A 288358-nucleotide genomic window follows, 5' to 3' on the forward strand; every position below is an offset into this window, starting at 1 on the left:
GTTAGCCAAACCCAGTCCGTCCGGGAAACAGTATATATTGACAGTGGTAGATTATGCCACACGGTATCCAGAGGCGGTTGCGTTACCTAACATACTGGCAGAGACGGTGGCGGCCGCCCTGCTCCAGGTTTCTCACGGGTTGGATTTCCCCGGGAGATTATCTCGGACCAGGGTACCCAGTTTACAGCAGAGGTGACCAACCAACCGTAGAAGCTGTGCGGCGTAAAGTCCATTAGAAGCGCCCCATACCACCCGCAAACCAATGGGTTGTGTGAACGCTTTAACGGGACATTAAAACAGCTCATTGGGACTTTTACCAGGACCTACAGGGACTGGGAGAAATTCTTGCCACACCTCCTGTTTGCCTATCGGGAGGTGCCCCAAGAATCCACGGGGTTCTCCCCGTTCGAGCTGGTATATGGGAGACGGGTAAGGGGACCCCTAGACTTAGTGCTGGAACACTGGGAAGGGGAGGGCCTCATAGAAGGGGTACCTATTGTACCCTATGTGCTGGAATTCCGGGACCGCCTACAGGAGCTGACCCAGGTTGTACGTGAGAACCTGCAGGCGACCCAGCGGCGCCAGCGCGTATGGTACGATCGGAGGGCCAGAGAGCGCACCTTGGAAATAGGACAGAAGGTCCTGGTGTTAGAGCCCACTAAGCAGAACAAGTTCCAAGCTGCATGGCAGGGGCCCTACCAGGTAGTGGGGAAAATAGCCGACACAACCTATAATGTCGCCGATTGTGACGACCCCAGGGTTATCCGCATGTTCCACGTGAATATGCTGAAGCCCTACCGGGAGCGCCCTGAAGAGGTAGTGGCCATCTGTGCACCTGAGGCAGAGGATTTAGCCGGACTTCCCTTGCCGGATGTCTTAGGGGATATGACTCAGTCTAAAACATGGGACCAGGTACACTTGGGTGAAGACCTAGGCCCCCGGGAGAGACAGCAGGCGGAGGCGTTGTTGAGGCTGCGACAGAGGATGTTTTCAGAGAGACCGGGGTACACTCGCCTGGCACAACACAAGGTTGAGATCCAGGATCAGACCCCCCCTGCGACAAAACCCCTTCCGCGTCCCTGAGTCTGTACGAGAGGGGATGCGACAAGAGATACAAGAGATGTTGTGTTTAGGGGTCATTGAAGAGTCAGATAGTCCCTGGGCATCCCCCGTAGTGTTAGTGCCCAAGAAGGATGGGACTACACGGTTTTGTGTAGACTATCGTAAGCTCAATGAGAAAACAGTGACGGATGCATATCCCATGCCGCGTGTGGATGAGTTGTTAGACCGGCTGGCGGGGGCAAAGTTTTTGACCACCATCGATCTATGCAAAGGCTACTGGCAGATTCCCCTTAGTCCTGATGCTATTCCCATGTCGGCATTTGTCACCCCGTTCGGCTTATTCCAGTTTCGAGTTATGCCATTCGGGATGAAGAATGCCCCGGCGACCTTTCAGAGGCTGGCTGACCGGCTTCTGGATGGTCTCCAGGACTATGCTTGTGCCTACCTGGACGACATCGCCATCTACAGTGCGACATGGGAAGAGCATCTAAATCACCTAGAGACAGTATTGGACAGGATCCACCAGGTCAGAATCACCCTGAACCCAAACAAGTGTCACGTGGGCAAAGCAGAGGTTCAGTATTTAGGGCATTGGGTGGGAAGTGGGAAACAGCGACCAGAACCAGCCAAGATTGAGGCCATAGCCAAATGGCCCATCCCACGCACTAAAACCCAGGTCATGGCGTTTCTAGGGACAGCGGGGTATTACAGGAAATTCGTTCCCAAATACAGCAGAGTAGCCAAGCCCCTCACTGACTTGACCCGTAAGAACCAACCCCGCCAGGTAACGGACCTCAGAGAGTGTGAGGAAGCCTTCCGCCAACTAAAGGACGCCCTCACCAATACCCCTGTATTGGCTGCACCCGATCCATCTAAACGTTTCCTGGTTCACACAGACGCTTCTATGTTTGGATTGGGGGCAGTACTGAGCCAAGTCGGTCCGGACGGCCAAGAACACCCGGTAGCTTACCTGAGTCGGAAACTACTGCCCCGTGAAGTAAGCTATGCGGCCATCGAGAAGGAGTGCCTGGCGGTAGTATGGGCACTCAAAAAGTTGCAAACATATTTGTATGGACGACAGTTTTCCCTCCTAACGGACCATAATCCCCTAGTCTGGCTTAATCGGGTCTCCGGAGACAACGCCAGATTGCTGCGGTGGAGTTTAGCCCTACAACCTCTGGACTTCACCATCCACCACAGACCCGGCAAACAAAACGGTAACGCCGATGGACTAAGTCGACAAACGGAACTTGTACCAACCCCATAAACTTCGGTCATCCCCAAACCGATCCGTTGAGGATCAGACTGTGTATGCCGATCGCGTTGCTGAAAAGGGGGAGCCGTGTTACAGAACCACTCAGCACCCAGAATATGTTGTGCAGTTATATGTATATATATAATAAGTTCCATGTGAGATGCATGTCCCTAATGTATCAGCAGTGTCCGCCCTCCCCCCACCTTTGGAATTCCCACAGTAAATATCCTCAGGCTCCGGCCACCTGCGGCTTTTGTAATGCATGTCTGGCCTGACGCATATCTATTGGCCGGCCCTCTGTATCTGTGTGATATATTCTGTGTCCTGTGAGTAAAGTGTTGTCAGACTGGAAATACATGGAGAAGTAGTGATCTTTTATATGCGCCCATGCACTCAGAGGAATTCCAGCCAGCATCCTTCATTCAGACTCCAGCCAACGTAGAGCGGACCTCCGAAAACACGGGGTGGTACTGAAAGAGGTACCCCAGCTTGGAAGACCCCATTACAGCTGGGATCAGTAAAAAGTTATTTTTTTTTGGTTTGGTTTGGGACCCGTGGTGAGTGCATTAAGACAAGGTGAAAATATAGTGGTACAGCTATGATAGCATCCAATGAATAATAACGTGCACAAACATTGATGACAACTGGGGAAAAGAAAAGTAAAACGATAAAGATGAATAAATACAAGTATGGAAACTAAAGATAAGAATTAATAAATAGATAGTAAAGAAAAAATAAATGGAAAATAGAGTAAAAAATAAAAAAAATACAAAATCAAAAGTGAATAAAGAAGGTGAATGGATCACATTCACAACACAAAGTAAGGTAAAGCGAAGGATGAGCTGACGTTCATAATAGGTAAGTTGTGTGAAGCCAGGCCCCAGTATGTGAAATATCACAGGTGATGTGGATGGAGACATGTGAATAAATGGGCAACAATTGCACAATGTGGTATAAATACATAGTAACTGTGACGCCTAGGGGTTTGTGTGCTTCCAAGAATGGACCCTCTGGATTGTGGCACTGAAGCTCTCCCGAGCGAGTGGACCAGGTGGAACCATCCCCTATACAGGGATTGCTAGGGGCAGGCCCAAGGGAGACAGGTGTGGTGCCCCCAGGGGTATGGTCGCCACAGTGGCTTTGCCTTCCTCCAGGGGGGGTAATGCCAGGCTTGGAGGCAATGATGGGTCTCTCTCGCTGTCAATCTATGCATGCAACACAATTCCACTCCTGGCCAGCAGGGGAAACTCTGAACCGGGAAGAAGAGGAGGAATGCTCTCTGAGGGCCAAGAGGAAGGAGTGGTTAGTTAGTCTGCGGAGGGCATTACCCTGCCCTGGAGGAAGGCAAAGCCACTGTGGCGACCATACCCCTGGGGGCGCCACACTGGTATCGCGACAACTGGCATCAAGCGGGATGGCTCAAGGGGGCGGCAGACAAGCCACTCAGATAGGACTAAAAGAAGGGACCAGGCGCAAGCAGGACAGAGCCAGAGGACAGGATCACAAGGACGAAGCAGGAGGCCCAGGGACCACCAGGACGGAGCAGAAGGGCCAGGGACTACTAGGATGGAGCAGGGGGCCCAGGGACTACCAGGACGGAGGAGGGGGCCCAGGGACAGACATAGGAGAACAAGAACGTACAAAGGAATAAAGAGAAGCGGGCAGAACTCACAAACAGGGCAAAGACTTCATATAGCGGTGCAGACGATAATCTGGCGCCTCCAATATGGAGGGACCGCCTGATATACCCTGTGCCAGCACCTGATTGCAGCGGCCGTGCTTCCGGGTCAGGTGCTGCAGGGCTAAAAGAGTCGAGGAGTGTGCGCCCGCGGCCTAGAGCGCATGCACGAACCAGCTGTCGACCGGAAGGCCAACAGTGACGGAGAGAGGCGCCGGGACCCCCCAAGCAGGAGAAGCGGAGCGGCGCTAGGCGGACGGGTGAGAGGCGCAGCATGAGGCGGGCATGGCAGTGGGAATCATGACAGGCGCAGCAGGCGCCGTCATTTACAGTAACATAGTTAGCAAGGCTGAAAAAAAGACATTTGTCCATCCAGTTCAGCCTATATTTTGTCAGAATAAATCCCCATGTCTACGTCCTTCTAAAGAATCTAATCACCGCAAGCAGCATCGGACTGGCCCACTGGAAAACCGGAGGATTCTCCGGTGGGCCCTGGCATTTGGTGGGCCCTGGCACCTGCTGGCATACAGGGCCAGCAGTTGCCTAGGGCCTCCGCTGCTCCAGGGGCCCCCAGCCAGTGGTGTGTCGCTAATATGGGGGCCCGAGCCAGCGGAGCAGCAGCGGGCGACCGGAGTCAGGAGCCCCTGTCCCCGATGCTAAAAAGAAATGAATATTCACTGCTTCGCTTCACCCACATGGGCGTGGGAAGCAGTGAATATCATTTCACTTTAGCTGTCTCCACTCCCCCGGGGCCCCGCCCCCATGCCTAGGATAGCCGGCACCGCCCTCAATTGCAAAGGAAGAGAGAGTGCCTCTTTCCCATCAGTCCCCTCTTCTGAGTCCCAGCCGGTGCGCGATATTTCATCTCGCACCTGCTGTGTATCTGGCAGACGGGTCAGCTCCTGAGACTGAAGAAGGCACCGCATCAGTGTGGGAGCAAAGAGGATAGGTGAGTATTGTGCTTTGTTTTTTTATATCTCTATCTATCTAGCATTATACCCTATGAGGGGGCAGCATTATACCCCATGAGGGGGCAGCATTATACCCCATGAGGAGGCAGCATTATACCCTATGAGGGGGCAGCATTATACCCTATGAGGAGGCAGCATTATACCCTATGAGGGGGCAGCATTATACCCTATGAGGGGGCAGCATTTTACCCCATGAGGGGGCAGCATTATACCCCATGAGGGGGGCAGCATTATACCCTATGAGGCAGCATTATACCCTATGAGGGGGCAGCATTATACCCTATGAGGGGGCACCATTATACCCTATGAGGAGGCAGCATTATACCCTATGAGGAGGCAGCATTATATCCTATGAGGAGGCAGCATTATACCCTATGAGGGGGGCAGCATTATACCCTATGAGTAGGCAGCATTATACCCCATGAGGGGCAGCATTATACCCCATGAGGGGGGCAGCATTATACCCCATGAGGGAGGCAGCATTATACCCTATGAGGGGGCAGCATTATACCCCATGAGGGAGGCAGCATTATACCCTATGAGGGGGCAGCATTATACCCTATGAGGGGGGCAGCAGTATACCCTATGAGGAGGCATTATTATACCCTATGAGGGAGCAGCATTATACCCTATGAGGAGGCAGCATTATACCCCATGAGGGGGCATCATTATACCCTATGAGGGAGCAGCATTATACCCTATGAGGGAGCAGCATTATACCCTATGAGGAGGCAGCATTATACCCTATGAGGAGGCAGCATTATACCCTATGAGAGGGCAGCATTATACCCTATGAGGGGGGCAGCATTATACCCTATGAGGAGGCAGCATTATACCCTATGAGGGGGGCAGCATTATATCCTATGAGGGGGGCAGCTTTATACCCTATGAGGAGGCAGCATTATACCCTATGAGGGGGCAGCATTATACCCTATGAGGCAGCATTATACCCTATGAGGGGGCAGCATTATACCCTATGGGGGGCAGCATTATACCCTATGAGGGGGCAGCATTATACCCTGTTATGAATGAGTCACCGTAGGAGGCAAAAACAGAAATACTAGCTAAGTCCAGAAAACCAGAGAAGTTGACAGCTATCGGATTTCAGACCCCTGAACCTAACAACAACAACTAGCAGTAGCCGTGGGGGGTTCCTACGGTGCCCTAGACCCCTCGATCACAGCCGGAGAACTACATAGCCTAAAGACAGAAAGGGAAATCTAAACTGCCCCAGAGCAGACCCCAAAGCAATAGAAAGCCCCCAACATATAATGGTGAAGCAAGATGAAAAAACACTCACACAGATAGAAAGATAGGCTGAGCAAATGATGGGGCCCAAGCTAACTAGATAGGACAGGATAGAAAAGCTGCTGTCTGTAATCCGCCAAAACCCTATCAAAATAAGAGCCAACAGCTGATAGGGAAAAAAGCCCTGAAGATGCTAGGCTTCAAAAAGACTATATCAGTACTCAGGTATTTTCTGAAGACAGAGCAAAAAGGAATTCAGCTCACCCCAGCCAGGAATGGCAGAGATCAAGGAAAACAATGCAAAACAAAACCCAAACACAAATGCAAAAAGTAGAGCAGAAAACTTAGCTTTTGAGGAGCTAGAATCCCTCAGAGAGATCACCAGCAAGGCAGGAGGGCGTCGGCTGCCTTATATCCAGTCAGTAATTCCCGTCACCCAGTCATCATCATCCTGCCCAGGTGCTTGGTAATCAGCCTCACTACCTTCCTTCACCAGAAGAGGGAGTTCATCAGAGCTCAATGGTGAAAGGGAAAATGAACTCACAACAATACCCTATGAGGCAGCATTATATTCTGTGAGGGGGCAGCATTATATTCTATGTGGGGGCAGCATTATACCCTATGAGGGAGCAGCATTATACCCTATGAGGAGGCAGCATTATACCCTATGAGGGGGCAGCATTATACCCTATGAGGGGGCAGCATTATACCCTATGAGGGAGCAGCATTATACCCTATGAGGGGGGCAGCATTATACCCTATGAGGGGGCAGCATTATACCCTATGAGAAGGCATCATTATATCCTATGAAGGAGCAGCATTATACCCTATGAGGGGGCAGCATTATACCCTATGAGGGGGGCAGCATTATACCCTATGAGGAGGCATCATTATATTCTGAGGGGGGCAGCATTATACCCCATGTGGAGGCAGCATTATACCCTATGAGGGGGGCAGCATTATACCCTATGAGGAGGCAGCATTATACCCTATGAGGAAGCAGCATTATATTCTATGAGGGGGGCAGCATTATACCCTTTTATACAGTACATGGTTATTAGATCGCCCCTCAGTCGTGTTTTTTTCTACACTAAATAATCCTAATTTTGCTAATCTCTCTGGGTATTGTAGTTCCCCCATCCCCTTTATTAATTTTGTTGCCCTCTTTTGTACTCGCTCTAGTTCCATTATATCCTTCCTGAGCATCGGTGCCCAAAACTGTGCACAGTACTCCATGTGCGGTCTAACCAAGGATTTGTACAGAGGCAGTATAATACTCTCATCATGCGTATCCAGACCTCTTTTAATGCACCCATGATCCTGTTTGCCTTGGCAGCCGCTGCCTGGCACTGGCTGCTCCAGGTAAGTTTATCATTAACTAGGATCCCCAAGTCCTTCTCCACATCAGATTTACCCAGTGGTTTCCCGTTCAGTGTGTAATGGTGATTTTGATTCCTTCTTCCCATGTGTATAGCCTTACATTTATCATTGTTAACCCCTTTCTGCCATTAGACGTACTCTCCCGTACATGTGCCCTGGGGCGTAATTCCCAAGGATGGGATAGTACGTCATAGTGATCAGCGGCGACCCCGGGGGGAGCGCTGCTGATCGCGGCCGGGTGTCAGCTGATTATCACAGCTGACACCCGACACTGTGTGTCAGGGGCGGTCATGCACATTAACTCCTGCCACACTGCGATCAAACATGATCGCAGTGTACCGGGGGCATAGGAGAGAAGTGTGCAGGGAGGGGGCTCCCTCCGTGCTTCCCTGTGACCCTCGGAGAGACATGATGTGCTGCGTTGCTCCAAGGGTCTCCTCTCTGCAGACCTCGGATCCAATATGGCCGCGGGGGTCTGCTGAGTGGCGGATTCCACAGTGCCTGCTGAGAGCAGGCATGAGGATGCCTGCAGCAGCGCCTGTCAGATCGCTGATCTAACAAAGTGCTGTCTAAACTGTCACATCAGCGATCTGACACCTTATAGTGATGTCCCCACCTGGGACAATATAATAAAGTAAAAAAAAAAAAACAAGAAGTGTAAAAATAATTTATAAAAAATCCCCAAATAAATAAAAAAAAAAAAGATCCCCAATAAATTCGTTTTTTGTAAATAAAAAGATAAAAGTACACATATTTAGTATCGCCGCAAGTAAAAGACAATGCTTTATCATCATACCGCCGAACAAAAAGTGCAATAACGCGCGATCAAAAAGACGAATATAAATAAACATGGTACCTCTGAAAACGTCATCTTGTCCCGCAAAAAACGAGCCACCATACAGCATCATCAGCGCAAAAATAAAAAAGTTCAAATTCGCAGAATAAAGCGATGCAAAAATAATTATTTTTTGTATAAATAATTGTTTTCATTGCATAAAAGAGCGAAAACATAAAAAAAGACATAAATGAGATATATCGCTGTAATTGTACTGACCCGAAGAATAAAACCACTTTATCAATTTTACTACATGCGTAACGGTGTAAACGCCCCCCCAAAAAGAAATTCATGAAATGCTGTTTTTTGTTCATTCTGCGTCCCAAAAATCGGAATAAAAAGCGACCAAAAAATGTCACGTGCCCGAAAATGGTACCAATAAAAATGTCAACGCGTCCCGCAAAAAATAAGACCTCACATGACTCAGTGGGTCAAAATATGGAAAAATTCTAGCTCTCAAAATGTAGTGATGCAAAAACTTTTTTTTTTACAATAAGAAGCATCTTTTAGCGTGTGACAGCTGCCAAACATAAAAAACTGCCATAAATAGTAAATAAAACCCCCCTTTATAACCACCTTAGGGAAAAATAATAAAATTTAAAAAAATGTATTTATTTCCATTTTCCCATTAGGGTTAGGGCTAGGGTTAGGGTAAGGCTGTGTACACACAATGCGGATTTTTCTGCACAGATTTGGCTAAATACCCAGGTAAATCCGCAGGTCAAATGACCTGCATTATACGTGCGGATTAGCCTGCGGTTTTCCCCTGCGTTTTGACACCTGGTAATGGAGCAGGTGTCAAACCGCTGCGGATTCCGCACAAAGAAGTGACATGCTGCGGATTTAAAGATTTAAAACCGCGGAAAAATCCGCAGTATTTCATTTGCCATTGAATATATAGATACTGTATAACGCAGCAGAAACTGCTGCGGATCCGCAGTGTCAAATCCGCTGTGGATCCGCAGCAGAATTTGCAACGTGTGCACACATTCTTAGAGTTAGGGCTGAGATTAGGGTTAGGGGTGTGTTGGGGTTATGGTTGAAGTTAGAATTGGGGGGTTTCCACTGTTTGGGCACATCAGGGCCTCTCCAAACGCAACATGGCGTCTGATCTCAATTCCAGCCAATTCTGCGTTCAAAAAGTCAAATGGTGCTCCTTTCCTTCCATGCTCTGCCATCCGCACAAACAGTGGTTTATCCCCACATATGGGGTATCAGCCTACTCACGACAAATTGCACAACAAATTTTGGGGTCCAATTTCTCCTGTAACCCTTGGGAAAATAAAAAATCTGAAATCCAGCAAATTTTGCGTTGAAAAAGTCAAACGGCGCTCCTTCCCTTCTGAGGTCTGCCATGCGCCAAAACAGTGGTTCCCCCCAACATATCAGGTATCAGCGTACTCAGGAGAAATTGCACAATAACTTTTGCAGTCCAATTTCTACTGTTACCCTTGGTAAAATAAAAAAAATTGGACCTGAAGTAATTTTTTTGTGAAAAAAAGTTAAATGTTCATTTTTTTTAAACATTCAAAAAATTCCTGTGAAGCGCCTGAAGGGTTAATAAACTTCTTGAATGTGGTTTTTAGAATGGTGTCACTTTTGGGTATTTTCTATCATATAGACCCCTCAAAGTGACTTCAAATGTGATGTGGTCCCTAAAAATAAAATGGTGTTGTAAAAATGAGAAATCGCTGGTCAACTTTTAACCCTAATAACTTCCTAACAAAAAAAAAAATTTTGGTTCCCAAATTGTGCTGATGTAAAGTAAACATGTGGGAAATGTTATTTATTAAGTTTTTTTGTGTGCCATATCTCAATGATAAAAATTCAAAGTTGTAAAATTTCAAAACTTTCACCAAATTTCAGTTTTTTCACAAATAAACACAAGTTATATGAATTAAATTTTACCACTAACATGAAGTACAATATGTCATGAGAAAGCAATGTCAGAATCACCAGAATCCATGGAAGCGTTCCAGAGTTATTACCTCATAAAGGGACAGTGGTCATAATTGTAAAAATTGGCCCGGGCATTAACATGCAAACCACCCTTGGGGGTAAAGTGGTTAAACTGCATCTGCCACCTTTCGGCCCAAGTTTCCAACTTATCCAGATCCATCTGTAACAGAATACTATCTTCTCTTGTATTGACTTCTTTATATAGTTTTGTATCATCTGCAAATATCGATATTTTACTGTGCAAACCTTCTACCAGATCGTTGATAAATATGTTGAAGAGAATAGGTCCCAACACCGACCCCTGCGGTCCCCACTGGTCACCGTGACCCAGCTAGAGAATATACCATTTATAACCACCCTCTGCTTTCTATCACTAAGCCAGTTACTTACCCATTTACACACATTTTCCCCCAGACCCAGCATCCTCATTTTGTGTACCAACCTCTTGTGTGGCACAGTATCAAATGTTTTGGAACAATCAAAATATACCACATCCAGTGACTCACCTTGGTCCAGTCTATAGCTTACCTCTTCTTAAAAGCTGATTAGATTGGTTTGACAGGAGCGATTCCTCATAAACCCATGCTGATATGGCGTTAAACAGTTATTCTCATTGAGATAATCCAGAGTAACATCCCTCAGAAACCCTTCAAATATTTTACCAACAATAGAGGTTAGACTTACTGGCCTATAATTTCCAGGGTCACTTTTAGAGCCCTTTTTGAATATTGACACCACAGAAAGGAAATAATAATGGCTTGTCTATTACATTACTTAGCTCTCTTAGTACTCGTGGGTGTATACCATTTGGACCCGGAGATTTATCTATTTTAATCTTATTTATCCGGTTTCGCACCTTTTCTAGGATTAGATTCATGACCCTTAATATAGGGTTTTCTTTGTCTCTCGGCATTTCACCTAGCATTTCATTTTCCACCGTGAATACTGTGGAGAAGGTGTTTAACCCCTTCCCAACCCTCGCGGTACTAGTACTGCTCTGCGGGAACTTCATTTCTGTCCACAGCAGTACTAGTATGGGGGCACAATCACCGCGGCCTCACGCTAAGCGCCGTGATCGGGTGCGGGTGTCTGCTGTATGTGACAGCTGACACCCCGCAGAAACACCTACGATCGGTGCTAGCACCGAACGTGGGCATTTAATCCCTCTGATGCCGCTGTCAGTAGTGACGGCAGCATAGAGAAGCATGGCACAGGGAGGGGGCTCCCTGCGCTCTCCCATTGGAACAATGCGATGTGACCGGGTTGTTCCGGTGGTCTCCATGGAGACCCCTGGCTCCAAGATGGCCAAGGGATCCTTCCGGGTCCTGCAGGGAGGTGGCTTCACTGCGCCTGCTGAGAGCAGAACCTGAGAAGCCTCCTTCCCTGCCGGTCAGATCGCTGATCTGATACTCAGCAATGGTAAGTGTCAGATCAACGATCTGACATTATATAGTAATGTCCCATACTGGGACAATGTAATAAAGTTAAAAAAAAACACTATAATGTGTAAAAATATTTTTTTTAAAAACCAAATAAAGAAAAAAATAGATAAATATTATACCAATAAATACATCTGTTTATGTAAATAAAAAAAAAACAATAATAGTACACATATTTGGTTTCGCCATGTCCGTAACGACCAGCTCTATAAAACTATCCCACTAGTTAACCCCTTCAGTGAACACCGTAAAAAAAATTAAAAACGAGGCAAAAAAACAATGCTTTATCATCATACCACCGAACAAAGAGTGCAATAACATGCGATCAAAAAGACTGACATAAATAAAAATGGTACCACTGAAAATGTCGTCTTGTCCCGCAAAAAAACAACGCCCCATACAGCTCCATCACCAGAAAAATAAAAAAAGTTAGCTCTCAGAATAAAGCGATGCAAAATAATATATTTTTGTATAAAAGTTTTTATTGTGTAAAAGCATCAAAACATTAAAAAAATTATATGAATGAGGTATCTCTGTAATCGTACTGACGCGAAGAATAAAGCTGCCTTACCAATTTTACCACATGGGGAATGGTATAAAAAAAAAACAATTCCTGAAATGCTGGTTTTTGTTCATTCTGTCTCCCAAAAATCAGAATAGCAAGCGATCAAAAAATGTCATGTGCCCGAAAATGGTACCAATAAAAACGTCAGCTTGCCCTGCAGAAAACAAGCCCTCACATGACTCTGAAAGCCTAAATATGGGGGGGCGTGGCCTGCTTGCTAATGGCACCGGTTACTTAGCTGCTGAGCTCCAGCCACTTCGACTCCTAATCGGCTCATTGCGGCTCGCCATCGGCACCAATCTCTCTGCACACGGGGGGGGAGTGCTGCGGAGGTATCCAGGATCGTAGCATGCCAAGGGGAAAATCCCAGAAGAAGCCGTCCCCGGCGAAAGTTGCAGACTTCTTCTCCAGCACGGGGCGAGGGAAAATGGCGGCAGCATCCTCCTCCACAGCTTCCTCACGCTCATCCAGGAGGGGATCCACAGCAGGCCCAGACTTGGACACAGACGCTGCAGATATACCGCTTACCAAAGGTACAATGCAGAAACTGCTCAGTGCCCTCCGCTCATCACTGCAGCAGGATTGGAAAGATATGGTGGCTGAGCTGAGGGGAGATATCACTGCCATAGGCAGCCGTACAGCACATATTGAATCTAAAATGGGGGAGCTGACAAAGTCACACAATAGCCTCATTGATGCCAATGCAGCACTGGAGGAACAAGTGCAAAAGCTCCATACCAAGGTCTTGGATTTAGAGGACAGGTCCCGCCGAAATAATATAAGAATCAGAGGAATTCCAGAGGCCATACCAGACAAGGGGCTGCAGAGTTTTCTGGGCTCCTTGCTGCAGGAGCTGCTCCCAGACCTGACTGCAACTGATTTCCTGGTGGACCGAATACACAGAGTCCCTAAGCCTAAATCCCTCAGTGCTGATGTCCCTCGGGACACTTTAGCTCGCCTGCACTTTTACAAGACCAAAGAAGCCCTGCTGCAAGCCCTGAGAAAGAGACCCCCTCTGTCTGAGCAATTCCGGCACCTGTCCATTTTTCCAGATCTGTCTGCAGGAACCCTGGCAAAAAGGAGGGAATTTGCTCCTTATACCAAAGTTCTCAGGGATGAAGCTATATCCTATAGATGGGGTTTCCCTGTAAAGATCCTGCTTTTCCGAGCAGGAAATACCCACGCCTGCCATTCCCCACAGCAGTTGGCAAAGCTCCTATCCTCATGGAACTTGGCAAATCTCCCGGCCAGATCTCCAAGAGCTACAGGATCATCCCAACAGGATAAAGTGAATGAAGATTGGTCCGTCGCGTGAGTTATGTGATATGTTTGAGTCGCGGCTGAGACTTAGTTGCTACTTTTAAGGTCCGCTGGTTCTGTTCAACCAGGACCCTGAACCCCCATGGCGGTAAATTTCCACCATACCGCAGGCCCCTTTTTTGGGCTTTTTTCTTTGTGGACTGATGCTCCCTACATCAGTAATGTTAGTGATGTCAATATTGTTAGTGTTATCTCTTTCCTGCCTAACCTTCCTTTTCCCCCTGCAGCTCTAGGCAAGAGACTTTTTTTTCATGTACAATGGTACTGAACTGTATGTCTATAAATGTTAGGGGTCTGAACTCGCCAGCCAAGAGATCCATGTTTTGGCGGGAAGTGGTTAAATCCAAATGTGATGTAATATGTGGTCAGGAGTCTCATCTCCTCCAAGGGGACTCGCACAGGTTAAATAATGCTAAATTTCCTTTCATACTGCTGTCTTGTGGAAAAAAAAAAAAGGCTGGAGTATTCATTTGTGTAAAAAATACTGTTGCGTTCACACTACATTCACAACATTTAGACCCTGACGGTAGATACGCCATTATTAATTGCTCCATAAATGGATCTAAGTATACTATTGCAACCGTTTACGCCCCCAACTCTGGTCAGATCAGCTTTTTGCGGAGGTTTCTTTCCAAGCTTTCATCCGTTAAAGAGGGTAAGCAAATAATCTGCGGGGATTTTAACATGGTAATGTCCAGCACTCTGGATTGCTCCAATACTGCTGTAAAGAGGAAGGAGATGAGCACAATAATTTCAGAAAGGCATCTCCATGATATATGGAGATACCAACATGCAAATGAGAGGGACTACACATTCTTCTCGCCTCGGTTCACCTCTTACAGCAGATTGGACTACTTTTTGGTTGATAGCTCACTTATTATGGATTGCTCAGATTCAAAAATTGGACTTATAGCTTGGTCGGACCACGCCCCCATATACCTGACAGTTCAGGAGCAAAACCGCGGGCCTGTTTTTGCCCGGTGGCGCATGAATGACTCCCTCCTAGCCTGTAGACAAATCTCTGAGGAGTTGCAGGCCGACCTCGCAGAGTTTTTTAACTTTAATGATAACAAGGAGGTGACAGAGGAAACGCTTTGGTCTGCACACAAGGCCTATATTAGGGGGTCATTCATCAAAATTGCCACTAGGGAGAAGAGGAGGCGTCAGGCAACTTACAAAGCTCTACTGTCCCACATAGTACTTTTGGAAGCCCACAATAAATCTGCCCCAAACTTGTCGACATCTGATGAACTCAGGAAACTAAGAACACAGCTCCGCCAGGTGTTGATGGCAGACTATGAGAAAAACTTAAGATCCCTCAAACAGCGGTACTATGTGATGGGTGACAGGGCGGGTGCCTTACTAGCCAGGTGGGTTAAAAAACGAGAAATGCCAAATAAAATTGAATACCTCGTGACGGGTTCTAATGCCACAATACGCAACCCAACGGAAATAGCCAACGCATACGCTGACTTTTACCAGTCTCTCTACAACCTTAAAAATGACCCCACTGCCCCAAAGCCTACCCAAACGGTAATTAATTCCTTCTTAAACAATATTAATCTTCCTCGGTTATCTGCAGTACAGCTGGAGCAACTAAATTCCCCTTTTTCTCTGGAAGAGGTTCGCCAGGCGGTGACCACAGCCAAAAGAAATTCAGCTCCAGGCCCAGACGGCCTCACTAACTCCTATTATAGGCAATTCACTGAAACCCTGTCTCCTTTCCTCCTGAGACTTTTCTCCTCTTGGCGAGCCACAGCAGATATTTCACCAAATAATCTAGAGGCCATTATAACTACCCTGCCAAAACCAGGAAAACCCCCTATTTCACCAGGAAACTTCAGGCCAATATCCCTCCTAAACTGCGACTTAAAATTGTACGCCAAAATAATCTCAGCTAGAATACATAAAGTTCTTCCATCACTGATTTCCCCGGATCAAGTGGGGTTTGTGGCGGGGAGGCAGGCGAAAGATGGGACGAGACGTATGCTGGATCTGATTGCGGTGGCTGAGGGGAGGAAAATCCCCAGTGTATTCCTGTCCCTGGACGCAGAGAAGGCGTTCGACAGGGTGCATGGGGATATCTGAAATCTGTTCTGGCCAAGTTTGGTTTCAAAGGCCCCATACTTAATGCCATAATGGCGCTGTACTCTAACCCTAACGCCAAAGTTCTGGCATCCGGATTTATATCTCAGAGTTTTGAATTAACCAATGGGACACGCCAGGGGTGTCCGCTCTCCCCTATCATCTATGCCCTTGCTATAGAGCCTCTGGCGCAGACTATCCGTGAATGCCCTCGGATCTCGGGGATTCGAGTGGGGAGTATAAATCATGTGGTCAGTCTATATGCAGATGACGTGATTTTATCTTGCACTAATGTAGAGGTGTCCCTACAACACGTAATGGAGATCCTGTCCTCCTTCGCTCAAGTCTCGTATTACAAGCTTAATATTACCAAGTCCTTAATTTTTCCACTCTTCTTGCCAGCCTCTACCAGAGCCACTCTTTCTCATCTTTACCCTTTCAAATGGGAAGACGAGGGAATCCCCTACCTGGGTATTATACTGGCCCCGCTACACTCCGTGATCCGGAAAAATCTGCTGACCCTGCACACCTCATTGGATAAAGAACTTACTCGCCGTTCTCTTCTCCCGCTCTCTTGGGTGGCGAGAATGCAGACTTTTAAAATGATCTGTCTCCCAAAAATTATCTACTTACTTCGGTGCCTGCCCCTAACAATTCCGCAACGGTATCTCACCAAAATTCATTCGCTAATGAGTAAATTTATATGGGCTGGGAAAAAACCTAGAATAGCCCTGAGATGTATGCATGCCCCGTTCAGTGGTGGAGGAATGGGTATTCCTAATATTCTAACATATCACAGAGCTGCTATCCTGGAACCGGCTCGAGATTGGTGGAAGAATGATTCAGACTTGAGATGGTTACAGATTGAGTACACCTGGGCACAGGCCCACTCCCCTAAACAATTCATAGACTCCCTGCTCCTAACCCCTTCGCCCCCCGGCGATCTTCTACCCACCACAGCAGCTCTAAAGAAAGCTTGGTCCTTATGGAGCAAGCCAGTGTCACAGGCTCTAGGTCCCAGCCTTCCCCTTAGATCGCTGGAAGCCTTCATTCCGAATTTGAATCTTGCCGCCTGGACACGTGGAGGTCCAATTACCCTAGCAGATCTCTATAGAGAAGGCGTCCTACTCCCGTACTCAGAAATGTGTGTTAAATTTAACCTCCCCCGACACAGTTTATTCCAGTTTTTTCAAATACGTCACTTCCTTCAGTCCGCTCCTCACCTACCGGTTCCCACAACAGCCGACCACGCCGCAATTAAAAAATTCTTTCAAAATAGCAAAATCAAAGGCCTTTCATACATCCATAACCTGCTAAACTCCCCGGAACCGGACAAACAATTGCCGTATATACTCAAATGGGAAAAAGATCTAGCCTCTCAGCTTCCGTCGCAAGAATGGTTCGCGGCCTCAAAATGGATCCACAAATTCTCTTCATGTCTCAATCACATAGAGCAATTAAAAAAGGTTCATCTGCGGTGGTACAACTCCCCTACTAAACTGGCTTCTTTTTCCCCACATACAGTCATGGCCAAAAGTATTGACACCCCTGCAATTCTGTCAGATAATACTCAGTTTCTTCCTGAAAATGATTGCAAACACAAATTCTTTGGAATTATTATCTTCATTTAATTTGTCTTAAATGAAAAAACACAAAAAGAATTGTCCTAAAGCCAAATTGGATATAATTCCACACCAAACATAAAAAGAGGGTGGACAAAAGTATTGGCACTGTGCGAAAAATCATGTGATGCTTCTCTAATTTGTGTAATTAACAGCACCTGTAACTTACCTGTGGCACCTAACAGGTGTTGGCAATAACTAAATCACACTTGCAGCCAGTTGACATGGATTAAAGTTGACTCAACCTCTGTCCTGTGTCCTTGTGTGTACCACATTGAGCATGGAGAAAAGAAAGAAGACCAAAGAACTGTCTGAGGACTTGAGAAACCAAATTGTGAGGAAGCATGAGCAATCTCAAGGCTACAAGTCCATCTCCAAAGACCTGAATGTTCCTGTGTCTACCGTGCGCAGTGTCATCAAGAAGTTTAAAGCCCATGGCACTGTGGCTAACCTCCCTAGATGTGGACGGAAAAGAAAAATTGACAAGAGATTTCAACGCAAGATTGTGCGGATGTTGGATAAAGAACCTCCACTAACATCCAAACAAGTTCAAGCTGCCCTGCAGTCCGAGGGTACAACGGTGTCAACCCGTACTATCCGTCGGCATCTGAATGAAAATGGACTGTATGGTAGGAGACCAAGGAAGACTCCACTTCTTACCCCGAGACATAAAAAAGCTAGGCTGGAGTTTGCCAAAACTTACCTGAAAAAGCCTAAAACATTTTGGAAGAATGTTCTTTGGTCAGATGAGACAAAAGTAGAGCTTTTAGGGCAAAAGCATCAACATAGAGTTTACAGGAGAAAAAAGAGGCATTCAAAGAAAAGTACACGGTCCCTACAGTCAAACATGGCGGAGGTTCCCTGATGTTTTGGGGCTGCTTTGCTGCCTCTGGCACTGGACTGCTTGACCGTGTGCATGGCATTATGAAGTCAGAAGACTACCAACAAATTTTGCAGCATAATTTAGGGCCCAGTGTGAGAAAGCTGGGTCTACCTCAGAGGTCATAGGTCTTCCAGCAGGACAATAACCCAAAACACACTTCAAAAAGCACTAGAAAATGGTTTGAGAGAAAGCACTGGAGACTTCTAAGGTGGCCAGCAATGAGTCCAGACCTGAATCCCATAGAACACCTGTGGAGAGATCTAAAAATGGCACTTTGGAGAAGGCACCCTTCAAATATCAGGGACCTGGAGTAGTTTGCCAAAGAAGAATGGTCTAAAATTCCAGCAGAGCATTGTAAGAAACTCATTGATGGTTACCGGAAGCGGTTGGTCGCAGTTATTTTGGCTAAAGGTTGTGCAACCAAGTATTAGGCTGAGGGTGCCAATACTTTTGTCCGGCCCATTTTTGGAGTTTTGTGTGAAATGATCAATGTTTTGCTTTTTGCTTCATTCTCTTTTGTGTTTTTTCATTTAAGACAAATTAAATGAAGATAATAATACCAAAGAATTTGTGTTTGCAATCATTTTCAGGAAGAAACTGAATATTATCTGACAGAATTTCAGGGGTGTCAATACTTTTGGCCATGACTGTATGTCACCTTTGTGCTGGAGGGGATGCAACCACAGGGGCACCTTGTGTCATATGTGGTGGTTTTGCCCTAAGTTATCTAACTTCTGGCAGGAGGTGTTCAATCTAATCCACGAGGTTACTAGTCTCCGTCTTTCCCCAAACCCAACCTTAGCGGTGCTACACATTGGCCTAGATGGGATCCCGGATCTTTTAAAAAATATCATTTCTCACATTCTCATAGCCGGCAGGTACTGTGTGGCATACAAGTGGAGGTCGGTGAGCCCCCCTACAAAAACAGAACTAATTGATAGGACCAACCTACACTGGCTATACGAAACCAACTTGACCCCCAATCTAGAGAAGAGAACGGTGAGACTTAAACAATGGCATCCGTGGGCCACTTCCCTTTATGCAACGGCCCTCCCCCAGATACAGACACCTACACCATAAATAAATTGATTGTGCCTAAGAATGCCATGCATGTAGAGCTGCTTCCCCTTCCCCCCCCACCCCCCTCTCCCCGCTTCTATGTTCAAGTTGTTGTTGGAAGGGGTATTTAATGTCCCAGATTGATATTCTAATAATGGCTCGAGGTTATTCCACCTCTTGCTACTCATTGCTCCTGTTCTTGATGTTTTTGTATGAGAAGTTTGTATTTTTTCTGAAAACTCAATAAAAACCTTTATGATAAAAAAAAAAAAAAAAAAGCCTAAATATGAAAAAATTATAGCTCTCAAAATATGGTCATGCAAAAACTAGTTTTTGCAATAAAAAGCCCTGTCGTGCGCCGAAACAGTGGTTTTACCCCACATATGGGGTATTGGCGTAATCAGGAGAAATCGCAGAACAAATTATATGAAGTAATATCTCCTGTTACCCTTATCAAAATGCAAAATATGGAGCTAATAAATCACTATGAAATGCCTCTATAATAATGAATAAAATACCATCAACAATACATAAATCACAAAGTCCACCCTTGGAAATGAAGATAACCGGGCTCCAGACCAATTGGTATTATTAAAAAATATATTTTTATTTATCAAAACGTTAAAAATGTATATGAAAAGAGAGATGTACATATCAATAAGAAGGGATGCCGTTACCCCATGAGGTTACTCACACCTATCCACCACCAAAAGGATTTTCACATTATCAACAAAATTGTGAATAAATGCCGCTTCAAAAATTGTGTCTTATAAAAAACACCTACATGTCAGTACTACAGCAGTAGTTAATATGGTGCGGTAAAAAGAATTACCATAAACAGGATTATAAATTAATCACTCCCAAATGTTTCATTACTATAACATGCTGGAATCACCCTACATTTGATAACCTAAACTGTAACAAGGCACATATACTTCACTATCTAAAGACATATGTGATCGCTGTCTGAATGGCAGTAACATCTTGTATTTGCAGTATAAAATACCGCTTACAGAAAAGGCCCAAAAAGTCGGCCTTATGTGCATAATAACAGACTCAAGGTATCATGATGGGAACCAGCCATGTAGCAGTAATCACGGAGCGATGATCAAATTATCATATGAAAAGAAGCAGCCATACCATGTAATAGATGCGGAGTCCCCCGGGCGTCCCTCTGCCCCGACGCGCGTTTCGCTTTTGCTTCTGTTTATGGTAATTCTTTTTACCGCACCATATTAACTACTGCTGTAGTACTGACATGTAGGTGTTTTTTATAAGACACAATTTTTGAAGCGCCATTTATTCACAATTTTGTTGATAATGTGAAAATCCTTTTGGTGGTGGATAGGTGTGAGTAACCTCATGGGGTAACGGCATCCCTTCTTATTGATATGTACATCTCTCTTTTCATATACATTTTTAACGTTTTGATAAATAAAAATATATTTTTTAATAATACCAATTGGTCTGGAGCCCGGTTATCTTCATTTCCAAGGGTGGACTTTGTGATTAAAATATGGAGCTAAACAGATTTATTTGGGGAAAATATAATTTTTTAATTTCCATGGCTCTACGCTATAAACTTCTGTGAAGCACCTGTGGGTTCAAGGTGCTCAATACACGTCTAGGTAAGTTCCATAAGGGTCTAGTTTCCAAAATAGTGTCACTTGTGGGGGGTTCCACTGTTTAGGCACATCAGGGGCTCTCCAAACGCGACATGACGTCCGCTAATTATTCCATCAAATTTTACATTCAAAAAGTCAAATGGTGCTCCTTCCCTTCCCAGCCCTGCCGTGCACCCAAACAGTAGATTTCCCCCACATATGGGGTATGGGCATGCTCAGGAGAAATTGCACAACAAAATGTATGGTCCATTTTCTTCTGTTACCCTTGCGAAAATAAAAATTAGGTAGAAATGAATTTTTTCGTAAAAGAAAAGTAAATGTTTATTTTTTCCTTCCACATTTCAAAAATTCCTGTGAAGCACCTGAAGGGTTAATAAACTTGAATGTGGTTTTGAGCATCACGAGGGGTGCAGTCTTTAGAATGGTGTCACTTTGGGGTATTTTCTGTCATGTACACCCCTCAAAGTCACTTCAAATGTGATGTGGTCTCTAAAAAAATGCTTTTTCAAAATTTGTTGAAAAAATTAGAAATCGTTGGTCAACTTTTAGTGACCTTCCGATCATTTCTACCTGTTGTTTATTCCATTGGCACAACAACAGGAGAAATTGAATCACAATCAGTGTTGATTTCACAGAAGTGTGACTGCCTTGGAGTTACATTTTGTTGTTTAAGTGTTCCCTTTATTTTTTTGAGGAGTATATATAGAGTCCATTACTGTACATGTCATGAAATGACATATGGGAAAGAAACGATGTTGTGTGAGGCATTCTTCGAAGAAGGATGCACATCAGTTGTAATCCATTTTCCATTCCATGTTGATTAGCTTTTTTATACATTTTTTGAAATACATGAAAGGGATCGAAATGGGGTCGGCCGAGAATCCGTACATATAATATTCTGTTGAAACGATCAAAATGAACCTTCATAACTGACTTTAATCTGACATATATTGTGGTTATTTTTGTCACATTGAGTCCACATGTTAACCACAGTTGGCAGGTGCAATAAACAAGTGGCGGATTCCAAAAATGACTATTTTGAATGGTATTTATCTCCCCACACACACCTTTCGGGAAACTAAGGATTGGTGTACCATAGAGTGCTGCGACTTCAGCCCCTGTGGTGGCCAACTGGTGTAGCCTACAATTCTGTCCCAACCTCCACTGAGATCGGAGATGTGTGTCTCATGGGCTCAGAGAGAGAGAGAGATTTGCGGCCGAGTCAAGTCCTCCGGGCATGCGCAATGTAAAAAGCGGATCCAGCCGCCCGAAAAAACGTTGCATTGTCCGTACAGGCATGTCGGCGGATGCCAAAATTTTGGTGGATCCACAAAAAAACGGATCCAACGGATGGCCATCCGTCAAGATCCGCCGGTAATGCAACTCAATGGGAAAAAAAACGGATCCGCCAAGCAAAATGGCGGATCCGTTTTTTTTTTGCAAAACAGCGGATTTTGACTGATGGTAACATACGGATGTGTGAAACAGGCCATATACCTTAAATATGCAAATTGCCTCTTCAGAGAGGACGAGAACTTGAACTCTAGTGCCACCTATAGGACGGAGCAATCCTGAAAGTCACTGTCAACCCTTTAATGAGCCTTGCCATGTGACTTATTTTATCCTAAGTCATATGGCATGGCTCAATAAAGGGTCGAAATTGACTCTTAGGATTGTTACTTCCAATATGTGGCACTAGAGTTCAAGTCCTCTTCCTCTGGGAAGAGGCAATTTGTATATTAAATTTACACTGGCATGCCAGGCTAGGCATGTCACTCTCCAAAGGGAGAAACGTTATCCCTTAGATAACATACCTTGTAAACTGTAATCCCTATTCCTCAAGTGTAGAAAGAAATACTAGACGCCACATTTTATAGAAGACATAACTCTATATTTTTCAATGTTTAATACAATTAAAAAAATATTTGGTGAATTCACAGAATACAAAAACATACTTTGGACATCATTTCTTTGGTACAAAATACTGTTTCTTTCTATTAGGAGACATGAAAACAACCATACAGAGTGCGACTGAGCCATACATCCATAAGTATCAGTGGAAGATCACTGCTCACATGTTCAGGTGTAAACTCTCCAGCGTCTGAATGTAATACCATTGTCATAATTTGTGGCAGTGTGAACAATGCCTTGGCTCAATAAATCAATAGCCGTCCCTCCATTGATTGCTAAACAGCAAATATTTGGTATTTCAATCAATACCAAATTGTTTTGCTTGGGGTTCCAGAAAAATGGCACATCAGCAATTAAATCCTGGGTAACAAAATCTGAGCACTCATTCTCTCCCATCATTGGCAGACGTCAGGGCAAGGAAGGATTGAGCAGATGGATTTTAATATGCCCCATCCTTTTGTTCTCAAAAGAAAGAATCTGCTGCCAGAGGTGTCTGACATCAGCTTGTTTCTTCTCCCTACATTGACATGGCCTAGCGGAACATTGCTTGGGGTGACAGGAGGTAAGATATAGCTGTGTGACAGCTATACGCTATGTGCACACACTGAGAATCGAGAGGACATTGTCTTAAATGGTCAGGTGCCACCTGAAATGTCTTGTAAGTGCTCCAGAATCTGGGAGACTCAGACTGCTGCTTTTTTCACCCAAAGTCTTTTATACTAGACTTGCATTACCAATAGATTTCGGCCCTTCTGCACTGCAGCATTACATGGAACCTGACACCAGGATTTTCCCATATAAAGTAGGGCCTGATGTGACAGTAATCCTTATGTGACAGCATTCTAGAATACTGTATATATGTCCCCAATGCACTTTCCATAAAACAAAAAATAGCTTTTATTATACTCATCTATGGGGCGATCTGGTCCGATAGGCATCGCTGTCCTTGATCCGGCGCCTCCTCTGTTCTTGTTTCGTGTGGATAACGCTTTCTATGTAAGCCACAAAGTGTCCTCAGCATCACACATCTGTGCAGGCGCCCTTTTCTCTGCCCTGCTAAGGGCAGAGGAAAGTATTGTCGTGCGCCTGCACGGGGAAAGGCCAAAAGAGCAACAGGCGCATGCGCACTACAATACTTTGCTCTGCCTTCGGAAGGGCAGAGAGAAGGGCGCCTGTGTGGGAGCGCAACGCCGAGGACACTGTGTGGATGACGAAGAACACATCATCCACACAACGCAAGAAGAGAGGAGGCACCGGATGAAGAACAGCGACGCCCAATGGACCGGATCGCCACCTAGATAAGTATAATGAAAGTTTTTGTTTTTTTTCCATGGAGAGCGCATTAGGGACTTATGTACAGCATTCTAGAAAGCTGTCACATAAGGCTTACAGGGGCTAGCCATACTTTATATGGGAAAAACCTGGTGACAGGTTTCTTTTAATTATAATCCAATATCATATGTAAAACATTATATGAAGCTATTGCAATACGATTCATAGTTTCCAGTATATTTGATGAAAAGCATGCTGTTCAGGAGACTTTATGCTTAACTGTACTCTAAATGGGTACTCTCAATTAATTTAATTGCTTTAGTTAGCTAGGCAGCATGAAAATAAGCAAGTTTGCGATTGATTTGCTGTTCCTATCCGCTCTCATTCTCCTGCATTGAGAGCTTTTATCTTTCATAGTGTACAGCTGGTTTCAATAGGGCTCAGCCTTGAGTACCTGCCCTGACATTTGCCGACATTGCGCAGCTACATTTCAGGAGAGAGGTTAACTCCTAATGTCCCAGCCACCTTTGTCCAGCCCATTAAATTCTATGCAGCATTTATCTTCTCAATTCCTACCCACTCCCTCTTAGCTTCTGACAAGCTGCTGTTATTAATCTAGCAAAATCACCAGCTGTCACCATCATCTGCTTTCAGAGCAGATCTCCCAATCACAGCGCTCACTGTCCTGAGCCAAGTGTTTGCGCAAATGCCCTGTTATCTCTAATGTATTACTCGAGAACAAACCACTGATAGCTGTTATAGCACAACTTGTGCTGAGCTTTATAGTTCTACTAATATCAAACTTTTACTATTCATAAGAACTGTCACTCAAGGAGTAGAGCCTGCCCTGCCAGAAACCAGAAAGTGAGGAGACTGGAAAGTTGTGTTCAGCTCAAGAGACGACTTCAGATTACGGGCTCGCTCCCACCTGCGGTGCAATTCGATAAAAAATTGGATTGCACTTGCCCCAGAGTTTCTCTATTGTGCAGCTCATATCTGCGATTATTTTCTCATGCCGATTCTGCATGAGAAAAGAGTCACAGCATGATGAGACTGCACCCAACAATCGGATCCCACACACCCATATAAGAGCAGGAGCTTAGGGTCATTAGCGTATCGCATCCGATACTCACACATGAGACAATCATCAGATGCAATACGCTAATGGGACCCGGGCCTAACCCTTTAATCCTCTGGAACATTATAATTTCAAAACTAGTGACTATCTTGAGGATTTAGGGAAGAGAGTCTATTTGCAATTTTTGGTTTTCCCTTATGACGAAAACATCTTTGGTACATATTTAAAATGGGACTATTGGCAATCCCAACATGTCTGCTTTAGTATAAACTTGCAAGCCTATGTAGAATAACAAGCGAGTGTTAGCATTGCCATTTTCAATGGGGATGTGTCCCTACACCCTCAGCTCTGACAATATCAAATTAGGTAGAAACATGACTTTAGATAAGGGGATGGCTAAAGGCCTCGTCACACACAGTGATCTCGTTGCGAGATCGCTGATTTTGTGACGCCACAGCGATCTCGCCAGCGAGATCGCTGTGTGTGACGGGGATCAGCGACCGCCCCCCCCGCCGGGTATCGCTGATCATGCACTATCGTCCTGGGCCGTTTTTTGATCACTGGTCTCCCGCTGACCAGCGTGCATTACTGCGTGTGGCAGCAAGAGACCAGCAATCAGCGACGTTGAACGCTGGTTTCCAATGTAAACATCGGGTATCTAAGAGCCGCGCGGCTCTTAGATACCCGATGTTTACACTGGAAACCAGCTTGCTCGCTGGTCCTGATCGCTGTAGGGGCAGTCTATGTGACAGCTCACCAGCAATCAGCCTAACGATGTCCCAGCGATCCCATCCATGTCGGATCGTTGGTGGGATCGCTGGGACATCGTTATGTGCAACGGGGCCTTAATGCACAGTTGTTAATTAATTCATGTGTTTCCAAGAAGAATAACTGAGGGATGGCACAATGTAGAATTTTAAGAGAAGATTCTCCAGAATTATTATTTTATATAGAATACAAATAATTGTAAAACAGTCATGCCCGGGAACCAAAGCTCCAATTGTGAAGGCGTAAGGCGTCCCATAGCCACTGCATCATGTGCTGCCTCACTAATTCTAGATTTCTCCGACCTCCGTACGACTCGATCACATCTGCAATCTTTTACACAACATTGCATACAGATACAATTTTTTTGTTTCATGATTAAATTTTGCATTTCATTCACAGAGACGAGGTTTAATACTGATATGTAAATTTACACAGGTCTCAAAAAAAGTGATCCTGATCTGTCTATACAATATACAATATAATTCTATATTTGAAAAATAAATGTTTCCCTCTGATATAATACATTTAAAAAAAAAAAAAGACAACGAAACAAAAAAACGTTTACACAAATAACATGCAGAAGTGAATTTCGTGATTGTCTGTCGGGATGTTATCAATTTTGTATGATACAAATAAGTAAAAAATAAAAAACAATGAAAATGCTTCTGAAGCACCAATATGGTCAAAGGTCACCGTGATTGACTGTACCAAGGTATTAGATCGTGAAGATTCCTTTTATTAAATCTGGGAATGTAATGTGCTCTTAAATTCCTTTAAAAGGCTACGTTAAGGCACGTGGCAAGAATATAAAACAATTAGCAAGTCAGGATAAAAATGGCTCATGAGGATGAGTGAAATCTACATGAAGGTGCGAAATAAAAGCGTGAAAGGTGATCTGTATAAGTGCACCATCCAAAGGATGCTTCGAAGGAGAGATTGCTTAGAAAGTGCTAATTGAGGAACACACAAGAAGCTTAGAAGGCACTTGGCTGACCAGTAATTTGATAATCTGGCCACTGACTTGACTCCTCTTGGGTGTTGACCTTGAGCTATGTGTATGTCAACGAGATCCCTACAGGAATTCACAAGCCGTAAGTATTTTCCAAAGTCTGAAACATTGTAAATGAATCAAAATAGTTCCTTGATGCTTCAACTTTCCTTGAACGGCTTTCAAAACGAGATAACGCAAATCCTCTGTACAACACATTGGCACAATCCTCAAACCGATGTGCGTACATTACCATAAGCCAATGTGATCTCTGCCATTACACATACATAAACACTTTGGCACATAAATTCTTGGCGTTAACGTTGGTCTGGTCCAAGGTGATTGCACCAACCAATCTGTGATCCCAACACGTGGCTGGGGAGAGCCCATTTTCCTAGCACGTGATGGCATCTCGGTCATTTCGATATATGACATGTATGGCACATGCTTTTTTGGCTACTCACAAACTACACAGTAGTTTCACTCTTCCACAGACCCGTCTTCATGACTGTAGTGCTCTCTGCAGGTGCAAGGTTGATGTCATACTTGCTGCCCTTTAGGACCCCATTCTGGTTGCCTGTGTTAAGAGGGTAGGACCTACGCTTGGTCTCCCTTTCCATGCTGTTTGCTTGTTTTAGATTGTCCCGACTAGCACTTTTTCTCTGCGCTCTAGCAAAGTCCTGTGCCTGTTGCCCACTGCTGTCACTTCCTTCAGAGTGGGTAAGTGCACCCTCTGGGTCCCTAGCTGTCACCCCCCTGCCATTGTTCAAAGGGCTGTTCTTGCTATGATAGCTTTCAGAGTGGCTATTGTGGACACTGCCACTTTCGCTGGAAGGCAGGTCAGAAGAAGGTCCTCGTAGCACCTTTAACCTGTGGTGTTTTCCTTCCCGATACTGCTTAGTTCTGCTTTTATGGTTCCTACGACCATGCAAATTGTTCATATACCGACTTGGAGCAGTCACAAATTTATTGTTGGTTGGCTCGCTCTCTTCACAGCTAGGTGGTTTAGGAGGGCAGATTTCTGCTTGGCTTTGAGCCACCTGGAGATTGGTGATTTTACAAGGTCCAGTAGTAGAGTTAATACTGTTGCTTGGGGATGATGTAGACTTAACGGAGTGGTCCACTTCGGGGTTGCACCCAATATACACCTGTGGGGAGTCATCTACAGGGGAGCTGGTGTGCACATATGCTTGGATTGGTAATGAGTCTGTGTACGAATGGCAGCATGAAAACCAAGAGCGCTGGACATCTTGACGTCGCACACAGTGGTGAATGAAGATGAACAGCCCTAGGGCCACTGCTGTCACCCCATAGAGATAACTAAAGATAACATTTAAATACCATTCTTGTGATACAGCAAAGGCTCCAAAAATCCAGAGGACAATATACAATACATGGACAATCACCAGAGACCAGAACTGCACTTGTAAGGAATACACGGTGTCTACATCCGGTGGGGCCGCTGAGTTAAGGGTCACAGATATGGAAGTGGAATCACTCAGAAGATGATTTATCCCACCATGTGCATGCTGTACATCATTGGCCTCCGCAAGATCCTTTTGCTCCTTAGGCTGAAGCTTTAAATATATCCCAGCACAAAGAAGATATATCCATGTGACGAGCAGAATGAAACCAGCAGGTACATAGAAAGCTCCGAGACTTGGCCTCCACACCAAACAGCAGCTGAGAAAAAAGACACACAAGTTAATGTGCAACTGTGTCCCGCCAGTACGGAGCATATATTTCCCATGCAGGACACTTACTAAGGGCTGTTGTCCCTGTAATTGTTGATGTTCACAGCAGCAGTGATGCCGCATATAATTAGTGGGATCCCACCAGCGATCAAGTAGAACCTACAAAACAAAAATTGGGATAAATATGTACATAGATTTAGATGTCAGATTTAACTAAAGGCATTTTCTTTTTGCCTCACATGACTGGTATCAGCCACTACTTTTTTTGGCCGAATGGAACAAAACGTATACTGCAATAGGAGCCTATTAGCAATGTATGCCATTATCTGCCTAAATAGCAGGATACGTCTCAGACTTCTAACCCGTCATATGGCTTCAGTATAGGGTCTCAATGGGATCGGACAACATCGCTGTGTCACATTAGGGTTCTGCTGTCCCTGAAACCTGGTTAGGAGGTTCCCCACAATACAGCAACAGCAAGAGATGACACCTTTGCAGGAAGGATGGGATAGATGTTGGGTTTTACCATGAGAAGAAGAATAAAGATATTTCTAAGCAAAAGATGTCACCGTTACTGTTAGGGCTGGCGGAACGCACCAAATTCTAAAATAATAGTAGGTGCGTCCGCAGCCCGGGGTCCACCGTGCAGAGGTGGTACACTGCTGCTAAGTAATAGCGGAAGAATAGAGCGGCGTAAAAACAGTCACACGTGGGTTACGTCACCCAATGGGAACAGGGGCGAACTCTGTTAATGCACAGAGCCGCACAACCGCTGAACGTAAATGCCAGAGCCTGTTTAGCTCACAGAGCCCGGCCAAAAGAGCGCACAGTGTACAGCCACAGAACTCTACCCCAAGGACACGGGGTTAGAGTCCCTCTAGGCCCACTGAGCGCGCGGCGTCGCTGCCGCGAGCGCCGCTATAGACGCTGGCTATGAAGTGGAGCACGTGCACTGAGGCGTGCCGAGTCCCTGGTGAGGACTGATGCCTGACTCAATCTCTGTCCTACCTACACCTAAGCCTGGGCGCTAGAAGGCTAGGCTGCACAACACATGCGTACCAAGGGTAGGGGTTTCTTAATGAGTCATTCACCAGAGACATTCATACGTGCATGCATCATTCACTCCACATAGTCTGTATATCCTAGCGCATGGCCGAGTGGCCATGCGAACCTTTTATAGCCGCGAGCGTCCGGAACCTTCCTGCCTTCTCGGATGGGCCAATCCGAACACGAGCAGGACCTGAGCACGTGACCTTCGATCTCCAATGGGAGATCACTCCACGGGCATGCTCAGTGGCCCGACATGAGGACTTAGTCCCTGGAGAATCTCGCTGCTGAGCAGCATGTATTGCCATAGATGTGCCAGCAGCAAGCAAACCCACGGAGCTGGTCTGGGCAGAGCGCTGGGACCGCCGAGTTTGCTGAGCAGCTTCCTCTGCAGCTGGAGAGGAATGGGAGACCGCTGGAAGTAAGGCTCGGGATTCCCGCTGTGCAGCGACAGAAATCCGACGCCTAACAGTTACAGTAGATGGGATCATTATAAGAATACTTCAGGAGGTTCATCTAAAGGTTAAAATGACTGACTATGCAAACAAATGTATAGCAATGTCCTTTCTTAATTTGTCTTTTTAGACCTGACATATCACTAGATGTTTTGTGTGAGATGTGAAAAAAATCATTCACGAAAAGTTACTGTTTACTAGATACCGTCCATTGGCCATTCATCAACCTTAGGCTCCTGTGTGAAAAAGCAGCCACTTTAGGGATATATGGTTAGTTTATTTTATTGGAGGGTTGTGACAGATACATGGATGGGTGGATGAACACATCTATATATTAACAATGTATTGGTATCATTCATCTGTACATATTATTACAGAGGCTAAAGAAAAAAATAATGATCATTGAGCACCCTGGACTCATTAAAGAGGTTTGTCCACTGTTCGGACAAACGCTTCTCAATTGCTATATTCTCTCATGTAAAATAGAAAACTGCCTGTTCTCACCTCTGATGCCGGTGCTGTTCCAGGGATGTCGGTGCTGAATCTCCTGGGACTCGCGTGACGTTATGTTATGTGAGCCCTGCAGCTAATTATTAGCTGCCAATGGTCCGCTTCGCTCTGACTTCCTTTGGACATAACTGAACATGAAGAAGTCAGAGAGCAGCAGCAGTTCTCGCTTCTTCAAGATGTCTGCTTCATTCAAAGGAAGGGAGAGTGAGACTGCCCATTAGCGGCCGCCGACTGGCAGCAGGGCTCATACGACATAATAATGTCAAGCAAGCACCGGGAAGTCCGGCTCCAAAATCGCTGGAACGACACCAGGACCGAAGGAGAGTACAAGCTGTTATTTTATATCATGGTGGAATATAGTAATTGATACGGAGTTGTATAAGTAGTAGACAAACCCTATATTAAAACATTTTGCCCCTCCTGAGATTACCTGAGCATCGGCCTCTGTGGAGGCTGTGTCACTTCTCCTTCCTGCTGAGGTTGAGGCTTGTGGGTCAATTCCTTGTAGATAACTCTAGCTTTAAGGCCCATCCAAAGTAGAGTAGACAAGGAAGAATAGTGCAGAATGATGCTGACCTGAGAAGCAACACATGGATCTTACTTGCAGGAGGACTGTCTTGCGTGACCTCTAATAATAGAGTTTTACAGTATGAGATCTTTTATGGGATTCATGGAAAGTTCTAAGTAGGGGAGGTTTACACAGATTGGAAAAACAGCTTTCGAGCAGACTGTTTAAGAAATAAAATGACACTTCTACTTCTGTGCCCCACTGGAAGACGTCCCTTGGAGAGACTTTTCTGGAGGAAGGGGTGGCTGGGGGAGCTTTTTTGGAATAAGCCATATTTTTCTAAGCCTGGACAACCTCTTTGAAATACTGATGCCTAAAAATGATCTGTACATTCTACAGGTTAATTTTTGGACCAGCCAATGAACATGACGTACAATTTGTGTTTATGTGATCATGAAAGACATGCCACAATGTGGTATTTTCCATTTGTTTGGTTTGTGAGGTTTATAAGGCACGTACATGTTCAATTCCCTGAAAGACTACGTTCTGCAGAGCACTTACAGCTTGGCACACGATGAGGTATCCGGTAAGAGTAATTCCTCCGGCAAACACAGCTGATGTCATTGCAATGTGGAAGCAGAGATTGAGCAGCATGTGCCAACCCTTCCGAGAGATCTGGATGGAGCTGAGAACGCACACAAGAAGTCTTGTCATTTTCTGATCACAATGTTGCCGATAACAGCACTTTCCATAGAGAGCACTAACCTGTGGTTTACGATGTACGTGATAATGGTGGTGAACAGGCAGAGCAGAAGGACGGCCGTACAGTAGATCACTTGGTGGAGGATGTCGGTGCCATGTTGGGTCGGTGATGGGAAAGTGTTCAGTTCCTGCAAAGAAATATATATTCATTGACATATAAAGTGACTTCTGCTATATGTCAGTAAAACTGTGAAAAGCCAAATAAAATGGGGGTCCGGTATTAGAAGAAAGCTTCTGCCTTATTCCAGGCCCCTTGTGCTCATGGCCTGTATATTGCAGCTCAGCCTCAATCCTTTAATTGCAGTTGTGCAGCAATACCAGACACAGCCCTTAGACAAGAGTGGCGCTACTTCAGAAAAAAAAAAGAGACCCTTATAACTAATACTGGACAGCCCCTTTAGCCAGGTGAGCATAACTTGAGAAAGAAACGTTAACAGCTCCATATTCACAGTAATTTTCTACGCAGGCCTCATAACATTATTGTGGTTTGAAGGCAATTCCTAAGGAGCAACTGAGAAAAATTGCCACGAAAATACCTCCCAGAATGCTAACACTGGTCTCCACTAGAGCACTGGAATTTAGAGAATTCTCAGCTTTATTTGTTAAAGGGAATCTGTCACCAGGCTTTCACCACCTAATCTGAGAGCAGTATGATGTAGGGGCAGAGACCCTGACTCCAGTGACGTGTCACCTACTTGTCTGCTTGCTGCAGTTTTTAGAAAATCACTGTATAATTATAAGATTAATCACTAGAGGAGTACTAAACCTGCTACCGGGTAGTCTAACTTTGCCTCCATCTCTTATTGACAGCTTTCTGCCTATGCACAGTGTGCACAAAAAGCTGCCAATGGGTGTGACACAGAGCTCAGCATTCAATTGGGGACTGGTAGATCTGTAGCAGACTAAACAGTGATTTTATAAAAAATGCAGCAATCAGCCCAGTAAGTAATCCATTGCTGGAATCATATTGCTAACCAATGAGATAGCAAAAACCTGGTGACGGATTACCTTTAAATTTTTAGTGACAGGAAGACGCCTTTAAGAATTATTATTGACCTTAACGCGCAATTTTGAGTATCAGATAGAGGTACCATATCTTAGCAGGTTCAAAAAGAAATGAATCACATGACCTTACCGTCAGGACAGCAAAATTGCTGAGCTGTAGGCATTGCATGCTGGTGATATTCGGCTCCTCTGAGAGTAGCTGGCAGCCCTCTGAGCTCCAGCCTCCGTATCCTTCCAAGGCTTTGAAGTTCCACTGTGCTGGAAGAGGGTCCGATCCCTGCGCCAGGTGCCGGAGAGTAACCGTGACCGGTTCTGTGAGGTTGGTAATGCCACAACCACCTGAAAGATAATAAAGTACCATAAGAAAGCATTGGTCATGTTGTATGAGCTTATCCCTCCACTCTGCTGCCAGTCCAGCTTCACGGGAGATAGGGAGAGGGCTTGGGATATCCTGAACATGAGGGGTCCGGCACTACAATGTCCTCAGCAATTATTTCAGATATCTCAGACTACTTCTGTAATGTCGCAGTTGATATTAGAAACTGGCGCATGTGTAGTGCTGCATGCACTGCTACTCTATGGAGGCCGCTGATGTACGGGTCTGGTCACATGCCCCTCCGTTAGCGGCCAGGAGAGATTATATAAATTAAGGGGGCACCACAGGATAAGTAATGGTAGGATTCTAACCCAAGCCTATAAACACTAAGACACAATAAGAGAAGAGAGAAAAAGTATAGGCCATGAACAGGGGGATCACCACATATTAATGCAGAAACATACAAACTTTATTAAGTACAAGACCATTCAAAAAACATTAAAAACGTCACACATGTGACATATACAGAAACATAACTGAGCTCATAATAAAGCTCTAGCCTTAAACCTATCCCTCATGTGTACCAAACTATATATGTGTCAGTAATTTATAAAACATATATAAACAGCCTACAATCATGGACAGATATGGCAGGGTGAAAAGAAAATACTATTGGTTTAGAGTCACAGCCTACAAAAATATATAGCACCTGAAACACCTCTCAGACATGGTTATGTGCCCAAAATAATGTTACCAAGTCAACCAATATATAGTATGCATGTAGCAAAGAGACAAGGAGTAGGGCACAGAGGGTCTATGTGGTACAGGACCCTAATCACAAATAACCCCCTATAGAGGTATAGCTAAACACCCTAATGGTATGGATATATCATAAAAGAAGGATACAGCAGTTTACCCAAAACAAATAACAGGTTTAAGACCTTTATTATGAGCTCAATTATGTTTCTGTATATGTCACATGTGTGACGTTTTTAATGTTTTTAATGTTTTTTGAATGGTCTTGTACTTAATAAAGTTTGTATGTTTATGCATTAATATGTGGTGATCCCCCTGTTTATGGCCGATACTTTTTCTCTCTTCTCTTATAGCGGCCAGGAGAGTGTCGCTGCTTGGATTAATATACTACCTGAATCACTGATTTAGGGCTCGATCACACGAGCGTAGATTCTCTCACCCAACAGAATCGGGTCGATTATGGTAATGACACTGATCAAGCTCTGATCAGAGTTTTATCTGAGTACCAGTATCGTGTAAAATTTCTCCAGTCTGTGAGTCCGCGGAAATCAGACTGTCATCCGAGTGCAGTCTGATGTTTTCCACGCACCCATAGACTTCAATGGGTGTTTGTATAATTTTTGGACATCTCTAAATATCATTACAAATCAAACCAGAATGTCCTCCTTCTTCTACACTTCAGTTCTTAAAATTTACGCACAACTGATGTAAATCTTTGAGCCCCAAATTCCTAAAGCTCCAATCCTTTTTCTGATTTTGTTATATATACCCTGGCGTTTACTTACGGCTTCCAACGTACATGACCGGTGTCGAGATGCTTCGTTTCTTCCCATCCTCTGCCCACCGCGATGAGTTCCCTACAATACTAAACAGCTTCCCATTCCTGAAGGCCAAGACTTGAAGTTTACAGGTTTGAGAGGAGGACAAAGCAAAGAGGCTTTGAGGTAGATGGACGGAGGCCAAAGCAAGACTGTTCTGGAGGGAGAGAACGAAAGCAGTGACAATCAATGATGGAACCTAATCTTAAGCATCATGTTGTCTGCTATATAACATAACATTACGGGTTAGCGAGTAGATGTTCGGCCAACAACAGTCTCGATGCGCATGACAATGCGACAAACACCCGGTGTTCGTTGAGTAGGTGTTCGGACGCCAAACTTTACTCTTCGGGTTCTCCCATCTCTAAATACTAGAAAACCACTCGCTAATGAATGATGGGTTTGCAGGCGGTTGTTTCATTAATATTTTGCACCTGTGCTGCCCCCGCCTTTATCATGGGGGCATGCTGTATCCTGTTGGGCATTTGTGATGTGACACAGTGTTGGTAAACCCGGCTGCCTATATTTTTTTTTATGTCCTTTTTTCAGTAAATTGCATCCAAGTATGCACAGTAGTTATATTCATCTTAAGATCCAAGTCCGCTCTCTGGTACATTCCTCCTCAGCTCCTGACTGAGCTGCTCTTATTAGTCCTGCATAATCACCATCCTCTGACCCATAGCATCGGCAGTTTCCAGAGCCGTTTTCCTAATCGTGGCTCTCACTTTTCAGAGCCATGTGCTTGTTCAAATGCACTGCTTTCTCTAAACACAAGTATAGTGATAACAGTGTAGACTTCAGAACAATGAAAGTAGCAGAATGACTCTGACCTGTCACTCAAGGTGGGCTGCATACACCTCCAGCAAAAGGAAGTAAAGAGACTGCACAGATTTAAAGGGGATCTGTCACCTCATTTTTGTCCTATGAGATGCGGCCACCACCATCAGGGGCTTATCTACAGTATTCTGTAATGCTGTATATAAGCCCCCAATGTAACCTGAAAGATAAGAAAAATGAGTTAGACTATACTCACCCGGGGGTCCAGTCCGGTCCGATGGGTGTCGCGGTCTGGCGCCTCCCATCTTCTAGCCATGACGTCCTCCTCCTTACTTCTGCCGTGGCTCCTGCGCAGGCGTACTTTATCTGCCCTGTGCGCTGGTGCCGGACCTCTCTGACCTTTCCCGGCACCTGCGCGCTGCAGTACTCTGCTCTGCCTTCAACAGGGCAGATAAAGTACGCCTGCGCAGGAGCCGCGGCAGAAGTAAGACGTCATCGCTAGAAGATGGGAGGCGTGTGACTGGACCGTGACACCCATCGGACCAGACCGCCCCCCCCCCCGGGTGAGAATAATCTAACTTGTTTTTCTTATCTTTCAGGTTACATCGGGGGCTTATCTACAGCATTACAGAATGCTGGAGATAAGCCCCTGATGGCGGTGGCCGCATCTCATAGGCCAAAAATGAGGTGGCAGATTCCCTTTAATATGCTCAATAGAGAACTTGAGAATCCCCCTTTAATATTTTAATTGACCAGACTTTTACAGAGGCAGTGATACCAAAAATGTTTTTTTTTTTAATTTGGTATGTCTCCATTTTATAAAACAGGGAAGTGGTTCAATTTTTTTTGTAATTTTTTTTTTTTTTTTACTTTTTTGTTTTCTACCGTTTTTCCCTTTGAGGATTTGACCTGCAAATGTCTGATCATTTGTAATATAAACTGAAAACTGTAAGGAATTGCATTATATAGCTAAAATTACAGTTTCCAATGAAGCCCAGCCAGGAGTACTGAAATGGCAGCTACGGCGGCCTCCAGAAGGCACCCTACTTTGTCGCAGGGGGAGGATGGGATTGTGTTGCTGGGGTGTGCTAGAATGGGAGACTAGATTGGTGTACTCCCTGATTGGCAGTCACCTTAAAAGCCACTATCATAAACTGGTGCTTTTGCAGGTAGATAGATGCCTACTGTGTAACAGCCGGCATCTGCTGAGTATGGTGCAGGCTCAGCTCTTGAGCCACCCCATACACCCGCACCAGACATGCACCATTGATGTTTGGCAGATGTTGGGATGTAAAATACACTAAATTAGGGTTCCTCAACTCCAGTCCCCAAGGCCCTCCAACAGGTCATGTTTTCAGGATTTCTCTTGTATTGCACAGGTGAAGCAATTATCACCTGGGCAATACTAAGAAATCCTGTAAAAACATGATCTGTTGGAGGGCCTTGAGGACTGGAGTTGGGGAACCCTGCACTAAATGACCTGCATAGTGCCTTGGGAAATTATTTATAGATTAACTTCAAAAATCATTTTGTGATTTGGAATGTAGACTGAAGACATTAGACTTGGTTTACGTACCTTGACATGGAAGTTTGTCAGGGAGATGTTGGTTTGCCCCGTTGTACAGCGGAACTTCAGTCGCTGATCAGTATGTGTGTTGGCCTCTTGTTCTTTCCTGTCTCTGTCTGCCCTGTGGTTACCTCTTCCTCCATCTCTTCTTTGGAAGGCTGTGCAACCTAGACCAACAAAACTGCTGGGCATGATGAGGAAGGCCTCTAAGGCAATGTTTCTTGTGCTCTGGAAGAGCAGAGAATTAAATTATTAAGCACATAAAATTAAGAAAAAAATAATAAGTCACCACCGTATGAATGTTTGTGGATTCCAATCTCATACCACAGATAGGTCCTGAGAGTCACCGCTCAGAGTCAGCCCTGCAATCTGCTCCACTGTCTGCACAATACTGCTACAAGCTTTGTCCTCCACCTGGGCCATCCACAAGATATGGTCGTCCACCATCATCATGTTACTGGCCATCTCCAACATAACATCTGCCAGCTGCAGAAATAATAACATTTTCAGAAAACTTGATAGTTACGGTAATATTTTCTCAAAATCCTAGAAACTGTGATACCACTTACATCTTTCACTTGGTCAACTAGGCCAATAAATTTTTCCATCATCTGAGCCACATAGATGACATCCATCAGATCAGAGAAGTTAGCGGCCTCTGCTGTGTACATTCGCAGCTGGTGAGCCAGCGTCAGCACGTTAGATTCATTCATTGGCATCTGCAGAGTAAAGTGAGATTTAATACATAATAATAAGTCCTCTTCTTCTCTGAAGAAATAATTTGCATATTTAATTTCCCAGTGGCGCATGCAAGGCCTTTAAGTCTCCTCACCTTGGCATGCCAGACCTGGCTTGCCACGCTCCACAAGGAGAAACCTTACCCCTTAGTCTTATTCTCTCACCTAGTCAAATCAGTTCTCATACTTTGCACTGACAAGAGGCAGCACCCCTAAGCACCGCGTCTGCAAATTGGGATTCTGTAAACTGTAAAGCGCTGCGGAATATGTTAGCGCTGTATAAAAATAAAGATTATTATTATTATTATTCTGGTTTGGCTTTTATCTTAAGTCATATTGTAAGACTTGTTAAAGGGTCGATAGTGACTTGTAGGATTGCTGCTTCCAATAGGTGGCACTAAAGTTTAAGTTCTCTTCCTTTTTGAAGAGACAATTTGCATATTTAATTTCCTAAAGGAGCATGCAAGGCCTTTATGTCTCCTCATACTGGCATGCCAGACCAGGCTTGTCACTCTCCACAAGGAGAAACCTTGCCCCTTAGAATACAAAATAATGAAATCCAATTGACTGTGTGAGCCATGGCTGATAGAAGTGTGGACAACTAGACGCAAGGTGGAAGCCTCGTAAAAAGCTAGACTCAGTAGTACCCAATGTACAAGCATTACAAATCAGACTAATCAATGAGAAAGGCGAAATGCCTCATTGACCCCAAAGAGTCCCCGCATGAAAACTATACACATGTTGACAGGCTTTTCCACTGAGTGGAGCTCACTGTGGACCACCCTAGGGCCGTGAATACTAGTAACTAAAGTTACTGTCTACCACAGATATCCTACCTTAGGGTATGGTCACACAGAACTTTTTAGAAGTTTTTTTTTTCCACGTGAACAGAGACTGTTGTCAGGAAAAACAATGCATACTTCACACCCAATTTATGTGTTTTTCATGTGTTTCCCCACCAGTTTCATTCCCGGAAGAAGCTGATGGCGAAACGCACGTCGGAATGAGGGGACACCTGGGCATCTCCAGTAGCAGCTTTCACTACCAGGTATTAATCTCTATTCACATCTATATCTTCATGTTTGATGTCTGGCTATTAGGAATGTGTAAGCGGCCTTTGCTGCACCCATCCAATATTTTTGTCAGCATATACTTAGGACATTATTTAGGTTTTAGTGTTTGTACCTGAGCTACATTCTAGCCACAATAGAGTGGGGATTTGGTTATTGGTGTTGAATCTGCATGGTAGGGAGTCACTGTTCGAGTATGTATCTTTTATGATACCCATTATTATCCCTCCATAACACCTCTCCCCCACATTTTACCTATTTTCTGCCTCTTGCTTTTGCTCAGCGCCCCCTACGGCATTTCTGCTTTTTTATATAGTATGTTTTTAATGTTTATCTTGGAATAAAAATAACTTTTACTATTATTTTTGGATCTCTTCTTATTCCCAATGTTTATTCATATATGGGATTGTTGTTACATTATAAAACACACAGAAAAAACGTAGCAAAAACACAATGTGTGAACGAGCCCTTAGAGTGGAGCAAACGAAGCACATTTTCAATCTGATTATTTGCGTTTTACAGTGCCAGTGCTGTGCATGAGATTTTAAGAAATCTGAAATATGTATTTTTTTTCTTTTTGCCTGTTGCTACGTTTGTTCTTACGCCTCTCTGTTTCTGAGATATGACCCTTTATTCTCTGTATATAAATCTAGTCTTATTAACCACCTGGGCATGGTCCTCAAAAAGACTCCTATAGGGAAGAGTTGTTGACCAAGCCCACTTGGCTAATATGACTAGATAATATATTCCTGGATGAGGGGGCAGTATCTCAGGAATGGAGAGGTGCAGGAATACAGATTAAATAATGACGGATCGAGGAGAACAACAAGGTAAGAAAATGACATATTCAAGGCAAGCGACAGGCCCTCTTCAACCACATTATGAATGCAAAAATGGAAATGTCCAAACATAATAGGGCGACATGGGATGTAGTGATGTAATAATATAGAGTTTGCGCGTCCCAATATTCCAGGCCTGCTCTACTCACAGACACAAAGGTGTATAGCACCCTAGTGATATCGTTCTTGTACAGGCAGTTGGAATAGTTTCCTTCCTCCCACTGTCCCGATCGATCACACCGGCGTGAAGCTTTCTTCTCCTGTCCATTGGGTGAGACAGACATGAAAGGATACTGTAGGCAGGGCTGGTAGGACGTTATACCGGCCAGGGTGCGGGGCCACCTGTGGATACATCAGCAGCATGGTAGTGAATGAGGTACAAGGACCATCAGAAATGGACATTGTGGTGGAAAAACATTCTAACCATTCCAACTAATATTCTAATCTATAATACCAGACACTCCAAGGTTAACGGGCAACCAATGAAATTTGGGTTATGAGAGGAACAGGACAAAAGTTCACACCACTATGGAAGAAATTTTCACTATATGAAAAATATATGATATTTTTCTGGGGAAACAAGGTTAAATACGAAAGTTGTTCTTTGTCTAAAGGCCTCCATACGTCAATGTTGGCAGGCTCATCTGACAGTCTAATGTGTATGGGGCCCTACCAACACTCCTATGTGGTCAACATCAGGAACAACTTCATCCATGTTTAAAATTCTCATCTGAGTCAATAGTCCATGAAAGATCTTTGCCTGAAAGAGCGCTGCCACTTGTCTGTCCTTCACTGGATGACAAGGTTGAATGATTGGAAAGACCAACAAGGCCTAAAACGTGAATGACTGCATGGGAATTATGAACTTTCACCAGATGATCACAGATGGTCAAACACTAGATGTACCAAAGGTGACCGTGACCCTGGCACATCATGTGTGACACTGGACAAGTTATCTGAAAGGGGTTAGCACCAGGTAGAGAACGATCACTTCTTATGCTTGTCCAAGGTTAACACCTTTGGACCAACCTTGGGGTAGGCGGAAGAAGTGCTAGAGCAGCAGCCAATAGCAGTCACTGATTGGCTGCAGGGTTCACGTGGCATAACTATGTCACGCATGTCCTGGGAGACCTGGCGCCGAAGTCACTGGAACGGTTCTAGGTTCATTAAAAAAGGTTTGTCCACTACCTATACAACCCCTTTTTTGAAAGAGGTTGTTGTAGGCTACTTTTTAATTGAAGACCTAATCCTAAGTGAGATAATCTTCTCTTAGAGGTTATGAGGATGGTGCGCTGGGAGCCAACCTTAGCTCCATCTGTACTTTTATCTTTAGCCTGTAGTCTTGTTAAGATCATACTCACAAATGGTAGCATATGTCATAGGATGATGGTCCTGGGTCACCATCATATGTCATAGTCGTCACTAGGGAGTAGACATGACCTATTGTTACTAGATTTTCCTGACTGTGTGAAATAAAACAGATATTTCTTGGTTCTGACAGGACTGTATTTATACATAATGGAAAAGCGCTTTGATTGTCTGTTACTCAGAAGAACCTCCGAGCTCTGGTGAGATCTTAAAGGTTTGAGATGGAAAACTCTGATCAAGAGAGCTGGCGGCAGGGCTTTGTGGGATGTTACTGATTTCAAACTGATCGTTTTTCCTGCAGAGCCCGAGTAAATAATACAGAGCCCTGGAATGTCTGGAATAAATCAAAGTAAATATGTAATGGTGCCAGAGCAGTGCGGAGCTGCTAAAGTGCTTACAGCCAGCAGGGGGCCGGGCCGGAGCGAAGGACAAGAACACGTTATATAGACATACGGCCATGAGAGCGTTCATTAAAGAAGACGGCAAGCAAGAAACCCCCAGGACAGGGCACACTGCTCAGTCATTTTACACTTTTTCTATGTTACTGAACTGAATGAATATTTAGCTTCACAGACACCCGTATCAGGCCACTGCACAGCCAACGTGTGGATGAGCCACCACCAGGGGGAGCTAACTGGATACATTGAGCTCCATATTAACCCAGCTCCCCCTACTGGCAGCAGAAATGTATTAGTTGAAGGCAAGATATCAGTAGAATTATACATATGGAAGTAGCGGTATGGCTGTATAGGTGGTTGTACGCCTATAAAATGTATATATTTTGTCTTTGTAGAGCTCCAGTGTGTGAGTCATGAGATATCTAGTGTCAAAGTCAGATGGAAATAAGGCTGTAAGTGCACTGGGGGTGTGTCATCTAAAGTGCACTGACACCCCCCACTGCACTTCCTACTTTGCATATGGCTTCTACTCTGGATTTCTCATGACTAGCTCCATTAGATCTCTGCAAAAAAGGGTATCACTTACACTGTGGAACCATCACCTATACCGCCATAGCACTAACTCCGGCTCTTATTATTTCCATGTATATTCTGTATAGGAGACTTTGCACCCTGACAATCAGCTCTCCAACCATCACAGAGATATACAGAAAGAAATACACAGCGACTGATTCAGCATTTTTTGTATATAAAGTGCTCTCAGTGAGAGAAACAAAATAGGAATCTTGTGGGTATGATACCTTTTAATGGCTAACAAATATAATGAATGTTGTTACAAAGCAAGCTTTCGGGACTGCTTACGTCCCTTCATCAGGCTGATATGACAAAATATTTGAAGAAACCTTATTTATATACAGTTTAAAGCACAACATTTCAATAAACAATGAGCTTGGAGAGAGACTCCTTAATTAGGTAAGATTAGATAGGTAGTGTGAAAAGTTCTGTGAGATCAAAGGGCTACTTGGAGGAGATAGCTCAGATATGGTAATGGGTCATAAAACCTTCTGACAAATTGAGTCCTGTGTAAATAGAATCAAAGATTGCAATGAATTTGTGTTCCCACACTCTCCGATGTGTCTGTGATTTAAAATTGCCTTTTAAAATGACAACTTTCATATTGCCTATGTTGTGTCCTGGATGACAGAAATGTTTAGCCACGGGTAAATGGGTTTTTTTTTTAATGTGAATTGTATGACGATGAGACCTCATCCTTGCTCTCAGTCTCTGTCCTGTTTCTTCAACATAGAGGCCACCCACAGGACATATATTTCATAGAATTAAATACACCACATTGGAAGAGGAATATGTGAATGTCCCGGGGATCTTATAGTCCTGCTGTGTGTTGGGAATTTGGATTTTGTCTTTGGTCTCTATATGAATGCAGGTTTTGCATCTTCTCCCATTGCAAGGATATGTTCCTCTTGGTGAATCAGAGGGCATTGAACTTCGGATAATGATGTTTCTTAGATTGGGAGGTTGTCTGTAACATAGCAAGGGGGGGTCTTTGAATAGTGTTTTTAACCGGTCATCCTTGTGTAGGATATGGTGAAGTTTCTTAGCCATTTTTCTGAGTATTTCAAGCTGTGGGTTGTAGGTCACTACCAGAGGTACAACATGATTTTCCTCTTTTTTTTTTGTATTGAAGTACTTGACTTCTAGGGATCCTTGTGGCCCTAACGATCTGATCATCAATGGAGGTGGGATGGTAACCTTGATTTAAAAATGCCATTTTAAGCTGGGTTAGGTGTTCATCCCTGTCCTTGGGACTGGAACAGATACGGTTATATCTGAGGGCCTGGCTGTAGACAATGGATTTCTTAATGTGTGTTTAGGATGGAAGCTGTCCCATTTGAGGTATGTGGGACGGTCAATTGGTTTCCGATATACTGATGTTTGGAATGAACCATTTTGGATTTTTATGGTGGTGTCTAGGAAGTTGATTTTTGTTTTTGAATGGTCTAATGTCTAGTTTATGGTTGGATGAAACTTGTTGAATTTGTCATGGAAATTTAGAAGTTCTTGTTCAGGCTCAGTCCAGATTATTAATATGTATATTAATATGTATAATAAGCATTTTTTGTGCTTCCTTATTCGGTGTCATGTTGGCTTTAGTTTTGCATGATGTAATAATCGGGAGCATTAGACAAATTTGGATATAGCGTCACTTCCTGTTCATAGGGGGTCAGACCTAAGTAAGGCCCCTAATGATCCTCAGAATGAAGCGGATCATGAATACTTTCACGCCGTGTACATTTCTCACTTTTCTCTACTCTTCAGGCACCTTGCTATGTAGCGAACAGCAGCTGTCCCCATTTACTTGCATGGGGCTGCAAAGCGCTTTACAGAAAGGTGGGTGGCCAGGGTGCTGCTATTTAGGGGACAGACAGAGGAAGAAGTGGTACACCGGACCCCCATGATCAAAGAGTGAACCTTGGCATCAAAACGCACATTTATGGAGCTTGGAACGAAAAGGGGACAGTGAAAAAATGTACAACATGGCGAGTTTCAGCTAATATCCCCCCATAAGGGCAGCTCTGAACACTGACAAGTATAATATTGATACTTAGGATGAACGGTGCTGTAGGATCCTCCCAGATAGGAGAGCACTGCAGGTGAAAATGGTAAAGACTCGGCACCTAGAGCCACTAGTGATAGGTTCAATATCATTTTCACATAGCGGTATTTTGGTCAGTGCTTAAAGCGGTATTCCCATCTCCAAGCCCCTATGCCAATATGTAGTAGGTGTAATAATAATAATCTTATCACATACCTCCAATTATAAATGTAGGATAGTTCTACTGATTACCTCATGGGCAGGGCATTGCAGTAGCTTAGATATCCATGGCTACGACCAATAACAACTAACTGTCGCTATGAGTGGATGTAACCATGGATACCTAATCTACTACAATGCCCTGCACATAGGGTAGGCAATATAGCTTATTGGAAGAACTATCCTACATTTATAATTGAAGGTATTTTCTAATATTATTTTTCCACCTAGTACATACTGGGATAAGACCATAGAGATGAGAATACCACCTTTATGTCAAAACCAGGAGGGAAAGGGAGCACACTTCTCCATTATAGTTCCACTTCTAGTTTTGGTTTACAAATACTGATTCACAATATGGAGGCTTCATGTGTATGATGTTATGTTTGGGACACGATGAACAACCATGAAGAAAGATGAAAAAAAAATGCTTCCATCCGAATTCCATAGTGGGCCCCTAAGAATGTCAGCACCTGGTCTACGAACCCTGTCGCATGTCCAACATCGCCAAAGGAAGATAAAGCGGGATTTGATGTAACATCTGGTAATAGCTTCTGCCTGGATATTAACTCTGCAAATCTCTCATTTCCCTCGGTACCTACTCCTACATCCTTCTCTGTTTCAGAAGGCACAAGAAAGGAGAGCGGTGGGAGGAGAGGGGACCGGCTAATTGAGGCCACATTGGCTGCACCGATAATTTATATTCCATACAGCTACAGAGAGCGTTTGCTCCGCACGCCATACAGCCCTTTATTCTATGGCCAAGCGAAATTCCAACACCTTGAGTTTTACGCCCTGCGCGTTCTGCCAGGACAGACCATGTGAACGGAGCCTTCACTAGGGGTCCAGCTAACAGCTTACAGATGGGATCGGACCTGCCCGGTTTAACACCTTCAGAGCCAAATCCAGTCGCTCCGCAATCTGGAACTTCTATTACCATCCAGGTGTCCATTACAGGATCTCTTCAATCAGACTTCTTGTTTTTTCCAATCTCTTTATGGCGGGGGTCCCCTGAGAGTACATCGCTTTATGGCGGGGGTCTCCTGAGAGTACATCGCTTACGCCGATCTTATAATAAACCACCACAATAGAGTTTTTACGTTCCTTTCGTCCCGAGAGTTAATATAGTAAGCCTATGCCAGCACAGACTGTAAACATTTTGCAAATTTTCTGATCCTTTGTCCAATTATTTCCCAAAGACTAACCCTATGATTCACTATGTCATAAAATAGAATTGCTTGTAAATGTGGCAATGCCCCCTCTCTGGCACTGTCAGTATATAAGCACCTATTTTCTGTCCCAGGGATCACAACCATCTAATATTAGCGCCAAGCAAATTAATGTGGCGCACGGAACAACAGCTATAAAAGAAGTAATACTACCGCCATGAAGACAGGCTGAGGTCATGAGATTCCTGAATGGCGGTGTTTGCTAATCTGCTATATGGTTCCAATTACTGGGTCAAAGATGGAATTAGTGATATATGGAGTGACCAAACTGTTGTGTCTCTTATTTACCATCGAAAAAAAAAATATCAAAACTGGGTTCCTTGTATAATAGTATTACATCAGGATATTATGAGAAGAAGCCGCCCTTCCTTACAAGTGCCACCCTAGGCGCAGGATTTTAACGAATCTGTCACCAGGTTTTTCCTATTTATTCTGAGAGCAACATAACGTAAGTCAGGGATGAGTCACTTGCTCGGCAGCTTGCTGTAGTTATAATACAATCAGTGTCTTCTCAGCAGGAGATTATGACTGGATGTAGCATGCAAGGCAGTCCAGCTAATCTAACCCCGCCCCCAAAACGGATTGGGGTGGGGTTCGACTAGCTGGACTGCCAATCAGAGGTGTGGGCGGGGTTATACACTGCTCAGCAGTCACAGCACTGCTACAGCTACAACAGATAAAACAGGGATTTTATCAAAGCTGCACCAAGCAGCCTAGTAAGTGACATATCACTGGAATAAGGATTTCTGTCCCTATATCATGATGATCTCAGATTCCATAGCAAAAAAACTAAAGTAAAATCCTGGGGCTTGTTTCAGCCTTTTGCTTGGTAAACCTGTGCTGTATGGGGAAGGACAAAGACACCATCACTCATCCACAGAGGTGAGTAGTGTGGTGGGCAGTGACAAAGGCACTCAAGGCCCTCGTTTTCATGAACTATGGTGTTCCAATATTACAATTGTTGTTGATCACACATTTATCAATTATCTTTGGGATAAGAGACAAGTGTTAATAGACAATCAGTTTAAGGCCTTGGGTTAGCTGAAGCTACCTATAAGAAAATTAATATTTACAAAAAAAAACCCTGAAATTTCTGTCACTTAACCGCTTTAACCTCCAAGCCCGTTTTCACCTTATGACAAGGCCAAACTTTACAATTCTGACCAGTGTCACTTTATGTGGTAATAACTCTGGAACGCTTCAACAGATCCCACTGATCCTTAGATTGTTTTTTTTTTGGGATATATTATACTTCATGATAGAGATAAAATTTGCTTGCTATGACTTGCGTTTATTTGTGAAAAAATTCAAAATTTGCCTAAAATTTAGAAAATTTAGCAATATTCAAACTTTTTATTTTTAGGCCCATGACAGAAAATACTCAAAATTCACACCATTTTAATAACTGCATCCATCAAGGCGCTAAAAACCACATACAGGAAGTTTATTGAGCCTTCAGGCGCTTCACAGGAATTTTTGCAATATGGAAGGAAAAAATGTACATTTAACTTTTTTTTTTACAAAAATTGTAATTTAGACTCAAATTTATTTATTTTCACAAGAGTAAGAGGAGAAAATGGACTCCAAAATTTGATGTGCAATTTTTCCTGAGAACACCGATATCCCATATGTGGGGGAAAAGTACTGTTTGGGCACATGGCAGAGCTTGGAAAGGAAGGAGCACCATTTGACTTTATTAACACAAAATTGGCAGGAAAGGAGAGAGAACGCCATGTCGTGTTTGTAGAGTCCTTGATGTGACTAAAGAATGGGACCCACCCCACAACTGACCCCATTTTGGAAACTTGACCCCTCAATGAACTTATATAGATGTTTAGTGAGCACCTTGAACCACCAAGTGCTTCATAGAAATTTATAACATTGAGCCGTGAAAATAAAAAATCACATTTTCCCCCCAAAATTTTATTTTAACCCCAATTTCTTTATTTTCACAAGGGTAACAGGAAAAAATAGAACCCAAAATTTGTCATACAATTTCTCCTGAGTACGCAGATACTCCATATGGTGGGGGAAAACTACCATTTGGGCGCACGGCAGGGCTCAGAAAGTAAGGAGTGGCAAATTGTAACGCAGACTTCGATAGAATGGTCTGCGGGTGTCATGTCGCGTTTAGAGAGCCCCTGATATGTCTAACTAGTGGATCCCCACACAAGTGACCCCATTTTGGAAACTATACCCCTCAAGGAATTTATCTAGATGTGTGGTGAGCACCTTGAACCCCCCAGGTGCTTCATAGAACTTTACAACGCTGATCTATGAAAATGAAAAAAAAATATATTTTTCCCACAAAACAGTTGTTTTAGCCCCAAATTTTTTCATTTTCACAAGGACATCAGGACATCAAAAGTTGTTGCTCAATTGACCTCATTTCAAATTATAAACCCTTGGGAATTTTTCTACAGGTGTAGTGATGATTTTGACTCCATGGTTGTTTTCCAAAAACAAGCAGCAGTGCATATTGCTGAGTGAAAATTGCAAACTGCAGCTGTAGTCGCAGAACGTCGCAGTGCCCAGTACGTTGTAGTCCCCAGTTCGTTATAGTGCTCAGTACGTGGTAGTGCCCAGCGCATGCTTCTGGATACACGTACCTGTAAATCTGGCAGACCCTTATCACTACAGAAATGCCAAAAATGTAGACGCTAAATGTGGTTTAGGCACACCAGGGCTCAGAACGGAGAGGGGCATTTGGATTTGGAAGAACAGGATTTGCTGAATTTCTTTGGGGGCGGCGAGGGGCCATTTTGCTTTTCCAGAGCCTTTGTGCTACCAGTAACGCAGAAGCCCCCTATATTTCCACTGACAGATGATGAACCTGAGTGAAAACTTGCTTTTTTTGTGAACTGAGTTGAAGCTTTTATTGGGAACATTTCACATAAAATTTGGGATCACATTTGTCCTGTGCTCTACACTGAGTATTTACATTGGGGTTTCCATCTAAATCTCAGAATAACGTAATTCAGATGAAACTCCCAAAGGATCCATTCACTAAAATAAGGTAGCAGAGTTACTCTGAACTCCATCTGGCCTCTATTGTTTAGTGCTGTCCTTCTTTTCAGAACTGCACAAAACTATGGCAAAACCGCACTTTCATGCACGCCTAAAAAGACAGATACTGCCGGATCACAAGTCAGACATTGTCCACAGTGCCTCCATCTGCCTCATTATAGGAAATCTTCCACTAGGGGTTCCGTCTGAATCATATATTTCAAAAATTTACATGGAAACTGCGGTGCATGCACTCAGCGCAGAGCGAAGGATAAATGTGAGCCAAGCCTTACTGCGATTTTTGGGAGACAGAATGAACAAATTAACAGCAGGTAAAGAATAGATTCTATTTATTTTTTACGTCATTCCTCATGTGGTACAAGTGATTAGACAACTTTATTCTGTGGATTGGTGCGATTACAGCGATAATAGATTTATATAGCTTTTTGTATGTTTGGCTCCTGTCACACTAAAAGATGCAAAAACTAGTTTTAGGATCCCCATATTTTGAGAGCTATAAACAGAGTCATGTGAGGGCTTGTTTTTTTTGCGTCAGGGTAAGTGCACACGTTGCGGAGTGTGCTGCGGATTTTTCTGCACGGATTTGGCAAAATCCGCAGATAAATCCGCAGGTCAACAGACCTGCGGTTTATCTGCGGATTAGCCTGCGGTTTGACACCTGTACAATGGAGCAGGTGTAAAACCGCTGCGGATTCCACACAAGAAGTGACATGCTGCAGATTTGAAACCGCAGCAAATCCGCGCAGAAAAATCCGCAGCATGTGCACTGCGATTTTCATTTTCCATAGAAAATAAAGGTACTGTACAACGCAGCAGAAACTGCTGCGGATCCACAGGGCCAAATCCACAGCGGATCCGCAGCGTGTGCACATACCCTCACAAGTTGACACTTTTATTAGTAACATTTTTGGGAAAATTACATTTTTTGATCATTTTTATGCCATTCTGCATGTTGTACAATTGATACGGCAGCTTTATTCTTCGGGGGGTCAGTACGATTACACCAATACCACATTTATATAGTTTTTTTATGTTTTGGTGCTTTTGCACAATAAAAACTATTTTAAAGAAAAATATATTTTTTTTTAGCATTGCTTTATTCTGAGAGCTATAACTTTTTTATATTTCCGCTGATGGAGCTGCATCATGGCTTGTTTTTGCAGGACAAGATGTTGTTTTCAGCTATACCATTTTTATTTACTTTTGTGCTTTTGATCGCATTTTATTCTACTTTTTGTTCGGTGGTATGATGATAAAGCATTGCTTTGCTTTTTTTTACGGTGTTCACTGAATGTGTTAACTAGTGTGACATTTTTATAGGTCTGGTGTTCCAGATATATTTACTTTTTTTTGTTTTTTTTCATAAAAATATTTATTTATGGGTGCAATAAATTATGGATAAGAAAAAAAATAAAATTGCACGTGAATTTCTATGCTTTATAACTGTCAGTGCTGCACTTACAAGTTAGTTTGATCATGCACTGCCGGGATGTTGTCGTCATAACATAGGGTCACCAAGGCAACAATCGGGCCCCCTGTGATCGGGCTCCCTGCATTCTAAATGGTGTGATCGATATCAGATGATCATCTGGCGGCAAAATCGCCATGACACATCCAAACTCCAAGATCGGTAAGTACTTACCGACCTGGACGTATGGATACGTCAAAGGTCATGAAGGGGTTAAAGAGTAACCGTTGTTTTAAATTTTATTTCTTAAATCAAGAGTACACATGAAAATCTTTCTTTAAGTGACCATTTTTCCTGATGCTTTGGGGCCATTTAATGGCAGTCCTTAGATTTCTCAGCTTTGAGGTTAAACACTAGTAAGTATGGCAGATATCAGGTGCCTTGGGAATTACCTTATCGAAAGCAGATGGATTGTGTGATATCAGGTTTATGGCAACAATGATGGCGGAACAGTACCTGAAGTCTCCTCTGTTGTTGGTTACTCTGTCAGCTGGACAGTATGACGCCGAAGTTTCCAAAACCACCAGCTCCACTTTCTTGCTGATGTTGCCATATTCAGAGGACACGCTGCACTCCCACTCACCGTTGGCAGAAAGCAAGATGTTGGAAAGGATCAGGCCACTGAGAAAATAAGGAAAGAAGGTCAACTGAGGTGTCATCTACAGTGGAGACATGGAAATGGATTAAACACGTATTGTAGCTATATAGGAAAAGTATAGTAATCAATAATTAATACACAGAATCCTCTCCAAACACCACAGAAAAGATGACCCATAATCTAGACGTTTCTGTCACAGGTTTGTATTTTCCCATCTCTCCTTATATACCCTAAGTATATTTGCCCTCCTTTTTAAGAGACAAGCTTTTAGATGACTTTTACACAGAAAATTTGTATGGTCTAAAAGAGGCGTCAAAGTATTTCTCATTAATTATATCACATAAACAAAATATCGGAATGGGAGATTTGAGAACACATCGAAGCCTCTCAAGACTCCAAAGGCCAGAGCAAGGACAAATTATTCCCATCTCAGCAGTGAAAGGTTAAGATGGGAATAACCCTTTAAGCATTATGTTCAGACTTTAAAGGGAACCTGTCATGTCCTTCATTGCTATTAACCTGCAAATGTAGGGTTAATCTGCAGATTAATAGTCTTCCAATGCTGTCCAGCAGTCTTACTGAAAGCACAGCCACAGGGAGAAAATAAACTTTATTCCTCCCAAGATCTGCCGGCTTTCAGTCATAGAGGCTTTCCTGTGCTGTTATAGTCACCAATCCGTACACACTGAGCGGTCGCTATAAGGGCGTCCTAGCACTGTGCAGCGCACCTGGGGCGGGTGTAACGGGGTCTACCCAGGCTGGGGTACCTCTTTCAGTACCACCCCGTGTTTTCGGAGGTCCGCTCTGCGTTGGCTGGAGTCTGAATGAATGACGCTGGCTGGAATTCCTTGGTTACATGGGCGCATATAAAAGATCACTGCTTCTCCACGTATTTCCAGTCTGACAACACTTTACTCACAGGACACAGAATATATCACACAGATACAGAGGGCAGGCCAATAGAAAAGCGGCAGGCCAGACATGCATTACAAAAGCCGCAGGTGGCCAGAGCCTGCCGATGTTTACTGTGGGAATTACAAAGGTGGGGGGAGGGCGGACAAAAGAAGAATATCGTGTCCCCTCTACCCAGGGGCGCAGCCTGGGGGCTGATGCATTAGGGACATGCATCTCACATAGAACCTATTATACATACATATAACTGCACAACATATTCTGGGTGCTGAGTGGTTCTGTAACACGTAACAGCGGGCTTACAGCCTGGGCTAATAATGCTGTGAGCAGTGACTGATGGCACTCCAGGAACGCCTCTATGACTGAAAGCCGGCAGCTTCTGGTAGGAATAAATTTAATTTTCTCCCATTTTAGTTAAGGCAAATGGACAGCATTGGAACACTATTATTCTGAGGATTAAAGGGGTTCTCCACTATTAGGACTACTCTGTTTGGTGTTTCCTTTAACATATCTTGACACTGACTCGAGTCACATTATTGTGGGCCATGGGGTTGTAGAAACTGCCTGATGTAAAGGACGTGCAGCTGATTGTTTAACATGATATGTCTTATGATAATCTGTAAAAAGTAAAACACAAAGTAAGGGAGACAATTTGAGGAAAAAGCTACATTATATTTATTACTGCTAAAGGGAAGTTACTACCAAAAGACAAATAAATAAATCTAGTTGGTTAGAAAGTAAAAATAATCCTGGCAATGCTGCAAGTAAACACATAAGTTATAAATATGGATCCTTATCATCAGCTTGTTAAAGAGTCTCTTTAAGGCTGGTTTCACATTAGCGCTTTTGTGCGCAGCGCATCGGGCGCACCAGTGCGCATGCGCACTGCGCACCTATATTTTACATGATGTGCGCATGGTCTTGCGCATATTTGCGCTTTCGTGCGCATGCGTTTTTTTGTCTTTTGCGCCAGGCGCGTCAGACGCAACATGTTGCATTTTTGGTTCCGCCCTGTCTCGTTAAAACAACGCATGCGCACGGAATGCGCACAAACACCACATTGGAGCCTATGGGAGCGCAATACTTGCGCATGGTCTTGCGTTTTTATGCGCATGCGTTTTTTACATAAACATGACTGAAATTTGGTCTAGACAGTAAAAAAAAAAAATTGAACCAAGGTGATAAAATGGTGTGGGCACTGGGATTCCACAATACTTTAAGGATTGCTCACTAGTGGACACACAGCACAAGCTGCACCAATGTAAGTATGAAAAACCTAATGTCTGGCTGAAATTTCAATACATTTCTATGTACTTATGTCTCTTTTTTTTTTTTATTGCAGCATGTCTTCATCTGGTGAAGAATATGTCCCCGGGACAGGGCAAGAGGCAGAAGAAGTGAGTACTATGCTTCCGTATGGATTTGAAAAAATAAACACATGTGATTAATTTTTTTGGTTTAATTTTCAGAGCTCATCCTCCATCACGCCACCACCACCGGAGGAACGGCAGGAGCAGCAAGGCCAAGTGCGGGCGGGTAGACGTGATGTAAGTACAGATGGACTGTTTTTTTTTTTTTTTTACTTATTTTCTAGTCTGGTTTTTTTTTTTTTTGGTATTTTTTAGTTTTTTTTTTTAAAATTTTCATGGTTGTTTTTTTCGATGTTTGTTGTTTTTTTTCCATTTATTTCCATTTAAAACAAATAATTTTTTCATGGATTGTTTATCAATATCTAGGGCTCAAAGTGTGTATGTGTGTGTGTGTGTGTTTGTGTGTGTGTGTGTGTGTATGTTTGTTTGTTTGGGTATATGGGCACGGGACTATGGGATGGAGGATATATATGATGGGTATATGGGCACGGGATAGAGGATATGTATGATGGTATATGGGCACGGGACTATGGGATGGCGAACATGTATCATGTGTATATGGGCACAGGCATATGAGATGGCGAATATGTATGATGGGTATATGGGCACAGGACTATGGGATGGAGGATATGTATGATGGAATATGGGCACGGGACTATGGGATGGAGGATATATATGATGGGTATATGGGCATGGGATGGAGGATATGTATGATGGTATATGGGCACGGGACTATGGGATGGCGAACATGTATCATGTGTATATGGGCACAGGCATATGAGATGGCGAATATGTATGATGGGTATATGGGCACAGGACTATGGGATGGAGGATATGTATGATGGAATATGGGCACGGGACTATGGGATGGAGGATAATTTTAAATTTATATAACTAACCACAGTTAGTTACTATGCCCGGGCAGCGCCGGGCTCTTCAGCTAGTTATCGATATTTTTTTTTTTTAAATCTTTCAAAGATTAATGTTTGTCTTTCTTTTCTAGGCTCCACAGCGGGAGGAGGACCTCGCCCTGGACAACGACGAGCTCATCCGTCTAGTCCAGGAGCGAGTCCCGTTGTGGGACACCCGTCACCAACTGCACTCGGACAACGTGGTGATCCGGCGGCTCTGGAACGAGGTGGCCGCATCGCTGATGGATGGCTGGGACAACGCCTCTCCCCGGGTCCGCAAGGATTTTCGTAAGTATTTAAATGCAGTGTGATGCAGCAGTGATCTTGGCCGGGATCACCCAACTGTGTGTGATGCTATTAACTCCATGGAGTTTCTATCATCACACACAGTTGGATGATCACAGCCTCCAGTGCATAGTCTTACTTTTTTTCTTTTTTTTTTTTTTTCCATCACAGTGAACAAAGTCAGAACCCGTTGGCGCTCGATGAAGGACCGCTTCAACAGGGATATCCGTCAGGAGAATAAGGTTCGCAGTGGTGCTGCGGCAAGGACCGGCACGAAGTACCGATACCATCGTGCCTTGGCATTTTTAAGACCGGTCCTTGCCTCCCGAACGTAAGTATTTTCTAGTTGTATTGTGTTTTATTCTGTGCTTTTCTATTCCACAGGAGTTGGCGATTGTTAATTTATGGTAGTAATTTCTTTCTTTTCTTTTCAAAGCACCTGGAGCAGCACCCTGCAACCTGGTCCAGAAGCGGTCCTTCATCAAGCTGCCCCGGACCCCTCCCAGCCATCCATCAGCGAGGAAGCACCTTGCAGGTCTGCACCACAGTCATCTGGAGACCAGGAAGCTGGTCGCTCAGGTGTTCCCCTGTCCCAGGTCTCTGCCACTGGTTTTGCGGGCACTTCCCGCCAGCAGCGGCAGAGGACCTTGGACAGGCCTCTCATGCCCGAGTTCGTTGAATTGAGCTCGGTCTTTCAGAGTAGCCTCAAGGCACTCTCCGATAGACTTGAGAGTGGTTTCCTCCTTTTGGACCAACGCTACAAGTCTATCGAGGGTCGCCTTGAGCGCCTGGAAGTCGACCTCGCCAGACCAGCGCATCATTTTTATACCCAAATAGCTCGGGACACGGCGGAACACCTTACCCCTGACCTCCAGTTGACTGTCATGCAGGCCTGCAACAATGCTTTTATGCAGGCTATGCAGCAGAGTAGGATTATGCAGCAGTCAGTGGTGGCATTTCCACCGGTGCCACCACTGACTCGTTTTACAGCATTACCTACTTCTGCTGCATATCACTGCACAGCCACCACACTTCCAAGCCTCGCCGGACACCAATATACCGCCCCAAGTCCGAGTGCAGCTGGACACTTACCCGCCAACACCATGCCAAGCGCTGCTCCTGCCTGGCCCACCACTGCTGCCGCCACCACCACCGGATGGCCCGTCGTCACCACCCCTGCCTTGAGCGCCGCAACCACCACCACCAGCGGGAGGACCACCCCGGTATGGACCGCCACAGCCACCACGCCTGCATGGACCGCCACCACCACCACCACCACCACCACCTCGGAGCAGCATCAGCTGGGGGACCCGCATTCAATATTTACGGCCCCTGCCAGGACATCCACCACCTCCAGCATGCCACAGCTGGAACAAGATCCTGGCAGGCGGTCAACAAGTGCCAGGCGGTCCCCCAGCTCCAGCCAGTCCCCAGCCTCCAGGCGTTCCAGAGGCTCAAGGCAGTCCAGAGGCTCAAGGCGGTCCAGAGGCTCAAGGCGGTCCCCGGGGTCTAGCCAGTCCTCAGGCTCAAGCGAGGACAGCAGGAAGACGACGGGCCACCGTCCTAAAAAAACAAAGAGGAGGACTCTTACCCTCCCTCCTTCCTCACCTCCCACTTCACAACTTTCCTTGCCTCAGCTCCCTTCCCCCACTTCTTTGGTTCCTCCTTCCCCTAGAACCCCTTACTCCACCCAAAGCCGTTCCTCATCCCTCCACACCCCCCAGTTTCCAGCAACTAAAAAATAATTTAAATAAATGTTATATTTTTTTTTCAAAATAATGTTTGGTTATTGTGTCTTTCGCCGCCTGCACACACTGCGCCCTACACTATGGTTTGTTTTTCTTTACTTTATACCGGATGGTCAGCCATCCAACTCTGAAAGGGATACTATATTTTTTTTTTTTTTTTATATACATACATACATATACATATATATATATATATATATATATATATATATATATATATATATATATATATATATATATATAAATAAAACAAAAATGAAATATAGTATCCCTTTCAGAGTTGGATGGCTGACCATCCGGTAGAAAGTAAAGAAAGGGAAACCACCAAAAAAAAAAAAAAAAATATATATATATATATATATATAAAAATAAATATATATATATATAAATATATAAATATATAAATATATAATATATATTTATATAAATATATATTTATATATTTATATATATATATTTATATATATATATATATTTATATATATATATATTTATATATATATATATATATATATATATATATATATATATTTATATAAATATATTTATATATATATAAATATATTTATATAAATATATTTATATATATTTATATATATATATATATATATATTTATATATATATATATATATTTATATATATATTTATATATATATATATATATATATATATATATATACATATATTTATATATATATATATATATATATATATATATATATATATAAATATATAAATATATATATAAATATATATATATATAAATATATATTATATATATATATATATATATATATATTTTTTTTTTTTTTTTATGGTGGTTTCCCTTTCTTCAATTTAACCTGGGCAGATGAGTAGTGGAGTTTATTAAGACACAGTACACTGGGTACAGGTATAAAAAACCATGTATTTTATTTTTAACAAACAACAAAACTATTAAACCATTTGATCCTGCCATGCTACACGACCAACATCGGATAAAAAGTAGTCCGCAAATTGGTCCCTCATTTGGGCAACTTCGACTGAGGACCGAAGAGGGTGCTGAGTAAAATCTGGCAAAGGGTTGGCAGCAGGCTCATCCATGTCAAAGTTCGGCCGCTCCTTTGCCATAACAAAATTGTGGAGAACCACGCATGCCTTCACGACCTCATCAACTGTTTCCATTTTGAGATTGATGGCGGTGCTGAGAATTCGCCATCTGGACACTAGAATGCCAAAGGCGCACTCTACAGTCCTGCGAGCCCTCGTAAGCCTGTAGTTGAAAATTTTCTTGCGGTGGTCCAAGTCACGGCTGGAGTACGGCTTCAGCAGGTTTGGGCACATCTGAAATGCCTCATCCCCAACCACTACAAATGGCAGTGGTGGAGTTTGGGTTTGGGGAAGAGGCCGTGCCAGTGGAAAATTGAAATGGTTGCCGTACAACCTCCAGCCCATATCAGAGTTCTTAAAAGTCTGTGAATCGTTGCCCCGTCCGAATGCCCCTATGTCCACCGCCACAAACCGGCAGTCTGCATCCGCAATGGCCATTAGGACTGTGGAAAAGTACTTCTTGTAGTTGTAGTACTCGGAGCCACTTCTTGCGGGTTTTGTGATGCGGATGTGCTTCCCGTCCACCGCTCCTAGGCAGTTCGGGAAATTGCAGACTGCCCAGAATTTCTCCGATATTTGAAGCCACTTTTCGGCAGTGGGCAATGGCAGAAACTCCGGACACAGAACATCCCACAGAGCCCTGCAGGTGTCGGCAACAATCCCAGATAAAGTTGAGATTCCCAGCCGGTACTGGAAATGCAGGGATGAAAGACTCTCTCCAGTTGCCAGGAACCTGCCAAACATAAAAAGAAAAAATAATTATATTTCTGTCTTGGGTATTACTAAAAACACTGAAAATAAAAAAGTACATGGCCTAACTATTTTGCATGTTTTTTTAATACAACATAGCAAAAAAACATTTTATAAAGGCTTGGGATTAGTACATGCCAGAAGAAAAACCATTATGCAAAAAAGCAATTTCACAAAAATAATGTTAAAAATCAATAGCCAAAAAAAACCTAATTTTTTGGACCAAAAAAAAAAAAAAATAAAAAGCCAAAAAAATTATGCAAACATAACAACATACATACCGTAAGGTGACAAGGAGCCTTTCTTCGGGAGGAATGGCACGCCGGAGCTGAGTGTCCCTTCTCCGGATGTTTCCTTCAACCATACCCAGCAAGTCAAGGAAGCTTTCCTGGGACATCCGTGTATAGTCAGCAAATTTCTCCGGGTTTTCCTGTAGCTCGCTGTACAGCGTGTGATATGCTCCACGGCTTGGCCGGAGTTCGATGATTGGATGCCTCCAAAACCTACGCCGCTGCCGTCTCTGCTGTCTCTCCCTCTCCCTTTCTTGCTGGCAACAAAAGACATACGCCTGAGACAGCGCAATGTCAAGATCCAGCTTGAAGCGGAAATTATCCAGACGCAAGTCCATCTTGACACCGGAAACAGCAGCAAAATCTGATGAATTCAGCAGTACAGGGTCTATAAAACATTCCAATGAAACACGCCCACTGGTGACCCATTGGTGGTCAAAGATTTTGCTATTGTGAAATGTCACACCTAAAAACGCATGCGCATAAAAAACGCAACCGCATGCAAAAACGCATGTAAAACGCAAGTAACACTGCGTTATTTTGACGCATCAGCGTGCGCATGAAGAAAAAAAAACGCACATTTGTTTTGCGTTTTTCTTTGCGTTTTTTATGCGCACGATGCGCTGCGCAAAAAAACGCTAATGTGAAACTAGCCTAAGCTTTTCCAAAGGAATACTCTGTAACAGTATGCCTGGCAGTGCTTGAGGGATCGTTGCATAACACAAGGATTCACATAGCACTAAATAAAGAACCCATGTTTCATACACTACTTTTTTCTGGACTGTAACTAAATAAACCTTAAAACGTGTTTATTATGTTGTAGGTCCATTTAGCTGTGATTGGAGCAGGTCTGGGTCTTGAGATCCATATTAGTGGCTCAAACCAAAGAGCGGATGCGCTCCAGCTTATCCTCAAGTACGAGCAGAGGGGAGTATATGAACTCATAGAGTGTGTATAGGTGTGTAGATAGCGCTCATTGTGATCTTTTCCTTAGTTTGAGTGATCAATTTTAGTCTCACAACTAAGAACACCAACGACCAACCAAGGGTAGCAAAATAGTAAGAATACCTAAAAGTTAATTCACCCTTTTCAGATGGAGACTTGCCAGTGTCAATGCACTTTTATTCATCACAAAAGCCCATTATGGATTTGGCACTCCAGTTTTGAAGGGAACACTGGAGTAAGATGCATCAATTTAATTTAGAGGTGTGCATCTCTGTTACACACTTATCCAGGATATCCCAGACTCCGCTCTCTTCTCCAAGGTCCGCCGCCCACTGTTGTGCTCCACCTCGAGTTTTGCAGGTTGCTTGGTGTGGATCAATTACATCATCTCCCAAGACCTATTTAAGGCTCATTGACACACACACTTGTGTCTTGAGATTTTGACTCTACTGTTCATCGTTTGGTATCCTCCATTATCTGTACCACTGTGTTTCAGCTCACATCCATCACCACTAGGTTCCACTCCATCTGTCCGCCTGAGTTTGCAGTCAGTTCTAGTCTCCACAGTTCCACAGGACATCTGTAAGCGGTACCAACACCTGGGGTCTGTGTGCCCACCTGACCAGAAGCATAGCGGATCCGCCTCACCTGGCGAGCCATTAAAGCCTCTTAATGAATTTGGCTCATCTTTCAGCTGTTGTGTGCCTCTGTAAGAAATGGACTCCAATAAAATCCGGACTACATCTGAGCAGTAATTTCCACTTCTTTTGTGGTGTAAATTATGATAAATTTGCTGGCTGTGCTCGACCACATCCCCCAAGCTGCACAAAACTCTTCTAGCATTTTAGGCAGTTATACACCAGAAAACCGTCAAAAACTGCTTCACGAATCAGGGCCTAAATGTCTCTTGATCCATATTAGGAGACTACAGGGATGTATGTTATGATTAGGTAACCGAGGAGGATAACGGGGGAATAGGCGAGGTAACCAGATAACCAGAGATGTTGGCAGCTTAGCGGATTGCAGACCCCTAAACTGACAACACAACTAGAATTAGCCGTGGGACGTACCTACGATGCCCTAGACGCCTCGGCACAGCCAAAGAATTAACTAAGACTAAAGAGAGAAATGGGAAAGCTAAACTGCCCCGGAGTAGACCCCCAAAGGAATAGATAGCCCCCGAACGTATATTGCCGGTGAGACAAGATGAAGCACAAAACACAGGCAGAGAATAGAGTAAGCAAATGATGGGGCCCAAACTGTCTAGATAGAACAGGACAGGAAAGGATACTGTCTGCAATCACGCAAAAAACCCTAAGAAAAATCCAACACGTCTGATATGCAAAAATACTGAGGCCACACAACCTCTCCCTCACTAGATCAGAACTCTGATGTGAACTGGTTACTAAAAAGACTAACATACGCTGTAGCATATGGAACAGGATCCAGCACAGGTCCCACCAGGGAACCAGGCTGTACTAACACCAGCTAAGCAAAAATCAGAGACAAGCAAAAATGGATCCAATGCAAAAAAAGATTCAAGAAGACAAATAACTTATCTGAAAGATGCAGGACGGAGCAGGAGACAAGCAGACTGCAAAATATGCTCAGGGAGCAAACCAAATCACCGGCAAGAGCTGAGGGAAGGTTGTTCACTTAAATCTCCCCAGTCTGTAACAACTGACCTCCAATCATCCTGCTCAGGTGATTGACTTCTGTCAGCTAGACCAGCTCCATTACCCGCAGCAACCACCAGAGGGAGCCCAAACTCAGAAGCCAGGTTAAAAGTGTTCACAACAGATGCAGTGGATGATGCGACAGGTGGAGCCACATGTTGGTGTTAATCGTCCCTATAAACAAGGTCTATATGGAACAATAGCGGTATAATATGTACCGTAACACACGGTTATTCAGTGTCTACTAAAACAATGAAATAAATGGGCAGGTGCAAATCTGCTGTCAGTGTAATGCAAAAAGAATACGAAAGAAAAATACCACAGGACTCAGTGGCCTCTTATATAGGGAAACATTAAATATATGGCTCATTTTAAGCCCTTACTCCTGCAGCCAATTTCGTTTATGCAATTTTCTTTTTTCTTTCCCTTATGCAGAGAGTTATAACTTTTCTGTTCACATACACGTGGGTCAAGTTGTAGATTTGAAGGACACTATTCATTTTTGCACAAAATGCAATGAAAAGGAGGCAAAAAAAACTACCGAAATTCCAAATGCAGCGAAACTGTAAGAAAATATAATTCTGCCTTAGTTTTGGGGGATCTCTGTCACTCATTCACATAGTGTGGTCATGCTGCGGCTGAGTAGCAGGCAAGTGGTCTTGTGATTTTCATAAGCTTCATATATGCCGGAACCATTTCACGACAAACTGAAAGCATTTTTTGCCTTGTGATACTAAGTCGAGCCCAAACAACCATAGTTTAGCCGCAGTAGGCATACCATGAGAGGGGAAAAACACCAGGGAAAAGGAGTTCCAATTCCGTCCGACTGATGTCCTTAGTTAACCCCTGAAAGACTGTTTTGTTCTTGCCACTATAAGTGAGGTCAGCATTATTCAGGCGCCGTAGACATAAATCGTCTTATCTATGAGTGTTGCCTTGTGTTTTCTATGATATTATGTTCAGGAAGCGAAAACGCTTAACCTCCTAACTCTCCATCCCTTATATAGTTCCTTCAAATTCTCCTGTTCAGCTCCCGTTCCAGCCGCCCAAAGGATGTAGAATCAAGACGCTGACAAGCCCTAGGCTAATGAGTTATTTTTTTGTATAAGGCAAAAACATTAATAGTGTCGATTTGTTATCGGACTAAGTCGTCCTATTTAAGGACCGCATATTTGGGAGACAAGTCACTCAACGTTCCCAGAACCAGATCTAACTAACGTTGAATAGCTTAGGTAAATCTGAGGCAGATTTATCAAAAGTGACTTAGAAAAATGGTCATTGCTGCCCATAGGAACCAATCACAGACCAGTTTTTATTTTGCTAGCGCTCTTCAACCCCTTGGTGATGCCTACTGTTCATTTACAGCGATTGTGTGAACTTATGTTATGAAACGGAGCCCGCTATGTGGCATCATTATACAGCTGGTAACTGAAAGCAACTGCTGAGATCGGAGCGAGATCTGATCCCAACAGTTTATTTTCAATTGTGACATCTAATATATAAAGCTCAAAGTTTTTATGTATGTGTGTGTGTATGTGTGTATGTCCGGGATTGGCATCTGCATCGTCGCAGCTACAGCCACAAAATTTGGCACAGTCACACGTCTGGACCCTGAGAGCATCATAGGCTATGTTGTGAGGCGAAATTTTAACCCCGCGCGTTTCAATTCACGAAACAATTTGGCCTATTATTCTTATCATTTCTATGGTGTTATCGTCCTTCTGTAAAGCTGGAAATAACACGATTTATTACCGTGCCAACACAGACCACCCTCTGACACAGACTGCAGGGGGAGCCCAGTATCACACAGGATAGGATTAGATACACGGCTCAGCAGTCAGTATCACACAGGAGAGGAGTAGATACACAGCTCAGCAGTCAGTATCACACAGGACAGAAATAGATACACAGCTCAGCAGTCAGTATCACACAGGAGAGGATTAGATACACAGCTCAGCAGTCAGTATCACACAGGATAGGATTAGATACACAGCTCAGCAGTCACTATCACACAGGATAGGATTAGATACACAGCTCAGCACACAGTATCACACAGAATAGGGTTAAATACACAGCACAGCAGACGGTATCACACAGGATAGGATTAGATACACAGCTCAGCAGTCAGTATCACACAGGATAGGATTAGATACACAGCTCAGCAGTCACTATCACAGAGGATAGGATTAGATACACAGCTCAGCACACAGTATCACACAGAATAGGGTTAAATACACAGCTCAGCAGACGGTATCACACAGGATAGGATTAGATACACAGCTCAGCAGTCAGTATCACACAGGATAGGATTAGATACACAGCTCAGCAGTCAGTATCACACAGGATAGGATTAGATACACAGCACAGCAGACGGTATCACACAGGATAGGATTAGATACACGGCTCAGCAGTCAGTATCACACAGAATAGGATTAGATACATGGCTCAGCAGTCAGTATGACACAGGGTACGATTAGATACACGGCTCAGCAGACAGTATCACACAGGATAGGATTAGATACACAGCTCAGCAGTCAGTATCACACAGGATAGGATTAGATATACTGTATGGCTGAGCAGTCAGTAACACACATGATAGGATTAGGTACACGGCTCAGCAGTCAGTATCACACAGGATAGGGTTAGATACACAGCTCAGCAGACGGTATCACTCAGCATAGGATTAGATACACTGCTCAGCAGTCAGTATCACACAGGATAGGGTCAGATACACGGCTCAGCAGTCAGTATCACACAGGAGAGGATCAGATACACGGCTGAGCAGTCAGTAACACACAATAGGATTAGATACACAGCTCAGCAGTCAGTATCACACAGGATAGGATGTTTTTATGGGCAATATAATCATTATAATTTGTTATAACTAACCACAGTTGGTTACTATGCCCGGGCAACGCCGGGCTCTTCAGCTAGTTGACATATAAAGTAGTAGGACCGAGAGGGGAACATCTGCTGACGCCAATAGTCCACCGACATCATCTGTAACCATAAGGTGCCTATAGCCAGCCCCGTGCTTGACATTTTGCTACTCCTATGAATCAAAGTTGATGAACTTCATAGAGGATCGTCTATACTACAGAATAAAGTCATCGCAGGTTCAGGTTTCCTAAAGATTATGTTCTCACAAAGCGTTTTTGACTCTGTGTATTTTCACAAAACAACGCATCGCCTTACAGTTCCAACAAGGTTGATGGGATTTATAGAAATCTCATGCCCATTGAGGTTTTGTAACGCTGTATAAACTGACCTCCAGTTCATTTTTTTAAATTCAACGCATGTTAATTCCTCTTGTGGATACCCTGAGATTTATGTGCGGATTTCCCCCATAAAATCGCATTAGATTGTAGAGTCATACAATGTTAAAATTGGAAGGGACCTCCAGGATCATCATGGCCAGCCCCCTGCTCAATGCAAAATTCACTAAACCATCTTAGACTCTTAGACAGATATCTGTCCAGCCTCTGTTTGAAGACTTCCATTGAAGGAGAACTCACCACCTCCTCACTGTCAAAAATTTTTTTCTAATCTATAATTTATATTTTCTCCCTTTCAGTTTCATTCCATTGTTTCTCGTGTTTCCATGTGCAAAATGAGAATAAGGATTATCCCTCTATACTGTGACATCCCTTCAGATATTTGTAGACAGCTATTAACCCCTTCCCGACCAATGACGCCACATAAGCGTCATGAAAACCTGTGCCAGTCTAACCAGTGACGCCTATGTGGCATCATGACTTTAAAGCCCCCCTGCGGGTTGGGTGACCGGGGTCACTAAAAGGTCACCTGACCCACAGATACAGGGGGCTTTGTTCTTCACCACAGGGGGCGTGGCGTCGCCCCCACGTGGCTACAATGGCTCTGATTGGCTGTTAAAAGTGAAACAGCCAATCAGAGCGATAGTAATATTTCATCAATGAAAATTGATGAAATATTACAATCCAGCCATGGCCGATGGTGCAGTAGCATCGGACAGGGCTGGAGACCCAGATCCGACCTCACTACTCACGGGGCCGATCGGCCCCCGATACCAACTGACGGTGGCAATGTGCCGCCGTCGTCATCATCTGCTCCCCTCCCCCTTCTCTCCGCTCCCCCCACCTTCCGACCCTCCCTCACCCTCCCGGTACCTCCGATGTCCCTCTCCAGCTCCCGGTGTCCCGCTGTCCTGCTTCATGGGCGCCGCCATCTTGGAAAATGGCGGGCGCATGCGCAGTGCGCCCGCCGGCTGCAGATTCATTCATTCATTTTGATCACTGTGATAAACTCTCACAGTGATCAAAATAGAATGAAAAGTATATAACCCCCCCCCCCCCGTTTATCACCCCCAAAGGCAGGAACAACTAATAAAATAAAGAAATTATTTTTATTTTTCCATTAGGGTTAGGGTTGGAAATAGGGTTACGGCTAGAGTTAGGGCTAGGGTTAGGGTTGTAATTAGGGTTACGGTGGAATTAGGGTTAGAGTGGAAATAGAGTTAGAGTGGAATTAGGGTTAGGGTTGGAATTAGGGTTAGGGTTAGAAGTAGGTTTAGGGTTGGAAGTAGGTTTAGGGTTGGAACTAGGGTTAGGGTTGGAAGTAGGGTTAGGGTTGGAATTAGGGTTAGGGTTGGAATTAGGGTTAGGGTTGGAATTAGGGTTATGGTTAGGGTTGGAATTAGGGTTAGAGATGTGTTGGGGTTAGGGCTGTGGTTAGGGTTGTGTTAGGGTTGGAGTTAGAATTGAGGGGTTTCCACTGTTTAGGCACATCAGGGGGTCTCCAAACGCGACATGGTGCAACCATAGATTCCAGCCAATTTTGCATTCAAAAAGTCAAACGGTGCTCCCTCCCTTCCAAGCCCTGACGTGTGCCCAAACAGTGGTTTACCCAACATGAGGAGTATCAGCGTACTAAGGAAAAATTGCACAACAACTTTAGTGGTCTAATTTCTCCTGTTACCCTTGGGAAAATAAAAAATTGGGGGCTAAAAAATTATTTTTGGGGAAAAAAAATGATTTTTTTATTTTCATGTCTCTGCGTTATAAACTTTCGTGAAGCACTTGGGGGTTCAAAGTGCTCACCAAACATCTAGATAAGTTCCTTGGAAGGTCTATTTTCCAAAATGGGGTCACTTGTGGGGGGTTTCTACTGTTTAGGCACATCAGGGGCTCTGCAAACGTAATGACGACCGCAGACCTTTCCATCAAAGTCTGCATTTCAAAACGTCACTACTTCCATTCTGAGCCCTTACGTGTGCCCAAACAATGGTTCCCCCCCACACATGGGGTATCAGCGTACTCAGGACAAACTGGACAACAACTTTTGTGGTCCAGTTTCTCCTGTTACCCTTGAGAAAATAAAAATTTGCGAGCTAAAAAATCATTTTTTTGAGGAAAAAAAATTATTTTTTATTTTCACAGCTTTGCGTTATAAACTTCTGTGAAGCCCTTTGGGGTTCAAAGTGCTCACCACACATCTAGATAAGTTCCTTGGGGGCGTCTAGTTTCCAAAATGGGGTCACTTGTGGGGGGTTTCCACTGTTTAGGTACATCAGGGGCTCTGCAAATGTAACATGATGCCCGCAGACCATTCCATCAAAGTCAGCATTTCATAATGTCACTACTTCCCTTCCGAGCCCTGACGTGTGCCCAAACAGTGGTCCCCCCCACATATAGGGTACCAGCGTACTCAGGACAAACTGGACAACAACTTTTGTGGTCCAGTTTCTCCTGGTACCCTTGTGAAAATAAAAAATTGCGAGCTAAAAATAATTTTTTGAGGAAAAAACTATTTTTTTATTTTCATGGCACTGTGTTATGAACTTTTGTGAAGCACTTGGGGGTTCAAAGTGCTCACTATGCATCTAGATAAGTTCCTTAGGGGGTCTAGTTTCCAAAATGGGGTCATTTGTGGGGGTGCTCCAATGTTTAGGCACACAGGGGCTCTCCAAACATGACATGGTGTCCGCTAACGATTAGAGGTAATTTTCATTTAAAAAAATCAAATGGTTCTCCTTCCCTTCTGAGCCCTGCCGTGCGCCCAAACAGTGGTTCTCCCCCACATATGGGGTGTCAGCGTACTCAGGACAAACTGGACAACAACTTTTGTGGTCCAATTTCTCCTGTTACCCTTGTGAAAATAAAAAATTGCGTGCTAAAAAATCCTTTTTGAGGGAAAAAAATGATTTTTTATTTCCACTGCTCTGCGTTATAAACTTTTGTGAAGTACTTGGGGGCTCAAAGTGCTCACCACACATCTAGATAAGTTCCATAAGGGGTCTAGTTTCCAAAATGGGGTCACTTGTGGGGGGTTTTCACTGTTTAGACACACAGGGGCTCTCCAAACGCGACATGGTGTCCGTTAACGATTGGAGCTAATTTTCCATTCAAAAAGTCAAATAGCGCTCCTACCCTTCCGGACCCTGCCGTGTGCCCAAACAGTGGTTTATGACCACATGTGAGGTATCTGTGCACTCAGGAGAAATTGCCCAACAAATTTTAGCATCCATTTTATCCTGTTGCCCATGAGAAAATGAAAAAACTGAGGCTAAAAGAAAATTTTTGTGAAAAAAAGTACTTTTTTTTTACCGATCAATTGTGAAGCACCTGGGGGTTCAAAGTGATCACTATGCATGTAGAAAAGTTCCTTGGGGGGTCTAGTTTCCAAAATGGGGTCACTTGTGGGGGAGCTCCAATGTTTAGGCGCACAGGGGCTCTCCAAACGCGACATGGCAACCGCTAAATATTCCGGCATGTTTTCCATTCAAAGAGTCAAAAGGGGCTCCTTCCCTTCTGAACCCTGCCATGCACCCAGTGGTTTATGACCACATATGAGGTATCTGTGTACTCAGGAGAAATTTCCCAACAAATTTTAGAATCGATTTTATCCTGTTGCCCATGTGAAAATGAAAAAATTGATGCTAAAATAAAATTTTTGCTGGAAAAATTAAAATGTCCATTTTTTCTTTCCACGTTGCTTTAGTTCCTGTGAAACACCTGAAGGGTTAATAATCTTCTTTAATGTAGTTTTGAGTAGCTTGAGGGGTGCAGTTTTTAGAATGGTGTCAATTTTGGGTATTTTCTGCCATATAGACCCCTCAAAGTGACTTCAAATGGGAGGTGGTCCCTAAAAAAATGGTTTTGTACATTTTGTTGTAAAAATGAGAAATCACTGGTCAACTTTTAACCCTTATAACTTCCTAACAAAAAAAAAAATTTGTTTCCAAAATTGTGCTGATCTAAAGTAGACATGTGGAAAATGTTATTTAGTAACCACTTTGTGTCACATAACTCTCTGGTTTAACAGAATAAAAATTCAAAATTTGAAAATTGCGAAATTTTCGCCACATTTCTGATTTTTTCACAAATAAAGGCAAAAATGATCGACTTAAATTTACCACTAACATGAAGCCCAATATGTCACAAAAAAACATTCTCAGAATCGCTAGGATCCGTTTAAGCGTTCCTGAGCTATTACCTCATAAAGGGACACTGGTCAGAATTGCAAAAAATGGCCTGGTCATTAAGGTCAAAATAGGCTTGGTCATGAAGGGGTTAAGTCTCCTCTTACCCTTCTTTTTTGCAAGCGTAACATTCACAGATCCTTTAACCGTTCCTTGTAGGGCATACATTGCATCCATTCTGGAAGATTTTCTCCAGTTTTTTTCAATGTCTTATTTTAAATGTGGTGCCCAGGCCTGGACACAGTATTCCAGATGAGGCCTGACCAAGGGGATTAGAGGGGGATAATTACTTCATGTGATCTAGACTATATACTTCTGTTAATACATCCCAGAACTGTGTTTGCCTTTTTTGCTGCTGCATCACACTGCTGACTTATGTGCAGTCTGTGATCTATTAGTGTCTATTATAGTCTTTTTCACACGTGCTGTTGCTTAGTCCTATTCCTCCTATATTGTAAATGTAATTATCATTTTCTTGCCCAGATGCAAAATCTTGTATTTCTCTCTACTAAATACCATTGTATTAGTTGCTGCCCATTGTTCAAGCTTATCGAGAACCTTTTGAATCCTTTCTTTGTCTTCTCTAGTGTTAACTATCCCTCCTAGCTTTGCATCGTCTGCAAATGTGATTAGTTTACCTTCAGTTCCCTTATCTAGATAATTTATAAAAACTGAGGTCAGGACAGAGCCTTGTGGTACCCCATTTGAAACACTCTTCCAATTGGACGTGTAACTATTTATTACCACTCTATGAGTACAATCACTGATTCAGTTATGAATCCACCTAACCGTAGCTTTGGCAATCCCATAGTTGGTCATAGTATGAGATATTTTCTCAAATGCTTTGATGAAGTTGAGATATACTATATCCACTGCATTTCCCTGATCCACTCAGTCAGGTAAGTAAGGCTCATTAGCCTGTCATTTCCTGGTTCCATCTTATTTCCCTTCTCCAATCTTCTGGGAATGTTCTCTAGGAATTTTAGTTAGTGGTTCTGCAATTTTCTCTACTATATCTTTCCGTATGTAATCTTTCAGGAAGTAATTCATCTGGACCAGGAGATTTACATTAATTCCCTCGCCATCTCTCTGTTTATAGATAGTGTGGATTATTTTATTCCTTCGATAGCACAGTGAAGATCAGTTGATGTTACATTTGCTTTCTTAAAGAACACAGATGCAGAAAATTATCAGGTAAAATATACACACTTTTTTGTGCGTTTCTGCTGCAGAAAAGCACTGGAAATGCATGTAATCTACACAAGACTGTATCAATAGAGTTTTGCCAAAACCAAATATCAGGAAGTATCAACAACAAAGTAGCTTTATTTAAAAAATGACATACCAAAAAGAGATATAAATCACAGCATAAAAACGCGATATGGAAGCATGTTAAAAAACGCAGTCAAAAACACAATGACAAAAATGCAAGAAATATAATTTACTTTAAGGGTTAAAATCCCACCAAACACTCATTGTAGGGTAATAGCCTAAGGGGACTAATTAAAACTGTAATAAAAATATTTTAAAAAAAATACAAATTTAAACCACCTCCTCTTTCTCTAAATGAAAATAGCAAAATCTAAAGGAAAAAAAAATTAGCATGCCCAATTGTCCAAGCTACTAAAATAATGAAACGTTTGTCTCATACAGTGATACATAAAATATAGTGGCAGAATCATTGTTTTCTTTGACTTCTCATCCCCCAAAAATAGAATAAAAGAGATTGGAAAGTCATATGGACTTCATGGCAAAATGACATCAATAAAAACAACTACATGGACCTGCAAAATAACAAGGCCTCAAAATAAAAAAAAAAAGTTATGTCTTTCCAAAGACAACTTCAAAACTTTTACAAATAAGAAGTGAAAAAGAAAAAAATAACTCCCAAAAAATGCTGTAAAAAGAAAGCTCTAAAAGCAATTGAAAATGTTGGTGTCCTTGAATTCCACTACAGTTAGATTTATTTTCCCAGTTTGCTGAATATCATGTAAAATAAACCTATAAGTCCACGTTCACATGTTCAGAATTTGGTGATTTTAGTATTTGTAAGATAAAACCAGGAGAGGAACAATCAGGGGAAAAGTCTAATAGAAACACGTCACCGCTTCTGGATTATCACCCACTCCGAATTTTGGCTTACAAATACTGAGATAAAAAACTCACCAAACACTCATCGTGTGAACGTGGCCTAACACGTTCCTCCAAAAACTAGTCTTCATACAGCTTTTTTTTTTACTGAAAAATGCAATGCAAGGAGGAAAAATAGAAAAGGGTAAAAAAATAATAAAAATGGCCTTATCTCCAAGTTGTTACATAAAGAAGGCTAAACTCAGATTGGTTGCTATGGGCAGGTGTCCTTTTAGATGAGTTTGATGAACTAGGCCCACTGACTGGTGTGTACATAGCCAGCTGTCCAGAATGGAGGGCACGTGACCCCAAGTGAACTGGACCGGGAGCTCGGTGCGGATGATTCAGGAGTCTGCAGACCTTGGCCGCCTCGCTCACATACTCTGCCGCACATAAACTACATATGATGTATACGTTTTGTCTGAGCACCAGGATTGTGTCACAATGGAAGAGAAAAAAGCTTTGTTGGAGAGCAGACGGGAACCGGATAAACCAAGAATGCATCGGAGTCACCGGCCAAACGAGTAGCTGACATTTATAAATAATGTGAATACAGAAGAATACTGGATGAAATGGTTCTACAGTCTATAAGAAGCGGCAATGCGTTCTACCTTTCTGGCTACGAGAACCTTTCCATTCATCATGGTTACAATTTACAATGGAAATTGTCATATTGCATACTTCACACCTCCTTGATATTACTTAACTCACCACTTGGAAGCGCTCTCACCTAATCTACACAATTAGACTCACCAATTAAAAAACATATATAGTTATGCCCTATGTAAAAGTTTTGAGTGGTTTGGAAAACAATCTAAATTATATAAAAATGTAAGTACAGTAACTCTGCTCACAACATAGGCTTTCCTGTACAATTAGACGTGAGCACATCCAAACACGCCTGGCCTATATCAGTCTATAGAAATGGGATCGGACACTTCTGGATATCTTTTAGATGTACAAGCCAAACCTAAGCAGTAAATGTGGTATGAACAGAGCCTGCTTAAAGGCAATGTTTAGGTAGTGGTCATTAATTCACAGTTTCCTTTGTATTTTAGGCAAAAAAAACATATATTTTCATATTTTACATTTTAAAAATTACAAAAAGGAAAATGGGCCAATGCAGACGTTTGGGTACCCTTGGGGATTTGTGTGCTCAGAAAACTTTGACCAAGGCTTTAAACCTTAATTAGCCGGTTAGGGTTATGACTTGTTCACTATCATCATTAGGAAAGGCCAGAAGATACAAATTTCCTAGCTTTATAAAAACCCAGCCTCCTCTAACCTTGGGCCAAAACAGCAGCCATGGGTTCCTCTAGCACTAGCTGCCTAACACTCTGAAAATAAAAATGGTGGAGGTCCACAAAGCAGGAGAAGGCTATAGAAAAAGATAGCAAAGTGGCTTCAAGTTGCCATTTCCTCCGTTTGAAATGTAATTAAGAAATGGCTGTTAACATGTACAATGGTGGTCAAGATAAGGTCTGGAAGACAAAGCAAAATTTCAGTGAGAGCTGCTAGTAGGATTGCTACAGAGGCAAATTAGAACCCCAGTTTGACTGCAAAAAACCTTAAGAAAGATTTAGCAGAATGTAGAATTGTGGTACATTGTTCTACTGTTCAGAGACACCTGCACAAATATGGCCTTCATGGAAGAGTCACCAGAAGAAAACCTCTCCTACATCCTCACCACAAAATTCAGCATCAGAAGTATGCAAAAGAACATCTAAACAAGCTGGATACATTTTGGAAACAAATCCTGTGGACTGATAAGGTTAAAATGGAAGTTTTGTCCACAATAATAAAAGGTACATGTGGAGAAACCATTAGGTATGGTGGTGGATCAATCATGCTTTGTGGATGTCTTGCAGCTAATGACGGGGGGAATATTTCATGGGTAGTGGGAAGAATGGATTCAATGAAATTTCAACAAATTATTAATGCAAACATAACACCATCTATAAAAAGCTGAAGTTGAAAAGAAGATGGCTTCTACAAATGGATAGAGTTGAGCGAAACAGGTTGGCCAGATTCATAAGTCGCCGACTTATGGCAAAGTCGGGTTTCGCCGACCGAAACCCGACCACAGCGTGAAGTCGGTCATGCGGTCGGCAAAACGAGCACCAAAGTCGGATTTCCCAGAATGCTTGCACGTGACTTTTTTCAGCCACTGAGCAAGGACGTACACTGTGGGCAACAAGATGAAATGTGCAGCGTCGAGAGAGATTGAGAGAGAGAGATTTTGCGCACTTTAAAAAAGCTGTCCGGCATGTATGTGTGTTTACTGTCCTCCACTCCCTGCTGACTTTGCTTCCCCATTGACTTGCATTGGGTTTCGTGTTTCAGTCGGACCTTCGACTTTTCCCGATAGTTGGCCGATTTCGTTCGACTCAACTTTTGAGAAAGTCGGGTTTCATGAAACCCGACTCGACCCTAAAAAAGGCAAAGTCGCTCATCTCTACAAATGGATAATGATCCTAAGCACATGTCAAAATCCACATTAGACGACCTCAAGAGGCACAAGCTGAAGGTTTTACAATGGCCCTCACAGTCCACTGATCTGAACATCACTGAAAATCTATGGCTAGACCTCAGAATAGCAGAGCATGCAAGATGACCCAGGAATCTCACAGATCTGGAAGAATTTTTCCAAGGAAGAATGGATGGAAATCCCTCAGACAGAAATTTAAAGACTCTTGTCTAGCTACAAAAATTGTTTGTATGATGAGATAATTTCAAAGGTGGTGCTATTAGGCACTAACCATGCAGGGTGCCCAAACATTTCCTTGTTGTAATTTTTAAAATGTAAAAGGCAAAAATATATACGGTATGTATACAATAAAAATGAAATGTGTACTTGTTACAGAACCACTCAGCACCCAGAATACAGTGGGGCAAAAAAGTATTTAGTCAGTCAGCAATAGTGCAAGTTCCACCACTTAAAAAGATGAGAGGCGTCTGTAATTTACATCATAGGTAGACCTCAACTATGGGAGACAAACTGAAAAAAAAAAATCCAGAAAATCACATTGTCTGTTTTTTTTCATTTTATTTGCATATTATGGTGGAAAATAAGTATTTGGTCAGAAACAATCAATCAAGATTTCTGGCTCTCACAGACCTGTAACTTCTTCTTTAAGAGTCTCCTCTTTCCTCCACTCATTACCTGTAGTAATGGCACCTGTTTAAACTTGTTATCAGTACAAAAAGACACCTGTGCACACCCTCAAACAGTCTGACTCCAAACTCCACTGTGGTGAAGACCAAAGAGCTGTCAAAGGACACCAGAAACAAAATTGTAGCCCTGCACCAGGCTGGGAAGACTGAATCTGCAATAGCCAACCAGCTTGAAGTGAAGAAATCAACTGTGGGAGCAATAATTAGAAAATGGAAGACATACAAGACCACTGATAATCTCCCTCGATCTGGTGCTCCACGCAAAATCCCACCCCGTGGGGTCAGAATGATCACAAGAACGGTGAGCAAAAATCCCAGAACCACGCGGGGGGACCTAGTGAATGAACTGCAGAGAGCTGGGACCAATGTAACAAGGCCTACCATAAGTAACACACTACGCCACCATGGACTCAGATCCTGCAGTGCCAGACGTGTCCCACTGCTTAAGCCTGTACATGTCCGGGCCCGTCTGAAGTTTGCTAGAGAGCATTTGGATGATCCAGAGGAGTTTTGGGAGAATGTCCTATGGTCTGATGAAACCAAACTGGAACTGTTTGGTAGAAACACAACTTGTCGTGTTTGGAGGAAAAAGAATACTGAGTTGCATCCATCAAACACCATACCTACTGTAAAGCATGGTGGTGGAAACATCATGCTTTGGGGCTGTTTCTCTGCAAAGGGGCCAGGACGACTGATCCGGGTACATGAAAGAATGAATGGGGCCATGTATCGTGAGCTTTTGAGTGCAAACCTCCTTCCATCAGCAAGGGCATTGAAGATGAAACGTGGCTGGGTCTTTCAACATGACAATGATCCAAAGCACACCGCCAGGGCAACGAAGGAGTGGCTTCGTAAGAAGCATTTCAAGGTCCTGGAGTGGCCTAGCCAGTCTCCAGATCTCAACCCTATAGAAAACCTTTGGAGGGAGTTGAAAGTCTGTGTTGCCAAGCGAAAAGCCAAAAACATCACTGCTCTAGAGGAGATCTGCATGGAGGAATGGGCCAACATACCAACAACAGTGTGTGGCAACCTTGTGAAGACTTACAGAAAACGTTTGACCTCTGTCATTGCCAACAAAGGATATATCACAAAGTATTGAGATGAAATTTTGTTTCTGACCAAATACTTATTTTCCACCATAATATGCAAATAAAATGAAAAAAAACAGACAATGTGATTTTCTGGATTTTTTTTTCTCAGTTTGTCTCCCATAGTTGAGGTCTACCTATGATGTAAATTACAGACGCCTCTCATCTTTTTAAGTGGTGGAACTTGCACTATTGCTGACTGACTAAATACTTTTTTGCCCCACTGTATGTTGTGCAGTTATATGTATGTATAATAGGTTCCATGTGAGATGCATGTCCCTAATGTATCAGCAGTGTCCGCCCTCCCCCCACCTTTGTAATTCCCACAGTAAACCTCCGCAGGCTCCGGCCACCTGCGGCTTTTGTAATGCATGTCTGGCCTGACGCTTGTCTATTGGCCGGCCCTCTGTATCTGTGTGATATATTCTGTGTCCTGTGAGTAAAGTGTTGTCAGACTGGAAATACATGGAGAAGCAGTGATCTTTTATATGCGCCCATGCACTCAGAGGAATTCCAGCCAGCGTCATTCATTCAGACTCCAGCCAACGCAGAGCGGACCTCCGAAAACATGGGGTGGTACTGAAAGAGGTACCCCAGCTTGGAAGACCCCGTTACAGTACTCTTTAACTTTAGGACTTTTACATATCATTTAATCTTCAGCTTGCTTAACTGTTCACATTAACAGCAATTTTGATCAGGGGCGCCCAGACTTCTACAGGCCACTGTATGGATAGTGAATGTCAGGGAGAAAAAAATGTGAAATGAGCATAATACGTCGGGCACTGCGAATTGTGAAACGCAGCAGGTAACAATAGTTTACACACCCGAGTGCCGTCTGAGGGGCTGGAAGCAGATGAAGAATGTGGGTATAACGTGTTTATTTCCGAGTGTTATGTCGCCGGTGCTGTAACAATTCGGCATGCACAGACTAGGTGGGCCAATGACTGTGATATGCCGTCAATTGCTCGGGTTCTTGGTGCACCTTGGCAGGGGAATTGAACATCCGATAGGAGTCCCTGAACGCACAGGATGTGCCTCCACGCTGAGAGGAAACGGCTGATTTGCCAACTAGGAATAAACAGTTTATCAGGCTGGAATCGGCAGGATGCGGGGCCGTAACACCACAGCCATTTGCTAAATTTAAACTCAGACATTGAATGTAAACAAGACATTCCTCGGAGCTGAACATGCTCCAGAGCTGCACTCCGTCATCATGCCTGCCTCATGTATGTGCTTCACATGTCACATACTGTGCATACAGTACATGGGCTTAAAGGAGAACTCCAGGCAAAGCTACCGCACTGTGCTATGCCCAGCGCAGACATTAGGGGGCGATGCATGACAGCTGTTCTCTGATTTCTTTTGGGTCCTGTGGCGAATCATTGTACATAATCTTACCTAAAGCTGTATAATAATAATTATAATTAGTTAATCAAAAGAGGTTGCTTCACTTTTTTTAAATGAGTGCTTGTAAAAACACGCAATTTTGCAATTGACCTCTTATTAAAAGTTCTGCTTGTTCTGAAGAACAAACTGATTTTTTTGTTTTTATTGCTTACTGCTCATTGTGTAGGTTACTGGCCACCTCTGCAGTCTATCAGCGGTGGCCAGTCCCCTGGGCAAGAAGAGGAGTGCTCCAAAGCTCTTTCCAATAGAGCTTGTAAGCGCAGCTCCGGAGAAGGCTGAATCTGATCAGCTTCACGGCCTCTGCACTCCTCCAAGGAGAGGAAAAGCTGCCACTGTTTGCATCATTGGAGATCACACAGGGGTGCAACCATGATACTGGTCCAAATTGCCAATTCTCAGGGACGCACAGCTCCCCAGCAATCAGGAAGGGGAGACCCCTGGATGACAAAAGTCCTTAGAAGTTGTCACGTACCTTGTAATGAAGGTGCAGTCATGGATTATCGTCTCCTCTAGTATAATTCCTTGTTCTTCATCATCTACCACCTGTTTGCCATTATGATACCAGATGATGTGACTGGCATTGCCCACATAACTTGCTGTGCACTGAATAGGGATTCTGTCACCCTGAAACACCACTTGTCGTAAGGATGGGATGAGATGGTGCGTGTGAAGTTCTGGGGTTGCTCCTAAGATCAAAAGACATTACCATCATAAATGCAAAACCTGATTGCTTTGTTATAACCATAAAGGATGAGGTGTCCATAAAACTGAAAAATACAGATTATTCTCTCCTTACCACAGGTTAGCTGACTTTCCTTCAGGTTTCGCAATGGTCGCTCTCTCAGTGCACTTGGATATGAACACAACGTCCTATCAGAGATCTTAGCGGAACTATTTTTCGCCCAAGTCGCTATCCATTGTAGGTGACAATCGCAGGTTAGGAAATCAGTGGAAAAGTCCCTGTGTAGACACAAGCCAAGCAGCCATCAGAAAGTACCCAGCTGGACAGCAATACATGAGGACACTACTCAGTAAGAATACTCACACTAGTTTCAGGGAAGGAAGCTCATCAAAAACCCCAGGACCGAGAGTAGAGAAGATATTTCCAGACAGAAATCTACACAGAGTAAAATATGTGTAATTACAGTAAGTTTTCATTCCTACAATACAAATGGAGAAATCTAACAGCACTTGTATTGAAATTTAATAAAATAGCATTTCATCCAAGATTTCCACTAGTGTGCTGGATCATATTTCCACCAGTATGCTGGATCATATTTCCACCAGTATGCTGGATTAGATTTCCAGCAGTATGCTGGATCATGTTTCCACCAGTATGCTGGATCAGATTTCCAGCAGTATGCTGGATCATGTTTCCACCAGTATGCTGGATTAGATTTCCAGCAGTAAACTGGATTAGATTTCCACACGTGTGATGTATCAGATTCCCCCTTGTGTGATGGATCAGATTTTCATCAGTTTGCTGGATCAGATTTCCACCAGTATGCTGGATCAGATTTCAACCAGTATGCTGGATCAGATTTCCACCAGTATGCTGGATCAGATTTCCACCAGTATGCTGGATCAGATTTCCACCAGTATGCTGGATTAGATTTCATCCAGTATGCTGGATCAGATTTCCACCAGTATGCTGGATCAGATTTCCACCAGTATGCTGGATTAGATTTCCTCCAGTATGCTGGATCAGATTTCCACCAGTATGCTGGATTAGATTTCTTCCAGTATGCTGGATCAGATTTCCACCAGTATGCTGGATCAGATTTCCACCAGTATGCTGGATCAGATTTCCACCAGTATGCTGGATTAGATTTCTTCCAGTATGCTGGATCACATTTCCACCAGTATACTGGATCAGATTTCCACCAGTATGCTGGATCAGATTTCCCCCAGTATCCTGGATCAGATTTCCCCCAGTATCCTGGATCAGAATGATTTCCACCAGTATCCTGGATCAGATTTCCACCAGTATGCTGGATCAGATTTCCACCAGTATGCTGGATCAGATTTCCACCAGTATGCTGGATCAGATTTCCCCCAGTATCCTGGATCAGATTGATTTCCACCAGTATGCTGGATCAGATTTCCCCCAGTATCCTGGATCAGATTGATTTCCACCAGTATCCTGGATCAGATTTCCACCAGTATGCTGGATCAGATTTCCACCAGTATGCTGGATCAGATTTCCACCAGTATGCTGGATCAGATTTCCACCAGTATCCTGGATCAGATTTCCCCCTGTATCCTGGATCAGATTGATTTCCACCAGTATACTGGAACAGATTTCCACCAGTATCCTGGATCACATTTTCACCAGTATGCTGGATTAGATTTCCACAAGTGTGCTGGATTAGATTTCCCAATGCTCAATCTTTTAAATGTAATGTCCCACTATTAAATAATAATTTAGTCTGTTAAATTATCATAAAAAAAGTTTCTGTCTCTACGTATTGCTGTTCCCCACATGTGGTGCCCACTGCTATTTCAGGATATCCATGGAAGGTGTCCAGTCCAGCTCTGCCCGTGTATACGAGTATCTGGGCGGTGGAGCTGAGCGTCTGTGACGATGCTGGGGCATGTACGAACAATGTCTAGACACAGAGACATTTTATAAAGCAGTTACCAATAAAAATAGCTTTAATCGACCTCACTAAATATTCTGTACTGAAGTGAGATCCCCTGGAAGGAGGAAAATTAACCTAAAAAAGTCCCCGCACCGGCTGAACTGCGTGCCACATCACCTGAGCAACTCTTGGTAAAGTATATATTATTTTATACTTCAAAGGAACCTGATAGCTGCTACATGCTGCCCGACCCACAAGAAGCAAGTATCAGACCTTGCCTGCATGATTTCAGCCACAGATATTCAACTAGGAAATGTTGCGGGGTTTCAGAGAACAACAAAGTTTAAAAGTCGCCATGGACTGAGCTGCACGGGAGACTAGTCGGACAGGGGGTCCCCGGCGGCTTCTCTCCAGGTCACTATTTTCGGGCGCTTATAGGGAGGGTTATCACTCCAGGGCAGCGGCCGGGGAGAAGCCGCCGGGGACTAGATTCTAGTGTCTGAAGTGTGGCAGCGTTTCAGAGTTAAATATGTGTCTGAAATCCTACAGCCAGTGCTGAAACATGCTGTCTATGGCTCGGGCAGCATGGATCAGCTGTCAGGTTCCCTGGCTTATACCCAAGTTTATTCACAGGATTGATGATAACCTTCCGATCAGTGAAGACCACCATCATTCAGAAAAAAAGCTCTGAAATGTGGGCCTATGAAGCGGTGCGGCACATGAGCCTAATCTGCTCCAACCACTGCCGATGAGACTGCCGTAGATAGCCAAGTACAGCCTTCTGGGATGGGTGCGAGCTCTCAGTTCGAGGAACAACCTCTTTAATATCACCGGGTTTGCAGAGGTCATGTTTGGTGCACTCTCCGGCAGGGAATAATGTCATGTTATAGTCTGGAGGCCCTATACCTACTGACAGGTTCCCTTTAGTAATTAGGATGGTTCTTGGTAGAGACACAGCCAACCGGCACACGGTAGTAGCCATAAAGCCCAGCGGCTACTGAGGGTACAGTACTCCACTCTGCAAATAAAGCCTAGAGCCACAAAGTCATGTGTCCAGCTGTGGGGGCAATGCTGTGTGCCACAGACAGACCACCTACATATAGCACAAGGAGGCCGAGGAGGAGAAAACAAGAGGGACATTGACTGTATTGTCCCAAAATAGAGCCGGGGGGGGGGGGGGGGGGGGGGGGGGGGCAACAAATGCTGAATCCAACTGTTTTATAGCCGTGGAAGTGTGAGGAGAGTCCTGGCATGTTAATAGTGGTATATTTTAGGAACGGGTACTTGTCTCCCTGCCTTGTGGTTACACAAATAAGTAGGTTTATTCTAAGCTCAGCAGGGCTCCAAAGCCAAAACTCTCATTTTTTTGTATTTATAACATGCACAGTTCCTAGATCTTCTGCTCGGTGCAGTGCACACAGAAGAGATGACTCCATTTGTTCTGCTGCCATCATCAAAATTTGAACATTAGCTACACAGCAAAAAAAAACTAAAAGTCCGTAGATGTACTTATTGTTGTGGATAGTCAAATTAGAGGAAATTAGACACCTTTTCGGTGCACATTTTGTATTTATACTTACAGGCGTGATAGACTGCTCAGACCCTGAAATGCAGCAGGAATTACGCAGCCAATTCTGTTATTGGAGATGTCTCTAAAAAAATAATAAAAGCCATATTTTACTGTGCAGTCAGGCAGCGCCATGACCCATTATGCTATACAATCACACAAAAAAACAGGTACTAGTCGATCAAGCTTAGATAGGCGGGATACCAGACCCAGTGGACACTTTCCCCCCAAGCCTGACCCAGTACACACTGCCCCATGCCCAACCCCGTGAACACTTCCTCTATGCCAGACGCAGTAGACACTGCCCCATGCCCGACCCAGTGAACACTTACCCTATGCCTGACCCAGTACACACTGCCCCATGCCCAACCCCGTGAACACTTCCTCTATGCCAGACGCAGTAGACACTGCCCCATGCCCGACCCAGTGAACACTTACCCTATGCCTGACCCAGTGGACACTGCCCCATGCCCGACCCAGTGAACACTTCCTTCATGCCCATCCAAGTGAACACTGCCCTGTGCCCAACCATTGGTCACTTCCACCATTCTTGACCCAGTGAACACTGCCCCATGCCCATCCAGTGGGCACTTCTTCCATGCCCATCCTTGTGGACACTGCCGCATGCCCACCAAGGGGACACTCCCCCATGCTTGATCATAGGTCAATGCCCATAGATCATAGATCAATGCCCTATGCCCGACCCATTGAACACTTCCCTACGCCAGACCCATTGAACACTTTCCAATGCTGGACCCAGTGAACACTTCCCCCATGCCCAACCCAGTAGACACTGCCCTATGCCCGCCCAGTGGACACTTCCATGCCTGATGCAGTGGACACCAGGGAGTCTCATCAACTGGAACCGTAAAGCTTAAAAATTTTGGAAAAAGATACTAATACTGCAATTAAGAAATTCTAGTGCATGGTAACAACTTACCAATGAGACCGTTGTCTTACCAATATACATTTGATTTAATTTTATTTTTGAACCTGTTAAGGAAAGCTACTACTCAGTGACCCTCTTGCTAATCACCATTTTCTTTGGGATTGAGCTTCATTCAGATGCCCTTTTTTATGTGAGAAAAAAAACAGAAGGCCCAATCTATAAAAGCTTTTTCTGGGGTAAAAAAAACCTTTGAAAAAGTAGCAAAAATTTTGCAAGATGGCACAAAAAATTTGCCATTTTAACAACATTTTTTCCCAAAACTGAGAGAAGTGGGTGGATCTGAAGCAGGAGGTGTGATGAGGAATGGCGACCCCTGCTCATCAAGTTCATTTTTTTTCACGATATACATGGACTATTTTGATCTGTCATTTGTATCAAAATTGGACAAGTCTCCATTTTTTTTTCTGAGCGCTTGATTTGCAAAAATTACAAACATGTGATGAGTTCAGTCCATGAAAAACAACACGTCTGAATGAGGCCTGAAATAAAGGATAATAATTTGACATGGATGCAAAAATGACTTTCATGAAAAAAATATGGAGAATCCAAAATTCTCACTGAGAAAGAAAGGCAATTCTGCTGGTAAGTTTCCTAAAGCTCTGACTGTTATATTAGATTACTCCTGCAGCCAAACAGAGAGATTAGAGAACTGACCCTGGTCGGACATTCTGATTAAAGCCATTTGCTAATCCATTCTGTTTGTTAGCTCACTTTTTCTATATACTTACAGGCGCTTTAACTCGGGCAGTCCCAAGAAAGCTCCAGGTTCCATTTTGCTGATTAGGTTGTTCTTCAAATCTCTAAAGAACATAAAAAGAAAGAGATTAATCAGCATGTTTTTTGTCCCCCAAAAGAGTGACGGTGCTCGAAAGGCATCAGCAGAAGTTTTTCTATGTCTGTCTCAAATTTATTTCGTTGAAGTCTAACTATATTATCCAACCTGAGGGCTGGACATACATAAAAATAGTAGGAAAAAGAAGTTAATACAAAAAAATCCAACGGTTGTGAAATCCTCCAAAGTTACATTTTTGGCTGTTGTATCCTTGGTGCGTGTCAGGGAAGGACAGCTTCTGGGCTACAATGTAAGATCTGTAAAACGGATCCCCATAGTAGTGGTCTCCTCATATGAGAGCGATCCCTCAGGGTCTGGGTGCTGGAACCTCATTGATCCTGGCACCAAGAGATCTTGATGACTTAGTAGAGGGGGTGATAGTCACTTTTTGTCATGTAGAATACAAGTTAGACCACGTTCACACTATCAGTATAGAAACATGTTCACCACTTCTGTATTTCTCACCCACTCCTAGCTTTGGCTTACAAATACTGATGTAAAATACTGAACGTGTGAACGTGGCTTTAGAAGAATCTAAGGATCCATTTACATACATGGATCGATCAGCGGTTGTTTACCAATTCAAGTCCGGGCCATTTACCCCTCCGTTCTTGACCAGGCACATTTCTTTTCATACATGCGGTTTAGAGCACCACTCCAGCAGGTTTTTTTATTGCGACGCTGAAGTGGTGCTTTACATGTAATTTCCTGCCCCCTGTCTCATACTCACCTGTCACTGCCTTCATCGATTCCCGGCATCGCTCCCGTCAGTCTCCGGTGTAAAGTGACCTGCCGGCAGCTTCAGTGTTTCATGGAGCGGCGCAAAGGTCACTTTTCACAACAAGTCAATGATGCCCTTGTTCTGTCTCTCATAGACTTGCACTGAGAGCTGTGATGTAGCTTCTGACTTTCGGACAGTCAGGAGCTACTGTCAGTGAAGATGCCGGAGTGCGAGTATATGACCGGACATCGGAGTCTTAGATATAATGCGCCACTCCAACGCTTTTTTCTCTCATTCGGATATTGAAATAATATAGGCCTCTTTTTCATGAGACTCTATTTTTAGGTCTCTGTCATATTCTCTGTTTTTTGCTAATGTAAGGCGATATCGGTAAAAAACTAATGGAAATAAGTGTCTGTTTTTCCTATTTTTTTATTAAATGACCAGATCACTAGAATACATTAAAAATTTGATTCCCCATTGTGCCACAAATATTTTTATATATCGGACACTTTTTTTGTTTGTTATGGGGGGCTAGTAACAGCAATTTGGTTTGAAAGTGGCATGCTATTTATTTATGTATTCTCTACCTGTTTTTTATTTATTTATTTTACCTATTGTGCCTACCTGAATGTCATAAGACTTTTGGGCACCATGTAAATGTTTACATATTTTATTTTATTTCCTTTGTAACTGGGATTGGTATAATAGTCCCAGTTACAAGGGAAATATAGCCTGCTTCATAACACAGCTGTCTTTGTCTCCTATGACCCATGAGTCATCTTCTATGACCCAGGTTGTCTTCTCATCCATCTTTTCTCAGTAGATGGACATGGACCAAGGAGAATGAACAGGATTCAACAGGTGAACAACTGGCTACGTCAATGGTGCCATGAGCAACGTTTTGGATTTCTTGTCCATGGAGTGAATTACTTGTATGATGGACTCCTTGCTAGAGATGTACTATATGTATTTCTAAAAATGCAAAATACGGTAGCAATTATTCAAAGTTAGAAAACCAAGCGGAAATCGGTTCAGATGAGGAACACGTTCGGGTTTGATCACTACGGCATGTGTTTGGTGTGTTATTAGCTCATATTGCATGTTATTAGCCAGGTTATTATATAACTCTGATGTTACTACAATGATCAGTGAGATATCGAATCGTTCGTCATTGTATTTCTTGCCCTTCGGCCAGTGATCCACTCCCGATAAGCCTCTTTGAATCTCAGTAACGTCGAGCTTATTCTGACCGGCTTTGTACTTTTGGCTCCTATTACTGAGACAGAGATATGGAAAGACTTAAGATAATCTTACCCGCTGAATGCAATAAAAATTGAATTGGGCATGTCCTACTCTCTGCAGCTATTTAAATGATGACCCCTTTTTCCCATCCTGCCAAAAAGCTGAGCCCATTTTTCTGCATTTAATAAAAAAAGATGTTCCTTTATTTCTGGCTCCACTTGAAAGGCCGATACATTCAGAGATCCAATAACCAGAGGGAATTAATCATGATCATGGCACAGGAGAGCGTACGTCAGCACTGACTTTCTTCCCTCATACTGGAGATATAGCGCTGGTTATTAGATCTCACACAAGACACCTGTTTAGTGTTAACTGGCTCAAAGGAAAAATACCAACGACTGTCATGATCAGTGGGTGCGAGAACGGATGTCCCTGTCCACAATTGTATAGGAAGTGCAATGTGCATGTCTGACCACCCTTTATTTGTTGATTGGTCTATGGAAATGATAATCCGCATGTAAGACCACTTTTCCCAAAAACAGCGATATGGAGCAGTGGTCATGCATGCGCACTACCTCTGTGATGGGCACAGAATAGTGAGGAGTCAAGATGTCAGGTGGTGGTGTTCATCAAAGATTATTTAAATTTTAAGGCCTTTTTAGCAGGGCTATGGAGTCGGCGTCCATTTCGTGGAGTCAGAATAAAGTGCACCAAGTCCGACTGCTAAATTATATAATAAATTGGGTACAGTACTTGTCATGATCCATGCTGTATCAGGACTGATAAAAAGCACAGGTAACCTTTTTTTTTTCCAAGCTGTGCATAAGGTTGGTTTTTGCCCCCGGTGGCCATTAGGATTATTGCACTGTGGTGTCGTTTGTTCTATGCTTTCCCCCGGTGGTGGTGAGCATCACTGCACTCTAGTTTCTTTAGTTTAGTGCACATGATTATAATGCAGGTGTGATTGTTGGCTCTGCTATAAAAGAGTCACAGGTGTTGCAATCAGTGTTGGTGATAGTGTTCATTTCAACCATCCTTGGTGGAGGAAGGAGCTGGAGAGCGTTCCTTGCAGCACTGTCTTAGCCCTGGTGTGGAAGGAGTCATAGGGGATTTCCTTGCAGCTCTGACAGAGCTTGGTGGCAGCGATTCAGGAGGAAAGCGGCATTCTGGTGGTGGATTCTGTTGCCAGGAGCAAGTGCAACAGAGTAAAGCGAAGTTGTGTTTCCCTGTTTGTGTTTTTCCTTAGTGTGTATTAGTACAGCGGTGGGGCCAGTGCCTGCGCCACCCAGCTCCCTAGCAAGGGATAGGTGTAGGGTGTGCTAGAGCGACAGGTTCCTGATCGGCGCCCGGTGCAGAACCGGCATAGGGAACGTTAGGAGTGTTAGGGACACTGACTCAGGGGAGTGCAGGAGGTCTCCACGTCCCCTTTCTCTATCGCAGGGCCCACCGTTGTAACTGTTGTTCCCTTCCCCTTGTCTTGTTGTTTTAGTTACCGGACTGCGAGCCATGTCACACAGGACAGTATCACGTGCCGCTTCTTGTTGTTTCAGTTACCGGCCTGCTGGTCGCGTCACACAGAACGGGTCCACGTGACAGTACTACAATGCACGATGTGCTGTAAATTTTTTTATAAGAATTTGGGAAATTTATGAAATGTCCTATAAATGTCTGTTCTGTTCCTGATCTAAGGATCTCGGCTTTTAGTTGAGATGAATCTGTGCTGCACTTTATGTACATGCTCAGTAGTGACCAGTGCTGTGGGGTAATAGATGAGATGAATCTGTGCTGCACTTTATGTACATGCTCAGTAGTGACCAGGGCTGTGGGGTCATAGATGAGATGAATCTGTGCTGCACTTTATGTACATGCTCAGTAGTGACCAGTGCTGTGGAGTCGTAGAGAAGATGAATCTGTGCTGCACTTTATGTACATGCTCAGTAGTGACCAGGGCTGTGGGGTCATAGATGAGATGAATCTGTGCTGCACTTTATGTACATGCTCAGTAGTGTCCAGTGCTGTGGAGTTGTAGATGAGATGAATCTGTGCTGCACTTTATGTACATGCTCAGTAGTGACCAGTGCTGTGGAGTCATAGATGAGATGAATCTGTGCTGCACTTTATGTACATGCTCAGTAGTGACCAGTGCTGTGGAGTCGTAGATGAGATGAATCTGTGCTGCACTTTATGTACATGCTCAGTAGTGACCAGTGCTGTGGAGTCGTAGATGAGATGAATCTGTGCTGCACTTTATGTACATGCTCAGTAGTGATCAGTGCTTTAGAGTCGTAGATGAGATGAATCTGTGCTGCACTTTATGTACATGCTCAGTAATGACCTGTGCTGTGGAGTCATAGATGAGATGAATCTGTGCTGCACTTTATGTACATGCTCAGTAGTGACCAGTGCTGTGGGATCGTAGATGAGATGAATCTGTGCTGCACTTTATGTACATGCTCAGTAATGACCTGTGCTGTGGAGTCATAGATGAGATGAATCTGTGCTGCACTTTATATACATGCTCAGTAGTGACCAGTGCTGTGGGGTCGGAGATGACATGAATCTGTGCTGCCCTTTATGTACATGCTCAGTAGTGACCAGTGCTGTGGAGTCGTAGATGAGATGAATCTGTGCTGCACTTTATGTACATGCTCAGTAGTGACCAGTGCTGTGGAGTCATAGATTAGATGAATCTGTGCTGCATTTTATGTACATGCTCAGTAGTGAGGCAGTGCTGTGGAGTCATAGATGAGATGAATCTGTGCTGCACTTTATGTACATGCTCAGTAGTGACCAGTGCTGTGGAGTCATAGATGAGATGAATCTGTGCTGCACTTTATGTACATGCTCAGTAGTGACCAGTGCTGTGGAGTCATAGATGAGATGAATCTGTGCTGCACTTTATGTACATGCTCAGTAATGACCTGTGCTGTGGAGTCATAGATGAGATGAATCTGTGCTGCACTTAATGTACATGCTCAGTAGTGACCAGTGCTGTGGGGTCGTAGATGAGATGAATCTGTGCTGCCCTTTATGTACATGCTCAGTCGTGACCAGTGCTGTGGAGTCATAGATGAGATGAATCTGTGCTGCACTTTATGTACATGCTCAGTAATGACCTGTGCTGTGGGGTCGGAGATGAGATGAATCTGTGCTGCCCTTTATGTACATGCTCAGTAGTGACCAGTGCTGTGGAGTCGTAGATGAGATGAATCTGTGCTGCACTTTATGTACATGCTCAGTAGTGACCAGTGCTGTGGAGTCATAGATTAGATGAATCTGTGCTGCATTTTATGTACATGCTCAGTAGTGACCAGTGCTGTGGAGTCATAGATGAGATGAATCTGTGCTGCACTTTATGTACATGCTCAGTAGTGATCAGTTCTGTGGGGTCGGAGATGAGATGAATCTGTGCTGCACTTTATGTACATGCTCAGTAGTGACCAGTGCTGTGGGGTCGGAGATAAGATGAATCTGTGCTGCACTTTATGTACATGCTCAGTAGTGACCAGTGCTGTGGGGTCGTAGATGAGATGAATCTGTGCTGCACTTTATGTACATGCTCAGTAGTGATCAGGGCTGTGGAGTCGGAGTTGAGATGAATCTGTGCTGCACTTTATGTGCATGTTCCATAGTGAGGCTGTGCTGTGGGGTCCTATTCACTTCACCGAGAGCTGGACTGCAGAATTTGAAAATGTCCACTACACAGTATATGGAGGAGCTGTGGTGTTCCCCCTCCATACACTGTGAATTCCTGGCATTTTGCTGCACCCTGATGTTAACTAATCAGTGGCAGTGTCATATCTAAAGATAAGTCATCAATATCGTATTCTCAACAACCACTTTACGTTTACCTGCATTCCCATGTAAAAGCCCCATGATATGACACAGATCTGCTATATCTGACAGCTAAAAAGTGGTAGATATCAGGCCTCCACCTACATAATATTTGTTAACTATTCTAAGGATATATTATCAATATTGCTCTCAAGGACAACCACTTCAATATAGTATGTGCCGCCGAGGTCTGACCAGTGGAGGTCCAACTGAAGTGACACTTGGCTTCCCTATAAAGAAGTAGCTCTGGAGTTAGGAAAGTTTTTTCCTGTTGACTCAACTGGCATTTTTCTGGGTGACCACATAGATGGTCAGTGACTACAATCAGTGGGGGTAACAGTAGTAAGATCTCTACCGATCAGGCATTGGTGGCAACTCCTAGCAATATGTCAGTAATGACTATGATGAAGCAACCCTAACCTGTACACTACAGATTCAGCTGTATCACATCTACAAATCGAAATTCAAATACATTTACAAAAAATAGATTCACCGAAAAAGAAATGCATGAGACAGTGGATTTATCTTCCGGTTGTAGACAAGCTTGCTGATTAAGGGAGCGGGTCAGAAGAATTCAGAATTCTCATGCGCAAGAGAGTCTCATAGGGTCACATAGGACACCCGAGAAGACAAAGCATGGCCAAAAATCAAAGGCAAAGATGCCCTCTGTGTCAGCAAAAACAGGGCTTCATTGATCTGATCTGTCCACGAACTTCCAGCACAACAGTCCCTATATTGTACATTGTCACTGGGAAAGAAGGAGGAGAGCGCAGGAAGAAAGAGCGGTGGGAAAGTGAAGGATGGGCGGCCATCAAGGCTCTGTAAAGTTCCTCGCTTTTTAAACCAATAGCACATTATGGAGGAAAAACATGGACGGTTTCTTCCATAAAGGCCAGAAAGGATTGTCAGGCTTATATTATATATGTGATGTGGTGCCATAGAACACTATGTGCTATTGAGCTCAACTCAAAGCACCAATGTATGATAGGAACCATGTGTATACACTGAATTACTGCCTAATACATGGCGCTCCTCACTCGGATATAAAATACATGGTGATTCTAAGAGTAATGGCCGGTAGTTATATTAACAGCAGTGGCTGAAAATCAAAGCCAAACTGGCTTAGTTACCCTAGCAGCCAATCACAGCGCAGCTTGCATTTTTCAATAGTCAAATGTGTTTCCATAGTGAGACATAAGAAGACGACATGGAGGCAAGAAAAAGCCTTTTGCGTGTTGGAATTAGCAGTTTGTCTGGTGTAACAGAACAAATGTAATAAGGCTATGTGCACACGGTGTGGATTCACCTGCGGTTTTCCTGCGGATTGCCCTGCGGTTTGACACCTGGACAATGGAACAGGTGCCAAACCGCTGCGGAAGCCGCAGAAAGAATTGACATGCTGCGGTTTGTAAACCGCAGAAAAACCGCGCGGAAAAAAAAGCAGCGTGGGCACAGCGGTTTTGAAAACCCATAGGATAACATGGTACTGTACCATCATGAGAAAAGTCCGTGTCGCCCAAAGACTTCGGGAGAGATAGTGAACAGGGTTGGAGCCGCGTACGAGCGTTGGCCTAGACTGTGGCCCAGGCTGACTGGTATGGAGCCACAGGTGCCACTCAACACGCGCATCTTCCGAATACGTCTGCACTGTAGGCCATCCACATTACATCTTCCTCACAATGCATTGAAACCAGACGACAAACCGGAACGCCGTGACTTTAGCACTGATTAGCCAGGCAGACTAGAAGAGGGTTATTTCGTTGACAGGCTGGTCTTCAGCATTGGGAATACTTTGCACCTCAGTAGGAAATTCACTCTCCACAGTGTAAGAATTTTTGGCTCAGAAACACCATGTTCCCTCACAGTGCACATGAGGGACTAGCCCAAAGTAAATGTGCTCTGTGCCATGAGTAGGCGCAATGTCTACAATCCCATCTTTATTAAGGAGGATCCTGCCTTGCCCACTTCACCTTGGACATGTTAAAAGAACGACTTATGTCACAGAAAGAGGAAGATCTACGAAACAATTGTGCACCTCTACCTTACAGCCATGCCAGAAACCTAAAGACTTGCTATGGATTTACAACAATGGGTGTAAAGGGTCTGCAGCTCTCACCAACTCTTAAAAGCGAACCTACAATTTCAAGTAAGTTTTCAGAATAAGTTGTCAGTTCTGTATATAAGAGGAATAACACCATTTCTAATCATTGTATGACTTGTATCCTGCATTTTTCATAACTTTTCTCCTCTGCAGTCTCAATTTCTAATATTCAATTGTGTCTGAGCTAGTGGGAGAAGACTAGATGGATGCCATGCTCTCCATTGACAGCACATAGATCCCTGCTCTTCTTTCTCTGTAGCACCCAGACAGAACTAGCCGCAGTATGGAAGACATTATACATCAGTGCTGAGCTGTGTAGCTGTGAATCCAGCACTGAAATGAAATGCATTTTCAGGAAGTTACAGCTCCATCTGCCTGTGTTTGCCTTCTCTCTCTCACTGTGCTGGATGTTGCGATCTCCATAGAGTTCTACATGCTGACTAACTTGACACCTGCCTTTGCTGGCAGTCCATTTCAGGTGGAGCAAGATGGATTTTAGCTGTTTTGGAATCTTTTCTTAAGTAGAATTTTTTGGTATTGTGTTTATGGTGTCTACTTAAAATTTAATGTAAAAATTTAGGGTTAATATCTAGTAAATCTCCTTTGTTTGGAATAATAATATTCAATTGTGTCTGAGCTAGTGGGAGAAGACTAGATGCCATGATCTCCATTGACAGCACATAGATCCCTGCTCTTCTTTCTCTGTAGCACCCAGACAGAACCAGCCACAGTATGGAAGACATTATACATCAGTGCTGAGCTGTGTGGTTGTGAATCCAGCACTGAAATTAAATGCATTTTCTGGAAGTTACAGCTCCATTTGCCTGTGTTTGCCTTCTCTCTCACTGTGCTGGATGTTGCGATCTCCATAGAGTTCTACATGCTGACTAACTTGACACCTGCCTTTGCTGGCAGTCCATTTCAGGTGGAGCAAGACGGATTTTAGCTGTTTTTTAGATGATGAGTTCGGCAGGCATGAGGAGAGAAAGAAATGTTCATTGGTGGAGAAAGAAATACATTTTTCTGATAAGATATCTTACAAAATTTCATAAATTCACTTGTACTATTGATTGATGCAAAGTGTGTTGAAACAATTATTTAATTAATTTCCTTAGAAATTAGACACCACAGTTCTAATAAACAGTTGCAGCTTGTTAAAGTGAATCTGTCACCAGGTTTCTGTCACCTAATCCAAGAGCAGTATAATATTTAGACAGATATCCTTATTCCAGTGATGTGTCAATTACTAGCCTACTTGATGTAGCCTTGATAAAACACTTTTATTGGCAGTACATTATCGCTAGCTGACCAGTAAACCAGCTGCCAGGTGGTCCAGCCCCCCTTCCCTCTCCCCAAAAAAGTACTGATTGGCAGCTTTCTGCCTACACACAGTGTACACAGAGAAAACTGAAAATCAAACAGAGCACAGCAGTGTGATTTTATCAAAACTGCAGCAAGCAGCCCAATAATTGACACTATGCTTGACAAGCGTGACCAACCTGTCAATCACTTTTGGAAAGAGCAAGCATTCTGCAAGCTAAAAATGCTTGCAAAACGCTTGTGGGGAGTTGCGGAAATGCTGCGGACATTTCCGCAGCATTTCTGCAACGTGGGCACTTAGCCAAAATGTTCCCTACACAGCAGATGAAAGGGAGAACTGATGTTCAGCATAACAGCTATGGGCTCTCTTTCTTCGTAGTATCAGTTGTGGTCCCTTTAATTGGAGCCCCATAATTCAAATTAGTATGGCATATTCTAGCAATTTGCCATAGAATTAAAAAGATACGACCACCCACTTAAAGGGATCTGTCGGGACAATTCCAGTAAGCAATCTATTGACATGGCTGTTTAGGTCCTAAAATAACAATACCAATTATACCAGTTTTTCCTCTGGTATTCAGTCTCATAGGTAGGATTTTATAGGGGGCGGATTGGTTTTGAGTGACTGTCGGTGGTAAATTACTTTTATTCCCACAGTCCTCTTTTGGCCATCATGGTGGACGGTTGTTCTACACCTCTGAAGAATGAGCCTACCATCCAACAAACACAGGACATCATCTCCCGGCTTGTACTGGGTGGATGTGTGGAGCCAGGAGGAGGATTTGCACTGACTGCGTGGGACGGCTCAGCATGGGAGACAGAGATTCATGGTAGTCCATGTCCATATGTCACTCTGACCTCATAGCTTGGTTTGTACCCAAAGTTGTCCAAACAAAACAGGCCCAGGCGTTTCTCAAGCCTGGAGCGAAAGACCCCCCCATCTGCATCGGTTCCACGAAAACCCACATTTTTAACTCTTTATGTACTAAATAGACCTGTCATCTGAGCTGTCGTACTCTGTGGGTGCATTGCTGCTGACTTTTTAAAAACATTAAACGGGTTGTCCGGTCTAAATCGATAAGTCTACAGTCACTCTGTGTGACCGCAAACTAATGAATCCCCTCAAAATGCAAGACTGTGCGATGTGAGGATTTGTCCGTTTCTGGGATCGGCGGGTATGTACATGTTATACATATAACCGGCAAGAGCCCGTCCAGTGAGTGTGGCCTCATTTCATACAACTATATAGAGCAAGGCCCCGCCCAATAGATGGCCGCGTCACTAGACGGGGCGTGGCCTCAAAATCACCACTAGACAGCCGCGTCACTAGACGGGGCGTGGCCTCAAAATCACTACTAGACAGTCGCGTCACTAGACGGGGCATGGCCTCAAAATCACCACTAGACAGCTGCGTCACTAGACGGGGCGTGGCCTCAAAATCACCACTAGACAGCTGCGTCACTAGACGGGGCGTGGCCTCAAAATCACCACTAGACAGCTGCGTCACTAGACAGGGCGTGGCCTCAAAATCACCACTAGACAGCCGCGTCACTAGACAGGACGTGACCTCAAAATCGCGACATGCACTAGCTTCTTCTGTATCACGACCAGCTTAATCTATGAGCGCACAGAATAATAAGGATCCAATACAGTACAGCCTTACAATATCTGATTTTTAAGGATACATTGCAATTCTTTAACCCAGAAAACTGTAAATAGTGTTGCAAATGATTAATAGCTGCTGCAAAAGAATGGATTGTATATGGATGACACATGAGGAAAAAAAAAACATCCAAGTCATTTAGACGAAATTATGACTTTTTTTATACATTCATGTGAACTCGGCCTAAGGTTTAGGTACCATCACACATCTGCGTAACATGCCCTAGTGCTGGCGTGCTTTTTCTCAGGCAGCATACTGCTCGTCTAGCAGTCTCAAAAACTGCCAAGCTATGATTGAACGAAGGGGTGAAAGTGCATGTCTCCAAACTGAGAAAAAACATCCAGTTGGACTGCAATCAGAGATTTCACATATTGTGCTTCAAAAGTAATAAATGGGAATTTCTCTGCATTAGAGCAACACAGAGCAAAACGGAAAATAGCGGCACAATCAGGGGAGCTCTTGGATTTTTACAAGGTATTTCACGTAATTTTTTTGAAGTGACAGGTCATTTTTAAAGTGATATGTTCATCTTTATTCTCCAGGAGTGCACCGTTCCTCTGTCTCATGGCTTCCTGCTGCCTGGGGGACATTGCACTTCTGAAGATTGATAGAAGCAATCTATCATTTTATTTTTTAATTAATGAATATGAGACCCATTTGAAGGAGTTGTTTCAGGACAACAGTAAGTTGCATCCACTATAAGGTTCCCTCTGCTTAAGTACATTTCTGATTTATTATTTTAGTATATAATGTGCCCAAAGGTAAAAGACCCTGTTTCAATAACAGATTTTCTTTAACATGCTATCACTGGAAGTTTTTATTTGACATACCTTGGTATTGTGCTCAAAGAAATAGTTAGGCCATGTTCACACGCTCAGTATTCAGTCAGTATTTTACCTCAGTATTTGTAGCCAAAACCAGGAGTGGGTAATAAATCCAGAAGTGGTGACGTGGTTCTATTATACTTTTCCTCTGATTGTTCCACTCCTGGTTTTGGCTTACAAATACTGATGGAAAATACTGACCAAATACTGAACGTGTGAACGTGGCGCCTTTGACTTCTAGATAAAGTAGAATTTCTGGTGAGGTTAATAAAATTACTACAGCGGCATTAGTAGTATTATTATAGTATATTTATTATATTATTAGTAATTATTAAATAATTAATTTATTTTAATTGTTATAGATATTAATATTAATTGATATTAATATTATATTATTATAGAATAATTATTATATAAAATATTATGTTATAGTATATTATAGCAGTATCAGCAGTAAAATTATTAAAGCATTTGTGCTACTGCAAGGGGCATAACTACACTGGGTACACTGTCACTCCTGGGCCCAATAGCCTAGGAGGACCCAAAAGATCCCTTTGGCCCGTATGAGATCAATCCAATGAATGACTTTCAAGAGTTGGGAGCTTTGTTGGACATTTTGCATTGGGGCCCATGAGCACCCAGTTAGGCCATTCTACTCAAACACCTCGGTCAGTTCAGGTTGAGAGGCTGGCAGCATGCAGGGACCGGAGGTGTGATTGGGGGCACTGGCAGCATGCAGGGATCGGAGGTATGATTGGGGGCACCGGCAGCATGCAGGGACCGGAGGTGTGATTGGGGGCACCGGGAGCATGCAAGGACCGGAGGTGTGATTGGGGGCACCGGCAGCATGCAGGGACCGGAGGTGTGATTGGGGGCACCGGCAGCATGCAGGGACCGGAGGTGTGATTGGGGGCACCGGCAGCATGCAGGGACCGGAGGTGTGATTGGGGGCACCGGCAGCATGCAGGGACCGGAGGTGTGATTGGGGGCACCGACAGCATGCAGGGACCGGAAGTGTGATTGGGAGCACTGGCAGCATGCAGGGACCGGAAGTGTGATTGGGAGCACTGGCAGCATGCAGGGACCGGAGATGTGATTGGGGGCACCGGCAGCATGCAGGGACCGGAGGTGTGATTGGGAGCACCGGAAGCATGCATAAACCAACGGTGATTGGGAGCACTGGCAGTATGCAGGGACCGGAGGTGTGATTGGGGGCATCGGCAGCATGCAGGGACCGGAGGTGTGATTGGGGGCACCGGCAGCATGCAGGGACCGGAGGTGTGATTGGGGGCACCGGCAGCATGCAGGGACCGGAGGTGTGATTGGGGGCACCGGCAGCATGCAGGGACCGGAGGTGTGATTGGGGGCACCGGCAGCATGCAGGGACCGGAGGTGTGATTGGGGGCACCGACAGCATGCAGGGACCGGAAGTGTGATTGGGAGCACTGGCAGCATGCAGGGACCGGAAGTGTGATTGGGAGCACTGGCAGCATGCAGGGACCGGAGATGTGATTGGGGGCACCGGCAGCATGCAGGGACCGGAGGTGTGATTGGGAGCACCGGAAGCATGCATAAACCAACGGTGATTGGGAGCACTGGCAGTATGCAGGGACCGGAGGTGTGATTGGGGGCACCGGCAGCATGCAGGGACCGGAGGTGTGATTGGGGGCACCGGCAGCATGCAGGGACCAGAGGTGTGATTGGGGGCACCGGCAGCATGCAGGGACCGGAGGTGTGATTGGGGGCACCGGCAGCATGCAGGGACCGGAGGTGTGATTGGGGGCACCGGCAGCATGCAGGGACCGGAGGTGTGATTGGGGGCACCGGCAGCATGCAGGGACCGGAGGTGTGATTGGGGGCACCGGCAGCATGCAGGGACCGGAGGTGTGATTGGGGGCACCGGCAGCATGCAGGGACCGGAGGTGTGATTGGGGGCACTGGCAGTATGCAGGTGTGATTAGGGGTACATCTAAAGCCACTACCTTGGGCACCAACAGGGTTTGACCGGCCTCCGACTGTAGATATTGGTGGTCAGATTGACCGATGTGCATAGGCACAAGGCCGGCACAATTTAGAAAGTCAGTGCACGGTAATGAGGGAAGGTCGGAATAATAAGAAGCTACAATCAGCTAAACAATCAGTGAGAAAGTTATCATGTAATTACACATAAACTTAGCAGGATGAAGAGAAAACCCGGAGTTCTGCTTTAACCTTAAGCATAGGGCATGGCGTGAATGAAGGATTAATACATTACACACATGTAGTCACAGATGTCATCATCTGAAACAACAAAGGATGTTTCAGAGGGATAACATGATGAATGTGTCCCATAAGACATGGACGAAAGCCTGGAGATTGTTTTCATCTACTGACTTATGCAGACACAAGAATTATCTGGGTTTGGTTGTAGTGAAAGGAATGGAAACCCCACTGGAGCAACACTAGAGTATGTAATCCCCTATGAACCCAAACACTAAAACCATCTATTGTACCTCTGTTGGGAATGTTCCCTGCAGGCATCTCAGAGGTCACAGCACATTAACATAGACGAACCTCCGTCCTAGACCTTAACTTCCCCCAAGAAACTTTCATATTCTTGCTTAGAAAAACTACGCTTCTTAGTAGGATTTATTTTCTATGTTGGCATGAGCATTTTGTTAAATTGCCAGCTCTTAATCTTGCAAACATAGCAATTCTAATTTCTGCTAAGGCTGACCTCAGGCATTATCACCGAATAGTTTCCTTTCTTACCTAAATTAGAATTTAAAGGGAGCCAGACAGTTCTCCCCTTGTTTGCATGAGTCTCCTCCCACGCACCAAAGACATACTAATAGGGAATTTGTGAGCCCCATTGGGGACAGAGATGATAATGTCTGTATAGCCCAGTGTAATTAATGGCGCTATATAAGCAAGCAAAATAAATAACGGCCAACAGGCATAGTATAGACTCCATCATACACGTAGTTATAGGTTGATAAAAGGTCCATCGAGTTCAGTCTTTCTCCAACAGTTGCACGTTCTCTAAACATGTGTACTCGGCTGAGCATGTAGATTTATTTCAAGGAAGAGAACAAAATAAGCTGCTGCCAACCTGGCAAATCTTTTTTTCTCCAACATCTGCAGATGACTGAAAATGCCAGATTTGATGGATGGATATTCTTATAATTTTCACCAGACTACTAAAAAGTCCATAACAATAGATAAAAAAAGTCCAGTCTTATGTGGACAATGGCCAGGGCTTAAAGTGAACCCGTCAGCAGGATTGGGCACAGTAACCTACAGACAGTGTCAGGTCGGCGTTGTTATACTGATTACAATGATACTTTGGTTGATGAAATCCGTCTGGTGGTTGTTTAATCTTTATTTGTAGTTTTCAGTTAATGAGATTCTCATACTCCGGGGCGGCCTGTGGGGGGGTCTTCATGTGGTGCTCTACTTAGGTATTCATCCTTATGGCTTATGACAAGGTCACTGATCCTTCAGTGACCTGCCCCCTATTTTACGTAATGCATATAATAATAAAAAGTGATTCAGACGGAACCTCTGGTGGACGATTCCCTATAATGAGGAAGATGGAGGCACTGTGGACGCCGTCTGACCTGTGATCCGGCGGTGTCCGTTTTCCAGGACTGAATAAAAGTGCCGATGGCCACAGTTTTGTGCGCTTCTGAAAAGAACAACACCGCTGAACAGAGGCCAGAGGAGTCCATAGTAACTCTGCTGCCGCTGCCTCATTATAATGTAGTGAATGGATCCCACGGGGGTTTCATCTGAATCACATCACTCAGCGATTTAGATGTAAACCCCAAAGTAAGTGCTCAGCGTAGCGCGACGGATAATTGTGATCCCAAACGTTATGTAAAACGTTCCCAATAAAAGCTTCAACTCAATCCACAAAAAAGCAAGGCCCCATTCAGATCAGTCATCTGTTAGCAGAAATATAGGGGGCTTCCACGTTACTGGTAGCACAGAGGCTCTGGAAAAGCAAAATGGCTTCACGCTCCCCAAAAGAAAGTCAGCAAATTCTCTACTCTCAAATCCAAATGCCTCCCTCCCTTCTGAGCCCCAGAGTGTACCTAAACCACATATTGCATCCACGTTTGACATTTCTGAAGCGATGAGAGCCCACCTACCTTACAGGTGCATGTCTCCAGAAGCACGGGCTGGGCATAACATACTGATGATTGCAACATACTGGTTACTACACCATACTGGTCACTATAGTGTACTGGTCACTACAACAGCAGCTTGCAATTTTCACTCGGCAACATTCATTGCTGCTTATTTCTTGAAAATACCCATGAAGTCAAAATCGTCATTACATCTGTAGATAAATTCACCAAGGGGAATAGTTTCCAAAATGGGGTCACTTGAGGGGTAATTCTGCTCTTCTAGCAATTAGGGGCTCTGTACATGGAGTCCACGAACTGTCTCTCCACATGGCTAAGTAGTACTGTACAGCCACATATGGGATATTGCCACATTCAATAGAAATTGTGGGACAAATTTTGATGCCATTTTTACCAACTTCTTGTGTGAAAATATAAAATCTGGGGCTAAAACAAAATTTTGGTGGTAAAAAGGTAGTTATTTGTTTCTTCACTGCCCAATGGTATAAAATTCTGTGAGTCTATATAATCACTGCACCCCTAGATGAATTCATTGCGAGGATTAGTATGTAAAATGGGGTCACTTATGGGGGGGTTCTGCTGTTCTGGCACCTCATGGGCTCTCGCAGTGGGTCATGGCACCTGCAAACCTTAACGAAAACCGGGCGCTCCTTGCCTTCTGAGATTTGCACTGTTTCTGAAAAATATTTCCAGATTACATGGAGGAAATTGGCGCACTCAGGAAAAAATGGACCTCAGTTTGTTGTAAAAAAAAAATTCCTATTAGCCCTTAGAAAAATTAAAAACTTGGGGCTAAAACAACATTTTAGTGGTGAAAATGTAATATATTCTTTCTTCACTGCTCAGTAGCATAAAATTCTGTGAGGCACGTGTGGTGTCAATATGATCACTGCACCCCTAGATGAATTCATTGGGAAGTGTAGTTTGTAAAATGAGTTCACATATAGGGGGTTTCTGATGTTCTGGCACCTCAGGGGCTCTGCCAATGTGACATGGCACCCTCAAACCATTCCAGGAAAATCTGAACTCCAATATGGCGCCTCTTCCCTTCCTGTTACCCTTATGAAAATGCAATATTTTGGGCCAAAATAACATTTTTGTTGGGAAAATGTGATTTTTTTTAACTTCACGGCTCAACGTTATAAACTTCTGTGAAGCACCTGGAGGCTCAAGGTGCTCACCACACATCTAAATACATTCCTTGAGGGGTCTAGTTTCCAAAATGGGGGTCACTTGTGGGAGGTTTCCACTGTTTAGGCGCATCAGGGACTCTCCAAATGGAATAAGATGTCCGCTAATGATTCCAGGAAAGTTTACATTCAAAAAGTCAAATGGTGCGAATTCCCTTCTGAGCTCTGCCGTGCTCTCAAACAGTAGTTTTCTCCCTCATATGGGGTATCGGCATACAAATTTTGAGTCCATTTTTTCCTGTTATCCTTGTCAAAATAAAAAAAATTGGGATTTGAAATCAATTTTTTGTGAAAAAAGTTAAATGCTAATTTATATTTTTTAAATTCCTGTGAAGCACCTAAAGAGTTAATATACTAATTGAATCTGGATTTGAGCACCTTGAAGGGTGCAGCTATTATAATGGTGTCACTTTTGGGTATCTTATCATATAGACCCCTAAAAGTAACTTCAAATGTGATGTAGTCCCTACAAAAAAAATGGTTTTGTAAATTTTGCTGGAAAAATGATAAATCGCTGGTCAACTTTTAACCCTTATAACTTCCTAACAAAATAAAAATCTTGGTACCAAAATTGTGCTGATGTTAAGTAGACATGTGGGAAATATTATTTATTAACTATTCTGTGGGACATATCTCTGTGATTTAAGGGCATGAAAATTCAAAATTGGAAAATTGTGAAATTTTCACCACATTTCCATTTATTTTCACAAATAAATGCAAGTCATACAGAAGAAATTTTACCACCATCATGAAGTACAATATGTCACGAAAAAACAGAGCCAGAATCACCGGGATCCGTTGAAGCGTTCCAGAGTTATTACCTCATAAATTGACAGTTGTCAGAATTGTAAAAATTGGCCCGGTCATTAATGTGCAAACCACCTTCAAGGGTAAGGGAGTTAAAAAGGTTCTCCAGTAATAGAAAAAAAAATAAACTAAAAGGAAATGTAAGTTTATAAAAACATTGCTAAATAAAATTTAAACAGTAATCATTTGTGTCTGTGAGCATGTTTAATGGGAAGCCCCCTTCATGTGTAGGAAAGTGTGCTCCCAGTGGATATTCTGATCTAATAATAGAGATACCAAGAGTACTGAGGTAAGAAGAGGCTGCTCACACTGTTGTCCACCCTATCTATCTGATCTAATACTGGAGATACCAGGGGTGCTGAGGTAAGAAGAGGTCACTCACACTGCTGTTGACCCTGTCTATCTGATCTAATAATGGAGTTACGAGGGTGCTAAGGTAAGAAAAGGCTGCTCACACTGCTGTCCTCCTTGTCTATCTGATCTAATACTGGAGATGCCAGGGGTGCTAATGTAAGAAGAGGCTGCTCACACTGCTGTTCACCCTGTCTATCTGATCTAATAATGGAGTTACGATGGTGCTAAGGTAAGAAGAGGCTTCTCACACTCCTGCCCTCCTTGTCTATCTGATCTAATACTGGAGATGCCAGGGGTGCTAATGTAAGAAGAGGCTGCTCACACTGCTGTTCACCCTGCCTATCTGATCTAATAATGGAGTTATGAGGGTGCTAAGGTAAGAAGAGGCTTCTCACACTCCTGCCCTCCTTCTCTATCTGATCTCTTTGCCTATCTGATCTAAGACTGGACATACTAGGAAAGGTGAGATAAGAAGCTTTAGCACTGTTTTGGGGGATTGTACATCATGATTTATTGAGGTTTTTGTGGCACAAATATTTAAAAAAGCTATTTTTGGTTTAGATTTTCTTTCTTACATTCTTTATTGCTCCTGTTTCAAACCAAATAACATTCAATTAATTCTCCAGGTTAATACAGTCGAGTAAATATCTAATATTTTTAGGTTTGGCGTTTTGTTCCTTACATGTTTTTTTTCTCTCTTTTTTTCCACAGAAAATATTGCATCCATAGGAACCTCATTTACATAGGAAAAGAATACAGTAGCTTAGCACAGTGATATAAGCCTCTTGCAGAGCTGATCTTGGTCTGCATGTGATCGGCAGATCTTACAGATCACTCTTTGAGCACTATGTAGCCAGTGAAATACAAGACAGAAGTGGAAGTAAACCGCTTCTGTCCTCTTCCCAGGGTCCCTCGTCTATGTTTGACAGCTGGTGACCTGACCTGCCCCAGCTACATTGCAGGAGAATGAGCTTCACCCCACATCGTAAATTTACAATGGTGCAGGGTTAGATTTTAGGATCAAACACCATAAACTTACGTCACTTGGTCATTATGAGGTTATACCATTATTCAGAGCAGAAATTTTGAATTTAATGTTTAACTAGCTGAAGAGCCCAGTGCTGCCCGGGCATAGTAACTACCTGTGGTTAGTTATAACAAATTATAATTATCCTCCATCCCATAGTCCCGTGCCCATATACCCATCATACATATCCACCATCACATAGTCCCATGCCCATATACCCATCATACATATCCTCCATCCCATAGTCCAGTGCCCATATACCCATCATACATATCCACCATCCCATAGGCCCATGCCCATATACCCATCATACATATCCTCCATCCCATAGGCCCGTGCCCATATACCCATCATACATATCCTCCATCCCATAGTCCCGTGCCCATATACCCATCATACATATCCACCATCCCATAGGCCCATGCCCATATACCCATCATACATATCCTCCATCCCATAGGCCCGTGCCCATATACCCATCATACATATCCACCATCCCATAGGCCCATGCCCATATACCCATCATACATATTCTCCATCCCATAGTCCCATGCCCATATACCCATCATACATATTCTCCATCCCTTAGTCCCATGCCCATATACCCATCATACATATTCGCCATCCCATAGTTGAGAGCCCATATACCCATCACACATCCTACATCTCATAGTCCCATGCCCATATACCCATCATACATATCCTCCATCCCATAGTCCCGTGCCCATATACCCATCATACATATCCGCCATCCCATAGTCCCGTGCCCATATACCCGTCATACATATCCTCCATCCCATAGTCTAGTGCCCATATACCCATCACACATCCTCCATCCCATAGTCCCGTGCCCATATACCCGTCATACATATTCTCCATCCCATAGTCCCGTGTCCATATACCCATCACACATCCTCCATCCCATAGGCCCGTGCCCATATACCCATGCTGCCCGAGCATAGTAACTAACTGTGGTTAGTTATAGCAAATTATAATTATCCTCCATCCCATAGTCCCGTACCCATATACCCATCATACATATTCTCCATCCCATAGTCCCATGCCCATATACCCATCATACATATTCGCCATCCCATAGTCGAGTGCCCATATACCCATCACACATCCTTCATCTCATAGTCCCTTGCCCATATACCCATCATACATATCCTCCATCCCATAGTCCCATGCCCATATACCCATCATACATATCCGCCATCCCATAGTCCCGTGCCCATATACCCGACATACATATCCTCCATCCCACAGTCCAGTGCCCATATACCCATCACACATCCTCCATCCCATAGTCCCGTGCCCATATACCCGTCATTCATATTCTCCATCCCACAGTCCAGTGCCCTTATACCCATCACACATCCTCCATCCCATAGTCAACCATTGTGACATCATAATGAGGGGCGGGGCTTGACGCGCACACACTTTTTCCCCAGTATGTAGATAGGGGCAAAATTGTTTGGTGAATTGGAACGCACGGGGTTAAAATTTCGCCTCACAACATAGCTTAGGAAGCTCTCGGGGTCCAGACGTGTGACTGTGCCAAGTTTTGTGGCTGTAGCTGCGACAGTGCGGATGCCAATCCCGGACATACATACACACATACATACACACATACATACATACATACACACATACATACATACACACATACACACACACATACATACATACACACATACACAGTTTGAGCTTTATATATTAGATGGTGGGCAGTTACTTTAAACATTAACCTAGCTGAGTACAAGACCTTACTAAAGCTGTCATGATGGTTTCACCTTGATCCCTGAAGAAGCCTCTTACACTGTGTACTCCAGATATAGATGTGAAACATTTTCTTTGAGTCCCCTTATATGCGATCCCTGACACGAGGCATGATCAACATCTGACTGATACCTAGTAAATGTGTTATACCAAGAAGCTTTTATTCCATGGTTTATGGTGTTTTGGGAGTCACCACCACCACTGAGGAAGCCATAAAAAGGAGGATCCAATGCATGGCATACCCGGCCTCCAGAGTTATAACTATCTGAGACCCATTAATGTAGACCCGAGGGATGAGTTTATGGAAGATCATTTCTTTTCCTCACTCACATCTGCACATCCCGCTGTTTTCTAGCTGTGGTCAGAGCAGTTGATGAAATGGATGTATCTGGCAGGAATTACACGCTTGTCTTCCAACGAAAACAGAAAACTCAGGAAGAACAAGAAATGAGAGATAGGCTTCAGACTTACATTGCTGGGGCAGAGCCGAGCTCACAGCCCCCCTGCATACTTCAGCCTTCCTGCTTTCAGCTTATGGCATAGGTTATTATTTGGGGCGCCAGACATTTCCCACAATTTGTCATATCAGCGAATTTTTGATTTCCAGGCACTGGGTTTAGAAGCGTCTCTGTGTGACGACAACAGCGGATTATTCAGTAACATAAAAAAGCAGAACACTGCTGACACAGTACGACATTAATGCCCAACGCCATTCAGTGCGCAAAACATTGTGGTGTGACTGCGGTTTCCTCCAATATTTCCCCATGTTGCACTCCAAGGTAGACAGGCAGCTGAGGTATGGAAGCTTGTTTGTTGGGGTCCTCACACTGCAAAACAGCTTTATTTTTTTTTCTGCTGTGCATGAGTGATTATTTTGGTAACCAATACATTTCTATAGTCCAAAATAGGTATGCGGGTAGATGGAAAAACTCCGCAGAGCTTAGCTTCTTAAATCTTTGTGAGTATGACATGAAGAAAAATTCAGAAGGGAGTTATTCCCATTTTATGATGGGATTACGAGGTTACAGCGAGCTGCATGGATCCTGCACAGTTTCAAAGCTTATAAGCTGAATAGAAAAAAAGCTTGTTCTGCTCTCAAACAGTGGTCGGTCTCCAAGGCAAAGAGCTGTAAACAAAAGAAAAGTGTTGACATCTCAAGAAAGGCTAAAAAATGCTAACAAACAGTAAATTGCAGAATTGTTATCATACTACTGCAGTGCAGTATAGCGCAACCTCCAACAGGGGGTGCTGGTGAGGGAAGAGGGGTTGTACACACAGCGTGGCAACACTGAACAGCAGCACAAGCGCCACTAGGTGGTGAAAGAATGGTCAGATAAGCCGAGTCAGAAACAGGAGCAGAAGTACCAGAGGTCACAGCAGTACTGAAACAAGCCAGGGAAACAGCAACGGTCGGAAGCGGATGAGACAAAGGCAGAAGCAGGTCCGAATGCAAGCCAAGTCAAAACCAGGGAGTCAAAAAACTTACAGGGAAACACTGAGTCAGGACAGACAGAGGAAATAAACAGACATGGGGCAAATCAGAGATCACAGCAGGACAAATCAGGATATACCAGAGACAGATACACACGCCGAAGACAGAACTATAGCTGACACCGCCTGCAGGATGCAGCGAAGCTAAATAGCAAACCTGAGACCAGAATGAGGCTGAGAGAAGTGAACTCCTGAAATGACCAGACCGGGAACATTGAAAGTCAGGACTCAAAACCCGGTCTAGATCATGACAATTGTATTTATAAACACTAACCAGCAAAATCCATTCAGGAGAATGGGAATAACCCTTTAAGGTTAATTGCAATTACATCTCAATTTTTATTAAGAAATGCCCCTACTAATCCTAATGAGGATGTGGCTTGGATTTAGGCTGTGTTCACACGTTCAGGATTTTTCACTTTTTTTTTGCGTTTTTCCGCGGCAAAAACGCTTCAACAATGCATACATTGCGCATCCTATTAATGGAATGAAATCCGCAATTTTTGTGCCCATGATGCGCTTTTTTCCGCAATTGCGGAAAAAAACGCAGCATGTTCATTAATTTTGCAAAAAATTTGCGGATTTCATTGTATCAGGAAGCTCCGGATAAAAAAGCGAAAAATCTGCAAAAAAATGTGCTAAAAACATGAAAAAAAAAAACGCAAATAAAAAATTGCAGATTTCCTGGGAAGGAGTCGGTTTTCTTCGGGAAATTTCTGCATACGTGGGCACATAGCCTTACTTTTTCATGATCTTACTTGGCTCCATCTGTATGGGCTTTCTTTCAGCACTATTGTCAGGGTTTTCATTACCCAGATCTTTGAATCCAATTTATCATTTTCGATTTTATCTTAGGAACACGACTTATTTTGTCTCCTCGTCTGTGTCATGTCGGACGCTGTTCACACCACAGTGTCCGGCAGGCAGAGGTAGTTCCACCTCCAGCCACTATAGCCTCAGTGGCGCCGGCTTGATCTTCAGGCTCTCGGGGGTTAATCCTGCTGGAGACCAGGTTGGAAGGTTAGTCACGCACACGGTCTTTAAATAGTCATACTGGCATATGGGCGTCGCCGATTATAGCTTGTGTTTTCATACCAAGTGGTTCCGGTCTGGAGTGGAGGTGTTGCAGAGAGAGATTCGTATCTGGTGTCGTATGATCCGTCGTTATCCTCTCTCCTTCCCATATTTGTGTTTAGTTGTGCCTTGTTCACATTACTGTATATTCCTGTGTGTGTGCGGCGCAGTGCAGTTTAAGTTCTCCCTGTCTGTCTTATTTGTGTGGGAGCTTTGGTGGTGTGTCTCCTCACTGGGTGGAGGGAGGAGGGTTAAGTGCAGGGCTGAGCAGGAGATAAGGAAAGGTCGGAGGCTCAGGCATTTGCACCTTCAGCAAAAACCCTGGGTTGAGGGTCAGACAGGGTTTCCCCTAGTGAAAGGGACACCACAGGGGCCCCGGGTATTTCTGCCTTAGTTGTCCTAAGCCCCGCGTGACAGTCTGGCCCTTCTTTCTCTAGACGCTGACAAAATTGACCCTACTAACAGGCTGTTGATTATGTACATTTTACTAGTTTCCAAACACAATATCGCTTTCCTCCAAAACCTCCACAAATTAACGATATTATAGGCAAAATTAGCCTTCATCATTCCTTTGAACTGAAATTTGCACATATGCATGATCAATTTGCCAAACATGCTAGGAAATGGTCTAGATGGCTGGAGATGTTCTCTTAAGGTCTTCAACCAGAGTGCGCCTGCCTAGGCCCCTTTTGCGCAGGTGAAGACTAAAATTGGACATTTTAATTCACATTGAAGGTGTTATGCTTCTTTTTATTCTAAGGTGAAGTTCTCATGATGAGTTTTTGGTGAGCTTTAGATTTTTATAGAGCTCTCATGCCCACTGTGCTTCTTCTTAGGCTGGGGTCACACTAGAGAGGAATACGGACGAGTGAGAGACGTTAAAAGCACGCATTACACTCGGACCAATGTTTCTCTATGGGGCAGCTCCCAACAGCCGTATATTTCTCATCTGTATTCTACGCTCCGTGCCAATCGCAGCATGCTGCGATTGTCAGCATACTACGGCCGTAATACGCCAATGCAAGTCTATGGGTGCGCTAAAAATACGGATTACACACGGACCACACATGTGACTTGCGAGAAATACACACCCGGTGTCCTTTAGAAAAGCCGGCAATTCAGTGCGCTATACAGTAAACTCACACTGACAGGTTTTATAACACAAACGAAAGAATAGATATATACACATAGAATACATATATATATATACACTCACTGGCCACTTTATTAGGTACACCTGTCCAACTGTGTGTTAAGACTTAATTTCTAATCAGCCAATCACATGGCGGCAACTCAGTGCATTTAGGCATGTAGACATGGTCAAGACAATCTCCTGCAGTTCAAACCGAGCATCAGTATGGGGAAGAAAGGTGATTTGAGTGCCTTTGAACGTGGCATGATTGTTGGTGCCAGAAGGGCTGGTCTGAGAATTTCAGAAACTGCTGATCTACTGGGATTTTCACGCACAACCATCTCTAGGGTTTACAGAGAATGGTCCGAAAAAGAAAAAAAATCCAGTGAGCGGCAGTTCTGTGGCCGGAAATGCCATGTTGATGCCAGAGGTCAGAGGAGAATGGGCAGACTGGTTCGAGCTGATAGAAAGGCAACAGTGACTCAAATTGCCACCCGTTACAACCAAGGTAGGCAGAAGAGCATCTCTGAACGCACAGTGCGTCGAACTTTGAGGCAGATGGGCTACAGCAGCAGAAGACCACACTGGGTACCACTCCTCTCAGCTAAGAACAGGAAACTGAGGCTACAATTTGCACAAGCTCATCGAAATTGGACAGTAGAAGATTGGAAAAACGTTGCCTGGTCTGATGAGTCTCGATTTCTGCTGCGACATTCGGATGGTAGGGTCAGAATTTGGCGTAAACAACATGAAAGCATGGATCCATCCTGCCTTGTATCAACGGTTCAGGCTGGTGGTGGTGGTGTCATGGTGTGGGGAATTTTTTCTGGGCACTCTTTGGGCCCCTTGGTACCAATTGAGCATCGTTGCAACGCCACAGCCTACCTGAGTATTGTTGCTGACCATGTCCATCCCTTTATGACCACAATGTACCCAACATCTGATGGCTACTTTCAGCAGGATAATGCGCCATGTCATAAAGCTCGAATCATCTCAGATTGGTTTCTTGAACATGACAATGAGTTTACTGTACTCAAATGGCCTCCTCAGTCACCAGATCTCAATCCAATAGAGCATCTTTGGGATGTGGTGGAACGGGAGATTCGCATCAGGGATGTGCAGCCGACAAATCTGCGCCAACTGTGTGATGCCATCATGTCAATATGGTCCAAAATCTCTGAGGAATGCTTCCAGCACCTTGTTGAATCTCTGCCACGAAGAATTGAGGCAGTTCTGAAGGCAAAAGGGGGTCCAACCCCTTACTAGCATGGTGTACCTAATAAAGTGGCCAGTGAGTGTATATATATATATATATATATATATATATATATATATATATATATATATATATATATATATATATATACACAGTGCCTACAAGTAGTATTCAACCCCCTGCAGATTTAGCAGGTTTGATAAGATGCAAATAAGTTAGAGCCTTCAAACTTCACACAAGAGCAGGATTTATTAACAGATGCATAAATCTTACAAACCAAAAAGTTATGTTGCTCAGTTAAATTTTAATAAATTTTAAACATACAAGTGTGGGTCAATTATTATTCAACCCCTAGGTTTAATATTTTGTGGAATAACCCTTGTTTGCAATTACAGCTAATAATCGTCTTTTATAAGACCTGATCAGACTGGCACAGGTCTCTGGAGTTATCTTGGCCCACTCCTCCATGCAGATCTTCTCCAAGTTATCTAGGTTCTTTGGGTGTCTCATGTGGACTTTAATCTTGAGCTCCTTCCACAAGTTTTCAATTGGGTTAAGGTCAGGAGACTGACTAGGCCACTCCAACACCTTGATTTTTTGCCTCTTGAACCAGGCCTTGGTTTTCTTGGCTGTGTGCTTTGGGTCGTTGTCTTGTTGGAAGATGAAATGACGACCCATCTTAAGATCCTTGATGGAGGAGCGGAGGTTCTTGGCCAAAATCTCCAGGTAGGCCGTGCTATACATCTTCCCATGGATGCGGACCAGATAGCCAGGCCCCTTGGCTGAGAAACAGCCCCACAGCATGATGCTGCCACCACCATGATTGACTGTAGGGATGGTATTCTTGGGGTCGTATGCAGTGCCATCCAGTCTCCAAACGTCACATGTGTGTTTGGCACCAAAGATCTCGATCTTGGTCTCATCAGACCAGAGAACCTTGAACCAGTCTGTCTCAGAGTCCTCCAAGTAATCATGAGCAAACTGTAGATGAGCCTTGACATGACGCTTTGAAAGTAAAGGTACCTTACGGGCTCGTCTGGAACGGAGACCATTGCGGTGGAGTACGTTACTTATGGTATTGACTGAAACCAATGTCCCCACTGCCATGAGATCTTCCCGGAGCTCCTTCCTTGTTGTCCTTGGGTTAGCCTTGACTCTTCGGACAAGCCTGGCCTCGGCACGAGAGGAAACTTTCAAAGGCTGTCCAGGCCGTGGAAGGCTAACAGTTCTATAAGCCTTCCACTTCCGGATGATGCTCCCAACAGTGGAGACAGGTAGGCCCAACTCCTTGGAAAGGGTTTTGTACCCCTTGCCAGCCTTGTGACCCTCCACGATCTTGACTCTGATGGCCTTGGAATGCTCCTTTGTCTTTCCCATGTTGACCATGTTTGAGTGCTGTTCACAAGTTTGGGGAGGGTCTTAAATAGTCAGAAAAGGCTGGAAAAAGAGATAATTAATCCAAACATGTGAAGCTCATTGTTCTTTGTGCCTGAAATACTTCTTAATACTTTAGGGGAACCAAACAGAATTCTGGTGGTTTGAGGGGTTGAATAATAAATGACCCTCTGAATAAACTTTTCACAATTTAAAAAAAAATTAAACAAAGAAATAACATTCTTTTTTGCTGCAGTGCATTTCACACTTCCAGGCTGATCTACAGTCCAAATGTCACAATGCCAAGTTAATTCCGAATGTGTAAACCTGCTAAATCTGCAGGGGGTTGAATACTACTTGTAGGCACTGTATGTATATATATATATATATATATATATATATATATATATATATATATATATATATATCTCACATGTCATTGAGACACACAAATATATATATATTTATATGTCACAGAGTTCTTCATAGCAGAATAGCCGCTAATTCAATTGCCGGCTTTTGTCAAATCATTCCCCAACCCGACATGAAATGACACATGGTTTACATACAGTAAACCATTTCATTTCATGTTTTTTTTTGTATGTCTTTCATTAGTAATTAGATGAGGGTTGATGTGTAAAATTTGGGAGGTGTAGCTGTTAATTTAAGGGGTTATTTCGTTGCAAAAAAATGTGTGGGCTCCCGCATTGACAAATTACCGTGGGAGCCCACACATTTCTTTACAACGAATTAACCCCTTAAATTAACAGCTACACCTCCCAAATTTTACACATCAACCCTCATCTAATTACTAATGAAAGACATACAAAAAAAAACATGAAATGAAATGGTTTACTGTATGTAAACCATGTGTCATTTCATGTCGGGTTGGGGAATGATTTGACAAAAGCCGGCAATTGAATTAGCGGCTATTCTGCTATGAAGAACTCTGTGAAATATAAATATATATATACCGTATATACTCGTGTATAAGTCGAGATTTTCAGCCCATTTTTTGGGGCTGAAAGTCCCCCTCTCGACTTATACACGAGTCATATACCAGGGGGGATCGGCGGGGGAGGGGGAGCTGGGGTGTCAGATCATACTCACCCTTCTCTGCAGCTCCCCTGCTTGTTACATGTTGTCGGCGCTGCTCTCTTCCTGCTTCAGCTGTCAAACTGTACCCGCTCATTAAATATGCGCATATTTAATGAGTGGGTGCCACGTGACCGCTGAACCAGGAAGAGAGCAGTGCCGACAACATGGAACAAGCAGAGGATCTGCAGAGACAAGCGCCAGGACCCGGTGAGTATGAACGGGGGTTGGGAGGCATAGTCACCTGTCCCTGCGCTCTGCTGTCTTGCATCCTCTGCAGTGACATTCAGGTCAGAGAGCGCTATCGCTCTCTGCCTGCACAGTCACTGCAGAGCGCAACGCTGATGAGCAGGGGGCAGCGACTGAGGTGAACATACAGGTTTTTGTTTTTTTTTAAGGGAGGCAGCGGCAGCAGCAACATGATGGGGCCACTCACTGTGCAAATAACTGGGGCCACTCACTGTGCATCATAACTGGGGCCACTCACTGTGCATCATAACTGGGGCCACTCACTGTGCATCATAACTGGGGCCACTCACTGTGCATCATAACTGGGGCCACTCACTGTGCAGAAAAGCTGAGGCCACTCACTGTGCATCATAACTGGGGCCACTGACTGTGCATCATAACTGGGGCCACTGACTGTGCATCATAACTGGGGCCACTCACTGTGCAGAAAAGCTGGGGCCACTCACTGTGCATCATAACTGGGGCCACTCACTGTGCATCATAACTGGGGCCACTCACTGTGCAGAAAAGCTGGGGCCACTCACTGTGCATCATAACTGGGGCCACTCACTGTGCATCATAACTGGGGCCACTCACTGTGCATCATAACTGGGGCCACTCACTGTGCATCATAACTGGGGCCACTCACTGTGCATCATAACTGGGGCCACTCACTGTGCATCATAACTGGGGCCACTCACTGTGCATCATAACTGGGGCCACTCACTGTGCATCATAACTGGGGCCACTCACTGTGCATCATAACTGGGGCCACTCACTGTGCATCATAACTGGGGCCACTCACTGTGCATCATAACTGGGGCCACATACTGTGCATCATAACTGGGGCCACATACTGTGCATCATAACTGGGGCCACTCACTGTGCATCATAACTGGGGCCACATACTGTGCATCATAACTGGGGCCACTCACTGTGCATCATAACTGGGGCCACTCACTGTGCATCATAACTGGGGCCACTCACTGTGCATCATAACTGGGGCCACTCACTGTGCATCATAACTGGGGCCACACACTGTGCATCATAACTGGGGCCACTCACTGTGCATCATAACTGGGGCCACTCACTGTGCATGATAACTGGGGCCACTCACTGTGCATCATAACTGGGGCCACATCATAACTGGGGCCACATACTATTCAGAAAACTGAGGCCACTCACTGTGCACCCTCGACTTATACGGGAGTCAATACATTTTTCCCAGTTTTTTGAGGTAAAATTAGGGGGGTCGACTTATACACGGGTCGACTTATACACGAGTATATACGGTATATATGTGTGTGTGTCTCAATGATAGAATGCATATATATATATATATATATATATATATATATATATATATATGCATTCTATGTGTCTATATCTATTCTTTCATTTGTGTTATAAACCCTGTCATAGGGCTCCATTATATGTCCATTTTGCAAGCCGGCGAGAAAATCTCAGCATACGGATGGCATACGGATTACATACAGATGCAGACATGCGCAAAATACGCGACCACACCTTGCTTACGGATGACATACGGAGCACTGTTTAGGGGCCATTCATCCGTATTACGCCTGTAAACTACGGACCGTATTTTACGTCGGTTAGTGTGACCCCGGCCTTATGCTGAATAAATGGACCTGCGATGTGTGTTTGAAATCTGCAAAATGTCAATTTTTTTTGTTGATACGCGGAGTTCTATGTGCGGATTTACCCCATAGAATTGCATTAGATGTGGAAAATCGCACTAAAATGCATGAAATCTGCACATGACTGCATCGTAACATACTGTTTTTATTTCACAGATAGCTCTCATACCTATGACCGTCTTCAGGACAGTCCACATGTCCGTGATTTTTTTTTGCGGACCGAGTGGTCAGTGCAAAACAGCGGAGATATGTCCAATATCGGTCCGAGTGTCAGATGAAAATCGGCAATGGAAACCTATGGATCCGTGAAAATTTCGAACTGGATTCATATGACAACCATGTGCTGTCTGCTTTTCCTGCTTGATACATACGAAAACGTAAACATATTTTGTCTCATTAGTGAAAAAAACTGATGAAACTTTGATGAAAATCACTGATGAAACTCTGAGGCCTCATTCAGTCAATTGTGTTTGTTCACATTCACAAAAATAATGGTACGAGTTTCATCAGTCATTTGGATTGGAGTTTTGTTAGGCCTGTTTCACACATCCGTTTTTTGGCATCCGCATGCATCCGTCAAAGTGTGAAAAAACGGATCCGTTTTTTTGACGGATCCACGGTAGCCGCTATTGGAAGTCTATGGGACCAAAAAACGGATCCTCAAAAAAAATGGCGGATCCGTTTTTTAACGGAAAACGACGGATTTAGACGGATTTTAAAAAACGGAAGTGTGATCCAGGCCTTAGAGTTTGATCAGTGTTAGTTTTTACCATCAGTGCTTCATCAGTGGTTTTCTCATATGGATAAATAAATAAATGACAAAGCGGCTCGTATACATTGTAATGTCAATCATGGGCTTCACATGAACTGTACACCGATATCATCCATGTGCTGTCTGTGATTTTTACGGATCCATAGACTTGTATTAGTACGTTTAATCTGTGACGCCTGTCAAAAAAACAGGCATGTCTCCATGATATAAGGGTCGGCAAATAAATGTAAATAGCCCCATAGATAATGGGTAGGTATTCTAGCCTTAAAATCCACGGATCGAAAAACTAACGTCTTAATGAGACCTTAGAATCACCTTTACTCCAGAATTAAAAGTACAAGACCTTTTCTTACTTTCGACTCCGCAAAAACTCTGACTGTTTCTCTTATTCATTCTCGTCTGGACTACTGTAACTCTCTTCTAATTGGTCTCCCTCTCACCAAACTCTCCCCTCTCCAGTCTGTGTTGAATGCTGCAGCAAGGATCATATTCCTCGCCAATTGTTACACCGATGCCTCTACCTTGTGCCAGTCATTACACTGGCTACCCATCCACTTCAGAATCCATTACAAACTTATTACCCTCACCCACAAAGCTCTCCATGGCTCAGCACCACCCTACGTCTCCTCCCTTGTTTCAGTATACCACCCTACCCGTGCCCTCCGTTCTGCTGATGACCTGAGGTTAGCATCCTCAATAATCAGAACCTCCCACTCTCGACTCCAAGACTATACACGTGCTGCGCCAATTCTTTGGAATGCACTTCCCAGGTCAATGCGATTAGTCCCCAATCCCTACAATTTTAAGCGTGCCCTAACACATTTATTCAGACTGGCCTACCGCCTCAACACATTAACCTAATCTATCCCTGTGTGGCACAGCCAAAAGTTTTACCATAACCAGGTTCCCCGCATCATGTTCCCACATGCTTTATGCAAGATTATTATTATTGAAAGAAAACCTCCAAAACAGCATTTTTAGTCCATTACAATGAATATAAAAATTGTGCCTCTTAAATTCTCATTAATAAGATTATTATTATCTATTAGCCCTCTGTGTCTGTACTGTTACACACTTAACATTATGGCTGGTCCATACAATCAGGGCAACTGTTACCACCCACCTTTCGTGTCTACCTTTTTCCTTATAGATTGTAAGCTTGCGAGCAGGGCCCTCATTCCTCTTGGTATCTGTTATTATCTATGTGATTATTGTTATGCTGTAATGTCTATCGTCTGTTAAAGTACCCAATGAAATGTAAAGTGCTGCAGAATATGTCGGCGCTATAGAAATAAAATTATTATTATTATTATTATTATTACAATATTAATGATGAATCAGGGTCTAAACACTTTTGAACATCAAGCAAAGAGCCCCCATCTTCATGAATCAGGCGCAAAAGTCCAGCAGTACAAACAAAAGACAAACATAAAACAAATGTGTTAAAAAAATACACAGATACTGAACCAGGCTCAATGACGTCAATATTTAAAGTCCCTGTTCACCATGATCCCGATCCAATAATGTTCTTCTGGATTTTAGGAGCCGCACAGGCTCCAATAACACAGAAAGGTCAGATGCAGGGGGTAACCTAGTCTCCTCTGTAGAAGAACATGTCCTCTATCAGCTGGGATCGAGGCATAACACCACACGCTGTACTAGACGCTAATGAGTTTTTTTTCCCCGAGAGCCAAGTGCTGACTCTTCTGCCAGCCATTATGAGTAAAAAGGGTTTATTACACATAACAGCTTTGCTCCAGCTTATAAATAAGGCCTCTTTCACACATCCGGTTTTCAGCATCAGGCGCGATGCGGCGAAAAGTGTAAAAACCGGATCCGGCGCCGGTTGCCACCGGATCCGGTTTTTCCCCCATTCAGATTCATTATCGCCGCATCGCGCCTGATGCCTATGCGGCGTATCCGGTTTTTGCCTGATCCGGCAAAAACAGCCGGTCCGGCATCTGGAAAAAACGTTCTCTGCAACGTTTTTTCTCAGCGCCGGACCGGCTTTTTCCACAGCGCATGCCCGGACTCTGTGAATGTTAACCCCACAAGTGCCCGGCGAGAGAGAGATCTCTCTCTGTCACCCGGACACTTGTGAGAGATCTCTCTCGCCGGGCACTTGTGGGGTTAACACTCAGTGTCTGGGTGAGAGAGAGAGATCTCTCTGTGGGGTTAACCCCACAAGTGCCCAGCAAGAGAGAGAGATTCTCTTGCCTGGACACTAATGTTAACCCCCCATGTCTCTCTCTCTCCACCCCCCTCCCCTCTCCTCCCCTCCCCTCTCCTCTCCTATCCTCTCCTCCCCTCACCTCCCTTTCAGCAGCTGTCTCATTGGCTGCCTCTGTCCTGCGGCTCCTTTAATAACGTCCGAGCCGTATCATCTCGCCGCACACACATCCGGTGTCACGGCTGCAGGCCGGATCCGGCGGCCCGGCTTTTCGCCGCACGCCGCCGGACCCCACACACCGGATGTGTGAAAGTAGCCTAAGGTGGATAAACACTCCGTGGTGACAACCCCGGCACTTAAGTGGTTGCTTTTGAATGGGAGACATTATTGGAGGCCAAAAGTGTGAAGATGACACACAGCTCTGCTCTGTAATAAACTACAAGGTGCAAATGCCCATTAGGATGGGGGACACCAGGAAGGCTATTTCTGCATATTGTTCTTCACCATAAATTATTTACCAGATGGCCAATGCTCTAAGGTTAATGAGAAAACCTTCTTGCCCCATATCACCAGGGATCCACTTCTCCTCTATATTTCATGCTATACGGAGGGGCTGTGGTGTAAACACTCAAATAACCAATAAGTCATAACCCCAAATATAGTCCATGTTAAATGAAAGGACTTCATAATACATAAAGTTTAATATACAAAGTCAAGACTCGCTCTTGGTTCCTTTTATACTGTTGTGTACAACAGCGCCCCAAGGGTTGATCTTGGGAACTGGAGATCCAGGATGGAATTACCTTATTTGATTAGTTTGATCTACAATGGATTTAGAGAATCTTATTACAGCATGTCCTTCATCAGTCTTGAGGTGAATAAGAGATGAAGTCTACAAGAAAGTTGAAGAACGTTTCAATCATAAGTTGTCCCTCACATAAGCTGACAGATGAACATTTGTTTAGCTGACATTTCTATCTTCTGACTTGAATTGTCTTCTGACTTGAATTGTGGTTGGTCATGTCCTATAGACATGGCCAACCACTTTGGCCAACAACCATCTCCTCCCTTGTCACCATGCACATCAATGCTCAGCTTGTACACCATAGCTCTGTTTGGGTTCTTCCTCAATCCCATTTTCTGATCTTCAAATGGAAGCCCCCGAAGGAGCCAGCAAAGGAGGCACAAACTTCGAGTGAAAGTAACCTAACTACAGAATTACTTTATGGTGTGTGAAATCTCAAATATTCCACTTCTTCACAAGCAACAATGAACTGGGACATTGGTTATGGCCGAAGACCTCCCAAAAGTTTCCCTTGAGAGAGCAGCGCTAAATAAAACCACATCTCCCTGAAACAATTTCAGTCCGGGCATCGAAGTCAGATCACACAGCACAGAATAAACAGACAATGACCCAGGAGCAGAGGGAGGATGTGTAGTGAAGTGTTGGGATGTATTCTTCATTATGTCACTTCCCTTCTGGACCAGTGAAACATCTCAGGCCCTGGAGAGGTTCACGTCCCTCAAGAATGATTTCTCCAACCACTGTTTGTCTTTATATTTCCTTAAATGCCTAAAACAGCTTATCCACCTCCTTCCCCTGCATCCATTCTCCATCCTGTGAACGTGGGCCTATATTCGTGAAGTGGTGTGAAGATCTATCAGTCGTGATTTTTCATATGCACATATGACCCCTTGTTACTTCTCTGATTAATAGGACCTTATCATCAGAAAATTACAACTTGTTTAAAGAGAACGTGTCATCAGAATATTACACCCCTAACTAATGCCATGTGTAAAGGCCCTTTAATTGGAATTTGTCAGTGGGATCACCCCTCCTAAGCCATCTATATGGGCATGTACAATCAAAGAATGGTAGAGTTGGAAGGGACCTCCTGGGTCATCTGGTCCAAAGTGGTCTGGTCTTAGGTAGGTCATAAGAAGCTGAATAAAATTATACCTTGATATCTGAGATCAGATTTCTTATTCTATAGAAATCCACATTTTTATTAATATGTAAATGAGTTGTTAAGATCTATAGGCCGGACATAGATCTCCTTGATAACCTGTCCCCAAAGCTTAATGTAAACCAAAGGAGGAGTTACCAGTGTGAGACATGTAGATCAGGAGAGCAGACTGTCTGTCATTACATGTCTCACACTGGTAACACCCTCTTTAACTTACATTAAGCTCTGGAGGCAGATTTTCAGGGAAATCTATGCCCGACCCATAGTTCTTAACAGCTCATTTTCTCAATAAGAAAAATGTGGATTTTTCTGTAATGTGATATCAGATCGCAGATATCAAAGTACCATTTTACACATCTATCTATAACCTGCTTACCCATGTAGATGACTTAGGAGGAATGATCCTACTGAGTAGTTGGTCAGTATTTTCCATCAGTATCTGTAAGCCAAGACCAGGAGTGGGTGATAAATCCAGAAGTGGTGATGTGTTTCTATTATACTTTTCCTCTGATTGTTCCTCTCCTGGTTTTGGCTTACAAATACTGAGGTAAAATACCAACCTAATACTGAAAGTGTGAATGTGGCCTTGTGCTTCCTAAATGCTTACCTTGCTTGTAGAATTTCATTTGGAAGTTTTAGAGAAATCCAGCATTTAAGTTTTAAGTGCAGTGATGGTGGCACTGCCCCGACAGCTCTCTCGACACTCTCCCTATTTACCATCTGTCGCTGGCCTAGGGTCTATGACTGACAGGTCACTCCTTTCTCAGTAACCTGCTTTCCCTGCCCAAGTTTTTTCACAGGTTCAGATTTTGCCTGGGGCCGTCTTCTCAGAGGAGGGAGTGCAGGAGCAAATCGACTGTCCGGCTCTTGCAAAATTATCCGGAGCTTACTGTGCATCCAATCCCATGCCATCCAAGCTGAGGAAATGACCTTGGTCTGGGACAGATCATATTCAAAATCTCAGGCAGAGGAGGCAAGTCACTGAGAGAACAGTGGCCCATCAGTCAAAAACTGGAGGCCGGTGAGCAGATAATAGGAAGAGGGAAAGAGAGCTGTAAGTACATTGCTATTGTTCAGTTTTTACAGTTTTAAGGCAATTTTTTTCTCTTGTGCCTAATTCTTCTTGTAAAGGGAATGTGTCACCAGGTTTTTGACATGTCATTTGAGAGCAGAACAATCTAGGGCCAAGACCCAGATTGCAGCAATGTGTCACTCACTGGGCTGTGTGCTGTCATCTTGATACAATCCCTGTTTTCTCTGCTGCACATCTATCAGTGCTCAGACTGCTGAGCCCTGTATAGCCCCGCCCACACCACTGATTGACAGCTTTATCTGTACACTGTAAATTGTGGGGGCGGGGTTACACAGAGCAGGACTATATGACAGGAGACATCTAGTCCTGTAGTGATAATCCCCTGCTGATAAAACACTGATTTTATTGAAACAGCAGCACAGAGCTCCTACATCAGGCTGCTCTCAGACTATATAACAAAAACGTGCTAACAGATTCCTGTAAGTTGCGCCACTTTTGAAGCTTGTTTTTTACTTGTCTGTTTTTTCTCTGTTCGCCTTTGTCAGAGTGGTTTTTATAATACTTGTATTTGTTGCCAATTTTACTCCAATACGTCTCCTGCCCCCAAAATTGATTTGTTCTTTAGAGTTGTGTGCATTGTTTCAGAGCACTGCCACTTTTTGTTCTTTTTTTTAGGAAAGGGCAAAAAGGGCAAAAGACCTGAATGACGAGCATTTTTAACTTTGAGCAAAATCCATGAAGCCACATGCGCCATTTAGAAGAACTTGACGCTAAAAATGTCAACGAATATCACAGGCCAAAAAAGAAAAGTGAATCAAACCTCCCTGCGCAGTTCTGAAGCCTCGTAAGACTTGACACAAACCTTCTTTAGAGATCACTTGTTCCACAATATTCACATACCAGGATAACTTTTTCCTTTCTGTCACAGTTTCTTGTGGCTGTTAAATTTCCCTTTCAGCTTTCCAAATCACACACATTAGATATATACATGAAAAAAATATAGATATGAAAGCGAAATTGAGATTGTGAAATCTCCAGATGATCTCCAAGCGTTGGGTGGAAATGAAAAGTGCTACATCTGTACAGCAGACTTGTAAGATTACAAGATGACAGTAAAAAGGGTTAAGAGCTGGAATGACAAGAAGCTAAACCCAAAACCAATTTATATTTATAGCTCAGAAGTCCTAAAATTCAGATTATCCTGGCTCCATCCATGTATATAGTCTACAGCTTGGGAAGGGCATCATGGGCCAACGACACCAATGTCTTTGACCACCTCACCACAGATGTCCTTGACCACAAAGCGGATCCCAATAAATCCTTATAAATAAGATGGTAACGTGCACGCTCCCAGTGCCTCAGGCTGGAGTCTCCCCCCTACAAGTGGTTTTAATGATGTTGGAGTCTCTGGGATGACTTCCAGGCAGTTTCCATACCATGAAGCTGACTGCATGCTGTGTATTAGAGAATACGGTAGCACGCTGACGACAGGCCTCGGGTTGATGCTGGCCGCGCCAGTAGCGTGCTTGTCTTCTCTTCTTTATTGAGGTTTCACAGTTTCTAAATTAAACGCCTCCACTTAACCCTCGCCAAGCCCCGCTCTAGTGGTACCTCACAATCTGGTGCCACTTAGGGAAATAATGAGGTCCTGGTGAGAAGAAGACAACGAGTCTGGCTGCTACATCTTAACCCCTTTCCTGTCATAAGCCCAAGGATCGTTGCGTAATGACCAGGACAGCGCACAATGTGCTCACCAGACGTCTCTGAAGAAAACACTGTAATCATTAAAAGCTGTAAAAATAAATAAAAGTTAATAATTCTTGCCACAAATGTCTGTACAATTAGTAAATGGCACAAAACTTAATTATGTGGACTGGATGAGCAGGATCCATTCAATAGTGATTTTATGGGATATTATTGAGACATGTTAGAAGATTTATTACTCACTTATCAATGTTTCCTATATAGCGCCTAAAGGGGAACATTTATCCTTATGGAGAGTGACATGCCAGGATAAGGAGGCATATAGGCCATTTATTCTGCACTGCTGTACTTAGAATGTCCTAATACACATCAATCAATGTCCCCAATGTGACCCATAGTCTGAATTCTTGGCAGAATTCTATACCTTTCTTCGTGACCGTAAGGTTTATCATACTTCTCAACTGTCCCAGATCCAGCGGCACAGTCCTGGATTGGGGAGATATCCTGTTGTCCTGGGAGGTCAGGGTTATGTCCCAATTTCAACTCTATGTCATCAAAACCAGTAGTCTACAGTAGATCTGAGGGTGTAGCAACATGATAATGTTTCCATGTCTCCTGGTCATGCAGGCCCACTGCATGTCTGTTACTGAGGACGCTGATGTAACCTGTTCTCCGATATAGGACTTTGGGGAAGATGCCTTGACATCTGTCTGTGCTCATACATACAATTAAATAATTATCACTTTCCCTGAAATGTGAGCCTCACCCGAATTCAAATTCACAGCCTCTAGCATGTCATGGTGCTGGCTACACTGTCAAGGATATATACAGTTTCTCTACTACAGTATGTCAATGGTATCCTTCTTCTTTACAGGCACATTGTACTTGTACATTGAGATACATCTATAATTAGCTGTATATGTCTATATGCCTATTAATAAAGGAAATTTTTTTCTCTGATAAAATTCCTAAATTATAAATATCAATTATCACTTTTCTTAATATACTTTAAAAAAAAAAAATCACAACTCAGTCAATAATATGGGCATACTGTATTTGGTGTCCCTGCAATCATAACAACCTGTACAACATATACAGCGAATAGCTTATTTATGGCGATTGGTAAATGACATATAAAATGGCATGATGGTTTTATTTCTCCATTAAACCCATAAACATTTTAACAAAAATGCAACGCAAGGCCTCATGTAGTGATACTTAGCAAAAATGAAAAAGTTATGGCTGCTACAACAATGAATGAAATAATGAATGAATGACTGATTGATTGAATGATCACAAAATAAATCCATAGGTTCCATCCATCTCAGATACAGCAGGGCAGTCCCAGATTAAGGTCTCTGCCACCATGTCAGCTGTGGTCTGCTAAATGTCCCTTATTGTCACTATGCCCCATCTGACATCTAATTAGTGCAGCACTGCATAACATGAGCACGTCAGTGACCTGCAGAGCTCACACTGTGCAGGGACATACAGAAGACCAGTTTGACCCAACATCTACACTCAAGGTATGAGGAGAAACAGTGTTAATGGTCTGCTCTGCCCTGAGAAGACAGAAGGCTCCGCAGTAGACATAAGCTGATCGATTCACGGGACTCCCATCCAATGTCCAGATCTGCTGGTGTACAGAAAGTTGAAAGGGAAAAACTTGTTTAGAGAGCTAAATATTAAAACAACCCATTTTAAGATGCTTTTCTCTCTGTCCTTGGATTAGGGCACATTGTGATGTTCAAAGTTGTGAAGTGTCTTGGTCTGAAAGAGTAGTGCTGAGGAGTCAGCCAGAAGGCAGAGACATGATAAGGAAACAGCCTGAGGGGTGAGAGGAACACTGAGGAGATGGCCTGAGGGCAGAGAGAAACACTGAGTAAATGGCCTGAGGGTAGAGAAGAACACTGAGGATTTGGCCTGAGGGCAGAGCGAAACACTGAGTAACCATCATGAGGGTAAAGAGGAACACTGAGGAGATGGCCTGGTGGCAGAGAGAAACACTGAGGAACCGGCCTGAGGACAAAGAGGAACACAGAGGCAACAGGTTGAGGGCAGAGAGGAGCTCAAAGAACATGGCCTGAGGGCAGAGAGGAACACTGAGGAGAAGGTCTGAGAACAGACAGGAGCCATGAGTAGGCTTCCTGAGTGTGGACTTATATGAACAAGAACTCAGGTGAGAAATTTGATGGACACTTTGACAGAAAGTTGATGAATCTCAATATAGTGAGTGGGGACAGTAGGGCTCTGCTAATGTGCATATAATAATGAGTCTGTCCATTGCTGCTTTCCTTTGCGCTGTTCCTGTAATGGGGAAAGGACAACCAAAGGGTTGAGCACTAGTGTAAACACAGACTTAAAGGGGTTGTCCGTCACTTTCTAACAATGCCTTGAAACGCTTTTATGACTTTTAACTTTCAAATGAATTGTTCTGAGTTATTTTGCAATAAAGAAGATGCATTTTATCACGGTGTGCATCATACTGGATCTTATCGTATCTCTTCTTACACTTTTCATCCTCCACCAGTTAACACTGTTTCTGGTAAACATAGAAGTCTAATATGTCCATAATCTGTATCTGTCTTGACTCTCATGCTCTGTAACTTGCCATCCTCTCTTTCTGTTCCCCTTTATCAGCATTCTAAAAGTGCCGAAACTTCCTTTATCTTGCGTCCCAGCATGCATTGCACCTGCCATTGTGCAATGGCTGGCCTACCCTGACCTGAAAGCCTTCCTTTTGGTTATGTCTGAACGCATTGTGTCAGACAGGAAAGCAGGAGCAAAGAAGAGAAGATCTATCCCCACTAGAGATGGATTACGCTTTACAACAGGCAGTGGACAGCAAGTTCTACAGAAGGGAGAAACTAAGCAGCCGGCACGTTGGAGGGATTTTTTCGAGGCAAGATAAAACCATTTTAAAAAAGTGATGTGCAGATGGCTTATTTATCACATTATCACATGAGATGAAGCTTTCTCGAAGTACAATGACCGTTGGAAACACGAATGAAGAACGCTTCTTTTAAACTCTTTGCAAAGGTACTAAATATTTTCGGCCTCAAATTTAGGTGAAAAAAAAAACCCTTCTGGATCCACTGCAGGACAGTGCGTAATAGAGCCCCTGTGTGATCATGGCTGTGGAGGACTGTTGGCATGTTACCCCTTAGACACTTCACTTCATACAACAAACAAAATTACCCTTCCCGCACCCTGATCTCGCAGCTGGAACCTATAACCGCGCTCCCTCTGGGTCTGAGGGACAAAATAAGCCTTCTGCTCTCCCCAATTTCTGCATAAATCCATGTAACCCGCAGCTCTGCTATAAATCTTGGGCTCATTACAGGCGGCCAGGCTATAAAGATTCCTATTGCTGGCAGATAAGAGGGCTCTGTTCTGGTGCCCCAGCAGGCAGCACAGTGCAGTCACTGATGATACAAACAATTAACTCCGTGTGTGGAGATTCCAGAATTCTGTGCAACATCATGCAGGTCCTCCATCACGTTCCCAGGCTTACCATGAGAAGCCACGTTTACAGGGAGAATGAATAGGTTCAGTGTTCACAAGGTCTACCCCTCGAAGGAAGCGTTAAAAGGGCGATTTTATTATAATCCGCATTTCAGGATGACTGATTTACAATTCTGGACTAATATTCCTATTAATAAAACCAAAGGAATCAGAGAAAAATGAGGATATTCTGCGTGACGCAGACAGTCATGGTGTTTGTAGATGCCGGGAGATTTATGGCTTCTACAAATTTTTGGAACGGTTTCCTCATAGTGCACAAAGTGGTATAAATACTGGCAAGGTGTCAAGTGTATTACTCACCCTTTTCTCAAGCCCTAATGTCCAGGCTGACCTTTCCATCAATTATAATGCTTTCTCCTTGGTCCTGGAATGTAGTTTTTCACAGGCTGTGGTTCGCTTATGGTCCCGACAGTCCAATAAATGGCCAAAGTCATCTACAGAGGTTTCAGGAGCTACACAACTTTCTTCACCATCCACAACTATCAATGTCTTCACCCATATAACCAACTGATATCAGTCTAGTTGTGAGACATAGAAGAAAAGTAAAGGGCAGCGCAGTACTCCAAGCCAAGCTTGATAAAAGTTCTTTACAACCGAAACGTCACCACTCCACATGGGCTAACGAAAACCCATGACTTTTTTTCAGATATTGGAGTGCTGCCTTTTTTCTTTTCTTCGATATCTTGCAACTGGGTATTTATTCGGAAGGCATTACACCCACATCTATCTATCATACAGTCTATCTATTTAACTATCACTATTTTTGGAGTCGCACTTATTAATCAGAAGAGTTGCTGATTAAAAATCTATATCTTTCAGTCTATCTATCTATTTCTCTACTTATGTATCTATCTAGAAAGGCTCAGTGTGGGAGACAAATGGGCCTGAAATTCATTGGGCGAATCAAGGAAATCCAGAAGTTGACGTCATGGATGTCAGCAGCGGCTGCAGCCGGGGTCAAGTGATGCGGAAATGAGCGGGCATCGATAGCGTGGCTCACAGGTACATTATGGCAGCAGAAGGGATTTACAAATATACTTAGCTAAAAAGTGGAAATTGATGGGGGCATTATACAATGTAGGGGACCACCTCTTTAAGCAATTTGAAGATGAATTGATCTCCAACAGGCCTAAAGTTAAATATGACAAATTTCCTTTGCATTTGAGACAAAAAAAATATATGTAAAGTATATTTTCAGATTATACATTTTAAAAATTACAAAAAAGGAAAATGGATGATGCAAAAGTTTGGGCAACCTGCATGGTTAGTACCTAGGAACACCCCCTTTTGAAAGTATCACAGCTTTTTGTAGCCAGCCAAGAGTCTTTCATTTCTTGTTTGAGGGATTTTCATTCATTCTTCCTTGGAAAAGTCTTCCAGTTCTGTGAGATTCCTGGGTCATCTTGCGTGCACTGGTATTTTGAGGTCTAGCCACAGATTTTCAATGATGTTCAGATCAGGGGCTGTGAGGGCCATTGTAAAACCTTCAGCTTGCATCTTTTGAGGTAGTCTATTGTGGATTTTGATTTGTGTTTAGGATCATTCTCCACTTGTAGAAGCCATCCTCTTTTCCACTTCAGCTTCTTTACAGATGGTGTTATGTTTTCATCAAGAATTTGTTGAAATTTCATTGAATCCATTTTTAACTCTACCTGTGAAATGTTCTCCGTGCTACTGGCTGCAAGACACCCCCAAAGCATGACTGATCCACATCCATACCTAATGGTTGGTGAGATGTTTTTTTCCTGAAATTCTGTGCCCTTTTTTCTCAACACATACCTTTGATCATTGTGGACAAAGAGTTCTATTTTACTCAGTCCCTATGACTTGTTTCTGTCATGATCCAGGATGGGGTTTCGCTTTGGCCCGTCCTGATCAGACTGGGGGTTAATTGTTCCGCCTCTTTCTGGCAGAGGGCGGCTATTTAATGCTCACTGGACCTAGGTCCGGTGTCAGTTATACTCTTGCCCTCGGCTGAATAAGTTGACCTTGTGCGTACGTGTGCCTTGTGCCTGATATCTTGCTTGCTTGTTTGGTTTTGATCCGGTTCTGTCCCTGTTACGAGTTCTGCCTGCCCCTCTTGTACTGCGCTACCTCTCGTGTATGACTCTCTGCTTGTGACCCGACTTCTCTCTGCTCGTCCCCTTGGTACCACGTCGCCATCTTGTGTATGACCTTTGGCTTTGTCTGACTACCCGTCTGTTTGTCCCTCCTGTGCCTCGTTTGCCTGTACTGTTGTGACCTCCGTTTTGCCTGACTCTGTTGTATGGTGTCCTGTCATATCTGAAAGCAGGACGCTAAGCCCCGCCCCCTTGCAGTCACCTGACCATAGGTCCTGTGCCAGCGAGCTAACTTCTGTGTCTGCAGGTCCTGGGCATCTTTACTTTCTGGCGCTGACTGGACCCTGACACCAATAGTTTGAAGCACGCATTGTCACCTCTGCTGCCCTGCTCCACAGGTATCTTTTAGCACTGTTTCTGTACTCAGGACACGCGCACTGGCTCTGTGAGCGAGTGTAGTGTGGTCTCTGACAGTTTCCAAAATGCATGAGGTTTGTTTAGATGTCCTTTTTTAACTTCTGACACTGAATTTTGTGGTGAGGATTCAGGAGAAGTTTTCTTCAGATTATTCTCCCATGAAGGCCATATTTGTGCCAGTGTCTCTAAACAGTAGAACAGCTCAAGAGTCTGCTAAACCTTTCTAAAGGTCTTTTGCAGTCACTCAAGGATTTTGATTTGTCACTCTAGCAATCCTTCGAGCAGCTCTCACTAAAATTTTGCATGGTCTTCCAGACCTTATCTTGACCTCCACTGTTCCTGTTAACTGGCATTTCTTAATTACAATTCACCCTGAGGAAAGGGCAACTTGAAAACACTCTGCTATCTTCTTATAGCCTTCTCCTGCTTTGTGGTCATCCACCATTTTCATTTTCAGAGTGATAAACAGCTGCTAAGAAGAACCTATAGCTGCTGCTTATTGGAACAAGGTTAGAGGATGCTGGGTTTTTATATAGTTGAGAAATTTACATCACCCGATCACCTAACGATGATAGTGAACAAGCAATAACCCTAACCGGCTAATTAAGGTCTGAAACCTTGGTCAAAGTTATCTGAGCACACAAATCTCCAAGGGTGTCCAAACTTTTGCATTGGCCCACTTTCCTTTTTGTAATTTTTAAAATGTAAAAAATGAAAGAAAAAAAAAAAAATTATATAATATATATATATATATATATATATATATATATATATATATATATATATATATATATATATATATATATATATCTCGTATTTTGCGGATTATAAGACGCACCCCAAATTTTGAGGCGAAAAATAGGAAAAAAAACTGTTTTTAATAAAATGGTACTACCTCTTATAATGCATCCGTCTTATTGCTTACCGGGGTGGTGGCTGCGGTGAAGCGGGGTCCCAGGGTCGCTGTTGGAGGAGGCAAGTGTGGCGCGTTGCTGCAAGCCACAGGCTGGGATGAGGGGGTGTTCCGCTGCAGGTGAAAATGGCTGCGGTGCTTTGTGGTGTGGGGGCTCCGCCAGCATTTTGTGAAAGCCTGGAGCCCCCCGCACATCCATTACTGCAATGCAGTGGCCTAAGGGAAAATGGTCGCCGGGGGGCGGCGCATGCTCAGATTGAGATCTCTGCAATGAGACCTCGGGTGGCCAAGCTCTCAATCTGAGCAGTCGCCACCCCCTGCGGCCATTTTCCCGGAGGCCACTGCATCACAGTAATAAATATGTGGGGGCTCCAGGCTTTCACAAAATGCCGGCAGAGTCTCCCCCCATTTTCACCTGCAGCGGCGCGGATTGGAACACCCACTCATCCCAGCCTGCAGCAACTTTTGCCTCCTTCAGCAGTGACCCTGGGACCCTGCTCCACCGTGGCCGGTAAGGTATATCCGCATTAGGCCGAGGTCAGACTTGCAAGAGACTCGCACGCATCTCACATCTCAATTCCCGGAACTGCAACCAGCACTCGGACAGGAGCAATCAGCTGCATGTATTTCTATGCAGCCGCACACTCCGGTTCCGAGTGCTGGCGGCAGTGCCGGGTATTGAGATGTGATCCCGGCCTTATATAAGACGCACCCCCATTTTCCCTTCAAATTTTGGGGGAAAAAAGTGCGTCTTATAATCCGAAAAATACAGTACATATATTTTGCCCAAAATACAAAACAAACGTGTCATCTTTAATTCTAGGCCTTTTAGAGATCATTTCATCTTCAACTTGCTTAACTGTTCATAATAACAGTAATTTTGACCAGTGGTGCACAAACTTTTAAAACTTTTACATGCCACTGTATCTATTCATCTATCTGTTGTCCCTATATCTATCTGTCCATCTCTTGGATCGAGCCGTGCATATATGGTCAGTAGGCACAACTCATCACCGTGCCGCCGACTATTAACTGAAACAACGCAGTTCGCAAAATAAAAAAAAATATAGTATACAATTTATCCAGCTGACCACCCAACATTGCACTGAAAAGTGGTCTTCCGGGGGTGATCTTCTCTAAGAAAATGGACAAGATGCATATCACACATATTGGAAATGTGTTCTGGAAAAGGAGGTGGTCTTCCCAAAGAGGTGGCCCCTTGTAATGGTTTCACTGTACACGTATCACTATTACTTACGCAATTTCTATACCTCTCCAACACATCTTCAACCCTTCTAACATAATATTAAGCTGTTTGGACAAGAATACTTATCCACATCTGTGTATACCAAGTCCAAATTCACTACTGCGAGGAAAATCTGTGCCCCTCTGATTCATGACTTGCTCACCCTAAATGGCATTTATGAGATTTTAAGGTTACTGCACTTACAGCCTCTCCAGGTCCAGAAGTCCATAAAACGAGCCATTCCTCAATATGATGATCTTATTATTGCTGAGGATCCTGTGAGAACATAAAGAAAGAAAAACGATTAACTTAATATACAGAGTGATTATTAATAAGTCTTAGTATGACGTTAAAGCCCAGGGTTTAGGCGCAGGCTATTATTGCCAAATATGTTCTCTAGAGCTACACATCTATAATGTGCTCTAGGCTGGTGATCCGCATCCCATACTTTTATTTTTTTATAATAATAATATGAATGTAGGTGGCATTTCATTTTTTTATGCATAAATCACTGGACATGAGACGTTTTCTTAGATAAATAGAATATCAGACCATTTTTTTTTGTATATAGGAGTCCAACTTAAGTCACAGGAGGTCACCAAGTACCAATTACAGTCCTGACTACTCAACCTAATGTGTCAACCTTGCAATAAAAGACTGATTTTGGTGGCTCAGTGGTTAGCACAGTTGCTTCACAATGCCGGTATCCTGGGCTCAAACCCTAATGAGGATAACATCTGCCGGACACTCTTATGTTCTCTCTGTTTGCTGGGGTTTCCTCTGAGAGATCAGGTTTCCAGGTGGACTTGTGTCCACTTTGTCCTCGGTGACAAGTCATTTTAGACCTAGTTTAGATAATAATTGATAATAATCTATGTCTAGATATATGTCTAGATATATAGAACATATAACGCTAGATGCAGCCTTCATGTATGGAGAACGTGCCGCCCTGGCTCACGACCGGAGCACTGAGTGTTTGGCTCGTGACTCTTAGCTACAGTACAAAGGACTGGACGGTGACGGGGTCTGCGCGGCCAACAGCCACATGTGGTTCACGAGACATAAGGAACACGCAACGTCACCACCCCACGAGTCACACATAGCTCAGGACCAGCACACGTCTGTATGTAATTCCCACACCGGCGCCTCATTTCCATTCATATTATAGAATCATATTACAGGTTTTTTTTTTTTACTATTTTCAACAATGCAACATATTTACCCAAATGTAGAATAGCTGCAACGTTACAGAGACTTTAATTATATACTAGGGCACTGCAGACATAGCGTCTCCCTGATACAATGGTGCCATGCTTTCACAATAAGAGGACCGTATAGCTCCAATAACTGCAGCTCAAACATTCATTCTGGGCTTGGACTGGCCCACAGGAGAGCAGGAGAATCCTCCGGTGGGCCGCTGTGCAGGAGTAATCCAACACACTCTTATATGAGCAGTACTTGGAACTATACACTTGAATCCCTATGTTCAGACAATGGCAACATCTCATTCATTTACCAAGCATATTTGCATGCAGCTGAAAAGTGGGGCCCTGGAGTTGGCTACAGGTGGGTCCTTGGCACCCCAGACCGACACCGTGCACGTCTGAAAAATACAGGTTTTGTAAGATTACTATTCCAACAACCACAAGGGGCATTTCTAGTAGCAGCACTGTGAATGGGAGTCGCTATTTCAGCATTTTCTTTAGGGTTCGCTCACATTAGCGTATAAATAATTGACTCCATTCTCTTCCAGGACAGTAGGATGATTTCTTTCTCACTTGTCATGCATGACCATGGTTTTGTCCTTGAAGGGAATCTGTCAGCAGGTTTTTGCTATTAATCTGAAGATAGCAGAAGATCAGGCCTGATACACAGAATTCAGGGATGTGTCACTTATCAAAGTGTGTGCTGTTGTTGACTAACTGTGAAAGATTTATCACTAAGGGATTAACATTGCTGGACTAATCCAGCAACGCCCCCTCCTATGATAAGCAGCTCACTGTCCCCGCCCACACAGAGTCTGGTGTGGGCGGGGTAAGCTTCCTCAGCCCTGCTTCATTCTAAATCTAAGAACTCAGGTACAGCAGTTCTGACACAACCAAAGTAACCTAAGTGATACATCGCTGGCTTCAGGGTCTCTTTATCTACATGTGCAGAATCACAGCGTTTCTGTAGCATTCAAAATGCGGCCTCTAGTCTGCACCAAAAAGTCTGCATTTAAAAATGGGAAAAATGCATTTAAACACAGATTAAAAAATACAAAATAGATGGTTACTGCACATTTTGGTAGGGACATGTGTGAAAAACATACAGAAAAAGAAACACAGCAGAAAAACATCAGTGTTTCTGCAGTATGTGTGAACAACATGGCTTAAAGTCCCCCCTAAAGGGGCTTACATGATTAGAAAAATATGGCTGTTTTTCTTTTCAGAACCAGCACCACATCTCTTGCAGGTTTTGTTTGCTCAGTTATATAAAGGTAGAATAAATAGCACTGAGCTGCAATACCAAATTCAACCTGTTAAGAGGTGTGGCGCTGTTTTAGGAAGAAATGAACCATGTTTTCTCTCCCCCTTATTAGCCCAAATAGAGAGTCACTATAAAAAAACTTGATCACCGATGATCGGTTATATTAGGCCACCCATCTCAATAACCGGCATGTAATACCACATTATTTCTGCAGAGCAACAGAATAATGTGACTACAGGAGCAAATATTTGTCAATGATCACCCAAACCGCACCCTAAATTTCCTGATTCTTTCTATTGAGCTGAAAACGGCTAACTACTAATTGAGCTAACTACAGACCTGTCTCTAATCTTCCCTTCATCTCTAAACTCCTGGAACGCCTGGTCCACTCCCGTCTAATCCGCTGTCTCTCGGATAACTCTCTTCTCGACCCCTTACAATCTGGTTTCCGCTCTTTACACTCTACTGAAACTGCCCTCACTAAAGTCTCTAATGATTTAATAACAGCTAAATCGAAAGGTCATTGCTCCCTGCTGATTCTCCTGGATCTCTCTGCCGCATTTGACACTGTGGATCACCAGCTCCTCCTCACTATGCTCCGTTCTATAGGCCTCAAGGACACAGCCCTCTCCTGGTTCTCCTCCTACCTCTCTGACCGCTCCTTCACTGTATCTTTTTCCGGCTCCTCTTCCTCTTCTCGTCCCCTTACTATCGGGGTCCCGCAGGGCTCAGTCCTAGGCCCCCTCCTCTTCTCTTTATACACTGCCCCTATTGGACAAACAATCAGCAGATTTGGGTTCCAGTATCATCTCTATGCTGATGACACCCAATTATACACTTCTTCCCCTGACATCACCCCTACCCTAATTCAAAATACCAAGGATTGTCTGTCTGCTGTCTCTAGCATCATGTCCTCCCTCTATCTGAAACTAAATCTCTCTAAAACTGAACTTCTTGTGTTTCTCCCCTCTACTAACCTCACTCTACCTAACATCGAAATAACCCTGGAGGGTTCAATCATAACTCCCAAGCAGCATGCCCGCTGTCTAGGGGACATATTCGACACTGAACTTTCCTTTACTCCGTACATCCGATCACTCAGTCGCTCTTGTCACCTGCATCTTAAAAACATCTCCAGAATCCGACCTTTTCTCACCTTTGAAACTGCTAAGACTCTTACTGTCGCTCTTATTCATTCTCGTCTGGACTACTGCAACTCTCTTCTGATCGGTCTCCCTCTTACCAAACTTTCTCCTCTCCAATCCATCTTGAATGCGGCAGCCAGGGTCATATTTCTGTCCAGCTGCTTCACCGATGCCTCCATCTTGTGCCAGTCATTACACTGGCTACCTATTCGCTACAGGGTCCAGTATAAACTCATCTCTCTCACCCACAAAGCTCTCCACTGTTCTGCACCGCCTTATATCTCCTCTCTCGTCTCTGTCTATCGCCCTACACGTGCCCTCCGTTCTACAAATGACCTAAGACTAACATCCCCCGTAATCCGAACCTCGCACCTCCGTCTCCAAGACTTCTCTCGTGCTGCTCCAGCTCTCTGGAATGCACTTCCCCAGACGATCAGACTGATACCTAGCCCTGACCTATTCAAGCGCGCTTTGAAAACCCATCTCTTCAAACAAGCCTACCACATCAACTACTCAGCAAGCTAACTTTGCCCTGTTCCCTCCTTCCAAATATTATTCTGAATCTGCACCCTACTATTCATCTGTCTCCACACCCTTCATGCACACGATAACTGCACTTGATACTTGTCTATTGCACTTAAACACACGGGCTGATGTGCAGCTTTATATGAAAATCCCTATTATAATTGCCAGACCTGAATTAACAAGCATTTCTCACCTACTGTGTCCCCCCATTTCCTTGTAGATTGTAAGCTTGCGAGCAGGGACCTCACTCCTAATGTCACTGTTTGAATTGTCTTAACTTGTATTGAATTTATTGTCTGTACATGTCCCCGCTTAATTGTAAAGTGCTGCGGAATATGTTGGCGCTACATAAATAAAAATTATTATTATTATTATTATTATTATTATTATTAAAACGGCATCTTGGCACTAAGAATAAATGGGCCGCACTATCAGTATTGTATGTCTCCGCCATTACTCCAGAATTAGTCGGTGGTGAGAGATTATTATGGAAGAGAAGAATTGTCCCTTCACTTTGGATCCCAAACTGACATTGAATGGTCCTTTATTGCAGGAACTCGCACTCAGTGTAGGTGGGGATTTACAAGTGCCAGCACTTATCCCACTTCCTGTCATTACAGAAAATCACAATGCTGGGTCAGGGGTCCCAGAAAATTCAGCTGGAGCTGAAAATGGAATTCAGGGGGCAGCCACCTCTTACAATAACAGCGGAAAGGAAATAGCATTGTATGGCGAAGAAGAGGATCATGTATGGCCATCGACATGGGACTTCCCTTTTCAAGAAGCGTAGAGAAGTGATCAATCTGCCAAAACAGTGGCGGTCTCTAAACGGGGACTCTCCAGCTTTTGTAAAAACTATAACTCCCAGCATGTCCTCATGACTGGGGAGCCTCCAAGTGGAAACCAATGATTTACTGCATTACAACAAAATTCCCCTATATGGATACACAAATTAGGATGAAACCGCCTGTATGTACACCTGGACACACTCAGATGCTGCAGAACCTCTTTTTAAAGAGTATTTGTAAACAGTGTCAGACTGAAGAACATTGGGCCCACCCACCTTTCTTCCCCACTCAAGAGCCCAATTGTATCTCTTCAAGGAGAAGTGAGGGCCCACCGGGGGATTCTCCGGTTCTCTGGTGGGCCAGTCCAACCCTGTTTGTAAAAAAATGGCTCACAGAGGTGAGCAGTGACTAGAAAGTCTCACAACTCTGTATAATCGCCAGCTTCTGAAATCAGAAATGACCTTCTTTGAAATGCTGTGGTATTTCAGAGAAAAAAATATTTTGAAGATCCAGTTGGGGACTGTAGGGAAAGGTGAAACTACGTCTATCTCTGCCCCTGGCCGGCTCTTCCCAGCGCTGTTGTGAGTGATTGACAGGTCTTTAGCTATTCAAGAGACTCGTCAATCACCAGCAGTGGAGCTTGGAGAAGCCTGTGGAGGTCAGAGAAGGGCTTGTCTCATCTCTAGCTATGGTCCACAGCTCGATCTTTAAAGTATACTTTCTCTGAAATGTTGGGGCGATTCAAAGGCTAGGCCTGACTGCAATCATGTGCTCAGGCTCTGAATTACGCTGCCCAGAGTTTGACAGGTCCCTTCTAAAACCCCAAATTGAGACATTTAAGACCAGCCCCTAACAACTTGCTCAGAAAGCCAAATGCTCATAACAGGCTCACTCTGGATGGAGTTTGCATCCAATCTCTTTTTGAGACCAGTTAAGAAGGATTATACTATCGGGGATAAATAGGACTGGTTGGGGTTCCAGTGGTTAGGTTAGTCCCGGGAGGAGCTCAGCAGAGGAAGACTCAGGACAGAAGACGGAGAACGGTGAAGTGCTCGACCAGGGGACTGACAGGAGAAGACAGTCAGGGGGGTGGTACCGCAGGACAGACGAGGCCCCGGGAGTACCGACTGGACGACGACCTCGGGCAGGTGAAGCGCTGGCGGTAGATTGGTCCAGGACAGCCCCAGCGAAAGATCCGCGAGGGACATCATCATGACTAAAGGAAAGGTGAAAGGTACCCGGGCCTGGAAACAGAGACCTGTAAAGGAACTGCGGTGCATGGCTAAGATTGTCAGGAGGACGGCAAATAAACCCGGATCTGTTACAACTGAATCCTGCCTCCGTCTCATCTTTGCATCATCCTGTCGTGGTAAGCAGTGGACCACCACCCCCCCAATCCGGCCCCCTACCACAAGTGCACAGTTTTTGTATGTGGTCAAAAACTATGATGTTTTCAAGTAGAAACCATTTCAGGAAAATCTCCTTCTTTGGGCAATTTTTGGAAGAGTTTGTTATTTCATAGAGAGTTTTGAAGAGTTTTTGAAGCATTTTGGAAAAGTATTTTTTCTGAAACATTTTTTTTCAGCCTTTTGACAAACACCACCTTTTTTTCCCACCAGGTGTTTTTAAATAGGACAACCCCACACCCACAGCCAGCCAGGAGAAGAAAATGAGAAACGAAACAGTACTATCTGGGGAGATGTATTAAAGCACCACTTCAGCTTCAGCTTTTTTTTGTGGAGTGGTACCACTAATATAAGTTCCCAAAAGTTAGTATTATACTTACTCCGGCCCCACACCGCTATCTTGTGACCGCAACGTCTGACTGGCCGGAAGTCAGAGGTGACAGTCACAAGTTCTCAGAGTAAATTTATGAGCCTCGTTGTGACCTCGTTCTGGCTCTCATAGACTTACATTGAGAACTGACCTCTGGATCATCTAAAAAACACTGCAGCCATCCGTCAGGTCGCAGCTTACAGAAAACCGACCGAAGTGGCGCTGATAACACATGAAGATGGCAGCTGGTAAGTATAAGACTAGGAGCAGGGAACTTACATGAGCGGCACACTCCAGCGCTACAAGTAGAAAAAAACACTGCTGGAGTGGTGCTTTAAAATTGGTGCAAAGGAAAATTGGAGCTGTTTCCCATAGTATAATGCAATCAGATTCTACCTCTCATTTTTCGGAGGCCCTTTAGAAATTGGAAGCAGTTGCCACAGGGAACTTCTCCATTTTCCCGTACCTCCAGTTTGGATCCATTTTCCTTATCTGTTCCATAATTACCAACAAATCAATCCTGAATCCTGAATTTACCAAAACATCAGTGGTGAGGCAATCATGGGACTGTGGCTGCTGTATGATGCCACTGACCACTCTAGAAGAACCTGCAAACGCTTTCCATGTCCAGCACACAGCTAGGTCATATGTTACTTTTTTAAGCTTCAGAAGATCTCCCCCTTTTCCAGCCCAATTTTAATCCATAGTTGGCAACTTTTTCATACAGCAGTGCACCCCCCTCTAACAGATCATACACATTTTACACCCCCGAAATGTGGTTATGACACTAAACATTAGAAACCATCAGGGAAGATCACTTTACTTTCTGACAAGATTCAGGAGGCTTCTGAGGTGTCCAGGAGATTTGTCTACTCTTCCGAGAGTCGGAGAGGTCTCCTCTACTCACAAGGGACCTCCCTGACGCTCTAGGAGAGTTGCCATGCACTGTCCCAGGGTAGCGAATGTTGACGGATGTGATGTCCCACAAGAAGCAACCAACATCACATGCCCATCGCTCAAGAAATGTCATCTCAAGAATAAAGGAGCGCCGATGACTGCAAATTACCCAACAGTTAACCCTTTACCTTCTACGGAGAGGTCATTCTGTTACTGATCAGCTGTTCCTCAGGTACTTCAGTTCCCCTGTAACAAAACATCCCCCTTGAGCAGAAAGAGGAGGCAGAAGCCAGCAGCAGGTCCAAGAACCCAGGCCATTCATGCACAAGTTCATTAAAGCTTTTTTAATGAGCAATTAGTGCTTGTGGATGGGGACACAAGCTAATGGGGTCAAGACTCTGTCTTTATGTGTTGGCTCCCTGACTGCTGGAGGCCTGGGCACATTCCTTCATTTAACCCTTGGTAGGACTGATACTGCCTACAGCAATAGTTCATTGTGTCTAATATCTGCATTATATCTAGTTCTCTGAAAAAAAAAAAAACAGGCAGCCCACTCCTTGTGAACCTTCCCCAAATTTTTCGTAACAATCCTTTCAAGGCTGCGGTTATCCCGGTTGTTTGTGCACCTTTTTCTACCACTTCTTTAGCAATGACCTTTTGTGGCTTAAGCTGGAGTCACACATAGCGACTCACCAGCGATCCCGACAACGATATCAACGTGTCAGGATCGCTGGTGAGCTGTCAGGCAGCTTCACCAGCGATCAGGACCAGCGACACTGAGCGTGCGGCGTCACTGTGTACGTTAGTTACAAGCGTGCTGTGCAGGGAGCTGGTAACTAACGTACACATCGGGTATCCAAGGGACTTGCGTCCCTTGGATACCCGATGTGTACGTTAGTTACCAGCTAATCGCTCGTCTCCCGCCTGTCACACGCAGCGATGCGTGCTGGCCAGTGGGAGACCAGCGATGGAAGAAATGTCCAGAGGTTTCCAAGAGCGATCAGCGATACCGGCAGGGGGGCCGGTCGCTGATCCCCGTCACACACAGTGATATCGCTGGTGAGATCGCTGTTGTGTCACAAAACTTGTGACTCAGCAGCGATCTTGCTAGCGAGATCGCTATGTGTGACTGGGCCTTTACCCTCCTTGTGGTGTGTGTCAATGACTGCCAACATTTCGGATTTTAAAACCATGTTTTCAAGCCGATGTTATAAAGTATTCTAATTTACTGAGATAATGACTTTTGGGTTTTCATTGGCTGTAAGCCATAATCATCAACATTACCAGAAATAAACACTTGAAATAGATCACCCTGTCTGTAATGACTCTATATAATATGTGAGTTTTACTTTTTGTGTTGAAGAACTGAAATAAATTAACTTTTTGATGATATTGTAATTTTATGAGAAGCGGCGAAGCCCCTGTATATTCGGTGACTGTGCACAATAGACAGCACCCTGGCCAATGTACAGCAATGATCTAGCGCACACAAGCAATTTTCCCCCCCAAAAAAATCACAATTTGCACTAGTTTTGTTTATTTGGTAGAGGAGACTCTGATAGTTTTAGCCCCAACTCAGGTTGTGGATATGACTAACCCAAAAATTCAATTATATTTTTGGTAAACTTAGATGACACGCGGATAGTGTTTGGTCTCCATTTTTGTTACACACCCGTTGACTTTAGCGGGCGAGTCTCCTCTCGGGCTTGACTAGTGCATGCTGTATTTTGCTCACACTGACAGTAAGTCCCTGTAAAAGCCTTTGTATGAATTGTGCCATTGTCTTACATTGGTCCGTGTTCAGTCTGACGGACCGAAAGTAGGCTCCTCTAAACCTAGTCTGGAAGGACAAGTGCAGAAGGCAACGTGGCGACTGATGACCACGCAGGATGGGTTAATCAGGGCAACCAGAAAGCATCCAAACATCTGGATATTGATCATGTGGAAGTGATGGACCGGTTCTAAGAGTTCAGCCAACGAGGATGAAAAGTCATCACGAATGAATTCATCCAGGTGCACCGTTTCTGATTATTGCATTGGGTAAGAGAAGACGTGAAGAAAGCAGATGATGAAGGTGTGACCATCGAGGCTGCAGAATGATTTATATTAATGACTTATTACAGAGTCAATTAATGAATCATCTAAAAGGGGTGAAATCATTTTCAAGCGATCTTCTGACTACATCTTTCCATGCTCGCCATCTCCTGCACTGCGTATGTCAGTTTACACTATAGTTCTTGTATTCTATTCATGGTCTATAAACACCAGTAAAAATAATCTTTCTTGTATGTTCTAGATCTAGTGGTGTAGTGTGGGGGTGGAAGACACGGGTCGGTTACCCTGGGCACAAAGTTCTTAGTTCCCATCTGGACAGCCCCTGTCCTCATCTGGTCACAATGAAAATCTTTAAATTTCCTTTTCTCGATGATGACCAGGAACTGAGAGCATTTTCAGGAATATACAAGTGAGACAGATAACAAAATTTACCTGGTATGGTCAGGAGATAGCTAGAAATATGATTTTCCTACTGGACCTTTCCTTATGACTCCCAAAGTAGCCCATTAGGAGTCCCGTTTGGCAAAGCTGACATATCTGGGAGTCACCACATCTAAAAAACCTCAGTTAAAACTTCACCTCAATACAGAATTATACTCTGAGCCATTTTGCTGTAAGGAACAGACCGGTCTTTGTTAAAGAAGATGTTCTTAGAATTCTGTCATTAGAAATTCCACCATTTACATACACTTCCCCACCGCAATCTTCTGGATTAAATCTGATGGGAAAACAAGGCCCTCTCTTCTGTGAATACACAATCTATGAAGAAGTCATTCATACATGATCCTATGAGAAAAGGAAATATGATTGTGAGCTCCGCTGGTGAGTTCTCAAGTCACGTATCAGAAGTCTACTGAGTTACACTCTTTTTGTGCAGTTTTCTTAGGTCCACACTTCATAAGTAGTGATGAGCGAGTATACTCGTTGCTTGGGTTTTCCCCGAGCATGCTCGGGTGTGCTCTGAGTATTCGGATGTGCTCGGATATTTAGATTTTGTCGACACAGCTGCATGATTTGCGGCTGCTAGACAGCCTGAGTACATGTGGGGATTCCCTAACAAACAGGCATTCCTCACATGTATTCACGCTATCAAGTAGCCACAAATCATGCAGCTGCGTCGACAAAAACTAAATCTCCGAGCACGCCAAAATACTCGGAGGACTCCCGAACACGCTCGGGAAAACCCAAGCAACAAGTATACTCGCTCATCACTAGTCATAAGTAATAAAAATAATAATCTTGCAGCGCCAACATATTCCGCGGCATTTACATGGCGATTTTAATGCAAATTTTCAGCGGCGTTTTACAGTACCAGCAAAGCCTGCGAGATTTCAGAAATCTCATGCACACAGCTTGTTTTTTTGTCCTCAGTATTTTGTGCTTTGTTTGGTTTTTGCAGAATACAGCATGTCACTCCTTTCAGCGGTTTTCCAGCATTTTTCACCCAATTGAAAGTAATGGGTGGTGAGAAAACGCGGAAAAAAAAAAAAAACACTGAAAAAGACAGGTGACAGGTTTGGCTGCGTTTTTTGTGCCAAAACCTTATGAAGTAGAGTATGATTTTTTTTTTTGGCACTAAACTTGACCATCATGCACAAGAGACAAATGTCGCATGACTTAAACCCAGCAAAAAATGCAGCAAAAAAAAAAAGTGCTTTTTTTTAGCAGGTTTTGTTGCAGAAAAAAAAAAAAAACGCAACAAAAACGCCACGTGTGAACTTAGCCTAGCTGAGTATAATTAGGCTGTGTGCACACGCTGCGGATTTTGCTGCGGTTCTGCAGCGGTTTTGGCCGCTGCGGACCCGCTGCAGTTTTTGCTGCGGTGTACAGTACCATGATTCCCTATGGGAATCAAAAACCGCAGTGCAGACGGTGCGGAATTTTCCGCGCGGATTATCTGCGGTTTTCAATCCGCAGAAAGAATTGACATGTCAATTCTTTCTGCGGATTCTGCTGCGGCTTGCCATCTCCTCCATTGAGGAGATGAAAAACCGCAGGGCAAAACCGCAGAGCAATCCGCAGGTAAAACCGCAGGTATTTTGACCTGCGGTTTCACCTGCGGATTTTCCAAAATCCGCGCGGATGAATCCGCACCTAATCCGTAGCGTGTGCACACAGCCTTACAGTATCACCACTGCACCGTCCCAACCATCCCCTAATGGCACAGACAGTCCTCGAATAACGAGACTGATAAGACACGGTCACATAACAGAATGCTGGGCCGATAGTGTGGTCCGTAATGAATACCCTGATCCCAAATCTTCCCATTACTCTTTAGAGGAATGTGTGACCTGACCCCCAATCAGCTGCCTTCCACTAATATGTGACCTTTACACTTTATTAAGCCCGTGGAACGAAATACTTTCCCGCCTGTCACAAGGACCGCGGGGCAACCGGAGATCTGTGCAGATCACATTAATGTACGATAAAAAGCCGTGTTCACATTGAGATTTTTGAGGCCTTCAAAAAGTAAAAAAAAAAAATCAAACAGAAACCACTTTTGAAATCGCTCTTTCTGGGGGGAGAGTTTCTGGTGGAATTTTTCTTTTCCTAAAGCGTTTTTAATGAGTTTTTTTTCCTTGAAGCCTTTTGATTGAGGACGTTTAAGGGAACCCGTCACCATATTTTGCCACCTAATCTGAGAGCTGCATAAAGTAGAGGCAGAGACTCTGACTCTGGCGATGTATAACTTACTGGGCTGCTTGCTGCAGTTTTCTTAATCAAATCAGTGTTTTAAAAAAAAAGAGGAGCATTAAATCTGCTGCCAGGTATTCCAGCCCCACCCCCACTTCTGATTGGCAGCTTTCTGCCTATGCACAGTGCACACAGAAATCTGCCAATCAGTGGGGTGGGGTTATACACAGCTCTGCCTTTAGAGATCTGGTAGATCTGCAGCAGATAAAAGAGTGATTTTATCAAAACGACAGGAAGCAGCCCGGTAAGTGACATATCGCTGGAATTAGGATCTCTTCCCCTACATCATGCTGCTCTCAGATGGGCTAGCAAAGGCCTGATGACGGATTTGCTTTTAGTCTGAAAGTCTATAAAAGCTGATCCCAACATGTAGGACATGACACATCCTCAGCACTGTGCAGACAGAGACTAATTGCACGCTCTCCAGTCTTGAGTTTTACCTTGGAGCATAACAGCCATGTGTAATGCAGATGGCAGCCATTATGTTATTAGAAATACATCATATAGTTCTGCATCATTGCCGGCTTTCTTCTCTAATAACTATTAGGAGGCGAGCCCCAGCCTTCACATAATAGCGAGCATTAAACAAGTATAAAGCACGCGGCAGATTAATTCCATCTGCCCTCCACAGATCTGTCCTGCATTAATACCTTGACAGATCTAAAGTGACACCGCCGCTCACCGACTCATATATACGCTCACGGGAAGGCGGATTCTGTCACTGCTTATGAAGAGAGCAAATTGTGGGCCCCTAAAACAGCGGACTCATAGGCCGGCCTCGGGAGTGATTCCAGATTGTGTCTAGACATAAATTCAGGTCAGGATGGAGGGCCCGCCTGTCCGGTACAAGAGGGGTTAATTTTAAGGCAGTTTTGCTACTATTGACCCCCACTGTCTCCTAAAAAAAAAAATATCTCATGCAGAAGAGTGTATTTTTTGTCATCGAGAAAATCGGATCAATCATGCTAATCGTATTGATCAGAGCTTGATCAGCGTGTGATCATAGTGTGCTACGATTCTCCAGGATATGGAGAAAAAAATCTCCATCTTCTCCGTTGTGTCAGTCTGTGGAAATCGGACTGCATTCTGATGTCATTCGAGTGCAGTCCGATGTTTTCCACGGACTCATTGACTTGCATGGTCGAGTGTGATCTGAATATCGGATCACACTTGTGCATGCTGCAATTTTTTCTCTGGACTGGCTCGGTCCGAGGAAAAAAATCTGACGTGCACGGCCCCATAGCATAACACTGGTCCGAGTGCGATCTGATGTTTTGTCAAATAGCACTCAGACTGTAATCGTCACAAGCCCTTATTGTGTATTTTTTTTTTGCTGTGTTTGACATTACAAATCATGTGACTCTAAGAGCAATCTTGATATTACATTACTTAAGAATCACATGACTTGTCATGTCAGAAACTTTTTCAGAAACAAAATGCACCAAAAACTGCTAAAAAAAATTACAACAGAAAAAAATGCATTAAAAACATTGTCCTTTTTTCAATGTCCTTTAGGCCAGCGCATTCGATGGCTGCAGGCGAGCATTTGCAGAGCCGCTGAGCCCAGTGATTGGTTGCAGTGGTTATGAGTGATGAAGTTGTGACATCACTGCTGCAGCCTGTGATCAATCAGTGGAAGCAGCATCGGAGTAAAGTCATTGTGATATAATAAACAAGAGCAAGTCCATAGGATTTTAAAAAATTATAAATGGAAAACTCCACAAAAGGGATTCATTAGGAACAGAAAAATAACTTGCTAAAGGAAATGGCATTATGAATAAATTACTAAACACTTTTAATTAGAAAAATCACAATAGTTTTGCCTAGAGAGGTAATCACTACAAAAAGTGGCCACCGTCTTGTTATACTGACACCTACTGGAAATACCAGGAGTACTTAGGTAAGAACAGTCTACTCATATTGCTGTCCACCCTGTCTTTCTGATCTAATACTAGAGATAGCAAGTGTAAGAAGAGGCTGCTCAAACTGCTGTCCACCCTGTCTGTCTGAACTAATACTGGAAATACTAGAGTGATGAGGTAAGGAGAGGTTGCTCACATTGTTGTCAACCGTCTTTCCACTCTGTCAATGTGATCTAATAGTGGAGATATCAGGGATGCTGAGGTATGAAGAGTTTACACACTGCTGTCCTCACTGTCATTCTGATCTAACACTGGAGATACGAAGGTGCTGAGGTATAAAGAGGTTGCTCACACTGATGTCCACACCGACTTTCTTATCTAATACTGGAGATACCATGAGTGCTGAGGAAAGAAGAGGATGCTCACACTGCTGTCCAACCTGTATGGTCTAATAGTGAAGTAATCAGGGTACTGAGGTAAGAAGTGTCAGCTCACACTGCTGTCCATCCTGTCTGCCTGATCTAATACTGGATATACCAGGATTTTGAGGTATGAAGAGGCTGCTCACACTGCTGTCCATGCTGACTTTCTTATATAAAAAATGGAGATACCATGAGTGCTGAAGAAAGAATCTGCTCACACTATTGTCCATCCTGTCTGATCTAATACTGGAGATACCAGGATTTTGAGGTAAGAAGAGGCTGCTCACACTGATGTCCACACTGACTTTCTTATCTAATAATGGAGATACCATGAGTGCTGAGGAAAGAAGAGGCTGCTCACACTGTTGTCCATCCTGTCCGATCTAATACTGGAGATACCAGCCATGCTGAGGTAAGAAGAGGTCGCTCACACTGTTGTTTATCATGTGTATCTGATCTAATACTGGAGTTATCAGGGTGCTGAGGTAAGAAGAAGCTACTCACACTGCTGTTCAAACTGTCTATCTGATCTAATACTGGAGTAATAAGAGTGGTGAGGTAAGAGGCTACTCACACTGCTGTCCAACATGTCTATCTGATCTAATACTGGAGATACCAGGAGACCGGAGGTAAGAAGAGACTGCTGACACTGCTGTTCACCCTGTCTGATCTAATACTGGAGATGCCAGGGGTGCTGAGGTAAGAAGAGGCTGCTCAGACTGCTGTCCACCCAATCTGAATGACCGTACATGGCATAGGTTACTACTGCACATTCTCACCTCTCCTAATATTCTAGGACAAGTTTCTCTTAGTGTAACAAGTCCATGGCCATTTTAATCTTATAGTGATTACCTCACTAGACAATTGTGATTTGGTAATGAAAAGTATTCAGGTATATATTTATAATGACCGTTTCCTTAGTTAATTTTGTTTCCATTCCTTTATAACCCTTCTGGGCAGTTTTTATTGTGTAAATAGCTAAAAGTTCAAAAGCAATAATTCATATACTGTATATGAACATTACAGCAGTGCAGTAAAGATAATATACAGTGTATACTGACCACCAGATATATGTACTGTATGGCGCAGGAATTAACTCTACAACTACGGTCTGGTTACTGTCTGCATCCATAGCCAGGACGGGCTTTATAAATGGTGTATTTATCTTACCGTACCTTAAAGGTAAATAAAAGAATCAGCCAAAAAGTAGAGATGTGCGTTGTGGAGAGGAGAGGGGACATATGTTCTGTGTCAGTAACAATGGGAACCCATGACAAGTGGGGGCAGACAGCGGTGCTTAGGGGGGTTCGGAGGGACCACCATATGTTATAAATAGCTCTTGCTTAGTGCAGTTGTCAACAGACCGTCCATTAGCGCCAGGCCACAGCGGTAACTGAACTATAATGTCCTCGGGGTGTATTACTCAAGATAAACACATTGAACTTCGCACAATCTCAATATTTAGGCACAGTTTTCAGATTTTCCTTCTCTTTTCGAGGATCTCAGGGTATAAAAAAAATCCACATACCAGCTGCTCTTCTGGACTAAGCCGGCTTCTCTCTGCTGACATCGGGGCTAGAACTCGTCTTTGATAGTATTGGTCGTCTCATATGGGCCAAAGGGACCTTTTGCGCCCCCCAAGGCTCCAGAGCCGTGTGTGACTGCATTCCCTGCACCCACTATTACGCCTCTGGTGTGATACATTCTTCTGGAGAATTTCCTCTCTTTTTTTGTACCTTTTACTGTCTGTTATTCTTTCAGTTTATGCTACATTTATGGATAGATTAAAAAGGGCAAATGGAGTAAACACCTTTGGAATGGCCCACACTTAGTTTTAAACCGGGCCCTTTTCAACATTGAACCTTGATGTCTACCAACATCATACTCAAAGGGAATCTCTCAGTAGTATCAGCCCTCCTAAGCCGTCTATATGGGAACGCCGGTCATAGGAAGATGAATAAAATGACACCTTCATGTCTGCAAATCGATGTCTGATTCCAGAGAAATCCATATTTCTCTTATATATAAATGAGCTCTTCCAGGCTATGGGCCGGACATAGCTCTCCATGACAATCTGCCTCCAGAGATTATTATAAATAAAAGGGAGTGTTACCAGTGTGATGGGTAATGGCCGCTCCTGATCTCACGGCAGAGCTGTGTGTGTGATTATACCTGACACATCTTCATTCTTGTCTCATGTCCCATCAGCTCGCACCCTGATGGCACTCCTAGTGACCACCCCTGGCTTAGTTTCTGACTATGCTACTACTCCATCACCATTACTGCTGCCAATCAGTGACTATTCCAGGGACCGCAACATGGTGATCTTTGATTCTGTAGGTCCATACCTCCATGCAAGCGGCAGGGGGGGAAACAAATACAATACTTTATACCGTCCACCATCAAAGTCATCAGTGTAACACGACAGGTCAAGAGTCCATTTCTTCATCCCTAAATATTCCACCATCATCTGCAAGTGGTAGTATTGAGAAGTGGAAGTGTTAGGAACTACAGGAACTTAACCACAAAGTGGAGATCACATAAAGTTATGGAGCAAAGTCATTGGCTGCTGAGGAGCACAGTGCATATTTCACCAATGCTCTGCTGACTCCATAACTTCAGAGTGCAAAGCTTCAATGGTACTAACATCAGGACAAAAAAGCTGTGTCCTGGGAACTTCAGGCTTGCAAGCCTTACATCACCAAGCACAATACCAAGAATCGGATTAACTCTAGTCTAGTAGAAATGAGTTCTGTGGAGTGAGGAATCACACTCTGTCTGACAGTCTAATGGACAAGTTAAGGTTTGGCAAATGTCAGGAGAACGTTAACTGCCTGACAGCATTGTGTCAACTGCAAAGTTTGAAGGAGAAATATTGCTCTAGGGCTGTTCAGGGAATGGACTAGGTCCTTAGTCCTCTTAAAGCTTCAACCTATAAGACATTTTAGAAAATTGTGTCTTCCAACTTTGAGAGAACAGTTTGGAGAAGGACTTTTTCTCTTCCAAAATGACTGTGCACAAAGAAAGTTCCATAGAGGTGTGGTTGAGGGAGTTTGGTGTGGAATTAAGTTGAGCAAATTTTTGGGAGCCAAATTTCAATTCACCTCAAATACCACAAAAATAAATTCTACCCGAATTTCCTACGATTTGCTTTGTGTAAATGAAGAGGACCTTGAAAAACGTTAAAAAATCTGATACTCAACTTGCTGGTAACCTTTCTTTCCGTAGGCGATCGTCCGCTGGTCCGCTCTGCCCAGTCTATTTTTTCCTTCTTCTTCATGTTGTCCTCTTCGGCAGTTTTACTCGGCGCTGGGGGTTATGGCACCAAGTAGATCTCTGACGTCACAACGCTCATCATGTCATCACTTTGTACATCACAGTGTTACATTGTCCATCGCCCGAGGGCTAATCAGTGCCTTGGATGGCATATGACATGTGCCATGATATGAACTCCCGAAGCCTAGCTAGAGCAGTGACTAGTCCTCGGGCAACGCACGTCATCATGTCAAAGGCCTACAAAGAGCTGGAAGTCACAGCATTGGGTGAAGATGACCAAATATGATGTCGTACGCCAGAGGAAAGAGGAAAAAAGAACAGATGGAGCAGAGAAGCGGATGGTGGACTGCAGATGTGGCAGCGGGACACGTGAGCGGTGAGGTGAGTACCATTTTTTTTTTACAGCCAACCTACAGTATGTTTGTTCTTCTTTGTTGTCTGGAGAGAACCAAGAGACTAAGAAGGAATATTGGATCCACATATACAAAGTGAATTTTCCTGCCAAATTCAAGCCAACTGCAGAATTCAAATCTCAGCAGATTCGCTCATCGCTATTATGGAAGAACATGACTAGTGTAAGGTAGCGCTTATTATTCGGGCAGGGGATACTCGCTAGGCAGCCAAATAACCAGATCCAGCACGGGTTTTCCATAAAACATCATCAGTTCATGCGGTTTATTCAGGCATCATAAACCATAAACAGCCACAGAAAGTTCATATCAACAGCATAGCGTCCATGACAGAGCTCCACTCTGTTAAGCCTGTACTCACACAGGTTATGCAATTGTAGAGTTGTGGGCCGGACTGGGGGGTGGTCCCTCTGTATACCGCAAAGTGACGTATAGACACAAGATGAGGCAGGTTTCGGGATCAACAGGTCCAAGTTTATTCTCTCACCGCCCGACTGACGGCCCTCACAGTACACCACAATATCTCCTTCACGGCCATCCGTATCCAGGGCCGCTTCACGCACACTGTACTTTACACCGGGGACGTACATATACACACCGTCCCCTCTTCACTCTTCGCTCCTGTCAGATCCGTCACTGTGGCCGCCTTAGGCCCGTAAACCAACAGTACTTTTGCTGATCAGTTGTCTCTCTCAATACGGTATGCTTTACCTCTGTGCCTCGTCTATACTGCGGTACTTTTGTGTCAGGACCACCCCCCTGACTTTCTCTCTCCTCAGTCCCTCTGGTTTGGTTCTCTCACAGTGCACAAACTGTCGTAGTCTTCCTGTCACTTGAGCTCCCCCTGGGGACTGGAACATTCTGGAACCCTCCTGTCAAATTTATATCTTTCCCGGTTCCCCCTAACTCCGCCCCTCATGACCAACGGTTTCTTAAGCCCTAAGCTGATGTCAAGTCCTATGCTCACACTCCTCCCTGCCCTCTAATGGTCAACCCAAGGTACTGCACGTCCACTACACTTTCCTAGTTGTTTCCCTACCGTAATAACTGACACCTGTCTAAACTGTGCAAACCTTCCTTTCTCTATTCTGACAAGTCCGTCCGTCAGGTCACCTTCCCTACACAATGCCCATTGCGCAGGCTTTCAAGCCTCACAGTTCTCACCCCATCAGGGTTACCTCATGGTTGCTTCACCACACTGCACATGTCCATTCCCTCTCCCTGGGAACTGTCAGACACTTGCAGCCATTAAACATAGCGTCCACGTGCTGTCAGGAAAGCAGCCTCATCTTCCAGACGAGACATTCCAAAATGGACCAACCGGGTCCAAGCATTCCCTCATGTGACCTATCCTGGCCACCTTATATGGTCTGTAGCCATGCCCACCGAATCACATGGCTATGACCTCATCACAGGTCCTTCAAGCATTCATACACTTTACTATGGCGTTCTAGACACCGCCCCTAGGTGGGTTTGTAGGTAGCTGGCCCGCCCGTCTCACCAGCTACCTGGAAAGCTCTCCCTGACACAGTGTAACGAAAGCTCGGCAGTACCTCTGCTGATCAACAGACATATTCAAGCTTCCATCCCAAGGCCACCTACCTTGGGATACATAACGATCATTCAGCATCCTGCCACTCATCCTCTCTCCTGGGACACCCACACAGCACCCCCTAGCGGACACAGTGGTCACTACACCACACCAGTCACATACAACCCTGACCACAACCAGTGAACACCTCTGGGATAAGCTGGGATGGAGATTACGAGCTAGGCCGTCTCGTCCACCATCAATATCTGACCTCACAAATGCTCTTCTAGATGAATAGGAAGCAAATGCAAAAGGCAACCTCCAAAATCTTATAGAAAGCCTTCTCAGAAGAGTGGAAGCTGGTCTATCCATGAAGGGACCGACTCCACATCAATGCCTAAGGATTCGGAATGGCAGGTCAGAAGATCTCCTGTGGATGTAATCTGTAGGGGTGCCAATACTTTTGTTCATAAAGTGTATATAAGGAAAGCACACCAAAAAACTGTGTGTATGGGCAATTCCATCCATATAAACTAACACGGACGAATGAAGAAAAAAAAAAGAAGTGTTACATGAAGAGTAAATGAGAACCAAACTCCGAGACAGAAGTGATGGGTGATAAACAGTACGCGGTGTGCACAAGCACCGAATTAAGAGAAAAGTGTCACTCGCACTAGACCACAATGCCCCAAAGTTCAGTGTGTAACCACAATTGTCCCCAGCATGCTGACGGTTGGCCGCCACCCCAGCAGGACATAAGGTTGTCCTAGTTTCCTTCATAAAAAGAGATCTTCAGCAGCCATCTTGTGACTGGATTAAAACCGTATGCAGAACGGCGCACATCTGCTTTGTGTTGAGCAGCTGCAGACAGAGGAGATAAGCAGAATTCCAGCACGAGGCCGCTGTGCGAAGCCATAAGTCCCAGCATCCAGGAGAGATGATTTGGGGGGAATGGTCATCATCATTGCAGCATCCTGGCGGTAAGAGCCAGATAAGGGGCCACAAACAGGACGATGAAGCGGGAGGAGGAATCTAGAAATAAACTGAAGTAGCAGAGCCAAGTCTGCGCTACTACTCACAGTGGTGTTATGTCTTCTCTGGAGCTTTACACTGGACTGCAGGTTATCTATCCGCATTGTCCTAATTGAGAGTTATAGGGGTGCTCCCAGCGTAGACGCTAAGGGCTCGCTCACACTGCCATATAGCAGGGCCGGGTGCTCTCCAACGAATGGTTATACTATGGGGCAGTGCAGATCTGCGATTATATTCTCAAGCCAATTCAGCTCCGATAATCGCATCACACTCACACATTCAAGTCTGTGGGTGTGAGGGGAACATCCTCCAAGTGCAGTCTGATTTACGCGCACATAGACAATGGAGACGATGGAGAAATTAAGTTGTTCGTGTTCTTTGAGTGTCATCAGCATAACCATCCCAATTCTCTCGCAAGACAGAATATACATCAGTGTGAGCGAGCCCTAAGACTGGGACTATATGGGAACTTTGGGCATGACACCGTCTCTGCTACGTTGCAGCTTAATGCATGTGAACGCCGTCGCATTGGAACCTGCGGGGAACTACGGAAGCAGTTGGCTTATTGGTAACTTGCTTGTTGCGGTTTCTTACCTTGTGAGTAGTTCTATAGAAGGCTTTGACTGATAAACCAGCGACATGGAGTGATCTTTGGCCGGGCAACCTATGTTGCAGGCAAATTCGCTGTGTAGCCCCAGTCTTTTGTTATATTCACAGGACAGAGACATCGGGAACGTGCACCTATTTCCAGAGTCGGGTTTCCTGCAACAGTGGGTAAGGAGGCATGTGATGTTTCGTTTAAAGAGTTGTCCATTATTCGGATAACCCCTTCTGAATCCCTGTTTCACCCAGTAAAATAGTAACACCTATCTCTTCTGGTGCCGGCGCTGTTCCAGCAGTGTCAGCACTGGCTCTCATGGAGATCGCTTGACATTGTTATGTCATGTGATCCCAGAGGGCAATCAGTGGTGGCTTCACTTTCTTCTCCACCAGACAAATCAAGAAATTTGGAGACAGCGAGCAGCTGCAGCCCTCACTTCCTCCAGCGATCAGAACATGATCCACTCTCTCTACGATAAGGCATAACTTCAATAATTGGCACAAACCCTTTAATGCCATAACTTTGCCATATGTGTGATGTTACAGATGTAGCCAAAGTTTATTATACAAATAACCCACCATCTTGATAACTTTTCTCCAAAATTTATCTCACTTCAATGGATTAAGATAAATTAACATTGCAAAAGCCAATAACTGATATCCCAGTGCTGTTTTATCTGCTTCTTCTAACCATGACTACATCTACACATGTATACGAAACAATCACTGACCTCAAGGAGACCAGTCAAAGAAAACACTGCGGCAGCCGGCAAAGGCGCTCAATCAGTGAAATCCTAGGTGCATTGCTCCCTGCGAAATACGAATATGCAAATAAAGTCCGTGGAGCCCCATTTAAGAGTCTCAAACACGGGACTAGCCAGATCTTCCTCCAGGGAAGGACCCAGCCAAGGAGTGGCTCCCTTCGGAAACCACCATTACCACCATATTAAGTGGCCCTTTATGTCAATATCCAGTTCTTTACGAGTTTACAGATATGACAAGGCCTTGGTATTTCCCTTGTCATATCTGTAAACTCGTAAAGAACTGGATATTGACATAAAGGGCCACTTAATATGGTGGTATTGGTGGTTTCCGAAAGGAGCCACGCCTTGGCTGGGTCCTTCCCTGAAGGAAGATCTGGCTAGTCCCGTGTTTGAGACTCTTAAATGAGGCTCCACAGACTTTATTTGCATATATCTATACATGTATGTATAAGGGTGACCCTGCCAAGTGAGAACATTACTTTAGCATGGTGCGGTGCGACCACAATGTGCGACCACATAGACGTTATATGATGTTGTATGGGAGACATGATGGAGTCAGTTGTCAGAGAGCAGGGGCCTAAGAGGAGTGCTTCCTGGTGTCCAGCGAGAGATCTCCTGTGATGCCTATGAGAGTCCAACAGATGGGGTCCGGATACTGCAGAGGTGGAGTAGTGGTCATGCAGAGCCGGGCTGTAGAAAAGGCGTGAGAAATACAAGCTAACAGAGGAAGACACCCCTGTAGGAACCGCATGGTGAGGTGGTAAGTTACCTTCATGCCAGAACTGAGGTCCCATGAGGGATCCACGCCAGGCCGGTAGAGATGTAACTAAGAAGTGCGTGACAAAAAGGGGTGTAAAAGGGAACCTGGAAACTATAGGCCGGTAAGCTTAACATCTGTTGTGGGTAAAATTTTTGAAGGGTTTTTAAGGGATACCATTATGGAATATCTCAATGTTAATAAATGTTTAACTCCATATCAACATGGATTTATGAAGGATCGCTCCTGTCAATCTAACCTGATCAGCTTCTATGAGGATGTAAGCTCTCAAATGGACCAAGGAGAATCATTGGATGTCATTTATCTCGACTTCTCTAAAGCATTTGACACTGTCCCACATAAAAGATTGGTAAGTAAGATGAGAAAGCTTGGGCTAGGGGAAAATGTGTGTAGATGGGTAGGTAGCTGGCTTAGTGATAGAAAACAAAGAGTGGTTATTAATGGGGCATACTCAGATTGGGCCAGGGTTACTAGTGGGGTACCACAGGGTTCTGTATTGGGCCCCCTACTGTTTAATATATTAATGATCTAGTGGATGGCTTACACAGTAAAATATCAGTATTTGCAGATGATACAAAACTATGTAAGGTAGTTAACACAAAGGAGGACAGTTTGCAACTACAGACAGATTTGAGTAAATTGGAGAATTGGGCTGAAAAATGGCAAATGAGGTTTAACACAGATAAGTGTAAGGTTATGGGAAGGAGAAACAGATGCTACAATTACTTACTAAATGGGAAACTGCTGGGGAAATCAGACATGGAAAAAGACTTAGGCATCTTAGTCAATAAGAAGCTAAATTGGAGTGCCCAGTGTCAGGCAGCTGCCACCAAAGCAAATAGGGTCATGGGATGCATTAGAAGAGGTCTGGGGACACGAGATGAAAACATAATTCTCCCTCTGTACAAATCACTCGTCAGACCACACTTGGAGTATTGTGTGCAATTTTGGACGCCGGTGCTCAAGAAAGACATTACTGAACTTAAAAGGGTTCAAAGGCGGGCTACTAAAATGATAAATGGAGTTGGTTCACTACAATACCCAGAAAGGTTATCAAAATTAGGTCTATTTACTCTAGAAAAGAGAAGACTTAGGGGAGACCTAATATATATGTACAAGTATATCAGAGGGCAATACAGAGATCTCTCCAATGAACTGTTTGTACCAAGGACTGTGACAAGAACAAGGGGGCATTCTCTTAGCTTGGAGGAAAGACAATTTCTGCACCAGCATAGAAGAGGGTTCTTCACGGTAAGAGCAGTGAGGCTCTGGAATTCTCTTCCTGAGGAAGTGGTGATGGCCAACTCACTGAATGAATGTAAGAAAGGAATGGATGCTTTTCTTGTGAGTAACAGTATAGAAGGTTACGAATAACAGAATATTATAGGTAGATGGTTGACCCAGCTTAGGGGAAGGAATTTTTTTCCCTATGGAGAAAATTGGCTTCTACTCTGTGGGATTTTTTGCCTTCCCCAGGATCAACAATGCAGAACAGCTACACTAAAAATAGGCTGAGCTAGATGGACATAAGGTCTTCCTTCAGCCTTCAAAACTATGTCACTATGTTAGAGACTGTGAGACAGGCAGTGGGGCACTAATATATATATATATATATATATATATATATATATATATATATATATATATATATATATATATATATATAGAGAGAGAGAGAGAGAGAGAGAGAGAGAGAGATATATATATATAATCCTGTGGGTGCCACATAAATCACATCACGCTGGCTCTTCAGATACCTACAGTAAGTATTTAAAAAATTAGCGCCAGATGAAGTAACCCAGGTCTCGTATTTCTGCCACTTAATAAAATCCCGCTCCTTTGCCTCTATACTCCATGTGTTCATGTCTTCCTGGCACAGAAGCAGATTTTAATTACAGAAAGCTTATAAATTCTGGCCCGCATAGTGATGACAAATAGGCAGAATAAAGTAATTCGGGTGCGAGGGGCGAACACGTGGCCCGTCCCACAGCTGCACCGCACATTTTTTTCACTGACAGAGCTGTCATAGGGAACATTAACCGATACCCCGAATTAACATTCACTGTGAAATTTCTTTACTAGAATTTACTAGAGAAGAACTTTCCCCATCCGTCATCTGTTCCCAGCAAATAACACAAAAACAGCCTACACTTCCCTTGCAGAAGTCTCCTCCCCGTAACGATGAAGTCATTGCTACAGATTACAATAATTACATTTTTGGTTGAATGCTAAAAGTATTCCTGGACCAATCCACCCTAAAGGGTATTCTTACTTTAGTGATATCATATCCCTAGGTTCTTAATGATCACTGAAGGTCTGACTTTTCGACCCCCATCACTGATGTTGTGCTGCGCCACCTTCATGCTTTGGTCACAACAGCGTATATTCTTTCCTCCGAGACAATCAGGTCCATTATGGAAATTACATTCTGATTAAACTCTGAAAAAAAATTCTCCACCTTCTCCATTGAGTCAGTCCATGAAGATCGCACCACACTCTGATGCCATCAGAGTGCAGTCCAATGTTTTTCATGGACTCATTGACTTGCATGGCCGAGTGCGATCCGAATATCAGATCAAACTCATACATGCTGCGATTTTATACCAAGACTGACTATGCGAGGATGCAATCTGACATGTGCACGGCCCCATAGAATAACAGTGGTCAGAGTGTATTTTGATGTTTTGGGAGTTGCATTTTTTGGTGCGTATTTGGTTACATACCTTTTTTTTCTCATAGATTGTAAGCTTGCGAGCAGGGCCCTCATTCCTCTTGGTATCTGTTATGATCTATGTGATTATTGTTATGCTGTAATGTCTATCGTCTGTGCAAGTCCCCTCTGAAATGTAAAGTGCTGCGGAATATGTCAGCGCTATAGAAATAAAATTATTATTATTATTATTATTATTATTATTATTATATGTGTGTAAAAATCAGCCGGACTCAGATATACAAGTTATGTTTTCTGCATAAATACCGTACTTCTCACCTTTTGCCTGGTATATACTGTCATTTAGTGAGCTGTATATATCTTGTATCTGTCCAGAGAAATGTCACCTTCTGCTGTTATGTGAGCGTAATAATACAGCATCAGCCAAGTAGATGAAATATCAAATTCTATCTACACAATGCCGATATTTTCTGCGTGTCAATCGACCCACGGCGCAGATTTCTAAATGTGCAGCATGTCAATTCTACGTCCAGATTCAGCGTGGTCAATTCTACGTGCAGATTCAGCATGGAGGAGGTGCCGGAGGAAGACCAGCAACACCCATTTGGCTGTACCATACAGGGGTATAATAAAAGTAGCTTTGTACTAAGAGGGGATTGGGGACAGACGTACAACTTACTAGAATAATGGAAAAGAGGCCTTAAAGCTGGTGGCCGTACTTTATATTGGGAAAACCTGGTGACGGGTTCCCGTTAACCCTTTAACAATAGGACTCCCAATCTAAATTTTATTGTGTAAGTATAGGTCGCAACCGAAGAACCCGAAGAAACTCATGCAAACAAGGGTGGTCACTCTAAAGACTGCCGGAACCCAAGAGCATCAATCAAGAATGCCCTCCTTTGGATCGACATAAAACATTCCGAAGCAAGAACAGATTGAACAGTTTGGACTTCAGCGTATCGCTCACTTCTAGAACTGAGCGCTGGATGTATGAAGACGGTGTGAAACGTGCCGAGTATTGAGACGATGAGGGCACTGAGCCGCCTCCAGAGACCGGCGTGTCTCCTGCTAATTACACCAAAGGGGCCTGAGACTTGGGTCTGCGTGCGTCGGCACCACGCTGAAGAGATGAGCCTCACCTCAACAACCATCTGCTCACTTTGGCTCATAACGCGAAATTCTCGGTTTCTTTCAAGTGCATCCAAGCCGATCACTTGTCAAATAAAACTATTGGCGATAAATCTAAGACACGGTTCTACTCCGTGAGTGAAATATGCAGATATTCCAATATATTTATCACAGAACACTTTCCAGCTCGGACCATTAAATACATCCATATGGAGATTTGGTTTCTGCCGACATAGTGAAGCCTGGTTTATGAAACCTCATTTCAGCGTTCCAATCTGAGCAGGGGCGCACAATCTTTCCTGGGTCAAGGGCCAACTATCACGGGGTCCTTCTCTGGTATCACACAATCAACAGAGCAAGCGAAGAGTGAACAATTCCAAGACCTTTATTCAGGCAAAAATAAGAAAAGGTCCATATTCAGTCCACCACACAAAGGATAAGATAGTCCAGAATAAGAATGCAGTCCAGTATCAGGATAAAATGTCCAGGGAAACGAGATTCCAAAACACTCTAGCACCAGAGGATAAAAATGGGTCCTTCTCTCTGAAATGCAGCCTTTTCACCATCTTGTCTCTACCGGAACTGACTTGTCCAGCTGCCGTTCTTCCCCCCACCCCCTTCCTTGTCCAGGGGTAGTCCAACAAGTTGCCTCCCAGAAGAGAACAAAGGGCCTTAGGGATTAATGCACTACAGGGGGTCATCAAGAGATAGATACAGTGAGGCTGTAGACTTACAATGTAATAAGAAAAACACTATGAAAATAACTGGAATTGTTAAAAATGGGAATATACAAAAAATGACATCCACATAACATATCACACCATCACACCAACTATTAAGGGAAACATTCAAAATGTATTAAACTACAGCATATCAAAAGTATATGTGTCTAACAGGGGCGGGGGACATTTCCTAGACTCCCACCTTTTCGTACAATTCTTCCTCGATCCGCAGCCACAAGAGGAGAAGACCATGCATGCACATGGCTCTAGCATTTCACAACCTCCATAAGATGCAATGGTGGGAGCGGCAGCCATAGACGCCCAAATATTACTTGTGGACTCGTTTCTGAAGAGCCGGTCTCCTGCTACGTGGTGGCACCATTAGTACTACCCAATCTCTGCGCCTGTGCTGCTCCTCTTCTCTCTGACATGTGAGCAACCACAATCACACAGGTATTTCCGTGTTCACATGGTTGGGGGGGCACAATAAGTAGCATCAAAGGCCATCAGCGGCCCCCCAGCAGCAGGATTTGCACCTCTGCATTAGAGCTTTCAGATTAGGCTCTCTGGAGGATCTAACTGATCCATGCATTAAATATACAGACTACTGAATCCGCTGGGCGTAATGTAATTCTTAATTTCTCCAGTAGGGGGTCGCCTAAGCAGACTTAGCTATTTGCTCCTGTTTCCTCCCCAAAATCACATCTGATCACTGGAGGCCTCAGCAGCGGAGCAATGTATGATCTGCTTAGGTTATGTTAAAGGATAAGAAAAGGAGGCTATAAAAAGTGTACACCCCCTTTAATTTGTATCACAGTTTCCCTTTGACTATATCACTATGTACCTGACATCATCTGTGACCAGCATTCCCATGCTGCAAAGTGTAACTAATGACAGAATACAGAACGCAGTCACTAGACAGTGCCGAGCGGCCAAACCGAACAGGAAAGAGACAGATAAAGAGTGTGAAGAACAAGGACTGCGGGGAAAAGGGCTTTTTCTGGAGGAGTCACAGAATGCTTCTGGCAGGTCTGGGAAAGGCCAAAGAGCCCCAGCTCTAATGCCCCAAGAAGCGATAGGATCTATAAAAATTGCCCCTTTAATGCTGTAATTGGCGCCTCTATTTTGCCAGATATGAAGTTTAACCAAATATTCTAATTAGGATGCCCGGTGCATCCTTGGCATGGCCGTGGGGCTCAGTGCACCGATCCCTATGCACACATGAGACCTGTCAATCACCAGCAGCAGGGCTGGGAAGAGCCGGGCAGAGGCTGTCTGGTCTCTGGCTATGACCCCCGGCCGGATCCTCTGACTACTCCTTCTCTGAAACCCCAGAGCATTTTACAGAATAATATTCACAGTTGTGCGGCCGAGCCCTGCACACTGCGCCTACAGCTTGGGCAGCATGAATCAGGTGACAAGGTCCCTTTAAGCTTTAGTTTCTACAGAAGTAAGGCAGCGATGAGAACTGTAGGGATGAGCGTGTTATAGGGGCAACGTTCCCTACAAGGCCTTGTGATTACTTTACGCTGTCAGTTTGGGCTAACACACTCCCTTTAAGAAGTGTAACTGACATCTTCACAGAAGCCTCGTTACAGTGTACTGGGCACTACGTCACAGGAGGCACAAGTCACGGTCCATCCCTCACAGAACCTCCAGCACCGACAACCGGACCGCGACACAAAATCAAAGAACCTTTCCAATTACAAGGACTTTTTATAATCTTCCCCATCACCATCATTTGCTCAAGAATCACAACAGGAGAATGGAAGCAGTGAGAGCACAGAGAATAAGTGAGGTGCTGAGCAGAGCTGCCGTCCCCGGATACACCCCAATAACTCCCCACAGAACACCTGACAGGTCAGTTCCTCAGGGAGCAGCGTCAATGCTGGAGCAAGTCTTGTCACCGAGGAGCTGAGCAAATAATAATACCGCACTATACTGCTCCATACACAGGAGACGTCACTGCCAGCACTAAACTCACTGCAATCCTATGGATACATCATATACCAGTAACTGCGCCCCCTAACCTATATCATACTCTGCTGCTTGCGCTACTATATTATATAGGATATACTGTACGATATATTATACTATGCTGATATACTGTACGATAATATTATACCGTACTACACTGTGCTGATATACCATAATGTACTGTACAATACTATATTATACCGTACTACACTGTGCTAATATACCATAATATACTGTACAATACTATATCATACCGTACTACACTGTGCTGATATACCATAATATACTGTACAATACTATTATACCGTACTACACTGTGCTAATATACCATAATATACTGTACAATACTATATTATACCGTACTACACTGTGCTAATATACCATAATATACTGTACAATACTATATTATACCGTACTACACTGTGCTAATATACCATAATATACTGTACAATACTATATTATACCGTACTACACTGTGCTGATATACCATAATATACTGTACAATACTATTATACCGTACTACACTGTGCTAATATACCATAATATACTGTACAATACTATATTATACCGTACTACACTGTGCTGATATACCATAATGTACTGTACAATACTATATTATACCGTACTACACTGTGCTAATATACCATAATATACTGTACAATACTATATTATACCGTACTACACTGTGCTGATATACCATAATATACTGTACAATACTATTATACCGTACTACACTGTGCTGATATACCATAATGTACTGTACAATACTATATTATACCGTACTACACTGTGCTAATATACCATAATATACTGTACAATACTATATTATACCGTACTACACTGTGCTGATATACCATAATATACTGTACAATACTATTATACCGTACTACACTGTGCTGATATACCATAATGTACTGTACAATACTATATTATACCGTACTACACTGTGCTAATATACCATAATATACTGTACAATACTATATTATACCGTACTACACTGTGCTGATATACCATAATATACTGTACAATACTATTATACCGTACTACACTGTGCTGATATACCATAATGTACTGTACAATACTATATTATACCGTACTACACTGTGCTAATATACCATAATATACTGTACAATACTATATTATACCGTACTACACTGTGCTGATATACCATAATATACTGTACAATACTATTATACCGTACTACACTGTGCTGATATACCATAATGTACTGTACAATACTATATTATACCGTACTACACTGTGCTAATATACCATAATATACTGTACAATACTATTATACCGTACTACACTGTGCGGATATACCATAATATACTGTACAATACTATTATACCGTACTACACTGTGCGGATATACCATAATATACTGTACAATACTATATTATACCGTACTACACTGTGCTAATATACCATAATATACTGTACAATACTATATTATACCGTACTACACTGTGCTGATATACCATAATATACTGTACAATACTATTATACCGTACTACACTGTGCTGATATACCATAATATACTGTACAATACTATATTATACCGTACTACACTGTGCTAATATACCATAATATACTGTACAATACTATATTATACCGTACTACACTGTGCTGATATACCATAATATACTGTACAATACTATATTATACCGTACTACACTGTGCTAATATACCATAATATACTGTACAATACTATATTATACTGTACTACACTGTGCTAATATACCATAATATACTGTACAATACTATTATACCGTACTACACTGTGCTGATATACCATAATGTACTGTACAATACTATATTATACCGTACTACACTGTGCTAATATACCATTATATACTGTACAATACTATATTATACCGTACTACACTGTGCTGATATACCATAATATACTGAACAATACTATATTATACCGTACTACACTGTGCTGTTATACCATAATGTACTGTACAATACTATATTATACTGTACTACACTGTGCTGTTATACCATAATGTACAGACAATACTATATTATACCGTACTACACTGTGCGGATATACCATAATATACTGTACAATACTATATTATACCGTACTACACTGTGCGGTTATACCATAATCTACTGTACAATACTATATACCGTACTACATTGTGCTGATATACCATAATATACTGTACAATACTATATTATACCGCACTACACTGTGCTGTTATACCATAATATACTGTACAATACTATATTATACGTACTACACTGTGCTGATATACCATAATATACTGTACAATACTATATTATACCGTACTACACTGTGCGGATATACCATAATATACTGTACAATACTATATACCGTACTACATTTTGCTGATATACCATAATATACTGTACAATACTATATTATACCGCACTACACTGTGCTGTTATACCATAATATACTGTACAATACTATATTATACCGCACTACACTGTGCTGTTATACCATAATATACTGTACAATACTATATTATACCGCACTACACTGTGCTGTTATACCATAATATACTGTACAATACTATATTATACGTACTACACTGTGCGGATATACCATAATATACTGTACAATACTATATTATACCGTACTACACTGTGCTAATATACCATAATATACTGTACAATACTATATTATACCGTACTACACTGTGCTGATATACCATAATATACTGTACAATACTATATTATACCGTACTACACTGTGCTAATATACCATAATATACTGTACAATACTATATTATACCGTACTACACTGTGCTAATATACCATAATATACTGTACAATACTATTATACCGTACTACACTGTGCTGATATACCATAATGTACTGTACAATACTATATTATACCGTACTACACTGTGCTAATATACCATAATATACTGTACAATACTATATTATACCGTACTACACTGTGCTGATATACCATAATATACTGAACAATACTATATTATACCGTACTACACTGTGCTGTTATACCATAATGTACTGTACAATACTATATTATACTGTACTACACTGTGCTGTTATACCATAATGTACAGACAATACTATATTATACCGTACTACACTGTGCTGTTATACCATAATGTACTGTACAATACTATATTATACTGTACTACACTGTGCTGTTATACCATAATGTACAGACAATACTATATTATACCGTACTACACTGTGCGGTTATACCATAATATACTGTACAATACTATATACCGTACTACATTGTGCTGATATACCATAATATACTGTACAATACTATATTATACCGCACTACACTGTGCTGTTATACCATAATATACTGTACAATACTATATTATACGTACTACACTGTGCTGATATACCATAATATACTGTACAATACTATATTATACCGTACTACACTGTGCGGATATACCATAATATACTGTACAATACTATATACCGTACTACATTTTGCTGATATACCATAATATACTGTACAATACTATATTATACCGCACTACACTGTGCTGTTATACCATAATATACTGTACAATACTATATTATACCGCACTACACTGTGCTGTTATACCATAATATACTGTACAATACTATATTATACGTACTACACTGTGCGGATATACCATAATATACTGTACAATACTATATTATACCGTACTACACTGTGCGGATATACCATAATATACTTTACAATACTATATACCGTACTACACTGTGCTGATATACCATAATATACTGTACAATACTATATTATACCGTACTACACTGTGCTGATATACCATAATATACTGTACAATACTATATTATACCGTACTACACTGTGCGGATATACCATAATATACTGTACAATACTATATTATACCGCACTACACTGTGCTGTTATACCATAATATACTGTACAGTACTATATTATACCGTACTACACTGTGCGGATATACCATAATATACTGTACAATACTATATTATACCGTACTACACTGTGCGGATATACCATAATATACTGTACAATACTATATACCGTACTACACTGTGCGGATATACCATAATATACTGTACAATACTATATTATACCGCACTACACTATGCTGTTATACCATAATATACTGTACAATACTATATTATACCACACTACACTATGCTGTTATACCATAATATACTGTACAATACTATATTATACGTACTACACTGTGCTGATATACCATAATATACTGTACAATACTATATTATACGTACTACACTGTGCTGATATACCATAATATACTGTACAATGCTATATTATACGTACTACACTGTGCGGATATACCATAATATACTGTACAATACTATATTATACCGTACTACACTGTGCGGATATACCATAATATACTGTACAATACTATATACCGTACTACACTGTGCGGATATACCATAATATACTGTACAATACTATATTATACGTACTACACTGTGCTGATATACCATAATATACTGTACAATACTATATTATACGTACTACACTGTGCGGATATACCATAATATACTGTACAATACTATATTATACCGTACTACACTGTGCGGATATACCATAATATACTGTACAATACTATATACCGTACTACACTGTGCGGATATACCATAATATACTGTACAATACTATATTATACTGTACTACACTGTGCGGATATACCATAATATACTGTACAATACTATATACCGTACTACACTGTGCTGATATACCATAATATACTGTACAATACTATATTATACCGCACTACACTATGCTGTTATACCATAATATACTGTACAATACTATATTATACGTACTACACTGTGCTGATATACCATAATATACTGTACAATGCTATATTATACGTACTACACTGTGCTGATATACCATAATATACTGTACAATGCTATATTATACGTACTACACTGTGCTGATATACCATAATATACAGATTCAAGATTCAAAGCAGCTTTATTGGCAGGACTAAATACACATTAGTTTTGCCAAAGCAAGTGTACAAAAGGGAATAGGGATAGGGACTGTAGGGATGGGGCTGTAGGAAAGGTGGGTGGGGGCATATCCAGGGTGGGTGCCATAGAAGTCCATGGCATATCATAGTTCCCTTTCTCGCAGTCTATGACATTCGCTCACATACCACGCAGCTATCTCCACTGCTCTCTCTTCTTCCCCCAGCAGGATATATGTTTTCTCTTCCTCCTTCATGGTGATGAAATCCGGGAAGAGTTGTGTTAGTCTCCTGAAGTGAGTGTCCCTCACTGCTGAGTATTTGGAGCAGTGTAGCAGGAAGTGGGTCTCATCCTCCAGGGTCTCCTGGTCACAGTGTTGGCACAGTCTTTCCTCCCTGGGCTTGTAGCTCTGCCTGTGTCGGCCGTATTCGATGGCCAGACTGTGGGCACTGAGTCTATACCGGCTCAGGATCTTGCGGTCTTTGGGGTCCGGGAGTTTCTCCAGATATGGAGCCAGTCTGTAGTCTCTCTGTAGACTCCGGTACATGGTCAGTTTCTGTGAGCTGATGATGTCGTTCTTCCAGTCACTTACGTAACTCTCCTGGCCTTCGTCTACCATCTTCCTGATTCTGGCTTTTGTCGGGTTGTTGTGATTGGTGTTCTGGTCAGGTTGGGTTTGGGTGAGCTGTTCCAAGGGTCCTGGTTTTTCTGTTTCACCTACATGTGTCAGGGCTTTATGGTGATGGGAGCTTGGATTGCTCCTACGGAGGTGAGCCCGAATGACAGTGCCCTCTTTAGAACCGTTAGGTGTAGAGGGAATCTGCCCAGCTCGGCCCGGCAAGCACTGTTGGAGGTGCTCTGATGGACTTGGAGAAGGTGCTTGCAGAATTCCAGGTGGAATATTTCTGTTGGGCTGGAATCCCACCTTGACCAGTCTGGGTAGGTGTGAGGACCCCAGACTTCGCTGCCATACAGGAGGATTGGGGCGATGATAGAGTCAAAGATTTTTAACCAGACCCTCACTGGTGGCTTCAGATGGTACAGTTTCCTTCGGATGGCATAGAAGGTTTTGCTGGCCTTGTCTTTCAGGGTCTCTATGGCTTGTTTGAAGCTCCCTGACCGGTGAATCTCTAGGCCCAGGTAGGTATATTTGTCCATTCCTGTAAGGGCGCAGTTGTTGAGGACAAATGAAAGGTGCTGCTCTGATTTTCTCTCTCTCTTCTGGAACACCATGATGTTGGTTTTCATATACTGTACAATACTATATTATACCGTACTACACTGTGCTGTTATACCATAATGTACTGTACAATACTATATTATACCGTACTACACTGTGCTGATATACCATAATATACTGTACAATATTATATTACACCGTACTCCACTGTGCTGTTATACCATAATGTACTGTACAATACTATATTATACCGTACTATACTGTGCTGATATACCATAATATACTGTACAATACTATATTATACCGTACTACACTGTGCTGTTATACCATAATGTACTGTACAAAATTATATTATACCGTACTACACTGTGCTGTTATACCATAATACACTGTACAAAATTATATTATACCGTACTACACTGTGCTGTTATACCATAATATACTGTACAATACTATATTATACCGTACTACACTGTGCTGTTATACAATATACTGTACAAAATTATATTCCGTACTACACTGTGCTGATATACCATAATGTACTGTACAATACTATATTATACCGTACTATACTGTGCTGATATACCATAATATACTGTACGATATTATATTATACCGTACTACACTGTGCTGTTATACCATAATATACTGTACAATACTATATTATACCGTACTACACTGTGCCGTTATACCATAATGTACTGTACAATACTATATTATACCGTACTACACTGTGCTGATATACCATAATATACTGTACAATACTATATTATACCGTACTACACTGTGCTGTTATACCATAATATACTGTACAATACTATATTATACCGTACTACACTGTGCTGTGCAGGCGTCGGGAGAGGTCTGGCGCCTGCGCACTGCAGAATTCTGCTCTGCCCTCAACAGGGCAGAGCAATGCGCCTGCGCCGGAGCCATTTCAGGACGGGAGACGAGGACGTCATCGCATGAAGAAGGGAGGCACCGGACCGGACCGCAACACCCATCGGACCGGACCGCCCACTTCGGTGAGTATAATATAACTTGTTTTTCTTCTCTTTCAGGTTACATCGGGGGCTTATCTACAGCATTACAGAATGCTGTAGATAAGCGCCCGATGTCTATGCCGGCAGCTAATAGGGGATAAAAAGGGTGACAGATCCCCTTTAAAGAATGAGAGCGATGGCGCCAAAGAGTATATACCGTACATTAGCTAAGGTGGGGCCCTGACATGGGATACTCACCACACACGGGGATATGAACACACACACAAAATGCGCCACACACTACCACGTGCTTCAACACATATGCCACCCTCAGCACACATTTCACCACACATACACCAACCTCGCCACATAAAAGTCGAAACACAAAAGTCGCCACTCAAAACTAGCCACGCTGTCCCAGAGCTGTTTAAAAGATGAAAAATGAGCTGTGATTGGTTGCTATCAGCAACAGTTTTCTTTGTAGACAGTTGTTGTAACTGAGGCCTATTATTCCTATAATTTCTATGGTGTTATCGTCCTTCTGTAAAGCTGGAAATAACACAATTTATTACCGTGCCAACACAGACCACCCTCTGACACAGACTGCAGGGGGAGCCCAGTATCATACAGGATAGGATTAGATACACGGCTCAGCCGTCAGTATCACACAGGATTGGATTAGATGCACGGTTTTTATGTGCAATATAATCATTATAATTTGTTATGACTAACCACAGTTGGTTACTATGCCCAGGCAACGCCGGGCTCTTCAGCTAGTGTTGTACTATACTCTATAGTACTGTGTAATAGGTCACACTATACTGTACTTGGTGCTAATGTATGATACTACACTACACCAAAATGGCCAGGCTATGCTGTACTACTGTATGATGGTCCACTGATTGGACATTGCACGTGGAGAGGCGCTGCGGCACGCCAGGCGGGACAGTTGCCATGTCACATTCGGCTAGGGTTGAATGACATCTTTAATTTTTTGCTGGTTTTCTTTCTGCTGTTTGCTGAAAGAAACGTTCATGAAGGCTCAACGGAGGTATAGCTTGGCTATACAGCATCCAACCAAGCATTACTAAGAAATCAGAGGAGTATGAGGATAACTGTACACTTGTGTGGAAGAGGCCGAGGTCAAAGACGCTTCCGGTTCCCACATCTGACAGTCATTTTACAGTGGGGAAAATAAGTATGTGATCCATTGCTGATTTTGTAAGTTTGCCCACTGACAAAGACATTAACAGTCTATAATTTTAAGGGTAGGTTAATTTTAACATTGAGAGATAGAATATCAAAAATAAAATCCAGAAAATCACATTGTATAAATTATATAAATTTATTTGCATTTTGCAGTGGGAAATAAGTATTTGATTCCCTACCAACCATCAACCATTAAGCGTTCTGGCTCCTACACACCAGTTAGACACTCCTAATCAACTCATTACCTGCATTAAAGACAGCTGTCTTACATAGTCACCTTTATAAAAGACTCCTGTCCACAGACTCATTTAATCAGTCAGACTCTAACCTCTACAACATGGGTAAGACCAAAGAGCTTTATAAGGATGTCAGGGACAATATCATAGACCTGCACAAAGCTGGAATGGGCTACAAAACCATACAAAAGACAATGGGTGAGAAGGAGACAACTGTTGGTGCAATAGCAAGAAAATGGAAGAAATACAAAATGACAGTCAATCGACATCAAGCTAAGGGCACCATGCAAAATCTCACCTTGTGGGGTATCCTTGATCATGAGGAAGGTGAGAGTTCAGCCTAAAACTACACGGGGGGAAACTTTTTAATGATCTCAAGGCAGCTGGGACCACAGTCACCAAGAAAACCATTGGTACCACATTACGCCGTAAAGGTTTAAAATCCTGCAGTGCCCGCAAGGTCCCCCTGCTCAAGAAGGCACATGTGCAGGCCCGTCTGAAGTTTGCCAATGAATACCTGGATGATTCAGTGAGTGATTGGGAGAAGGTGCTGTGGTCAGATGAGACAAAAATTGAGCTCTTTGGCATTAACTCAAGTCGCCGTGTTTGGAGGAAGAGAAATGCTGCCTATGACCCAAAGAACACCGTCCCCACTGTCAAGCATGGAGGTGGAAACATTCTGTTTTGGGGGTGTTTCTCTGCTAAGGGCACAGGACTACTTCACCGCATCAGTGGGAGAATGGATGGAGAAATGTACCGTAAAATCCTGAGTGACAACCTCCTTCCCTGCCAGGACATTAAAAATGGGTCATGGCTGGGTCTTCCAGCAAGACAATGACCCAAAACATACAGCCAAGGCAACAAAGGATTGGCTCAAAAAAAGCACATTAAGGTCATGGAGTGGCCTAGCCAGTCTCCAGACCTTAATTCCATAGAAAACTTATGGAGGGAGTTGAAGCTCCGAGTTACCAAGCGACAGCCTCAAAATTTGAATGATTTAGAGATGATCTGCAAAGAGGAGTGGACCAAAATTCTTCCTTACATGTGTGCAAACCTCATCATCAACTACGAAAACATCTGACTGCTGTGCTTGCCAACAAGGGTTTTGCCACCAAGTATTAAGTCTTGTTTGCCAGATGGATCAAATATTTATTTCTCACTGCAAAATGCAAATAAATTTATATAATTTATACAATGTGATTTTCTGGATTTAATTTTTGATATTCTATCTCTCAATGTTAAAATTAACCTACCCTTAAAATTATAGACTGTTAATGTCTTTGTCAGTGAGCAAACTTACAAAATCAGCAAGGGATCAAATACTTATTTCCCCCACTGTACGTAACACAATGAAAAGTCATCATATGGAAAGTGCAGCAGGATTTCACCCCAAAACTATTTATATAAGCCCGGCGATAACTTTACATGGCCAGTCTGCTCCTCTGTTACTGAGAAATCAGGGTTTGTATAGATATGAAAATGAGGCTGAAGAGCTATAGTAGATCTGAATGTTATTCCAGCTCTCTATTCCAAAAACCAGTGCCGACTCCTCCTGCTTGACTGACAGCCTCTATGATCTGTGACTAGCTCTATTCCGCACTCAGCACCAACTCCTACTGCATGACTGACAACCTCTATGTGTGACCAGATGTCACGGGGCAGGTGTGGGAAAACAGGGGATGAGGAACCTGGGCCCCTGAACTGCCCCTCAGCTAAGGGGGTGCCCTGACTTTTCTTATCTTGGGGGTACACTTGAAGGTAGTGAGGCCCAAGTCACCGACCTGTCCCTATCTCCTGTTTAGCCCTGAGCTAAACCCCCAACCCCCTCCCCAGGAGGTGAGACAGGGAAAAAAGTGAACTGCACCAATATAACAAAAGGAAAGATAAGATAGACACCTCGGGGTTAAATCAACTAAAAACCAAAACTTAGCTTGCTCTGCTGCAATGCACCGCACAGCAGAGTTAGGCACCAGATCAAGGTAATAGCTGAAGTTCCACTGCACTCAGCCAGCTCCTGACTCCAGCTTGGTTGGTCTCCAAAGAGGAAGTGTATCACCAACAGTTAGCTGAAGCATCAGGTGACCTTTAAAAGAAAGGTGGGAGTGGTCACCAACTACATCAACTGATGTTAACCCCCGATGGGCTGAAAGGAAAAAAGTTTATATATGCAAAGCAAAATTCTGCCACAGATCCAAAAACGGATCGTGACACCTGCTCTATTCCCCTCCCAGCTCCAACTCCAACTGCTTGACTGACAGCCTCTATGAAGTGTGACAAGCTGTATTCCCCAAGAGCGCCAACTCCTCCTGCATGACTGACAGCCTCTATGATCTGTGACCAGCTCTATTCCCCGCCCAGCGCTGACTCCTCCTGCTTGACTGACAGCCTCTATGATCTGTGACCAGCTCTATTCCCTGCCCAACGCCGACTCCTCCTGCTTGACTGACAGCATCTATGATGTGTGACTTGAGCAGTCAGTCAAGCAGCAGGCGGCGCTGGGTGGGGAAGAGAGCTGGAGTGACAGAGGCTTCAGAGCTTCAAAGATTTCTTTTCTCTTATTAGTATATGAATTCAAACACTGATTTCTCAGTAACGGAGTGATGGACCGGCCATGGAAAGGTGTTGTTGGACTTGTCACTAAAGACCTAAATGCCCATATAAGTAGTTTGGGGTTTGTTATCCTTCTGAAATCGTTCCTTTAGGCATTTTACACCAGAAAACTGGAGTTGCACATTTTTACATAACATATAGTTGCACAAATATTTTGGAAATATTGGCATTTGTTCACCAGCTACCCCAACTTTTTGAAAAGTGTGCAGAGCTTAGTGGAAAGGAATTGGCCTAGAGCGGCCGGCAGTCACAATAATTACCCAATGAAGTACATTTTCTTACTCCGGCACACGGACAGATGAAAAATGCCCCAAATTGATTAACCTCTTAATGATTTTGGCACATCTTACTCCAGTAAACCATGGATCGAGAATGACGTACGAAACGCCAGTCTTGATGGATTCCCCCCATAATATCCCCCAATTGGTAGGACAGGAGTTAATGTCTATGATGGCCTTTAGCATATGGATAGGCTGAGCCTCTGGTACTGGAGATCACCCAGACTCATACTTAAACTCCCTGTAGACTAAAAGCTGAAGGAAAACATTGCAGTGACCGGCCCAGTTATGCAGGGCTCTAATTATCTGACAGTATGATTTATAGCTTCTCATTAAGGGGAATGCTTGGAAAAGAAAACGCAAGCAAACTGCCCTTAATTGCACGCTCCATCACTGACCTACTAAAGGTGAATTAATGGAGAGATCCTAAATAAACTCAAACATATGATAATCCAGAATCTTGTGGTCCAGAATTTTGGAAACTAAAAAAAAAAGAGGTCATCAAGATTATCCGCAAGTAAGAAAATCCACAAGGGCCAAAAGTGAAATCACAGATCAGCAAAACTTACACTGCACTGTGCTGTGGAAAAATCTGCAACACATAAAAATTTGCTTGCAGGAAAACAAATGACTAATATTCACGAGACGACTACAATTCCTGCACTGTTATCTCGGGAAGAATTCACAAAACCTTTTCCTAAGGTTTCATAGTAATCTGTGTTTAAAATGGATGAGTCCAATCCAATAAAAAAAAATTGGATTGCACTCTGACTAACATTAGTAACTGATTCAGTGCTCATCAGCTGAGATCAGACACGCGTGCCGTGCGATTTTTATGCACCCATCTCATAAGAAACCCGACATTTCATCAGCAGAGTACAGTAAATTCACAGTGTGACCTGTCAGAATACAATATAAGAGATAGGTATAGAATAAAAAAAATGGCATGCGGTCCCCCTAATTATTAATAAGCAGCTGAGGAAAAGCCGACAGCTGTGGGTTGATGTTTATAGCCTGGGAAGGGGATAAAAACATGGAGCTTCCCAGGCTATTAAAATCAGCTCACAGCTTTCTACTTAGCCTTTACTGGTTATTAAAATGGGGACCCCCCAAAAAATGACGTGGGAATCTCCCTATAACTGATAACCAGCAGAGGCTAGGCAGACAGCTATGGGCTGATATTAATATATTTTCTTTACGTTAGTTTCTCACCTATCATCCGTATGACATGCAATGTGTTTTCAACATCAGCTTTTACATACAGGAAATCTCTATGTCGAATTTTTTGATGAGCGCCCTAAGTCCACCGCTTACTAAACCTGACCTTGCCCCTTTCCACCCCTTTGCATATGATGTTTCATAGAGTCGAGCCCTAGGCATCCTGCATGCACTCAATGTCTAGTGTATGCTAGCACCACCTAAGAGTAACTTCATACAGGAGAGAAATGTGGCAACTCTTTCATGGTTTACAGGACCAGAGGTGTGCATGAGACCTCATTCATATTTTGCAGACTTTTGGATATGGAAATTTCCAAGTGCAGCAAATTTTCCAATTCACAGAACATCAATTTCCGATGTGAATTTTGCACATCAATTTCATTTTTTCTAATTGACATATTACACAAAAATCCAGAAAACTGTGCCGAGCATGGCTCCAGCCTTAAAAAAGATATACTGTCCAAGAATGAATTCAAACCCTATGATGGCACTGCAGAACTTGTACAGAGGTGTAATACGCCCATGTACATGAGTCCTAAAGGCTGGAGTCATTTCTAAATGTTTTAGATTAAGAATTAGACTAGGTTCACATGGCGAACATTCACAATCCAGAAACGGACGGAGATGTCCCAAATGGCCACGGGTGTCCTGACGTAGACTCAGCAGCCAGTGATCCGTGGACGGTCAGGATGTCCATGCTCAGACCATGAATGTCGGATATATGAAACCGGCCTTAAGGTACAGATGGTCGTTACGAAATATAAGGGAATGATGGTGGGAGTCAAAGATTTCTAGGGAAGACTTTATCGACCAGCTCTTCTAGACCACTTAATGGAAAGTCTGCAGTCCAGCAATGATACTTTGCAGCTTCCTATTGGTGTCTGCGAGAACTGGGCGACAACCCTATAGCAGCTGTAAAGGTGATCGTATCAGTTGCCACCCAAATTCTCAGAAAATGGATATACTGTATGAAATCATTTTCTGTAAAAAGCTTTTAAAGGGAACCGGTCACCTTACTAGATTTTTTGTATAAGAGGCCTTAAAGGTGCTCGCTGTACTTTATATTGGGAAATCCTGGTGACAGGTTCCCTTTAAAAACTAGCCAGAAAAGAAAGACTTCGGTATTTGCTATTTTTAATGTTCAGGGAAATGACTATGTTGCTATTGTGCCACTAATATCCTGGAACTTATACAGTTGTGGCCAAAAGTATTGACACCCCTGCAATTCTGTCAGATAATACTCAGTTTCTTCCTGAAAATGATTGCAAACACAAATTCTTTGGTATTATTATCTTCATTTAATTTGTCTTAAATGAAAAAACACAAAAGGGAATGAAGCAAAAAGCAAAACATTGATCATTTCACACAAAACTCCAAAAATCGGCCAGACAAAAGTATTGGCACCCTCAGCCTAATGCTTGGTTGCACAACCTTTAGCCAAAATAACTGCGACCAACCGCTTCCGGTAACCATCAATGAGTTTCTTACAAGGCTCTGCTGGAATTTTAGACCATTCTTCTTTGGCAAACTGCTCCAGGTCCCTGATATTAGAAGGGTGCCTTCTCCAAACTGCCATTTTTAGATCTCTCCACAGGTGTTCTATGGGATTCAGGTCTGGACTCATTGCTGGCCACCTTAGAAGTCTCCAGTGCTTTCTCTCAAACCATTTTCTAGTGCTTTTTGAAGTGCGTTTTGGGTCATTGTCCTGCTGGAAGACCCATGACCTCTGAGGGAGACCCAGCATTCCCACACTGGGCCCACATTATGCTGCAAAATTTGTTGGTAGTCTTCAGACTTCATAATGCCATGCACACGGTCAAGCAGTCCAGTGCCAGAGGCAGCAAAGCAACCCCAAAACATTAGGGAACCTCCGCCATGTTTGACTGTAGGGACTGTGTTCTTTTCTTTGAATGCCTCTTTTTTTCCTCCTGTAAACTCTATGTTGATGCCTTTGCCCAAAAAGCTCTACTTTTGTCTCATCTGACCAGAGAACATTCTTCCAAAATGTTTTAGGCTTTTTCAGGTAAGTTTTGGCAAACTCCAGCCTGGCTTTTTTTATGTCTCGGGGTAAGAAGTGGGGTCTTCCTGGGTCTCCTACCATACAGTCCCTTTTCATTCAGACGCCGATGGATAGTACGGGTTGACACTGTTGTACCCTCGGACTGCAGGGCAGCTTGAACTTGTTTAGATGTTAGTCAAGGTTCTTTATCCAACATCCGCACAATCTTGCGTTGAAATCTCTTGTCAATTTTTCTTTTCCGTCCACATCTAGGGAGGTTAGCCACAGTGCCATGGGCTTTAAACTTCTTGATGACACTGCACACGGTAGACACAGGAACATTCTGGTCTTTGGAGATGGGCTTGTAGCCTTGAGATTGCTCATGCTTCCTCACAATTTGGTTTCTCAAGTCCTCAGACAGTTCTTTGGTCTTCTTTCTTTTCTCCATGCTCAATGTGGTACACACAAGGACACAGGACAGAGGTTGAGTCAACTTTAATCCATTTCAATTGGCTGCAAGTGTGATTTAGTTATTGCCAACACCTGTTAGGTGCCACAGGTAAGTTACAGGTGCTGTTAATTACACAAATTAGAGAAGCATCACATGATTTTTCGAACAGTGCCAATACTTTTGTCCACCCTCTTTTTTATGTTTGGTGTGGAATTATATCCAATTTGGCTTTAGGACAATTCTTTTTGTGTTTTTTCATTTAAGACAAATTAATTGAAGATAATAATACCAAAGAATTTGTGTTTGCAATCATTTTCAGGAAGAAACTGAGTATTATCTGACAGAATTGCAGGGGTGTCAATACTTTTGGCCACAACTGTATGTATCCAGATCAAACCACTCATAAAACGTGAGAAAAAAGTCACCAGGCCTCTATGGAAGGTTCTTACAATACAGAATGCACAGCTCGCGGCCAGATGAGCCAACAAACGGTTAATCTGCAGTTTATATAATTCCATCTGGTCTTTGTTAGGACCCTGATGACTTAAACATTGAAGAAAAGTGGTACAAGCGTGTCGCCCCTTAATTGCCGGCCTGTTTAACTGACTGCAGAGCTCCAGAGAGCCACAGAGGATACACACATCACTGGGAATCCAGGGGTGGTAACTGGAAGAAAGGCCTCGCTCTGTTCTTACGGATCAAGGAAAGAGCACACTAACCCAAATGTCTTCCCCGTATTTGTAAAGTCTGTAATAAAGCATCTGTATTCATAGCTGATGTTAATAATAATAACGAAAATACCCAGTGGAAGGAAACTTATCAAGGAACTAATCTGAAATATTGTGCAAAATTCATCAATTCTGTGCACCATTTTGAAGAATTTGAAGCTAAAACCAGCAATAAATACAAAACAAACAACATTTCCCCGCAATGATTGTTTTCTTTCACAGCTCTACTGCACTTTTATTGGATTGGCGCTTTGTGTTCTGGTCCAGCCTTGTGCCTGGTTACGTTGCTGTTTAATCTATTGTATTTGTAATTATACCCGTCTCTTTGGGTCTAGCTTGTCTAGTAGACACCTCCTCCCTCAACTCGCTCCACCAGCCACCATCTGCTCCATGGATGGAACTCAGGGGCCATGGAAGCGGAGGCCAAATCCCTATGTAAGTATAAATGGGTGAATACCAGAGTGCCCTTGGGACCTACTAACCGAAATGGTGTATAGGGTTTTGGTTTGTCAGTCGAAATTTGAACACTTACATTTTGTGACTTTAAAGAAAACCTGTCAAGTAAAAACAATATGGTGAAACTGGTATGAGGTCCAGAGATGTCTACACAGGACACCATTAGTACTTGCTTCTCAGATGCTGCCACTACTCTTCTCTGTGTGTCTGCTCCCATATAAGTAGCCTGTCACATAAACATATCTTTGTACATTTGGTTGAGGTCCGCACAGAATGGCATCGCGGGCAGCATGTGGCGCCTGGGTTGCAGGTTTTGCATCCCCGCTGTATGGTTTGCTAAAATGTATCGGTAATAGCAAGCTGTCATCCTTTTGTCCATAATGTAGGGCTCAGAGAATTACAAAGTGGATACGATTACTGCGTCTGGCTGGGACCCTTTTCTGTTATACATCACATGTTTTATTTAGGCGGATGTTCATGGGGCGGGCTCTCACTTAAGCGATCTCACGTAGCACCCAAATGTGAGCTGCACGTGACTGAGTCACATAACCTGGACCCTCCAGGAGAGATGATGAGACACCTCTTCCCTCAACTCGCTCCACCGGCCACCATCTGCTCCATAGATGGAACTCAGGGGCCTTGGAAGCGAAGGCCAAATCCTTAGGAAGTATAAATGGGTGAATACGAGAGAGCTCTTGGGACCTACTAACCAAAATGGCTTATGCCAAATCTGTCCATGGTATTCTGTTTGAGTTGATTTCTAACATCAGACAGGTGAAGAGAAAAACATGTCTCCATAAATCAAAGCTATTTTGATGACAGCAACACAACGCAGGTGTTATTAATGATATGACTGAATCGTGTACATTTTGTCACTTTAAAGAAAACCTGTCAAGTAGCAACAATATTTACTAGCAGATATGAGGATGATCTGCAGGTAATCGGCGTATAATTCGGGTTCACATTGTGCTTTTATTACACATCAGTGGCTCAGTCAAGACTTCTGACTGAAGACCTGAAAAACAGGATTCGCGTGGAGCCCCCAATGGGGCCAAAGACATAAAGAGGCAGACGGGGTCACTTTGTGCTCTCTCTGGCCTCTGCTTCCACTGTGGTTCAGCAGTGTCCTCCTTCTTGAGGTGGACCAATCTTTTGTGCCTGCCTCAAGAAGGCGGTTACTGTCGAGTCAGAGGCTAGACGTAGCACAAAGTGACTCCTTCTGCCCCATCGAAAGTTCCTCCAGAATCTCATATTACAGAGCCCCAAAGGAGCCACTGATGGGTGGCAAAAACAATCTGAATGTGCTCATACCGGAGCAGCAGCTACAGGAAAAAAAAAGTTATATTCTCCCTGCAGCCGCTTGTGTTCAGTCATCGGGTTGGTGCAGAAAACTGTTACACTACACAGATCTGTATTCACTCCCCGTACATTGACTGAGAGCCAGCTCTGCACACACACACGCTGTGGAGCATGGATCAGGTTGTCAGTCACAGCTCCGGGATGTGATTACTGTGGAGTGAGTAATGATTGTAGCCATTTGCTGCACCTCCCTGATGACTCTCAGCGAGCGTCTGCAGGGAGGATTAAACTTAATTTTCTCCCTGTAGCTGCTGCTCCAGTAAGGCGGCTACACAGGATTTAACACAATTTACCTCCAGATTACCACGATGTCTGTCGGTAGAAGTCGTTTCTCAAGGTAACGGTTTCCTTTTAAAAAAAAATGCTAGGCACATGTCCAGTTAGGAGCCGCTAGTGTTGGGGAGTATTTATACAGAAGGACAGATCTGTCATTGCAGAGGGAAGTGGGGACAGATGCAGTGACACAGGGAGAGGCTGTGCGGGTCCTCGGTCAGGAAGAGAGTATGTCTAGTTTCCTGTCCTCAACAAAACAATTGGAACTAGTCCGTCAATTGTCAGCTTGCCCAGTACGTTTTGTGCGAAAGACTCCCAGGTGTCCAGAGAAGGGTCAGACGTACCATAATGCCATTACTAACTTGCCACCATTTACTTACAGCACCCCTTCCAGTACACCAGAGAGGATTTATCACGTGTTCTTTATACCAAAATGTTAGGTTTTACCAATCCTTAGTGACTTAGATGCAAATAATCTCTCTAGATCAGGGGTGCACATACTTTTATGGTCCTGGGCCCATATTGTCATACTGAAACAATCTAAAAATTAAAGGGGTATGACCTTCGGTTACATTTGTGGCATATGGAAAGTATATACCATAGATATCTGATAGCTACAAATTCTAGTTACAGGACTCTTTCCTCCATAAATCAGCACTCTAATTGGACGTTCATACTGATTTTGTTCACGAGGATTTAGAAACAGATTCTGCTCCTAAATCCACATAAAAAATCATGACTGATTTTAATGGGAAACGCTCCTTTAGAGCATGCAGTGCTGTTTTTTCACGTTATTGGGAACATTTCACGGTAAAACTAATAGGAAGCTTATTCAAAGAGTATTTGATGCATTTTTTAGGTGCATATGCTTCTACATGTTCGTAAAAAAAACTGCAAATAAAACTTAAAGAGGAGGAGATCAAAGATGTACAGTTGTGGCCAAAAGTATTGACACCCCTGCAATTCTGTCAGTTAATACTCAGTTTCTTCCTGAAAATGATTGCAAACACAAATTCTTTGGTATTATTATCTTCATTTAATTTGTCTTAAATGAAAAAACACAAAAGAGAATGAAGCAAAGAGCAAAACATTGATCATTTCACACAAAACTCCAAAAATGGGCCAGACAAAAGTATTGGCACCCTCAGCCTAATACTTGGTTGCACAACCTTTAGCCAAAATAACTGCAACCAACCGCTTCCGGTAACCATCAATGAGCTTCTTACAAGGCTCTACTGGAATTTTAGACCATTCTTCTTTGGCAAACTGCTCTAGGTCCCTGATATTTGAAGGGTGCCTTCTCCAAACTGCCATTTTTAGATCTCTCCACAGGTGTTCTATGGGATTCAGGTCTGGACTCATTGCTGGCCACCTTAGAAGTCTCCAGTGCTTTCTCTCAAACCATTTTCTAGTGCTTCTTGAAGTGTGTTTTGTGTGATTGTCCTGCTGGAAGACCCATGACCTCTGAGGGAGACCCAGCTTTCTCACACTGGGCCCTACATTATGCTGCAAAATTTGTTGGTAGTCTTCAGACTTCATAATGCCATGCACACGGTCAAGCAGTCCAGTGCCAGAGGCAGCAAAGCAACCCCAAAACATCAGGGAACCTCCGCCATGTTTGACTGTAGGGACCGTGTTCTTTTCTTTGAATGCCTCTTTTTTTCCTCCTGTAAACTCTATGTTGATGCCTTTGCCCAAAAAGCTCTACTTTTGTCTCATCTGACCAGAGAACATTCTTCCAAAATGTTTTAGGCTTTTTCAGGTAAGTTTTGGCAAACTCCAGCCTGGCTTTTTTTATGTCTCGGGGTAAGAAGTGGGGTCTTCCTGGGTCTCCTACCATACAGTCCCTTTTCATTCAGACGCCGACGGATAGTACGGGTTGACACTGTTGTACCCTCGGACTGCAGGGCAGCTTGAACTTGTTTAGATGTTAGTCAAGGTTCTTTATCCAACATCCGCACAATCTTGCGTTGAAATCTCTTGTCAATTTTTCTTTTCCGTCCACATCTAGGGAGGTTAGCCACAGTGCCATGGGCTTTAAACTTCTTGATGACACTGGGCACGGTAGACACAGCAACATTCAGGTCTTTGGAGATGGACTTGTAGCCTTGAGATTGCTCATGCTTCCTCACAATTTGGTTTCTCAAGTCCTCAGACAGTTCTTTGGTCTTCTTTCTTTTCTCCATGCTCAATGTGGTATACACAAGGACACAGGACAGAGGTTGAGTCAACTTTAATCCATGTCAACTGGCTGCAAGTGTGATTTAGTTATTGCCAACACCTGTTAGGTGCCACAGGTAAGTTACAGGTGCTGTTAATTACACAAATTAGAGAAGCAGTTTGGTGTGGAATTATATCCAATTTGGCTTTAGGACAATTCTTTTTGTGTTTTTTCATTTAAGACAAATTAAATGAAGATAATAATACCAAAGAATTTGTGTTTGCAATCATTTTCAGGAAGAAACTGAGTATTATCTGACAGAATTGCACGGGTGTCAATACTTTTGGCCACAACTGTATATGGTGCTGTACAATAGATCATGGGTTTGAGATGTCTACACAGGGCACCATTAGTACTTGCTCCTCAGCTGCTGCCACTACTCTTCTCTGTGTGTCTGCTCCCATATAGTAACCTGTCACATAAACATATCTTTGTACATATGGTTGGGGGCCGCACAGAATGGCATCATGGGCAGCATGTGGCCCCTGGGCTGCAGATTGTGCGTCACCTCTGTATCATTTGCTATAATGTATTGGTGAGCTGTCATCCTTTTGTCCATACTGTAGAGCTCATAGAATTACATAGTGGATACAATTAACCCTTTTCTGTTATACATTACACATGTTTTATTTAGGCAGATGTTCATCGTTCAGGCTCTCACTACAGCGATCTCACATAGCACCTAAATGCCAGCTGCCCATGACTGAGTCACGCAACCTGGACCCTTCAGGAGAGATCATGAGACCATCAAAACATCATGGTTTGCACAGAAAGGAAATAACATGTAAAAGCTGAAACCAAAGGAAAAAAAACAAGATTTAAAATACAATACCCACAAGTAAAAGCTGGCATGGCGGCGGGCCGTGGATGCATATTTTTTTTTTACATTCATTTCCGTGGGACCTTCAAAAGTGGACAAAACACAGTAAAGAACTCTGCCCAACACTGGTACAGCTCAAACAGAAATATTCTGCTGCGTTTCCTGTAATAAATAGCCTTATAAATCAAGTAGTGACCTCCGAGGGAGCAGTAGTCCCCATAGTAATGCAAATAAAGGATGTACTGCTATATAACCCTAATTATACTCTATCTATCCTATACAGATAGGTATATCAGAAAAAAATGTCTACAAGAATGTCCAGGCCGCAACCGCTAATGTAGCGCCAATGGTCACAATAAGGTCACAATAGGTCACTTTGCCTTAAAGTGGTCTTCCCATCTCCAAGATCCGATCCCAATATGTAGTAGGTGCAATAATAATAATTATTATTATTACTAACCTTACGTCCACTGATAGAGTGACATAGCTAAGTTGCTAATTGTTGTAACCATGGACACCTAAGGTCCTGCAATATTTGCACATGAAGAAAGGGACATAGTGAATAAAAAAAAAAAACTATCCTACTTTTTTAATTGGAGGTAAGGTATTTGTTAATATCATTATTACTGTACCTACTACATATTGGGATAGGATCTTATAGTTGGGAATACCCCTTTAAGTCACACAGGACAGAGGCCGTCAGTAAAGCAGGAGGAGGCAGCTTTGGGGGGGATAGAGCTGGAGCAGCAACGGCGCACATACAGACAAAATGGATGCAGGTGTTGGTATATGCGCCCCCAGCACGGGCCTGGTTGTGGTCACACCCTTTGCACCCGTGACCGTTATACCCCCTTCTTTGGAGGTAGTAATGGCCCCTCGGTGTGAACAGCCCTATAGACCACAATGATAACATGTTCTATCGTGAAAACACAGAAAGCTTGTGTGAAAAATAGATGTCTGAATGAAGCCTTGGAATGGTTTCAGAAGGGAAAACGTCACTGCATTTCTCGAAGGCATTTTTTGGAGACAAAGGCAGAAGTGGATTCTTAATGAATAGAGGACATAAAGGAAGGACTTCTTCTTTGGCTGGATCCATTTGTATCTTGACTTAAGAGCAAAAAAAAAAAGAAATCAGTGGAATTTTATAAAATACTAGAGGTGTGCCCAATGCCATCGCATTGGGAGGGAAGTGTGTGTGTGTGTGTGAGTATGTGTATGTGAATACGTGTGTGTGTATGTGAATACGTGTGTGTGTATGTGAATACGTGTGTGTGTGTGAGTATGTGTATGTGAATACGTGTGTGTGTGTATGTGAATACGTGTGTGTGTATGCGAGTACGTGTGTGTGTATGCGAGTACGTGTGTGTATGTGAGTACGTGTGTGTGTATGTGAGTACGTGTGTGTGTGTGTGTGTGTGTGTATGTGAGTACGTGTGTGTATGTGAGTACGTGTGTGTATGTGAGTACGTGTATGTGAATACGTGTGTGTGTATGTGAATACGTGTGTGTGTATGCGAATACGTGTGTGTGTATGCGAGTACGTGTGTGTGTATGCGAGTACGTGTGTGTATGTGAGTACGTGTGTGTATGTGAGTACGTGTGTGTGTGTGTGTATGTGAGTACGTGTGTGTATGTGAGTACGTGTGTGTATGTAAGTGTGTGTATGTATGTGAATACGTGTATGTGTATGTATGTGAGTACGTGTGTGTATGTATGTGAGTACGTGTGTACGTGTATGTGAATACGTGTGTGTGTATGTGAGTACGTGTACGTGTGTGTAAGTATGTGAGTACGTGTATGTGAATACGTGTGTGTGTATGTGAGTACGTGTGTGTGTGTATGTGAGTACGTGTACGTGTGTGTATGTATCAGAATACGTGTACGTGTGTGTATGTGAGTATGTGTGTGTATGTGAATACGTGTGTGTATGTATGTGAGTACGTGTGTGTATGTGAATACGTGTATGTGAGTACGTGAGTGTATGTATGTGAATACGTGTACGTGAGTGTATGTATGTGAGTACGTGTGTACATATGTGTGTATGTGAATACGTGTGTGTTTGTGAATACGTGTGTGTGTATGTGCAAGCCGCGGTCTTTCCTGACGGCTGTGACGGAGGTGGGTGGGCAGGCAGCAGGGGGGGGGGGTCCATTGGCGGCAGGGGGGTCCCGTCGGTGTCCCGCTGGCGGTCCTGGTACCACCAGCGGGCGCCATATTGGAACACCCGTCACTGGGGTATTTCAATATGGCAGTCGGCGTACTTCCGGTCGGCGCGGTGGATTGTGGGACTCGGGGACATCCAGACGGAAGTGGATGACAGACAATTTAAGGCAATTATATATATAGATTATAATGGTTATACAGTTAACCACCCTCGGAAAAGTGTTAGGTAGGTTTCCTAATGGGAGATCATGTCAGACCTTTCCTCCATCCATGCGCTTGCCATGATGTCAGTCCGTTATAATGGACGCCTGGTTTATAAACTCTCCGTCCTCTATGATCTCTATCACATATCTGTTTGTTGTAGACGCATTGTGTGACACTATCTGCTTTCTGTTGTTTATCTGGTTGGATGGTGAACTCATCGTGCATCTGCTCTCCATATAAACCACCAGCCACAAATGCCATTACACCCCACACAAACCCTCTTCAAGTAGTCCGTGTGTCACCGTCTACACCCGGAGATGAGACAGGTGACTGACGGGAATGGCCCAAACATGACAATTTCCCTGCTAGAAACTCTCCTGGTGGTCTCGCACGGTGGGATGACTGTCCGCACGCACATGTCCTGCAGCATTGCGGCATTATAGAACATCTTCTTCCCGTGAGCAGCGACCAGCTCCTGACCCTGGTAATGAGACTCGTCTACATGACGCTTAGGAATTACTCAAACGAGGATAAAAACAGACTTGTTTAAAAATGAAATGTACATTCCTCGCCTATGGAAAAGGTTCAGATAAAGTAACAAAAAAGGAAAGGGAAAAAAAAAATTTGGCAAGACGTACAGAATAGACATGAGGAAAACTTATGACTGCGCTAAACTTACAAGGGGGACATTTCCATCCAAAAATGTGACCTTAAGAAGTGGAGACTCGATCTACTACATGACAGAACTGAATTAGCCTTCTATGGGGAATCACCACAAAAGATGTTATAGCAGAACTAGTAATAAGGGGTAGAGGACCCCACTACGATTTCTAAATTCCCTATCAGGAACAATGCAATAAAATAGTTCTTTCTGGAATATTGGGTTGGGAGGATTTGTCGTATCTAGAAACGCACACAAGCAAGTTGTCCAGTGTTTCCCCATCAGGAGGTGAGAGTTGCACTGAGGACATCCCTCCTGCACATTATTATTATTATTATTTATAAAGCACCATTGGTTCCAAACCTTGGGGGATTGTGCATGATCAGCAGATATTACATAGCTGCCCATTCTAACAATTAGGACAACACCTGCCGATTTTGCATAAATCCCAGACGGGTGCAACGTCAACAGCCCCACTGATCTTCCGATAGTGAAGTGAGCATAACTGGGCAACACTTCTAAGACGAATGCGGAGATATGCGAAACATGGAATGAGCACAGACTATGATGTCAGAACTGGGATGGGGGTCTCCTGACCCGAACTGAACAGCCCTGTATATGTGTCCATGTGCCACCCCACAACTGTGCAAGCACAGATGCAGACACAAAAGTGGTGATGCATGGCGGAAAGGATGAGCGATACCGGAAGCTCCAAGTTCGGGTCAAGAGACCTGCGTAAGGTCCAGACATCACAATCCATACTCTGAGAGTGTTTTACAGATGTCTGAATTCGACCTTACATTAAGGTTCCACATGATTATATTCTATCCCATTGCAATCTTCTGATTGTGGCTGAACCATATCACGGTGGACAACTGTGTAATGTGCTGTCACTATAGGATCCATCCCAGATGCAAGTGAGCTTCTGAGGGTTAATCCTTAAGGACAATCAAGGGAAAAGCTCGGAACCCTAAAGAAGCAATCCATGAGGTGGACCAGGGTAGAATAGGAACACAATGACTGGCTGCTGTACCCGACCGGCTATTAGTTCCCAGATAGGCCCTCAAATTGCTGTTTAGGTGGGCACTGTGATTGGCCCTAGCACTGACAGCAATCCCAGCCGGGTGGTCTGGCACAGTGTCGATGTGCCACTTCACAACTCAAGTGCAGATGCAGAGACCAAAGTGGTGACGCAAGTCAGAGAGGATCAGCGCAAATGGAAACTCCAGGCCCCAATCCAACACGGTTTCCAAAACCATGTGCCATTTGAAAAGTGGTGTCTTATTATGTGCGAGAGGGACCTTGGGCCACTATAAGCACTTAGTCTGGTTGTGACTAATAGGCCAGGATCACACATGCGAGGAATACGGCCGAGTTTCGCATGTTAATACCCGGCACTGCCGCCGGCACTGAGGAGCGGAGCGTGCGGCTCCATGTATTGCTATGCGGCCGCACGCTCCGCTCCTGAGTGCTGGCGGCAGTGCCGGGTGTTAACATGCGAGACTCGGCCGTATTCCTCGCATGTGTGATCCCGGCCTGTTTCCACCCTGCAATAGTTATGTCCATAGCACGGTGGGCATGCACCTAAAATTTGATACCACCTATGTAAATAAATGAATAAAATGTGAAAAAAAACCTGATTAAACACAGTACACCTAAGTAGGTAATCTTACACTTGAGATAGCAAAACGTCATTTTAACCCCTTTGCAAGCCACTTCAGGTGCCGCTAAGAAGCCGAGCGTTGGAGGAGGCACAGAGGAGGCCGTCACTGGGTCTGGAAGATAGCGGCATGGTATGAATTATGGATCCCGACAGCCAAAGCAGAAAGGAAATTGAGTTTGGAAAGAGTTGTGCATAACGGTTTGGGATTACACTCCTGGACAGAAACTCTGAGACAAAAGAATCCCTTCATCTTTCCTCTAAACGGCGAAGTGAGCAGGGGCGACGGCTCCGACCATAAGCCAGGACTCACAAAGGAGACAAGCGACCCTTCTCAACAGCAAAATGAGTTTCAGGAGAAGGCGGCCTTCCACACCGGCCAATGTTTATTCAAATCAGGCCTAATGGGAAGCCAAGAGGCCTGTGTGAAAGAGACCCTTTTACTGCTGTCTCCCTGACTCTTTCCAGCCTGTTTCCTGTTAAGAAGCTTTTGTATTTATTTGGTTAGGATTCTTTTTTTTTTCTCTCCTTTCCCCAGAGGTTTTGGCTTGCTGATAAAACAGTGTAGACTTGTTAAAGGAGCCATATGTTCTAGAGCAGACAAGCCCGGCCAAGAGAAAGCGGCCATGTTATTGCTTTATTATTTCCATACTGTATATCTCTATACTCTTCTGAGATTTCTGAAGACGAAGATGTAACGACCCGGATCCTGAAATAAGCAAGAGAATATTAACTTGTAGTCTTAGATTGGATTCACACATCCGTAGAATCAGGACGGCGCCTGCTGGATCACAGTGATCAGTGGGTCTCCTGACCTGAGCTATTGTCTCACCCGTGACAGGAGGGCCGGCGGTCGGGTCCGGTACTGCCATTCGCGTACGGTCAATATCTCACAGACTTGTAAAGCCTGCCTTTCTTCCCTGTGATTAGTATTGGAAGAAATATATGGCCTTTTACATGGCGTCAGAACTTTCATTGCTTACATTTCCATCATAAGTCTATAGAGAAGTCCATAAAGGTGCTTCAGATATGCACTGCCTTCCATAACCCAAATTAATAGTTAAAGGGAATCTGCCACCAGGTTTTGCCACCTAATCTGAGAACAGCATAATGTAGAGGCAAAGATCCTGATTCCAGCAATGTGTCACTTACTGGGCTGCTTGCTGTAGCTGTCATACAATGACAGTTTTATCAGCAGGAGATTATCACTAGAGGACTAGTAAACCTGCTGCCAGGTAGACCTCCATATTTGTGAGCTCTGTATAACCCCGCCCCCACCACTGATTGGCAGCATTGAGCTTATGGACAGTGTACACAGAAAGCTGCCAATCAGTGGTATGGGCGGGGTTATAAAGAGCTCAGCATTCAGAGAGCTGCTAGATCTGCAGCAGATTAAACAGCTTTCATTTACAAAATACAACACACAGGCCAATAAGTGACACATCGCTGGAATCAGCGTTTCTGTCCCTACATCATGCTGTACTCTGATGGAGTTAAAAAAAAAACAACTGGTGATCAATTTCCTTTAAAGGTGTCTTTTTACTTGTGCTTGGGCTTTGGTCAAACTGAGCAGATGAAGATTCATCAGCTGGCACACCAATAAATAGGTTGCCTTTGGTTAGGAAACATGGCAGTTTTTTTCCAAGACGAGCGTCTCCCATCAGTCTACAGGTTATGTCTGGTACTGCAGCTTAGTACCGTTCACTCGAAAGGAGCAGCGCCACACATAACATGGAGACAGGCGTCGCACTGTTTTTGGAGGAACAACCCCTTTAAAGGGGACTGAGGGTTGAGAATACAGCTGAGCGTTTGCTCTCTTGTGAAACAACCCCTTAAATATTAATGGCCTCAGCCATGTCTGTCAAAGAAGCATTCTGGGGATCAATTCATCAAAGTGTTCACACTAATTTTTGGCATAAAACATCTTGAAACGTCTCCATATTTTTGAGCAACGTGAAATTGTAAACATGTTGGTGTTTTTACGTCAGTCCCAACCAGCTGTGTTAAAATGGGTGAGACATGGACAGGACGAGATGAGGAGGCAGCACTAGAGCACGGAATTAATCATAAGATATGCCACTTTAGAGGCTCAACTTATGTGAGAAATGTTACTCTAGTCCCTGACTGGAGTAGCATTTCTAGAGAGGTAGATGCAGGCGCATGCCACTGAGAAGATGAGCTGAATTAATTCAAGGGGTTCTCCAGGACTATTTTTTTTTTTTTTACTATTGGCCTAAGAACTAATAGGCAAGTAACTGGCTAACTACCTGCCTGTTCTGTCTGCTGCCGATCTCTGCGGCACAGAGTGGTCAAAGACCGCCACACCCGCAGCTTTGCTGATGTTCCGTTTAACAGAGCAGCGGCTTCTCTATCACACTATGTTGACGAGGCATTACTGCCGATGACATGCTGACTGACAGCCGGCTCCCTGTTGCCTAAATGCTGGGAGCTGGCTTTCAATCAGCATGACGTCCAGAGTTACGCCCTGAGTTAATATTCTGGAAGAGGAAGAGCTGCTCTGTTGACGTGAAGCAGCAGAATCGCCGGCAGGAGCGGTCAGTGACTGCTCTGTGCCGGCGCATGGCAGAACAGGCAGATAGCAACTACTTGACTGTTAGTTCTTAGGTCCATAGTAAAAAAAAAATAAACCTTAATGGATAACCCTTTTAAGCAGCGTGCACCTTAATGAATTCAGCGCACCATACCTCATAATAAATAAATCAGCCCCTACAAGTTTCTCGCTCAGGTCCAAAGACAAGTCCAATTCCTATCAGTCACGTGGATGATAATAGTTTGTCTTCTGACATCACTTTCTCGCTCACTTTTTGTTGACAAGGAAAGAGAATATGATTAGTAATTATGTATAGGTGTGACCTAGTTTTTGGAGCTGGACGTCTGTATATGTTTTTTGCTGCATATACTGCAAAAATAAGTACACGCCGGTCAATGGCAGACGGTCACTGCTTTCTACCATACAGTCACTTTCTGCATATTGATCAGCAGATATTTTTCTTGGAAAACGCAATAACAACCAAACTTATTAAGTGTGAAAGGGACCTAGTCCATCCTGTATAAAATAGGAATGTTTGGATACCGCTTATATATGATCAGTATTTACAGGGAACCTGCTAGCACCTTCCACCCACACCCCCATAAACTACAATATGGGCATATAAATCTTTGAAACAATCCACTTCTCTAATTATGTAATCCGGTACTCCATCACTGAACAAAAAAAAGGTTTTATTTTTTATGCAAAAGAGCCTGAAGTGCGCTGGGCGTGTCGGAGCACTTCCCGGGCCTCTGCCTCCCCTGCTTTGTTCCCCGCCTAGTGCCACCTTCTTTTGCTTCGCTGGACAGCTTAATGACAATGCAGACAAACCAGTAATGGAATGGCATAAGTAGAGGCAGAAGTCACTTGATGACCCCCCATATACAGCAGTCAGCCACAACACTGAAGGTGTACATCATGCAGAATATTAGCACCAACCCACAATGGAACAAGGAAGGACAAAAGGTGAAAAATTGGCAGGGTCATGGGCCGTCAAGAATGAAAAATGTGCATGGGGAGCAAAGGCGAGCCCCTCTGGTCCTATCCCACCAAATCTACACAATAGTAGGTAGGGAGTTTTCAAAGAACAGCCATCAAGAGAAAAAGACCTAGGCCCTGATTCATCACAGCAATTTTGCCATATTTCTGGTGTAAATTGCTTTCAAAAGTTTTTGCTGAAGAGGTTCAGGGTGTGGCGAGATCGTGACACAACAGTTCATCTAATTCATGATAAGCTGTATCATTCTCTACTCCAGAAACTTCACTCCAGTCAGGGACTGGAGTCAGATTTATAGTGTGAATGCCACTTGTCAGACGTATTATAAATTAGAAAAAAGATGAATGAACTCATGGAGATCAACATCCAACACTGCGGAGACACCATCACATGATTCTCAACACAGTGATTCTAGAGCAATGCCCCCATCCCTTATGGGAAATATGTAAAAACATACACAAGCCGCGGAGACACCATCACATGTTTCTCAACGCAAGCAATGACTAGCCAGGTCTTTCCCCGGGAAGGAACAACCACGGGAAGGGCAGTCTCCAATGAAGGAAACCACCTATGCCAAAACATGGTTTCCATCCACAGACAGCTGTTTCGGGGTATGGCCCCTCATCAGTGTGGAGTAGGAAACTGGCCAGTAGGAGCACTCCACACTGATGAGGGGCAATACCCCGAAACAGCTGTCTGTGGATGGATACCATGTTTTGGCATAGGTGGTTTCCTTCATTGGAGACTGCCCTTCCCGTGGTTGTTCCTTCCTGGGGAAAGACCTGGCAGGTCATTGCTTGCGTTGAGAAACATGTGATGGTGTCTCCGCGGCTTGTGTATGTATTATAAATTAGAAACAGAGACCCTGATTCCAGCAATGTTAGTTACTGGGCTGTTTGCTGTAGTTTTGATAAAATCACTGTTTTTCAGCAGGAGATTATCATTAGAGGAATAAGCAAACCTGCTCCATATTTATAAGCTTTGTATCACCCACCCCCGATTGGCCGCTTTCTGTGTACACTGAACATAGGCAGAAAGCTGCCAATCAGCGGTGTGGGCAGGGTTATATAGAGCTCAGCATTCAGAGAACTGGTAGATCTGCAGTGCAGAAAAAAATAAAAATCTTCATATTTTCACTCCGGCCAATAGAGTTTAGCTAGATTCATACTTCTTGCTGTTTCAGGAAACAACGCATGCACATAGCCACAGTGGTCAGATCCTGACTCTATACTTCGTACTAATGAGTCAAAGGTCATTGCGAAGGGCGGGGAGCAGGGTCAGCAGTCACGTTGCCTATTGTTATTGGTGGCTCCTGTGTTATCAGCTGTGTATAGAGGTGTTACCTGACATTATAACCCTGCTTCTCCTGTAAGAAAACTCTTCCTCAAAGGGCTGGAGGTAAGAGTATAAAAACATCCCATGCTTTTTAATAATCATGATATCAAACCATTACTAAAACTTTCTAAAAAAATACATATAACACTAAAACCTGATTGAGAGATTTTGTGATGGTACGTTCCACTTATTGTTATGGCTAATCCGTGAATAATACCGCATATTATATATTCTGCCAGCCCTTTGATGAACACACAGTGCCTTTCTCTGCTATTGCCATCATCTGCAAGATAAAGGCCCCGTCACACTAAGTGACGCACCAGCGATCATGACAACGACACGACCTGGCAAAGATCGTTTGTGCGTCGTTATATGGGCGCTAGTTAGCTGTCAAACAGGCAGATCTCCTAAACGACGCAGCAGTGATCAGCCATCTGTATAACGACCTCGGCGGTCGTTGGGAGCATGTAGTGTTTAACGATTCAACCTAGTCGCGCCTGCGCCGCAGAGATATGAGTCGCCAACGAGGTAGCTCGTCGTTTATAAAGGGTGTCAAACTCAGCGATTCAGGCACACCAGCGGGACGCCAATGATCAAAAAACGGCCCAGGACGTTCGAGCACGATCATCGACATCGCAGCAGGGGCCACATCGCCGCTGCATGTCACACATAGCGACATCGCTGACAATGTCGCTGTTACGTCATCAAATCGGTAACGCTTAAGCGATCTCGTTACGTGTGACGGGGCCTTAACTCCTGTGCCCATCCCTTTCTCTAACATTTGCAACCCCAACACATTACAATTATCCCTCACCCTGTAGTAATGGTCTCCACTCCACAACAGCATGTGCAGCTTCTCCCTTCCCTGCTACCTCACCTACTTTCCCCCATAGATTGGAAGCCTTTGTAGACAGGGCTCTTTATCATTCTCTGGCTTATGTTATGTCTCGTATATAAGAGCAAGAAACTGTTATTCCACAAGACTTCAGGGATATTAGTTTCTTTCTCTTTACAGGGAAAAGGTCTGTAAAAAGCGCTGGACCTGTTTCAAACACGCATGTGGATCTGCTGTGGAATGTGGCTTGGATTCCGAGTCACCCCAGGAGAGCCGAAAGCTGCTGTGACCCGATCCAGAGAGTGCACACTCAGCATAGAGGTGACCTTGTACAAAGCATGCGGGTCACAAATGATCCTGTACAACTGGATAGGTTACCACAGCGGTGATCTTGAATAGGGTGTGATGGGTCATCACCACGACCTTACGCAGGGCGTGCCGGGCCACCATAACAATGACGTTATGCAGACTGCTATGCTATAAAGGGTGTGCGAGACCATCAGAGAACTTGCATTATGTAGTATGCTAGCTCCGACGGTGACCTTGTATAATATGTCTGAGGTCGGCTCAGAAATAATGGACATCTAAGTTGAGAGGGATAATGATGTTTCATATTGAGCTGATGGAGAAGCAGTTACAGGTGGTTAGAAGGGTCTCTCAGTCTTCCCCAAACTGTTCCCACAAAATTGGAACCATACAGTTATCCAAAATGTCCTGTATTCTGAAGGATAAGATTTCCCTCCACGGGTACTAAGAGGTATGTGCCTACCTAAAAAAACAGCCCCATAGAAATATCCCACCTCCACCAAACGTTATGGCTGGCACAATGCAATCAGGCAGGGAATGTTCTTCTGGCATTCGCCAAACCCAGAACTCCACAGAACACGCTTCTCGTTTTAGCCCAAAGTGTGTTTTGTCTTAAAGAGAACCTGTAATCATGACAATAGAAACCAATCTGCAGGCATCACAGTATAGAGCGAGAAGAGCTGAGAAGATTGATATATAATTATGTGTGAAAAGATTAAGTATAATTTGTGTTTTAAACATTTCATTCTCTGCTCCTTCGGGGATCTTTGGTCCAGTGGGCGGTCCTATCAGTGACTGACAGCTTTGTGAATAAACACTCTAAGGCAAAGATAGCTGTCAGTCACTGATAGGACCGCCCACTGGACCAAAGATCCCAGAAAGAGCAGAGGATTAGATTATTAAAACCCAAGTTATACTGAATCTTTCCTCACTATGCGATATATCAATCCACTCAACTCCTCCTGCTCTATAACATGGCTCCTGCAGATCTGACTCCATTTTAACTTTCATACATTCCTTTTAAGTGTGTGACTTGAGATTCTGTGACTTTAAAAAAAAGGGCTGACTTGTATTAATCCACTGATTGTATTTATTTGCATATTCCTGTGTTTGTTATATGTCATCACTGTTAGTAATATGTGATCCATTATTGGCGATGCCATCCAGTGGACATCTTGCTGCATTTATGCAACCCTTGAGCTGCTGTGCTGGATGTGGGCACGCTGTACGTTTGGAAGTTGTAAGATAGCGCTCACTGAATGTGTTGGGGGACACTCGCTTGACAATGGGACTAAGGCACACAGGAACGGTTTCTCACTTAAACAGACCATCCGGTTTATTTAAACACACCATAAACCAGATAGAGTACATTCTGTTTGATTACATCCATGAACATAACAAGACACCAGTCTGTTCATGTAGCAGATACACCTCTCTGCCTTTCTTACAACCCCCTTGTCTGAGGTTACCTTCCAGGAGCTCCAGGGAAGCTGCCTCACTGGGATCACTGTCCCAGACGATGACTTGCTCAACAGGTCAAACCCAACAGTTCCAGACCGTCAGAAGGACAGTAGCTTCCCCAATGCAGTTAACCATCACAGACACTGCAGGTACATGGACTCACCATGTGCTATTCAGGAAGACCTGTCCTCTTGCAGGACCTTCCATCACAGAGACCATGTGACCAAACCATAGTCTCATTAACGCATGAGACCCACCCATTGATTGGAGGTGTGTTATCCACACCCGCCCAGCTCTCCGGCTAACCCTGTAAGCCCAGCCACTTATACACTAAACAAGGCTCATGGAACTAAAGGTCCCAGATAAATATTTCAGGCTTACAGTGCAGAGGACCGCCTCCTCTGCGACACATACCGGCCATTCAGAACAACGCCGGTCACTGTCTCAGCCCAGATAATGGATATGAATGAGCAACTTGCAACTCTGAGATCCACTGACAATATGGAGAGGGGTTTGGTGCTTGCTGGGGTAGATGTGGTAGAGGATGGTAGCATGGAGCTACAGGACGATATGGCAGCTAGCTGTGTAACAAGAGGTAGGTGTCATGGAGGGTAGTCCTCATCTGGCACACCCCAACAAGGTTACTAATTTAGCAGATGAGAAATCTAGCATACAAGCCATATGCAAATCAGGATGGAAGTGCACTGGGGGCGTAGTCCAAGTGCATTAGCGCCCTCAGTGCACTTCCAATCTGGTTAGCATGTGACTTCTACACTAGATTTCTCATGAATTGCACATCGGATTTCTACAAAAAAGGGAACATTTATACTTTCAAGTGTAAAAATGCGCTGACGTATTTCATTTAATGGAAAAATGCATTTTTCCAAAACTTGTCCCAAAATGTTATCTTCATAGCGTTAGAGCTGCAGGTACATTCTTAACTAGACAATTTGTGCCCGTTTTTACCGAATGTTTATAGTAGGCGCATTCCTTCTTGGTGTCCTCTAATAAGTCTCACATGTGCCCCTCCCTGAGCGGTTTATCTCCCTACCCTCCTCCAGTCACTACTATGAGCTATGTGGATCCATCTGCTGAACACATTAGCGGGATTTGGTCGGGCCCAAGTCACCCCAGATCAGTTACACAGCAGGTCAGGGGTCAGTGCTACAGCTGATAAATTATCATTATCTGCCAGGGAGAAGATACCTGGGGATCACACTTGAAAAGAGAAGAGGGATTAGGTACAAGATGGAGGATAGAGAGGGTGAAACAAAGTTTACTGCTGTGGCTGGACAGCAGTCAGTGGGCCTCGGATATTTGCAATCTCTCTGCACTTTTACCCCTCCTTAATCTACAGCTACATTCAGAACCACTTTCTACACTTAAAGGGGTTGTCTGGCCTCATGACACTGATGACCTATCACTGGGATATGGGAAAAATATCTGATCAGTGGGGGTCTGAGACAAGGCACCCCCACCAATCAGCTGTTTTCAGCTCCATCCCCTTCAAAATGTAAATAGTGAATGGAGTCAGTACAACCCAGCTGATTGTGGGGTCTCGTAGGTTGGACCCCCACCAATCTGACACTGATGACCTATACTAGTGATAGGTCACCAATAACATAAGGGACAAACAACCTCTTTAACATAAATAGCCCACGAAGATGAGACACACAAGATTTAAAATCTATTGCCCAGCTACAAATTTCATATAAACTAATACAAAAAATTGGAGTGAGGTGTATGGAAGCTCGTATCACAGTATGAGCAGAGACATTCAGCTCCATTTATGCGCCAATGTATTTCTTTTAAAGACCAACAACACCTTTACATGGCCAGTCCATTCCTCCATTAATGAGAAATCAGTTCTTAAATTGATATGCAAATGAAGCTGAAAGACTATGGTAGATCTGAAGCCTCTGTCACTCCAGCTCTATTCCTTGCTCTGCGCCATTTCTCCTTGCATGACTAACAGCCTCTATATTGCGTGACTTCAAGAAAAGAGCCGTCAGTCAAGCAGGTGGAGGTGGCGCTGGGAAGGGAATAGAACTATAGAGATAAGAGAGGATTCAGATCTACCATAGTTCTAAAGCCTCATTTGTATATCAATGCAAACGCGGATTTCTCAGTAACGGGAGGAACAGACTGACCAAGTAAAGGTATTGCTGGAAGCGTCTTTGAAAGTGCTACTTGCGCATATAGTTTGGGGGATGAAATCCTGCTGACAGGATTGCTTTTAAAGGGGTTTTCTGTGAGGTAAAACATTGCTTAAAAACAGACAGGGAAATGTTTTACCTCACAAAAATTATCAGCTGTGAATTGATCCCCTGCTGTAATGTCTGCCCAGGAGCTGTGGTAGGATCAGACCATGTCCCTGCAGTCAGACACAGCCATTACACAGTGCACAGATTAGCTCAGCACAGGAACATTTTATTTAGCCACATCCAAACGTGAAACTTATTTTCATACCAAGATCTAGTGAATAAAATGAACTTTTGCTTGTGGGAAAACCCCTGTAAGGCAAAACTGGAATGCCTAAGAGTAAAGGGCCCGTCACACTAAGCGATATCGCTAGCAATATCGCTATAACGTCACTGGTTTTGTGACGCAGCAGCGATATTGCTAGCGATATCGCTATGTCTGATACTTACCTCCGACCGGCTCCCTCGCTGATTATCGCTGATCGCGCGAGAACGGCCTGGGTCGTTTCTCGTCGGCCACTTCTTGCTGTGGCGACGAGCGCCGCGTGGACGCAGGCGGGAGGACGTCAGGATCGCCTCGTCTGACAGGTAATTAGCAACCCCCGACCGCTGCTATGTCGCTGGTGAGATCTGCCTGTGTGGCAGCTCACTAGCGACCACTTAGCGATGCACCAGCGATCCTGACCGCGTCGTGGTCGGGATCGCTGGTGCATCACTAAGTGTAACGGCACCCTAAGGGCCCCTGTTACATGTATCACTGTCCCAGCGATCCCACCAACGATCCAACATGGATGGGATCGCTGGGACATAGTTAGCTGATCGCTGGTGACCTGTCACAGACAGCCCCTCCAGCGATCAGGACCAGCGAGCACGCTGGTTTCCAATGTAAACAACGGGTATCAAAGAGCCGCGCAGCTCTTAGATACCCACTGTTTACCCTGGAAACCGGCGTGCACGCTGGTTTCCAAGGTAAACAGCGGGTAACTAAGAGCCGTACGGCTCCTAGATACCCTCTATTTACATTGGAAACCAGCGTGCAGCGTCGCCGATCTTTGCTCGCTCGCTGCCACATGCAGCGATGCGCACTGGCCAGTGGGAGACCAACGATCAAAAAATGGCCCAGGACGATCCTGCACGATCAATGAAATTCTCAAAGCACAGTTGTTAACAATTCCAAAAAGAGGGAAGAATAGGAAGCATTTAAGGAAACCAGGATGGATGAACACAGAAGTTAAGCACATGCTAAAAAGGAAGAAAAAAATGTTTATAAAATGGAAAGAGAGAGGCATATCTAAAGAAGAATATAATGCTGTCTGCAGAACCTGCAGGGCACAAATCAGATTATCTAAAGCTGAAAATGAATTGAGGCTTGCAAGAGATGTCAAAAGCAATAATAAAGGATTTTGGGGATATGTCAAAAGTAAAAGAAAAGTCAGAGATGCTATAGGATTTTTACAGGATGAAAATAATGAAATGGTAAGACAGGATGTTGAGAAGGCTGAACTTTTAAATTCCTGTTTTGCATCTGTTTTCTCTCAGAAAGGAAATGTAACATCAACTGTTATTCACTGTCCTATTAAGGGAATAGAAGAATCCAGGATATCTATAAACAGAAAGATAGTGAGGAAACACTTAGCTAACCTAAATGAATTCAAGTCTCCAGGTCCAGATGAATTACACCCCAGAGTACTGAAGGAGATAGCAGAAGAAATTTTTGAACCCCTCTCCATAATCTTTGAAAATTCTTGGAGAACAGGAGAAGTGCCAGAAGACTGGAGAAGAGCAAATGTTGTTCCTATCTTCAAAAAGGGGAAGAAGGTGGACCCAGGCAACTATAGGCCGGTGAGTCTGACTTCTATACCAGGAAAGATCTTTGAACAAATTATTAAACAACATGTATGTCAATACCTGGATAAGAATGAAGTGATTAAACAGAGTCAGCATGGGTTTGTAACTAATAAGTCATGTCAGACTAACTTAATTTCCTTCTATGACGGTATCACAGATTGGGTGGATCAAGGAAATGCTGTAGATATAGTATATCTTGACTTCAGCAAAGCATTTGACAAAGTCTCTCATACAATCCTTATTGAAAAAATGACTAAGTATGGAATGGACAAGGCAACTGTTAGGTGGATTCATAACTGGCTTAGTGATCGGACCCAAAGAGTGGTCGTAAATGGCTGCACATCCAGTTGGAAGAATGTCTCAAGTGGGGTACCACAGGGCTCTGTCCTGGGCCCTGTATTGTTCAACATCTTTATCAACGATTTAGATGAAGGAATTGAGGGTAAACTGATTAAATTTGCTGATGACACAAAGCTAGGAGGGATAGCTAATACTAGAGAAGAGAGAGAGAGGATTCAAAAAGATTTAAATAAACTGGAGAAGTGGGCAGCAACTAACAGAATGGTTTTTAACAGGGAGAAATGCAAAGTACTACATCTGGGCAATAAAAATGAAAAAAGCATATACAGAATGGGAGGAATATGGCTAAGTGACAGCACATGTGAAAAAGACTTGGGTATACTAATAGATCACAGACTAAATATGAGTCAACAGTGTGATGCAGCAGCAAAAAAGGCAAATGCAATTCTAGGATGTATTAACAGAAGCATACAGTCTAGATCACGTGAAGTCATTATTTCCCTCTACTCCTCTTTGGTGAGACCTCATCTGGAATATTGTGTCCAGTTTTGGGCACCACATTTTAAAAAAGACATCAACAAACTGGAGCAAGTTCAGAAAAGAGTGACCAGAATGGTGACCGGTCTGCAAACCCTGTCTTATGAGGAAAGGTTGCAGGATTTGGGAATGTTTAGTTTGCAAAAGAGAAGACTGAGAGGAGACTTAATAGCTGTCTACAAATATCTAAAGGGCTGTCACATTGTAGAAGGATCAACTTTATTCTCATTTGCACAAGGAAAGACTAGAAGCAATGGGATGAAACTGAAGGGGAGGAGACACAGATTAGATATTAGAAAAAACTTTTTGACAGTTAGAGTGATCAATGAGTGGAACAAGCTGCCACGAGAAGTGGTGAGTTCTCCTTCAATGGAAGTCTTCAAACAGAGGCTGGACAGACATCTGACTTGGATGATTTAGTGAATCCTGCTTTGAGCAGGGGGTTGGACCAGATGGCCCAGGAGGTCCCTTCCAACTCTGCGATTCTATGATTCTATGATCAGCGATACCCGGCAGGGGGGCCGGTCACTGATCCCCGTCACACACAGCGATATTGCTGGCGAGATCGCTGTGGCGTCACAAAATCAGCAATCTCGCTGGCGATATCACTGTGTGTGACGGGGCCTTAAGTGTCATAAAAAATCGTCAGAAGCATTTACAGGGGTTGGTCCATGATAGTTGATTTCTAAAAACTTAGAGGTAGAAGTACTTAAAAAAGCAGTACCCTCCTCAGGTAAATCAGGCTAGTGGAAGACAGGCCATACTTTTGACTGAGCCCATCTTTAATCTCCAAGGAGAGCAGGATTGTGCTGATTTCAGTGATTGGTGGGACCTCGGCGCTCGGTACCTCAACAATCAAACTTTTCAAAATAACAGCTAATCTTTAACATTTCCTAACAAGCTGAGGAGAACATCTCCAAGGAGGTTGAATGTTCTCCCCGTATTTGCGTGGGTTTCCTCCAGGTTGTCCAGTTTCCTCCCACACTCCAAACACATAATGATAGGGGATTTCGATTGTGAGCAATGTGGAATTAATGGAGAAATATCAGCATAATCAATAATTATTACTGGAGCACCTGAGGAGATGGAGGATGATGGGTATTACAGAGACCCACTATGTATGGAGAGTGGGAAAAATATGCAGTCCCTCATACTATCCAGAGACTGATCTGTAGACAGCAATGTTTCGTCCTTTTGACCCTTCATTGGCACAGAGCAGGGTATTAGTTGGCTAAATGAGATGCCTAGATGCAGCTTAGAAGGAGGGTTACCGTCTCCCAGTATTAGACCCAATCGTGTATGGCGACTTATTTTCCAGGCACTGCTCCATGTCAAGCAATTACCAAAGCTAAGGATCACCAACCTTGCCCATTTACTAATAACGAAAGTCGTGAAATTAATTGTTACCTATTGCTGTAGAGAAATGAACGTGGCAGGAGAGGGGTTAATATCAGCGTGCAGCCCACATTGTAAATTCCTGGCTTTGAGAGTGTAATGGTCTCTTAATCATGGCCGTAATCCTATTGAGTTTCCATTCATGTTGTTTGGATTGCGGGAGGCTCCCCCCTTTTCAAGGGTAGATACAAATGTCACTCCGTGCTAATCCCCCTTTTGAACCGCTGCGTTGGGGTGAAGTGTGTAACCCTTGACTTGTTCTCTTTTACATAGTGCTCCCACCACGCCAAATGAGCTTGACCCCTGCCTCGGATTAGACAGCTCTCCTGCCCGGCTCACTTTTTCCAGGACTTGAAAGAAAAAGTGGGAAAAAATGGTCAACAAATACGCGACTTTTATAAGAGAATGCAATAGAAAAAAAATGACAGTATCATCAAAAACAGCAATATAGTGCGGCGTACTGTACGTGTATGTTATGGCATTCCTCCCGATACACCTTCCACAGAGGACAATTCAGAGTAACGATAACTCGCAGCATTCTTCCATCATCATCATAATATCATTTATTTATGCTTCAAAACAGACGTTCTAAATATGAAGAAAATAGAAAAATCTAAAATATCTTGGATAATCATTAATGTTCTTACGTAATATCTAACAGAAGTGTACAGCTTGCACGAGACTGCTGAGAAATGGGGTATAAAGTAGGAAGAACTGAACAGATTGACATAGAGTATAGTTTTGTCTGTAAAATATAAGTATAACTTCTATTTTAAAACGGTGCTCTGTCTGTGCTTAGGAGTCCAGTAGGCGGTCCTACTTAGTGACTGTCAGTCTTCCAAGTATTAGTGTTGTAGGGAGTCACTCTCTCAGGTAGGCATTAGGTTTCATTCACACAGGCAATGCGCTTTGGTCCAAACAGGTGCAGTTTTATGGCTTTCATAAAACTCCAAGAGATTCAAAACCAAAACAACCTCTTCTGGGCACAAAGGTATCACAGCTAATAAACAGTTCAGGGCACATATGTCAGTGTAGGCTCACCCGAACAGATAACAGTCCTTACTCCTGAAGCAGACTTTATAAACAGAAGAGGCACAATCCCACCAGCAGCAGCTTCCAGCGCCAAACAGAAGTGTTGGACTTCGTGCACAGTTCACACTGAACAGGCTGTAGCTTCCACACATTATTGTGCAGCTCAAACACACAGACTGCTCAGCTTTCCTAGTTCACCAATGCAGTCTCCATTCAGAGAGAGACTCCGGCATGTCTCTCTCCCAACTACAGCTAACATTTTGTCTGGAAACTCACCAGCTTCAGCATACTCGACTCTGCTTCATTCCGAAGACGGACGCACCTAGTGAACAAAGGCCCTGGTTCTAGTAAACAGCTAGGCAGGTGAATCTAATCAAGACCTGCAGTGCTAGGATTTAACCATTCCCTACCTGGCTTTGCTACAGTGTACATACTGATATAGTTGTAAATCACTGATTAGGAACGCTCAATGGACTCTTAAGCACTGATCAAAGAAGGAATTAAATGAATTAAGGACAAATTGTACTATATCTTTATAAAGAAACCTACATATCTATCTTTTCAGCTCTTTCTGCCCACAGACCAGACTGCATGATCAAGGTGACCTGCTCCCTTTAAATTATCAAGGGAGGCTATGTCGGTGCAAACATAAAGGAAATCTGTCAAGTGAATTTACCCCTATAATGAAAGAGGAATACTTTATCAGGCACCTAATAACTTTTTTAATTATGCCTTTATGACATCTACCTGTTACTGAAGTCTTTGCAAAAATAATTTTTCATTCCTGTGCACTATTACCTGAACAAGTCTGGGAGCGCATTCACACATTGCTGCCATTTACTAGTATCACACCCACAAAGGCGTGATTGACAGAGCAGCATGAGCAGGGAGAAGGAGAAGAGAAACCTCACACATATTATCAACAAACTGTAACAGTTTGTCGGCACAACACAGTCCCTCCACAGTATAAGCCTGCAGCTGTTGCATACTAAAAAAAAAACTGTCTGCTACATATCTGAGTCTTGTAATAGTGCAGGATAATATGTATATGCATTTTTTTCATCAGTTTCCAATAAACTTGGATCAAATGCAGAAAACCGCATGTGTGGACCCATCCTAAAAGATCTCTTTTGTAAAATAATTATTATACTCCCATTCTGTTTCTCCATATAAAAAAAATCTTCATTTTTTTTTCGAGTTTGAAGGAAGCAGGGGCTCCTGTTACAGCCTGGAATAGCAAATTCTGCCCAGGCACAGAGAGAAATGAAAATAAACAGCTCTCGTTTGGAGACATTTTCCGTTCTGTACCTTTCCGGGAGTGTCTAAGCGTCTGTTGTTTTTACGGAGATCATTTCACAGGGTCCATGGATCTCGCACTCCCCCATGTAGATATTTAATAAACCATTTCAGTGCTAGAGAAGCGCAACTCCATGGTATTTGTACGAAACAAAAAGTATACACAATAACATTGGAGGAAGTCGCAAGGTTGGAGAAGCCAGGAGGCCAGATAACAAAGAAAGGGATGAGGATGATTCAGGAGCAGGGATGCAAAATAAGGAAACCTACCATGGAAGGAAGATAGACAACAATATAGTGTGACCAGGCGAGGACTGCAGGGCGTTCATGATACAACAACAGTGCCAAATAAGTGGGAATCTGTCATCAAAGTCCACGAGATGATAGAGTAACTAGAAGATGTCCATCCAAAAACAAGACAATCCAGCATCTGTCCGATGACCGACCGAGCAACCCACAGTCCAGAGCCATAAAAAAAGAAGGCAAAGGGGACAATTGCCCAAGGGTCTCCACCTCCCTGTACCTGTCAGGCTTTCCCAGATGTCCAGCAATGGGGTATTATGAAGCGTCTCCCTAATATCTATGTACTCTTGGATGCCATTGCTAACCAGTGCAAGTCTAGTGGTGGACTATGTCATAAAAGAAGAGGGATCACCAGCTGCCAGTTACTTCTCGGCATGCTTATCTACTAGCTATGTTGAAGACTAATGTACTGATCCTTATTTCAGTTACCAGTATATACAGGTGCTATTCACAAAATTAGAATATCATCAAAAAGTTAATTTATTTCAGTTCTTCAATACAAAAAGTGAAACTCCTATATTATATAGAGTGATCTATTTCAAGTGTTTATTTCTGTGATGTTGATGATTATGGCTTACAGCCAATGAAAACCCAAAAGTCATTATCTCAGTAAATTAGAATACTTTATAACACCAGCTTGAAAAATGATTTTAAAATCTGAAATGTTGGCCTAGTGAAATGTATGTTCAGTAAATGCACTCAATACTTGGTCGGGGATCCTTTGGCATCAATTACTGCATCAATGCGATGTGGCATGGAGGCGATCAGCCTGTGGCACTGCTGAGGTGTTATGGAAGCCCAGGTTGCTTTGATAGCAGCCTTCAGCTCGTCTGCATTGTTGGGTCTGATGTCTCTCATCTTCCTCTTGACAATACCCCATAGATTCTCTATGGGGTTAAGGTCAGGCGAGTTTACTGGCCAATCAAGCACAGTGATACTGTTGCTTTTAAACCAGGTATTGGTATTTCTGGCAGTGTGGACAGGTGCCAAGTCCTGCTGGAGAATGAAATTTCCATCTCCAAAAAGCTTGTCAGCAGAGGGAAGCATGAAGTGCTCTAAAATTTCCTGGTAGACGGCTGCACTGACTTTGGTCTAGATAAAACACAGTGGACCTACACCAGCAGATGATATGGCTCCCCAAACCATCACTGATTGTGGAAACTTCACACTAGACCTCAAGCAGTTTGGATTGTGGCCTCTCCACTCTCCCTCCAGACTCCGGGACCTTGATTTCCAAATGAAATGCAAAATTTACTACCATCTGAAAACGGGACCTTTGACCACTGAGCAACAGTCCAGTTCTTTTTCTCCTTGGCCCAGGTAAGACACTTCTGGCGTTGTCTATTGGTCATGAGTGGCTTGACACAAGGAATGTGACACTTGTAGCCCATGTCCTGGATACGTCTGTGTGTGGTGGCTCTTGAAGCAATGACTCCAGCAGCAGTCCACTCCTTGTGAATCTCCCCCAAATTTTTTAATGACCTTTTCTTAACAATCCTTTCAAGGCTGCGGTTATCCCGCTGGCTTGTGCTCCTTTTTCTACCACACTTTCATTCCACTCAACTTTCTGTCATGATCTCAGTGCGGGTTTGACTCGCACACGTGGGGTTAATGTCTGGAACCAGTGCTGATGACTGGCATTTCTGGGGTTAAAGGTTGTGATCCCGATGCAGGCTTACCTGCACACCTGGGGCTATGATTGTGGCCTCTCCCTGGTTCTGGAGAGGCTTCTTATAGCCTCAGGACGCTCCCATCCCTGTCAGTTATACTTTCGCCCTTGGCATTGTGTGGTGACCCCTGAGTGTGTCTGTGCTGTGTTCTGGTTACTTGATTCTCTGTGTATGACTCGGTCTGTTCTCTGGATATGGCTTTGGATTCTGCCTGGTACCTTATATGTCTGTTTGGTTTAGATCTCTGCTTGGCCCTGATTATCCGCTCTGTCTCCTCCCTGGTACTGTACTGTGATCCTGTGTATGACCTTTGGCTCTGTCTGACCTCCCGTCTGTTTATCCCTCCTGTGCCTCGTTTGCCCGTACTGTTGTGACCTCCGTTTTGCCCGACTCTGAGTTATTGTATGGTGTCCTGTCATATCTGAAAGCAGGACGCTAAGCCACGCCCCCTTGCAGTCACATGACCATAGGTCCCGTGCAAGCTTGCTCATTTTCAGTGTCCGCAGGTCCCGTGCCTCTTTACCTTCCAGCGCTGACTGGACCCTGACACTATTAGCTTGAAGCACGCCTGGTCACCTCTGCTGCCCTGCTCCCCAGGTAACTCTTAGCACTGCTTCTGTACTCAGGACACGCGCACTGGCTCTATGAGCAAGTGTAGTGCGGTGTCTCTGACACTTTCTATTAATATGCTTGGATACAGCGCTCTGTGAACAGCCGGCTTCTTTAGCAATGACCTTTTGTGGCTTACCCTCCTTGTGGCGTGTGTCAATGACTGCCTTCTGGACATCTGTCAAGTCAGCAGTCTTCCCCATGATTGTGGAGCCTACTGAAACAGACTAAGGGACCTTTTTAAACGCTTAGGAAGCCTTTGCAGGTGTTCTTTGTTAATTATTGTAATTTACTGAGATAAAAGATAATGACTTTTGGGTTTTCCTTGGCTGTAAGCCATAATCATCAACATTAACAGAAATAAACATGTGAAATAGATCACTCTGTTTCTAATGACTCTATATAATATAGTTTCACTTTTCGTACTGAAGAACAGAAATAAATTAATTTTTTGTTGATATTCTAATTTTTTGAGAAGCACCTATATATATTCTTGTTGGCTGCAGTAGGATTCACCAAGAATGTTTTTGTCCATCCATTAAGTTACCCTCGCCGACAAGGATCTGCCCTCTCCAGCCCAACTTCAAAAAGCACTCCTCCTCCTCCTCCCAAACTTTTTATCCTCCTTAGTATATTGCAGTCATCATATTATACAGCACTGTGTACTTACAATTGCCCATTTTGCCTTTCTACCCCATTATTTTCTTTTCCATTAGGTCACCACGTGATTAAAGCCAGACTAGCTGAAACCTTGTAAGGGTATGTGCACACGTTGCAGATTAGCCTGCCGAATTTTCTGCACAGAATCTGCATGTGTTGGCAGAGAACGCAGGGCAAAACGCTTGCGGATTCTATGCAGAATTGATGCGGACGTGTTGCGGATTGTAATGCGTTTTTGCTTGAGGATTTGTTAGGTGATACTGGATTTGGTTTGTGAATTTTCTCCCTTGTGCTTCTGGAGGAGAGAGGAAAGAGTGAGGAGAGAGAGGAAGGAGAGAGGGAGAGAGAGAGAGGGGAGAGAGAGAATAGAGAGAGAGGAAGGAGAGGGAGAGAGAGAGAGAGAGATAGAGAGAGAGGAAGGAGAGAGGGGAGAGAGAGTAGAGAGAGAGGAAGGAGAGAGAGAGAGAGAAAGGAGAGAGAGGAGAGAGAGAGAGAGAGAGAAGAGAGAGAGAATGAATATTCCAGACTGGAAAATGCTGCTGCAGATCCGCAAAAAGAATTCACATGCTGCGGGGGAAAAAAACGCTGCAAATCTGCGCGGATTTTTTCACAGCATGTGCACAGCAATTCTTCATTTACCATAGACTACCATTAGATGTTCCCTACACTGTGGATTTGATGCATTTACGGGCGTCAAAACGCTGCGGATCCGCATCAAAATCCGCAACGTGTGCACATAGCGTAAGCTTTAATAAGAAACAGGAAGTCTCTTGTCCCTGCATGAGTCATCCCCCTCTTCAACTCCTGACCCAGCTGCTCATCTTCATACATGTTTTTGTGCAGTGTGTGTATACATGAGTATGTGCAGTGTGTGTATACATGTATGTGCATTGTGTGTATACATGAGTATGTGCATTGTGTGTATACATGAGTATGTGCATTGTGTGTATACATGAGTATGTGCAGTGTGTGTATACATGAGTATGTGCATTGTGTGTATACATGAGTATGTGCAGTGTGTGTATACATGAGTATGTGCATTGTGTGTATACATGAGTATGTGCAGTGTGTGTATACATGAGTATGTGCAGTGTGTGTATACATGAGTATGTGCAGTGTGTGTATACATGAGTATGTGCATTGTGTGTATACATGAGTATGTGCATTGTGTGTATACATGAGTGTGTGCATTGTGTGTATACATGAGTGTGTGCAGTGTGTGTATACATGAGTATGTGCAGTGTGTGTATACATGAGTATGTGCAGTGTGTGTATACATGAGTATGTGCAGTGTGTGTGATTATATGATTATATTTGAAAACATGTCGATTTTTTGTTCCAGAATAAATGTGGATTGTTGTACATGGAAAAAAAGCAAGACATTCCCTGAAGTTAAACGGGTTGTCCGGGCTTTTCACATAATCTCAGTGCATATCTGGGCTGCAGAATGCTGACAACAAGTAATTACCATATATACTCGAGTATAAGCCAACCCGAGTATAAGCCGACCCGAGTATAAGCCAACCCCCCTAATTTTGCCACAAAAAACTGGGAGAACTTATTGACTCGAGTATAAGCCTAGGGTGGGAAATGCTCCATAGATTATTCCCCCATATGGTGTCCCCATAAGAAGCTCCATAGATTGTTCCCCCGTATGCTGCCCCCATAAGAAGCTCCATAGATTGTTCCCCCGTATGCTGACCCCAGAAGAAGCTCCATAGATTGTTCCCCCGTATGCTGACCCCAGAAGAAGCTCCAGATTATTCCCCCATATGCTGCCCCCATAAGAAGCTCCATAGATTGTTCCCCCATATGCTGCCCCCATGCTGCTGCTGCATGTAAAAATAAAAAAAAAGACATACTCACCTCTCCGTCGCTGGGTGTCAGGTGCCGGTGTCACTGCTGGCACCTGAGATACTCACGTGTCCTGCGTCCATGGCTGCTCACCGCTATCTGCCACGTCATCAGTCAGTGACGTTCAGACTGCAGGGGGCGCGGCGCGCACTAATCACGTCACCGCGCCCTCTGCTGTCTGAAGTCACTGACCGATGACAGACAGCAGCAAGCAGCCATGGACGCAGGACAGGTGAGTATCGCTATACTTACCCGTCCTGACGCTGTGTCTTGAGCCCCCAGCTTCTCCGCGTTCTCTCTTCCTGCCTTCAGCGGTCATGTGGTACCGCTCATTAAAACTCATGAATATGCGCATATTCATGAGTTTTAATGAGCGGCACCACGTGAACGCTGAAGGCAGGAAGAGAGCGCACGGGGAGAAGCTGGGGGCTCAAGACACAGAGTCAGGACGGGTAAGTATGACCTGACACCCCCGCCCCCCCTCCCCCTCTGTATATGACTCGAATATAAGACGAGAGGGGGACTTTCAGCTGAAAATCTCGGCTTATATTCAAGTATATACGGTAACCTTCTGTGGCTAGTTTGCAGGGTTTGCTAGATATGATCTCTTGCTTGTAAGAAAAACGTCCGGTGGGGGTGTGTTCTGGCATTGAAATGAGAACTGGTCGTTTCCTCCTCACTAGTGTTGAGTGTCATGGGACACTCGTGGATTTCTGCGGATCAGGGAGTATATTGGTTGTTTGTTATTTTAATATTTTTTACAGTGAGACGACACTGGCTTCGGGGATCAAAGTGACAATTGATGGTGAGTATGTACTCTATGTTATATGTACTTTATGTCTATATGTATGTATTGTATGAATGTATTGTATGTTGTATGTATGTTGTATGTATGTAGCATGTTGTATGTATGTAGTAAGTATGTAGTATGTTGCATGAATGTAGTATATATGTAGTATGTATGTAGTATGTATGTATGCTGTATGAATGTAGTATATATGCAGTATGTATATGTATGTATGTTGTATGAATGTAGTATATATGTAGAATGTATGTATGTTGTATGAATGTAGTATATATGTAGTATGTATGTAGTATGTATGTATGTATGTAGTGTTAGGAATCTGAGTTCTATGATGCCTATGCGGGAATCCAGATTCTCACATTTGTCTCCAGAGGCTAAGTCCTTTTTTCCAGCTTCTGAGCATGCCCACGGGACGAGCTCCCATTGAAGTTCAGGAGTCAGGTGCTCAGGTCCTGCTCCTGATTCCATTGGTTTAGCTCAGGGCTCTGGAGATTTCCGGCAGGCCCCGTACGCTATAAAAAGTGCGCATGGCCGTTATGCCATGTGCTAGTATTTTCATACTGCTGCTGTGTGTATGGTGGCGGATGCTTGGATTGGTGACTGACTCATTAAGAAACCCCTTCCCTCTGATAATACGTCTGTGTGTGTGAGTGGTTTTCAGTCAGCACCTGCGCTAGCGCCAGCGCGCACAAGCTCCATCTTTCCAGCAGCTAGCGTCCTGCATCGCGCTTGCGATATTTGCGGTTGCAGCTTGTCCAGGCGTGCGCAGTTGCGACGCCGAGCACACGTGTACACGGTAAGTCCGCTCGGTTGTAGTGATCTTATTTAACTACTCCAGTTTCCGGCTACCGCACGTGTGCCGCTGAGATCCTGTGCTGTTAACAGGCTCAGCGATACTATTTTGGTATTATTTTCCCTGCAGCTCTGTGTCCCTTAACAGAGATTGCCTTATTGCTTCTGGGTGTGTTAGAACCCTGTGCATATTTGTGCTCTGCCTCTCTCAGCAGCGGTTTTACCATCCACCGCACGGTGGACCCCGAGTGGCGAAGGCACTTTAATTATTTTATTTTTTTTAGTGCCTTCCGCCACTCCTAACATGTAGTATATATGTAGTATGTATGTAGTATGTAGGATGTATGTAGTATGTAGGATGTATGTATGTAGTATGTATGTATGTAGTATGTATGTATGCTGTATGAATGTTGTATGCATGTAGTATGCATGTAGTATGTATGTAGTATGTATGTTTTTTGTTTGTTTTTTTACATTCAACACATTAGCCGGATGATGGGACTACTACTGTCCCATCATTGGCTAATGTGTCAATCACTGTCATTGTAGCAGGCATAGCCTGATGAGACTTGTAGTCCCATCGGACGATGCCTGCACACACACAACCCCCGGCAGGCCCACACAGACCTCCGGCAGGCCCGTACAGACCCCCGGCAGGCCCACACAGACCTCTGGCAGGCCCGCACAGACCCCCGGCAGACCCGTGCAGGCCCACACAGACCCCCGGCAGGCCCGCACAGACCCCCAGCAGGCCCGCACAGACCCCCGGCAGGCCTGTACAGACCCCCGGCAGGCCCGCACAGACCCCCGGCAGGCCCGCACAGACCGCGCATCATGATGACATCATTTCAGCAGCCAATCATAGCCATGCCATTAGTTAACTTGGCTAACACAACTGGCTCATTGCATTATGGAAATTTCCGATTCCGGTATTCGATATTGTAAAAATATCGGTACTCGGTATCGGAACTCTGATACAGCGAATATCGGCCGATACCCGATATTTGCAGTATCGGAATGCTCAACACTACTCCTCACTAGTTTCACTTTCCATAGATCACTGTTCAGCGTGTGTCTGGAGGAGGAGCAGCTGGGTGGTTCTGCTCTCTGCATTGAGGCTGCTAGAGGGGGAAGATCTGTTACTGTGTGAGGAGGGATAGGCTTCTTCATGTGGTCGGGGAGGGCCTGTTGCTAAGGAGGGTGGGATTGTTGCTATAGAGGGCATGTTTTTAGTAGAATAGGAGGAAACGACCAGTTCTCATTTCAATGCCAGAACACACACCCCCTGGACGTTTTTCTTACAAGCAAGAGATGAGATCTAGCAAAACCTGCAAACTGGCCACAGAAGGTAAATTACTTATTGTCAGCATTCTGCAGGCCAGATATGCACTGAGCTTATGTGAAAAGCCCGGACAACCCCTTTAAGCCCTAGCCCATCTTTCAGGGCAAAAATAGTATAATTATTTTTGTAGAAACATGGTACATCTGTTGACATGCTCATACATGTAATGCTATCAGTCACTGAGTAGGACCGCCCACTGGACTCCTAAGCAGAGTACACGCAGAGATTTCAAACAATAACATGTAATTCAAATGTAATAAGATTTATACCAATTGGCTCAACTCCTCCAGATCTATAAAATGGCAGTAAATTATTACTTTTTTCCCAGATTACGGGTTCACTTTAAGCCTCTCCTCCTTGGTCTCTTGGGCTCTCACTAACTTCAGGTCCATATAAACCCGTGTCAGCGCAAACTGGTGCATTCTTTATGCCTCCTGCAGAAAACGGAGGGAAACAATAAAAAAATCTAACCTTTAAAAAAATATATAAAAATGTGCATGAGCCCTTCCTTCCGTGTAACCTAAGACACCTAAATGAGAAGCAGCAGGAATAAGGTAACGGCACGGCTACCGACCCAATGTCTGACCTTCCCGAATGTTCATCACATCCTACATAGAGAGAGAGGACAAGTAACGGTCTCCATAGAAATGTCATATTTTCCATGGCTGATGACAATGTTCCCTCCTGCTGCTCTTTGTCGTGTAGAGATGGATGGAGAGTTCAGACCGTAGGCATACCCCATAGCCGTACCCCATAGTTCAGAGACCACAACAGCTGTACATACTTTGGTTCCTCACCCTCTCCGACCTAACCTATGCCCTGGAAGCAGTAAACTATTTGTAAACCCCATTAGGACCCCCATCCGATGTGATGGGGTCTTTTCATACGTTTTCTCGCGTTTCCGAACTTTTCCCATTTATGAAGCAGCATGAGGAAAAGTCATCATTGCAGTACACTGAAATAACAGGCCTGTTCTGAGAGGAAGAGGCGCTCACCGAGGGCAAAATGCAAAATGTTCATACTAAATTGCACGCTGGGTTTCCACATCACACAAGTACAAGGGAACTGCAAGGCTGCACATTTTCAGTTAAGATTTGCCAACATAAATCAGCTTCCATAAATTCACAGTCCTGAGTATTAATTGTGGAGCGTTCCCAATGAAAACTAAGCCGTGGTTATACTAAAGTGAAGGTCCACCTTGGAACAGCTTTAAAGAGAGCAGAAACGGATTGTACAAACAGCGATTCCTCCATCTACTGTTATTATTGGACTCTCTTCCTATAGTGGTGGAAGAATTCCCATAATAGCCCCCTGTAGTGGCTGCAGAATGCAGGCTGCTCTTTTATGGTGGTCTGCACTCTGTCAATGCCAGGGTCTGCTGCAGCAGACGGAAAAATTTTGCTACCCCATCTGAGAACAGTATAAGGTAGGGAAGGAGACCCTGATTCCAACGATGTGTCACTTTGTATTACAACCGCTGCACCCAGTAAACTATCAGTTTTTTGCAGAAAAAAGAAGCATATGAATGAGATTTTTGAAATCTCATTGTTTTTGCCTGTACTATAAATTGCAGCTTCTTTTATATCCCCAAGAAAGCACCAAAAAACACTACAAAATTGCCATGTGTGAACATACGCCTAGGGAGATTTTGAGGCGTCTTTGCTGTTTTTTACACAGCGTATTTGGTAATAAATAAGAATCAATTTCTGAAATCTTATGTACACGCTGCATTTTTTTTCTGCGATATTTTGAGCCCTGTTGTGTTTTTGCCATTCTTTCATCGTTATTTGCAGCGCTTTTCACCCAATAAAATGAATGGGTAAAAATCACAAGTAAAAAAGCTGCAAAAATTCACATAACTAGGCTGCCAAAAATGCTTCTTGTGTGCAGTGTTTTTCCCCTGGTGTTTGGTCCATGAAAAAAAAGCTGTCTGATCTGATAAGAATCCAAACATTATTCCATGTCAATTAGCAATTTCTTGTCATTTTGATGTAAACCTTGTTTCTATACAGATAATCCATACCAGAAGCTCCAGCTGATATGATGTGTGGGCTGGCAGACTATGGCGGCATCTGCTCTTGTCATACTGTTACACTGGGGACATCTGTAGCACCCATATTGCTATTTGTGAAGGACACACTTATGGGGCATCTGCAGCTGTTCACAGGTGGACATTTGCGGCTACTATTAGTAGGACACCTGCAGCTGTGCACTGTTAGTAGGACATCTTCAGCTGGACACTTTTAGGAGGACATCTACAGTTGAGAACTGTTTGTTAGGAGGACATCTACTGCTGAGCACTGTTAGGAGGACATACACAGCTGGACACTGTTAGGAGGTCATCCACAGATGGGCACTGTTAGCTAGACATCCACAGGTGGGCATTGTTAGGAGGACATCCACAGCTGGGCATTCTTAGGAGGACATGTACTGCTGGGCATAGTTAGGAGGACATCCACAGCTGGGCACTGTTAGGAGGACATGTACTGCTGGGCATTATTAGTAGGACATCTATAGCTGGGAACTCTTAGGAGGACATCTACACATCTACAGCTGTGCAAAGTTAGGAGCACATCTACAGCTGGGCACTGTTAGGAGGATATGTTATGCTGGGCATAGTTAGGAGGACATCCACAGCTGGGCACTGTTAGGAGGACATCTACAGCTGGGCACTGTTAGGAGGACATCTACAGCTGGGCACTGTTAGGAGGACATCTACAGATGGGCACTGTTAGGAGGACATCCTCAGATGGGCACTGCTTGGAGGACATCCACAGCTGGGCACTATTAGAACATCTACAGCTGGGCACTGTTAGCAGGACATCTACAGCTGGGCACCATTAGAACATCTACAGCTGGGCACTGTTAGGAGGACATCCACAGCTGTGCACTGTTAGGAGGACATGTACTGCTGGGCATTATTAGTAGGACATCTATAGCTGGAAACTCTTTGGAGGACATCTACAGCTGTACAAAGTTAGGAGGACATCTACAGCTGGGCATTGTTAGGAGGATATGTTATGCTGGGCATAGTTAGGAGGACATCCACATCTGGGCACTGTTAGGAGGACATCCTCAGATGGATCGGCACTGTTTGGAGGACATCTAGAGCTGGGCACTATTAGGACATCTACAGCTAGGCAATGTTAGGATGACATCTACTATTGCGCATTATTAGTAGGACATCTATAGCTGGGAACTCTTAGGAGGACATCTACAGCTGGGCATTGTTAGGAGGACATGTTATGCTGGGCATAGTTAGAAAAACATCCACAGCTGGGCACTGTTAGGAAGACATCCACAGATGGGCACTGCTAGGAGGACATCCACAGATGGGCACTGTTAGGACATCCACAGCTGCACACTGTTAGGAGGACATCCACACCTGGGCACTGTTAGGAGGACATCCACAGCTGGGCATTGTTAGGAGGACATGTACTGCTGGGCATAGTTAGGAGCACATCCACAGCTAGGCCCTGTTAGGAGGACATCCACAGCTGGGCATTGTTAGGAGGACATGTACTGCTGGGAACTCTTAGGAGGATATCTACAGCTGTGCAATGTTAGGAGGACATCTACAGCTGGGCACTGTTAGGAGGACATGCTATGCAGGGCATAGTTATGAGGACTGTTATGAATGGGTCACAGGAGGAAAAAACAAAAATGCAAGCTAAGTCCAGAAAACCGGAGAGGTTGGTAGCTAGCGGATTGCAGACCCCTGATCCTATTCACAACAACTAACAGTAGCCGTGGAGCATTCCTACGGTGGTCCTAGACGCCTCTTCACAGCCGGAGAACTAAATAAGCCTAAAGAAAGGGGAAATCTAAACTGCCCCAGAGCAGACCCCAAAGCAATGGACAGCCCCCAACATGTATTGTCGGTGAAAACAGATGAAAACACAAACACAGACAGAAAGACAGGCAGAGCAAACGATGGGGCCCAACTAACTAGATAGGAAAGGACAGAAAAGATGCTGGCTGCAATCCGCAAAAACCCTACCAAAAATGTCCCAACACGTCTGATAGGAAAAACGGCCCTGAAGTCACTAGACTTCAAAATCCCTATATCAGCACTCCGATATATTCTGAAGACAGAGCAAAAGAGATTTAACCGATCAGGGACAAAAATGGAAATTCAGCAGAGCCCCAGCTGGGGCAGGCAGAACACAAAACTAAGCAAATCAGACAAAATCTCATGGAACAATAACAGAGCAAAACTTAGCTTTAGAAGACAGGAACTGAACTGGAGGCCAGAGCTCAGAGCAGAGAAATCACCAGCAACCCTACAGGGCGTCGGCTGCCTTATATCCACTCAGAGATTCCGGATGTCCAATCGCAATCCACCTGTTCAGGTGACAGGTTTCTCCCATCCAAATCAGTTTCACCACCTCCTTTCACCAGCTGAGGGAGTTCATCGGACATCAAAGGTGAACGAGAAAATGAGCTCACAACAGAGGACATCCAAAGCTGGGCACTGTTAGGAGGACATCCACGGCTGGGCACTGTTAGAGGACATCCACAGCTGGGCACTGTTAGGAGGACATCAACAACTGGGCACTGTTAGGAGGACATCAACAACTGGGCACTGTTAGGAGGACATCTACAGCTGGGCATTGTTAGGCGGACATCTACTGCTGGGCATAGCTAGGAGGACATCAACAACTGGACACTGTTAGGAGGACATCCACAGCTGGGCACTCTTAGGAGGACATCAACAACTGGGCACTGTTAGGAGGACATCCACAGCTGGGCACTGTTAGGAGGACATCTATAGCTGGGCATTGTTAGGCAGACATCTACTGCTGGGCATAGCTAGGAGGACATCCACAGCAGGGCACTGTTAGGTAGACATCCACAGCTGAGGATTGTTAGGAGGACATGTCCTGCTGGGCATAGATAGGAGGACATCCACAGCTGGGCACTGTTAGGAGGACATGCACTGCTGGGCATGGTTAGGAGGACATCTACTACAGCACATTATTAGTAGGACATCTATAGCTGGGAACTCTTAGGAGGACATCTACAGCTGTGCAATGTTTGGAGGACATCTACAGCTGGGCACTGTTAGGAGGACATGTTATGCAGGGCATAGTTAGGAGGACATCCACAGCTGGGCACTGTTAGGAGGACATCTACAGCTGGGCACTGTTATGAGGACATCTACAGCTGGGCACTGTTATGAGGACATCTACAGCTGGGCACTGTTATGAGGACATCTACAGCTGGGCACTGTTAGGAGGACATCTACAGATGGGCACTGTTAGGAGGACATCTACAGATGGGCACTGTTAGGAGGACATCCACAGATGGGCACTGCTTGGAGGGCATCCACAGCTGGGCACTATTAGAACATCTACAGCTGGGCACTATTAGAACATCTACAGCTGGGCACTGTTAGGAGGACATCCACAGCTGTGCACTGTTAGGAGGACATCCACAGCTGGGCATTGTTAGGAGGACATGTACTGCTGGGCATAGTTAGGAGGACATCCTCAAATGGGCACTGTTAGGAGGACATCTACAGTTGTAAGGAGGACATCTACAGATGGGCACTGTAAGGAGGACATCCACAGCTGGGCATTGTTAGGAGGACATGTACTGCTGGGCATAGTTAGGAGGACATCCACAGCTGGGCACTGTTAGGAGGACATCTACTACTGCGCATTATTAGTAGGACATTTATAGCTGGGAACTCTTAGGAGGATATCTACAGCTGTGCAATGTTAGGAGGACATCTACAGCTGGGCACTGTTAGGAGGACATGCACAGCTGGGCATTGTTAGGACACGTACTGCTGGGCATAGTTAGGAGGACACAGCTGGGCACTGTTAGGAGGACATCTACTACTGCGCATTATTAGTAGGACATTTATAGCTGGGAACTCTTAGGAGGATATCTACAGCTGTGCAATGTTAGGAGGACATCTACAGCTGGGCACTCTTAGGAGGACATCAACAACTGGGCACTGTTAAAGAGGACAGCCACAGCTGGGCACTGTTAGGAGGACATCAACAACTGGGCACTGTTAGGAGGACATGTTATGCTGGGCATAGTTAGGAGGACATCCAAAGCTGGGCAATGTTAGGAGGACATCCACGGCTAGGCACTGTTAAAGGACATCCACAGCTGGGCACAGTTAGGAGGACATCCACAACTGGGCACTGTTAGGAGGACATCCACAGCTGGGGACTGTTAGGAGGACATCCACAGCTGGGCATTGTTAATTGTTAGGAGGACATATACTTTTGGGCATAGTTAGGAGGACATCAACAACTGGGCACTGTTAGGAGGACATCCACAGCTGGGCACTAGGAGGACATCAACAACTGGGCACTGTTAAGAGGACATCCACAGCTGGGCACTGTTAAGAGGACATCTACAGCTGGGCACTGTTAGGAGAACATCTACAGCTGGGCACTGTTAGGAGGACATCTACAGCTGGGCACTGTTAGGAGGACATCAACAGCTGAGCACTGTTAGGAGGACATGTACTGCTGGGCCCTGTTAGGAGGACATCTACTACTGCACATCATTAGTAGGACATCTTCAGACGGGTATTATTATTAGGCCATCTGCAGGTGTGTACTGTTAAGAGCACATCTTCTGGTCTAACAATATTTGGACATTTGTTCGTGAGTACGCAAGGCACTATCAGGGTGCTGCCACAAATTATCTCCTATTATTTAAATTTGCACCTGCTTTGGTACACCTATTGCTCTGTTCCCAAGCAAAACTTGTAAAGCACCAAGTCCATAAGAAACTTCCTGAAGACGCACAAGTACAAGCCAAAACCAGGTTTTGTTTTAAGCATTGTTGTATAATGACCTTTTTAAAAACCAAGTGAAATCTGTGTAGCAGCCACATCCGCTTTCCATGACATTACACATACAATCACAGTACATGGTGTCAGGTTGGACATTTCTACGCGTCATCTTAGCTGGACCATGAACTCATATTCAGCTCCACTGAAACAGAAATCCTGCTTCGTGTCTAAGAAGTCCTGACATGGTGGCTACAAATAATACTCTGTCCATGACTTCAGTCCTTGAAGAAAGACTGATACAAAGTTTATACTTCCATAATGAGAAGTTCTCCCCCAAGGTATTGGATTTCACTTGCTCGCACAAGGCACATTGGTGGACTCTGTTCTCCCACATCTGGAAACACTTGAGTTTTGTGAGTCTGGACGTGTCACACAAAGTCTTGCTGCCCCATCTATACGTGCGGCTGTGTGTTTAAAACATGAAACGCCTTTAGCAGTTTAAAATTCTATGGCTGCGGAAATCTGCACTAACATGGGGCGATGGAGCTGCAGATTTAACAAGTGTTAGCCTATCCAAGGATAGGCGATAATTTACTGATCGGTGGGACCCGCACCCAGTAGCACATCAGGAAAGTTTTATCCCTACGAGAAACTTTTGTACCCATTGAAAAAATGGAGTGTGACACCTGCTCCGCTCACTCTCTAAGAGACTGTGGGAAAAAGTTGAGCGCAGCAGTCGGCAGCCCCATGAGAGTGAATGGAGAAGCAGTCAAGCATGCGCATTTTCGCTACATTGTAACAGGGAGGAATGTTCCCCTTCTGACAATTAATTTGGGTCCAAGGAGTTGGACCGCCACCAATCAACAAGTTATGATCTATCCTGTGGAGAGGTGATATCTTGTTTTCAATGGACAACTCCTTTGATGATTGATGTCATGCTTCATTAATGGTTAGCACTCCAGGTAAGACTGTATACATGTCTATAGATTGTAAGCTAATATGGAAAGAGTTAACTCTTGATGGATCTAGTTTGTTATTTGTTACATTATCTTATGCTGTTTATTACATGAAAATGTTTTATACTGTAGACCAACTTGGATGATTATGGTGATTTTCCTTTCTCAAAGGCACCAAGTGGTGGCACAAAGAGCGCCTACAGTTCTGTGCTATCTCCTACTGCTACTCTTCAGCACAGATAGCATATCGGTAGTGAAGAAGAGTTGTGTGATTTAACAAGTAATGTGACCCCTTTGTCCTATGCATCAGTAGGGGTCCCAATGATTTAATTGATAACCAATAAAATAACCAATAAAACCTTTGTAAAAGGGTACTGTCAAGTTGCCTCTTGAGCAGCTCACAACTCTGCATTCTCCTTACTTCTTGGCTTCTAGCAGGGCAGGCACCAATGTTTTAGTGAGTAGAGCTGTAGTATTAGAACTATAAAGCTCAGCACAAGGTCTGCTGTAACACATTCAGTCATCAGTGGTTTGTTCTGGAGTGTACACTACCATCACTGTATTATAGTATATCGTCTGGGTGTCCATCTCCAGTAGGCGTACACGCCAGAAAATGATGCACGACAGAGCACACGTTCGCTCTGTCGGCACCATTATAGTTTATGGTCCAGTCAGTGCAGATGCACAAATCCTGTTTTGTGTTGGGTTCCAAGGTAAGCCCCGATGGGGCCAATGAACAAGTGCATGAACGCAACGTGAAAGCACTCATAGATATAATAGGCCATTTAAACATGCAAACTGCTCAGGAAAGTTAAGGCCTTGATTAGGAGTGAAAGCAGCTAATGATGGGGTTTGGCGATTTTGACAAATTTATAACAGCAGTTTGTCAGGAGCTGTGGAGGAGAGAGATGGGCAGATAACTGCTGTATAGAAATCAATGGGCTGGAAAGAGGTAGCTGGGATATTATCCCCTCTCCTGTGCACGCTTGGCCAGGGTCTGGGCAGCCACTAGTGGCTGAGGTCCACGGATAACAGCTGTGCACTATGTAAGATAAAAGTTCTTATTGAAGGAGAATAACAGCACATAAATAATGCAAGTCCGTTGCAAACTTACTTATTTTTGTGCTGTTTAACAAATTACAGCAATTTAATAAATTGAGAATAATCCTTTAACTGTGCTTAAAGCACGCTATCATTTACTAGTAAACTACTTTAAGACTTTTTAACTTCATTATGGTCTCTTTACACTTCAGTGAAGTCTTCCAAACACACCAAGTTTAGTAGGACCGGCCAACTATGTGTAGGGGGCCTCCTAAGCCCCTTCCCAGTAGATGATGGCGCAAAGAAGAATATGGCTTGGAGATAAGTCTCGACCAGAGGATTTAGCTGGGAGCCGTCTAAGGTGTATGTGATACATGAAACAACTCATGTTATGGTAATTTTTGACTTTTCATATCTCGCCAGACCATCTGTGCATATACACACATGCAAGAAAAAAACACTTGACAGAAATTACTTGAAGGTCTGTTGTGAAAGAGAAGCATATGTGCAGATGATCTGCTATAATTGGCTGGACACACATTACAGATGAGAGCATTGTGCAAGATCTGAAGAAATCCAACTGCAAGTGTCATCTATAAATGTGCACTATTAGGCTATGTGCACACGTTGCGGATTTGTTGGGGATCCGTGTTTTTTCTGCGCGGAATTGCACCAAATCCGCAAAGGATTGCTCAAGCAATGTTAATCAATGGGAATCCAGAATTGTTGTGCACATGCTGTGGAAAATTCCGCACTGATTCTCAGCGTTTTATTTTCCGCAGCATGTCAATTCTTTATGAGGATCTGCAGCGTTTCTGCACCCATTGACTTACATAGAGTCAGTCAAATCTGAAGCAAAACTGCAGGGGTAAAAAGATTTGCGGTTTTGCTGCGGAGTTGCGTGCGAGAAGCTGATGATGGGACAGTAGTTCCATCAACTGGCGACTGTGTTCAATTGTAAAACAAAAAAAAAACATTCATACTCACCAAACACCTAATTCCAGACGCCCACATCTCCTGCAACAAAAATAAAATAATAAACCACCATATACTCCCTGTCTGCCGTAGTCCAGGAAATCCAGATTGTCCCACGACGATCTCAAGTGTAGAACAGTCACATTGGGAGATGTGACCGCTCTGCCCGGCCTCCGGTGATACACTGACAGAAGGTGATCCCTCCCGGAGTGTATCACTGCGCTACTTTGAGATTTCTCTGGAGTACATCAGCTGATCAGCTCAGGTTCTCACTTGCAGCACCACTGCATGAGAAAATTCTAACGCAGCGGTGCTATGAGAGCACAAACTCCGGTGAACTCTCAATGATACACTGAAGGAGCGATTACCTCCTATCAGTGTATCTCCCGATGTGACTGTTCTACACGTGAGATCGTCATGGGACACTTAGTAAATGGACTACGTCGAATAGGGAGTATTTATGTTGGTTTATTATTTTATTTTTGTTGCAGGATATCAAGGGAGTCGGGGATTAGGGGATGAAGTAAGTATGGTAAATTTAGATTAAATAAAGGAGTCTGTGTGATTATTTCAATTAAAGGACTTTTTTCTGGCTGTGTGTTTATTTACTAATCCGTGCACTTGATGTTACCGGACAAAACAAAGGTGACATCAACCCCACAAATATTACCCCACTTGCCCCCGCTAGGGGGAAAGTGGGAAGAGCGAGGCTAAGTGCCAGAATTGGGGCGGCTGAGAGCTGATGGTTTTAGCCTGGGGGGGTGCCAATATCCATGGCCCCTTCCCACGCTATTAAGATCAGCTCGCAGTTGTGTGCCTAGCCTTTGCTGGTTTGATTTTATAGGGGGACCCCATGTCAATTTTTTTCTGGGGTTCCCCGGTAAACTAGCCAGTAAAGGCTAAGCAAACATCTGTGAGCTGATATTAATAGCCTGGGAAACTTTATGGCTATTAGCTCCTTCCCAGAATATTAACATCAGCCCTCAGACGTCGGCTTTCCCTCTGCTGGTTAAGAAAATGACGTGATAGTCACGTAATTTTTTTTTTTAACTTTTTTGAAAAATAAACAGATATAGCCTTCCAAGCAGAATTCGTGTGTGTGTGTCTTACATTGGGCTTGGAATTACACAAATCCGCATCAAAAACGCATAAAAACCGTGCGGAATTTCAACTTTGTTGTCTGCCAAGAGAGGCAGAACCTGTGCAGAACTTTACAAAACCAAATCCACAATGTGCGCACATACCCTTATACGTCTGTATCATGGACCTGTTAGGATCAGATCTGGCATTTGGCCTCCATAGCTTCATATTGGAGGAAGTTTTCAAAGTCCAATTGCAGAAAATGTGAATATCAATATGCGCTCGCAGATGTGGCAATAAGCAAATGCAGTCAATGTTGGCCGGGTCCTTACACAGCGTCCTAACGTTTGCATGGTCCGTCTATGATTATCTTATTGTAAACGAGATAAGGAAATTATATTCTCAGAAAGGAAATCACAAATATTCCAACAAGTGTGAACAAGAGGCATACAAGAAAGTCTCCCCAGATATCAGCAAAGAAAACAGAAGTTCTGTCTTATCATGGGAGGGAAGAGCGCGATAAAGAAATACAACATGTCCAGAAGGTCCGCCAGACGTAATGTAATCCTGGATTATTCAGAGAGGTCGGAGAAGAATACGACGTCATTTCCAATATTCATGTAAATGGCCACGTTTGTGTTACCGTAGACATTGTGCGCTATCAATAATGTGAAGTGCATGGCACAAAAATGACTGGACGTGGTCAAAGAAAACCTTCAAGAGGGTTGTCTGATCCATTTCTTCTGTTAAAAAAAAAAAAAAACAGAAAAAAAACCCTACAGGCAAACAGTTGATCTGGAAGCCAAAACCAATAGTGAATAGCCAAGGAGAGCTCTAGGTGGACTCGCATTCCTACCACAGTGGCCAGTGCAGGAGAAATGTGGAGATCATGGAGAACACTAGTATTAATGGGCAACCAAGTGATATCTGGTTGTTACCAATCACAACAAAAAATTATCCCTATAAAAAGCGTCACCAGTCCTGTGAAGAACAGACAAAATTTGATAGTTATGGAGATTTTCCGATAGTGGGAAAGTTGCTTGTAACTTGTATTCCCCTGTAGGGAAACATTTTACCGTGACTCACCGGTGAGATTGTGCCGCTGACTTTGTATTCCTGGCCTTGTTCATTATTCACTTATTTTTCAGTTCACTTTTATTCCAAAACAAAAAATTCTGTTAACATCTGGAATCCAAGAACAAGCCTCTAGGAGCAGATCTGCAGTTCTTCTTTAGTTAGGGTTACACAGCGGCAAGTTGTGACCCATGACCTTTGCAAAAAGAATAGAGTTCTTACTGGCGTATTGCCCTGTACCCTGCCTTGTGTGTCTCCATTATCGGTGGCTCCTCACTGCCTCATTCTCATCTCCACTGCCAAGGTCAATGAGGAAACGTCCACACGTGCCAGAAAAGTGGCAGGTTTTCCTTTAGGATTTGTACATGCAAAATCCACAGGAAAAACTGCCCCATTGCAGTGGGTGAAATCTGAACACACCCCATGCACAGAAGGTTTCCGCACAGACACTGACCCCGGGGGCTGATTTTAAAATCTGCATCATGCCCCTTTTTGTTGAGGATTTTATTCAAGGATTTTACGTCTTTAAATCGGCAAAATTCACATGAAAATTTTGTCGCAGACTCTTCTCGTCCTATGTGGCTGACTAATAAGACACAGGTCGTGGGGACGGAATCTGTAGGGATCAGGACTTCAAGCACTGGCTCATTTGGCTGTGTCGGGTGAGAGGGAACCTGTTCTCCAGCTGCTAGATACTGGGAACACGCCTCGTTATTATGGTGTTCTAATCACTGGACCGCTGCAGCCAATCACAGCTTCAGTGATCCTGTAATAAATGGACAGCGCAGGCATCACTTCTGAAGCCAGGGCGGACCTCGGCAGTGCTCCGTGCTTGGTCCCCGTGGACGGAGGAAGGCGAGTATGACTCCGTTTGTTATTTTGAAAAGAAAAAAAAAAAAGTTTACAATGTTGAACAATGCCTTTAAGCCATAAGTATAAACAAATTGTAACCCCTTTAAGGGATAATTATCATCATAAAGTGGATACAATTGCAGAGTGCTTGTAAAAACCTCTGCAGTCTATCAGCAGTGGCCGGTCTCCTTGGCAGCGAGCGCAGCGCTTACAAGCTCTTTTCAATAGCTGCAACCTCGGTGTCCCTCCACTTCGCAGACCTTTAGGGCCAGTGCTGATCCAAGCTGTCAATCAAGCAGGAGAGCACAGCCGCCCTCCCCCTCCTGCAGATGTGACAGCCCCGTTAAGTAGTCCTGTCCATCATTCCTCTATCATCCGCACAGTTTATAGCCCTGATGGACCCTCTTGTGACGCTCCAGCTACGGAAAAACAACTTCCAGCTGGTTGTCAAATAATTCTGGCATTTTCAGCTGCAGAATCCCAATTTTCTGACCTCTTGTCCCGGATAACAGCATGTGCTGACCATGTGTACACGACCGAGAGACGCAAACATGGAGTCCGCTAATATTTATACCAGCTTCTCGTGTGCTAGTGATTACAGTCCTGCCAAACTCAGGAACGTCCCTCCCGAGAGATGTGTCCACACTTATGGCGGGGGTCCGGCCAAGGAGACCATGCACCAAGACAGATTCTACTGATGCGTAAAGCAGGTCTGGTCCCAGATTTCACAGTACGTACATTAGTAAATGGATCTCTTAGACCTGACCAGGCTGATGTACTTACTACGAAACTCCACTTTAGAATGGATATATATATAGTCCTAAATCTAAAATTAGGGCCAGCAAAATTCTTTATTTTTAATATTAGGCAGGAAAACATTCAAAAACAATTATACAGCCATTCTGGGATGGATTGTCAAAGTAAGTTCTTCAGTTTCATCAGGTCTAAGAGATTGATTTTAATCATGTATGCAGCTCATATTGTGAAGTCTTTCATTCTCAAGAGTCCGGGACTTACTCACCTCTTCTATCACGATAGGACATTTCTGACCCATCAGGATGGAAGTGACAGAAGCTCAGATTCTCCAGTCTCCAGATACAGGATATGGCGATAATTGTTTAGAACATTAGTTTCCATTTCGGTCCTCCATGAATATCCAACCGGTCATGTAATAAGGATTGTTGGCCCACGACTAACATTTCTCATCTGTACATAAGATCGGTGACAAATGTCTGATTGCTGGGGTCCCACAAAACATAAACAAGAGGGGTCCCATGTCCCCCAGTCATGCATGCGCACTATCGCTCCACATAAAATTCATGGACCTGATGGCCAGCAGATTGCTGTGCTTGGTTCTCTCCACCCGTTCCATAGACAATGAGAGGGTGCTCTATAAAAACGGAGGACGCCGGACCCCTGTTATCGTAACCGTTGGGAATCCCAGTGGTTGGTCCAAGAGTGATCATACATTTATCATCTATACGGAAAAAGGTAAGAAATATTGTCCGTGGGCCGACCCCATGGGGGCATATTATTAGAGGGCATCTGTCACCAGGTTTTTATCACCTAATCTGAAAGCAGCATAATGTAGGGTTAGAGACCCTGATTCCAGCAATGTGTCACTCGTACTGCTTGCTGTAGTAATGATAAAACTAAGAAAGAATTTCGGAGACGTATTCTTGATCATATTGGTTATATCAGAAGAAAAGAGAACTCCGCATTATCATGACATATGTTGGAAAAGCATCCAACCAATCCATTTGATCCTCAGTCCCAAGTGTTGGAGGTAGAGCGCCCCCCACTGTCAGAGGTGGGAATTGGGACAAATATCTATTACAAAAACAATGTAGATGGATCTACGACCTAGGTTCATTTAGTCCGTAGGGCGTTAGTGAATATCCATCATTGACATCGTTTATTGAGGGCCATAAATAAAATGTATAAATTTATTTCGATATCTTAAAATACAACATATTAATAAAAAACCAAGATGTCTCAACAATAGGAGAGGTGCCACCAACGCAAGTAATCCTTAAGGGTGGATGCCAATGTCCATTATTACCATAATGTGGCTGAATACTCAATTCCTAAATATTACATGGATTATTCACTGTTTCCAATAGTCATCAATCACTATCATAAGGATATATGTAACCCCGGTATCCATATTTAAAGTGCACAGTGCCATTCAGGGAAATACAATCAATAATACTAAATATCTGAATAATATAAAGTTACAATAGTTCATTAAATCTGCTTCACAAAAACACAGAACTAACACTGTGCACGTAGCAATTAATGTATAGCCATATCATCACAGGACCGACGGACAAGAAAAGTATTTTTCTTACTTGTCCAAAAAGAAGCGAACCACAATTATATTAAAATCGTATAACTTTATTAAACAAACAGAAAAATTTGAAAATGGCTACATATTCATCATTTCTCGATAACATACCCCAAAGGGGATAAACAGCAGACACTAAATATGGAGGTTCTGATCCAAAAGCATGTTCAAAGTGCTATTTCACATATATCTGCACCTAAGTATCATTAATAATACACTAATAACAGCAGTTTACTTTATAACCATCCAAATAAATTACTATTCTTATCCAGAAAAATCCGTACCCTGGAAAATCAATCCAATGAAGTTTCCCTGGTATATAAAGTGCAAATGCTATTCATATATCCTGTCACCTATAATAGGGACCCCATAAATCCGATAGAGACATTCCACCCAAGGTATAGCTCATAATTACCTTATCCAGACTAAGGAAGTGCCCGTGGTCTGCTGTTTAACCCCTGCGCCCCGACACGCGTTTCGCCCTCTTGCTTCTTCCGGGGATTGATAACTTATAGATCAGTGGGGGGTCTGACAGCTGGGACAAGCACCAATAGGCAGGACAGGGCAATTCAGTCCCAAACGGAACACATCACAGTGCACAAGTCTGACCACCACTCCATTCATTCCCTATGGGGATGCCACAAGCTGAGCTCTGCTTTTTCCGGTAGTCCCGTAGAGAATGAATGGAGCAGAGGTCGGACTGTGCTCTGTTCTAACAGAGAGGAAAGTGTCCCGTTCTGAGGATCAGTCGATGCAAGGCTCAGCAATCTGTCAGTTATCACCTACCCTGTACGCATGGGAGAGAACTCAGCTACACTGGACAACCCCAAATATTGTAATTTATACATCACAAATAATACATATACACTCTCACTATGGCTTATAATATCAATATCGTACACCCATGGGAATGAGAAGAGATGATGATCCGGTTAGTTGCTATATTTCAGTATTCAATTGTTCATTTTTGGCTCTTTTTATCAGGATCACAAAAAAATCCAACTGTATTAAAGACAATGAATTATATAAGAGCAGTTTATCCTGCAAGTGTTCAGCCATACGGGACAGTCGGCTCAATTACCCTACTGACAAACTGATCAGCGTGCGATCAGTGTCAGCACAGTGTGACCCGAGTGTCAGCACAGTGTGACCCGAGTGTCAGCACAGTGTGATCCAAGTGTAAGCACAGCGTGATCCGAGTGTCAGCACAGCGTGATCCGAGTGTCAGCACAGCGTGATCCGAGTGTCAGCACAGCGTGATCCGAGTGTCAGCACAGTGTGATCCGAGTTTCAGCACAGAGTGATCCAAGTGTCAGTACAGCTCGATTCGAGTGTCAGCACAGCGCGATCCGAGTGTCAGCACAGCGCGATCCGAGTGTCAGCACAGCGCGATCCGAGTGTCAGCACAGCGCGATCCGAGTGTCAGCACAGCGCGATCCGAGTGTCAGCACAGTGTGACCTGAGTGTCAGCACAGCATGATCCTAGTGTCAACAGAGTGCGATCCGAGTGTCAGCACAGTGTGATCAGAGTGTCAGCAGTGTGATCCGAGTGTCAACAGAGTGTGATCCGAGTGTCAGCACAGCGTGATCCGGGTGTCAGCACAGCGTGATCCAAGTGTCAGCACAGCGTGATCCAAGTGTCAGCACAGCGTGATCCGAGCGTCAACACTGTGATCCAAGTGTCAGCATAATGTGATCCGAGTGTCAGCACAGCGTGATCCGAGTGTTAGCACAGCGTGATCCGAGTGTCAGCACAGTGTGACCCGAGTGTCAGCACAGCGAGATCCGAGTGTCAGCACAGTGTTATCAGTGTGTCAGCACCGTGTGATCCGAGTGTCAGCACAGCGCGATCCGAGTGTCAGCACAGCGCGATCCGAGTGTCAGCACAGCGCGATCCGAGTGTCAGCACAGCGCGATCCGAGTGTCAGCACAGCGCGATCCGAGTGTCAGCACAGCGTGACCCGAGTGTCAGCACAGCGCGATCCGAGTGTCAGCACAGTGTGATCAGAGTGTCAGCATAGCGTGATCCGAGTGTCAGCACAGCGTGACCCAAGTGTCAGCACAGCGTGACCCAAGTGTCAGCACAGCGTGATCTGAGTGTCAGCACAGCGTGACCCAAGTGTCAGCACAGCGTGATCCGAGTGTCAGCACAGCGTGATCCGAGTGTCTGCACAGTGCAATCAGTGTCAGCACAGTGTGACCTGAGTGTCGGCACAGCATGATCCTAGTGTCAACAGAGTGCGATCCGAGTGTCAGCACAGTGTGATCAGAGTGTCAGCAGTGTGATCCGAGTGTCAACAGAGTGTGATCCGAGTGTCAGCACAGCGTGATCCGAGCGTCAACACTGTGATCCAAGTGTCAGCATAATGTGATCCGAGTGTCAGCACAGCGTGATCCGAGTGTTAGCACAGCGTGATCCGAGTGTCAGCACAGTGTGACCCGAGTGTCAGCACAGCGAGATCCGAGTGTCAGCACAGCGAGATCCGAGTGTCAGCACCGTGTGATCCGAGTGTCAGCACAGTGGGATCCGAGTGTCAGCACAGCGCGATCCGAGTGTCAGCACAGCGCGATCTGAGTGTCAGCACAGCGCGATCCGAGTGTCAGCACAGCGTGACCCGAGTGTCAGCACAGCGCGATCCGAGTGTCAGCACAGTGTGATCAGAGTGTCAGCATAGCGTGATCCGAGTGTCAGCACAGTGTGAGCTGAGTGTCAGCACAGTGTGACCCAAGTGTCAGCACAGCGTGATCTGAGTGTCAGCACAGCGTGACCCAAGTGTCAGCACAGCGTGATCCGAGTGTCTGCACAGTGAAATCAGTGTCAGCACAGTGTGACCTGAGTGTCGGCACAGCATGATCCTAGTGTCAACAGAGTGCGATCCGAGTGTCAGCACAGTGTGATCAGAGTGTCAGCAGTGTGATCCGAGTGTCAACAGAGTGTGATCCGAGTGTCAGCACAGCGTGATCCGAGTGTCAGCACAGCGTGATCTGAGCGTCCGCTTAGCGTGATCCGAGCGTCAACACAGTGTGATCCAAGTGTCAGCATAATGTGATCCGAGTGTCAGCACAGCGTGATCCGAGTGTTAGCACAGCGTGATCCGAGTGTCAGCATAGTGTGACCCGAGTGTCAGCACAGCGAGATCCGAGTGTCAGCACAGTGTTATCAGTGTGTCAGCACCGTGTGATCCGAGTGTCAGCACAGTGTGATCCGAGTGTCAGCACAGTGTGATCCGAGTGTCAGCACAGTGTGATCCGAGTGTCAGCACCGTGTGATCCGAGTGTCAGCACCGTGTGATCCGAGTGTCAGCACAGTGTGATCTGGTTCTCTCGGATGAGAGAATTATAGCAAAGGTGCAGAGAAGACGGAGAACAAGATTTCTCCATCTTCTCCATTGTGCAAGTCCACAGAAATTGGATTGCACTCGGCTGTCACCCGAGTGCAGTTTGATGTTTTCCACGGACTCATTGACTTGAATATGTGAGTGCGATACAATTGTGCAGTGAATTGTTATGAGAAAAATAATGCAGATCAGCACTGCCCCACATTGGTCTGATAAAACATCAGACAGCACTTGGCCGTTTTATACGCCAGTGTGAGCGAGCACTTACACCAGTAAGAGGTTTTACAGTAGTATGCTTCCAGCCTAGGACAGACCAGACTAAAAACAACTGTAGCAAACTCTCTGCTATCAGCAGTAGTGAGTGTGCAGTGTTTCAGCTCCTAAATCTGCACAGTAGCGCTATGTGCACACATTTAGTATTTGGATCACTTGGCAGGAAAAACACACTTTTTTTTGCATGCATTTTTGGACAGCAATGAATGCTAGAGATAGAGGATAGATAGATCTATAGATAGAAGATATATAGAGGATAGATAGATAGATAGATAGATAGATAGATAGATAGATAGATAGATAGATAGATAGATTTTTATGATTAAATAAATGAAAAAAATGGGGTCCCCTCATTTTTTGTTACCAGCAAAGGTAAAGCAGACAGCTAAGAGCTGATTCTATCAGCCTGGGAAGGTCCCTGGTTATTGGGCTCCTACCAGCTTAAAAATCCCAGACCTCAGCTGCCCAAGAAGTGCAGCACCACATTAGATGTGCCAATTCTGGCCCTTCACCTTGGCTCTTCCCGATTGCCCTGGTGCGTTGGCAATCGGAGTAATCAAGTTAAGTGAATTGTCTGAAAACACAGCTGACACACAAAAATACTATTTTTTAATAACCCCCGACACTGTGCCTGAATCAATGTCTGAAGAACAGTGATGTCACTAACGTCACTGCTCTTCAGACGACCCTGGTCACTCTGCGCTCTAGACGATGTCGGATTCGGTGGACTTTTTCGTGCCTGCATGGGATCTTTTCTTTCTAATAAATTGGTGAACCAGGGACAGTATTTTTTGGTGACTCTTTATGTTTTTCATGTTTCCATTAGTGGACTAAGTTGGTCTCGGTGGCCACCGCGCCAGGGCAATCGGGAAGAGCCAAAGCGAAGCGCCAGAATGAATGAGTCTAATGTGATGTTGGGAAGAGCCCAATAACCAGGGACCTTCTCAGCCTGATGATATCAGCTCACAGCTGTCTGCTTTACCTGCCCTGGCTACAAAAAATGGGGGGATGGGGAGCGGCCATGTAATTTTTTGCATTTATTTAATCATAAAAAGCGGTCCAATAAATTCCACAGGGTGCAATTTTATTTTATACGGGGGGGGGGTTGTGTAATTACATGTCTTTATGTCGATCTATAGCTATCTATCTACCTCTATAGCCTTCACTGCTGACTAAAGACACATGGAAAAAAATGCAACAAAAATGGTACAAAGACTCAGCAAATCCACAATCATTTTTAGACCTTCGTTTCTGGAGCATTTTTGAGCGACTCCACTGAAGTCAAAGGGTAAAAAAACGCCGAAAGAATTGGCAATCTGACAGTCACAAATAAGCAAGGTGTGAACGGAGACGTTAGGATTGTCAGTCACCAGGCTGCATCAGGAATCCCTCAGATGTGGGGAGAAATCCCCGTGGCCAAAACGTGACGCGTCACACGGCCTAAATGTCCCCACTCACAGATTACAAGCAAAATAACAAATGAAAAACAAAATATAGGAAAAGCTGCCGAGCCGAGCTTCCACGTATACAGGGAATAAGGAAGAGAAAAAGCACAAACTGAAAATAATGAGAATTATAACCTGACCCGAATATATAGAAAACGCGACATATGGGATATATGGGAATACTAATGATGAGAAAGAACGGTTATCACACACAGAAACTGATAGCGGGGGTATTGTCATCCATCACCCTCCGTAATAAGTATGTGAGCTGGAGAAAGTGCAGCCAATCTGTTATCTGTGCCGGGCGATCCCAGATCTATCTCAGCTATCTATCATCCATCTATCTAGCATCTATCTATTATCAATCATCTATCTATAGATCTATCTATCTCCATGTATCTATTATCTATCAATCATCTATCTCATATCATCAATCTATTATCTATTATCAATCATCTATCTATAGATCTATCAATCTATCACAGCTATCTATCATCAATCTATTATCTATCTATTCATCTACTATCAATCATCTATAGATCTATCTATCTCCATGTATCTATCATCTATCTATCATCAATCTATTATCAATCATCAATCTATTATCTACCTATCATCTATTATCAATCATCTATCTATCTCCATGTATCTATCTATTATCTATTAATCTATCACAGCTATTTATCAATCATCTATCTATTATCTATCATCAATATATCATCAATATATTAGCTATCTATTAATCTATTATCAATCATCTATCTATAGATCTATCTCCATGTATCTATCAATCATCTATCCCATATCGATCTATTATCTATCATCTATGAGGCCGCGCTGCAGTAGTCCCCAATAATAAATGGCGTCTCTTCCCCCATGTGGCCAGGTTTCGGGTGCAGGGACCCTTTCTCCAGCATTCTGTATAACTTTTAGTGCTGTTCCCATTTCTCTCTCTGTCACTTCTCCATCCATCTTCCCCTCTGGGGCTTCTCCCCGACCCCCTTATTATCAGCGCCCACCCTCCCCTACACTAGCCCCAGATATCGCACACTTGTCGCTCCCTCAGGTCTGCACTGAGTCCTGCTGACAGCCCCGGCACACCGTCCCTGAAGATGCTGCGGAGCCTCCATCAGCTGTAGCCCCCTCTGCCCCGGTCAGGCTGTACTCACAGGGTGCCGGTCTTGTTGGGCAGCAGGGCAGGGTCGGGCACCTCCAGCAGCTCCTCGTTGGTGCAGACCACCTTCTTCCTGGGGGCAGCGGCGCCCACCCCGGGCTTGGGGCGCTCCACCACACATTTACAGCTGTGGATGAGGACGGGACAGCACTGCCCCCATCCTATAAGGCACAGGAGGGACCACACAACCAGGGGGCAACTGGGGCTCCCCACTCCAAACATCATGGCAGGCAGCGCTCCCTATCCGCCCATGCTATGCTGCCGGCAGCGCAGTGCCACCTCTAGTCAGCATGCCCTGCGGTGCCAGCCGGGCTCCTGCTTCACAACTTCTCCACAAAGTCTGTCAGTGGGGCGGGGAGCGGCGGCATGTTGTAATCCGCAGGGAGAGGAGCTGCTCCCTGCCTATGATGAAGGCACATAACGGACTGGCTCCGGGGCTGCCGCTCTCTGCGCTGCCGCCGCTCCTCCTCCGCCGCGCCCCGCCGCCCGGTCCTAGCGCCGCCGGCACTGAGGAGATGGCAAAACCGTGAGGGCTGCGGACCGGGAGGAAGGATGCCCGGGGGCAGGAAACGGACGGAAGTGCTCGGCTTCCTGCTAATCTTCCGCCACTTATATATAGTCATGTGTACATCCATAGTGGTCTATGCATAAAGCCATACCTTCACACAATGGTGTGTATATACTATATATACACACACATAACTGTATGCAGTGGGTACGGAAAGTATTCACACCCCTTTACATTTTTCACTCTTTGTTTCATTGCCGCCATTTGGTAAATTCAAAAAAGTTCATTTTTTCTTATTATGTCCACTGTGCACCCCATCTTGACTGAAAAAAAAACAGAAATGTAGAAATTTTTGCAAATTTATTAAAAAGCAAAACTGAAATATCACATGGTCATAAGTATTCAAACCCTTTGCTCAGTATTGAGTATAAGCATCCTTTGGAGCTACTACAGCCATGAGCCGGCTCGGACTGGCCCATAGGGGAGCAGGGGAATCCCCCGGAGGGCCCCCAATCCCACTGTTTGGGCAGTACGTGTCATAATCCACTTGATTCACTCTGTTCCGAAAAAAGCAGCATCTCATCATTCATTAACCAAACTATACAGTGTATTATTATATAGAGATATAGGTAAATTTGTGAACGAGGGTAGTGTAATATTTGTATGCAGGTGAAAAGTGGGCCCCCAAAGTCAATGTTACTGGTGGGCCCTTGGCACCCCAGTCCGACACTGGCCATGAGTCTTCTTGGAAATGATGCAACAAGTTTTTCACACCTGGATTTGGGGATCCTCTGCCATTCTTCCTTTCAGATCCTCTCCAGTTCCATCAGGTTGGATGGTGAACATTGGTGGACAGCCATTTTCAGGTCTCTCCTGAGATGCTCAATTGGGTTTAGGTCAGGGGTCTGGCTGGGCCAGTCAAGAATAGTCACAGAGTTGTTCTGAAGTCACTCCTTTGTTATCTTAGCTGTGTGCTTAGGGTCATTGTCTTGTTGGAAGGTGAACCTTCGGCCAAGTCTGAGGTCCAGAGCACTCTGGAAGGTGTTTTCATCCAGAATATCTCTGTACTTGGCTGCATTCATGTTTGCTTCAATTGCAACCAGTCGTCTTGTCCCTGCATCTGAATAACATCCCCATAGCATGATGCTGCCACCACCATGTTTCACTGTTGGGATTGTATTGGGCAGATGATGAGCAGTGCCTGATTTTTTCCACACATTCCGCTTACAATTATCACCAAAAAGTTCTATCTTCGTCTCATCAGACCAGAGAATCTTTTTTCTCATAGTCTGGGAGTCCTTCATGTATTTTTTAGAAAACTCCTTGTCGGCTTTCATATGTCTGGCACTGAGGAGAGGCTTCCATCGGGCCTCTCTGCCATAAAGGCCCAAATGGAGGACGGCTGCAGTGATAGTTGACTTTGTGGAACTTTCCCCCATCTCCCTACTGCATCTCTGGAGCTCAGCCACAGTGATCTTGGGGTTTTTCTTTACCTCTCTCACTAAGGCTCTTCTCCCACGATTGCTCAGTTTGGCTGGACGTCCAGGTCTAGGAAGACTTCTGGTGGTCCCAAACTTCTTCCATTTAAGGATTATGGAGGCCACAGTGCTCTTAGGAACCTTGAGTACTGCAGAAATTCTTTTGCAACCTTGGCCAGATCTGTGCCTTGCCACAATTCTGTCTCTGAGCTCCTTGGCCAGTTCCTTTGACCTCATGATTCTCATTTGGTCTAACATGCTGTCACGCTGGCGCCTTGGCAGGTTGGCGCGAGCGAGGGGGTTGTGGCCCCACTGTGCCACAAACCAGACAAACCTGGAAGGGGCGTGACTAGGACAGCTACCTTGGTCTTCGCTGGAGCCTCTGATGGTGAGGTCAGGCTTGTGCGGCAGCAGGTAGCTGCCAGGTGCCACTCCAGGGTGGTGTCTGGCTGTGGCTGCTGATCCCACTGGGGAACAGGACGCTAGGACAGGTGCGACTGACAGACAGGCAGATGAGCACGGCTGGTACTCTGGCAGGCGGGCGCGGCTGAAACACAGGCAGGCAGGCACGGCTGAGACACTGGCAGGTGGGCATGGCTGAGACATTGGCAGGTGGGCACGGCTGACTCGGAAGGCACAGGGACACGGACAGGAAGGAGTGGTGTATGGAATAGGTAGAGGCCTGTTCACACAGGAGGTGCTGGTACGGGAAGGATGGAAGTATAGATGAGTATGAAGGAACAAGTTTGGACCTGTTCACACTGGAGAAGAACCGCAAGGCTGCGGTGAGGAGCTGCAGTTAGCAGCAAGAGGTTCTGCAGCAGCGGAAGTGTGGCGCCCCCAGGAGTATGGCCGCCACAGTGGTTTTGCCTTCCTCCAGGGAGGGTAATGCCAGGCTTGGAGGCAATGAAGGGTCTCTCTCGCAGTTAACCTATACATGCAACACAGTTCCACTCCAGGCCAGCAGGGGGGACTCTGAACCAGAATTAAGGGGAGGAGTGCTCTCTGAGGGCTAAGAGGAAGGAGTAGTCAGTTAGTGTGAGGAGGGTGAAGTGTGGAGATTGAGCAGAGAGGAAAGGCTCATCTCCAGTGAGAGCGCATGAACTGGAGCCTGGTCTCCACGGTTGTATGGATACTAATGATCCTGCAACAGACACCAGAGGAGTAGGAGGCTGTAAATGTACTACCCCCATCTAAGACACAGAGGCACAACAGCACGGAGTGAGCCAAAAGAAGAATAGCGGCTACAGCTGTTTGCCATACGAGGAGCGAGAGTAGAAGAGAATCGAGAGGAACTTCAGTGTAACTCAGTACTAGGAGTACTTCACTCAAATAAGCGCTAGGAAGGAGACTGCTCAGCCCATCTGCTGAGAGAGAATCCCTGAGTTGCTGCCAGGCTAGCCTGCTCCGGTACATCTGTAATCAGGACCCTGGACTGCATTTATCAAGTAAAGGCACAGAAATTGCACCCCGCTGTGTCTTTGTCTGCTTCCTACCCTTCCAGCACTGCTACATCCCCGTGCCAACCACCACTACCCTGCCCTGGGACTACAGCTTCACCTGTGGGGAGCTTTTACATCTTTGCTGCACCATACCATCAGTCCCAGAGGATCTGCATGCAGCGTCGGCCTAACATCTCCCTTGCCGAGCACCACAGGTGGCGTCACGAACTATTCATTCAAACCATTACATTTCCCCCATTACTTGGGAGCCCAGGGCCACGGATCGGGTCCCCGCTGCTGTGACACATCCCGCTGATACCAGCCCGGTACCGAGTACCCCACAGTCCTGGGAGGGCGACCCAGAAGCAGAACAAAGCAGAACCACAGGAGTGCGGAGCAGAGACAGAGCCGCAAGAGTACGGAGCAGGCAGAGCCGCAAGAGTACGGAGCACAGGCAGAGCCGCAAGAGTGTAGAGCACAGGCAGAGCCACAAGAGTGCGGAGCACAGGCAGAGCCGCAAGAGTGCGGAGCATAAGCAGAGCCGCAAGAGCACGGAGCAGGCAAAGCCGCAAGAGTGCGGAGCACAGGCAGACGGAGAGGACACAAGGATAGACACAGCAGGGAAAGGAGCCACAGACAAGGAGACTGACAGACAGAGGTAGGGCAGAGTTCAGACAAGGTAACGGTGCGGGACAAGGTACTGGAACAAAGACACAGACAGCCGGATATACTGCCTTGAGGGCAGAGCAGACAGGTGCGAGACAAGGCAAGGAACAAAAGCACAGGGACCAGGATATACTGCCTCCTGGAGGGCGGACAGCACAGGTACAAGGCAAGGCTAGGAACAAGGACACAGAGACCAGGATATTCTGCCCCCTGGAGGGTGGCAAGACAGGCACAGACACAGGACTAGGAATCAAGCCTCCAGAGAAGGTGAAACACAGGACAGTACCTGGCAACTCAACAGCAAGACACTAACTGGGTTAAGACATTGCTCAGGCTACTACCCACTGGGTGGAGCTGCCCTAAATACTAGAGGCCTCTTGATGATTGGCCAGGGACACATTAGACAGGTGCACCCTGATTCCATAAGAACCACTGAGTGCTGACGCCGCCCCCTATACACCCATCCAGGAAGCATGACCTTTTTTTTTTAAATTTACCAAATGGCTGAAATGAAACAAAGAGTGAAAAATTTAATGGGGTCTGAATACTTTCTGTACCTACTGTATATACATACACATTCATCATTCATGGCCGAAAGTGTTGGCGCCCTTAAAATTGCTCCAGAAAATGAAGTGTTTTTCCAAAAAAATGACTGCAATTACTCCTGTTTTGTTCTACACATGTTTATTTCCTTTTTGTGTATTGGCATGTAAGCAGGTGTGGGAATGTAGTAATGCAGGGATGCAGAACAAGGCTGTATAACAAGGTTGTTTAATCAATAACAGTAATCAATGGATAGTAACAAGGGGAGTAAACCAAGGGTTAACGCGATAGTCTGATATGTAAATGGCACTTATCGTGGTCTTCTCTGGTTCTCATTCGAATACAGTCTGATGGAAGTTGTAGTACCAGCAACGGCCGGCGTGGCATCCTTAGGTGGATCCAGCGAATCACGGTCCAGCTTCTAGGGGCAACGGGTGGTCACTGGTTTTACCCGTTGAGCCCTTAGTCCATAAATCTGTGCAGCCAAAGTAGGGAGCGCTGCAGGAGTCTCTGTCCAACACGTGTGCTGTTGCTCGTCTATCGGTAAAGGGCGACGCACCTGGGGACCCTGCACCTGGCACACGCTCCTCCGCACGAGCACAGTACTCTGCCTAGCTGGGCGCGCGGCGCTTTGCACACTCACTGTCTGGAGCGCTCGCTTAATATTAGTATTGAGCAGAATTAATTTCAGCCTATCGGCTCAGCCCTCCACAACTGTCATGATCTCTTATGTGGCCCCTCGGGAAAATTAATTGCCCACCCTCGATATAGAGTACTAGCTATGAACCCGTTCTACGCCCGAGTGGCGAGCATTTTTATTGGTATATGGTCTCCCATCCTGATATGTGCTGCCACCCTACTATCCTGGTATGCATGGCACCCCTCATTCCTATCCTGGTATGCATGGTACCCTCACCCCCCCAATCCTGGTATGCATGGCACCCCATTCTTCATCCTGGTATGCATGGTCCCCTCACCCCCCAATGCTGGTATGTATGGTACTCCCTCATCCCTATCCTGGTATGCATGGCCCCCTCACCCCCAATCCTGGTATGTATGGCCCCCTCTCCCCCTATCCTGGTATGTATGGTCCCCTCACCCCCTATCCTGGTATGCTTGGCCCCCTCACCCCTTATCCTGGTATGCATGATCCCCTCATCCCTCAATCCTGGTATGCATGGTCCTCTCACCCCCCTATCCTGGTATGCATGGTACCCCTCATCCCCCAATCCTGGTATGTATGGTTCCCTCACCCCATATCCTGGTATGCATGGCCCCCTCACCCCTTATCCTGGTATGCATGGTCCTCTCATCCCCCAATCCTGGTATGCACGATACCCCTCATCCCCCAAACCTGGTATGCATGGTCCTCTCACCCCCCAATCCTGGTATGCATGGTACTCCCTCCTCCCTATCCTGGTATGCATGGTCACCTCACCCCCTATCTTGGTATGCATGGTACCTCTCATCCCCCAATCCTGGTATGCATGGTACTCCCTCATCCCTATCCTGGTATGTATGGTCCCCTCATCCCCTATCCTGGTATGCAGGGTACCCCTCATCCCCCAAACCGGGTATGCATGGTCCCCTCACCCCCTATCTTGGTATGCATGATACTTCTCATCCCCTAATCCTGCTATGCATTGTACTCCCCCATCCCTATCCTGGTATCTATGGTCCTCTCACCCCCTATCCTGGTATGCAGGGTACCCCTCATCCCCTAATCCTGGTATGCATGGTACTTTCTCATCCCTATCCTGGTATGCATGGTCCTCTCACCCCCTATCCTGGTATGCATGGTACCCTTCATCCCCCAATCCTGGTATGCATGGTCCTCTCACCCCCCTATCCTGGTATGCATGGTCCCCTCATCCCCTATCCTGGTATGCATGGTACTCCCTCATCCCCCGATCCAGGTCTGAGGAGTGTGGGATTGTGCGGCCGTAATTGGCTCCCGATTTCGGCGCCACAACCCACCGTCTCCTGACTTCACGGCGAATACCCCGGTAACCTTTTGTGCCTGCTGTGATGAGAGTAGAGGGCGGGTTGTTGCTCCAGAATCGGCGCCTGCACATTCCTCTCTTTCCGGCGCCATTGTCTTCCACAAAATGGCGCCGGAAAGTGTGGACTGCGCATGCGCCACTTCCGGAGCAACAACCCGCCCTCTCCTGTCATCACAGCAAGACGCAAGACCCCGCGGCCACACCGAATTGGTAAGGTGTCGTACCGGCGAGGTGGTCCGTCTACCGCGAACTCCAGGGGGGGTGCTTCTTCCGCGATCTCCTGGGGGGTGCGTCACTCTGTCTGGAGCCAGACTGCGCAGGCGCGTCGCGCTTGCGCAGGCTTTAAAGGCTTCGGACAGAGTGACGCTTAGCCCGTTATATTATAGATACTTATAAAAGAATTTACTTAGATTTTCATATTGCCGACACCTGCTACATGCTACAGGTGAGTTTATATGAGAATCACTTGCTTGAAACAAAGTTGTTTACCCACAATTTTGGAAAAGTGCCAACAATTTTGTCGGCATCATTTTGGGGGTTTTGTGTGAAATTATGTCCAATTTTCGCTTTTTTCTCTGTTTTCTTTCTGTTGTGCCTGTAAATAGGAAGACCGAGCTGCAGGTACCTGCACTGAGCCGGATCTGGAATTGTTGAGGCTGTGTCCGATGTTGCCCGGGAGAAGCAAGTGTGGACCGGACAGGTCCCATGACCCAGGAAGAGGGTGCGTGTCTAAGCTGGAAACAGAGCTGAAAGCGCGCAAAGCGTCAGTTAGTTTCCCGCCGGCAGCGGGTGATAACGCGGAGAAGAATATAATGCTGTCTGCAGAACCTGCAGGGCACAAATCAGATTACCTAAAGCTGAAAATGAACTGAGGCTTGCAAGAGATGTCAAAAGCAATAATAAAGGATTTTGGGGATATGTCAAAAGTAAAAGAAAAGTCAAAGATGCTATAGGATTTTTACAAGACGAAAATGATGAAATGGTAAGACAGGATGTTGAGAAGGCTGAACTTTTAAATTCCTATTTTGCATCTGTTTTTGCAACATCAACTGTTATTCACTGTCCTATTAAGGGAATAGAAGAATCCAGGATATCTATAAACAGAAAGATAGTGAGGAAACACTTAGCTAACCTAAATGAATTCAAGTCTCCAGGTCCAGATGAATTACACCCCAGAGTACTGAAGGAGATAGCAGAAGAAATTTTTGAACCCCTCTCCATAATCTTTGAAAATTCTTGGAGAACAGGAGAAGTGCCAGAAGACTGGAGAAGAGCAAATGTTGTTCCTATCTTCAAAAAGGGGAAGAAGGTGGACCCAGGGAACTATAGGCCGGTGAGTCTGACTTCTATACCAGGAAAGATCTTTGAACAAATTATTAAACAACATGTATGTCAATACCTGGATAAGAATGAAGTGATTAAACAGAGTCAGCATGGGTTTGTAACTAATAAGTCATGTCAGACTAACTTAATTTCCTTCTATGACGGTATCACTGATTGGGTGGATCAAGGAAATGCTGTAGATATAGTATATCTTGACTTCAGCAAAGCATTTGACAAAGTCTCTCATACAATCCTTATTGAAAAAATGACTAAGTATGGAATGGACAAGGCAACTGTTAGGTGGATTCATAACTGGCTTAGTGATCGGACCCAAAGAGTGGTCATAAATGGCTGCACATCCAGTTGGAAGAATGTCTCAAGTGGGGTACCACAGGGCTCTGTCCTGGGCCCTGTATTGTTCAACATCTTTATCAACGATTTAGATGAAGGAATTGAGGGTAAACTGATTAAATTTGCTGATGACACAAAGCTAGGAGGGATAGCTAATACTAGAGAAGAGAGAGAGAGGATTCAAAAAGATTTAAATAAACTGGAGAAGTGGGCAGCAACTAACAGAATGGTTTTTAACAGGGAGAAATGCAAAGTAGTACATCTGGGCAATAAAAATGAAAGAAGCATATATAGAATGGGAGGAATAGGGCTAAGTGACAGCACATGTGAAAAAGACTTGGGTATACTAATATATCACAGACTGAATATGAGTCAACAGTGTGATGCAGCAGCAAAAAAGGCAAATGCAATTCTACGATGTATTAACAGAAGCATACAGTCTAGATCACGTGAAGTCATTATTTCCCTCTACTCCTCTTTGGTCAGACCTCATCTGGAATATTGTGTCCAGTTTTGGGCACCACATTTTTAAAAAGACATCAACAAACTGGAGCAAGTTCAGAAAAGAGCGACCAGAATGGTGACCGGTCTGCAAACCCTGTCTTATGAGGAAAGGTTGCAGGATTTGGGAATGTTTAGTTTGCAAAAGAGAAGACTGAGAGGAGACTTAATAGCTGTCTACAAATATCTAAAGGGCTGTCACATTGTAGAAGGATCAACTTTATTCTCATTTGCACAAGGAAAGACTAGAAGCAATGGGATGAAACTGAATGGGAGGAGACACAGATTAGATATTAGAAAAAACTTTTTGACAGTTAGAGTGATCAATGAGTGGAACAGGCTGCCACGAGAAGTGGTGAGTTCTCCTTCAATGGAAGTCTTCAAACAGAGGCTGGACAGACATCTGACTGGGATGATTTAGCGAATCCTGCTTTGAGCAGGGGGTTGGACCAGATGGCCCAGGAGGTCCCTTCCAACTCTACGATTCTATGATTCTATGATTCTATGAGACGGGCCGCGGCAGAGATTAGCGCAAGAAGCCTGGGCATGTGTACAGCAAGTCGTTTCCACACTGCAATGCAAGTGTTCGGCTTTTCTTTTTAGAATTTTTTAAGCTGTTTTTCAGGATTAATCCACTTGAAAAAATCATTGTGTGCACATACTCCAACTCTACAATCAAAACTCGTGGTTTTTAAACTCCTTGTGGTTTTTGGTGTTTCTTCTCCAAAAACTTAGCAAAAAAACTCGTTGTTCACTGCATATGGAGTCATTTTGCAGAGTTTATAGAGTAGAAACAGACACAACTTCCAAGTTTTAGAGGAGTTTTGAATTTTTGAGGAAGATTTGGAGAGTTGGGCTATGTGCACATGGCATCTTTTTCTGGTGGATTCTGCTGTAGAAACCTATCAAAAAACAGTAAAAAGAAACATAAGCAAATCTATGTAAAAATGACTTGCTAATCATATGTTCGGGCTGCTTTTAACTATTTCAGGGTTTTAAAAATGTCATGTGGCTATGTGCACACAAGACAAAACGACTCCGAAACCTCCCAAATAACACATACCCCAAAATGGAGTGTTTCCTGAAACTTTTTTTTGCTTGGAAGCTTGTGGTTTTTGAACTTCTGAAACACAGTCAATGTGAACATACCCTTAGGATATTTGCACACAAACTTTTCTATATGCCATCAAGCCTCTATTGTTTTAAACATAGGATGCTTTGCGAAACCCTGAACGTTTTTTTATCTGAAATCTTCTTGGATGTCTTTTTTTCATTGGAGGGGCAAAAAGCAGAACTTAAGCACAAGTCACTTTGACATTGCAGTGCAATTTGACATTAATTATTTTTGCTGAAAAGGTGATATACCTCTTCTTTTTAGCATGCTTCACTGTGGGTATGGTGTTCTTTGGTGATTTGCAGTATTGGTTTTGCAACAAACATACCATTTCAAATTATGGCCAAAACGTTCAACTTTGGTCTTGGTATACCATAACATATCTTCCCACAAGCTTTTGTGAATGTGAGTAGGGGTTTATTAATAGGAGAAAATGCAAAGCTGGAAATCCCTGACTTACGGGTATCGCAGCTGATATAGGGGGATTTCTTGATTACATATGTTCATATCTATCAGTAGAACTGGATTCTTGCCTGTTCTTTTATATATTTAGAAAAATGAACAAATCAATTAGAAATTTCAGAACAACAAAAATCAAATTATTGGGAGACTAGAAATTGGGATCACGGACAAATTTGGGAAAGTTTTTAAATGCTTCAAAGCAATCTGAACTATGAAAACCATCTAAAATACTATTTCAGGTCATTTAGAGATTTGTGAGCCATTTGCTTTTATGCCTCACGGCCAGGAGCTATTGGCAGAGTCAGAATTCATGATTTCTGCATTTTTTTTTTAAATTATGTTAAAAATTGAATGCCATCTGATAGGATTGACATAGAATAGTTGGAAAAATTATTTCACATAGAAAGAAATACTTCCCAAAGTAAAAAATCAAAATAACACCCAACTTTGTTGTGTATCATGGATGTTTCCTCATCTGTTATCTCTGACCAGCCTTCACCTTCTGGTCTTCTATTCTTCTACACTGAGCGTATCTGAGCTACTAGTGATGGATATTTTCATTGCTGGAATAAAGGAGATACAAGGTCTCTTTTGGATCATATCAAAGATTTGTTTTCTAATGAAATTATGGAATCTGACAGACTAAACCTGTGTTTCTGTAGGAAGGTCCATCCTCGTAGTATAAAACTATCCCGACATAGTGGCATAAAAACACATGTACAGATTGAGGGATTGCAAGTTCAGGTGAAAACATGTAAGGCAAATGGTTTGATGTCCATGGAAGAGGATGGCTGACACTATGAAAGGTCCAGTCAACCCACAGAAGGAGGAAATAGGGCCCTCAGTAGGGTCCATTAAAGGGAATCTGTCACCCCTTTTTTCGAATATGAGCTGCCAGCACCCACATCAGGGTCTTATCTACAGCTGTAGATAAGACCCCGATGTAACCTGAAAGATAAGAAAAATGAGTTAGATTATACTCACCCCAGCATCCGTTCCGGTTCGATGGGTGTCGCAGTCCGGCGCCTCCCATCTTCCAACGGTGACGTTTTCTTCTTTGCTGCCTGTCATGGCTCCGGGGCAGGCACACTGCTCTGCCCTGTTGAGGGCAGAGCAGAATACTGCAGTGCGCAGGCGCCGGACCTCTACCGGCGCCTGCGCACTGCAGGACTCTGCTCTGCCCTCAACAGGGCAGAGCAGTGCGCCTGCGCCGGAGCCACGACAGGAAGGAAAGAAGAGGACGTCACCGTTAGAAAATGGGAGGCGCCGGACTGGACCGCGACACGCATCAGACCGGAACGGACGCCGGGGTGAGTATAATCTAACTCATTTTTCTTATCTTTCAGGTTACATCAGGGTCTTATTTACAGTATTACAGAATGCTGTAGATAAGCCCCTGATGTTGGTGCCGGCAGCTCATATTCGAAAAAAGGGGTGACAGATTCCCTTTAAGGTCCCAGTACAAGAACACATTTTCAAACACCTTCACAATCTAATTAATGTGGATAGGTCTCTGATATCTGATGGGGCTGGGATACTTACATTGAAAATCCATGTCATAATCCTGATTAATACTTATCCATGATCCTAACTAACATGATCATTTTTTGGCAGCTGCAGAGTGAGAGAGATCATGTGTCCAACTTTATTAAGTCTCCAAACCTGACTGACAGATGCAGCTTGTACTGAATATTGTGAGATCTTAGCAGCAGGGAAGGACACTGAGGAGCTGTCAATCAGGTTAGGTGGGTGGAAAGTGGAATTAAACTCTTAGTATGTATCATACCGACATTCTGACATGAATTTTCAAAGTAAACATAACAGGTTTACCAGGTCTAAGAGACCTAGTTAAAGTGATTCAGAAAACTCCTGTCCCCAGGTGCAGTTTGTTTTTTTTTTAAAAAAAAGATAAACTGTCCTCCACTCACCCTCCTAGGGAAATAATAATAATTATTTTTTTAGATATTTATCCTTCTAAGTGAACGCTGGAAAAAAAAAGCATTGACAAAAGAACTGTATCTGATAATCTTGCCTAAAAGTGATTAAAACATTGTATGTGTGGCACCCATGAGGGTTCAGTCGCCACATAGGTACTGCACCTCCTCCTGAGGTGTGGTACCCAACTATCCAGTTAAGGTGGAGACACCTGACCACGCTCCAACACCTGCACCCCACACCACAAAGTAGTGTAGCAAAGCACCTTCGGCGGCTCCCTGCTTGGAGTGTAGCATAGCACCCCACCAAACGTGCTGGGAGGTGGTGTGACGTCCGCCTGCGGGTCTGGGCTGCAGCCAGGCAACACCCTGAGAAACACTGATACCCTTTACCCCTATACAGGGATCTGGATTTATAGCAGAGCCCAGGAGGCGCTGTCTGAATAGGAGCAGAGACCAGAGCAGGACGGTCGCCAGAAAGGTGTTCCAATACAGGACACAAACGTGGAGATATGCGAGTCTAAACCAGTCGGGCAGCAATGGTACAAAAACGGTAGACAGAAGCAGAGTCAGATTCAGGCCGAGAGTCATAAACCAGGAGAGTAGCAGAGGTACAGAATCGTTAGGCAGAAGCAGAGTCAGATTCAGGCTGAGAGTCATAAACCAGGAGAGTAGCAGAGGTACAGAATCGTTAGGCAGAAGCAGAGTCAGAAGTCCAGGCCAAAGTCAGTCAGTCAGAAAGCAATTCACACAGTAACACACAGAGGAACCAAGAATATATCCGGCGGCTTGCAAGACCAGTCCCAAGGTATTTCAGGGATCAGGTCACCCCTCATAGGTTCCTGGACTGATGATGTCATCAGTACCGCCCCCAGGACCAGGCCAGATGGAGATGCAGTAACCTCTTGATGACTGACAGAGGGGTGGAGCCTGCATCCACCAGATGCCTGCGCAGGTGCCCTTACTCTGTCAGCACCATAACTCCCGGGCGAGCCATGGCGCCTCCTAGTGACCGCGACAGGAGCAGCAGACCCAGAATTTAACGGCGACGTGACAGACCGGCGCCTCCTAGAGGCTAAAGCCGGGACAGTAGGCTCTGAGCCTGACGTGACAGAACCACGGCCCTGTCCAGTGGCCGAGGCAGGAACAGCCGTCCCTGAGTCTGACGATAAAGTGGCGGTCCGGCGCCTCCTAGAGGCCGCGACCGGAACAGCAGGCCCTAAGTCTGGCGGAAACGTGACAGGTGGGTGGAGTTTAGTTCACATAAAGGAGCGGGAAGAGTTAAATCAGTCAGTCAGTCATTCATTCAGTCAGTGAGTGCGGATGTAGAAGGACAGAGTGTGAGACAGAGAAGATCCCCGGGAGAGGGATGGAGGAAGGAAGTGCTGCAGCGGGCCACAGTGATCTGGGTCTGCTGGCACGGGAAAGAGACAGAGAAGGGAAGCTTGATTCTCCATTGGGAAGAAGGATTAGTACGGAACGTGAGGAGAATAGAGGAACTAAGGAACAGGGTTGGAAGAGAGAACCCTTCCCAAGTTCTAAGCGCAAGGCCGGGGCCCGGTCCCCGAGGTTGTACGGATACTGATGGTCCTGCAGCAGACACCGGAGGAATAGAAGTAGTGACCACTTTATTCCCACACAAGACTTGGGGGCACAACAGCAACATATTAGTGAGCCTGGATTTAGTAGCAAGGAGTCCCCGAAGCAGGCTACAGCTGTCTGCTGTACAAGTAGAGTGCATAGGAACATCTGACAGGGGGAACTCCAGTGTAACTCAGTACTGGGAGTACTTCATTCAAAGGTGCTATAAGAGGAGACGTTCAGAAAAGGCACATATGTTGGCGGAGTGTTGGAAAGGAGTACTTCATCTTGCCTGGAAGTTGGCTGAGCTCCTGACCCGGAGGACACGGCACAGATGCGGGCACCTGTACCTGCAACAGACTGTGAGTAAAGCTTTGGAACTACATGCCCTGGTGTCCTCCACTTATTCCTGCGCCAACCTGCCCAGCACTGCTACATCCCTTGCGCCTGACACTACACCATTTAAGTGTCACTTCACCTACACTGCCCTGGGACTACGGCCCTGCCTGTGGAGGGCTATAACATCACTGATGCACCACACCATCTGTCCCAGAGGATCTGTCTGCAGCGTCGGCTTACATCTCCATTGCCGAACACCACAGGTGGCGTCACGAATCACTTATAAACTTTCATCACCATAAGCACACTGCAACAACTCCCTTTTATAATGGGCGCCCAGGGCCACGGGCCGGGTCCCAGCTGCCGTGACATCTCCGATTGAAGCTCATCGGGCCCGGTACCGAGTACCCCACAGCCCTGGGAGGGCGACCCATATGTATCTCAAAATAGTACCAATGATACTGTAACTACAATCCGCCCCACAAAAAAAAAAAGAAAGAAAGTATGGCTCTCAGAATGTATGTTATTATTTATTATTATATCGCCATTTATTCCATGGCGCTTTACATGTGAGGAGGGGTGTACGTAATAAATACAAGTACAGTAATCTTAATCAATACAAGTCACGATTGGTACAGGAGGAGAGAGGACCCTGCCCGCGAGGGCTCACAATCTACAAGGGATGGGTGAGGATACAGTAGGTGAGGGTAGAGCTGGTCGTGCAGCGGTTTGGTGGATCGATGGTTACTGCAGGTTGTAGGCTTGTCGGAAGAGGTAGGTCTTCAGGTTCTTTTTCAAGGTTTCCATGGTAGGCAAGAGTCTGTTATGTTGGGGTAGAGAGTTCCAGAGTAGGGGGGATGCGCGGGAGAAATCTTGCATGCGATTATGGGAAGAGGAGATAAGAGGGGAGCAGAGAAGGAGATCTTGTGAGGATCGGAGGTTGCGTGCTGGTAAGTACCAGGAGACATCCGCTTACCCACCGTGGTTCGGGGGGGCAGCTGCCCCCCGTAGAAGCAGGGGCATGCACCTATAATGATGAGGCCACCTGTAATTCCTCCCGCAGGCCCTTTAACTCTTCGGGCATGGCGGCTTCACAGGTGTGCGCGCTCGTGAAAGCTTCAGTGAGTCAGTGGCAGGGTGCACTGGACATAGGGGTTAAGAACGCCTGACGTTGAACGTCAGGACATTCTTTGTGGGTGAAGAGAGAGCGCTCTGCTCTCCCCGTCTACCGCCCCTGGCTGCAGCACGACGCTGAACGTATCAGGTCAGGCATCCGGAGGAGCTCCTAGTACCCCCGCGCTCCTGAGGCAATGGCTGTTATTCTATTCAGTCAGTGACATCACGCTGGATCTGGGTAAGTGCTGGCTGGGCTGATGTATAGACAGGGGCTGGAGGCTGGCTGTGGATGGGCTGATGTATATACAGGGGCTGGCTGTGGCTGGGCTGATGTATATACAGGGGCTGGTTGGGCTGATGTATGTACAGGTGCTGGGGGCTGGTTGTGGCTAGACTGATGTATATACAGGGGCTGGCTGTGGCTGAGCTGTTGTATATACAGGTGGTGCTAGGCTCAGTGGGCTGGGGCTGGACCTGGTGATGATATATATACAGGAGGTGCTGGGCTCAGTGGGCTGGAGCTGGTGATGATGTATATACAGGTGCTGGGTTTAGTGGGCTGGGGCTGGTGATGATGTATATACTGGTGCTGGACTTAGTGAGCTGGGGCTGGTGATGATGTATATACAGGTGCTGGGCTTAGTGAGCTGAGGCTGGTGATGATGTATATACAGGTGCTGGGCTCAGTGGGCTGCGGCTGGTGATGATTTATATACAGGTGCTGGGTTTGGTGGGCTGGGACTGGTGATGATATATATACAGGTGATGCTGGGCTTAGTGGGCTGGTGATTATGTATATACAGGTGCTGGGCTCAGTGGGCTGGGGCTGGTGATGATGTATATACAGGGGCTGGGCTTAGTGGGCTGGGGCTGGTGATGATGTATATACAGGTGATGGGCTCAGGGGGCTGGTGATGATGTATATACAGGTGCTGGGCTTAGTGGGCTGGTGATGATGTATATACAGGTGCTGGGCTTAGTGGGCTGGGGCCAGTGATGATGTATATACAGGTGCTGGGCTTAGTGGGCTGAGGCTGGTGATGATGTATACACAGGTACTGGGCTCAGTGGGCTGGGGCTGGTGATGATGTATATACAGGTGCTGGGCTTAGTGGGCTGGGGCAGTTGATGTATATACAGGTGCTGGGCTCAGGGGGCTGGTGATGATGTATATACAGGTGCTGGGCTTAGTGGGCTGGGGCTGGTGATGTAAATACAGGTGCTGGGCTCAAGGGGCTGGGGCTGGTGATGATGTATATACAGGTGCTGGGCTCGGGGCTGGTGATGATTAATATACAGATGCTGGCTCAGAGGGCTGGGGCTGTTGATGATGTATATACAGGTGGTGCTGGGCTCAGTGGGCTGGTGATTATGTAATAATAATAATAATCTTTATTTATATAGCGCCAACATATTCCGCAGCGCTTTACAGTTTAACAGTTTCAAAACACAAGTCATAAGTAACAACGTTAACAATACAATAATTAAAGCAAAATAAGACGAAATAAGATTACCCAGCTCATGAGAGCTTACAATCTACAATGAGGTGGGGGAGATACAAAGTACAGGTGTGTTTTTACAATTGTATATTTACAATGATGGTCCGGCCGTCTTGAGGGAGTGAGTGATGGATGGAGATAGTGAATGGGCTATACACGCACACTTACATATAGAATGACTTTGATTAGTGAACGTGATAAGCAGCTCTGAACAAATGTGTTTTGAGGGAGCGCCTAAAACTATGAAAATTGTGGTTAGTCCTAATTTCTTGGGGTAGAGCATTCCAGAGGATAGAAGCAGCACGGGAGAAGTCTTGGAGTCAGGAGTGGGAGGTACAGATTAGTGCAGAGGTTAGTCGAAAGTCGTTTGCAGAGCGCAGAGATTGGTTAGGCCGATACACAGAAATGAGGGAGGAGATGTAGGGGGGTGCCGCACCGTGGAGAGCTTTGTGGGTGAACATACAGAGCTGGGCTCAGTGGGCTGGTGATGTATATACAGGTGCTGGGCTTAGTGTGCTGGGGCTGGTGATGTATATACAGGTGCTGGGCTTAGTGTGCTGGGGCTGTTGATGTATATACAGGTGCTGGGCTCAGTGGGCTGGGGCTGGTGATGATGTATATACAGGTGGTGCTGGGCTCAGTGGGCTGGTGATGATGTACATACAGAGCTGGGCTCAGTGGGCTGGTGATGTATATACAGGTGCTGGGCTTAGTGTGCTGGGGCTGGTGATATGTATACAGGTGCTGGGCTCAGTGGGCTGGTGATGATGTACGGTTGTGGCCAAAAGTATTGACACCCCTGCAATTCTGTCAGATAATACTCAGTTTCATCCTGAAAATGATTGCAAACACAAATTCTTTGGTATTATTATTTTCATTTAATTTGTCTTAAATGAAAAAACACAAAAGAGAAAGAAGCAAAAAACAAAACATTGATCATTTCACACAAAACTCCAAAAATGGGCCAGACAAAAGTATTTGCACCCTCAGCCCAATACTTGGTTGCACAACCTTTAGCCAAAATAACTGCGACCAACCGCTTCCGGTAACCATCAATGAGTTTCTTACAATGCTCTGCTGGAATTTTAGACCATTCTTCTTTGGCAAACTGCTCCAGGTCCCTGATATTAGAAGGGTGCCTTCTGCAAACTGTCATTTTTAGATCTCTCCACAGGTGTTCTATGGGAATCAGGTCTGGACTCATTGCTGGCCACCTTAGAAGTCTCCAGTGCTTTCTCTCAAACCATTTTCTAGCACTTTTTGAAGTGTGTTTTGGGTCATTGTCCTGCTGGAAGACCAATGACCTCTGAGGGAGACCCAGCTTTCTCACACTGGGCCCTACATTATGCTGCAAAATTTGTTGGTAGTCTTCTGACTTCATAATGCCATGCACACAGTCAAGCAGTCCAGTGCCAGAGGTAGCAAAGCAACCCCAAAACATCAGGGAACCTCCGCCATGTTTGACTGTAGGGACCGTGTTCTTTTCTTTGAATGCCTCTTTTTTTCTCCTGTAAACTCTATGTTGATGCCTTTGCCCAAAAAGCTCTACTTTTGTCTCATGTGACCAGAGAACATTCTTCCAAAATGTTTTAGGCTTTTTCAGGTAAGTTTTGGCAAACTCCAGCCTGGCTTTTTTATGTCTCGGGGTAAGAAGTGGGATCTTCCTGGGTCTCCTACCATACAGTTCCTTTTCATTCAGACGCCGATGGATAGTACGGGTTGACACTGTTGTATCCTCGGACTGCAGGGCAGCTTGAACTCGTTTGGATGTTAGTCGAGGTTCTTTATCCAACATCCGCACAATCTTGCGTTGAAATCTCTTGTCAATTTTTCTTTTCCGTCCACATCTAGGGAGGTTAGCCACAGTGCCATGGGCTTTAACCTTCTTGTTGATACTGCGCACGGTAGACACAGGAACATTCAGGTCTTTGGAGATGGACTTGTAGCCTTGAGATTGCTCATGCTTCCTCACAATTTGGTTTCTCAAGCCCTCAGACAGTTCTTTGGTCTTCTTTCTTTTCTTCATGCTCAATGTGGTACACACAAGGACACAGGACAGAGCTTGAGTCAACTTTAATCCATGTCAACTGGCTGCAAGTGTGATTTAGTTATTGCCAACACCTGTTAGGAGCCACAGGTAAGTTACAGGTGCTGTTAATTACACAAATTGGAGAAGCATCACGTGATTTTTCAAACAGTGCCAATACTTTTGTCCACCCTCTTTTTTATGTTTGGTGTGGAATTATATCCAATTTGGCTTTAGGACAATTCTTTTTGTGTTTTTTCATTTAAGACAAATTAAATGAAGATAATAATACCAAAGAATTTGTGTTTGCAATCATTTTCAGGAAGAAACTGAGTATTATCTGACAGAATTGCAGGGGTGTCAATACTTTTGGCCACAACTGTATATACAGGTGCGGGGCTCAGTGGGATGGGGCTGGTGATGATGTATATACAGATGCTGGGCTCAGTGGGCTGGGGCTGGTAATGATGTATATATAGGTGCTGGGTTTAGTGGGCTGGGGCTGGTGATGCTGTATATACAGGTGGTGCTGGGCTCAGTGGGCTGGTGATGATGTATATACAGGTGCTGGGCTCAGTGGGCTGGGGCTGGTGATGTATATACAGGTGGTGCTGGGCTCAGTGGGCTGGTGATGATGTACATACAGAGCTGGGCTCAGTGGGCTGGTGATGTATATACAGGTGCTGGGCTTAGTGTGCTGGGGCTGGTGATATGTATACAGGTGCTGGGCTCAGTGGGTTGGTGATGATGTATATACAGATGCTGGGCTCAATGGGCTGGGGATGGTGATGATGTATATATAGGTGCTGGGTTTAGTGGGCTGGTGATGCTGTATATACAGCTATGGGGCTCATTATACTGTACGGAGCAGTTTCATTCACCTTTTCTTTCTAAAATTTTACATCCTGAATGACCATGGCTTGCTCCCCCCCCAGTTTTGATCCTGGGTACGCCCATGAGGAAGACGAGGTCACAGATGTATGGAGGACACAGGTTGTGGATGACTTTGCATACCATGGTTAGGGTTTTGAACTGGAGTCTTTGGGTAATGGGAAGCCGTGCAGGGATTGAAAGAGGGGAGATGCCGAGGAATAGCAGGGGGATAGGTGGATTAGTTGAGTTTAGAATAGATTGGGGGGAGTGCGAGAGTGTTAGAGGGGAGGCCACAGGGCAGAAGGATGCAATAGTCGAGGTGGGAGATGATGAGAGCATGGACTAGGGTTTTTGCAGATTCTTGGTTTAGGAATGTACGGATCCGGGAAATTGTTTTGAGTTGAAGTCGGCAGGAAGTGGAAAGGGCTTGGATATGTGGTTTGAAGGAGAGATCAGTGTTAAGGATTACCCCGAGACAGCAAACTTGTGGGATTGAGCCGGGGAGAGTGAGCAGCCATTTACTTTAATGGATAGGTCCGTTGGGGGAGTTGAGTGAGATGGGGGAAAGATGATGAATTCTGTTTTGTCCATATTAAGTTTTAGAAATCTAGTGGAGAAGAAGGATGAAATAGCAGACAGACATTGAGGGATTCTGTCTAGTAGGGAGGTGATATCTGGTCCAGAGAGGTAGATCTGAATGTCATCAGCATAGAGGTGATACTGAAAGCCATGAAATTCTATGAGCTGTCCGAGGCCGAAGGAGTAAATGGAGAAGAGCAGGGGCCCTAGGACTGAACCTCAAGGGACTCCGACAGATAGGGGGCGAGGTGAGGAGGTGGTGTGTGAGTGGGAGACACTGAATGTCTGGTCTGTTAGGTATGATGCGATCCAAGATAGGGCCAAGTCTGTGATGCCAAGAGATGAAAGGGTCTGTAGTAATAAGGAGTGGTCCACTGTGTCAAAGGCAGAGGACAGGTCCAGGAGGAAGACAGAGTAGTGTAGCTTGGCTTTGGCGGTTAATAGGTCATTGGTGACTTTAGTATAGTGTATACAGTGCCAAGCATAAATGAGTACACCTCTTTGAAAGGTAAGGTTTTAATTAATATTTCACTGAACTCAAGTAAAAATTACGAAATTTTGATAAGATTGTGTTTCATAGAACATTTTTTAACCCATAACATGAAAGTAAGGGTAATAATATAACTTATTTACAAAATGCTCAGTTTAAGGCCGGTTTTACAATTGCGTTTAGGGCCGCAGCATCAGCCTGCGCACGGCCGCCGCTAAGCCCCGCCCCCTGCCACGCCTCCTCCGGTAGCTTCGCCTCCGGGCGCATGACGCTGCATGCGTCATGCGTCCCCTATCTTTATCACTGAGGACGCAGGCCGTGTGCAGTATGCATTTGGCGGCGCCTGCGTCCTTTTGACGGTGCACCGAGCGCAACAAAATTGCAACAGGTTGCGTTTGGCGCTGGTCGGCGCACCGTCAAAAGGACGCAGGCGTCGCCAAATGCATACTGCGCACGGCCTGCGTCCTCAGTGATAAAGATAGGGGACGCATGACGCATGTAGCGTCATGCGCCCGGAGGCGGAGCTGCCGGAGGAGGCGCGGCAGGGGCGGGGCTTAGTGGCGGCCGTGCGCAGGCCGACGCTGCGGCCCTAAACGCAAATGTGAAACCGGCCTTACTCAAATTAGTTGATGCAAAAATTAAGACACCCCAGATCAGGAGACACTTGGCCACCGAATCTCTTTCACCCTGTTCTTCAGAAAAGCAACAGATGTGTATTTTGGATCATTGTCATGTTGAAAAAGTGCACGTCTACCAAGGGCACGGAGTGATGGGAGCATCTCTTACAATATAGAGCAGTACATCTGTGAATTCATGATACCGTCAATGAAATGCAGCTCCCCGACACCAGCGGCTCATGCAGCCCCACGTACAGACACTGCCACACCATGTTTCACGGTGAAATCTTTTGCAGCGCAAATTGGATGGCAATGCACCTATCCAAGCCTATGGGTGAGTGGAAATCATTGGACTGATCTCGGATGCCATCTGAGTACAGTCTGATTTCTGTAGACTCACAGAATGAAAAAGATGGAGAAATTTTGTTCTCTATCTTCTCCTGGCAGTGTGCTACGATTCTGTCATCCGAGAGAATCGGATCACACTTAGCTGACACTCTGATCAAACTGGGATCAGAGTTTGAGGCAAGTGTCACATAATCGATCTGATTCTCTCGCATGAGAGAATCTACACTTGTGTGAGCAAGTCCTAATGTTCATGCTTTTTTGGACCTCAGGCACTGCCCCTGTTTGTACATGTGGTGCTTGCCCCTCTCTGCCTTCAGCACCCCCTTAATTACATTTTTTTGCTACATGTCGCTCCCTTTCCCAAGAGAGGACAATCCGCACACACCGCTGGGTGTGACAGGGGCTCACCCGTCTTTCAGCTCCCCATTAATCGCAGGCCATTTATTGTACACCCGCTACCTTTTTAGCAGAGGGTCGTCAGGACGTATGGACAAGTACGGCCCTACTGCTGGATACTGCAGTGACGGTTTCCCAGTAGTGACCTCGTCATGGAAAATTCATAATCGTTGCTATCAATAAAGGGCAGCAAGGACAACGAAGACCAATATGGTGAGAACATTTCAAAGTTGGTAAGGTGAGTATATAGGTAAGAATAAAGTTCAATATTTTCAGATTTCTCCCAAAATATCCCAATGTTTATTACATACACCCCGGTAATGGGCAATGTAGCTGGTTGCCGTTTTGTCGCCTCCTCTTCTGTCTTTTCCTCGGCAATCTCTTCCCGGCCACTTTGCGGTTTCTAAGCTCTGATTAGAGTTTGTACAATCACTCAGCGACACAGAAAGCCAACAACTTACTATTGGTAACAAGACACAAGTTGAGCTGAAAGAGAGGAAACGTGAAAGTCAGCAGGAAGCACAAATGTTCAGATTAAGAATTCACAGGAAACAAAAACACACAGATTGCTGGCAGGGTCAGCGCCGGTTCATAAGAAATCTCCTGCTATTTAGCAGCAGCTGGAAATATGTATAGTTCCCTGTAAGTGCTTTATTGTTACAGTGTGACAGACGGCGATATGGGGTCAGTCTGGACATCAAGTGGTAGGTGAAGGCTCTCAAGTGCCAGTCAATGATTATCACCAGACATCACTCCGAACGTTCCAGAATGAAGCGGGAATTACTGATCTTCAAGATTGTTATTGCGCCAAGTAAATATAAACCCTATAATATATTAGGAAGTTTATATAGCAGTTGCCAGGACTGACCACGCAGCGTCTTTGCCCTTTATGCCGGATTTGGTGCTGATTTGATTTGGGTAAAATCATAGCTGCTTGGAGGAGCGCTTGCCAACACTGTACTTGCCAACACATTTTTCCATATGGAAGTAGTGATGCGGCGATATAGGCACTTGTCCTATAACATAAATGGTCCCAGTCAAGTGAAATCTAGTGTAGAAGTCATATGCAAATCAGGCCAGAGGCATGTCTATACACATGGAAGTGATCCAAGTGCACTGACACGCCCTCAGTGTACTTCCAGCAGGATTTGAATATGGTTTCTACTCTAGATTTCTCATGACTAGCCCATCGGATATCTGCAAAATAGGAATAAATTGTTGGGGGGGGGGGATTGTGCCTATATAACCATATACATACTTTAATATGTAAAAGCTATTTTTACTGCCGTTTTGTTCCCTCTGCTACCATGAGTATTCATTTTTTTTTTAAATCCGCCATATAGTTGCAGAGATGTTGCCTTTTTTATTTATCTATACCTAGGTGGGATGGCTCACGGGATTCTCTGGGGTTATCTCTTTAGGCTGCTGTGCATTATTACTCTGTGGGCATTGCTCCCTTGGTAAAGACCATCAAAAAAATGCGCCATATATCGTAGATTTTCAACGGGGACCAGGGAGGTAGTCGTGGCTGATGGTGGTTGCTCTGTCACTCCCTGGTCTCCCGTCACATACACACGATGTCCCCATTGTGGCAAACCTTTCTTCCCGCTTTCGGATTCATCAGGGTCCCGTCTGATCTGCTGAGGATTTCCTTCTGACGGTTTCTCACAAAACGAGACAGAGTCCAGTTCCAACTTAAAATAAACATTTTTACTAGGTTCCAATCTCAGTACGTGCAGCTCAGTCACAGAATCAACATAGCGTTCATCACAGAGTACATTCCTTTCTTTCCCTGTGCTTTCCCTTACTTACCCAGAATGTCCCAGGGTCGTACCGACTCGTCCGGTACCGCAGCGTTCCTTCTGGCCAGCCTCACTACTGTAGGAGTTCCCATGTCCATTTCGCCCAAGACATAACGGCATCTGCCTACGTAGTTAGCTGCCACATATTGGAGCAGCCTGTCAGGAACACCGCACTGAATTTGCTCACTGAGCCAGTGCGCGTGTCCTGAGTAAAGCGAACTGTGCTCAAAGATACCTGTGGATCGGGCAGCAGCCGAGTAGATGCGTACTTCAGAACAGCAGGACCTGAAGCACGTGACTGCTGGGGGTGTGGCCTAAACTCCAGAGAGCTAGGAGCTGCAGGAAAGCTCCTAGAATGGTAACTACGAGACAAAGTTACCATGGGGCATAGACAGGGAGGATAGTCAGGACGTAGCCAATTAGTCATACACAGAGATAGCTGCAAGGTACAAGAGGGGCGAGCAGAGAGTAGTCAGATCACAGGCAATGAGTCATACACAGAGAGGGTAGCGCAGTACAGAATCAACAGGCAAACTCACAACGGGAAACAGAACCGGGTCAGAACCATATAAACAAGCTATAACAACGAACAGGCACAGACACACAGAGGTCAGCACACTCGGCCAAAGGCAAAAGTATAACTGACAGGGACTGGAGCTCCCCAGGGGTTTAAGAAGCTCTCCCAGAACCAAAAAGAGGCCACAATCATTAACCCCAGGTGTGCAGGTCAAAACCTGCACTGAGCTTCAGACATTAACCCCTGACATGCAGCTCAAAAACCTGCACTGGGATCATGACACAGCCCTGCATTCCTCTGCTGCTGTGACCTTCGGCCCACAGGCCGTGGACGACTGGGCTACTTGCTTAACGTTACGTTGCCAACTGCCCTGTCCGTGCTCCCAGGCCCTACTAACTAAAATGAGATAGACTCACTGACTAAAGGCCCCGTCTCACTAAGAAATCTTGGTAGCGAGATCGCTGCTGAGTCACAACTTTTGTGACGTAACAGCGATCTCACCAGCGAGATCGCTGTGTGTGATAGCGATCAGCGAGTGGCCCCCCTGCCGGTATCGCTGATCGCTGGAAGAAATCTCTGGACATTTCTTTGGTCGCTGGTCTCCCGCTGGCCAGCACGCATCGCTGTGTGTGACAGGCGGGAGACCAGCGATCAGGTGTAAAAAATAATTAAAAAAATAAAAAATATAGTTATTCTCACCTTCCGATGTCCCATTCAGCCATCCCGCCTCTCTCCACGCTCCGGTCCCAGTGATCCTTTGCACGAATGACCGCGAGACTTTGTTATCCCGCGAGACTGTGACATCTCGCGGTCATTCTCGCAAAGGATCACTGGGACCGGAGCGTGGAGAGAGGCAGGATGGCTGAACGCGACATCGGATGGTGAGAATAACTATATTTTTTATTTTGATTCTATTTTTTACAGGATGGCCAGCGATGCCGGACGCTCGGCATCGCTGTGCTGATCGCTGGTGAAGCTGTCTGTGTGACAGCTCACCAGCGATCACATAGCGATTTACCAGCGATCCTGACACCTTGATATCGGTGTCGGGATCGCTGGTAAGTCGCTTAGTGTGACGGGGCCTTTACCCACAGTTGGCCCCTCCTATGTTAATGATTTCCTAACCTATCTTATGTGTCCTAAAATATCCCAATCTAATGGGCTAACTTCATCATTACACTTTCCCTGCACATGTACATTGTAATACACATAACCACGTATATACATATATATACTGTATATCAGAAAACCACTACATGCTTAAGGGAGTGGGGCATAAACCAGTTTCTGTACCCTCTTACAGATTCATTATTCATATTCATGAGAGCAGCAGAAATAAAGTAAAAGTAAAACTTTTCCACATTTGACCTGGTGATACATCAAAGAATTTGGGACAAGAAACCCATCATTTTAATTAGAAATAGTCATCACACCCCAACAATAATACAAACCTCCCAGACTAATACAGAATCCTGACCTAATAAACTAATATAGAACACAGACTTGACCGTCTAAAGTAATGAAAAGCCCAGACCACCGAGTTGTTTATTTTGCTGAGTGTTCTGAAAAACTGACACAAATCCAATAGAGCTCCTGGTTCTGTGTAACATTAGAGCAGTTGTACATTAAAGGAAATGAAGACAGCAGCACCCTGGATAAACATAGACCTCACATCCATCCTATATTACTGGGAGAGACACTCACATAAGAGAAAAAACTGAAACTTGGAACAGGCTGCAGACTGCACATCAGGGGGTCTGAATTGAACGAAAGAGTGAAGATTACAGACTGCAGAAATTTTATTAAACACTAGGTAACTATTAACATGTAAAATCTTTTTTTCCCATGTCATGCGTATCTATAGCTAGTGGCGTAACTACACAGCTATGGGCCCCGGTGCGAACTTTCAAATGGGGCCCCCACCCCATGCCAAAATACACACACATCTCCACTCCGTACACCTCGTACACACACAGCTCCGCTCCGTACACCTCGTACACGTGTGGCTCCGCTCCGTACACTTCATACACACACGGCTCCGCTCCGTACACTTCATGCACATGCTGCTTCTCTCCATACAGACGCTGCTTCGCTCCGTACACTTCGTACACACGGCTCCGCTCCGTACACCTCGTACACACACATCTCCGCTCCGTACACCTCGTACACACACATCTCCGCTCCGTACACCTCGTACACACACGGCTCTGCTCCGTACACATCGTACATGTGTGGCTCCGCTCCGTACACTTCGTACACACACGGCTCCGCTCCGTACACTTCATGCACATGCGGCTTCTCTCCATACAGACGCTGCTTCGCTCCGTACACTTCGTACACACACGGCTCCGCTCCGTACACCTCGTACACGGCTCTGCTCCGTACACATCGTACATGTGTGGCTCCGCTCCGTACACTTCGTACACACACGGCTCCTGTTATGAATGAGTCACCATAGGAGGCAAAAACAGAAATACAAGCTAAGTCCAGAAAACCAGAGAAGTTGGCAACTATCAGATTGCAGACCCCTGAACCTATCAACACAACTAGCAGTAGCCGTGGGGGGTTCCTACGATGCCCTAGACCCCTCGATCACAGCCGGAGAATTAAATAGGCCTAAAGAAAGAAAGGGGAAATCTAAACTGCCCCAGAGCAGACCCCAAAGCAATAGGCAGCCCCCAACATATAATGACGGTGAAGCAAGATGAAAACACTAACACAGACAGAAAGATAGACTGAGCAAAGACGGGGCCCAAAACTACCTAGATAGGAAAGGACAGGAAGGCTGCTGTCTGCAATCTGCCAAAACCCTATCAAAGACATAAGCCAACAAGCTGATATGAAAAAGGCCCTGAAGCAGCTAGGCTTCAAAAACTAAATCAGCACTCAGGTATTTTCAGAGGACAGAGCTAAAGGAATTCAGCACACCCCAGCAGGGAATGGCAGAAATCCAGAAAAACAAAGCAAAACAAAGTCAAAGCACAAATGCAAAAAGCCGAGCAGCAAACTTAGCTTTAGAGGAGCAGGAATTCAGACTGGTCTCCAAGGATCCCACAGAGAAATCACCCGCAGGGCAGAAGGGCGTCGGCAGCCTTATATCCAGTCAGTAACTCCACTCAGCCAGTCATCATCATCAGCCTCAGGTGTTTGATAATCAGGCTCACTACCTTTCTTTACCAGAAGAGGGAGTTCCCCGGGCCTCAGTAGTGAAGGGGAAAATGAACTCACAACAGGCTCTGCTCCGTACACTTCATGCACATGTGGCTTCTCTCCATACAGACGCTGCTTCGCTCCGTACACTTCGTACACACACGGCTTAGCTCCGTACACCTCGTACACGGCTCTGCTCCGTACACATCGTACATGTGTGGCTCCGCTCCGTACACTTCGTACACACACGGCTCCGCTCCGTACACTTCATGCACATGCGGCTTCTCTCCATACAGACGCTGCTTCGCTCCGTACACTTCGTACACACACGGCTCCGCTCCGTACACCTCGTACACACGGCTCCGCTCCGTACACCTCGTACACACGGCTCTGCTCCGTACACGTGCGGCTCCGCTCACCTCGTACACGCGCGGCTCTGCTCCGTACACCTCGTACACACACAGCTCCGCTCCGTACACCTCGTACACACACAGCTCCGCTCCATATACCTCGTACACGTGCGGCTCCGCTCACCTCGTACACTCATGGCTCTGCTCCGTACACCTCGTACACACACAGCTCCGCTCCGTACACCTCGTACACACACAGCTCCGCTCCGTATACCTCGTACACGCGCGGCTCCGTACACCTCGTACACACGGCTCCGCTCCGTATACCTTGTACACACGGCTCTGCTACGTCCACCCTGTAAACCCCTCCTGACCCCACACATAAACTTCCCCTCATCCAGCACCATGACAACCAGCACAGCAGAGTCGAGGCTCCTGTGCATGCGACCCCTGACCTCCCCTCCTGTGACCTCAACACAGGTCCTGTGCACACAGAGCAGCCATCGTGTCAGGCCAATTGAAGCCTGGCAGCCAAAGCACGGAGCTGCATAGCCAATGAGCGGCTGCAGCTCCGCGATCAGGCCCCTAAGCACTCCGGGCCCCGTCGCAGCTGCGCCCGCGGTAGTCACGCCCCTGTCTATAGCCCTTAACATTATATTAGTTTATGGCCGTGCAATAAACTAATGTAATCATGGTTTCAAAGAGGAGTTTTGGGGTAAGGCCGGGGTCACACTGGCGAGGAATACGGGAGAGTGAGAGGCGCAAAACCACGCATTAGACACGGACCAATGATTTTCTATGGGGTCACTCGCACCAGCCGTATATTTCTCCTCAGTATCCTACGCTCCGTGCCACTTGCAGCATGCTGCGATTGTCAGTGTACTACGCCCGTAGTACGCCAATGCAAGTCTATGGGTGCGCAAAAAATACGGATTACACACAGACCACACATGTGACTTGCGAGAAATACGCACCCGGTGTCTTTTAGAAACCCTGTCATAGGGGTCCATTATATGTCCATTTTGCAAGCCTGCGAGAAAATCTCGCCATACGGATGCCATACGGATTACATACGGATGCTGACATGTGCAAAATACGCGACCACACCTTGATTACGGATGACATACGGAGCACTATTTAGGGGTCTGTCATCCGTATTACGCATGTAAAATACTGACCGTATTTTGCGCTGGTTAGTGTGACTCCAGCCTAAAAGGATGCTCTGGGAAAAAAAATAGCTAAAGAAAATATCATTATAAATAAATAATCCCTGGTTAGACTAAAAGAAACCTGTCTTAAAATCTTAAGCTGGGGCTAGTGCCTGTAAGCATGTAGGGTAGGAAGCCCTTCTGTTGTGACCTGAAAATTGCTCAGCATTCAGGTAAACATGGTGGACATCAGTGTGAACAGCCACTTCTTATCACATCACCCTTATATCTCCAGTATTAAATTAGGGTGGACAGCAATGTGAACAGCCTCTTCTTACCGCAGCACCCCTGGCATCTCCAATATTGGACCAGAAAAACAGAATGGACAGCAATGTGAGCAGCCTCTTCTTACCTCATCATCCTTAGTATGATCAGAAAGACAGAGTGGACAGCAGTGTAAGCAGCTTCCTGTTACCTCAGCACCCCAGTAGTAGATTAAATAGAAAGGGGGGGCAGCAATGTGAGCAGCCTCTTTTTATTACTAGGAGCCCATATTCCTACACATGATGAAGGGGAGAGCTTCCCACTTCACATGCTCACATGCACCTGTCTTAAAATTCTAGAACATGATTATTCCTATAATTTTAATTTTATAGGATTTTATTTATAATGACATTTATAGTGATCTTCAAGGTGACATGGTTTCAGTATATCGGACTAGACTTATCACTGAATTACTTTTTATTTTCTCCAAACTATGTGCCTCAAAATAGATGGGGGCGCAGCAGGACCTTGACCTAAGCCAAAAAGACAAAATGCGCAGCCCAAAAGTGGGGGGCCGTGCGTAGTAGTAGTGCGTCCACGCTGCGTAGTGGCAGCACTTTGGACACAGCGGAAAGCCCGCTCCGCCCAAAGCGCTGCCCCCTTTTTTACGCGCAGTGATAACGCATGTGTTCATTGAACACATGTGGAATTACCACGTCCTATCCATAGACTGGGCTATTTATCTTGCGGAAACTCAGCGTCAAGATAAATAGACAAGCTGCGGTCTCTAAAGACGCGCCACACAGGGGCGTATCTAGGGGGGGGCAGCCGGGGCAATTGCCCCGGGCGCAGCCAGCAGGGGGGCGCAGTCGGGAACCGCCTCCCCTGGCCTGAGAGTCGGCGGTTCTCTGTGTCAGCTGTCAAGCTGACAGCCGGCGCAGAGAATGAGCGCGTGCCGGCTCCCAGGGAACAATTGTACTGGCGTCTATACAGACGCCAGTACAATTGAAGCTCTGACTGCCGGGCCAGAGCGACGTCAGCAGCGAGATCAGGTCATGTGATCACGCTGCTGACGTCACTCCCCGGCGCCCAGAGCGAACGCTGGTGGTAAGTGTGCTCCTCTGTGGAGCTGAAGAACCACCGAAGATGGGAGATGAGGGGGAGTTAATGAGTGGAGATGGGGGGGATTTGTAGAGGGGATGGCAGTTAATGTGTGGGGGTATTTACAGTGGGGATGGGGGTTAATGTGTGTGGGGGTTAATGAGTGGGGATGCCATGGGGTTAATGTGTGGGGGGATTTGGAGTGGAGATGGGGGTTATTTAATGTGATGGGGGGTTAATGAGTGTGGATTGGGTTAATGTGTGCGGGGGTTAATGAATGGGGATGGGGGTTAATGTGTGGGGGCGTTAATGAGTGGGGATGGGGGTTAATGTGTGGGGGTATTTGGAGTGGGGGTGGGGGGATTTGGAGTGCTGATGGGGGTTAATGAGTGGGGATTGGGTTAATGTGTGGGGGTATTTGGAGTGGGGGTGGGGGGATTTGGAGTGCTGATGGGGGTTAATGAGTGGGGATTGGGTTAATGTGTGGGGGGATTTGGAGTGGGGATGGGGGGTTATTTAATGTGTGGGGGGGATTTGGAATGGGGATGGGGGGTACTTAATGTGTGGGGGGGATGGGGGGATTTAATGTGTGGGGAGATTTGAGGACACAAAATAAAGAGTATGTATGAGGAAACAGTATGGGGGATTGGTGCAGACAGTATGGGGAGCGAATGGGTTAATGTAAGTGGACACAGTATGGGGAGTCAGGGATATGTGTGAGCAGACAGTATAGAGAGTGAGGGGGTAAATATATGAGGAGACAGTATAGTGAACAGGTGGGATGCTAGAGGGGAATAGTGTGAGGAGACAGTATATTGCAGATATTTCTATTTAGGAGCATTATAATGACACTTCTATCTTTAAGGGCATCGTGTGGAGATTTGCTGCAGAAGACCGGAGAAGATGGACGTCTACAGAGACGAGATGTGGATGAGAAAACTCATCATGGGGTCTAGAAGAAAAGGTGCCTGACTGCAGAGACGACGTCATCTATAAGGTACTTGGATGTAAATGTTATTTGTGATACTGACTAATTCTCATGTTTTTATTTGTTAGGAACATTATAGGGCTTGTCCAGGTTTGTGCTGAGTCTGCTGTCATTCTATGTGACTGCAGCCTTCTGAATTCTCACAGTGCTCACTGAACGCTGTTAGGATTCTCTCATGCTGGTAATTTACATACATGCGGTCACATGCTGACTAGACGTGTGTGGCCTCACTCCATGAAAATGAACGGAGCGAGGCCGGGCACGTCTAGTCGGAGTGTGGCCAGAAGTATATAAATCACATACTTGTGCTGACGTGACTGTACATCGGCAAGGGAGAATCCTAAAAGTGTGCAGTGCATTGTGAGAATTCAGAAGCTGCAATGTCAGGATTCAGCTCTGCAGGTTGCCGTAGTCATCACATGGACACTTCACTCATATGCGATTTTCATACTTATGGTCCTGTGACAACGAGCTTCTCTTCCTGCTTCTCTCAGTTTTTTACTGAACATTGAGAGCATTAGGAGGAGCAGCTCGTGGTTACATGGCTAAGTGTTCAAGTCGCATATGTACTTGGGGGGCGCCGAACCGAATTCTTGCCCCGGGTGCCAGAAAGCCTAGATACGCCTCTGGCGCCACATGTCTGGTTTTGTCGTCTTTGTACGCATAGTGGAGACGGGATTTCATAAAGTCCCCTCCACTATGCTGTAACTTCTGGACGCTGCGGACTGAACGCTGCTGCTGTATATATCGTTCAATCTACAGCAAATCCTGATGTATTACGCCACGTGGAAACATACCCTTATAGGAACTAAAGTGAAACCATAGAAATTGGTATAAATGCAATGAGTAGGTGTAGGTAGGTATGCCTGCCCATTTCTTTGGTATTAGTCCTTGTACTCTGCATATAAACGGGCTTGGCTCCTTTTGGACTGTACATTTGGTCTATTTGGCTTCCCATGGGCAAGTGTAAAACAGTCAGATCTGAGTCTGGTGCTGCCCCCATCTATTTTGAGGTCTGCTGGCATATACTGTAGAGCGGTGAAATACTAGAGATAGGGACCATCCCGACTGGGGTACTCCTTGTCAAGGTGGGATGGCTTTTACACTTTTTGAGCAGCTACACATTGCACCAATAGGTGGGCCAGCCCGTTTCTTCTGTTTTGACCAGCTTTATTGCCTAGGAAAGTTGTGCACAGTCAAATATTTCCTAGTAACAAATGGAAGGGTCGGTAGTCACTGATAACTGGCAGCACTCTGGTCCATAGTGGAGACCCCCTTTATTATATCCATATGCCATGAAGGGGTGTATGGATACAATTGTTTCTTTAAACATATTCATAGAAGGGAAACCCTATAATAGGAGTCCTGAAATGAAAGCTTTGAGTGCTTGCACGTCTCTCACTTGTGGTGGCTGTCCATAGCGCTAATTAGGTATGGTGTGGCTATTGAGATGAAGTATGAAAGCTGGAGAGATGTCCATATTGGAAACATCACATCAACAATACAACAATGCTTTTCTCACTCTAGAATAGTGAGACCTATTCCCACAGAATCCTCCTCTAATTTTAGCTTCTAACCAGAATATATGGTGGGGTTTACTCCACATCTAAATTTATGTGCAGCACATGGAGAAATGCACAGATTTAATTACAGGGGATTTGCAGCATGTTAGAAATTTGATATTGTTCCAGAACTTTTTATTTTGAAGCACATATTTAAAGTGTCTGTGGAAGTACCCAAGGTCTTATTCTGACCATTGGCTTCAGACATAATTACTTGGTTTATACCACTGGCAGGCTGGTGTTGGAAGCAGAACACTTACGCAGGCTGCACACATCGCATACTCATGTTTACTGATGGCAGCAGTAGGATGAGCTTACTTGGCAACTATGATCAATGCACAAGTCGAGTGGCCAAAGATCACTGCATGCCGCTGTGACACTGCAACATAGTGTAAGTGAATGGTGTGGTATTGCGAAATGCAACATACCGTGACTATGGCAAAATTGTCACAAAAAGTAGGAATCAGTTGGATTTCTCGCAACTTTTCACTGTACCAACCTCTATAATGCCCTGTCCAATCACTTCAGCTGCATGATCTGCAAATGGGGGTGAGGAATCTCTGGCCAGAAGTTGTCTGGCCATTTTTCTGTCCACCGGCCCTATAATTCTTCTGTAGAGTACGAGCACACAGCAATCACTACTGAATTCCAACGTGACGCTCAACCAATGTCAGCGTCGGGATGGTCTTTGTGAACAGAGTTAGGATCCTCTGCACTCCTGCCTGAGATGTATGCAGCAGTCTAAGTGTATTCAACATGATATATATAGAAGTCTCAATGTCTCCTATGTGATTTACATAGCAGAGTCTCAGTGTATCCTGTGTGATGCATATACAGTAATCTCAGTGTCTTCTATGTGATGTATATACAGTAGTCCCTGTGTCTCGTACGTTATGTCAATTCAGCAGTCTCATTGCCTTCAATGTAATGTATATACAGCAGTCTCAGTGTCTCCTATATGATGTATACAGCCGTCTCAGTGTTTCCTGTGTGATATAATGCACTGAGACTGCTGCATATATATGCAACTAGTATTGTGAGGAAAGAGGGAGACACAAGCGCAATATAGGGTCTTATCCCACAAATAAAGTAAGCGGTTTGACAAAAAACTGCTCACCTAGTAGTAGGTATTCAAAGCATGTATAGATAAGGGCTGCTGCAGATCCACAAGTCGGTCACCGACTATCTGAAACAGAGCTCTGCAAAGGAATACGTGGATTTTGCCCGGGCTGCCCAAATTATGAAATTTCAGAAGGTTAATAAAGATTGACAGTGGTTTATTCTATGCGTTTCAAGGTTTTTTGCAACCTCTTCTTCAGGAAATACCACATGAAGCATACATAGGTGGTGCATTAAGTACACACAGATTTAAAAAAAATGAGCTTCAGACAGTCAGATGACAAATGTCAAAGTTCATAGTTAGCAGACAGTATAAAAATTCATAGTAATAGTTAGAAGCTGTTCTTATATTGACATGTCTATTTTATTTTCACAGGTTGTTGAACAAAAGGAAAAAAAAAAAAAAATAAGGAAAATTAAAAAACACATATACACTGAGCAAGAAAAGCAAATCTTGGACACGAACTCCTAGAGATATGCCTCAGCTTCCTCCAGATATGCTGCCTGACAATTAGACCACTCAGCTATGCTAACAGGTTCCTGCAAGTGTATCCAATGTGGAAGAGACATATGTTGAAATAAACCATTAGTTAAAAATTAAATTACAAGGATCTAAATTTTAATCAATTAAGAATAAATGTTTTATTAATAAAAAATAAAAAATATGGAATATATATATTTTTTTAAAAAACTTTGGTTCGGCTTATTATTCCAATTTAATGATGAATTAAAATAAAGGGAAAAGGAGAGAAAAAAAAAAAAAAGGGGGAATCAGTCATTTGCCAAAGCTCAGTGGCAGAGTTGGAAGGACAATGTGCTCCACACCTGCAATATTGCATACACCTTCAGGATCATACCACAGGAGGAGCACACAGCGCATCTCCAAATACCACATGGCTGTTAAAAACTCCAGCAGAGTCAAATTATACAGTGACCAGTGCTAGTATAGGTCACATACCAAAAAAAAAAAAATCACTCCTTCAGCAGCGTTATTAACACCACCTGAGGATAGCAAATCATGTCAGAGGATGATTTCTTTAGGACAACGGAATGATTGGTTATATACAATTATTTATGAGAGGAATATTATTAACAAACTTAAAAAAAAAACACCCATAAATAAATATACCAGTATTTATTTTACTGGGGCCAGATTTTTTTTTAAATCTGTGTGTACTTGATGCACCACCTATGTATGCTTCATGTGGTATTTCCTGAAGAAGAGGTTGCAAAAAACCTTGAAATGCGTAGAATAAACCACTGTCAAACTTTATTAACCTTCTGGAATTTCATCATTTGGGCAGCGCGGACGAAATCCAAGTATTCCTTTGCAGAGCATATATATGCAAGGCATACAGCAGTTTCAGGGTATGGTATGTGCTGTGTATGTAGCAGACTCAGTGTTTCCTATGTGATGTAAGCAGCAGTCCCATTGGTGTATCATATGTGGTGTATATAGAAGTCTCAATGCTCCTATGTGATGTATATAAAGCAGTCTCAGTGTATCCTATATGATGTATCCAACAGTCTCAGTGTCTACTATGTGATTTATATAGCAGTCTCAGTGTCTCCTATGTGATGTTAATAGCAGTCCCAGTGGTGTCTTAAACAGAATTCTAATATGCTGTATATATGCCCCCAATCTGGCCTTCAACAAAAGAAAAACATCTTTTATTACACTCATCCTCAGAAGGAGGATGGTATTTAAAGAAGTAGGGAGACGCTGGATCAAGATGAGCGATAACCAAGGGACTCGACCACCCCGCAGGTGAGTGTAACAAAAGATGTTTTTCTTTTGTTGCAGGCCGGATTGGGGGCATATATACAGCACATTAGAATGCTGTATATGACGGTTGAAAGGTGGTGGCCGTATCTCAAATGGGATAAACCAGGTGACAGGTTCCCTTTAATGGAATTCAAAAACTATCTGGAAAGTGCTGGAAAAATGTCCAAAAACTGCTATGGAAATAATCACTGTTAAAGGGCATCTGTCAGTAGTATCACCCCCCCCCCCTAAGCCGTTTATATGGGCATGCAGGATATAGGAAGCTGAATAATAGGGCACCTTGATATATGTGTTCGGATGTCTTATGACAGAGAAATCTACATTTTTCTTAATAAGTAAATGAGCTGTTAAGAACTATGGGCCGGACATAGATCTCCCTGAGAATCTGCCTCCAGGGCTTCATTTTAAATGAACGGAGGCATCTTATTCCTGAGGAATCCAGATTCATCTGGCTCGGAGATCTTTTCAGCTCATCTGCATATAGAAAACCGTGAATTTCTAGTGAACTATTAATCTGATTCCTGACATCAAAGTATCTTGACCTGCAAAGCTAATATAGCTAGCTTAGAAGGAGTGATCCTACTGGAGCGACCATTTCAAAAAGACAAAAAAAATGCTTGCGGCATAAAATGCCATAAAAGCATTGAGGAAATGATTAAAAGAGGTGAAAAACAGACACTTCAAATTCACAAGACTCCCATGAAAAGGAGTTTCCTGAAGCATCTTCTGCTTGAAAAATGGACATTTTTAACTAGTGGAAAAAAACAGTATGAACAAACGCCATGTTTAAATGGATTTTTTTAACGTGATTGTGGAAGCGGATCCATTGTAAAATTCATATTAAAGAGTATTCCAAAAGGATTGGAACTTGTATTTCTTGGTGTTTTAAAGCAGATCTACGGTATTTCAAAATGTATGTAATAAAAACAAACGCTATATTAACACACCCTAAAAGAACATTGTGTTAACATAACCTCAGACTTCATTCACAAAAAACTTTGTGAAGTATTTTTTTTTTTTCGGGGGGGAGAAAAAATACAGTACATTTATTAAAGGCAACAAAAAGATAACACACTTTAACATGAGTTTTTGATAAGAAAAACAGTGGAAATCTATGGCAAAAAACCCACAAGATGCCTGAAAAAAATGTTTATCTTTATTTCCACACCCACTCAATTTAAATTTATGGCTGCATCCCTATGATGTATACAGTAAAGGAGATACAACTGGGTATAACAGAACAGAAGGATTGGGGTATACTTTTTACCACTTACCAGCACTCAATGTCAAGCAGCAGCTGCAAAAGGATACTCAATATTTATGGTGAATAAAAATAGAAATAAAAACCTGTTATTCAAATATTCAATATCAAGGGTTTTTTTTAAATGAATTTATAGATAATTTTCAGCATTTTTACAATGAGGTTTCCTTTGATCAAGAAGGAATTTGATAAAAGTAGGCAGGTCAGTAAGAGCAGCAAGACTTTATGTCAGCCCACTACAAGATATGCTAAATGCAATATCATAATTAATATTTGCACCCCTCAGACACTTAGGAACCAGTAAGGGTGCAACTCTTAGTGATTCTGGTATCTGTAGTTCTTTTTTACTTTATAGTTCTTTATGAAACATAAATGCTCTCCTACCGTTGTCATGGCTTTCCCTTTTGTAATGCCAGTTTTAAAGCTGTACTATTGTGACAACCTAAAATGTATCATGGACCAGACCCCTTTAATATGGAAGCTATTGTGGTGACAAGTTACTGATCATGGGTTTTCCTTCCCAAGACACTCAGCAAATACTTCAAATAATGGACAACCTTTTATTAATGGGCAACCTCTAGAACCAGTGCCATTCCACTGTAAACAGCACTGCATCCCTCACTGCTTCCACTTGGACAAGAATGCGAACGTGCCTATTGATTGGCTGTAGCAGACACATGACATTCCCGCAGGGATGAAGTGGTACTAAAAATCTAAAAATTAGCCCTGGCCCACAGACCCTACCAGCTCACACATCCCCTCACTCCTACATCACAAAAAATTGTTAACAACACTCCCCTTAAAGGGATTGTCCACAACTTGGACAACTCCTTCTCAGTCAGCATGTTTTCATCCGTTAAAATAACAACCCTTATACTCATATCCGGCGCCATTCCAGTGGTGTCGACACTTGCTCTCCCGGGGTACATTATATCACATGAGCCCGTTGTCCTCTCTCTCCCCGCCGTTGGACAAATCAGTAATCAAGAGGAAGTCAGACATGCAGCTGGCTGCTCACTTCCTCATGATTACTGATTTGTTCGAAGGTGAACTGAGAGAGGCCAGAGAATGAAGAGAGAGATCAAATGAAGTCTGGAGCCGCATAGGTGGCGTTTCTTCTCCACCTTCTTTGGTGTTGGAGTCATTGAGCCCTTAGCCACACCAAGGGTGCACCAAAATCCCCTCATTTGTATTTGAAGTAAAAGTTATTATTTTAGGCACTGTGTGTCATGCACTGTGCCTGGGAGGAGTTGAGACCCCTAGGCAGATCCAAAGTCACCCTGTCTGCCCTAAACGTCTCTATATAGGTTCTGCACCTATTGCCTAGCAGAAACCTAATCCCTGCCTGACCTTGGCGATAAGCCCTCCTTAGGAAATGACTGGGTGAGTACTAGTCGATCCCCACTAGCACTAAAGACAGCTGGGATAGATGAGCAAGAGGAACACTTATATTAAGTAGACACAGAGATGTAACACAGATGCTCTCCAGCAACACCAAAGAGGAAGGTAGCTGATGCCTATTGCTCCAAGCCTCAACAGGGGGAAATGGAAATATCACCGGAAACTCCCAGCAGCAGGCTGGGAGTCTATAAACACCCAGGTCCAGGTGTGTCAATTAGAGCTGGAGAAAGGTTGCCACTAGGTCAAAGAGTCAGAAGGATTAAGAAGGTATCTGCAAGGCCAAACGCAGAGACCTTCTGCATCTAGATACAGTGCAACTGTCTGCAGCCTCTGACACACCCATGACACTGTGCCACTATTGTGCTAGTATGATTTTTAATAGGGTATCAGTCCCCTGTATAAGTATACAGTGGGGAAAAAAGTATTTAGTCAGCCACGAATTGTGCAAGTTCTCCCACTTAAAAAGGTGAGAGAGGCCTGTAACTGACATAATAGGTAGACCACAACTATGAGAGTCAAAATGAGAAAACAAATCCAGAAAATCACCTTGTCTTCTGGCTCTCACAGACCTGTAACTTCTTATTTAAGAGGCTCCTCTGTCCTCCACTCGTTGCCTGTAGTAATGGCACCTGTTTGAACTTGTTATCAGTATAAAAGTCACCTGTCCACAACCTCAAACAGTCTGACTCCAAACTCCACTATGGTGAAGACCAAAGAGCTGTCGAAGGACACCAGAAAAAAAATCGTAGCCCTGCACCAGGCTGGGAAGACTGAATCTGCAATAGGCAAGCACCTTGGTATGATGAAGTCAACTGTGGGAGCATAATAAGAAAATGGAAGACATACAAGACCACTGATAATCTCCCTCGATCATCAGTAACACACTACGCCGTCAGAGACAGATCTTGTGATCTGCCCCGGAGGCAGAGAGTAGGGTACTCGGTGCCGGGCCCGTTGATTTCAATGGAAGATGTCACAGTGGCAGTGACCCGGTCCGTGGCCTCAGGCAGTCAATGTAAAAAAGGTAGAGTGATGGGGATAAAGTTATTGAGATGATTCGTGACGCCACCTGTGGTTTCTGGTCAGTTTGATCAGCGCTGCAGGGTAGCTTCTCTAGGACAGATGGTGTGGTGCAGCAATGATGTTGGACCTCCCCACAGGTGGAGCTGTAGTCCCAGGGCAGTGGGAATAGGTGTTGAGGAAGAGGGTGCAGTGTTAGGCACAGAGATGTAGCGGTGCTGAAGGGGTTGCAGAAAGAAGGCAATGACAACAGGGTGCAGTTTCCTTTACCTTTACTGTGCTTTGTCAGTGCAGTCCAGGATCCAGATTACAGATGGAACAGGAGTTGACTAGCCTGGAAGCAACTTAGGAATCTCTCTATGCAGATGGATTGTGTAGTCTCCTTCCTAGCGCTTATCTGAGGTACTTGCAATACTGAGTTACACTGAAGTTCCCCTTGCTGGTTCTCTTTAGAACGCCCCTCGTATGGCAGACAGCCGTAGCCTTCTATCTCTTCTAGCTCACACACAATGTTAGGGACAGTGGAACGCACTAAATATTAAATAACAAAGTGTGTTTGCCGCTTGTGGTCCACCATGCAGTAGGTGTTAAAACCGCTGCTAATTAATGGCAGACGCGCTATATGGCCGTATAATGCGCACGGGTTCAATGTCACCCGACGTGCGCAGAGCGGGCTCTGTTAACTCACAGAGGCGCTGTAACATAAACACCGAGTCTGTTAGACTCACAGGTCTCGGCGAAATTGCACGCACAGTATCTGGTCACAGGACGTGGGTCCAAGACAGGGAGCGGTGTCCGTCTAGACCTACCATGCGTGCGGCGTCACTACTGCGGACGTCGGTAAGTGCTGCTGAATGCAGCGCGGCGGCAGACACAGCCACTATGCAATAGTGCCGTGAGAGACGTGACACCACCGAACGCTAGTGCAGAGGTGCGGTGTGCACAGTGGCCTAAGGCTTGCCACTGACTGGCGCTGACTCTTTGTAGAGTTCCCTATCCACATGCGTAATATCAGAGGGAGGGGAATCTTAATAAGTCAGTCACCAGAATAATACATCCATCACCATTCACACATTTAGCAAGAAGAGTCGATACTAGCGCATGGCCGAGCGGCCATGCGGGCCTTTTATAGCCGTGCGCTGTCGGAAGCTTCCAGATCTCTGAAATGGACCAATCAGATCTGGAGAAGGACCTGAGCACGTGACTCCTGACCTCCAATGGGAGATCATCTCGTGAGCATGCTCAGTGGAGCGGCAGAGGAATTTAGCCTCAGGAATGGCTTGCTGCAGAGCAGCATGTGAGGCTCTGGATTCCTGTTGTGTCGCTGCAGGAATCCGACGCCTAACATTACCCCCCCTCCCTCTTGAGCCTTCCAACCCACCAAATAAAGTTTTTTGCCACGTTCCACCTTGTGTCCCACAGAGGCGTAGGCCTCAGGCTCATCCGAAGACAAGTCTGATGCCCCGGCAGATGACTCGGAAAACCGGGACATGTGAACAGGTTTGAGAAGGGACCCGTGGAAGGCGTCAGGGATGGTTAAGTCGCCATGAGCAGAAGTTGGAGCAGGGCGCCGATGTGTGTCAGCGGGCATCTTCATTCGCATTCTAGAGATTTGAGTAACATGTGGGGTGTGACCCAGACTGTCGCGTACCTCCATTGCCCGGTCTGCCACCGGCAAGGGATACAGTAACCCAGCCGGCCTCTGTTTAGAGGAGCTGCTCCGAGCACAAGAGGCGCATGCCTGAATGTATTTTTTAGTGTCCCGGGCCCTGTGCGGCCACCAATAAGTCCTTGCCAGGAGTTTTGTGGTCTGCTTGTAGCCAAAGTGACCACTCACCCTGGATGCGTGTGCCCACGCGAGAACCTTGGACCGCTGGTGAGGCGGGACAAAGGTCTTGCCCGGCGGCACTGACTCGAGGAAGACCGGATCCCCGGTCTTCAGATTCCCAGTAGGGGACGCGGAAAGATCCGCAGGCACCTCCACAGAGGCCACTTGGACGCTGCCCCCCATGCACCTTCCCACACAGTCTTTGCTCCATCCCAATATTTTCCCCGAGGACCACTCCATAAGAGGGGAATTGCAACGGAGCCAGGGAACCCCGAGGACCACCTGATCGATGCCCTTTGGCATAATGAGCAGGGACAGCGTCTCCTGATGAGATGGTGGAATTGAGAGCCTAAGGGGTGCTGTCTGGTGGGTAATCTGGGAAGACAAGGTCGACCCGTTGACTACCCTGATGGGCACTGGGTGAGGAAGTGGTACCAACGGGATAGCGTGCTGTTGGGCGAAGGACGAGGACATAAAGTTCCCTTCTGCCCCGGAATCCACCGTGACCTTTACCTCCCAGGAGGAATCTCCGCTATCTAACGTCCCTAGAAGCGCCAGTTTTGGGGAGAAGGTCTCCATAGCGAATAGACCTCCACCAATTACCAGTGGATGCGATTGTTTTTTCGGCTGATGCGAACCCGTTAGCCAGGTGACCAGATTGTCGACACTGGTAACAGCGAGTGGAGCTTTGTGCCGGACGCGTCTTGAGGACGGCGCGGGACACCTCATGGGCTCTGGAGGTAAACTCTCCAGCTCGGGTGGCTCTAGAGATTCAAGGAGGTTGGGAGCCAAGCTAACCTTCCGCCTGGATTGAGCACGCTCCAGCCCGTGCTCCAAAAAACGGAGATCGATGCGGGTAGAAATGGCAATCTGCTCTTCCAGACTTACGGGAACCTCCCTGGTAGATAGAGCATCCTTAACATGCGCCGCCAAACCTCTCCAGAATACAGGGATGAGGGTTCTATCAGGCCATTCCAGCTCGGAAGCCAGTGTCCGGAAACGGACGGCATACTGGCTGACCGAAAGGGATCCCTGTGTTAATGCAAGTAGCTGGAGAGAGGTGGCGTGGACACACGTGAGACAGCCTCTGCGACTGCCTGGGCAGCAGCCTCAGTAAACTTCGCAGCTGAGGTGGCACTCTCGAGAGTAGCCAGCCTGCCCTCCAGCTGCCGAACGTACTGCAGTAGCTGCTGCTGGTCCGCCATTATTAGCCAGACCCTGGCGCTAAAATAATGTTAGGGACGGCGGAAAGCACTAAATATTAAATAACAAAGTGCGTTCGCCGCTCGGGGTCACCGTGCAGTAGGTGCTAAAGCCGCTGCTAATTAATGGCAGACGCGCTATATGGCGGTATAATGCACACGGGTTCAACGTCACTGTAACGGGGTCATCCAAGCTGGGGTACCTCTTTCAGTACCACCCCGTGTTTTCGGAGGTCCGCTCTGCGTTGGCTGGAGTCTGAATGAATGACGCTGGCTGGAATTCCTCTGAGTGCATGGGTGCATATAAAGATCACTGCTTCTCCATGTATTTCCAGTCTGACAACACTTTACTCACAGGACACAGAATATATCACACAGATACAGAGGGCAGGCCAGACATGCATTACAAAAGCCGCAGGTGGCCGGAGCCTGCCATGTTTACTGTGGAAATTACAAAGGTGGGGGGAGGGCGGACAAAAGGGGAATGCTGATACATTAGGGACATGCATCTCTCATAGAACCTATTATACATCCATATAACTGCACAACATATTCTGGGTGCTGAGTGGTTCTGTAGCACGTAACACGGCTCCCCTTTTCAGCAACGCGATCGGCATACACAGTCTGATCCTCAACGGATCGGTTTGGGGATGACCGAAGTTTATGGGGTTGGTACAAGTTCCGATTGTCGACTTAGTCCATCGGCGTTACCGTTTTGTTTGCCGGGTCTGTGGTGGATGGTGAAGTCCAGAGGTTGTAGGGCTAAACTCCACCGCAGCAATCTGGCGTTGTCTCCGGAGACCCGATTAAGCCAAACTAGGGGATTATGGTCTGTTAGAAGGGAAAACTGTCGTCCATACAAATATGGTTGCAACTTCTTGAGTGCCCATACTACCGCCAGGCACTCCTTCTCGATGGCCGCATAGCTTACTTCACGGGGCAGTAGTTTCCGACTCAAGTAAGCTACCGGGTGTTCTTGGCCGTCCGGCCCGACTTGGCTCAGTACTGCCCCCAATCCAAACATAGAAGCGTCCGTATGAACAAGGAAACGTTTAGTTGGATCGGGTACGGCCAATACAGTGGTATTGGTGAGGGCGTCCTTTAGTTGGCGGAAGGCTTCCTCACACTCTAAGGTCCAGGTTACCTGGCGGGGTTGGTTCTTACGGGTCAAATCAGTGAGGGGCTTGGCTACGCTGCTGTAATTGGGAACGAATTTCCTGTAATACCCCGCTGTCCCTAGAAACGCCATGACCTGGGTTTTAGTGCGTGGGATGGGCCATTTGGCTATGGCCTCAATCTTGGCTGGTTCTGGTCGCTGTTTCCCACTTCCCACCCAATGCCCTAAATACTGAACCTCTGCTTTGCCCATGTGACACTTGTTTGGGTTCAGGGTGATTCCGACCTGGTGGATCCTGTCCAATACTGTCTCTAGGTGATTTAGATGCTCTTCCCATGTCGCACTGTAGATGGCGATGTCGTCCAGGTAGGCACAAGCATAGTCCTGGAGACCATCCAGAAGCCGGTCAGCCAGCCTTTGGAAGGTCGCCGGGGCATTCTTCATCCCGAATGGCATAACTCGAAACTGGAATAAGCCGAATGGGGTGACAAATGCCGACTTGAGAATAGTGTCAGGACTAAGGGGAATCTGCGAGTAGCCTTTGCAAAGATCGATGGTGGTCAAATACTTTGCCCCCGCCAGTCGGTCTAACAACTCATCCACACGCGGCATGGGATATGCATCCGTCACTGTTTTCTCATTGAGCTTACGATAGTCTACACAAAACCGTGTAGTCCCATCCTTCTTGGGCACTAACACTACGGGGGATCCCCAGGGACTATCTGACTCTTCAATGACCCCTAAACGCAACATCTCTTGTATCTCTTGTCGCATCCCCTCTCGTACAGACTCAGGGACGCGGAAGGGGTTTGTCGCAGGGGGGTCTGATCCTGGGTCTCAACCTTGTGTTGTGCCAGGCGAGTGTACCCCGGTCTCTCTGAAAACATCCTCTGTCGCAGCCTCAACAAAGCCTCCGCCTGCTGTCTCTCCCGGGGGACTAGGTCTTCACCCAAGTGTACCTGGTCCCATGTTTTAGACTGAGTCCTTTCCCCTAAGACATCCGGCAAGGGAAGTCCGTCTAAATCCTCTGCTTCAGGTGAACAGATGGCCACTACCTCTTCAGGGTGCTCCCGGTAGGGCTTCAGCATATTCACGTGGAACATGCAGATAACCCTGGGTCGTCACAATCGACGACATTATAGGTTGTGTTGGCTATTTTCCCCACTGCCTGGTAGGGCCCCTGCCATGCAGCTTGAAACTTATTCTGCTTAGTGGGCTCTAACACCAGGACCTTCTGTCCTATTTCCAAAGTGCGCTCTCTGGCCCTCCGATCGTACCATATGCGCTGGCGCCGCTGGGTCGCCTGCATGTTCTCACGTACAGCCTGAGTCAGCTCCTGTAGGCGGTCCCGGAATTCCAGCACATAGGGTACAATAGGTACCCCTTCTATGAGTCCCTCCCCTTCCCAGTGTTCCAGAACTAAGTCTAGGGCTCCCCTTACCCGTCTCCCGTATACCAGCTCGAACGGGGAGAACCCCGTGGATTCTTGGGGCACCTCCCGATAGGCAAACAGGAGGTGTGGCAAGAATTTCTCCCAGTCCCTGTAGGTCCTGGTAAAAGTCCCAATGAGCTGTTTTAATGTCCCGTTAAAGCGATCACACAACCCATTGGTTTGCGGGTGGTACGGGGTGCTTCTAATGGACTTTACGCCGCACAGCTTCCACAGTTGGTTGGTCACCTCTGCTGTAAACTGGGTACCCTGGTCCGAGATAATCTCCCGGGGAAATCCAACCCGTGAGAAAACCTGGAGCAGGACGGCCGCCACCGTCTCTGCCAGTATGTTAGGTAACGCAACCGCCTCTGGATACCGTGTGGCATAATCTACCACGGTCAATATATACTTTTTCCCGGACGGACTGGGTTTGGCTAACGGCCCTATCAGATCGACCGCTACTCGGCTAAATGGTTCCTCCACAATGGGGAGGGGGCGTAATTTGGCCTTGTATCGATCCCCCCTCTTGCCAATGCGCTGACAACTGTCACAGGTCTGGCAGTACTGACGAACATCATAGGTTACCCCCGGCCAAAAGAAGTTTTGTGTCAGACGATGCCTGGTGCGACTGACGCCGAAGTGCCCGGCCAAGGATATATCATGAGAGATTCGCAGTAGCTCCTGCTTATACTTCTTGGGAACTACCAGCTGTTGTTTTATAGTGGGGCTCGTCCCAGTGTGGTGCTGCTCTGTGATCTGGTAGAGGAGTCCCTGCTTCCATACAAACTGTTCCCCTTCCAGTACTCCTCTCCCCTCCTGTGCCTTCCCACGATATCCCTCTAATGAAGGATCCTCAAGTAACTCCCTCTTAAATTCATCTGGGGTGGCCCAAGAAATGTGTCTGGCTATGGGAATACGTGCAGGGCTGGTATGTCTTACCTGGGCCTCCTCTGAGTGTGATTCCGCCTCCGCAGCTCGAGCTTGTCTCTGGGTGGTCACAGGATAGGTCTCAGCCTGAGGGGCCACCGAGAATGCAGACAACATGGGCCCCAAGTCATTTCCCAGTAAGACGTCTGCAGGCACATCCTCCATCAAGCCGACCTCAACAAGGCCATCCCCGACTCCCCAGTTCAGGTGAATCCTGGCAGTGGGTAGTCGATGTATAGGTCCCCCTGCTACACGGACTGCCACTGTCCGGTCCGTCTTCTCTTGGTCCCAGACGAGATGAGGCTTCACAAGGGTCAAAGTTGCTCCGGAATCTCTTAGTCCCTGCATACGTTTCCCATTAACCCACACGACCTGTCGATGCTGTTGTCGATTATCTGCCCGGGCTGCCTGCACGGGGTCTACTTCATGCAGCACTTCCTCTATCTCTTCCACCCCTTGGTTAGTCGTAGCCCCCAATGCCGGGTCAGTTTCGCCTTGGTAGCAGTGTACAGCAGCCCGGCTGAAGGTAGCTGTCCCCGCCTTTGGCCACTGGGTATGCTGAGTCCGGTTGGGGCATTGTCTTTGCAGGTGGCCCAGCTGACGGCAGGTGTGGCATCGCGCCCCAGGGGGACTGTGGTAGGCCGGGTTTCTAGCTGATCCCCCTACAATCTTCGGTGGTTTGGGGCCCTCCAGGTCCATGGGCGGGCCCCTAGTGACCACCTTTGATCCGGACAACTGCGGCCTCCTGGCATCATGATGTTCATTGGCCAGACGAGCGGCATCTTCAAGAGTCGTTGGCCGCCTGTCCTGAAGCCATTCCTGTGTCTCGGGGTTTAGTCCATTAAAGAATTGTTCTAACAGGAAGAGCTGGAGGACGTCCTCCTTAGTGGTTGCTTGGCTTCCTTGTACCCACTGTAGCAGTGACCGCCGTAATTTACAGGCCCATTCAGCATGGGCATCGGTTACGCGTTTTATAAGTCAGCGGAACTTTTAGCGATAGGCCTCTGGTGTCAGCGCATACCGGGCCAAGATCACTTCTTTGATCCGCTCATAGTCCATACAGTCCTCATCAGGTACCGTGCGATAGGCGTCCGCTGCTCAGCCTGTCAGCTTGCTGGCCAGAATCTGAACCCGTTCCTCCGGCTTCACTTGATGAAGGGCACAGTGCCGCTCAAAGTCCTGCAGAAAGCCATCAATGTCTTCCTCTGCCTCCCCCAACTGTCGGAAGGCATTATACTGGATCTTTTTGTGGCTTACTGTTGAAGGTACCTGGTCGAAGGCCAGAGCTCCCCCTGCTCGCTGGCTCTCCTCTCTCCGCTCTGCCATCTCCATCTTGGCCAGCTCCACTTTGGTCCGCTCTGCCATCTCCATCTTGGCTAGCTCTATCCTGGTCCGCTCGGCCATCTTTTCCTTCAGATCAGTACGCACATCAGCCATCACCTCTCGTATGATCTCTACCGCAGGGTTTGGGCCATAGAACGTCAGTCTGTTCTTTACCTCCCTCTGGAATTCGGTCTCCTCCACGTTCACATTGGGGGGCGCTGCACTGGCGTGTTCCATGATGGCTGCTATCAAATCCGCTTTTGTTTTGTTGCTGGCGATCAACCCTCGGGCTTCCACCAGATCTTTTAATGTAGTCCTCTTTAACTTCTGGTAGTTATTTTCCATTCATTCCTTTCCTCCTGTAGAAGGGGTATCAAATCCCACTGCTGCCACCAGTGTAACGGGGTCATCCAAGCTGGGGTACCTCTTTCAGTACCACCCCGTGTTTTCGGAGGTCTGCTCTGCGTTGGCTGGAGTCTGAATGAATGACGCTGGCTGGAATTCCTCTGAGTGCATGGGTGCATATAAAAGATCACTGCTTCTCCATGTATTTCCAGTCTGACAACACTTTACTCACAGGACACAGAATATATCACACAGATACAGAGGGCAGGCCAAACATGCATTAGAAAAACCGCAGGTGGCCGGAGCCTGCCATGTTTACTGTGGAAATTACAAAGGTGGGGGGAGGGCGGACAGAAGGGGAATGCTGATACATTAGGGACATGCATCTCTCATAGAACCTATTATACATCCATATAACTGCACAACATATTCTGGGTGCTGAGTGGTTCTGTAGCACGTAACAGTCACCCGACGTGCGCAGAGTGGGCTCTGTTAACTCACAGAGGCGCTGTAACATAAACATAAACACCGAGCCTGTTAGACTCACAGGTCTCGGCGAAATTGCACGCACGGTATCTGGTCACAGGACACGGGTCCAAGACAGGGAGCAGTGTCCGTCTAGACCTACCATGCGTGTGGCGTCGCTACTGCGGACGCCGGTAAGTGCTGCTGAATGCAGCGCGGCGGCAGACACAGCCGCTATGCGATAGTGCCGCGAGAGACGTGACACCACCAAACGCTAGTGTAGAGGTGCGGTGTGCACAGTGGCCTAAGGCTTGCCGCTGACTGGCGCTGACTCTTTCTATAGTTCCCTATCCAAATGCGTAATATCAGAGGAAGGGGAATCTTAATAAGTCAGTCACCAGAATCATACATCCATCACCATTCACATATCTAGCAAGAAGAATCTATATTAGTGCATGGCCGAGCGGCCATGCGGGCCTTTTATAGCCGGGCGCTGCCGGGATTTCCAGATCTCCGAGATGGACCAATCAGATCTGGAGAAGGACCTGAGCACATGACTCCCGACCTCCAATGGGAGATCATCTCGTGAGCATGCTCAGTGGAGCGGCAGAGGAACTTAGCCTCAGGAATGGCTTGCTGCAGAGCAGCATGTGAGGCTCTGGATTCCTGTTGTGTCGCTGCAGGAATCCGACGCCTAACACACGCTACTGCTGTGCCTCTGAGTCTTAGTTGGGAGAAGAGCATTTACAGCCTTCTGTTCCTCCGGTTTCTGCTGCAGGACCATCAGCATCCATAGAACTTCAGATACCGGACTCCGAACCATGCGCTTGAAGCCCGAAGTGGGCCTGAATTCCCCTCAGTCCTCCAGCTCCTCTTTTCCACATCCACACACTTAGCCTTCCTCACAGAACTGACTGAACTTCCCCTTCCCGGCCCCCAGAGAGCAGCTCCTCCTCCAGTTTGGTTCAGAGCTCCCTCTGGTGGCCTGGAGTGGGAACTGTGCTGTGTGTTGTATTTATCTGATAGAGACCCTTCATTGCTTCCAAGCGTGACATCACACTCCCTAGGAGGAAGGTAATGCCACTGTGGTGACCATACCCCTGGGGGCGCCACACTTGCAGTGCATTTCAAGGTCCTGGAGTGGCCTAGCCAGTCTCCAGATCTCAACCCTATAGAAAACCTTTGGAGGGAGTTGAAAGTCCGTGTTGCCAAGCGAAAAGCCAAAAACATCACTGCTCTAGAGGAGATCTGCATGGAGGAATGGGCCAACATACCAACAACAGTGTGTGGCAACCTTGTGAAGACTTACAGAAAACGTTTGACCTCTGTCATTGCCAACAAAGGATATATCACAAAGTATTGAGATGAAATTTAGTTTCTGACCAAATACTTATTTTCCACCATAATATGCAAATAAAATGAAAAAAAAACAGACAATGTGATTTTCTGGATTTTTTTTTCTCAGTTTGTTTCCCATAGTTGAGGTCTACCTATGATGTAAATTACAGACGCCTCTCATCTTTTTAAGTGGTGGAACTTGCACTATTGCTGACTGACTAAATACTTTTTTTCCCCACTGTAGTTTATGTACAATTAGGACCGGGACAAAGCATTTTGGTGCCCTAGGCAGATGAAGCCAATGGCACCACTTCCCTCACCCCCTGCCCCCACCTTAAAGCAAAGGAATGTCTCAGAAACTAAGGTAAAGGACCCCTAATGCAAATGTCCCTTTCTTCACCAATGGAATTGTTACCTTTTTCACAAAAAAATTTATCAAAAGTAAAAAAAAAGTGGTGTACTATAGGGATGTGACTTAACAGGGAGTGCAATTTCAAAGTTAGATACAGAATTAATCATTTTTGTCTGACCATTAACACAACCTAGGGGAAAAATAGCGATAGTCACCTCTGACATCCTATATTTTAAATGAAGAACCCAAGTATAATTATGGAAACTAACAAAGCATATCTGGTGCTTCTTGGTTTCAATTAAGGTTTCCAGTATTTGACAAATACCCAAATGGAAAATAAACAGACCCCCATTATAAATAAATTGATATGTCTCATGGTTTTTGCATATGGGTCGCCCTCCCAGGGCTGTGGGGTACTCGGTACCGGGCCGGTGTCAGTGGGATGAGTCACGGCAGCGGTGACCCGGTCCGTGGCCCTGGGCACCCAAGCAATGGGGGCAATGTAGTTAATGAAATGGAATAGTTTGTGACGCCACCTGTGGTGTTTGGCAAGCAAGATGTTAAGCCAACGCTGCGTGCAGATCCTCTGGGGCTGATGGTGTGTTGCAGCATAGATAGTGTAGTTCCCCACAGGTGAAGCTGTAACCCCAGGGCAGTGTATAGGCGCAGGCGGTGTGAGGAATGTTGGTACCCAGATGTAGCGGTGCTGACGGGGTTGGCGCACAAATGACTGGAGGACACCAGGGCTTGTAGTTCCAAAGCTTTACTCACAGTTCGTGGTACACACTGGTGCCTGCCTCCACGCCGTGTCCTCCGGGGTAGAGACTCAATCAACCTCCCGGGCAAGTCAGGATTCTCCTCTCCAACACCCCGCCAACATGTACCTCTTCTGAACGACACCTCTATTGCGCCTTGTAGTGTGAAGAGCTCCAGTACCGTGGTACTCTGAAGTTCCTCCTGTCAGATGTTCTTAACTACTCTCCTTGTACGGCAGACAGCTGTAGCCTACTTCGGGGACTCCCTTTATCCTGAGTCCTGGCTCTCTATACAGATGCTCTTGTGCCCCAAGTCTTGGATGGGAGTAGTGCATTTACAGCCAACTACTCCACCGGTGTCTGCTGCAGAACCATAAGTGTCCATACAACCTCGGGGACCGGGCCCCGGCCTTGCGCTGAGAACCTATAGGCAGGGTTCCTCTTCCAACCCACAACTCCTCTCTGTTCTCCTACTCCTTCGTTCCGCGCTGTTCCTTCTCTCTCTTATGGAAGCTTAGGTTGCAGTTCTACGTCTTTCTCCTTCTGTTCCTTTCCCGTGCCAGCTGGCTCAAGTCACTGAGGCAGCTGCAGCACTCCTTCCTCCATCCTTCCTTCCAGGGGTCCGTCCTCAGTCTCTCCTGACTGACTGACCCTCTAGACTCCACTCCTCTGACCCACTGTCAGACTGCTCTCTCAGACTGATCTGATCTGTCATTCTAAACTTTCCCACTCTTTTATATCTAACTCCACCCACCTCCCAGCACATCTCGTGTTACGAAGCAAGGAACCACGAAAGGTGCTCTGCTACCCTCTAAGCATGAAGCCGCAATGGGGTCAGTGCTGAACTATCCTGTGTGTGGGATGCAGGTGTTGGAGTGTGGAAAGGAGTTCCCAACTTACCTAGGTGGTGGGGCACTACACCTTAGGAGAAGGTGCAGTACCTCTGTGGCGACTGAGCCTCAGGGGCGCCACACATACGTCATGTGACAAATACAGCTTTCACAAAACTGATGGTGGTTCTGGTGATGTGTTCTGGTGACATATTCATGTAGTCATGATGATTCTAAGGATAAATTCATCACCATCAATACACCAGACCAGGATGGATGAACAGAAAACAAACACTTGCTAAAAAGAAAAAAATAAAAGTAAATTAAATGGAAAGAGGGGCGCATATCTAAAAAAAAATATAATGCTGTCTGCGGGGAATGCAGAGCAAGCTTTAGAAGAGCTAAAGCCAGTAATTAAGTAAGGCTTGCAAGGGAGACCAAAAGAAATAAAAAGGGATTGTGGGGCTATGTCAAAAGCAAAAGAAAAGTCAAAGATGCTGTAGGATTTTTAGAGGATGAAAAGGGTGAAGTGGTCAGAACTGGTGTTATGAAGGCTGAACTTTTAAAATTCCTATTTTGCATCTTTGCTCTCTAAGAAAGCAAATGTAACATCATCTTATTTTTATGGTGCTTCTGAAGGAAACAAAGAGATGGTGAAGCAACACTTAGCTAATTTAAATGAATTTAAATCTCCTGGTCCAGATGAATTAAATCCTAGGGTACTGAAGGAGTAAGCAGAGGAAATTACAAAACCACTACCTAGAATCTTTGAAAAATACAGGAGAACAAGAGAAGTCCTATAAGGTTGGAGAAGGGCAAATGTCTTCAAAAAAGGAAAGAAGATGGAGCCAGGAAATTACAAGCCAGAGAGCTTTACTTCTATACCAGGAAACATCTTTGAACAAATTATGAAACAGCATGTATGTAAGTACTTGAATAATAATTCAATAATTAACCAGAGCCAGTGTGGGTTTGTAGCAAACAAATCATGTCAGACTAATCTAATTTCCTTTTATGATGGAATCATGGACTGGGTGGATCAGGCAAATGCGGTATATGTAGTATATCTTGACTTCAGCAAAGCATTTGAAAAAGTATCTCATACTATCCTTATTGAAAACATGACCAAGTATGGGATTGACAAGGCTACGGTTAGGTGGATTCATAAGTGGCTCAGTGATCATACTCAAAGGGTGGTGATAAATGGTTGCACATCCAGTTGGAAGAGTGTTTCAAATGAGGCACCACAAGGCTCTATTCTGGCCCCAATGTTGTTCAACATTTTTATAAATGATCTAGATAAGGGAACTGAAGGTAAACTAATCAAATCTGCAGACAATGCAAAGTACTCACTCCTCTCTGGGGTGATTCAGGATCCGCGTGGGTCTGGACTCTTCTGTAGACTCTTGGGCAGTTATTACAGCCGTGGAAAACTGCTTGAAGTCTGGAATCTCTTCACCTTTGAGTTCTTCATCTCTCTTTGGGCCTGCTTGAGTGACTTAGGACAGAGTAACCGCATGTGCGTTCTGTGGTTTGGACCAGTAGGAGATCTTATTTGGACATTCTCATGAACCATCTTTGCTCCATTACTCCCAGTTTCCCATTCTCCAGTTAGGCCAGGGAGATTATTATCCATCTGCACGTGTATTTCTGACCTCGACAAGTGTTCTGCAAATTTTCCAGTCATGGCCCACATCAGCACCAGCAATTCTAGCTTAAATAAACTGTAGTTGTCCGGGTTATTTTCAGTATCTCTCAGCAACCGGCTGGTTTAGGCGATCACCCTTTTTCTTCCTTTCTGCACCTGAGCCAGCTCCGCTCCTAGTCCATACAGTTTTCCGTCAGTGTACAGCACGAAGGGCTATGAGAAGTCAACATAAGCTATGATGGGAGCATCCATTCAATGCCTAAAAAGCTTCTTCTTGCTTGGGGCCCCACTGGACTGGCTGCCGCTTTTCTCCCCCCTGTAGTTCCTCATAGCGACTTGTTGAGCGATGCTGCAATCTTGGCAAAGTTTTTGATGAATCTACAGTAGTATCCAGCCAGCCAAAGGAATGCTCTCAGCTCTCTCACATTGGTAGGAGTAGGCTACTTTTGTACTGAAAATACCTTATCCATGGTGGGGTATACTCCTGCCCTGGAAATCATGTGTCCAGATATTCAATCTCCCTCTTAAACAAGTGACATTTCTGGCTTTGACTTTTAACCCATGTCTTTGAAGCTCCTCCAACACTTGTTTTAGCTGGATGAGATGATCTTCGATTGTGGAAGTGGGTCACCCTCCCAGGGCTGTGGGGGTACTCGGTACCGGGCCCGATGAGCTTCAATGGGAGATGTCACAGTAGCTGGGACCCGGCCCGTTGCCCTGGGTGCCCATTGTAAAAGGGGAAAGTCTATGAATGATACCACCTGTGGTGTTCGGCAATGAAGATGTTAAGCCGACGCTGCAGACAGATCCTCTGGGACAGATGGTGTGGTGCAGCAATGATGTTCTAGCCCTCCACAGGCAGGGCTGTAGTCCCAGGGCAGAGTAGGTGAAGTGACACTTAGATGGTGTAGTGTCGGGCGCAAGGGATGTAACAGTGCTGGGCAGGTTGACGCAGGAATGAGTGGAGGACACCAGGACATGTAGTTCCAAAGCTTTACTCACAGTCTGTTGCAGGTACAGGTGCCCGCATCCGTGCCATGTCCTCCAGGTCAGGAGCTCAGCCAACTTCCAGGCAAGATGAAGTACTCCTTTCCAACACTCCGCCAACATATGTGCCTTTTCTGAACGTCTCCCTCTTAGCGCCTTTGAGTGAAGTACTCACAGTATTGAGTTACACTGGAGTTCCTCCTGTCAGATGTTCCTAAGAATTCTACTTGTACGGCACACAGCTGCAGCCTGCTTCGGGGACTCCTTACTACCTAGTCCCGGCTCACTATCGTTGCTGTTGTGCCCCCAAGTCTTGTGTGGGAATAAAGTGGTAACTACTTCTATTCCTTCGGTGTCTGCTGCAGGACCATTAGTATCCATACAACCTTGGGGACCAGACCCTGGCCTTGCGCTCAGAACTTGAGAAGGGTTCTCCTCTAACCCTGGTCCTTGTTCTCTTATTCTCCTTACGTTGCGTACTAATCCTTCTTTCTTATGGAGAATCAGGCTTTCTTTCTCTGTCTCTTTCCTGTGCCAGCAGACCCAGGTGACTGAGGTCAGCTGCAGCACTTCCTTCATCCATCCCTCTCTCAGGGATCTCTCAACTCAACTCCCTGTCACTCTCTGACCTTCTGTCAGACTCACTGACTAAATGCTCACTCTTCCCGCTCTTTAGTGTAAACTAAGCTCCACCCGCCTCCCAGCACGTTTCGTGTTCCAAGCAGGGAGCCACCAAGGGGTGCTATGCTACACTCCAAGCAGGGAGCCGCCGAAGGTGCTTTGTTACACTACTTTGTGGTGTGGGGTGCAGGTGTTGGAGTGTGGTCAGGTGTCTCCACCTTACCTAGATGGTGGGGTACCACACCTCAGGAGGAGGAGCAGTACCTCTGTGGCAACTGAAGCCTCAGGGGCGCCACAGAAGAGTAGATGATGATGTAATCAAGATATATCAGAGTCGCTTCAAAGTTTAGATCCCCCAAGCATCTTTCCATCAGGCGTTGAAATGTCCCCGAAGCATGTCAGCCTGAAAAGGCATCCGGTTAAATTCGAATAGGCCCATAAGGTGGACAAAGGCCATCTTCGGGCAATCTTCAGCAGCTATCGGTACCTGCCAGTACCCACTAGCAAGGTCGAGGGAGAAGTACTTGGCCTTTCCCAGAGCGGAAAGGTATTCTTCGATCCTGGGTAAGAGGAAGGAATCCCACATGGTGCAAGTGTTTAGCCATTGGCAGTCCATGCAGAACCTCAGCGTACCATCTTTCTTTCGAACTAACTCAATAGGTGCCTTCCAGGGGCTCTGGCTTTCATGTATCATTCCTTGGCGCAGCATGTGTGACAGCAGTTCTTTCATGTCCTGGTACATCTGAGGTGATATTTGCCAATACCTCTCTCAAATAGGAGCAGCGGTCACTGTGGGGATCTCGTGCTGTATAGCCTGGGTACGTCAGAAGTCATCTTCTTACCGTGTAAATACTCCTCTGTGTCAGTGCAACAACTGTTTGACATTCCCCACTTGTTTCTAGGAGAATTCCATGAGATTTGACTCTATCTGTTCCAAGTGATGTTGTCCTAGTCCAGGCCGACCCCTGTACCATATGTTGGTGCTGGAAGTGACGGACCTGCTTACTCATGTCTACCTCCTATCACCAGAGGCATTCTCCCCGGTCGAAGTCTTCTCTTTGATCTTCAGTGCTTGACCTGCAGCTGTTGTCTCCTGGGCCTGGGGGAAAGAGGGCTGGGCTCCACTCTCAGCTGGTGTAGTCTGGCCTCTGAAACTTGACCGGCGTAGATCGGGGATTCGGACCTTAACTGACACAGCCTGGACACTGGGTTTTGACTGACGTAGGTCTTGTCCTCGGGTCTTGACAGGCATAGCTGGGTTTTCTGATTTCACTGGGCGTTGTCTGGGCTTTGTCTGCAAGCGGCCAGGAACTTGCTGAAACATGCTTTCCTCTGAGGCCTGTAACTCTGGCTTCAGCGTCGTCCCTGTCCCCCATCCACACCTCCACTTCTCTTGGCACCAAATCATTTTGCGGTTTGGCACACAGGACCTTTATATACAGGAACTTCATCATCAAAGGCACATGACCGGGTGTCGCATTTGAACTCGTCCTCCCTACAACTCTTCAGGTACTGGTTGGTTCTGTATAGTCCTGTCTAGCCAGTAGGTGGCAACCTTCCTGCAATACTGACACATCACACAGGGTCTCCGTAGGAGCACCATCGCCTTCTCTTACAACTCGTCAGAATTCATCCGGCTGCTTCTGTCTTCAGTCACTTCATCATTAAACACTAGTGACCTAGTGCCATTAGAAGCCATGCATGCCTATGCCATCACACTGCCTCCACCATGTTTTACAGAGGATGTAGAGAGCTTTGGATCATGAACCGTTCCAGGCCTTCTCCATAGTTCCATCTTCCAAATGTCTGGTACAGGTTCAGCTTAGTTAATGGCTTGCATATTATGATTAACCCCACTGTATTTTCTTACATGAAAGAAGTCTTCTCTTTATGGTAGACTTATATACTTCCTGGAGAGTGTTCTTCACTTGAGTGGATGTTGTGGCCTTTTTTTTAGTTCCCAAGCTCACCAGTGCTCTTATGTTTGCAGAATGAACCAATCTGTTGATTTGGCAACTCATAACGTTTCTGCTAACTCTCTGATGGATTTTTAATTTTTTTCAGCCTAATGATGTCCGGTTTCTCTTCCATTCAGAGCTTCTTTGACCACATGTTGCTGTGGGTTCACAACAACAGTTTCCAAATGCAAATGCCACACCTGGAATCAGATCCAGACCTTTTACATGCTTGATTATTCATGGATTTATAAAGGAAAAGCCCATGCAGCCCATTAAAAAGCTTTTGAGATAGTTGTCCAATTACTTTTAGTCCATTGAAAAAGAGGCATCTACATATTATTACTTATTATTTTTTAACAGTCTTCGGCTCGATCTCAAGCCATGGCGACTTGATGGATGAATGATCTGTACAAAGATCGATCTTGTGCAGCCTAGATAGGCCCATCAGGGTCTTCTCCACCGTTATCTTGATAGTATCAAGCCATCAGGTCGCTGGTCTTCCACTTCACCTTGTTCCTTTTATTCTTTCATCTGTGATGTCCTTCTCCAGTGATTTCTCTCTTCGTATGATTTGTCTGAAGTAAGCTGGGTGATTCTTGCTTCGGGAGTCATGTCTGGCTTGATTTGTTGCAAAATTGATTTGCTTGTCTCCTTGCCATCCATGTTATTGATAATATCCTTCTCCAGCACCACATTTCGAAGGCGTCAATCTTTTGTCTTGTTTCTTTATCGTGAAGGTTTCCCATCTGTATGTTACCACCGAAAGAACCAAACTATGTATGAGCCGTGTATCTTCATCGCCAGTGAAATTTTCCTTGATTTGAAGACCTTGTCGTCATTGTTAATTTGCCCATAGCTATTCTCCTATTGACTTCCAGTGTCGTCACTGCATCTTGAGTGATCATTGATCAAAGTAGCTGAAGTCCTTTACAACTTCCAGTTTGCTGCTGTCCATCTTAAATGTGTCCCAGTTGTACCTGGCAGTATTCAGTATCTTTGTCTTCTTTGGGTTGAGAAGCAGTGCCATGTTCAAGCTTTCCATCTTGACACTCCGTAATAAGACCTTCATTCCATGAACATTTGCTGCTCTCAGTGTTTTGTCATCTGCGTATTTATGACTGTTGAAGATTTGTCCAGCAATTTTGATTCCTTTTTCTTCGGTAAAGTTCAGCCTTCCTAAAAACAGCTTCTGAAGAGAACCCCTCTACTCCAATTAGGATGTGAATACCCTCAAATTAAACCTGAGAGTCTGCACTTTATTGATTATATAACTGTATCTTGTCTTGAATATGTTTTGTAAACAGCTAAAATGTCAAGATGTGTCACTGTCCAAATATTTCTGGACCTAACTGTATATGAGACCTGAATGAAACATTAGGTCATTATCTGATGACATTCCTTTTATGGTTGAGGCTCCACAACATTTTAACACCTTGTGTTCCTTGTACACTTTGATCGCAGTGCCATTTTGCATGTTATGGACCCTACTATTGGCTTTGTGAGGGTACATGAAATAGCCTGTGTACATTTAATACCTTCATTCATTCGCCATCTTCAGCTATCAGGAGCAGTGTGGACAGGCAGAACTATGCATGGATCGCTCTCTGTACACTCGTTGTGTAACAAGCCGGGTACCCTGCTGACATGGAATGTCTCTGGTCATGCAGGATGGCCGGCGCTTTTTTTTTTTTCATGCACGGGCCCTTTTACTAAGGGCAACCCAATTAATTGTGGTTTGATAATGAATATGAGAGGACCAGAGTGTGTTTGTGTACAGGCTGGGCACGCCATTCATGGAATGAAATGTCCCCTTTGTTTATGTAAAGGTTATTAAAACAAACAGCACATGGAGAAAAGACCACACATGGATGAAGAGGAAAACTATGACCCAGGAGGGGAGAAGCCCAGCAGACTCACATGCTACAATAACACACCCAGGGCTCTGTGAAATTGACTGGTCGGTCAAAGTAAAACTTGTGTAAACTGAAGGTCTGCTAAAACAACACTACAACGCAAACATACATCCAGCAGGACACGCGTGTCAGGGCTGTCTGTGTCCGTGACCTTCGAAGGAGAACCACAGGTAGCATCACTATGCCTACTATAAGCCAATGGGTCAATGTGTAGAAAAGCGTTAAGGCCCCGTTACACATAACGATGTCCCAGCGATCCCATCAACGATCCGACATGAATGGGATCGCTGGGACATCGTTAGGTTGATCGCTGGTGAGCTGTCACATAGACAGCCCCTCCAGCGATCAGCGACGCTGGATGCTGGTTTCTAATGTAAACAGCGAGTATCTAAGAGCCGCGCGGCTCTTAGATACCCGCTGTTTACATTGGAAACCAGCATCCAGCGTCGCTGATCGCTGGTCTCTCGCTGCCACACGCAGCGATGCGTGCTGGCCAGTGGGAGACCAACGACCAAAAAATATCCCAGAACGATCGAGCGCGATCACCGATACCCAGCAGGGGGGCCGGTCGCTGATCCCCGTCACACACAGTGATATCGCTGTGGCGTCACAAAATCAGCGATCTCGCTGGTGATATCGCTGTGTGTGACGGGGCCTTTACACTCAGAACCAGAGATGTCAACCCTCCGCTCCTACAGCGTGAGCTTTGGATGCTGTTATCCCCAGAGATAGGGAAAATAAGCAGGACATGGATCGGCCAAAAAGAAGTGGACATGAACATGGACCAGCTCCACAGCCAATCGTTTGGTTCACTTTGACCAAGTGACTATGCCTAGAGATTAGGACTGCTGCTTCTTTTTTTTACCCATATTCTTGAAATCTTCATGAATTTTGAGAAAGAGAAGGGGGTAGGGGAATTCAGGGCCAGCTTTGCTGAGAACATGGCTTTCTGCAATTCATCTTAACCTTTAAGCTCGGCAACAATCCTTGAAGGTGGCAG

The 288358-nt window shown here is 44.7% G+C and overlaps 1 protein-coding gene across 1 annotated transcript; it reads right to left on the minus strand.

Moving 5' to 3' along the window:
- Positions 1 to 22855: 22855 nt before the first annotated feature.
- Positions 22856 to 229132, minus strand: ADGRA2 (adhesion G protein-coupled receptor A2). Its single transcript, XM_073569029.1, has 19 exons — positions 228655 to 229132; positions 128228 to 128299; positions 81847 to 81918; positions 80183 to 80254; positions 77066 to 77137; positions 76817 to 76980; positions 76493 to 76706; positions 50644 to 50808; positions 40014 to 40206; positions 37788 to 37937; positions 37543 to 37704; positions 37228 to 37446; positions 34842 to 35031; positions 33115 to 33323; positions 31983 to 32107; positions 31779 to 31902; positions 31140 to 31285; positions 28767 to 28856; positions 22856 to 28686 (listed from the first exon to the last, which is right to left on the minus strand). Exons 1-19 carry the CDS (start codon positions 228882 to 228884, stop codon positions 27471 to 27473), a joined length of 3885 nt encoding a protein of 1294 aa, XP_073425130.1. The 5' UTR covers positions 228885 to 229132; the 3' UTR covers positions 22856 to 27470.
- Positions 229133 to 288358: the final 59226 nt, after the last annotated feature.

Source organism: Dendrobates tinctorius, unplaced genomic scaffold, assembly GCF_039654945.1.
Source record: "Dendrobates tinctorius isolate UK_male_01 unplaced genomic scaffold, ASM3965494v1 ptg000022l, whole genome shotgun sequence".
Lineage (NCBI taxonomy): Eukaryota > Metazoa > Chordata > Amphibia > Anura > Dendrobatidae > Dendrobates > Dendrobates tinctorius.

Coding starts and splice junctions, on each gene's coding strand:
- ADGRA2 (XM_073569029.1), bottom strand. CDS start 228,884: ATGATGTTTGGAGTGGGGAGCCCCAGTTGCCCCCTGGTTGTGTGGTCC. Junction 50,809..76,492: donor GACTGCACCTTCATTACAAG/GTACGTGACAAC, acceptor TTATTTTCTCAG/TGGCCTGATCCTTTCCAACA. Junction 37,447..37,542: donor ACTCTCAGGACCTATCTGTG/GTATGAGATTGG, acceptor CTGCTCTTCCAG/AGCACAAGAAACATTGCCTT.